The following is a 288,358-nucleotide window of genomic DNA, read 5'->3' on the forward strand; positions in this document are numbered from 1 at the left end:
GTTAAATTCATAACCAGAGTCAAAGGATTGTTTAAAAATATAGTTCAAAGAATAACAAATGGTATAGATAAGAAATCAGTACTCAATAGTCATGCAATAGATTTCAACAATGGCACAGATAATGTGAATGAAGATATTATGTCCGGTTGCCATGAGAACCAGTTGTGACTTGGAATAGTAAATGAAGAGAGCACTCACAGGTGAACCATTGGATCATTAGTATTCATTACCAGTAATTGGTTTTCCATGTAAAGGTTTAGCTTATCACTGCTATATTTTTATAAGAGCAAAGTGAGCAAAGCAACACTGAAAGAATACTCTATTACTGTATTCACATGGATATGATAAATGGAGATTATTACACGAGCAAGTGTGTCACACGATGAAAAGAGGGTGAAATTTTGTATTGCCCATGCGAGAGCGAGGGCAATACACAATTTTGCACGAGTTTGGTATAAGTCGTGTGGCACACTTGCGAGTGTAATAATTCCTTTATTATCCATTTTATTCATGTACATTTGTGCAGTAAAACATGGTAAGCAAGTGTGACAGCCCTGTTCATTGACATCACGTTCAATTGTCTAATGATGTCACAGACGACGAAATGGTTGCTAGGCAAAAGTGATATATACACATGTGCACATAATATATATGACACTGGTAATGTTTCACCATATGGATAATAAAGTTTATTACCCACGTGGTCAACGTATGGGTAGTTGCATACTAATCTTGTACGTCACATGAGTGTCGTATCGTGTTGACCTGTGTCGTAACGACTTGACCTGAGATTCTAAAGATTTGATTGGATAACCGATGACCTCTCAATTAGGTCATGTTGTGACGGAACTACTTTTTCATTCATAACAAACACGTGAATTCATTCATTCTACAACTTATATGCATTGTGGGAATGTAAACATTGCGATCGTTGCCGTATCGCTGTTTAATTGTGAATTGAAGTAAGACATTATATGCGTTGAAAAACAAACGCAAAGTTTCCACCAGTGATGTTAGCCGAGTGAAGCAACTGCAAACTAAGAAACGGGGTGCTATTCTGAACATATTAAGCAAGAAATTGCTACCTATACGTAAATTATGGGATTTATTTGACGTATTGTGCTAGGTTATGACCTGTGACAAAAATGCTTCATGCATATATTTTCGCATTAAACATCGTGTCGAGTGTGAAGATTGAGGCGCAATACCGATTCGTACGGGGAAAGAAGCCGACTTATACTTTTGTTACATGGTTTTGGCAAGAATTTAGAGGGTTGAGAAAGGGGCCCGACTTATAGTCGGTCATATACGGTAGTTTAATGTAGGAGGTTGTACGAGGCGATGACAACTGACATGCATTGTGACGTCGGTTACCAAGGGGGCAGACGAGCAAGGCGTAGCGACGTCATTACAGTGTGACGTCATGCAAAAAGTGTACTACAGAACAACATTCTTCCACAAACTCTTTAATGAAACCAGTTTCAGTTTGCAACCATAAAAATAACAAAAATACGCTATTTTGTCACTTTAAAGCATAAAATGTGGGTAATACCACACAAGGTCTCATAACATCTCATAACATCTGAATTAACCGAAACTCGTGACCTTCCTATGGTTTCTATGGAAAGCGAGGTCCGATACCATAGGAAGGACACTCGTTTCATATAATTCGTATGTAATGAGACCTCGTGTAGTATTCTCTATGTCTAACTGCATGTATACATTTGCAGGAAACATTGCTAAGTTCTAAGTACTACAAAAGAATATTTGTAACTGTATTCATATTGACAGGGAAACACCCAGTGTAGATTAGCTCACCTTAAGTCAGTGATTACTCCTTTTATTCAGTTATTTTTCACAGAGCATTTTCCCAAAACTCGCTGATACTTTGTACATGGTGTGTTTTGATAATGATCTGACTAATAATCAAAAGCAGTAACACTGGCTATCAATGATTCCAGTCCAATGCACATACATAGACTTGCTTATTAACAGTAAGCTTGTTTCAAAAAAGGTATGTCCTATTTCAAATTTGTTTCTTTACTGGCCAGAATACTGATAAATATATTTTTAAAAAGCTGACAGAACTAAATTTATCTTACCGCACACACATAAATGTCGTTTTCTGATGTGCTGAGCCAATCAATGTACCCCGCTTACAAGCAAGTGACGTTTTCTATGTTACCTGCCGGAAATGCCGAACTGTGCGAATTCGTTTGGTACTTCATGTTAGTAGTGTTTGGGCTGTTGCCTAACTCAGGTACTCCTTATTATGATCCAATACCCGTGCTTCAAACAGTTAAAAATTAACATTGAGGTGTTTGGTAAGATAAATATGTTGTTCACTGGTCCCTTGGGGGCCCATGGGTTGAAGTACATCAAGGGTACATCAACCCATGTCCCCCTCATGACCAGTGAACAACTTATAATGTCCCAGCTACTCAAGATCGATTTATATCCTTTTTTGATACCAGATGAAAGACATTTCAAGAAAGAATTTAGAAGTCACCATCTTCAAAGTAGCTTCCTCCACATAATATAATCAGATTCAACCTGCGTTGTTTACACTTGCAGTGAACTTGTGTGTAAACATTGAAAACATCCTATCTTTCATTTTAAGGAAAAGTCTGTAATGTTATTATTGAACATACTTCAAGATCTATTTGCTTATTTTAGAATAGGAAGTAATTTCAATAGCCAGTATTTTTATATGACATACACCAGGTATCTGATGTTTGCTGTATGGCGTAAGATTGGTATAAACAACTGTATTTGTATCAACAGTGGCAGGACATGCCTGTAGTACACATATTACTTTTATTACACATTACTTTTTAATCACTATTCTGACAGTCCAAGCTTCACCAAACAAATCTATATGTTCAGAATATTTCCACTGTTGAACAACTCCAGCAGTTGCTGGAATAACCATCTTCTGACTCCAGCAAAATCAAACATATTTTATGGCAGTCTCCACAACCTTAAGTTACTTACACAATAGTTCCAGGTTTTCCAAGTTTACCTCTGAAGCAGAATCTAAGTCTTGGAGACCCTCTTCTTTAACACTAGACAAACAAAAATCATCTTGGAGGCATGTGACTGTGTTTCCGCATATCTGTATCAAGTTGTCAACCATCTAATGAGATGTTTTAAACTTGTAGAAATCAATGTGCAGCATTATTCCCCAAATGGAATTAGTATGTTATATGCACAGTTACAACCACCTCATGAACCTCTATATAAAGCTTCTCAGTTACACATATCCAGAACAGTTACAAGCTCACTGTGCTCTGGTCCCACGCTCAACAAAGTTGTGGATGGGACCAGACAGGTGATGATATCCTGCAAGAGCTTTGAAATTCTATCTTGCAGCCACTGCATAGAATACATAGAAAATGTCTCGTTTGTTCATACAAGACTTGGGTCAGTCAGTCATAGAGGCTAAACTTTCATATCATATCACCTGTGCACTTAAAATCCATTTTTCATCTTGCTTTACCTGTGTTCTTAAAATCCAATTATTTCGGAACATTCACTGGAAAATGTGACAACAAATTAGATAGAAGTCGATATCTTGATTCATTTTATTGTTGATGAACTTCAATAATGTACATGTACTTGGTACTGTCAACAAGTGAAAATGCAAATAAATAAAGCTTATCTTACAATCACTACAACAATCTGGTGAAAACATGTGGGCTCTGTTCAAAAACCCAAGTCAGCAACACATCTGTCACAATCTTAGTACTGAAGTTCATGTCACATTCTTAAATAATTGTACAGCAACAAATACCTGTACTCAGCTCCTAAAGTATTAGTTATGGCAGTTGTGAGGCAGTTCACACTGAGGAGCTGGGACCATACCATGTTTACGTGGACAGCATACTGGACCTCCCGTACACACAGCACACTTCAGGTAAAGCTGACTTTGACATACCCTCAGTGTAGCCATGTTCTAACATACAGGCAATGATGCTGCTTAAATGTTCTGAAAAAGAAGCTATCACACAATGACGTAACTACTGTTTGTTAAAGCATATTAGAACCTGCTAATATAGAAACCACAGTCTCACATGACATTAGCTTTCAAAAAAAGGGAATGGAGAAATGTTTTAAACTGGGAGGCAAAACAATAACCCTGAATTCCTGTTTGGTAAGTTTGAATGTTTGTCATAATGTTAGATACTAGATACTTTCTAAGCCACAACAAGGGCCCTTCCTGAAGTGCACTTGTCCTAGGACTATTCCAAGTTGGTGTTTAGATAAAATTACTAAAGTCAGGGCACTATGGTAAAATGGAGGAATGAGGATAATTACACTACTGTACAAGCAATGTTCTTTTGATACTTGTTTTGACTAAAGGCGACACAAACATCCCCATTCACAGGTGATTGTCGTGATTGTTCTGAGAATGTCAGATGTGTGTCTTCTCAATCACTTTCAAAATACCACTTGACATTTGGTAGTAACTAACCAAATAATTTTGCTGCTCTGTACAAATCAGCCGTCACAAGACAAGCTCTGGCCACACCAAATTTAAAACAGAATATAAGCTAACAGCAATATGGTATTAAGAACACTAAGTATTGCCACTGTGGGCATTTTGTCATATTGTATAATGATATCTGTGAAGAAATGTAATCGAAAAGGTAATATACATGTTTTAAACTTTGTGCAGCCCCTCATCATTGATAACCAGTAAAAAAGGGCAAGGGAGGTAACTCGTGGGTGAGTGTATTTATACGTCCCCTTCGGGAACTTCAAGGGATTCAAGTGTTCCACTACCATTCGAAAGGGAAAGGGAGATAAGCAAAAGATCATGAGTCAGGATAAGGAAAAATGATCAATATTGCTGTGGCCTAATTGAACAAATACATGTAAATCCTTTCAGTAAAAAAATAAGGCAATAGCATTTTGCATTTGCCATCAATACGAACAATCAATCACTACAGGTAGAACTGAGACAGCTAGTGCAACTACTACTTTCTAAGCTTAGCATACTGCAGACTACTATTGGCACAAACAACCTGATCCTCATATCCAAGATTTGCCATGTTGATGAACAAAGAAGAAGACAAATCAGGGGCATATTCACATTCATTATCCATTTAACACATAATCATCCAATATATATTCATTACAATATTCAGATCACATTCACAGTTGAAGCATCAAATCTAAATTTCATTTAACTGAACATAAATATCTCTTGATGTTGTCCACATGTAGTTGTGTGGTACAGTTTGGAGCACTGACCACAGCTACAAATGCTGTCAACAAGTAGCTGTGTGGTATAGTTATCAGCTCCGAGGTACCTGCTACATCAACTGCTGTATATGTTGTCAACAAGTACCTGCATGGAAGCAAGGGATGTATAAAGCTACAAAAACCAAGACAAAGCTCTAGCACCACCTTCATACTGTCACCAGATACTTTGAGAAGAGATTCCTCCTTGAACATGGTGTGTAAATACTGTATCTGAAAATACTTCATCAGTAACCCAGGAGATTTTAGATACTGGTCATAATAACTAAATCGGTACAATGACATATATTACTGTGAGCCTTGTAAATGACAAAAGTAAAAATGACAAAGCAAGAGAAGCAAGACAAGCATCAACAATAGTGAATTACATTGGAATATGATCATTACAAAAACCCACAAAATAAAGGTTAAACCCTCGTACAAACTGAAAAACTGCATTTCCAAGGTAAGTGTATTTGGTCAAATATTATCATTAATTATTACCAGTAAATTATAAAGAACAAGTCATTTACAAAGATAACCATATTGATTATGAAACATCATGTGTGACATACATAGCATAAAGTTATTCTACTAAAAGCTACGTTTAGGTTTGTATTGGAATTGTATTTCCATCCCCATACTTTTTATATCAGTAATTATTGGTCATACAAAGAAATACCCCTACATTGATACAAGAACTGAATTATTGGACTACAATATTTACTTATGATATTTGGCACAAATAACAATAAGTCTATTTATAATGCATTAGATTCAATTCACCAATGAATGATCATGGCACGCCATTATTATTACCCCGGTCAATGTATCACTGTTCACTCAGTTTTCATTCTCAACTCCCTGAGGATCATACCACCCAAGCTAAATGTGAATAGCTGGAAGGTAACAGCAACATTATGATGTTATTCTACTGAGTACCAATTCGCTGCTATAAGAATTTGTTTCACTAGTTAATAAGCATACACTGATTCAACTCAATACCACACCAATCAGTTACAGCTACTAATTAGAGAAATGCTGCAGTGGGTTGTTGGATGCTATTCACTTTTCCAGAATTCATAAACATATTTTAAAAGATTAACTAAAAATAAACACTTCTGATTGCATGTTAAAGTGAGTGAGTTTAGTTTTACGCCGCACTCAGCAATATTCCAGCTATTTGGCAGCGGTCTGTAAATAATCGAGTCTGGACCAGACAATCCAGTGATCAACAGCATGAGCATCGACCTGAGCAATTGGGAGCCGAGGACATGTGTCAACCAAGCAAGCGAGCCTGACCACCTGTCATGTTAAAGAATGAGATATACGACTCAGAACCTTACAAGACCAAAGACAAAAAACTTATGAAATATTTGCGTTTCTGTCCTGGATCTTGGGAATCTATACCAATGGGCAGCTCTTAGTGGAAGATGAAACCATAGTGATACTGATTTGACCGGGTACATACAAAACCCATTTTTAATTATCAGTACGGCAGCTTATGTAAATCTATGAACATAAAACAGATAATCCTAAGTCTGCCTTATTCAAGTGATCCCAAGAATATTTGCAAATGTTTACAAAAGTATGAGTTTTATTTATGAACATATCATAGGTGATGAGCACAAAACACTTGGCCATGGCATGACCAAACTTCACAGGATATTCAAGGAAAAAACTGACAATGAACAAACCTTCATTTATATATGAACATGCTACAGTAACACCTAAATATATGATGAAAATAGCACACAACCTATTCACGACTGTTTGTTCGTTGATGCTGCTCAGCAATACACCAGCTTGGAATCAATGAAGTCACCCAACACAAACAACCAATGATTAGAGCGGACTCCTGTGACAAGCATGGTGCAACAGCGACCTGTCCCAGCAGACATTTTGTGGGACTAATCATTAATAAGAGGGCGATCCATTGACAGAACTCATTGAATGGATAGCTCAAGATAGCTACATTAAAATAAAATCAGTGCAGTGTGCAGTGGCAAGTTGAGCAATATTTAATTGTGCAGTTCACTATTGTACTAATATACAAACTTTTGTCAGTAGACAAACATCTTGTTCACATGTTTTACACACAAGACAAGTTAGCTATAAGACCTTCTGCACATACATGGACGGAGAGAAGTGATTAATTGGACCCTGCAGATTCATGAAGACAAAATTTACAAATCAACACAAATCAAGATCTCATACAAGACAATACAAAAGACATTACATGACAGGCCATGGCATGCGTTGCTGTCAGAATATGCAAGTGAGGCACTTACACTGTACAGTATGGCTAGTATCTGATATGCACACACTGTACAGTATGGCTAATGTCTGGTATGCACACACTGTACAGTATGGCTAATGTCTGATATGCATACTCTGTACAGTATGGCTAATGTCTGATATGCATACACTGTACAGTATGGCTAATGTCTGATATGCATACACTGTACAGTATGGCTAATGTCTGATATGCACATACTCTACAGTATGGCTAATGTCTGGTATGCACACACTGTACAGTATGGCTAGTGTCTGATATGCATACTCTACAGTATGTCTAATGTCTGATATGCATACACTGTACAGTATGGCTAATGTCTGATATGCATACACTGTACAGTATGGCTAGTGTCTGATATGCATACACTGTACAGTATGGCTAATGTCTGATATGCATACACTGTACAGTATGGCTAGTGTCTGATATGCATACACTGTACAGTATGGCTAATGTCTCATATGCATACACTGTACAGTATGGCTAGTGTCTGATATGCATACTCTGTACAGTATGGCTAGTGTCTGATATGCATACACTGTACAGTATGGCTAGTATCTGATATGCATACACTGTACAGTATGGCTAGTGTCTGATATGCATGCACTGTACAGTATGGCTAATGTCTGATATGCAAACACCGTACAGTATGGCTAATGTCTGATATGCATACACTGTACAGTATGGCTAGTGTCTGATATGCAAACACTGTACAGTATGGCTAGTGTCTGATATGCATACTCTGTACAGTATGGCTAGTGTCTGATATGCATACACTGTACAGTATGGCTAATGTCATATATGCATACTCTGTACAGTATGGCTGGCTAGTGTGTGATATGCATACACTGCCATACACTGTACAGTATGGCTAGTGTCTGATATGCATACACTGTACAGTATGGCTAGTGTCTGATATGCATACACTGTACAGTATGGCTAGTATCTGATATGCATACACTTTACAGTGTGGCTAGTGTTTGATGGCCATGCACTGTACAGAGTGGCTAGTGTTTGATGGCTATACACTGTACGGTGTGGCTTGTGTGTGATAGCCACACTGCATATGACCGAACTGACTAGAAAGACAAAGATTAAACATGGATGATTCACAGAAAAGATCAGATACTCATATGCTGTACTGTTTTGACTCTTCACAAACAAAATCCAAAGACTATAGAGATCTTCTGGAAGTGACCAACTTTGACAGTTTAGGTTTGTAGCCTGATAAGTACTTTACAAAACAATGCACAATTTCATCAATATAACAGACCAGCATATTCCTATCACAGCATTTACCCATTTATCACAAATACCCAACATACAGAACATGCAATGCCCAACATACTGTGATGTGACATCTTCACTACTACTAGTCACTTCAGTAAAGAATTGAGGACATGTTATATTATGATAAGAATCATCAGGAACAATTCATATATGGTAAACATTTCTTTCACATGGCAAAATCAGAAGTTGTGGCCTTTTGTTATTGTTAACAACCCATGAGTTATCCAACTGCTTATCACATTGTTTTGGTATCAATAAATATAGATTGATAGTCCATTTTTGCAGCTGCCATTGATTGTATCTCAAATGTCTCAACCCTTGCCTCAAAAAGAAAAAGAAACGTGGGGTGACCTATTCAAGCGACACATAGCTAGTAACTGCTAACTCGTATCTTCTGTTACCAAAGTTGTAGATACTATGCCCCTAACCAAGGTTCCAGAAGTTATGAAAGTCGTGTAACCTAGCAGCCAGCAGTCACATCCCTCCTCCCTCTATGTCCCTGCCGTGTTCATGAAGTGTGAAGCATTTTGCCTGAGAATATATGATGCATAAAACAGTCATGTTTTTCTAAGCCTAGCCAATCTCAAGATGTCTTCTTGCTGTCCTCTTTGTCTGTGTCTAGTCCACTGTCCGACTTGTCATCCTTGTCCTCTTTACTCTTGCCACTGTCAAGCTCGAAGTACTGCAACAGGAGAAGAGTTCTAAAGGGACACAACAGGAGAAGAGTTCACCTGGGATACTACAACCAAAGAAAAAACATGAGCAACAATCATACCTGACATATTAAGTCACATGAAATCAATTTGAGTGTATATTTCAGTTAGATCAAGTTAGTGGGAACTACCACTTTAATAGTCATAAGATAAGTTAAGGACCTTATAAGATAAGATAAGATAAACCTTATTGTCCCGCAAGGGAAATTTGTTTTGCATTCAAAGAGCCAATACAAGCATATAACAACAAATAATTGAAAGTATATATACACAATGCCAAGCTAATCAGAATATAATGTTGAATTATAACATAATCAAAGTTCATGATATAATAATCACTCGTGCCTCATCATAGATTTCACTTACAATTTTGAAGGAAGATTTAGAAGTTTATGCTGTATGGGACAAATGATTTTGAAGTTCTATTAGTTTTGTAATACATGATTTTGAAACGGCGGCCAGAAGGCAGAAGTTCATAATGGTTAGCACATGATAGCAGCTGAATACAGTACCAAAGACCACTGGACAGGGAAGTGGTTCAAGGATTTGCGAAATATGACTGGCACATGCTATCGATGCCACAAAGTGAACATGATAGATTTGCAAGGCAGTCGGGCAAAAAGGGGTGGTATTCTTGAAAACTGCCAATAGCAGACATTTCATTATGACAGCCACATCACAGCTTCAGTAGCCACACACCTCTAGTTCTCGCATCACTTCATCCATGAAATCTGTTGAGTTATTTTTATAGTCCACAGCAGCACGTACTGCATCCTTGAATAACTGAAACAGCATAGAGTAACACTATATATCTGACACACATACAACAAAACAAACAACATATCCAGTAAATTCCTGTTTGACAATCGTTATGCACTGGATGACCTACCTTGACAACATTAGTTCCATCAGATGCCGACACAAAGTAGAATGGCATGTTGTGCTTCTTGGCAAAGTTGAAACCTTTCTGTGTGACACTGTTGTCAACTGGAAGTAGAAACAATGACACTTACTTTAGACTAGAGGTGACAATATTGGTTGTCTTTCTCAACATCTGAGAAAGTATTTTTACAATATCTAATAGGATAAACATAGATGTGCAAATCATTAGCAATACCCTGGTTGAAAACTTTCATATTCACAAAAATAAAGCAGATATTGATTGATTGATTGATTGATTGATTGATTGAGTGAGTGAGTGAGTGAGTGAGTGAGTGAGTGAGTGAGTGAGTGAGTGAGTGAGTGAGTGAGTGAGTGAGTGAGTGAGTGAGTGAGTGAGTGAGAATGAATTTAAGTAACTTTTAGCAATATTCCAGTCATACCTCAGTGGATGATGGCAGAAGAAGGATGGCTATATTTAGTGTCATATCTTTTCAAAAAGTCTCAAGTTATGGTGGTGACAGATTTAGAGTATTTATGTAACAGAATGGAGTGGAGATACAACTTGCTGAAAATCAAGGATGCCGGTATTTCAGCTCACCATCAATCTTGTTGCCCACACATAGGCAGGGTATCTCAGGCCTGTATTCCCTCAGTTCCTTCAACCAGTTGGGTAGATTCTTATACGTCACTTTCCTTGTGGTGTCAAACACCTACAGACAACAAATATATAAGATAAAAATATTTGTAAATTTTGGCCAAATACATTTCCTTGTCAGCTGTAAAGTTAATACCATTTAGGGCTGCATCAGGGTGCTGTGATATACTACTCAAAGAAGTAAAGAACCTCCAACTCTTAAGTAATAACAAAGACTAGGGTAGTCTAAAACCTATATTGATTAGTATATCAAAATCTGTGAAACAACTTCATTCTGTATTGTTTTTCAAATTCTAATTTGTAGTTATTCTTGCACATCCAAAACAGTTTGGAAAAGAATTAAGCCACCCACAATTTTAGGCATGGCTAGAAATTGAAATAAACAACAGAGCTATGGATTATGTCAAGATAATGTGAACTGTTTGGGCACAGTTCAACTGGTGCATATCTTGTATGGCCAAATTACCATAACACAAGCATGGGCCTGGTGGTAGTATGATGGATGCATGTTGTTGAACCTCTCTTGGCCGGCTGTGTCCCAGAAATCTGACAATAAGAAACAAATACACAAATGTATACAGTGAAACCTGTCTAAACCGGCACCCCACGGGACCGAAATAAAATGCCTGTTTAGACAGGGTGCCGGACAGTGACGATCACTTTCCAACATGGCTGCCATTTACACTCGTCAATCTCTATAATGCCATTGATATTTTGTAATTGTGAAACAAATTAAAACAATGTTGATGACAGAACCAATGCCTTTTTATTTACTCTCTGACATATGTTACTCACTTGAAACAGTGATCCTATGAGCGTTTGATTCACCGCGCAATCACTACATCCTGATTATCTAGCGTGCCAAGAGGATTAATTAGTGACTTGGATTATGGGTCCTTGAGTGAACTGCTCATACCCATGCCAGTTTAGACAGTGTTAATTACAGTTAAAATTGCTTGTTGGGACCGGAAAGTCTTGCCGGAATATGGAACAGACGGGTGTCGGATTAGACAATGTTTTAATGATCATAATATCATAATATTGAAAATCTTATAATAAATTGTATATTTATATACTTATCCTATCTCACGGTATGCACCATCTCTCTCTTCTATGACCATGTGTGGAAACGTGCTGTCAGCTAAGTTGAGTCAAATCTAACTGGCCTCTGACCCGCCCCTGACCTCTGCCCTCACCCCGACATCAACGCCTGTCAATCATCCACCAAAGCGCGTGCGGCTCCCCTAAACGATCACATGACCACCTCTACTTGTCATTCTCGTGTTGGAGCTTCCAGTAATCTGTGATGTGGGGCAGGTCGGGTGGGTCCTATCGCGTGAGATAGGATAAGTATATAAATATACAATTTATTATAAAATTTTCAAATTTTTAAACTTATTCTATCTCACGATATGCATAATCCCACAGTTGGTAAGCGGGTCGCAGATTACCCCGTTACTACTAGTACTACCACCGGGAAAAACGCATAACCCAAGGAGGCCAGGAGAAAGCACCAACTCCCGATATGCAAACTCCAAACTTGAGATGGGTTTCTTCAGGTAACCCCTTGGCTTACACAGCACAAAAACTCTAGGGAGTGGGCGCTCCCGAATTAATGTGGTTTTCAGCTGCAACTTTTGACAAGCAAAAGGACGCAGTTTGGCAAGTAGGCCCCGCTGCCCCGCGATTTATCAGGTGACCCCAGTGAATTAAAGTCGAGGACCTTAATCTGGCCAGTCCCTGCTTCGAAACTATCCCCCACAGACACACGCTGGAAGGCGGTGAAAGAAGGAATAGCCTGGTTGCTCAACTAGTTTAACGTTCAGTACCAATCTCCCTAACTTACCAAAGGTGAGAAAGGACTTAGGAGCAGAACGCTTTGAAAACCACGCAGGTAATCGGAAATCAACACTTCACTGACGTGATTGCTCAAAGAGTAGAGGTCAGTAAGTGGAATGTCGACCATCTCTGCATGTTGCACAAGACTTGCCTCACACTCTATCAAGTCATAACTTACGACAGTGCTGACACGCCCTATTCCCATAAGGGAGGAGGGTCCGCATAGTCATATGCACACAGGATTGTAGATCTCATCCAAAACACCAAGGTAGTACGGGAGACTTCCGAGGCGGAGGCAGTGGATGACGGGATAAATAGTCTCTTGCGCAACCTGCAGTGGTCCTTAGAGGCAGCTAGGTAAATCCGTAATGCTCAAACCGGGCATAAGGAAAGATCTTCAGTGTCATCTGGGCCCAAGATAGTGGACAACAGTGGGATCGTGAATGTGCGATCCGGCTGTCCTGGTAACTGATTCTTGGCAAGGAAATCTCACCGCAAACCAAGGAAAACTCTCGCATGCCTAGACCTTCCAAACCGTACCTGAGAAACATCAAGAGCATGCAACTCGGAGATACGGGCAGCTGCAGCCAAGGCCAAGAGAAAAGGTCTTAAAGGAGACATGTTCGAAATCTTCTCCTCCAGAGGTTCATATTCAGCTGACGTGAGATGAGCAAGTACAACGGAGATATCCCAAGCTGGAGGCCGGAACTTCCAGGATTGGTCAGCCAATTTGAAAGACCTTAGGAGAGACTGGAGTTCATAGACAGTGGAAATCTTCACATCCAAGGCCGTTGCAATAACAATGTTTAGAGCAGCCAGGTAGGTAGACAGTGTAGAACCTCTGAGTTCCCTGGAGATTCGGAGATGCTGAAGATAATCTGCCACCATCTGCGGGGATGCCGTAGTGGGAGGTGAGATGCCCTTCTTCCTGCAGTATGCTTAAAACTTTCCCACTTGTCCTCGTAGAGTGACCTTGTAGAAGTACGATGCACTGTTGTAATGGCAGTAGCAACCCACTTTGAATAACCTTTAGCCGTTAAAGATTGATGTAGATGTGCCAAACGTGCAGATGGAGCGTCAACAGGGACCAATGTAGTTGGTGGGAGTGTGGATGAACCAGTAGATCGGGTCGATAGGGAAGCGGTACGGGATCTGGTTCGGCTAGGTCTTGAAGATTTACGAACCAACTTCTGGCCGGTCAGTAGGGCGCGGCCAAAGAAGAGTCATCCTCCGTGTTGCGCACAGTTCACTAGAATGCGAGGAAGAAGGGCCACTGGCGGAAACGCGTAAGCATGCAGGTCTTCCCACGGGAAGGCTAGAGCATCGAGGTCCCAAGCCAAAAGGCCCGATATCTGTGACACAAACCAAAGCAGCTGATGGTTGAACCTCGTGGCGAAGAGGTCTACTGTCGGAGAAGTCATTGGAAGGCAGAAGGTCTGAAACACCTGAGGATGTAATTTCCATTCCGTTGGAGAAGGACGACTCGGTCAGGACAGGGCATCTGCGATGACATTCTTCACCCCCGGAATGTGGTTGGCTCGTACCATGATGTTCAGAAAGTCGACCAGATCCAAGAACTGTTGAGTCCACTGTAGAAGCTGTGGAGACTCCGTTGACCCCATTCTGTTGATATGCCAAACCATTACTGCGTTGTCCGATCTAACCATGAGGAAAGTTGCTCGTAGGACATCCTGCCAGTGACTGATTGCCAAAATGACCGCCCTGAACTCCAGAATGTTGATGTGACAGGCGCGATCTATGATAGACCAAGCACTGCCACTTGTTGATTGAGAAGATGAGCTCCCCACCTGTGTTGAGACACATCCACATACAGGTGGTGAGACAGAACAAACGGCTCTAAACAGACTCCTTTGCAAACGTTCAATTCTTCCATCCATTACTGAAGATGAGGATGGAGCTCCAGAGGTAGAGGGATCAGAGCACCGGGATCTCCCACTGTGATGTAAGTTGCCACAAAAAGGTGTAAGGGACGAAGTTGTAGTTGACCCCTGAGGGTCAATGCCTGAACAGACGTCAAAAGGCCCAGGAGCTCCTGTCATTGCCGAAGCGTCCTAGGTTGCAATGGTACCAGGAAAACAAACCGCTGTATCTTGCAGAAACGATCCCTCGGGACAAACAGTTTGTTGACCTCTGTGTCAAACACTGCTCCAATGAATTGAAGTCGGCGGGTAGGGACTAGTTTCGATTCTGCAGATTGATTAACCAGCCTAATTGGCGAAGAAGCTGTATCGCAAACTGCATGTGACGAAGCAAAAGGGCATGATCGTTCTGTGCCTGAATACAGTCGTCGATGTAAGCTTCGAACATAGGCGCCCGACTCTGATATATTTATAAGCATGACCTATAGTCCGTTGGCTCAAAAGCGGACCGATGAATTGCAATCTAACTCGAAAACTAATAAACATAACATACTCAATGAAACGCTGATCATAATCAAAACATCATACCCACTCTGTGAGGTTTTTGCAGAATTTTTGTCCTAAAAATAAAAAAGTTGTTTAACAAACTATCATTAAAATATTGGGCCAACGTCTGAATGCTATCTGGGTATTTATTCATTAATCTGTGCTGTGCTGTCTCCATCCGTTCTCGAACACCTGGCTGTCCCTTTCTCTGCACTCCTCCCTCGTAACAAATAGTGAACTGTGTCAATATTTTAATGATAGTTTGTTAAACAACTTTTTTATTTTTAGGACAAAAATTCTGCAAAAACCTCACAGAGTGAGTTCCAGTGGATGATAATATCACGTTGTTGGGAACTAAACAGAAAGCCTAGACGTTGGATCCCGTGCTTTGAAGTCCAGAATTGGACTGAGTGGACATAGCGCCGAAGTCGACACCTGGCAGTAAGCGCTGAAACCTGAGGAATACTGAAGCCAGTGAACTAAGAGGCAGCACCGAACCGGGAACACCATGAGTAAGCGCTGAACCTGGAGCACCATGAGTGAGCGTCGAACCAGGAACCCCAGGAGTAAGCGTTGAACCGGTAATACTGTAGGTAAGCGTTGAACAAGGAAGACTGTGAGTGAGTGCTGAACTAAAAGCACCGGGGAACGGGGAACACCGGGAGCAAGCGCCGACCCAAAGTCAATATGAGTAAGCGCCGAACCGGGAGTCCAGGAGGAAACGCCGAACTGTGAGCTCCAGGAGGAAGCGCCAAGCCAGTAACACCGAGGAAAGAGGAAGAAGCCGAACCAGGAACACTGGGAGAAGCGAACCAGGAACACTGGGAGAAGCGCGGAACCAGGAACACTGGGAGGAAGCGCCGAACTGGGAGTAAGCGCTGAACCGACAGTAAGCGGCGAACCAGGAACACTGGGAGGAAGCGCCGAACCAGGAACACTGGGAGAAGCACCGAACCAGGAACACTGGGAGGAAGCGCTGAACCAGGCACAAGCGCCTAACCGAACTTCCAGTTCGGCGCTCTGACCAAACATATGGGATCCGTGACAATCGGTACTCTAATCGTAGATAACTGTCCTGATGTAAGCGTAGCTTGAAAAGTAAGCGGCGCACTGGTAGAAAAGCGCCGAACTGGAAGTAAGTGGCGCTCTGACCAAACACGTGGGATCCGTGACAAGCGGCGCTCTAATCGTAGATAACTGTCCTGATGTAAGCGTCTCTTCAAAAGTAAGCGTCGCACTGGTAGAAAGCGCCGAACTAGAAGTAAGCGGCGCTCTGAGCAAACACGTGGAATCAGTGACAAGCGGCGCTCTAAACGTAGGTAACTCCTGATGTAAGCGTCGAACTGGAAGTAAACGTCACTTGTGATGTAATGTCAGGAATCACAATAAGAGCTGCATGAGTAGTCCCCACCTCCGAAACGTGAAGGCGCTGAGGAACATTCACCACCAAAGACGGCAGGGATTGAATACCAGACGTAGATAACACAACAACTCGTGGTGGTGAAGAATCTTCTAGAGTAATGAGGCTATAAGAATGCGGACGGAAGAGTTGACGCAGATTTTCACTGAGGTAGGAATCAGACGCCTCTCTAAGAAATCTTCATTAGGAGACTTCGACTTCGAACGTCGTACTGCAGATATCAAACGGTGGTCTAACTTAGGACGTTTCTACTCAGACCCTCAGATGGATTCCGACAATCTCTGTCAAACTTGCATCTACAAGCTACCCGGTGACTTCGGAAAACGCATTGTCGTCACAGTTTGCACACAAAGTGCAATGTCTAGACCATTCACATCGGCCTAAACAGTCAACACATAGGTTATGTGGGTCTGCCGCCGAGAAATAACTATTGCAGTTATCGCAATGTTTGTGTTTATTAGAACCATAACGATTCGATTTTCCCATTGTAGAAACACAATCAAACTCTCTTATAGACAAACACACGTCCACACAACGTGGCGACAAGAAAGAGAATGACAAGTAGAGGTGGTCATGTGATCGTTTAGGCGAGCCGCACGCTTTGGTGGATGATTGACAGGCGTTGATGTTGGGGTGAGGGCAGAGGTCAGGGCGGGTCAGATGCCAGTTAGATTTTACTCAACTTAGCTGACAGCACGTTTCCACACATGGTCGTAGAAGAGAGAGATGGTGCATACCGTGAGATAGGATTAGTTTAAAAATTAATATAATGTAAAATGGCGGGACCAAAATTTTATGCCGGTATTGACAGTGTGCTGGATTAGACAGGTGCCAGTGTTGGCAGGTTCCACTGTATTCAGTATTTTGAAAACATTACTAGCAGGTTACCTTAAAGCAAGGGCATGCAGTCGACAAACCCAAGGGACACAACTCTGCATAGCAAATATTGGATCATCCATATCCCATATGATGGAAAGATGCAAGACAACATAGAACATAGTTTTTCAGTAAACCAAAATAATGAAGCCTTGCAGTTTCCCTGTCTGAAATTATCAGCACTTATCCTAATGTGAGTGAGTGAACATGTTTCAGCAATATTCTAGCAAAATCATGGCAGGAGGTCACCAGAAATGGACTTCACACATTGTCCCCCTGTCTGGAATCGAACCCTGGCCTTTGGCATGACGAACAAATGTTTTAACCACTAAGCTACCACACTGCCCTATTCAAACATTTGATTGAGAATACTGTTTGCGTCAGATGTTAGATGCCAAATTAACATACTGACCACCGTCAATGTGAAGTGTGATCCAAATGGGAATGCATGTTACAACTATTTCAAACACGAACCACTGAAAATACAGTTTCATCCAAATTTCTAAGTATTAATACTAGTGTATATAATTATTGTAACTTACCGACAGATATTTGTTTCCCATTCAGCTCAGTTTTATGGTTGAACAAGGTTAAAGCATATGTTGACAGCTGCTGTGGTTTGCTGGTTGACAGTCAAGGATGCATAGATCATATAGTCATATATTCTACATAGAAACTATAAATGTACCATGTTTCTACATAAATATGGGGCAGGAGAGATAAACCACATGTTTGTATCCACATAGTCATTAGCTTGTTTTGGAACAGTCATATAAGGATTTTTCTAATAACAGGTTGTTACTTTAGCTACTAGTCGCAGCCCGAGTCAGGTCAAATTCCTTCAGGTCTTGTGGGATCACATTATACAAATCGATAAAAATGATAAACGAAAACTAAACTGTCAAACAAAAATACAGAAGATCACACCAAAATACATTTGGGGGCTTGGCTTTTATCAAGGACTTTTATTTAAAAGAACTTCCCTACTAGCTGTCTCTGTTATTCAATAATAGTTAAATAGTTTGGAACTTGTAGGCCAACGATCATGACTCATCTGTTAATACAACAGTCTTGGTAACAGGCAAGTTTTACTGCAATCATGCAAGAAAGGATACTATCCATCCATCAGGAAACGCTCAACCAACCTTAAAAAGAAAGAAAAGTTACAATGATGACAACAGTAATAAATATAACAGTCATTCAGAGTGGGGATAACTGTAACAAACTTATTATGAAGACTAACTTTACATGATACTCGTTCCTGAAATGCCAGCTGAAGTACACTAAAGTAGTACTTCATTTTACCTAGGTTCACTGGCACAAGTTTTAAGAATAACATGAATAACATGATTAACCTGTATGCACACAAATATATAATCATATTTGCATAAGTGGTAGTAACCTTTTCCCATAAAACCTATCAAATCCAGTCTTGATTAAATGGGATGAGAGCTCAACCCAACTTGTAACTAACCCTAATTCTAAGACGCTTTGCTAAAAGATCAAAGGCGCCGACAGTACTTTATCAGGCGATAAAATACACTTTTTGCATGACTTTACACTGTATTGATGTCACTATGCCATTCTCATCTGCCCCCTCCAGGGATTAAAAATACCATTGCCTGACGCCCTGGGTCAAGTGGAATCCTCCGGTCGGTCAAGCAGATATCCACATGAAACTTTACTGTGGTACAGTAGTGCCAAACTACTGAAAAGTTTTCATATCTATATTTTGATGATGAAATAAAAATGCAATTGCTACCAGTTAATAAAGATTACTTGCAAAAGAAACCAAATTGTTAATTGTGGTCAAGTGAAATTAATATTTGGTCAAGAGGATTTTGAGAGTTTACTGGACCTGTATCCAGTGGAGTTTTGAAAAGATTTTCAACCCCTGTCCTCGTTATCAAACATACCCTTGGTAACTGACATCACTATGCATGTCAGTTGTCATCACCTCGTACAGTCTCCTACGGTAAACTGCTCCGTAGCACAACCATTTCTTGGTTTGCAGTTGCTCCACTTGGCTAACATCAAAATGTCACGTCAAAAGAACAGCTAGTCAGTTCAGGTCACCGAAACTGTCATTTTTCTGTTTGTTTTCTGCCTTAGATTTATCATCGATAAGTATTAAATTTAGCTTCAAACTATTATAACATTAAAGCACTCGGATGCAAGTATCCTTGTACTTTAACTATAATAAATAGTTCTGAGTAAAAGTGTACTTTTTTACACTATACATGGGGATAGAGCGAACTGTATTCCTTAAATAGCAGAAATCTGTTCCTTACCATGCTTACCTTACAGGATTTTTGAATGTAAAGGAGTATCTAGCGAAAACTAAGATTGTGTTGAAGTCAACCCCAACCATGCAAACATATCTGGTCCAAATGATTGAACAGGCATGTTAGATCTGTGAAACATGAGTTATTTAAAGATATAGCTCTACTACCATTGACTACATTAGTACAGGCCAGTAAGGTACAGTCTTGCTGTATAATTTGTCCATCATGTGGCCCTACAATTGATTTGTGGAATGGACACATATCAAGAATAAACTGTGGTATTAATTTTTTTCTCATCTGAATATGCTATCTTTTTTTTTTTAAAATATGGATCCTCTAGGTGAACCTAAATGACAAATGTAAGTGCTGGATATTCATGCCTCAAACGTAGTCATGAACAAAATGGACGATTTAAAAAGTTGCCTAGCAACCTATGATACATTTATCTTTCACGTTCAGATTTCACCCACTACTTCAACAAAATATTTGCATCATACTATAAATAACTGTGAAGAAATGCATTCTTTCAATAGATGTGTCTACCACCTATCATAGTTCCCATAAATGTTTTTGTTAATTCAAGATACATCTCATAAACATGTGCTCGAAAATAGGACAAATGGAATACAGCAGACCTGTCATTAGACTTTCACAAACTATTCCACTAAATAAAGTAAAATCCATGAAATGAACGAAACAGTACTTGGACTTTCCAACTGCGCTGTCACCGAGGCATATAATTTTTACTTTAACATCTTCCGAATCTCCCTTCTTTTCATAGTCCGGCATCTCACTGTCAGTAGTCGCCATTTTGAGATCCTGAAGAATGTACAATGTTGCATTGTGGGATCGACATTTTATGCTCGAAAACGAGGTATTCCCTGTTTCTAAATATAGATAGTCACAAAAGCGCCTGTAAAATATTTACTGTGCATAGGTTAACGAGATTGAGCTATGTTGCTATTATCGGTTATATAACTTGCCGTGTCTAATGAACAACAGGTGAAGATTACAGTAACTACCTCCAATATGTACGCAGTCACATATTTTTCTGAGTCACTGGACCTTCATTGTGTAATAATGATTAATTATATTAATACATATTTCGACTTTAAACCTGTGGTCGTTATGTCGCTTTGGGATCATGTGGACTGTATGGTCATTTTGGCATATATTACGGTTGTTCTGGCATGAGGTCGTTTGAACAACAAATACATATTTCAAGAATCGTTGAATTTAACTTTGAATTAGCTATTTCCAAACACTGGAACTTCATTATTCACATTGAAATGTGTGTGTCATACTGAAATGTCATTAGTTGGCAACTTGAAGATGTGGTATAAATGTTGACAGGAGAAAATGGCTCTTTGCAGAAATGTTCACAGGCAATTTGGAGAAAATGGCCCCAAACTTCAGAGAAACCAAAACACTTCCCCAGAAGTTGCCCTGTTGTATGTGTATTTGTCTAAACATCTATGACTTTTTATATGAAATGGTTTCTGCTACTTCAGTTATTGTCATTGAAAAACAAGAACAAACAAATATAATAGCTATTAATACACGGAACCGTTTTCTCTAAATTGGCTGGCGAAGTTTTGGTTCTAGAGATTTTTATCATGACCCATATTACAGAAACGTACATGCAGTGATTGTTGTACCGAAGGTTTTGATGTGGTTTTATACCCAATCCAGTATGTCCTTTTTCACCCGACACGTTCATTTGTTGATTTCTTGCTTTATAGGCTGCTATAGTACCAGTAACCAGAGGTTATGTTCAAAGAATGAAAGGAGTAAAAATCAACTCGTCTGTCTTGTCGGCAATATTCAGAGATTTTTAGTGTTTTAAATCATGATAATACAAGTTATTAAAAGGAAATCCGAGTGCATATTAGAATGGTACGATCTCTTTCTTACCATGCAATGACTAGTGCCTATACTTGTGTTACCCGTGAAGATCCTGGTAAGAACTGATCTTCAGTAGTCCATGCTTGTCGTAAGAGGCGACTAACGGGATCGGGTGGTCAGGCTGGCTGACTTGGTTGACACATGTCATCGTATCCCAACATTGCGTAGATCGATGCTCATGCTGTTGATCACTGGATTGTTTACAGACCGCCGCCATATAGTTGAAATATTTCTGAGTACGACATAAAACTTAACTCACTCGCTATAATTTGGTTATTATTTGTTAAATTGGTGTTCCGATATTTTTCTGAAAGATTGTATTAAAATAGTCTTCTTTATCTGACTGAAATCTGATGTAGCATTGAAGAGGACAATCGCCACAACTACCCCCAACCCCCAAACAATCAAACAAACAAATAACCAAATAACAGCCCCCAAAAAAACAAAAACAACAAACAAAAACAAACCCAAACAAAAAAACAAAACAAAACAAAACAAAAACAAAACAAACGAACAATAAAACAACAACAAACGAACAAAAACCAAACAACAAAACAACCAAACCCAAACAAACAAACAAAACCCCCAAAAACAACAACAAAAAACCCAACAAAAACAAAACAAAAAACCTAAACGAGAAATAGATCTCAGGGGTTTGTGTTCAAGGAAAGAAATTGTTGGTGGTATGTTTCTTAGATTTCACGAGTTATCTCACCGGAAGAGTAGGTGCTTCCATCATGGCGGCATTAGGCATGGCGGTAAATTCGGGTAAGCGTTTGAAAAATCACGTATTACTAATAAAATATAGGAATATTTAATAAAATACAATGCAGATTTACTCTGCATACAATACCGCTTCAGCCACCTCGAAGACCTAATTGTTTACACCTAAACAGTTTAAATAAACACTTACTGGCGTGGTTATAGTTCATTATCTTCTTGTTTCCCTTTTAATTTTGAATATATTCTGAGCAGTATTACTGTCTCGGTCTGTAGATGTCTTTGTAACGCTGATGTACCAAAATCGAAATTCCATGAGACAAATCTACACTTTAAATATTTTATATGTTTTACTGCTTCAAATGTGAGTTGTTTCTTTTGCAACGACACTATCTATTGAAACTACATGAAAAATGTTAAGTATCCTATTCTGTTTTGATTTACTTTACAACCAATTGATTTTGGTCGTAAAAGCAGTTCAACATATTCCGAAACCGAAGAATATGTTTTCAAATGCAGTGCATGTCAAAAGGCTTAACATATACTAAATATGTTGTGGATTCGCTAATGAACATCTTTTATACTGAGTGATCACATCAATGAACTCATGAAATAATTTATGGTAAGTCAAGAATGTTGAGATTCGAATGAAATAGCCTGATCGTGCTGATTGGACCAGAGGTTCCTGTGTTGTTTCAGCACTGTGTAGTTATTGCTAGGAAGGTTATCATATCATTTTCAATGCCTAAAATTTATTTCAATCCATGTGTCTTCTATTGACACTTACAAAGACACCACATGTGAAAAGCAACCTGGAACTCATTCAAGGCGACTCACAGGGTCAGGTGGTCAGTCTTAATGACTTGGTTAATGCATGTCATATCTCAGTTTCATAGATCGGTGCTCATAATGTCAATCACTGGATTTTGTCCAGACTCTTATTTACAGACTGGTGTCATATAGGTGTAATATGGTTGAACAAACAAATAAAAATATAAAGATGAAGACAGTAATTAGACACATTAACTTGATTAACAACAAAATATGCCTTCCACCCCAAAAGCAGCTCATATGTCCATACACAGTAATTGACATTTTATCTACTAATAGTATTTTTACCTTATTATAAATAGACAGACAGCTGGTTATCGTGTATACCATAATCACATTCTATACAATGATTTATAGATATCTGAAGTACTGAAATTGCACATTCTATCTGTATACCAACAGCCCAAAATGGCTTGCTGTGTTTATTTCTTTCTAGGAAGGCCTTACAAATCCAAGAATGCAAACACAGTGAATGCTTTTTACACTTTATCAGACATTAATTGTACACAAGCATTTTGTATATGTAAGGGATAAAATCAATTAGGCTGAGAAAATTTGTTTGAGTTTGTTACATACAGCCAACAGACCAGTGTCGGTGTCAAAACATGTTATATACACAATGACATTAACAACCCTGAACATGCTGAAGACTGAAAGTTTTGTTTGTAGTGGACAGAAGAACTGTATTAGACACAGAGTTGGACATCATGGACATAGTTCATGTTTTGTTTCCACTCATACTCGTAGCCATTTATTGTGTAACTATGGTGTATTTTTGTGTAACTGTGGTGTATTTTGCCTGTTGTGTTTTTAGGTGCCCGTTTGTGGGGCCCATTTAAAGCATTATATGATGTTGTTGATGCCGCCATCTACAAGCGCCGACCAAACTCTATTCATGACCTTGAACTGGCATTACGGAAACATAAACCAGACTTTATTTCACTTCTCAAAACTCCAGTAAGTATAAATATGTATTATAATATTTTGTTAAAGAAATCATGGAGATGTTTTACATGTTATATTCAACCCTGATTTCCTTGTCTGTTGATTCATGACTGGTGTTCATTTCATAAAGGGGCAGTGGGTGGCCTAGTGGTTAAAGCACTGGGTCGTCACGCCAGTAGGCCCAGGTTCGATTTCCCACATGGGCACATTGTGTGAAGCTCATTTCTGGTGTACCCTGCCATGATATTGCTGGAATATTGTGAAAAGTGGTGTAAAACCATACTCACTCACTCTATTCATAAAATTGTGTGTGTTTAAAAATTCTAATGAGAGCATACATGTTGGATTATCTTGAATTTTTATTTCTTTTGAATTGTAAACCATGCACCATACTGCTGCACATGGGTTGCAGTATCGATGACATTCTCCAGAATGAACACTGCATTGGAGTGGCAGTGAAACGTTCATTACTAAGGTCTTTGATATCAATGTCACAGGCCAAGAACAACCTTCACCGTGAAGCTGTCAAGAAGTCGACCACAGAGGGAATTCCAGTTCAGGGAGAACAGAGGAGTCAAACCTTCTCACAGCAGTTTGTAACAGAGACCCTCATCCTCAGTGACCTGTTTCAGCTGAATGAACTGGCCGCCATGGAGCTTCTTATGGCTGGTGAGTATTTAGGACTGGTTAAAGCGTTTGCTCGTCATGCCGAAGGCCCGGGTTCGATACCCCACGTGGTAACAATGTGTGAAGCCCATTTCTGGTGTACCCCGCCACGATATTGTTGGAATATTGCTAAAAACAGGGTAAAACCCACCTCATTCACTCACTCACTGACTCTTATAGCTGAGCAGTACAATTTTTTCTACCTATGAAATCTAGTGAATCTGAAGAAAGCTGAATGTGATCCATTGCAGAATGTTTCTATACAGGATGTCTGAAAAGACTTGCAGGATAAGGGGCGGTGCGGGAGCCTAATGCTTAAAATGTTTGCTCGTCACTCCTAAAGGCCAGGTTTTGATTCCCCACATGGGTACAATGTGTGTAGCCCAGGTCTGGTGACCCCAGGTACTGCTGGAATATTGCTTGAAGTGGCATAAAACTAAACTTGCTCAATCAGGATGATTTTTTTGTGTGTTTTATTTTATTCAGGTGAGAACCAGCTGCCTAATTACCCTGGCCTGACTCGGGGTTTGGTGGCAGTCATTCTTTACTACGATGGGCGTAGAAGCTTAGTCAACTCTCTCCGCATACTCCTTCAGTCTCGAGAAGGGCGGACTTGGACACTGGGCATGCCCTCCGACTTAGCTCACCTCATACAGACCTTCACCTCACAGCTGGTGGAGGAGGGACTTGTCAACAAAATACTAGGCAAGTTTACACTTACAGTGGCCTATTGTTCTGGTGGATATAAATGTCATGCTGATTTGTGCCTTTTTTATATAACATGATTACACCCTCCTTTCACTTGCACCATGTGAAGATCCGGGTTAGAACTGATCTTCAGTAACCCTATGCTTGACATAAGAGGCGACTAACGGGATTGGGTGGTCAGACTTGCTGACTTGGTTGACACATGTCATTGTATCCCAGTTGCATAGATTGATACTCATACTGTTCTTCACTGGATTATCTGGTCAAGACTTGATTATTTACAGACCGCTGCCATATAGCTGGAATATTGCTGAGGGCTGCGTAAAACTAAAATCACCCACCTTCAACATGCTGTTAGCTGTTTTGTTTTGTTTAAGAAGATTAGCAATCACATCAGCTGCTTATAGAAATCAGATCTCAGTGCCCGCTACTGCTACACATTGGTCTGAGGGCAATCCAGGTGCCATTCCCATCCCATGAACAGGTACATGTATAATGATTTGGGATAGAAATGAATACAATCTTTGTCTCTGTCATGTTGCCATTTGCGTTGTAGATTTGATCCGGTCTGTGAGTGAAGTAACAGAAATGGACAAACTCCAGAAGGACAGAGCACTTGGCCCTCCCAAACACAGAAAACAGGTAGGCAAACATTGTTAATATATTTGATTAAATTTAAATTGTGAAGAGTTGTTTCCCTTCTTCATTCCCGAAGCCTATGATTGTAGGCTCATATTCTGTTTTGTCCTATAGTACTGTCGGAAATAGAAAAAAACTGTATTTTCTCATTTATCTCTACAATTTATGTAGGTGATATGTGAAAGTGTGAAATATCTGTTAATCTAAGTTCGGCCTAACTACAGTCTCGGTGGTAGAGAGATAGGAAACGGAGAAAAAGGACTTTACTGAGGGGAAATTAGTGCAGAAATGAGCAATGCGGGTTTTTTCTAAGTCCAAAAAGACTTATTTGGAACAGACCGTGGCTTTATGCAAATTAGTGTGCGACGATATTGTATTACAAAGGACACTTTTTAAATGCCCAATTTGAAATTAGACGTAGATTCATTATAAACGATAGCTGACGTAAAAAATAATAAATTTTATGCCGAAACTATTAAGGATGTAGCTACCATGCAGTCTCACTGTCACTATAAAAAGAAACAGATAGGAGGGGCCGTCTCAAAAGCAAAACCTGGGGTTGGGCTTGGGGATAGAGATATCAGCTAAGATAAGACGGCACGTCATAACAATTTACAAATAATATCCAGTCCTGTCGATCTTCGGGTGGTCATGCCACCTATATACTACGATGCGTTTCTGTGGTTTTCGGGTATCATACTCTTTTACATATCTCAACATAAACTATATGAAACTATATGAAAGAAAGACACGTAAGATGTTAATCAATAGATGAGACATAGTCAACCCACATGAAAAAGCACAAAATATCTTTGAGATGACCCCTTGTGCCTGTAGGCAGCACGTGCATTTCATGCCAGGTGAGTCGACGGTCCGTCGTCATACCTGGCTGAGCGACCTAATTGCCATCTATAGTCTAATCTATTGTTTTCAGCAGCTATTCATACTTTTTCTAAGTTTTGCCCAATTTTACGAGTAAACATGCTTTGCTGGATATCGTATTACGCATCCCACTGAACGCCCAGTTAGGCCGAAGTGGGTTATTGCGACATATGCTATTTGCAATTGTGTAAATTTTAGGGATACAGAGTAACAGCCTAAAAACAGTTTTTTTCTATTTCCGACAGTACTTTAGTAATGTTTCTAGGTTTTTCAACACCACAGACATGCTTTTGGTTTTCACCAAAGTGGTAAAGCTAAAAGTCCGACATCAGCATCCCTTTTGGCTGTCTAGCTACATTAAGCTAACACACATCTATAATAATGTTCAAAGCTGAGTAGACCAGATTCAGTCTCTCATCTGCTAAACTTACTGCTAAACCAGTGTACATTTTCTACTTTGTTTCTGTCTCTAGGTTGTGGAACTGTTCCGAGAGATCAAGCTGTCACTGGCTGAATGTCTGTTCTGTCTGGCATGTCAGCAGCCTCTCAGTAAGGGTGACACCTTGAGGCTGATTGCTCACCTAAGGGAAGACAACTATGTGACTGGAGATGACAAACTAGATCCAGTGACCCTTTGTCTGCTGTTGACGCTTATGTATTGCTTTGATGTGAGGATCCTGGAACAGGAGGATGCTGCAGGTACTTCTCACAAGATGCTTTACATACTTTTCTCTTGGAATCATGTTTCATGTTGGTGTGTCATTACTTAATGAGTTGAAACACACCAGTTGTAGAGAGGTAGTGTAGAAGTCTACTGGTTTCACAGTAATTTAATTTTAAAAATATTTTTAGATTCTATAATATGTGCTGGTTCAAGTTTTAAAAGATTACCAATGTTACATTCTTGAAAAATAATTCTAATCCATTGACAGATTTATGAAGTGCTTGACTGTCCATGAGTGAATTGAGTGAATAGATTGCCAACCAAATGTGTGTATTGCTTCAGATTGTGTATTTTTAATACATGATTTTTGCTGTATTGTAAGTTTTCTGTTGGCATGGTAGGTAGATAGCAGGTAGATTTGTGGAGTCTTTGAAAACTGAAAGGTTGCCCTTGAAAAGCTCTTGAAGTTTGTCACGTTGAATCACAGACACTGATCTGAGATAAAGTCAGTTTCACATATAGTTGAGATGTTAAAACACAGGGTTTTGATGCCCATTACATGAAGTCCATTTTCCATTTGCTGTATACCTGTGAAGATCCGGGGTAGAATAGGTCTTCAGCAACCCATGCTTGCCACAAAAGGCGACTATGCTTGTCGTAAGAGGCGACTGACGGGATTGGGTGGTCAGGTTCGCTGACTTGGTTGACACATGTCATCAGTTCCCAATTGCGCAGATCGATGCGCATGCTGTTGATCACTGGATTGTCTGGTCCAGACTAGATTATTTACAGACCGCCGCCATATGGCTGGAATATTGCTGAGTGCGGCGTAAAACTAAACTCACTCATTTGCCTGAATGCATACACAAGTAGCAGAATTCCACTACCTTTGCTATACTACCTACTGCCAGTGGAACACATAAAATCAGTTTTTTCTTGTTGTGCTATTACATACAATGCATCTTTAAGTTTAATGCTCCTATGTATTTTTCAATCAGAAATTGCCCAAAGATTGCCTGTGATTTCTGACCCAACGTACTTGATGGAGGTCCACAGGGAGATGGTGTCTGTCACTGCATGGGCCATCCCAGGATTGAAGGCCACCGTGCAGTTCGCATGGGCCATGCTGCTCAGGCAACTCTCACAGTACCCGTTGGCTGGAGGTAGGATTTGTAACCATAGTGACTAGTAGTTTTGGGAGCACTTTACTTATACCGGTACCATTGTTTTAGCTACTTCCAGTTTTTGTATATAGGGGGGCGGTGGGGTAGCCTAATGGTTAAAGCGTTGGCTTGTCACGTCGAAGACCCGGGTTCGAATCCCACATGGGTACAATGTGTGAAGCCCATTTCTGGTGTCCCCCGCCGTGATGTTGCTGGAATATTGCTAAAAGCGGCGTAAAACCAAACTCAGTCAGTCAGTGTTGTATATAGGAGTCTGCTAACCCTAACCCTAACCTTAATCTTCCTTCCGATCAGAAAATATGTTTAGTGGTACCGGTATAAATAAATTCTACCCGTTTTGCGAAAAATATGCAGATCAACAACAAGGTATTATTTTTTCTTATCCTGACTCATGATCTCCCTTTCCCTTGCGAATGGTAGTGGAACACTTGAATCCCTTGAAGTTCCCGAAGCGGACGTAAAAATATACTCACCTACGAGTTACCTCCCTTTTGCCTTTTCCCGCGCAAACAGTCATGTGACCAGCCTTACTTGTCACCCTCTTCTTTTTCGCCCAAGCAGATGGTTGGGCGAGCACTGGAGTTCCGTATACGGCATTATATCCTTTTGGGGTATATATAAGCATTTAAATGTCCATTTTAAATCCCGTGACAGTTGTAACTATAATTTTATTATCCCCCGCCGCGCGTTTAGCGCGAAGCGGGGGATATAGTATTAGGCTCCGTCCGTCCGTCCGTTGGAATATCTTAAGAACCGTTCACTAGATTCTTTTCATAATTGGTACCTAGGTTCATCACAGTATAAGAAAGGTCCAAGTCAGGTTGGGTGACCTTGACCTTAATTTCAAGGTCACAAGGGGACTTTAATGTTTTACCTCAATGTTAAGCTATCTCAAGAACCATTCACTGGATTTTCTTCATATTCAATGCAAAGCTTTATCTAGGGAAGGCACAGGGCCCAGTCGATTTTGGTGACCTTCACATAATTTTCAAGGTCATGGCGACACTTTGAAGATTTCAGCATGTAAACCTGAATTGTCAGCAAGATATTTCAGAAACAGTTCACTGGATCTTCTTCAAAGACTTTCAAGACTTCCCTTAAATGTTTTTCCAAAAGCAATTTCTTTAGTACTATTTTTTGCATAATTTTTGCATGCTTGGTCTCCTTCCTCTTGCGAACATGGTGGAACACTTGTATCTCCTAATTGAAGTTCCTTCAATGTAAAATCACTAATTAGTACACCCACGGAGTTACCTCCCTTCCACAAGCCGGGGAGCCAGTACCTCTACCCATGTGCCTCCTCTCTCCTTCTTAAGCCCAGTAGGCTGGGCCGGTGAGGCGCCCTGTGTCTCCGACACACTATATCCTTTGATTATATTTAGTTAGTTACCACACCGTGCTTAGAGATCTATAGAGGTTTAGCTAGTATCTTTCAACAATTATATATTTGATATTTGAGTCGAGTGTTTCTACTGTTTATGCACGGCCGTGCTGTTTGCAGTGGATTCACGTTGATAAAAATTCTGTACTGTTGCACATTACGTTTTTATTCTGCTGCTGATCGCATTTAATATGCCCTAGCTGTACTGCGCCATGTTTCATGTGATTCGCGTTGCAGTTCGCGATACTAATTTATCCAATTCTACCTTTAATAAATAATTGCTGCGTTTGGGGCGGCGCAGCAGATCGAGTCGGTATGCAGAGTCTAGCATGACTGATACACCTGAACCCCTGCCAGTCTACTGCTGTTGGTGACCCCCTCCCGTGTGGTTTTCCGCTAGAATGGTGGAGAGTGTGGGGCGTAGTCGCCGCCTCCAAGAAGCGTCCTGCTTCCCCAGACATCCCGTCGTCACTGAGGGGGTATTCAACGAAGTCTACTAGAACTTTCTCAGCGAGATTGTTCTCTCATCGCGGGATTTGGGCCTGTATGATGATCAACCGATCATCATTCCTGATGTACATCAAAGAATGACTGATAATGCGGCAACAGTGATGTCAGCGCCAGATCAACATTCGATGATCTTCCTGAGGGTCCCGTCGCTACCAACACTCAACGCAGACCGCACCCCAGGGCAGCGTCGACCTCTGAGGGGAATTCAGCGAAGTCTACTAGGACTTTCTCAACCGAGATTGTTCCAGCCGCTGAACTTGGCCTCTCACGATGATCAGCCGATCATCATCCCGGCATTATGAGACAAGTAGCGACCGGTGACAGCTACAATGACATCAGCAGAGATCGTCCATGCAGCCTGATGTCTCTACACTGATGTCAGGCGACTTACCTGAGGGCCCCACCACTAACAAAGCGCAGAGATGGCACCCGACTGCCGTGTGCGCGAGACCATCCCAGGCGAGCTACTCACGGCAAATCATGGTGGTGATGGAGGTCACTACAGACTGGAGAAGCAGCCAGCCCAGAGTCACGAGCCTTCGGCGAAGGCTCCAGCTGAACAACACTCTAGAGGCACCTCCAGTCAGCGTAGCAGCCAAGGCGATGCAGCCTTCAGAGAAGAAGTCGCAGACCACCTTGACGAAGGACCCAGATGTACAGCCTTCGGCCGAAGGGGATGATCATCACATTCCTCGGCTTCATCCTTAGATACAGACTCAGCCACCAGACCTCCGCGGAAGCCTTGGCGAAGCTCAAATCGCCGTTCCCAGCACGAGCATGAAGGAAGCTTGTGGCGTCGTGTGGCGTTCAGCGAAGAGCGTCGCTGTGAAGGCACTCGGGAAGGACACCCGAATATAGATAGATCATTTAACAGAGTCAAGGGACTACTCAAGAGCTTCGGAAGCTGTCAATAGGCTCCGATCTCCTCGTACATCACCACATCGATGCGCCTCACAGGTTACCACACAAGTCTGCACACAAGTCTACATCACCTTCCTAGAGTGGCAGAATACGGCGCGAGACATACCTGATGAAGGAAGGCTGGCGCGAGATGCTATCACCCTACCTCCGATCGACCCGATTGCTGCGGTAGCACAGAATCTAGACATAGCATCCCATAAAGCCACAAAAGTTCAGACACCATAATTGCCGAACTTTCAGCCTAGAAGTTTTCCACGCACAACATGGACCCCTTCTTCAAGGCTTAAGACATCGATGAAAACTACAAGTTGATCATCGATATCAACAATAAGAACTACAATCGTAGAATTGGTTCAGTTGAATCCATGGCCAGAGGCGGTATGTTAGTTGGCCTAAATAGATCTAGAGCGATCATTGAGACACTTATCGCCAGATTTCGTAACCACGACTTCTGAAAATGATAAGATGATCCACTCGACCCTACTTATGCAGAACCAGCAAGTCCCAGGCACGCCTCGGCGAAGGAGCTTAGAGCCTCACCAGCTACAAGGGTCGGGAGGAGAATGGCGGCTAACCGCTGACCCACATCCTGTTAAACACACAGAGGCCATTAAAGCGAAGCAAAGCTCTTATATATATATATATATATTCTAATCGGACTTTGACTCGATACCTGGCCAGCGAAGGTCGCGAAGGCTAAGTAACTCAAGTCTACTTCACCAGTAGATCTAGAGGAGGGATACTTGAGAGCTTGCCGTGAAGTCTCCGGCGTTCACCGAGGAAGTCTCCTCCAAGGTCTCCATATACTAGCCACTTTCGTCATATATAGCTACTCCTCAGTCCGTTCAAGACATAGCATAAGTTGTCTACCAACTGTATGCCAGATGCGATCTATAAGCCCTGCGAAGACAATTGCACAGGCTATTTACAACACAGAAGCGTCGCTGTATTAATTTGTCAGCGGCGTTTCATAGATCTTCACAGAAATCAACTATTCCATTTATAAATTGCTAGTATATGCAATCGTCGGACGGCCGATCACGATTATCTACATGCGTGACCATTACGCATATCTGCAGACAATTCAATATCGAAATTGAACAGCAGCCTTGTTACAGCGGTATAACTCATAATCGTCAACATTTCTGAGAAGAAATATGTACAACAAATTCAGCTTTAATTCTACAATTATGGCCGATACATTCATGTATACAGTCTACAAGCTGACAACTTACAAGTTATTGTACCTTTTATATAAAGAAGTGAATTATATTCAAAACTGAAGCACTTTCACGACAGCCAGGAAAATAACCTACCCGCATTAATATTACAGAAGCGAGGTATTTTGGCGAAGCTTTCCGTAGCGTTTACCATTAATCCTCGAAACCGTGGTCACTCGGGTAACCGGAAGTTCGCGATGAAGAACCGGCGATTGTTCTAATATCGAAGGCGGCACTATATTATACAAGGTTCCTTTTCCTGCTACACGGTGACATCACAGCGGGTACTCTACAGAATCAAAATGCCTTATTCTGATTGGACCCGATGAACAATACACAGAGGAGTCGAGCATAGTTCACAGTTCAAGACATAGGTTTGCAAGTGACAACTTTATATCAATGAACGAAAGCAAGCCTCCTTACAGCCCAGTTAACCTGAACCTTCATGATTAGGCTGCTTTCTTCAGGTTAGAGACCTCCCTGTCAAGTTTAGACAGAGGCACACAGCAGTCAAGGCGATTTTACATAAAGTTCATTGAGGACACAAACTCCCGGTTGTGCACATACATCGTCAAAAAGGACATCATGGCGATTTACCTGGGCGGCGTGATACAAGTGGATCGAAATCCACAAGCGTTTTCAGACTACACCTGAATTTCATCATCGAAGCTACTAACACAACTAGATGGTTAGTAAACCTACTAAGTTTCTGTTTGGAGAATAAGCGGAAGTTTCCGCATTACCAACGGGGATATGAATATAGTGCTACAACACCTCACAAGTGAGGTTTATAGAACATGCCTGGATGACATGCTTGGACTCCATGATACGATGATGCTATCAGCTGGCCAGCAAAGAGCACTGTAAATTTATCTCCACCAAACCAAACAGGAAGAAAAATACAACAGATTTTTTTTTCCTCTATCATCAACTTACGCATGAGTGTAGTCTCCGCACATTACTATATCTCCGTTTGGATCAGAACTGTCATACTACTCGTGCATACAAGACAGATGGACCTAATCCGACCCTCCATGAGCTTTAATACTCTTGATATTAGAAGCTAACTTCTAATTTCATCTACACAAATGTTATTTGAAATAATGGAGGTTTATTACTGTAGATCGATATGGTGGTTGCCAACCATTATCTGAGAGATATCACCACCGAGGACATCTCAGGTATCCACCAATTTGATCCCATGGTCCTTGCACAACAGTTGACAGTTCCTCGGAAGAAGATAAGTCAATCTTACAGATTTTTTACTTATCTTATAACAGTACTAAATAGCTTCATGCTATATATAATTTGCTTAAGCTCGTTTTTATCATCACAGTGGTTACATGATAAATGCATTAGCTAACAAACTCTACAGAGTTTTTGGCTATTATATCGTAGCTTAAGTCAAGTATATTTTAAGCATAGTACTATACTCATATTGTAAAAATACATTAGCTAACAAACTCTACGGGGTTTTGCTATTATATAGGTAGCTTAAGCTCATTCATATCTTAAGCTCAGTACTATGTTTATATCATATAACTATATTAGCTAACAAATTCTAAAGAGCTTTTGCTATTTGGCTTAAGTTTCATCATATCTTAAGCAATATGGTTACATTATAACATGTATTAGCTAACAAACTCTATGGAGTTTTTGCTATTATATATGTAACTTAAGCTTATTCATATCTTAAAGCGCAGTACTATGTTTATATCATATAGGTATATTAGCTATCAAAACTCTAAAAGAGTTTTTTGCTATATATATTGGGCTTAAGTTTTCATCATATTTTAAGCTTTATGGTTACATTATATCATGTATTAGCTAACAAACTCTCGGAGTTTTGCTATACATATGTAACTTAAAGGTTTCTTCATATCTTAAGCTCAATACTATGTTGATACCATATAAGTATATTAGCTATTAAAACTCTAAAAGGTTTTTTGCTATTATATATTTAGCTTAAAGGTTTACTTCATATCTTAAGCTCAATACTAGGTCTAAATCAACATAATAAAATGTATTAGCTATCAAACTCTCTGAGGTTTTACTATTATATATATATAGCTTAAGTTTAATCATATCTTAAGCTCAGTACTATGTTTATAACATAAAAGTATATTAGTTAATAAACTCTAAGGGAGTTTTTGCTATATACATTTAGCTTTAAGTCTAATCATATCTTAAGCTTAGTACTATGGTTACATTATAAATCTATTAGCTAATAAGCTCTACAGAGTTTTGGCTATTGTATATGTAGCTTAAGTTAATTATATCTTAAGCACAGTACTATACTCATATTGTAAAAATATATTAGCTAACAAGCTTTACTAAGTTTGGCTATTATATATGTAGCTTAAGTTAATTATATCTTAAGCACAGTACTATACTCATATTGTAAAAATATATTAGCTAACAAACTATACTAAGTTTGGCTATTATATATGTAGCTTAAGTTAATTATATCTTAAGCACAGTATTATACTCATATTGCAAAAATATATTAGCTAACAAACTCTACTAAGTTTGGCTATTATATATGTAGCTTAAGATAATTATATCTTAAGCACAATACTATACTCATATTGTAAAATGTATTAGCTAACAAACTCTACAAAGTTTGCTGTTATATATATAGCTAAGCTTATTCATATCTTAAGCTCAGCACTGTCTATATCATATAAATATTTTAACTAACAAACCCTAAAGGGGTTTGTTATTATATAATTAGCTTAAAATTAATCATATTTTAAGCTTAGTGTTATATGTTTATATCTTAAAGTATTTTAGCTAACAAACTCTAAGGAGTTTATACTAGCATATTAACAAGCTTAAGTCTATTAGTCTTAAGCATTGTATTAATATTATATATACTTATCATAATAAGTACATTGTAATAACCTCTCTATATGGCAGCTGATAAGCTGGCAGCAAGAATTCATCAGTTCAATGCCTTTATGAAGTTCCCATAGGGTTATTACAATCATCACAGTTCAAATCACTAATTATTAAAATCCAAAGTATTATATATTCCCACCTCGGCTCTGTTGGATTCTACAAGCAAAAGAGCATGAGTCAGGATAAGGAAAAATATGTAATTTTTTTGAGTAAAATTGATATTTTATACTTATCCTGACTCATGAGTCAACCCTCCCATCCTCCCCAAATAACACTTTGGATTTCCCTGTAAATTCAAATGTTGGGCTCAGTATATGAGGAGAGAGTGAGGCACATGGGTAGAGGTGGCGCCCTCGTTCCCGAGCTTGTGGAAGGGAGGTAACTCGTGGTGTACTAATTAGTGATTTTACATTGAAGGGAACTTCAATTAGGGAGATACAAGTGTTCCACTATGTTCGCAAGAGGAAGGAGACAAGCAAAAAGAGCATGAGTCAGGATAAGTATAAAATATCAATTTTACTCAAAAAATTACATTTTCATACACTATGACATTCATGTCAAAGTCAGTCTTGAAAATATGTGTGTGTTTGAATACCTAAAGAGCAAGACATCAAGAGAGGTTGGCTGGTCAGGTTTTTGTTGACATTTAACTTAAACTTTCATTACTTTCTAAGTTTGATTTGATAATTCTCGGCGGGGGATTATGTCACCTTAGTGACAATGCTTGTTTAATAAAATATTTACCATGGCAGGCAAGATGGCGGACCATGTGGCTTACATTCGTCCCTAGCGTGTGTTAGGCTTGGTGCCTGCACAGCTTGGATGTTTTTTGTGTTTATGTTTACCATATTCTAGGCTGCCTTATTCTTTTTTCCCTTTCAGTGAAATACAGTAAGTTGATGTTGGTAATTTAGCATATTCTTCTGTATCTGCGGTATATTACGCTGTTGTATGTTAGCACACATAGCTTGCTTTTTTCTCCGCTTGTCCATGATACATGTTAAGCTGGTTAAATTGCTGTAGCGGTTTGGCAAATTTGTTATCGTCTGTGCGGTTTCCTTTTTTGCTATTTTTTTGTGTAAATATGCGTATATATCTACTTTTTAACTGGGCAACAGTTACCATTACATGGTCCTGTTTGTTTCAGTTCCGGCCTTGCATTTCATGTGGCATTAACATTCCGCCCAAAGACCCCCATATGGTCTGTCCACGATGCCTCGCTGAGGAGCATCATGATGCCCATGAGTGTCTCAAGTGCCAGGCCTTCTCCCCTAAAACTATTGAGAAGCGCTCTGCGGACTTTTTGTTCTACACGCACTTGCTGCTGGGGGGACATTTGGGCGTTGGACCCGCCCTAAAAAAACCCTAAAGTAGAAAATGGTGCTTCGCCAGTGGTCAAAGTTGGCGGTAAGCGGGCCAAGTCGGTGGATAAAACCCCCTCTTTCCCCTTCCCCTTCTACTTCTGCACTGTTCACTCCTGCACCGTTTACATTGTCAGATGTGTCCTGTTTATTGCAGCAGCAGATGACTTCAGTGCGATCACTGATCACGGATGCGATGTCCAGTCTCCGGCAGGAGATCGGTATCCATTCAGGGTTGAGTGGCGGGCTGGGGTCGCCGGATGCACCCCTATCTTGAGCTTAGGCTCCGGGACGGGTACTACCTCCGGGGGGAGCGCTTAAACCGAGCCTCGGCTCTGGTGACGGCCTCCGAGCTGGTTCAGACCTGTCTGGCTTACCGGCGCTGGTCCATCAGGTGTTGCAACGATGGCTCCCGGCACCCATGCTTTGGGTTTTCAAGCACTGGCGCTCTGTGGAATCCCGCCATGGCGGGCTCTTCCCTCGGATCTCGGCACCCAGGCTTGGTCGAGCCAGGCTTCTCGGCGCTTATCGATCCTCTGTCGTTGTCCGTGGCTCCTTCTTCTATTCCTTGAGCCGACTCTCGATGTAGAGAGCTTTTGCCTGGAGGGCGGGAGGAGGAAGCCATGGATGAGGATGGGGGTCGGAGCGCTGGACTGGGAGCTTAGCTTCTCGCTTGGCTCGTCCCTGAGGCAGGTGCGCTGAACGCATATCGTGGCTGTACTGCCTCAGGTGGTTGTCACCTTGGATGACCCCGGCCCCTCGGAGTTCCGGATTCCCGGTGAAGCTTTCGCTCCATGTCGGGTTGCCGATACCCGGCTACGTATTTTACCTTCGCTTATCAGTGAATAATCAACCCTCTCCTGTCAGGTAGTAGGTCTCGGTTCGATCTCCCCGAGCTAAACCGGCGCTACCTGATGGGAGAGGAAATCTTGTTTGATCCCCCGGTGGTTGACGAGTGTATGCCTCGATCGCCCTAGGGGGATCGTCTGGCCACAACCAAGCTTCGGCTCGTCAGGGTCGGCGCTTGCCGCCTTTCTCCTCTGGTAACCAGGTGCTGAAGTCGGTTTACCGCTCCTTTGAGGAGCAGTACCGCAACGCAGTACAGCAGCTTCGGGTTACGGTTGACTCAGCATACCTCTCTGCCCTGCAGAGGCAGCTGGTGGACCAGGAAGGGCGTGGATGATGCCGTATCGTTGTCCACGCTGGCACGGCAACTTACGGAGGTGCACTCTCATTTGGCCCGCGACGCCATTCAGTCTTGCGCTAGCCAGATGATGAGTGCGGTTATGGGCCTTCGTAGGTTATGGCTGTCAGTCGCCAGGTACTCACCGGCTACACAGCAGGCACTGCTCTCTCTTCCCTTCAGGATGGGTTCCACCCTATTCCCGGCGCTTTGACAGTGGTCAGGGAGGCTGCGGAGGCATGTCAATTTAAGGACTCTAAGCCTTTACTTGAACAACCCCTCACCTCTCGCGCCCGGCCTTCCGTCCTTGCCGCTGCAAATCCTTCCACTTCGGGGAAGGAGGCGCTTTAGTGGACGGCTCAACTCCACTTATTTCCTCGTCACCAAAAAGCACGGAGGGCCCAGACCCATTCTCAATCTCAAGGGTCTGAACGATTAAATAGAGGTGCCGTCTTTCAAGATGGAGACACTGCGTTCAGTGATCTCATCTGTAGAGGCAGGGGATTGGCTCATGTCAATCGACCTCAAAGACGCATACCTCCATGTACCGATGGGGGCGGTGGGGTAGTCTAGTGGTTAAAGCGTTGGCTCGTCACGCCGAAGACCAGGGTTCGAATCCCCACATGGGTACACTGAGTGAAGCCCATTTCTGGTGTCCCCCGCCGTGATATTGCTGGAATATTGCTAAAAGTGGCGTAAAACCAAACTCAGTCAGTCAGCCATGTACCGATGCATCCTGAGTTTTGGAAATACCTTCGACCGGAAGTGTTATCAGTATCGTGTGCTCCCCTTCGGCATCTCCACGGCACCAAGGGTGTTCACTAAACTCATGCTGGTGCCAGCTCAGATCGCCAGGGCACAGGGCAACTTTTGTTACCCGTACCTGGACGACTGGCTTCTCCGAGCATTCGCTACCCACTTGCGTCGGTATTCCACACAATTAGTGATGGATACTCTCACCAAGTTTGGTTGGATTATCAACCTCAAGAAATCAGAACTGGTTCCCACCAGGATCTGGTTTTCTTGGGGGCGAGATTCGAGACAAAACACGGCATCGTCTCTCTGTCTCGGGACCACGTTCCCAAAGTCCAGGGGATTGTGTTTCAATTCCTCCAGGGCCTCAGCTCGAACTTGGCTTCAGTTGCTAGGCAACATGGCGTTGACAGTGGACATAGTTTGGCGTGCGCATGATTAAGCAAGCGCTAGCGCAGCTGTGGTCTCACTCAGAGAGTTACGAGAAGATTCTGGTAACTCCGGAGTGGCTCATTCCTCACTTATGGTGGTGGATCGACACAGGGAATCTCTCCAAGGGTTTACTGTTGGAAACCCCGGTGCCGACGCTCACAATTCAGACGGACTCTTCCCTCATTAGGTTGGGGGGGGTGTATTGGCCTCAGGCCAAGGTAAGCTTCAGGCCTTTGGACCTTGAACGAGGCGACCCTGCACATCAATGTGCTGGAATTGAGAGCAGTCTGGTTGGTGTTCAAACGCTTCCTGGATCAGGTTCGGAACCGTACGGTTCGTCTAGAGATGGACAACCAAACGGCGATGTCCTATATCCTGGAGCAGGGCGGTATGATGTCTCCGTCACTCCTTCGGGAGGCGTGGCAGTTTCTACTATGGTGCGATCAGTTCAGCATACGGGTTGTGCCTGTTTATCTCCCAGGGGTGGACAACGTTCGTGCAGATGCGCTCTCACATCGTATCCTAGCTCCTCACGAGTGGTTACTCGACTGGGAGATATTCGATCTCCGATGCCTTCCAGCTCGATTGGACAGACAGGGTTCTGTGGGCCTTCCCACCGATACCGCTGATCTCCAGGGTCCTATCGCAGCTAGCCAGCCCGACTACTAGTGCTTCTTGCACCTCTGTGGTCGTCTCAGCGCTGGTTGCGGAGGGATTCAACTAACGTACAGTATGAGTCCGGCTTAGCTGCGTCTACTATCCGAGGCTACTCCACGGCTATTTCAGCCTTCCACATTCCCATCAAGGGTGCCCTCTAAGGGCAACACCCTCTGGTGCAGCGCTTCCTAGCAGGCGTGGACAGACTGTGTCCGGTCGTCGGTCGGTCCAGTCCCACTTGGGACTTGTCACTCATTTTAGATTGGATGTCCAGTCCTCTCTGTTACGATTTGGTGAATTTGTCTCTCCAGCTGCTGAGTTGGAAGACGGCATTTTTAGTAGCGGTTACATCTGGTAGACGGGTCGTTGACATACATGCTATGTCATCGGACCCGGAGCTTACCGTGTTTCATAAGGATCGTGTAAGTAGATGCTTACCAGATTCTTACAGCCCTAAGATTGATAGTGCGTTTCATATTACGGCACCTATAGGTCTTCCTCCACGCTTCCTGCGTCGTCTGGTAGCACTAACCGTAAGGTTCATGTGTTAGACGTCCGCAAGACTTTAAAAGCGTATGGTATGTTAAGAGAACGGCGTCCATCTGTAAGGATAAACAGCTATTCTGCTGCTAGGGCGGCAGCAAGGCTGGTCATCCGGCAAATACACAAACCTTGTCAAGGTGGATTGTGTCTGCTATCTGTATGTCTTACATACACAAAGGCTTAAGCCTAGAGGCTACGGCTAGAGTTACCAGCTCTTGGCTGTAGGGGCCCCAAGGGGCCCTGTAGGGTGGTCTCATAAGACAAAACAGGAGTCACTCTAACCCAACAGAGACGCACTCGCATATACGCTGATGACTTCGACTCCAATATCATATCACTTATGTAGCCGATATCTCAAGTACTGGAGAACCTCAAGGCGACCTTTGTAAAGGGCTTAAGGTTAACAACGCCATCAAGAATACTCATACGGACGTACAGATGATATTATTAACTCTCGTCACTCAGCGTGGGGATTAGGATTTTATATCCTATCAACTAGATTCAACATCGGTATTTCTTCAAGATTCATACAGGCATATGTCTCGACAGCCTCCTTCGTCATGCTGGCTTATATTATCCACAATGGGAATATGTGATTTATATCACTGAACAAGATTTTACACTTGGAGCAATCCTTGTTCAAGAGGTTTATATGAGCGGCGTAGAATTACGCGTGCTTTTACTCAACCAACTAATTGTATCAGATTTTATGGAGGCCAACTTGCTACAACACCGGTGATGTCATGCTTGGAAGCTGATTGGTCCACGTCAGACAACGCCTCCATGGACAGTGCAGGCTCCAGCAAGTTTACTGACTTGTAAACAAACCCGTAGTACGGGGGAATACTTCATCGCAGCCTTGGAAATAGTATACAACTTCTGACCTGTTATCATCATGGGAATCTAATAGATTTCTAGCCTAGACAGCAGGATAAGCGATGTTTATTTGGAAGTTGTCGCTGATAAAAGTCGTTATGAGTACCTGTCCCCTGCGATGCTACACTGGAGCCAGCCTTGCTATAAATGAACAGCGCCGATGTATGCTGATCAACACAGATCACCGCGCATATAAGGGGAGAATGATGTATCATTACTGCAATAAGAGGTTAGCACTTCCAATGGAGCGTCCTACCATTTGGAATATTATTCGGCTCTATGATTATTCATCACGAATAACCAAGCCTATCGGCACCTATCTGCAGCATCGAGGTCTACACAGTGCTGGTTATCTGGACAGCGGCATACAGGTTCTTCAAAGTGCCAGTCAACTTAGACAGCAGCTGAACTTCTGAATTAAGTTGCTCAAGCAATTGGGATGGCTAGTGAACTTGATGAAGTTGGAGTTAGAATCAAACAAAATCTTCAATTGCTGGGAATAAAATTATCACAACACAGAATTGAATTGTGGTCCCAGAAGATCATTGGGTCAAGATACAAGCCATGATTCCACAAGCAGTCATCTCTCCGTTAACACTACGAACATGGCAATGTCTACTCGGCCCTATTAACCTCAGCACAGGACTTGATTCGCACAGGAGCGTTACAACTAAGGCCGCTGCTTGACGGTTCCTGACAAAACACCTGGACAGACTACTTACGATTGATTAAGGACCCTGTAAGAGTAAAGATCTTACCTGTACATTAGGGGCGCTTAACTCATTTGTGATAAAAACCTGATCATAATCTATGGGTTGTTATAGATATCTAGTAAAAGAAGATGGAAGTAAGACAAGAAAGTGGTCCCCTCGAGTTATAACGGGAGTTGGAAGAATAGGATCTCGGAAATGCCGCTACACAGTTCCCATGGGGGGATACAGGACGTATCTAAGAACAGCTGATGAATCCACGAAGTGGCTTGACCCACCACCAATCCGTCGGATTTTATAAGCAAAAGATCATGAGTGAGGATAAGAAAAAATATGTAATTTTTCAAGTAAAATTAATATTTTTATACTTATCCTGACTCCTGACAGAAGCCCTCCACAACTTCCCGCTGGAAACACCGGATTTCATAGCAGATCAAGTGCATGGGCAGAAAAACCAGGAGAGAGTGACAAGTAAGGCTGGTCACATGACTGTTTGTGTGGGGAAAGGGCAAAAAAGGAGTTAACTTCGTGGGTGAGAGTATATTTTAAGTCCGGCCGGGAACTTCAAAGGATTCAAGTGTTCCACTACCATTCGCAAGGAAAGGGAGATAAGCAATAGATCATGAGTCAGGATAAGTATAGAAATATCAATTTTACTTGAAAAATTACATTTTCATTGAATGTGTTTCTAAATGGTATTATCAATCATTGCTTTATTAAAGGGCAGTGCTCAAATTATTAGGACTTCATTTGGCACTAATGTATTTAAATATTATGACCTCAAGTCTTTCATGCATTACATAGGGTTATTGCAAGATCCTGTTGACTGTCATGTTTGATTCAGTTTTGATTCTAAAGTGTAATGTATGATCTCATACCTGTACAGGTGTGACTGAACCATTTGAGGATGACGAGGCTCTCATGGACCAGGCTATTGAGGGCAATGTCTTCAGCTTCCTGCGCAGCTCTGTTGTCGCCTTACCCGAGTTCCACCAGGATGTGAGTACAACCAAAGCTTCCACTTCATGGATCTGTTGTTATGTCTTCAGATAAGAACATCAAAAATAGCAGTTTGCTCCATTACCTGAAACTAAATGTATTTCTTCTGTGTTTTTCAGGAATTTTACTGCCGCCGTTTACACTGTCTGGTGACAGATCTCATCTACCATATGCCTCTCAAGGTAAGCTGCCATTCTGTTTCCTTCAGCATACTGATTGTCAAGGCCATTATCTTGTGATACAAATTCCCTAGATTCAAATAATGTACCACAAATCCTTAAAGAGTCCATTGCCGATGGATGTCATTACAATCTTACCCCTATGTGCCAAGTGTTAAGGAGAAATCCAGGCATTTTAATGCTAGTGTTTACAGATATGGTTTTAGTGTTTCCAGGATTGAAATAGAATAGTAGAAAACATTAGGGAACCAATAAATGGTGTTTATTGTTGCATGTGTTATCTTTCACCCTCTAGCTTGTCTGGATTCTTTTGTGAACTGTCTATTGTCTTTATCCAGCGGTATTGCAGACTGGTTAAATAATAACATTAGGCTCAATTGATCATTACCATACTCTTCTGTACCTTGTTTCACAAAGTGGTCGTTGCGTTATGATTATTGACTTTTACAGACTTACAATCATTACACCGTGATTGCTTTGTAAACACAACCCTGTACATTATTGAACTGCTGGACATATCACAGCACTTATCAAGCTAACTGTGTTTTATTTTCGTTAGCAGTGTTGAATTTGTGTTGGAGATGATGGATTTTCTTTGCTGGAAAGCAATCTGTACATTTATATGTGTAACATGAACAGGTCAAAGAGCTGCGTAACCGTGGTGATGAAACAGCTCGTATCATCATGGCATATCAGGTGGAGGGTCAAGAGGAGCCACTACAGAGACGAGACCTGGAACATATGTTTGGTCTGGTCAGTATTGTATCCTGTCACATATAACAGTCGCATGTTTATGTGAAATTATGATTACTAGAATGCATAATAATTGGATTGGGTATTACAGAATGCAAATTTGATGTGTTAGAATGCACTGTAAATTTTACATCTGTCTTTGTAATTGCTTATTGGAATTTTTTGGTATTACTAGTACAAGAGACATGGTGCAAGAGGGCTTATTAATTACTTATCAGTATTGAAGGAGGGGTATGTGGTAAGGGTGCTTCAGTACATCAGGTGGACAGGCTTGGTCTTGTTACAGGGGTGGAAATAACCCCTTGCCCAACGTCCGAGTCCAGTGTTTTTTCTGTCGGCCAAGCAAATTTGTATATCACACTGTACTGGTGTCCAGTTGACTTTCCAATGTTAATTATGTTGTTTATATAAAAAATCAACAAGAAAACGGTCGGTGGTGGAAAAATTATCAGGGCAAGTGACTTTACATGTGCCACTGTACCGGAGTACACTATCAATTTTAAAGGTATTTCCACCCCTGTGTTATTTCAGTTGAGTGGATTGATACTTGTGATGTTAATCACCTGACTGTCTGGTCCAGACTCAATGACTTACAGGCTGCTGTTACGTAGCTGGAATAATGTGAAGTATGGCATTAAAACAACAAACAAACAAATTTCAACATTAGGCATATAACCAGGACATTTTGTTTCAAATGCTTTAATGTGTTCAGGGTTTAACATGACGTAGCAGTGTGTGTCCAGTATTCACAGATGTATGAAATAAGTGTGGAAGACACATATGTTGTGTTGCGATACCATTCACTATACCACTGAATAAGGTGACATGGCTATGTAAGTAGTTTTTGCCTCAACACCTGGGTGAGCTTCTGATTTTATAGCACATTGGTATGTGACCAGGGCTTAATTTTTCAAACAAAACCGTGGAGGAGGTGTTGATCCAACTTATGAACCAATATAATTTTAATGTTATTTGGTATTTACTGTTTAAATCAACTGGGATGCGACTGGCAACCGATACCTTGCTTTGTACGTGCAATGCACATGCTCTGCATGCACTACCCGTGTCCTGCACGTGCGATGCCACCACTACCCGTCTTGTGGGGAACACATGGTTCATACTGACCATCTCATTCACCACAGCGATCCTTGGTAGCTTAGTGGATAAAACCGGCAAGCTAGTAAGCGAAGGGTTGCAGGTTCGAAACCAGGCATCGGTACAATATAGTGGATGTTTCAATAATGTGATGTTTTATGATCCTATTCAGTAATAGAAAGACAAAGTTATATCAATCTTCAAAACAAGTCAAGGGCTGTTCTTCAGAAAATCCCCGGGCTGCAGGCAATTCTGTGGAAAATCCCAGGAGTTTCTTAGAGAATGCCCATGAAACTGCCTGTAGAGGTTTACTTGGTAAAAGAAGTACCTGGTGAGACAGTAGAGTGACGTCACTGGAGGTTTATAAGTGTTCTACTTTGTCCTGCCATGTGTTGTGTGTAGTACATGTGTTGTATGTGTTACAGATCTGTGAGCTGTACATGAAGGACCCAATGAACCTAGAGCTGTCCCTGGAGTTCTGGTGTCCTGCTGAGTCAGCCGGGGGGCAGGAATCCTTCTACAACTACCGACCACCACCCAGACAAGTGAGCATGTCAGAGTGTGTCTCCTCTTACAACTGAATGGATTCAATCACAGATAATTTATAGGCCTGGCTCCACAAAGCAGTATAAACTCTCAGACTCCAGGTCCCTGATTCACAAAGCTATCGTAGTGCTACGACTGTTGTAAGCCTTATGTTATAGTATAGGAGGTACGGCAGTTGAGCGCTTCAATAGCTTTGTGAAACGGGGCCAAGTACTTTAGTATAGACTTCAGAGTGTTTTAACATCTGATACTTCTCAAATCTTGTTAATATTAAAAGGCAGTCAGACTGGGTGATCTATTGGTTAGTGATATTTGGTGTCGAACTATTTGTTGCCTGATTGGGTAATGTATGATTTCCAAGGCGAGTAATGATGGCTGTTTTGATCGACAGTATTATCTATCTCCAGGTTGCCCTGTTCAAGTTTATCCGCGGTGCAGGAGACCTACTGCCAGCCCCACTGTATATTCCCTACATCAACATGCTTGCAGGGCTGGCCTCTGGGCCACAGGCTGCTCAACACTGTTTCAATCTCCTCAAGGCAAATGGAAACAACTCAGGTAGGTACCAGGATTCTTAGACTTCAGCTATCTCATCCATCTGTGGTGGCATAACTGTTCAGGGCTTCTTTTCATCAAAGTGTCAGATCCTGATAGTTCTGGGTTTGAATCCCAGAGTGTCCTTAATGATGATCCGTCATTCTCTTATCAAAGCCTGGGTACAACCTGTGAAGCCCATTTCTGGTTTCCACTTTTGTTATATTACTGAAATGTTGCTCAAAGGGTCGTAAAACCACTCTAACTCTCTTGCAGTGATCAATGAAAGCGTCTCAAATGTCATCGTTTACACCATACATATACAGTTAAAAGATTTAGTGTTGCTTCACCTATAATGATAGACTTTACTCATGGACCATATCTCCCCTGACTAGGTGGGTCATCCAGCATGGTGTCTTGGGACCACATCTTTGTGTCCTTGAACCAGTACTATGCCAGCCTCAGGAGGGAGACTCAGAGCTCTGTGGACTCAAACATGTACAGGGCACCACCAGCAAGGGCCATAACTCCTCATGAACTGGAAGGAATACTGTCAGTTCTGAAACTGATTCGATGTGTAGCAGATGAGGTATGTATTCTGCTTTTTGATAAAGATGACAGTGACCTTGGTGAGTCAGTCTTCCATAGAAAGACTTGCAGTGGTGTCTTGAGAGTTGGAGTGAGGGAGTTTAGTTTCACGCCACACTCAGCAATATTTCAGCCTTATGGCAGCGGTCTGTAGATAATCAAGTCTGGACCAGACAATCCAGTGATCAACAGCATGAGCATCAATCTACACAACTGGGATACGATGACATGTGTCAGCCAAGTCAGCGAGCCTGACCGCCTGATACCGTTAGTCGCCTCTTATGACAAACATGGGTTACTGAAGATCAATTCTAGCCTGGACCTTCATGGGTCCTTGAGAGTTTGGAGGGATTAAGCTTATCCCACTGCCAGTGACTGAACTCATGTTTATGTTATGTACAAAGTCTGAGCTACAGTGGAGAATAGTAGGCTGAGGGACAGTGATGGCATTTGAGGCTTGACTCTGGATGGTTTCTTGTGCAATTCTGCCACACACTGAGGCACATGTAGTCTTGTAGCATTTTGTGTTGTCGCCATTGTCCGAAATATGCCTCTGTTGGGATGAGATGGTAATGCAATAACCTTCTTGTGCTGCACATTCAGTTTGGGTTGTGTACACCTGGGAGCTCAAAATAAAAATCTTGTGTTCATGAAACCATTGACGGGTAAAAGGAATGCAGCACTATATACATTTGCTTGATGATTATAAATGGGGTTATTATTATCGAATTACAGTACTGCTGACACAGCATCATTGTGAAATTCATTCACTCATCAAATTAGAAGAGTTTTTGACGGTTTATTCCTGCAGAATGAGAACTGTCGTGGAGCTTTGTTTGAGAACCAGCAGTGGGGGGCGGTCATCATGATGTTTGGTCTGGTGGGGTGCAGCATCCCCTCCAAGATGAAGGCTGAACTGCTCCTTACCCTTGCTGCCATGGCCAAGACCCCAGCCATTGCAGCCAGCATCTGGCAGACTCTGGAAGTGGCTCAGGTATGTAACCTTGTCTAGTGGTAGTCAAGTTACCATCACTTCAGGTTGTGTCAGACCTAACTTTGAATAAATTCAGTTACACAATATTGGAGCAGATTATCCAATAACCATCACTTCAGCTTGCATTTGGACAAACAGAAAGTATTTCTTCATGTTGAAAAGTTGATTATTTCAAAAGTGACCACCTGTCCCAATATCTGTGTTTCTGATCACTTATCTCTTCTCAGTGACCATGAAAGAGAGCTGTAATTGCTGTCATTTGGAATATCATGCAGTATATTCTTTAACCAATCATCTGGAAGTTTTTGTGATCTTCGACTTAATCAGATGCTGGTTTTGCAGGTTTTGCCGACCACAGCAACCAGTGCTGAACAGAGAGGAGGCATTCAGGTATGTCAGTCACTGAGCCACAGAGATGGGTGTGTGCTCGTTCCCCTTTATTAACCTTCAACATGTCATATTAAGGTAACACGTTTCATTTGTACAATATTTGCCTGAAATAACATTGATTAAATTTGATAGATTAAAATGTCTCAGATTTTATTTCTGTTTTGAGACAGATGTTGAATTTCAGACAGTTACAGCATAATTTTTACGTTACAGAAACGGGACATCCACTGGCAGCAATGTTTTGAGAGATAGTATCTGAGGACGGTGATTTTTCAGATTGAACTGGAGGAGATTGAGAGCCGTAGTGAAGAATACCCAATGACAATTGCTTTCCTTGAGCTGATTGATCGTCTGACAGACATACCTATCCCAGCAGGCCTTGGGGCAGGATATCGGGCCCCGGGATTTGAACCCTACCTGGACTTTATCATTACCAATGTTTTCCTAAGGTTCAACTCCAGGGCCTACAAGGACAGTGCTGAGAAGGTAGGAGTCAGGGCTAATATACTGTTTCTGACTACAAAGTGATGTCTTCAATTTCTTGGATATTAGTTGTATGTCAGTCATGTTTGAAAGTCACATTTGTTAGTTTGTCAGTCACATTTACTGAATAACTGAAGAGACAGTTCCTTGTTATCCGACGCATCAACGAAGATCTCCCAAACTATACGTGCTAGCTTCATCTAACTTGGTACACATATCAAGCATGATCCCTAGATGTGCCTTTTGGGGGTTAGACCCAGATATGAATTATATCTTTGGCTGTTTCCATGGAAACATGACTTAGGCTGTGACTATGAGGATGTCATCTTGTTGCATTTTCCATAGCAACAAGTTAGGCTTCAACTGAATTTGGTGGTGGTGCTCCTTTCTGGAGCAGATCTTAAAACCTTTCAATACCCTCCTTCCACTTTGCTGTATACACTCCGAAACATTTGACATAATCATAACTAGTAGACATATTCATAAAGAGTATTTTGCCATTGCGGGGGATATTGATGACTTTGTCTTCTTGTTCCTTGCTGACATGACTTCATATGTCCTAGTTGTCATAAATATACCCATTTGATGTAACAAGGAGTCAGTTTGAGAACCAAGACAGTATCTGATGCCTGAGTCCAATACAAATTGTATTCCTCTCTAGTAAGAGATGCAGTGCATGGAGACTAGTGTCTGAAGAAAGAGACATTCTTTTTCAGAAGAAGTCCTCCTTGGGGTACATATAAGCATTAAAATGTCCATTTTAAAAGCCTATGACAGTTGTAACAATATTTCAATAAAATATTTTACCAAACAAAAAACTCGTTATGTGTGGTGAGACCACCCCTACAGGGCCCCGTAGAGGGCCCCCTACAGCCAAGAGCAGGTAACTCTGGCTGTGTACCTCGTACCTCACTTTTCATGCTGTCGTCGGCCGTGTAGGTCGCATTGCATGGTCCAAGAAGCTACGAATAAGAGAGCGATGAGTGAGATAGAGTCAAATCCTGTATGTATGGTTCCTTTTTTTCGCCGAGGCTAGTGGAATCTTTGTATGACTTTTTCATTCATGATTTGTTGTAACTTTACCGCATGTTAAGCTGTCTCCAGCCACGTGGCAGGCAAGATGGCGGACCGCTGGGGTCCCGCTTTGCTTTCCTTCTCCTGGCTTTAGAAAAGCCTTGTACTCGGTCGTAAAGGGGCTGATATTTCATTTTGTAGATTATACTTGCCTAAATTCCCCTTTTTCCAGGCTTTAGGTAAGTTTTGCTTGAGTGTTTTCGCGGACGCGGTTTAATGTCGCTCACACATATTGCTCTTTGTCACCTATATATGCGCATAATTACGCCGCTATTATGGCTTTTCGCTAGTATTTAATAGCTTTGCTGTAACAGTTAAAATATCGCCCGGCGTTGTATTTTGTTCTGTTTTGTTGTGTGCATATTATATTATGTATATCGTACAGTCCTTGCTATTGTCATAGCGTGGTTCTGTTTTTTGCAGCCCAAGGGGTGTGTCACCTGTAGCGGCAGTTTGTCGCCTCAGGATCGCCACGTGGTTTGCTTACGTTGTTTAGCGGAGGAAGCCCATGACGAACAAGGTTGTTCTATGTGTCAGGCTTTCTCCCCCCGCACCATCAAGTCCAGACGTGCTGATTACATGTTCTACACGTCCTTACTTCAGGCGGGGGGGGACATTTGGGGTCAGGAGCCGCCTAAAGACAAAGATAAAAAAGCAAAGAAAAAGAAGGCTTCGGCTTCCTCTCTTTTGGGGGATGCTCCTAAACGGGCGAAGGGTGCGGGGCCTCCGGCTCAGTCACCTGCCATCCCCTCAACATCACAGGCACCTTCCCCCCCTCCTGTCCCTGTTTCTAACCAGCTAACAATTGATTTACTTTCTGATATATTGCAGAAGCAGATGGATTCAGTCCACACTCTCGTGGCTGGCGCAATGGCTGGCCTCCGTCAGGAGATTGGCGTCCGGCCAGGTACGGGTGTGTGTGCCGGGTCTATGGCGGGCAGTGCTCCCAACCTCAGCTTAGGCTCTGGTGTTGGGGTTTCTGTCGGGGGTGCGTCGGCTCCGAGTCTCGTCTCGGTTGCTGGCCACCCCTCCGCTGTAGGAACTACTACCGGCCCGAGCCTTGGCTCTGGGTCTGGTCCAGTAGTTAGTAGTTTGGCAGGCTCAGTCCCTGTAGTTGCCGCTACTTCGCAATTGGTCCCACCGCTTGCGCCGGCTTGGCCGGGCCATTCGGTGTCGGGATCATTTTGTCTACCATTGAGGAATCCCAGCATGCGTCCCTGAGGCAGGTACGGGAGCGTATTGCTTCTGTCCTGCCCCAGGTAGTGGTCAGTACTGGCGCACCCGACCCTCAGGAGTTTCGCCTCCCAGGGGAGGCTTTTGCTCCCACCAAGGTGGGGGACACAAGGCTGCGTATATTACCCTCAGTCTTGTCTGAGGTAATCAACCCCCTCCTCTGTGGTACCAGGTCCAGGTTCGATTTGCCAGAACTTGACCGTCGGTACCTCATGGGGGAGGCTTGCCTTTACAATCCCCCAGTGGTTGACGATTGTGTTTACGCATCCGTGCAGCCCTGGGGGTTCGCTGGTAATTCTATGGCTTCAGCCAAGCAAGGTCGCCGGCTTCCGCCGTTCCACGACTAACGCTACAGCTTAAATCCGCCTATCGATCCTTTGAAGAGCAATACCGCAATGCGTTCAATGCCTCAAAGTGACGATCCATTCGCCTACATCTCGGGTGTTGCAGAGGCAACTACTGGATGTGGGTGGGGTGGAGGAAGATTCGATCTCCCTCCACCTTGGCTAAGCAATTAACGGAGGTACAGTCACATCTGGCGCGCGATTCTATCAGGTCGTCGGCTTGCCAAATGATGTCGGCCGTGATGGGCCTCCGTCGCCTGTGGCTTTCCGTGGCGAGGTATTCGCCTGCCACGCAACAGGCTCTGCTGGCGCTGCCATTCCGGATGGGTTCTACCCTGTTCCCCGGGGCAGCTACAGTAGTCCGGGAGGCCGCGGAGGCTGTCTCAACCTTCAAGGACTCTAAGCCCTTGCTGGAACAGCCTCACATGTCTCGCTCGCGGCCCCCGGTTGCCTCCTCCGCATATCCTTCTGCCGCGGCGAAGGAATCTGTTAAATGGGCTCAGCCCTTGCAGTCGCGGAGGGGTAAGGGCAGAGGCAGGGGCAAGGGCAAGGCCACGGCGCCCCACCAGCCTTTTCAGAGGAAGGGGAAGTCAGCCCCGGCTTCCCAGCTATAATTCCTCCGGAGCCCTTGTTGGTACCAGACCAAGCAGTCGGAGTACTGCCGAGGTCAGGTATTCAATGTCTCATGCCACATATCCCTGTGGGTGGTCGACATTCCCTCTTCCTGTCGGAATGGGAAAAAGTCACGTCCAATCCCTGGGTCCTGTCCACACTCAGGGAAGGCCACATGCCACAGTGGAAGCGAGACCCACCCCCCTTCTCCGGGATCCGTTGCACTCCAGTGCCGGCTGCCCTAGAGAAGGCGGAAGTGCTCCGTGCCGAGGTCCAGTCGTTGCTGGACAAGGCAGCCATAGAGGTGGTTCCTTTGGGACAAGAAATGTTGGGTTTTACTCAACTTATTTCCTTGTCACCAAAAGGACGGAGGGTTCAGACCTATTCTAAACCTCAAAGGTCTGAACGACATGTTAGAGGTACCGCCCTTCAAGATGGAAACACTGGGCGCTCGGTGATTTCGTCTGTGGAGAAGGGAGATTGGCTCACGCCAATCGACCTCAAAGACGCGACTTCCATGTCCCTATGCACCCCGAAGTTCAGGAAATACCTAAGGTTTTCCTTCGGACGGAGGTGCTATCAGTTTCGGGTACCCTTCGCATCTCCACAGCCACGGGTGTTCACCAAACTCATGCTAATTCCAGCTCAGGTAGCCAGGTCACAGGGCAGGTGCTGTCACCCGCATCTAGACGATTGGCTCCTTCGCGGCGCTTGCCACTCACTTGAGTCGAGTTGCGACACTTTCTGTGATGAGTATTCTCACCAAGTTGGGCTGGATTATCAACCTCAAGAAATCAGAACTGGTTCCCACCCAGGATCTGGTGTTCTTGGGAGCGTAGATTCAAGACAGCGCGAGGGATAGTCTCCCTGTCTCTCGACCGGGCCACCAAAGTCCAGAGAGTTGTGTTACAATTCTCGAAGTTCCCCAGGGCCTCGCTCGACTTGGCTCCAGTTGCTAGGCAACATGGCGCAACGGTGGACATCGCTTTGAAGCGAAAGGTTGAGGATGCACCCATTCAGCAGGCTCTAGCTCGAATGTGGGTCCACACCCAGGGTTACGAAGTTGATTCTCCACACCCAGGGTGGCTAATTCCTCATTTACGGTGGTGGACACTGGCAGGGAATTTATCCAGGGGCTCCCTTTGGACATCCCATCGCCAGATCTCTCAATTCAGACGGACGCCTCACAGGGTGGGGCGGCTTGGCTCTGTCGGTCTCAGGCCTGTGGTCACAGAGCGAGGCGCAACTGCACATCAATGTGCTAGAATTGAGAGCAGTCAGGTTGGTGTTCAAACGACTTGGGAGCAGGTTCAAGGCCGCGGTGGTCCGCCTCGAGATGGACAACCAGACGGCAATGACCTACATCCTGAAGCAGGGCGGTACGGTTTCCGCCTCTTCTGCAGGAGGCATGGCAGTTTCTGCTCTGGTGCGCGACCAGTTCGACATACGGGTGATGCCTGTTTATCTCCCTGGGGCGGACAACGCGTTGAGCAGATGCACTCTCTCGTCGTATCCTGGCCCCACACAAGTGGATGCTCCATCGGGGGATATTCGGGGCTATCTCCCAGTTGTTCGGGTCGTTCCAGGTGGATCTGTTTGCATCTGGGGGGACGAACCAGATTCCGGTGTTTTGCTCTCGGATACCGATCCGGAGAGCCATCGCCAAGACGCTTTCCAGCTCGATTGGACGGACAGGGTTCTGTGGGCTGCCCCGCCACTACCCCTGATTCCCAAAGTCCTCTTGCAGCTTGCCACCCAACCAGCTCGACTTCTTGTGCTCCTTGGTTTCCGGTACTACTCAGGTTTCTGGCTCAGCCTCCTGTACTATTACCCTTTCGACCGACTTACTATCCCAGAACGGAGCCGCGACCAATCCCAGGATTCAGTGGGTGGCCTGGCCTCTGTCCGAATCGCTTCCACGCTGGAAGGAATTCCTGCACCAGTTGCAGACACAATTCTGGCTTCGCGGAGGGATTCACAAACGCTCAGTATGAGGATAGATGGGCCTGTTATGCTGCCGCTGGTGTGTCGGCAGAGGGATTCTTGATCCCTTTTCTTCAACTGTAATTGAAGTACTGGAGTTCTTGCAGTCTCGTTAGAAGCCGGTTTAGCCGCTGCCTACTATCCGGGCTACTCCACGGCAATCTCTGCCTTTCATATCCCTGCCGACGGTGCTCTCTTGGGGCAGCACCCTCTAGTACAGCGCTTTTAGCAGGCGTTGACAGAATCCGTCCGACTGTCCGGGCGGATTAGTCCCCCGCGGGACTTGTCAATCGCTCTTGATTGATGTCCGGTCCTCTCTTTCACGATCTGTCGCTCTTTCACTCCAGCTGTTAAGTTGGAAGGCTGCCTTTCTTGTGGGCGTAACGCCTGGCAGGCGAAAGTAGGTGATATCCATGCGATGTCAGCGGATCCTGCTCTGACTGTCTTTCACAAAGACAGAGTCAGTATTCGGGTTGCCAGACTCCTACCGTCCTAAGGTCGCAGGCTTTCATATAACGGCGCCTATCGAACTGCCAGCTTTCACTCAGCCTCCATCGTCCGGGTACCTCTCTTGGCGTGCTCACGCCTTAGATGTCAGTAAGACTCTCAAGGTTTATATCAAGCTAACGGCTGCTATCAGGAAAGATAAGCAGCTGTTCTGTTGTTATGGCGGTGGCAAGGTTGGTCTTCCGCCAACAAGCAGACCATATCTAGGTGGCTTGTCTCTGCCATTTGTTCGAAGTTACTCTTACAAAGGATTAACCATCCCTCAGGGTTTAAAGGCTCATTCGATTAGGGCAGTGGCGACATCAAAAAGCATACCGCCGCACTGCCCATTGAGGAGATCTGCTCAGCGGCTATCTGGAGCCTAACCGAAAGCAATGCTCTCATCCGCCACTATCAGCTGGACAAACACTCACGGAGCTGCTCGGTTTGGCCAGACAGTTCTCACCAGTGGACAGTGTCGCGGATTCTCTAGCCGAATGAGCCTTAGAAATCACGCTTGCTTTTCTCATGGTGTAGGTGTTAATAAATTCCTCAATTTTTATCGGGTGGTGGTATCACTTTGGTGGTGGTTTTACCGCATGTAGCGATTATCACCGCTACAGTCACTGTGTTCATCCTGCACCACGCTGGTTTGGGTTGCTGAGGGATATATATTGACTCGCCCATACTTTCCCTCCCATTTTGATGGTTGGGGGTGGACTTTAAGGCCAGTCTTTATAAATTCCACCAATAGCCTATCGGCTAGGCTCCTTTTCCCCGCTTGCCGCCCGCCTGATTGACATCAGCGGTCAGGTGACTAGGTGAGTGTACTTTCTCTCTCTGTCGCTGCTTCCGGCTGTGCCTCTCGACTGAACTAGGGGGTATGTTAGGCAGACAGAATACCGCCCCCGACTCAACATCGCTGGGGAGTCTGTCTTATGCTTATATGTACCCCAAGGAGGACTTCTTCTGAAAAAGAATTTTACAAACCTGGAGAGGTTATGAATTCTTTGAAGAAAAGTCCTCCTTGGGGTACGCCACCCACCTCCTCATTCTGTCTGACACGCTCAGCATGAAAAGTGAGGTACGAGGTACACAGCCAGAGTTACCTGCTCTTGGCTGTAGGGGCCCCCACGGGCCCTGTAGGGTGGTCTCACCACACATAACGAAGTTTTTGTTTGGTAAAATATTTTTTGAAATATTGAAATATTGTTGGACAACTGTCAAGGAGGACTTTTCTTCAAAGCAGGTTTGTAAAAATTTTGCTGACTGATTGCAAAGGAATTATCTTTGATGTGTTATTATCCTGCTCAACGCATTTTGCAGGGGGTATTAAAATGGACTCCGCCTGTACATGCGTGTGTGTGAGGACTTTGCCGGACCATTCAAAGCTCAATATTTCTTCACCAAATTCATAGAATCTGGTGGTCTACTGCCCAGGATTTCTGTAAAAAATTTTCCATGGCAACAAGTTTGACTTAGACTGAAATTGGTGGTAGTACTCTTTTCCGGAGCAGAACTCTAAAACCGTTCAATGTGTCTTCACCAAACTTGGCACATAGATTAGATCTGGTGGTGAAATGGTGCCTTTTGGTAGTTTTGGATTTCTGAATAAAGTAGTTTTTGCGTTTCCATGGCAACAAGTTTGACTTAGACTGAAATTGATGGTAGTACTCTTTTCCGGAGCAGAACTTAAAAACTGTTCACTGTTTCATCACCAAATTTCATACATAGGTAGGTCTAGTGGTGAACTAGTGCCTTTTGCTTGTTTTGGATTTCTGAATAAAATGGGGTTCTTTTTGCATTTCCATAGTAACAATTTTGGCTTCAACTGAATTTGGTGGTAGTGCTCCTTGCTGGAGCAGAACTTTGAAACCTTTCAGTACTCTCCTTACACTTAGCTATATACACACCAACACATTTGACATAATCATAACTCGTAGACATATTCATGAAGAGTATATTGCCGTTGGGGGGGATATTGATGACTTTGTCTTCCTTATAGTTCTTGGATTTGTTGTATTTACATACCTGTTCAATGCCATTATATCATCTTCATTTTCAAACATGGAAGACATAAGTTTGACATTGTTGCGACTCTAACCAGTCCGTGTCCTCTTTTCTCCCAGTGGCAAGTGTCAGCGAGTGCGCTGGAGATCCTGTGTAAACTGCTGCAGGACCACGAGATCCATGAGGACGACTTCCGCGACACTCTGGTGGACATCCAGGGGGGCGGAATCGTTTCCGCCAACAAACCCCCTGGACACACGCTGCTGCTGCACATGCTCAATGACTCTGGACTGCTCAAGATGGTGAGTCTGTAGAGACGAGTCACGGTGTCTTGCAGAGTTCCTGATTCTGTGGATGGATTAGATATGGATTACTCATCAACTGCCAGTGCTTCAAATTGATAGGTCATCTGTCACAGATATAATGTCAGTTTCATCACTTGTATACATTATGGCATAACATGTGTTTTCTCGATGCAGATCGTACCATGGATATAAACATGTGCCAATTAATTGACAGCATTTTAGAAGGTTTAGCATGTTTAGCTTGTATGAGCTCCCTACAGTGCTCCCTCTGTGTATTTCACAGGTACTGCGAGTGCTAGATGAGACGGTTTCAATGTTTGAGCAGTACTCCAAAGTACCTGGTAAGAATCTTTTCCCACAATATACAATATATGAAGTCATGCACCCTAATTTTTGTGTTGTATTTGTTTCTGTACTATATAATGTGACTATTTAAGGCAAATAGTTGTCAAACTTGTCTCAGTCAGTTCACCGTGAAGAGTTCTACAGTACAACTCTCATCTGTCTACCTTATCTTTCAATCAATAAGCTAAAACACTGACCCACTGTTTGCAGTTAAATAAGATCTTGGTGTGTAATGTTGTGTTTCCCCATGCCAGGCAAGGAATACCTAGAGAAAACAGCACTGCTTTGTTTGAGGATGATTGAGACGTCCCTTGAGAAGGAAGCACAGTTTGAGATGATGATCCGAGAGACTGGGGTATCAATCATGGTGGCAGCCATGGACAAACTCTTGCTCAGCATCAACCCCCGCAGTGGCAAGGCAGATCATCTTGTCAATGTCGCCAAGTAAGTTTATCGTGTATATAAAAGTGTTCTGTGTTTTGCGCATATAAATGATTCATTCCTTTCTTGTTCCTAAATTCTACACTGAAGAATAGATATGCCATTGAATAGGATAATATGCAAGTTTGATGAAGAAATAAATAGTTAAAGTCCACCTGTCACCACGAGAGGGATCATGCGGCATTGGTAGATTATGAGAACTACTTTTTTGTGTGTGTATGAGTAGAGACATACAGCTGTGAAATGATTGTCACTAGTGGAAAGTATATTTGACTGAGAATCGGGTGTGATTCCCAACATGGGTACTATGAGTGAAGCTCATTTCTGGTTTTGGGGAAAAAACCCAACACACACACGCACGCACGCACGCCTGCACGCACACGCATGCACACACACACACACACACACCTGTTTTATGCATAATTTTTTAATATATTTATGTACAAAATTGCTGACCCCCTAAGTACATATGTATAAATTTGATGAACCCTCCTACCTCCCCAGAACAAAATGTGTGACACCCTTAAAATCATCATATCATCATCATCAACAACAACAAAACACACACGCACACACTCGTCCAAGCCATAAATTATGAATGGTCCCTAACCTGAATTTCCTCTGCAGGTTTGTGAGCTTGAACAGTTTCCTGCCCCACCAGTGCCTGTCTGCCGTCAGGGTCCTGTACCTGGTGTGTCAGGCTGCACCCATCCAGGCCGACCTTGTTGCTCTCTTTACTGCAGACGAGGTAACACTAATGGTTCATAAAGAAATGTAAGATATCATCCTATTACATTCCATGAGGTCTAACATATTCTCTTCTAGATTAATAGCTTTTAGGTACCTAAAGGTGCCTCTTTCTGTAAAAAACCCTGTTGTCTGTAGCTTTGAACGTGGCTTGTCTGATATGTGCTGTCTGTGTGTATAGGTGGCGAGCTCGCGTCTGCTGCAGGGAATTGTTGAATGTATTGAAACGGACGACAGAGAGGTGAAGCCAGAAGAGGCTGAGGATGAGAATGAGAACACAAGTAAGAACTGTTGGACTGCCTTTAACATTATTTGTCTTTTGTGTGACATGTTCATATTCTTTTCGGAAAACTTATATAATGACAATGATCCTTATTGGCTTGGACCTAACAAAACATAAGTGTACATATTATCTAACAGCTAAATGTGATCGTGTTTTTCAGAAGATGAGATCATACTGTCCCAGGTGAGGAACGCATCTCGTCAGCACATAATACAGTTGATGCTGCACGCCTTGGACCAACCAGCACCAAACCTTGCCCACTGGATGCTGGGCTTTGAAGTTAGGAAACCTGTGTCCAAAACCAACCTTCAAGATCCTGGTGAGTAGGGCTCCACCTGTCAGTAATGCTTGTATAATGGTGAGGCTTTTATAGAAAAGTCTTTGGTTGTATTCAACATTGATCTGAGAAAATGGAGGATGTTCATACTAAGTGGAACAATATTCCAGCTGTACCATGTTGGCTTCTCTCAAATTGTCTATGGTTGATCTTCTTAAATCAAACATTTAATTGCCAAACTGTATTAGCTTAAATCTAGAGCACTTAGAGCATATTGCTGAGTGCAGCGTTCAACAACAAACGAACCAAATCATGAGGCGACTAATGGGAGTGGGTGGTCAGGCTTGCTGACACATATCATCATAACCCAGTTGTGTAGATCATTGCTCATGCTGTTGATCACTGGATTGTCTGGTCCAGACTCGATTATTTGCAGACCACCCCATATAGCTGGAATATTGCTGAGTGTGGCGTTAAACAAACAAAACAAACAAATCATTATGTGTTCAGGTTATGAAAATGCTCTCAATAGATCTGAATCAAGTGTTTGTTTCCAGGTATACTTGGATCTGCTCGTACCTGCCTTCATTCTGTGCTAGCATTCCTCGGTCAGGGGGTCGGAGCCCGCAGTGGGCCAGTCTGTCTGATGGAGGCACCACGACTGGCCGAGCTTGCATACAATCTCATTTACGTATTGTGTTCTAACAAAGACACATCTGCACCAACTCTGAGATATCTCCGAACCACACACAACTTCCTGTATAACCAGCTACAGCACCTGCCCTTCAGGGAAGAAGAATATGGTATGTGAATGTCTTGTTTGTCCAGTAACATTAGGGGCAACTCTGTCGCTTTCCCTGTACAAATATTATAAAGCAAAGAATAATAAGTCCAATTTTTAACTAATCCTGCACTACTTACTTCCTGCACTTATTGCTTACGGCTCGAAAAGCGTGGCTTGCCAGACGATGTCAAAAAGACGTAGAACTGCAATCACTTCCTGGTCTCGGCTGCTTACTCCTCGCGATGCTGCCACCGAAGGTGACGCCAGCCACCTCAGATTATTGCTTTTTCGCGATCTCGCTAGACGGTTGTTTGCCAGCTCAACTTGTATCCTACGGGATTATATTTTGTGAAGCATTAATAAAGACTGACTTTGTGTGTATTTTGTTTTTGTACCTCTCACGAGAAGTGTAGGTATTATCTTTCACTTTCTTTTTGTCATTCAGTAGTTCTGTGTAGTGATGTCGCTAAGTTTATACACGGTCCCGCCATCACACTTTCACTTCGCCATTAAAACACTTTGCCGTATTTGATAACGTCGTTGTGTTTCATTTGGTTCAGGCTTATATACTATACCATATAATAGTGGTATATTTATTGTGCCTGTATTATGGTCTCTTAAACTTTCAGTTGTTTTGAGACTTTTGTTCTCAACTTTGCTGTTATATTCATTACTTTGTATGTGCGTTTACTGGGTTTTCTGCTTCATTGCAGATCTATGTACAGCGCCAGTTGTATACATTGTAGGGGTGGGAAGTCTCGTAAAGACCCTCATCCCCGATGTTTGAATTGTACTACTCAATGTACCCCTGGCCATAAATGTGCCAGCTGCGCTGTGCTATCACCCAAGAGTTTCTCCGATATATTGAGGCAGGGGTTTCGGCTCCCCCTCCTCTCCGATCCACCTCTGACAATGTTCCCGTTCCGTCACAATCACTCTCAGGTTCAACACAACCTTCTAGCGGAGAACATAGCGATTTTGTTGGAGAAAAGAGCCATCGAACTCCTCCCGTATCCCATCATAACACCAGGGTTTTATTCTCCAGTATTCTTAGTGCCGAAGAAAGGGTCCGCGAAAATGAGGATGATTCACAATCTGTCCTATTTCAACGAGACTTTCCTGGAACGTCCTCCGCGACTCGAATGACGTCCCTCGAATACCTCAAATCTATGGTATGCGCCAGCGACTTCCTCATCAGCCTGGACCTACAGGATGCATACCTCCATGTTCCAATCGCCCCAGCCGCAGGAAGTACCTGCGCTTTATTTTCAACAATCAACATTTCCAATGGGCTGTCCTCCCATTTGGAATTTCAACGCCCCGTGGTTGTTCACACGCATCACAACTCCTATTTCCGGTATCTGCATTTGAGGGGCATCAATTTCGACCCGCACCTGGACGCATTGCCTTATGCACCTGTTAGACCGTCTACTTCTTATACAACAACGGGATTTCACCTTCTTTTCGTCTGTTGCCAACTAGGGTGGCTGGTCAACTTGGACAAATCGTAGCTTGTCCCGACTCACACTCTGACGTTCATCGAAGGCCATTTCCAGATGGACAAGAACCTAGTTCAGATTCCCCTGGACAGGTGGGACAAGATTCAGTCTCTGATTCCACGTCGCGCTCTCCCAACCTCTGTCCCTCAGAGAGTGGCAGTCACTTCTGGGATTGTTGGCGCCGGGCGCAGGATCTTACCAGCAGAGGGCGTCTTCAACTTCGGGTCCTCTGCAGCTTTCTTCAACCATACATTCGCCGGGCAGGCGTTCATCAACGGTTTTGCCTTCCACCTCAGTTACATCGCTATCTTCTTTGGTGGACTTCGCCCATTGAGCGTCTTAGGAGGAGTCTCTTTGACAGAGCAGCCTCGGATTGCCAACTGTTCGTGGGCCTTCCCCTGCAGGGTTAGGTGCTCACTTACACGCGACCAGACAGCCTCCGGCCTGTGGTCGGGTCAACACATCAACTGGCATATAAACAGTCTGGAGTTGGAGGCCGTGGATCCTCGCTATTCATCATTGGGCACATCGACTACGCAGGAACTTGTCTTCTAGTGGCTACAGACAACACCGCGGTCGTATGGTACATAACGAAGGCAAGGGTCGACACACTCACAGCTTCTCCTCGATCAGACCTTTCGCTCTTTCAACTGGTCGACGATCTCCACATTCTGTTGAGAGTTCGGCATATTCGGGTGCCGCAATATACTAGCAGACGCTCTCGAGACCGACAGAGTTGCTCCCACGAGTGGATGCTACACTAAGGAGGCCTTCACTCTCTTAAGTCACGCACTGGGTTCTCCAAACATAGATCTGTTTGCCACCAGCCAAAACCATCAACTGCCAGTGTATGTGTCCCCAGTCCCAGATCCAGCAGCTTGGGCGGTGGATGCTCTCAGCCTATCATGGGAGGGACTTCACGCAGCATTATCGCGTTCCGCCACCAGTTCTATTACCCAAAGTTCGCGAAAAGTCAAGGAGACAACTTGCTTACGACTAATTTTGGTCGCGCCTTGGTGGCCAGCCAGGAACTGGTTTCCCGTTGTACAAAGTCTAGTGGTAGGAGATCCCTTCCCTCTACCCACGTGGAGGAACGTTCTCGTGCACCCTCACAGCCGTCTTCCGCATCCGGCTCCAGACCGATTCAATCTGCACGCATGGACCATTTGCAGAAAGCACTGAGTGCTAAGGGTTTTTCGGCTAGAGCAGCCAAAGCCATTGCGACAGCGCACAGATCTTCTACTAGACATTTGTATGACGACAAGTGGCAGTCGTTTGAACGTTTTTTGTGTTACCAGAAGCAGGATCCGCTGACTGTGTCTCCTCAGTTCATAGCAGATTTCTTACTTTATCTCCGAGCGTCCAGGCGTCTGAAGGGAGGCACCATTGCCAACGCATTTGGCGGCAATTAGCTCTGTTTTTAGCGATTCCCACTGACAGAAGGATTTCCAAAATCCCAGAATTACAGGCCATGCTTCACTCATTCCGACTTGAAGACCAGAAGTTGAAGTTTCGTCTGCCGGCATGGAATCTCAACACTGTTTTAGACCATCTCCGTGGTGCACCTTATGAACCTCTTGATAACGCTTCCCTCGCTGATTTATCCGGGAAGACGGCATTTCTGTTGTCATTAGCGACTGCGGCTAGAGTGAGTGAGGTTCACGCCCTTGACGTGACTAGGATCAAGTTTGAGCGTCGTCGTCATGGTTCTGTGCACTTAGGTCTGTGTTGGGATTTCATCGCTAAAACCAACTACCAGGTCAACCTGATCGCCAGTTTTCCATCCGCCATTATCATCTATTGTTGGCTCTGAAGGCGATCGCGGAATTACTGTTATGTCCGATTCGTGTGCTCAAAACTTACATTGATCGCACCAAAGGCGTTAGGTGGTACAAGGAAGCGGTTATTTCTTCCACTGTCCCAGGCGTCGCAGTCAGATGTCAGCAAAAACACTATTGCCTTATGGTTAAGAACAACCATTCTTCAGAAAGTATAAAGCGGCTCGCGCTGGACCCTCCTACGTCCTCTCATCCCCACGAGATTCGAAAGCACTTGCTTCGACTATGGCACTTCACAGTAATTGCACTGTGTCATCCATTATGCAAGGTTGTTTTGGCGGTCGGACACAGTATTTGCCAGTCATTACTTGCGTGACATGGCTGTCAAGGGCGTTAATGATGTCCACAGCCGGACCATTGGTGGTTGCTCAGCAACTTCGCCATTCCCCGAAGAAAGTGACCCTCCTGCCTTGTGTTTCCTTCCACGGACCACCATGTGGGGAATGAGTTGTTTTTCTTCACAAACAACTAGGTATGTCAGTTAAGGAGTTATCCTTGTTTTTCAAGTCCATGCTTTTGCTGCATTCCTTAAGCCGCCAGCTTTAAAATTAGTGGGTTCTTTTCATTTAAGGCCGCAGTCTTATTGGCGAATTACCGCTACCTGATCGTCACCGCTAATTGGCTCTCTGTTATAGGCGTTATCAACGCCTTCCCGTTAACGGATTACGGATTGAGCTGGCTGCTATTACGCAGTGGTATGATCCCTCAGATGACACGCCCACCTTCCAGCCTGTCGGATAAAGTGCAGGAAGTAAGTAGTGCAGGATTAGTTAAAATTAAGTAAAATCTAAATATTTTTTATATTTGTATACTTATCCTGCACTACTTATGATAAGGGCCCACCCTGTGCTATCAGCTACCTCCCCGCTTAGTTTTGCCATCTGTGGGATTTCTAAGCAATAATCTGAGGTGGCTGACGTCACCTTCCGGTGACGCATGCGCAGACGAGTAAGCAGCCGAGACCAGGAAGTGATTGCAGTTTTGACATCGTCTGGCAAGCCACGCTTTTCGAGCCGTAAGCAATAAGTGCAGGAAGTAAGTAGTGCAGGATAAGTATACAAATATAAAAAATATTTAGATTTTACTAAAATGTTCAACATGGCATGGCTGGGGTGGCTACTTAATGAATGATTATGACGGCTCTGTATGAGTCTTTACTTTTCCCAGGTCATCCAGTGATAAGTCACCAGTCCTGGCTGTTGAAGACGATAGCTATAGAGTTGCGGATCACATCCTTGAACCGCCAGCGCTCACACACTCAGCGCCTCCTTCGTCTTTTGCTAGCTGACACTGATGATGAACAGACATACGGTGGGTCCAGCTGCAAGTGTATTTCAGCATATTTTCAATTTTACATTTGAATGGTAGCTTTCATATCTTAGGATTTGATGTAATTTCAGAAAGTATTATATGTCAAGGAACCATATCAATGTAAAGCGATGTGTTCAACTTTCAGTGATGCAGCCTGTGGGTACTGATGAGGGAGAGTTGTCCACCTGGGACAGGGACCCAAGCTCCTTCCTTGGGGGGCATAACCGATCACTGGCTGTTCAAGGTGAGGGGGAGGGGTCACTGGCTGTTCACTGTTCAAGGTGATGGGTAGGGGTCACTGGCTGTTCACTGTTCAAGGTGAGGGGGAAGGGCCACTGGCTGTTCAAGGTGATGGGTAGGGGACACTGGCTGTTCAAGGTGAGGGGGGGGTCATTGGCTGTTCAAGGTGAGTGGGAGGAGTCATTAGCTGTTCAAGGTGTAGGGGAGGAGCCATTGTCTGTTCACGGAAATTGGGAGTGGTCACTGGCTGTTCAAGATGAGAGGGAGAGGTCATTGACTGTTCAAGGTGTAGGGGAGAGGTAATTGGCTGTTCAAGGTGTAGGGGAGGACTGTTCAAGGGAATAGGGAGTGGTCACTGGCTGTACAAACTGTTGAAGGTGAGAGGGAGGGGTCATTGACTGTTGAAGGTGAGGGGGAGAGGTCAGTGTCTGTTTAAGGTGAGAGGGAAGTGTCACTGGCTGTTCAAGGTTAGGGGGAGGAGTCATTGGCTGTTCAAGGTTAGGGGGAGAAGTCATTGGCTGTTCAAGGTGAGGGGGAGGAGTCATTGGCTGTACAGACTGACACAGAGTTTCATGTCACCTCCTCTCCTGCCCACAGCCCAGCAGACTCGGCGGAAGCTGCTGTGTATCTTGGACTCCATCAGTTTTGCTCAGCAGTTTCCTGTTGGACTCCAGCTGGACTTCTTTGATCCAAAGCTGATTGAGCAGGTGATCACAAGCTGTGAAACCAAGACCAAGACTGGAATAGTGGTTTGTGATGTCCGCAACCTGCGTCGGATCCTCATCAACGAACTCAACAATCAGCAAGGCACCATGATGGCTGGTCAGAGGCCTCTCATTCAAGAGGTAATGTCACAGTGTTAGGCATAATCATAAACCATAATTATTATTCTCATACCCTCATGTAACACTGACACGCTGTGATACAACTGAAATACTGATTGAAGTAGCGTTTAACCAAACTCTCTAACACAAGCACTGAATGTTGATATCGCAGGAGATCCAGAACATCCTGAGCACAGTGGTAGCCCGGAACTCTGTCAGGGAAAGTCTGTATGTCAAGCGCCAGTCTTTCGAGGCCTGGCGACAGGTGACCGAGGTCCTCTTGACAGCCTGCCCTGAAGATGTTCTCATGGGGGAGGTCAGGCAGATGGTTATCTTTGAGGTGCTCCAGGACCTGCTGGTCAAAGTGAGTAGAGACGAGGGGGGAACTAGGTGTCGGTGACCTGACCCGTCATGGCGACAGTCAATGTGAGTATGGACAGCAGGGAACTAAGTGCCATGAAGACAATAAATATATCAATCTGACCTAGCCACAGAGACAGTCAAAGTTTAGTAGGGACGAGAGGTAACTAGCTACTGGGGGAATGCTCAGCACTCTGACAGTCAAGGTGCAACAGGTTTAAGAACTGAGAACTGACTCAGCCACTTATTATATCTTTTCAGGTCAGTTGACTGATGCAGGATTCTGAAAGAGCAGCAATTTTTGTAGTGAGAAATCTTTGGCTATATTAAAAGGATTCCTGATTTAACAATGGATAATTTATTATCTCACAGTATGTCACCAGTGACGATGTTTACTCCACAGGTGGCTGATGATGATGCAATGCCTGAATCAACTGGCCCTGTAGCGGGGGTCATTCTCACTCTTATGGCTAATCTGCGTCAGTGCTTCCTGTCCGACACTGCACCATCCACCTCCTCTGCTGCGCAGAACACATCACAGTATGTAACCATGCTGGACCGTTCAGTGCTTCCCTCTGCTGGCAGTGCTGTGGGGTCAAGGACACTCTTCGCTTCCTCCCTGCAGATGGTGCTGAAGGGCGTCCTGGACTACATCCTGCGAGCTGGTGAGCTTCATCTTCTTAATGTTTACTTTGCTATGAGATTATTATCAGGTCTATCAACTGCTTTAGACAATTACATCATTTAGCACAAACCTTAGCACCAGGATCTGTCAACCCAGGTTCACACTTCAAGCACATTTACATTATTTACCTTGGTCGCCAGCTGCAACCCCAGACCCAGCCACTGTCATAATCCTCTATGACTTGCTTGCCCCTCACTTCGAGCTAAGATTATGTGATGCTATTGAAAATGTTCAAAGTGGTGTTAAATCCACAAGTGTTTTGGCCTTTGGATCAATCTTTGAAAACTTGTTTTACATTTGACAAAATGCTGTGTGTCAGGTGGTGGTGCCCAGCGAGTCAGGGCAAACCTATATGGAGCCCTGCTGTACTACCTACAGATAGCTCAGAAACCTGCAGCTGTCCCTCAGCCAAAAGGTAGGTAATAGTGAACCGTGACAATGAGTGTTTTTATACTATTTACATAGCACTGCAATCTGCAACTGTTACTCAGTCAAAGTGTAGACAGTAGGTGAAACAGGCTTCATCATTACACTAAGCAGACTGAATAGTTATAAACACAAAACTACACGCTCATTCTTATATCATTTTTTGAAGCTGTTGATCTGCATCGAAATAGAAGAGATTATTACCATGTCATAACAAGGAAGTATCTTGTCTTGTAGGGGAGACAACCATTTTAGTCACTACTGTTGCCACTGCAAGTAGGAACATCATTACAGTTGAATAATTTATTTCTGTCTACTTCAGGCAAGGAGAGCGAGGGAATGTCTCGAGTATTAGGTACAAAGGAAACTGAGTATGAACAGCTGTCTAAAGAGAACCTGTCCACCATCTTGTCATATGGCGACAGTCTGATGGAGACTGTGTGTCGGGATGCTTGTGATGGACATGATATTGGAAGGGTGAGCAAATTGTAAATAAAGCTGAAACATAGTTCACATTACAGCACCTTCTGTGGGTTTGAGGGCAGAAGCATTGCTATATTTGTCAGGTGAGGTGATCCCTCTTGTGCCTTCCAGAACAGATTCATTTTTTAATTGTTGAAATATGCTTACTACATGTCTGGTTGTGCTAATTGTCAAACGGAGACATATGTTCAAACACCCTCTGTGGCCAATGAGTAGAGTGTGTGTGCATGGCTGCTAATGCATCTAATAATGAGTGCAGCCAAATAGGGATATATATGTATGCTGCAGCTGAAAGTGTGGCTTGTAGCCAGCTAGTGATGTGTATGCTGCAGCTGAAAGTGTGGCTTGTAGCCAGTGAGTGATGTGTATCAGTTGCTGTAGGAGTGGCTTGTAGCCAGTGAGTGATGTGTATCAGTTGCTTTAGGTGTAGCTTGTAGCCAGTGTGTGATGTTTGTTTGTTGCTGCAGGTGTTGCTTGTAGCCAGTGAGTGATGTGTATCAGTTGCTGTAGGAGCGGCTTGTAGCCAGTGTGTGATGTGTATCAGTTGCTGTATCAGTTGCTGTAGGTGTGGCTTGTAGCCAGTGAGTGATGTTTGTTTGTTGCTGTAGGTGTGGCTTGTAGCCAGTGAGTGATGTGTATCAGTTGCTGTAGGTGTGGCTTGTAGCCAGTGAGTGTGATGTGTATCAGTTGCTGTAGGTGTGGCTTGTAGCCAGTGTGTGATGTGTATGCCAGTTGCTGTAGGCTTGTAGAGTGGCTTGTAGCCAGTGTGATGTGTGTATCATGCTGCAGCTGTAAAGTGTGGCTTGTAGCCAGTGATGTTGCAGCCAGTGAGTGCTTGTAGCCAGTGAGTGATGTGTGTATCATGCTGCAGCTTGTTGATGTGCTGTAGGTGTGGCTTGTAGCCAGTGAGTGATGTGTGTGTGGCCTGTATCAGTTGCTGTAGGTGTGGCTTGTAGCCAGTGAGTGATGTCATGCAGTTGCTTGTGTGTGGTGTGTGGCTTGTAGCCAGTGATGTGATGTGTATCAGTTGCTGTAGGTGTGGCTTGTAGCCAGTGAGTGATGTGTATCAGTTGCTGTAGGTGTGGCTTGTAGCCAGTGAGTATTGTATCAGTTGCTGCAGGTGTGCTTGTAGCCAGTGAGATGTTGTGTGTTGCAGTTGCTGTAGGTGTGTTGTCAGTTGCCAGGTGTGGCTTGTAGCCAGTGAGTGATGTGAATGTGTTCTGTGGGTGAAGGTTGTAACCACTTTGTGATGGTTGTGTCTGCTGTTACAGATGCTGGCCCTCAGTGTGCTGGACACGGTTATGTCTATTGACCACTACCAGCAGTGGCTTTCCTTCCTTAGTAAGAAGGGCTACCTCCAGCACCTGGTTGACTCGCTGCTCACAGAGGACGCAGACTTGCAGAAAGTGCTGGCACCCAGCCCAGAACAGCTGCGTTCTCTCTACATATACCAGTCAAAGATGGTGAGTGTTTAACTTTTTCCAAGTGTTTTTGTATTGGACAGATTAAAAGTGATATTAGTTCAAACTTTAAACAGATCTACTTATGTAAATAGCAGCGGTACCACAAAGGGTTTGTATGGTGTTATCCAATACCACTTTAGTTTTATACCACAATTCAGAGATGCCAGATTTTCCTGGTACAATAGGGCCATGGTATGTCAAGATTTCTAAATTAATATCATATTGTACATGCTTTCAGAGCTTACTCACTCGCGTTGGAGAGACACTAGAAGGGGCGCACCTACTGCTCAGATGTGGGATACTTCAGAAGCTGTCCGCCTGTGCCTTCTTTGACCTCCGACCTGAGTCAGAGAGGTAAGTTGGAATCTCCCTCAACAGGATCATCCCTTGTCATGGTCACAAACATTGAAGGGAGGAGAGTTATGTTGTATACCCACCTTCATGTTCGAGTTGACATCAACTGTTGTGTTGACATCTACATTGTGTATAGTACCCCGATTGATGTAGATGTTTGTCATCAACTGTTTCTATTGTAGCCCCGAGAAGGAATTGATGGAGGATATGTCCGGAGATGAGTTTATCCCAAGTCCTATGGCAAGGTATCGCATCCTGCTGTTTGCAGCCCTGAACTTGTGCCTGGCTATACTCACATCCCTTGGGCTGGAGAACAAGGATGTGGCTGCTCAGGTAGGTCACAATGACATGAATCTTTGTTCAGCTCAGGTAGGTCACAATGACATGGATCCTTGTTCAGCATAGGTAGGTCACAATGACATGGATCCTTGTTCAGCATAGTTAGGTGATAAGAGTATGGGTCCTTGTTCAGCTACAGAAAAGTGTGGGAAGGGCAGTTTTTTTACAGCTTTCAGATGCCAGACATTTTGGTGTATTTCAAAATTCCTCAGCATGGAATTTGGCTTAGAATTACATTTTGTAATTGATTTAAGAGGAATATGACAGTATTAAGCAGTTTATTTGTTTTTAACAGAAAATATGGAATTCTGCAACTGTTGTGTTTTAATAGAAAGTTATGACATTTTAGCCTGTTATATATAATGCATCTACTCAAAACCATGGATGACATCTACACTCGCAGGTGATGTTGTTCATCATCTCCCACAGCGACGTCTTCAACACCATTGTGCGCAGCAGGAAGCCCCTCCTGAGTTTGTCCACCATGCGAGAACTGGCTCTCACCACCTGTGTCATCTCTAGGGCCAACTTCCACAGTGAGTCAACCCATGAAGATCCGGGTTAGAATTGATCTTCAGTAACCCATGCTTGTTGTAAGAGGCGACTACGGGATCGGGTGGTCAAGCGCGCTGATTTGGTTGATACACAAACATCATATATCAATTGCGTAGATTGGGTTGCTCATGTTTGTTGATCACTGGATTGTCTGGTCATGACTTGATTATATTCCATATAGCTGGAATATTGCTGAGTGTGTGTAAAACAAAACTCACTCACTCACAGTGAGTCACTTGGTAGTAGGGATAAACTGTTTTCATAGTATCAAGCTTGTATAAATGAACTGTGTCCATGGTGAGTCACATGCTTGTAAAGTCAGCCGTCTAACCCGGTCAGCCACTGCGGCTTCCATTTGTGGTTGCTGAGCGGGTTAGGCAGCTGACTTTGTGTGCTGGCGATTAGGTGCCGTACTCTGAGGGTGTGGGTTCGAATCCTGGATGGGACTCAACCCAACAGAAGTACTTATGGTTAAGAACAACCATTCTTCAGGCATATAAAAGCGGCTGCTGGACCCTCCTGATCCTCTCATCCCCACGAGATTTAGCGACTATGGCGCTTCGCATTAATTGCACTGTATGCACATTATGCAAGGTTGTTGTTTTGTTGGACACGGTGTTTTGCCAGTCATTACTTGCGTGACGCGGCTGTATCAAATTGGTAGTTTGCTAACCCATGCTTGTTGTAAGAGGCGACTAACGGGATCGGGTGGTCAAGCGTGCTGATTTGGTTGATACACAAACATCATATATCAATTGCGTAGATTGGGTTGCTCATGTTTGTTGATCACTGGATTGTCTGGTCATGACTTGATTATATTCCATATAGCTGGAATATTGCTGAGTGTGTGTAAAACAAAACTCACTCACTCACAGTGAGTCACTTGGTAGTAGGGATAAACTGTTTTCATAGTATCAAGCTTGTATAAATGAACTGTGTCCATGGTGAGTCACATGCTTGTAAAGTCAGCCGTCTAACCCGGTCAGCCACTGCGGCTTCCATTTGTGGTTGCTGAGCGGGTTAGGCAGCTGACTTTGTGTGCTGGCGATTAGGTGCATTACGTGTACTAGAATCTGTACTTTACTGAGAAAGTGTAATCCCAAATAAAACACACGTTACAAGGTCCTTAGTCACCTAATGAACTCAATGAACTGAAACTTCCCTTACAGCTGACCTAGGTTCTGAGTACCTGGACAGTGAGACGGCTCTGATCGAGTTCCGTGGACACCGCTCTGTCATCCAGAGACAGATGCTGTCTCTCCTGTCTCACTACAGCTTCTCCCCACGCTTCAGCAAGCAGCTGACCAACCTCAGCAGCCAGACGTACCAGGGTGGCCAGAGCATTGCAGCCAAGGTGTCACTAGCCTACCAGGAAGTCACGTCTAATGTTGTGGCATACTGCCGATCACTTCTTACTGAGTCGGGTGAGTTGGAAGTCTTCTTTGAGGAATTTGAAATGAAATGTTCATTTGTATAAAAGTTTATCAGCAAGGGAGCGTATTCTGTCTTACAATACATAGCTAAAGTCATGGAAAAGTAAGGTAAAAGTTTATCAGCAAGGGAGCGTATTCTGTCTTACAATACATAGCTAAAGTCTTGGAAAAGTAAGGTAAATGTTTTGTTGATGATGTGCAGGCCCCACTACTCAGTACAGCCGGATCCTGTTCAGCCCAGGCCTGGAGGAGGGAAATGCTCGAGACCTACAAGATGCTGATGGTGAGAGGATAGTAGGGAATCATGCACTTGGTCAGGAACCTGGTTTCATCTACTGTTGCATAGCGGATGTGCCAAAAGCATCTTCTTTATATTTGTGTGAGATACTTAGACCCATTTACCCCAGTTAAGTAGAGGCTGTATGGCGGAATTTTAAAGTGATATTAAAGGTAAATTTAACCTTGCTCTATTGGTCTTGTAAATATTCCATTCCAACCCCAAAATGTACTGTCATGAGATTTCTGCCAGTTAGCATGCCAAACAATTGAGTTCCATGTCATCATGTATCATTACTAGCATGTGCAGGTTGCACTTTTCATTTTCCACTCAGCACTTAAGAACTCGAGCAGCACAGAGTTATAGTATGTAAGGTTGCAGTATGTTTCGGAGACATATTTTTACTACACGTGACTCAAACACCCAATGGTGATCTAAGTGCTCTTAGATGCTTCCAGATTATTCATGAATTCGTCCCCTTTAGAGGTTCTTCATTTTCCAGTACAGAGTTGCATCCCTTAGCTTGGCCAGGAGCTAGGTTTGCAATGATTATGATCCTTGATTTGACAGCATTGTGTCATTTGTTTCATTAGTTAGAAGTCTGTGACCTCTGTCACTTCCGTCTCCATTAAGTTGGTATTCTGTGCTAAGATTACTCAAGTTCTATTCAAAGTAGCATTGAACCTTGTTCTGTCTCTTTCTTTCATGGCCATATTTTCTCAATGCTTACATGTTTTTTCTGTGTTCAGAGTTCTCCATATCAAGTATTGGTGGGAGCCAGAGCCTGAGCCTGGGTGTAATAGTTTACCTGCTGAAGCAGTGTGCCGGACAGTTCCTTGTGGTATACGACAGTCACAGACAGCACGTCCAGAAGCTCACTCATCTGCAGGACCTCAGCTCTGAGGACCTCAAGCAGGTCAGAACAGGCACTGGTTCAGATTAAACACTACTCGTTTTCTTTCAGAAGCATATTTTATTTACCTTCTTTTTTGGCTTTATGGAGCAGGGGCTGTGGGGTAGCCTAGTGGTTAATGCTTTCGCTTGTCACTTGTCATGCCGAAGACCAGGGTTCGATTCCCCACATGGGCACAATGTGTGAAGCCCATTTCTGGTGTTCTCTGTCGTGATATTGCTAAAAGCGGTGTAAAACCATACTCACTCACTCTTGTTTCAGTTTTCTGGCGCAAGTGGGACAGAGAAGATGTCATCCCAGCAGCGCCATGAGCTGGCCCGAAGTAGGTTGACAGACATCGTCACACAGAAGGCCAAGGAGCTGCAGCACCATGCATGTATCCTTCATTATCAGGGTTTAGTGATACCGAACCTGTCCTTTTGTTCCAGAAGTCCATGCTGAATCTTTTGACCTGGACAAGTAATGTTTTTTTATCACCTTGATGTTGTCTCTTCGACCTTAAGTTGTGGGTTGTTCGTCTGTCACCCATCTGCCTGTTAACCCTGCATTTGAATGCCTCTTTAGCTTCCCGACATAGGATAGTGAAACTGACACCAGACCACCTGGTTTGTCTCATCAGCAGTTCAAGTTTAGGAACTCATTGAAATGAAACTGACACATAAAAATCTGCATACAAAATTGGTTTGGTTGAGTGTGTGTTCTTTCCTGACAGCATGGATTTTAGCTTACAATATCAGTGACTATTTTCTGGTCTTGGACACACCAGATGACTGTATTATTTACAGACTGGGGGTGGTGGGGTAGCCTAGTGGTTAAAGCATTCATTCGTCATGCCGAAGACCAGGTTTCAATTCTCCACATGGGTACAGTGTGTGAAGCCCATTTCAGGTGTCCCCTGCTGTGATATCGCTGGAATATTGCTAAGCAGCGTAATACCATACTCACTCACTTTACAAACTGCTATCAGGCAAGCAAAACACAAATTAACTCTTACACTTTGTCCTTAGAAGAAACTGAAAAGGTGACATTTTTTTTACATGTCTCAAGTGACAGAGAACTGTTTGGAAACAAGCTGATCGCTGATTGAAATCATTTGATGGCAGATGACGGAGTGATTTGTGCGACATTTAATATCAGAGCTTTGTGAATATTTCTTTAGCGTGCCAGATATTGTAGAGAACTGTCTGTTCATCATCTGGCGTCACCTGGAGTACTACCTGCTGCACTGCATCCCGGTGGACCAGCAACCTCTGGCCTACCAGGCACACATGCGTCGACACAACCAGATACGTCGACTACAGGGTAAGTTAGTCTATCACCATCACAGGCGTTTGGATGGGGTAGTAGGGACCAGCAGACATGCCTCTGAGGTTTCAGTTTCAAAAGTAACCTGTAGGGGAGGGACTAACACCAAGTACTAAAGTCTAATCCAATGCTCAGGGTTTACATTTTCAAGCCAAACTGAGGAGTGTTTTTCTCCTATACACATATTATGTTGTGAATGGAGTCAAACGAAGTGTTAGGAGTTGATGACCTTAATCATAGTACATTCTAAATGAACCAGCCATTCACTACCACGTTTGGGGAAACACTTGTCTTGGATTTTAGAACATTTGAAACACTTTGATACGTCCAAACACCATCTGCTGCTCAACGCATCAGGCCATATTAGGTAAAAGTAAAATGAGGTCTTACTAGTTAAAATCCATAGATACTCTGGCTAACGTCATCTGTCTCTTTAGAGACTTTTAACAAAAACTAAGTGCCATCCAAAACAGTAATAAATATCTGCAATAGGTTTATAAAGTTGTAGTGAAGATGACTTCTATGTAAAACAGCAAAAATACATGTACAATGTATTAGTTAAGAAATCTTGGCATGTTTCTCTCCAGACTTGACTGGTATCCGTGGTGTCCCTCCTGCAGAACCTGAGATCATGATCAAACCTGAGTATGAACAACTCTCCCATGGTGTCACCAGGGATGACATTGAACTTCTGAAGCAAACAGCACCCTCTGTCATAAGCGAGTCACTGCTGAAGAAAGTGCAAGAGATAAACCAGGTATGGTGTTACAGCTGATGCAGATTGGCATGTGTGGCTTGTTTTCTTCTGATATTATGAATGTGAAAAAGTTGGTTGGTTGGTTTATCACTGCGCTCAGCAATATTCCAGCTATATGGCGGTGGTCTGTAAATAATCAAGTATGGACCAGACAATCCAGTTATCATCATCATGAGTATCGATCTACACAATTGGGATAAGATGACATGTGTCAACCAAGTTAGCGAGCCTGACCACCCGATCCCGTTGGTCGCCTCTTACGACAAGCATGGGTTACTGAAGACCAATTCTAACCCGGATCCTCTACGGGTCTAATGTGGAAAAGAATCAACAAGATGTAGCAGTTTGTATATTTGTGGCTTAAGTGTTTTGGGTAACTTATTTTAATGAAAATTGACATTGTTGGTTATGTTATACCAATTACTTGAGTATATCTTTATCATTACAGTGCTATGTGAAAGATCGTAGTCACTACAGTTTCACAGAGGCAGTTATACGAAGAATCAAACGTCTACTTCGACTCCATACTGGCAGCTGAAACTGCGGAATCAGAAAATCGTAACACATTTTGTGTTGAGCTGCAAAATACTGACTTTGATAGGCTCCTGTATGAACTTGTATGAATATCTAATTGAGAAATATTGGTGGAACTTGGATTATAGTAAGCAAAGAAGAATTAATGTCATTACAATATGAAGACCAGTGAATGGAACTGACTTCACTGTCTCCATAGCACTGGAGTGTACAGTATGGCCTGGAGGCCATTAAGTCATCCTAAATTGTCTACATGCATGTAAATCATTACAGTCACTAAATTTTTGTGGTTTTTGAATGTCATAGTTTAAAAAACTATCATAGACATGTTGTTTTATGTGATGACATCTTTTTGCTGTACCAATGTGCAATAAGGTTGACCTTTAGGGGATTCAAGGTATTGAGAAAATGTATTAAAGCATGGCAGTATGTGCACTCTGTATGGTGTACTGTGTATGGTTCTGACAATCCATACAGGGATCTGCCGATTTAAGACTATTACGACTACGTTTGAACAGTTTTGTTATTTCAAGGTTGAGAGTACAGAATGTATGAGCTCATAACAGCCTACATTGTAGATTGTCTTCCAATCTGCAACCTCTGAGGTATATTTTTGAATGGATGACATCCACAAGGCACAGGGAAAATGTATTTTGATCAAGCTTTAATTGAAAGAAATTGTCAAGCCATGACTGTAAATGTATGTATGGCCCCTGGGAAAATGTCGACACAAATGAAACAACCAAGTGTTACAATGTACAGAATTATGTTTGTATTTCTTTTATGTGATTGTGAGAATGTTTGAGCTATGTAAATATGAAAATAAAAATGTCTACATGTTCAAATATTGTTTTCCATGTTTTATTAAAGTCTGTTTCGAATTCGTAAAATGCAGTACAAATTTCTTTATCTAAGATCAGCAATTAGCTCACCTATAACTTAGACAAATATTAAATATTGTGTGCACCTATGAAATATCTGGTGAGTCAAGCATGCGTTAATGAGTTTGCATTGATTTTCCAACTGAACAGTGGATTATTATATCAAGATATAGACATGTGAAAGCCTAGACCATCAAGGACAAGTTCAGGGTTTCAACACTAATAACATCTGCAACACTGGTGCAGATCCTCACCTGCTCTCTGATTTGGCCCAAATTCATTCTTTCTGTCCAAGACATGAAATATACTATTGCAAATAACAAAGCAATATTTATTCAGTGTCTGATCAAGTTTTATCATAACTGTTTTGAGGTGGAGATAGAGTGACATCCAGAAAAAGTGCTTGCAGAACATTAACAATGTCAATATCGTTTGTGACGGTGATACAGGCGATGTAGCCGAGGTACATTGAATGCACCAGGTGATACCCCGTATGAGCTAACGTTACCAGCTGGGTTTGGTCCTGTCCTTCCATCTTATCTCCGACTTGATACTTTTTGGGAAAGGTCTGGAGATACCACCAGCTGTTGTGCTGCTTGAAAAAGTCTGTTACAATAAAGGATATCGGCATCGTTCTGTTCTCACTATTGTGCAAATGCAAGGGCATAACGTGACTTTGCAACAGGATAATGCCCGCCCACGTGTTGCGCGTATTGTAGGGTGCGCCATTCAGACACTGACATTAACAATGATGAGTTGTGTTCTCGTATGAGTTGTAATGCTACCCCATACCATGGCACTTGTCACCCCAAACTGGTTATAGAGAGTGTCGCTTAAACGTTCTCCTAGACGCCTGGATACCCTGGCAATACTGTCCAGATAAAAAACACAACTTTAGCACATCTGTTAACAGTATATTGTCGCAGGCTCGTCTTCAAATGCGAAGATGCTGTCGACATTAAACAAGTAAAAGGGCAGTCTTGTTGACGTGTCAACGACCAGCCCATGCGAAAACAAGGATGTTGCAATGCAGTTGACAACGTCTCCAAAGGGATAACATTGTGTATCAATGAACACCGAAATGTCTTATGTTTGGCCTTATGCAGGTTACCTTATTGGTGAGAAAGTAAGAAAGTTTATGGATAACAACTTCTTTATTATATATGATGCGACGTTTCGGTATGGATTCTTATACCGTTGTCTAAGAAAGTTTATGGATAACAACTTCTTTATTATATATGAAACGTCGCATCATATATAATAAAGAAGTTGTTATCCATAAACTTTCTTACTTTCTTATTAGTCACCAACTTCTAAATGCCAATCAAACATAACTACCTTATTGGTGGTAGGCCTCAATTTTCAGCAAACGTTGTTTCAGTTCAACGTCTTTATGAACACTTGATATCCGAAAACATTTTTTCACGTTCCAAATCCACGCGTATCATGCTACCAACAATCGGCAAACTGCGCTCTTGTGAACAAACACGGGCAAAGGGTCAATCACGACCATGAAGTTACAGAGATGACATTTCATAAGTATGCATTGTAAGGAGCATTATTGAGTTTCAGTTTCATTTGATTTATTGAACTATACATAAAGCACGGATAATTTGTATACTTTTCGTTTGGTTTATATTCATCATAGCAACAGTACAATACATTGTCTAGCTCATCAGAAACCAACGATTCTGTGCACAGGAAGTCTGCAGCCTTTTCATTTCGACCCCTTTCTTCGATCTTTGTTGGGGCGGTGGGGTAGCCTAATGGTTAAAGCGTTGGCTCGTCACGCCGAAGACCCGGGTTCGAATCCCCACATGGGCACAATGTGTGAAGCCCATTTCTGGTCTCCCCCGCCGTGATGTTGCTGGAATATTGCTAAAAGCGGCGTAAAACCAAACTCAGTCAGTCAGTCGATCTTTGTTTGATTTCATTTATATATGGTATGTTACTGCACGACGTCAATGTTGCATGTACTGTTCAAAGCGGCACTACGCCCATATCACTTATTCATATTTTAGGGAAAAAAATGTTAAGTATGAACGAGATACTATTCCTGCACATTCATATATTGTGAGACATGTATTTCTGATTGAAAAATCTGTATCGAATCCAAAATCTGTCTTTTCAGAGCATAGTGTTTTGCTTTGAGTAAACAGCTTTGATATAAGGGTAATATATAAGAAAAAACATGCATAAACTTGATAAGAGAAATTTATAAGCATGTTTTCAAGATCATATATCTTAAACATAGGAAGAGTTTTTTTATCCTTCTAAAGTAAATATGTAAAGATAAACATTGTAGATTATCCAGTGTTTCGTGTCGCCATTGCATTGTGAGATAATAGACTGGTAATGTTAGTCCGTTTGTCTCCAAATGAGAATAAATTGCAAAATAGTCAATTAAATGTTAGTAGGTGCATGGCAATGGATGTCCTGTACCTAACGTCTGCTGTTTGTTATTTTTGTACCCATCATTGGAACAAAGTTTTCCAAGAAACTTATCACGTTGTGATGTGCACAAGCTGACATCTTAGGAGGAAAGGGACAGAGCGTTAGGCGGAACAGCGCAAACACGTACTGCACATGCTATATACTGTTCGCCGTTGTTGACTGACTGATAGATTCCTTATTCATCTTATTGGAAACAGTTGGTTTTAAGGATATGGTTTCTTTCAGTGTGAAGCTGAATGGGAAAATATTTTATGCCATTAATAAATACTTGAAACGGGCTTCTAAAGATCTGATATGTCTCCTAACAAGCCGAAAAACGTTGTCCTTCGGCAAGTGCTAGCAAGTGAGGAATATCCGGTGTTAGACAGTTTTCAGAAAAATCAACTCAATTGTTAAACTGCATGCAGGAAGTACGTAGTCCATTCTACATTTAAGGTCACAACACACGTACACGCCACTATGACTATTGAAGAAAGTGTTACTGGAGACGTGGGTAAATGCCTCCCACACAGCCAGCATGCAGTTAGTAGGTACCCAGTGGGGTATGGGAAAAGGTGAAAGACTGACATGCTGGCTATGTGTTTCTCCCAGGCTGTGTTCTCGTCTTTCGCTCCAAGGCCACGGACAACAGGGACAACCACACAGCAATGGAGGGCAAGGTAGATCTGGGGTGAAAAGTAGATTAGTTCTTGCTTTGTCTTCCATCTATTACCATGGACAATACACCATATCACAGTTTGCAGGATCCAGAGAACAAGGTCCCGACGTCAAATAGCCTTAAAGGAGTTAATTATTTCTCCCAAACCACACCTCTATGAATCTTGAATTCCAACAAACCTGACCCCGTTTATATGATTGACAATTAAAATAAAGATCAAGGTCATCCGATTTTACGACTTCTCCTTTCAACTCCAATCTGAGTAAGTGAGTGTAGTTTTACGCCGCTTTTAGCAATATTCTAGCCATATCGCGTCAGGGGACACCAAAATGGGTGGGGAATGTGGGGAATCGAGCCCGAGTCTTCGGCGTGACAAGCGAAAGCTTTAACCACTAGGCCATATCCCACCGCCCTGCACTCCGGTCTGTGACAATTGGTCGCAACGTTTAAATTCCAGAATGTTGAAAAGTTAGTAAATATATCTAGTGGACGGGTAACATGGCAGCGTTGCTGCTTACAAAAGACGTCAACGAGGTACAATAGATATACTGGTCACGTGATGGTCACGTCACGCAACAGCCCCACCTATAGTTGTGACCATTATCAGTGACAAACATTTTCGAAGGGTGAATGAGTGAAAATTTTACGTGACATCGGCAATATTTCAGCCATATCGTATTTTCGTGGAAGAGGGTTTTGACATGAGCGAGTGAGATTGCAACTAAATTATTTCGAGACGACCCCTCTTTTGCTGTCACTCCCGGGACCGTTGTGTAGCATGTACAGTACGTGTTTGGTGAAATATGTAATTGGGTAACGACTTGGGGTTTAGAAGGAGTGAGTGAGTTTAGTTTTATGCTGCACTCAGCAATATTCCAGCTATATGGCGGCGGTCTGTAAATAATCGAGTCTGGATAAGACAATCTAGTGATCAACAGCATGAGCATCGATCTGCGCATTTGGGAACCGATGACACTTGTCAACCAAGTCAGCGAGCCTGACCCAACGGTCCCGCTAGTCGCCTCTTACGACAAGCATGGGTTACTGAAGATCAATATTCTAACCCGGACCTTCACGGGTCGGTTTAGAGGAAGTCAAACACATCATTGTGTATCTCTTTCCGACAATACTGTATGGTTTGAAAGTATTTTGCTGACCCACATCCGTCCCTTACCACCCTTTCCAATATTCATGCAGCATCTCTTCGTGGACACTTCCCCCTATAAGTGACAAAGGTTTTACCTAAATAGTTTTGGAGTTACCCATCAGATAGAAAGTGTGTCCAATTAGTTTCTTCAACTAATCCATTAATTATAAAAAGTTTAGCCAAATTCATCTTCTTAGCCCAACAGAAGAGACAGAACTTTCTTTGATTTTGATAATGAATTGACAATGATGATATTTCACATGACAATATGTCCAATACTTCACAATATGCATACTGGTGCTCGCATATACATGTACAAGTTGTAAAACTTGAAAATATAAAATGGGCCGGGGCCTCATTACAATTTAAGGAATAAACTCATTCATTCAGTGACCTGCTTTGTCCCTGTTGAATATGGAAATTTACGAAATAATTATCATCTCAAACAGAACCGTTAGATTTCCATGCCATACGTCAACCTCCATATATAGTAGTGATACGTTCTTACAACCCCCTCTTTCGACGTCTTTTTTCATTAGCTCTCTTCGTGATCTAGGTTCTCCACACCTGTTATAAATAACCAATCCGTTACGAGGTATTGTTTTTCATAACACTTGTAAAGATGACCGAATCCTAAGTTGAAGTTGGTAATTCATATGATCCACAAATAGGGAATTTTTCCACGATTCGCACATGCATGTACCGTGAACCATATTAATGACGAGTCAAGTTTGACTGTATACTGAATCATGCTGTCACCTTCCCTTCCTAGCCAGCATTTCCTACTCTGAATGTCTTCTTTGATGGACATTTTAGAGTGAGTGAGTGAGTGAGTAAGTTAAGTTTTACGCCGCACTCAGCAATATTCCAGCTATATGGCGTCGGTCTGTAAATAATCGAGTCTGGACCAGACAATCCAGTGATCAACAGCATGAGCATCGATCTGCGCAAATGGAAACCGATGACATGTGTCAACCAAGTAAGTGAGCCTGACCCCCGATCCCGTTTTTCGCCTTTTACGACAAGCATAGTCGCCTTTTGTGGCAAGCATGAGTTGCTGAAGACCTATTCTACCCCGGATCTGCACGGGTCGGCATTTTAGAAGTTGAGTTGATGATGAATGATGTCACTTGCTTGACAGCGACATTAGAATCTATGTCGAAACGTCGCCCTTCACAGGATAAAAAGAAGATGTATATCAATAAAAATTGTCATCATTCTACTCTGAATGTGTTCAGTTAACACACATACAACAGTTAAACATCAGTATCACTTTCCTACGTGAACGAATTATCGTTATTGTATAATTCTCGAAAAACAATTCCACCATAATTTGTTTTTACAAATGTTCCCGTGAATTCCTGGCTCTCATAACCGGGACACTGTCGTAAAACTGGTTCTGCCGGTACACTGCGCAGAGCACGCAACCTAAAGCATAGACATCACTGAGCAACACATCTGTAGTCTCTCCCCTCCGTGACCTTCGACCTGCCCTAACGGCGATATTGGGGTAAAAGCGAGTCGTGTGTACCTGTGGCCCGGGCATATCGCACACCGCTTCACGGAAGCAAGACGTTATGGCGGGCAGGGAGCTCTACATTTGCGTTTGTCTCGCGATCACAAGTGAGTGTATTCATAAAAGTCTTTTTATATTATGGATCATAGATTAATTTGTCTATATATTGTAATCACTGGCTGCCAAAACAAAACTGTTTTTCTGATTGCACATGTTTAATACATTGCCATCGGCAGTTTGTTTTTCTTCCTCTTTCGTACATTTGACCCCAGCAGCAAACAGTGCTAAAGCCATGTACAACATTTGACTGTTTTCTATAAAATGCAAGGCGGTACTTTGGCTGGAATGAGCAATGACTGTGGTGTCAGCTTGTGTGTTGTATTATATAAATGCATGTCGTTGTGTCAATAACCTGGCGTTAAACAAGTTCACCAGCTGTTCTTGAATTTGGTGTTTTACAGAAATATGTACTGATAAATCTATCTCATTCACGGATAAGTATGTGTGATTAATTTATTGTAATGTCACAGTAGGAATACCATATTGGTCTACTTTGGCTATGAACGATGTGGACTACCTTCACATAAACTACGTTTAGAACGTCTGTATGTCAATGCGCCTTATGACAATCTCGAATATTATTCAACTATTGCGTACGTTATATTACACTGCAATACATGCACTGGGGCTGTTGGCGAATGTTAATCTGTTATATGATATGGATACTATTCATGTCAGACATATCCAATGCTGATTTTCCAATCAATTATAAACAGGTAACTCAATGCAAGTAAGTGGAACCATGCAGGTTTGATCAAAGCATGTATAACGGTAGACTGTGGGAAAGGGACTGAGTTAAGTTTGTCTTAACAGTTGCGTATTCTAAGACTAGGAATGCAATAGTGTGGAGTTTATACAAAAAAATACAACAGGTGCAGGGTCCGTTCGTATCTCTTCGCAAACAGACTGAGCGAGTTTAGCACCGGTTTTGTAAGAGTAGCATTCATTTCACGCCAACAGACACCAGACATGGTCTTGGCACAATGTAGCAATTAATGCTCAGAATCGAACTATATTCCCCTGTGTAAATATGGCTCACATTTTCCTCTTGGCTAAACCATCGTCCATTTGCATAGATTGGTATTTAGGGTTGCCTAGTGGTTAAAGCGTTCGCTCGACACACCGAAGACACAGGTTCGATTCCCAACAAGGTACTATTTGTGAAGTATGATAGGGCTGGGCCGGGACACCACAGTGATGCATAGATGATACCAACTCACTCATAAATATATAAATCAACCTATGAAAAACAATGAAAAGGGCCATGTTGATTTGGCTGACTATGTGTCATCGCAAACCGAAGGCGGCTTTTAGTATCTATCACTGGATTGTCTGATCCAGTCTCGGTTATTCGCAGACAGACGTCATATAGCTGAACTGCGTTGAACAGCGAATATACAAGACGATCTGCTGACTGTATGTGTGTGTCAGAGTGGGAATGAATAGGAAATGTCAGTGTTGTCAGTTACGTCAACATGTTTTGCAGACGTACAACCTTCAGATCCGTGTGTACTGTAGGAGCGTAACCAACAACAAAGTCACTCCTTGCCTCATTTGCGCTTTGTGATTTTGAAAGAACACAGTTCTCTCAGCGTGCGGATGGGAGAAACATACACGTCGTACACGGCCACGACATTACGACGTGTTATTGACGCTACTACCGAACACAAAAGGCATACATTTCTGCCTTGCCATGAAAAGTACATTATGCAGGGACGCGACATGCACCTTTGTGACGAGTGTGTAACATTTGTGTGAATAAAAGACAATGCATACCCGAAGGCGGCATGTTCACATATGCATACAAAAACACATGACTGACAGTTAAGCGATGGTTAACGGCACTCTTGTGTTTTCACAACTATCAATATATGCATGTATGTATATGTGCATTTACTGTTAGTATTCCCTCTATAGTTGTTTCAGTGTTTACCTCTGTATATATAATGTGTATATACGTGTGTGTTTGTTATTCCGTATCCTGTTGTTTCAGTGTTTATCTATGTGTATATTATATCTTCATATATGCATATTTTCCGTTCCCGCTTTTATTGTATCCAAGTTTGCCTGTGTACATGCATAATTCCGTCTTCCGTTTCGATGTTAATCTTGGTGTGTGTGTATACATATATGTATAGTTATTATCTGTGTCAGTGTTTATAAATGTACATACAATGTTTACATATAGTCACATGTATTATTCCCCTTACGTTGCCGATGTATCGGGTCTGTTGAGAAGTCTATAAGTTTATAGCTTCACACCTAAAACAAGGGCACACTATGCCTTGTGGCAGGAATGTAGCTAAATCGGGGAAAATGAATATCTGAATCAAAAAGCGTTTATGCCTCTATGTAAATGAGAGTATGGTAAATCTTATCATTTTATTATATAGTTATAAGTTTAAATAAGTAAAACATTATACCTTTCATTAGTAAAACATTAGACCTTTTCATTTTCCGGTCCATGGCCGATGGGGTAGCCTAGTGGTTATTGTGTTCGCTCGTGGCATCGACAGCCCTGGTTCGATCACCGACAGGGGTACAATATATGAATGCCATTTCTGGTGACCCCCTCCGTGACATTGATGAATGACAGCGTGTGATTTCCTGGCAAAATAATGGCAGTATGCATATATCTGCTCAACAGTGTCTGCTCTGTCCCTATGTAAATACATGTATGTGTCAACAGTAAATACATGTATGTGTCAACAGAGAGTTCCCGTGTCTCCGGGATGTAAATGAGTAACCGGAGTGTCAGTGTAACCTGAGATGAACATGTCAACCCAGCATCCTGACAGTAGGCACAGGATGACTGAAGAGAAGGCGGTGTACGGCGCTCTAGGACCTTCCTTCGCATTTGTTTCTGTGAAGCAAGACCTTTTTTATAAAACCGTTTACGAATCTGCCGACACCAGAAATGTTAAACTATATATATATATATATATATCTGAAAAGAGTGTTTTCATCCAGAAATACATCAAACGTTACAACGAAGCCAAATGATTTACTGTCGCCAATTCAGCCTTGACATTTTTGTATTGTTTTTACCCTGTTCTTCCTACTAAATACCATTCAACATACAACCGTTAAACTTCAACTTTATCAACATACCAAAACTATAAAGATATTACCAGAGGCGAGTACATTTGTGTATCTTTCCTCACACTTGAAAAAATATATATCAACGTTAACTTGTTTCCACGCACAGTTCCGGGTCCTTGAAGGTACATGCAGACCCCGAGTACCGTTATGATGTAACACAAATACAAAACAGGGCCCTTATTCTCGAAACGTTCGTAGCCCTAAGAATTCTTAACTTTGATCGTAGCCAATGTGTTAAGAATGGGTTTAAGAAGTTCGTAGGGCTACTAACGTTTCGAGAATAGGGGCCCAGGGAGATAAGATTAAGATGCAACCAGTTAAGGTTATTGTTTATTCAATCAAAATAGGGCGTGATTTAATCCAAGCCTCCGCTTATTCATACACTCGACACTTACGGGATATCAATTACCTGTGACAGTTAGTGTACCTAGGGGCAAGTTGTCACCATCCCTCGTAACTCTCTCACATTGCCGTTAACCTATATCTCTTTACACTGGTTGTACGTCTTCCTCTTTTGCTTCATGATCTGCATTATGTCAGACTAAATACTAAATACTGGGAAACAATGGAGGAACATGCCCCACGGCTTTAGATTCAATCAATGAGTGACTTTCTGTGTTTGAATATAATTAATATAACTGTGATATTAATATAACCGAGTATATTAATAAGAAACTTTAGATCAAATTAATGAATGACTTCTTGTGTTTGAACATTATGAATATAACTGTGATATTGATATAACCGAATATATTAATAAGATACTTTAGATCAAATTAATGAATGACTTCTTGTGTTTGAACATTATGAATATAACTGTGATATTGATATAACCGAGTATATTAATAAGATATATTTAGTTTTTCGTAATCCTGATTTATATGTGAACTGTTTTCTTTGTGAAATTTTGATTCACGCGTCATAAAATTAATCCCTTATAACGTGACAAAACATTGTTGTTTCCTTGGCAACGAGAAACTAAAATAACAGGAATGAACGTAATAATGAATATCTGATAACATTACGGTGGTGGCTACAGATGTTTATTAAACTGCCTGAGCACACGTAGCACGATGTCGGCCCTATGTATGAATTCCCCCATTGTTGTCGTATAAGTAATGCATGCCCTAAGGGTCAGTGTATTCACAAGCACGATCTAGCCAGGGCTCTTGACCTGAGGTCAAGTGGGACCTGGGGTCGCCGAGAGGGGTTAGATTGGGATTACTGGATCAAAAGATGTGGTCATTTTTGCAAAGAAGACAATTTCATGGGAACTTCACACGGAAGTAACCCGCCATTACTGTTCACTTACAGCATCAGCGTCCGCTGTAGACGCGGACTGAGATACGTACAGACTCATTGTGTGAACCTGAAAACAGTTATCTTATCAGAGAACAGGTGCCCTTTTCCGAGGCCTCTATTAGACCAAGCTTAGTTTAATTATGAAGTAAAACGTGGACTGTTATCTCAACCGTATCAGTTCCCGTGATCTTCAAGATTAGACTTATGCTCTGTGTACCCTTATGGGTGAAAAGGTTACAAATCAGGTTTATTGCATGTGACGTTTGGAAACACGTGATGCATAAACTTCTAACACTTCGAGCATATGACAAGCAACCACACATACATTGGCACTCACAGACACACTCACCCAAACCCACAGCCTATTGTAGAGTGAGTTAGAGTTTACGCCGCATCAACAATATTGCAGCTAATCGCGCCTCCTACAGTAGAGATGGTGTGGTTAGGTACCTCCTATTGTAGAGATGGTGGGGTTAGGTACCTCCTATTGTAGAGATGGTGGGGTTAGGTACCTCCTATTGTAGAGATTGTGGGGTTAGGTACCTCCTATTGTAGAGATGGTGGGGTTAGGATTGGTGGTGGGTTAGGTACCTCCTATTGTAGAGATGGTGGGGTTAGGTACTCCTATTGTATTGTAGAGATGGTGGGGTTAGGTACCTCCTATTGTAGAGATGGTGGGGTTAGGTACCTCCTATTGTAGAGATGGTGGGGTTAGGTACCTCCTATTGTAGAGATGGTGGGGTTAGGTACCTCCTATTGTAGAGATGGTGGGGTTAGGTACCTCCCTAGGTACCTCCTTGTAGAGATGGTTGTAGAGATGGTGGGGTTAGGTACCTCCTATTGTAGAGATGGTGGGGTTAGGTACCTCCTATTGTAGAGATGGTGGGGTTAGGTACCTCCTATTGTAGAGATGGTGGGGTTAGGTACCTGTTATTGTAGAGATGGTGGGGTTAGGTACCTCCTATTGTAGAGATGGTGGGGTTAGGTACCTCCTATTGTAGAGATGGTGGGGTTAGGTACGCCCTATTGTAGAGATGGTGGGGCTAAGGTAAGAAACGTTATGTACGACCTAATCGACAAAACACATTTGGACGTATCTTGAGTGGCAAATACCATCGCTAAACTACATCTGTGTTTGTCGAGTGCATGTGCTATGAATTATCTCATTACGGATCCCAGTGGTAATATTGTTTTCGTGACATGAATGCACAAAGCAGTCTGTACTTATATCAACTACCATCATCGCGGTGGAGATATGCCACGTTTACAACAAATATTCGTAGAATCCTATAGTAATATGCTCGTACAGAAGGTCTGTTACCATCATCAGCATACACAAACGCACTGTGACAGACAGAGGTATGCCTGTAACGTCAGTACCCATCATCGCCCTGTCAGGTATCGCTTTGTGCTGACAGGGTAAAGATGATCATTGCAGAATTCCAGGCTATTCGTATTATAGCTGAACTGTCAGTGTTGTTCTGTGTTAAAATACGACTGCGAGATCCAGTCACTGCGGATATATATTCATGTTAGGTAGCGTCAGACTTGAAAGGACTAGGATCCAGCATACCTATTTGCAGCACAGTGGATGCTGTATGTACGACTGTGCTGTGTGTATAGATGATTCATCACGAGTGTTTCATAATATGGGGATTGCTGATGCCACGTTACGTATTAACTAACTCACTCATAATAGGGGAAATATCAACCGAGTCCATTAATCAAATGCCTTTTAAATAGGGCTGCGCAATATAACCGGTTTACCGATATTTACCGGTTCAGGCATGAAAATGATACGTATAGCGATACGCTGATCGAAAACCGGTATTTTGACATGGATTCGGAAAACTTCGTAGCATTCGGAAATCTTCGGATATTTCCTTATTTCACACCGGAAGTCAAGCGTTTGTTGTAAAATGGCGACCCCCAACAATGAAAAACGTATTGTGGTGCCAAATACTAGGGCAAAGGCTTTAGTATGGCAGCATTTTGGGTTGAAAAAGTTCACGGTAGGTGGAACTATTGATAAGAGGAACGCAGTATGTAAAACATGCAATGGTAACTTAAATAAAAAGGTTTTATTAAAGCTTAATCAAGCATAGTGATTTTGTTGTGTTTTGCTTTATAAATCAAGCATTAACTCGATTATAAGTAGTTTTTTGTGAAAAAAACCTTCTTGCAATATATTGCAATACATATCGCAATATATGCTTTCGCATCCCAATATATCGCAATATGAAAATTCTCTTCTGCAATACCCACCCCTACTATTTACGGGACGAGGTTGATATTTCCCATAGTACGAACACGAATTCTATTCAAGGAATTCTATTTATCAGCTTCACATTACTATTTCCTTTTACAATTGCGCAGATCGATGCTCATGCTGCTGATCACTGGGTTGTCTGGTCCAGACTCGATTATTTGCAGACCGTCGCCATTTAGCTGGAATATTGCTGAGTGTGGCGTAAAACTAAACTCACTCACTACTATTTCCTTCTAAGAAATAAATGCATCATAATTAATATCAGATTTTTCGAAACTATACGTATATACCGTGCGCGTACTGATACATGTTTTCCATTGCCGTGTAAACCGAAATAAATTTGTTTGAAAAAATGCTTGAACCGACCGTGTAGAATAATCGGAACTTTATTAACGGTAACATGAACGATTCTGTGTCACATCTCAGGTGTAATTTCACTGATATTCAGTTTTCGAATCTAACCGCGCTCTCACTTGAAAAATGTCAAACTTCCAGTTATGAAATGTCTACGCTGATGTCATTAGGGCGTGACATACATGTGTTTATGTCATAAACCTATGTCGCAGATAAATACGTTCGTCAAATGATAAAAAATTACAACAAACTGCTAGAATGACATATTAGATGACATAGCAGAGTGACGTGCATAAAAGTGTCTAGTTTCGTCTAGTCTACACCTATAAACATAACGCTTTCTCCGTATGCCTCCTTCTTAATGTGTGTTAAACACGAAATAATTGTCAGTATACTGTATCTTGGTTGGGTATCCATCTTAAGCTACAGTGTGGCGTATCAATGAGCTGGGAAAACAGACATCAGGTTTAATTTGTGCAAGCAATGTCTCTCTCTCTCTCACGCACGCACGCACACACACACGCACACACACACGCGCACGCACCAACCCACACACTTCATGTCATGAATGACAGACACATGTGTTGTTCGCGGTATGGTCATTACTTAACTTCTTGTAATTTGATACTAGTAGACCGCTCACAAAGTTAATCGGTACTATGTAGTACATTGACATCTTGGCTTTAAACCTCAGTGTCATTTAAAATTTACTATCATGTCGTTACAAAGTTATTACGTATCAAATGCAATTACTGCAAGTGTTAAAACTGACCCCTAGCACGGGGTAATTGTAACAGGTGGATGGGGCAATTGTAACAAAGAAGGTTCAAATGTAACAATCTGCTTATTTTCCAAATAAAATCAAAATAAAATGTGGAAAGATGTTATCTTGATTAATTGAGGAGGAAATGAATTAACATTAAACCTTTGTAACCACCGACATTTTACGTGTTTTAATTTAAATTTCTTGTTTTTGTATGCCCAAAATATGATAGAAAGACTAACACCAAAATCTTTCACCCGAGGGCTGATACTATCAACATAAGCCTGAAACTAGTAAAGATCTAAAATAAAACCAACATCATAATTTGCTTCATCATCATAACACAAGGGAAAATTAAATGGGGGCAATTGTAACACAGTGTTACAATTGCCCCCGATGATAGTAGCCATGTTTCATGCCTCATCACATGTTAACAACTTTGGGCTTCTCAAATATTTCTACTTCAAAATATGTCGTAATACCTCAATTTACGCTTGAACAGTTAATTTCATTCCAAGGAACATTTACAGCATCAAGAACGTTTTATTACGTTTTGTGAAAAAATTACTTTCCTTTGTGAAAAACGATTTTTCGTCAACTGTATCTTGCCATGAGCAAGCAGCTGAAAAACGCCTGTATGTGTACCGCAGGAGAGCAAAGGGAAATAACTCTACTCACCTACACTATGCTTGAGCGAAAACTGTTAGAGTAATCGCCCTTGTTACAATTGCCCCGTGTTACAATTGCCCCCGGTCTCCCCTACTCATTAGTGAACTAAAGCCAAGTGTGCTGACCTGGGTCCATCTATTCAGACACCGACAGCTGCACAAGCAATACAGCTTCATGTTCATACTTTACACCATCATACATCAGCTTTATATTACTTGAAGTTTTAATGATATATTACACCTGAACGTGAGTCTTACCGAATTATAAAGTATTTACCTTAACAACTATTGTCTTACTGCATTGTGCTCTGCATTAACATAGAGTAACACAACTTGTAACCTTGAATTATCCAATGTTTACAACATGACAAAATAGACATTTTAACCAAAGCTTACAGGCAATATCTCTACAAATCAGAGGAATATATACAAACTATAAAATATCAACAGAGTCCATGAATGATCGATAAATTTCAAATGTGAGTCACACAATGTCCGCAAGTACTTTATGACCAGCTAACATCAAATGTGACATAAACTGTAGTTCAACTCAAACCTTTAAACTGGAGGCAGTAAGCTGGAGACAAACTTAATGACAAAGGCACAGTAAGTGTCGTGCTTGGTTAATCCACTGTGTGATAGTGCACGAGGTGATAGTGGCTGTGGCAGAAAACTCCTGTAGTAAGCTGAAATGGAGATTTAGGCAGACTGAAGTGTGAAGTATATAATGTTTAAAACATATTTGACTAGACGATTAATTCAGTTAAAGCTTGAGAGTATAAACACACTGAACTTCTCTCTCTCTCACTCTCACACACATACACACATATATATTATTCCTATATGGGATTTGCAAAGACAGGCTATTCTGGGGTTGTCAGACATCACTTTAATCTGGAGGCACATTCAAAAGGAAATTATTAAAACAGACAAATAAGGCTCACAGATGTGAATACATGCCTTGATTTTATTTAATATGTTTAGATTGTGAGCTAACAAAACATCGTCTTTGTCTAGCAAGTAAATGGTTCACCATTTACGAAATTGTTTCATTTGCCATTTACATGTAAAGTGAGAGGTCAGAAAAACACCCCTTTTGATAATTTTGAGGAAATTTCACACTATACACACACGGGAATACAATAAATAGCGAGTCATAAGGAATGCCTGAACCAGATACTTCCCACTGGAACAGCATACTGCACTCATGGGTACGTTATGGTAGACCAGAGGCTTCTGAGATCGTTCCTTCCTGAAAGCCGATGACAACCCGGCACCAATGGGTATTCATTTCAACCATTCATGCAGGTGCCAGACAGCAACTCTCACAACCTCAACCACCACTGGCGAGTCTGTTATGACATTCCAGCAACGTTTTAGCATATATACCGAGACAGTCAATCCTGATGGCAGAAAATCATCGTCTCCTGTAGTCAAGACAACCAGTCAATGGACAACTTCCCTCTTCATCAATGACTCATAGATCCAATCTTCGCCGATCTGATGGCTCATCCAGGTGAACGTTAAGTTATGCTATGTATTTCTGGATGCGAGATGACAGCGTTATGATCTGGAGTGAAATAAAGTTTACAGGGAAGACTCCAACGGTTGTGATTGATGGTCATTTGAATGAAGGGGCGGCGTAAAACTAAACTCACTCACTCACTTGAATGAAGGGAGATAACGGGAAGAAATTTCGTAAACGGCTTTTTCACTTTCGTTTACAGCAGAACGACATGGAATGTCATTCCAGGGCGAAACCGAAGGATAGACCTAGTCTATCAACAATCGAACATGCCAGAGATAAGATGGTAAGACGTCAGAATCCTTCCTGTGATATGGAATGCCATTTCTCAGTCCTTTCTTCAACGTCTAGCGGCTTCAGTTAGGTGGCTGGCCTGCATCGATGCGCATTGCGGACACCACCATAACTGACTATGAACTTCCCTCTGAACCTTCCTTGTGTAAGGAGCGTGAGGAGCGCTCTATATATTGCTGGTTACGAGACATCGCTCACTTCATATACTAAACTTTTATCAACACCGGTCGCTGTTTTAACTAATTCTCTGTTTGTCCTGATAACTTGGCTTACGTGTTCATATTTTTGTCTTTAGGAACATTTAACAAGATACATATGTTAACCAAACGGTGTTGTGTATAAGGCCTTGTGAGATGCAGCAATAATCGCCGAAACATAATGTAATAAATAACATAGGATACAGTCAGTCCATGCTATAACGTTGATTTCACGAAAGCTGTAAACGTCCAAGACCTGTTTTTCAAAACTACGCTGACGCACCACGAACTTCCTGTATTACTGTCGACGCAGGGTTCAACCCAATTCACTCACTTTGACAAATGTTCCTGTTATTTTTGTTTTGAATCAGTTTTGCTTTATATATGTGTGGAAATTAACCACTTAACTCGGGTAACGTGTAACTAACAGATGTCATCACTGTATGTGCATCCGAACCACAACAGTGCATCGCAAATCTATATTTGCCCCCGAGAATATGGTTTAATGTAGTCAAGCTCATATCCAAAAATATCTATAACACGACAAGTGTGTATGGTTGAAGTGAAGTTGATTAAAGTGCGTCGGTAGTATTGCGATATAAAACGACCCTCAGAAATAGAAGGCTCTCACACCCGGACTGCCATCTTGGTTTCTTCAAAGGAGTGTTATCTGAAAATAGTGTTTTGTTCAAACACATCTTGTCACCAGTATCTATAAACACGCTGTATTTCCTCTGCCAAAGGCCAACTAGACCATGAACATCCTCCTTCACTCGTGTAATAAACTCGACATACATGTAGCAGCGTTTTTAGTGAGGCTCGGACCCTCTTAAATTTCCATTGTCTGTGGATCTTCTGTGTTGAGGATGATATCATGGATTTCATTTCATGGATTTTCTTAATCACGAAACCCGATACATATACTAATAACCATATTGCCCCTTTCTTATGGAAAGACGATGAAAGAGAAACCACTTGCACGTGACATTAACGTCGTTTGCTTGTGCTGTGCACATATTTGCTTAACATAACACCGCTACGTTCACCGTGACCTCTACGTTCGTAAACACCAGTCAAAGCAGATTTATTTATCATATTCTGTGGTTCAAGGTGACATTATGCATGCTGTTATATGATGGTTTTATGCAAGCCTCATCAATCAGTATTGAATTGTTAATACCACGCGACAATGGCCGCGGACCAACATAGTCATTTTGAGGTGTGGCTCCATGCAAATGTTGAGTTATTGATGATTGAGAACAGAGATGATTCCATGAACTGAAGTGCTTAGCTACAGATTCTATGCTTCCCTTGGTGACACATGTGTAGCGTCACTGGCCTTTATGCCGGGTATCACAATACCGGATCAACGTTTCGCCAGAACCTGCTATTGGCTTTCAGGTTGTGTTCACTGAATAACAAGGTGTGGTCACGTGACAGGATACGAGCATCTGTTGGCGTCAATGACTTGGCAAAATCTTTATTTTCAATGCATAAAATATTCCCTTGATGCTCTTTGCGGGACTTTTTCGCAATGAAAGATGGCCATTGCATATAACACGTAGCACGTCGAGGCACAACATAAAAGCACACCTTGGTAGACCACACGTGAAAGCTATCTGAAAATACTTTTATGTTTTGGTGTATAATAAGTGTGTACTATATATCTTAATCGGGATTGCATGGGACACATTTGCATACTAGTATCCTGTAAATTCCACTGGAATTAACTTCAACAGGTACATGCTGGTTACAATATTTTGATCTTCTGAATGTGACCATGCACAACGGCTGTTTTGTGTGACGCAGTCACTGTACTGCTGACCCCGTCGCAAAAAAAAAACACACACACACACACACACACAGACAGACAGACAGACAGAGGGTTCCATATACAGGGAGTAAAACTGTAAGGAATCGTTCACTTACATCAAGATGATAAAGTTCGAACCAAAGGGTCCAGACAGGCCCCACTATTTCGAGGCAGTAAGTTTCATCTTATCAGACGTTTAACCCGTCCCAATATTTACCTTCATATACAATGGCCCCTAGGGTTTAACCAAACTTTGATGGCGCTTTTATGCGTCGGCTGCTGAATTAATCATGTTTGTTGGAGTTGGGTTATATTTGTTCATCGCTGACCTTGGCTGTAAACCCTGTATAGTCATCTTGTGGCAGCGTGTAAACCTACTGTAAGGGACAAAGAGAAGGAGCGTTGCAGGAATATACAAACAAACTGTCGTACAAGGGGATAGAAGGTTTATAGTCCCCATCATTACCATCTCAATCCACCTGGTACTGCTGTTTGAACGGGGCCGATTGTGGAAAGGCCTCTCAGTTGAGAGACACCTCATGGAATCATTCCTTTGATATTAACATTTCGGATTTGTTGATAACTGCTTTTTGCTAATGAAATTGACATGATGACTTATTTTCCAGAATAGAGTTCTAAGTAACCGCGCTTTCTTTCCACCATATTATCTTAAAGAATAAGGACGCAGCTAATCACTGTCAATATTCACCTTGACCGATTTTACATTCTGAAGTTGATATCAGCGAAAAATACAAACCTATCAAGAAAACATTAACTCTTAACATGTTTTCATTGTTGATTTTAGGTCGGTTAGGTAGTTTAGTCTCTAGTTCGATAACATGGGTAACACTGAAAAGCCAATTTCTAGTGTCTTCCGCCGTGATGGTACTGAAAAACTGCTATCCCTGTAATGACAAGGATTTCGAAAATCAACTTCAACGTGTTTTTTTGTATTTGATTTCTGGACAGTTGTAAGACAAATGACTCAGAAATCAGTTCAGGGCGTGTCTTGACTGATATAAAGCATCTTCCCTGCAAGAGTTATAGTTAGGCGTTTCAATTTACTGTGTATCGTTAGGAGCGCCAGAAACATAGTCCTAGGTTCGGTTCGACCCTGATAATATCTCTGTAAGAATTATACCTGCCTGCAGTACTTTGGGCTTTCAAACCTGAACAGGCGTCAAACCTACCTCACTCACTCACTATGTATTATTTTCTCAGTGACCCTGACGTCATGTGACCCGGTCGATCAGGGGGAGCTGCACGTGATACATAAACGTCAGGCCCCAGGGGAGCGGCCCAGCTGTCAGACGGGAGCGGTAACTATGTTATGAATAATCTTTATACATGTTTTATGTTGAGTGGACAGAGCATCCCAATGCTGTCTTGACATTAACACCAAACGAATTTTAATCTGTCTAACTACGTTTTGGTCATCTCCAGCTCAGTCTCCATCTCCATGTCTGAATATTCAGCTTATCTCAGTCTGAATTTCTGAATTCCTTGCTTTCCTCAGTCTCCATTTCTGAAGCTGCAGCTTATCTCAGTCTCCATTTCTGAATCCCTTGCTCTTCTCAGTCTCCATTTCTGAATCCCTTCCTCTTCTCAGTCTCCATTTCTGAATCTTCAGCTTTCTCAGTCTCATTTCGGCAGTCTCCATTTCTGAATCTTCAGCTCTTCTCAGTCCATTTCTGAATCTTCAGCTCTTCTCAGCAGCCAGCTTTCAGTCTGAATCTTTCAGTCTCCTCCCTTTGCTCTCAGTCTCCATTTCTGAATCTTCAGCTTTCTCAGTCTCCATTTCTGAATCTTCAGCTTTCTCTGTCTGCATTTCTGAATCTTCAGCTCTTCTCATTTCTGTCTCCTGTCTTCTGAATTTCTGAATCTTCAGCTTTCTCTGTCTCCATTTCTGAATCTTCAGCTTTCTCAGTCTCCATTTCTGAATCTTCAGCTTTCTCTGTCTCCATTTCTGAATCTTCAGCTTTCTCTGTCTCCATTTCTGAATCTTCAGCTTTCTCTGTCTCCATCTATTTAATTCCCAATCTTGCAAAAACAAAACAGTTGAAATATACGACTATATGCTGGATCATGACATCGATTTGCTCTTTCTCACTGAAACTTGGCTAGCTGCCGTCGGTGATGAGTCAAAATGCCATGAAATTACCCCGCCAGGCTACAAACTGTTTAATGTACCTAGACCAAACAGGAGAGGAGGGGGTGTCGCACTGATCTACAGGAAGGATTTGATTATTGAAAAGTCAAACCTACATACTGACTTTGCTTCATTTGAATATTTGCTTGTCACTGTCACTTGTGGTAAAAATCTTTAAAATTGTGTGTCTCTATAGGCCCCACCATCAAGAGTGAATAACGTCACTAACTCAAACTTCTGCGATGAATTTTCTTCACTCTGTGACTTACTAAGTCCCAAACTTGGATCTTGTGTAATCATGGGTGACTTTAATGTCCATTATGATATCAAACAAAATTCTTAACTAAGCAAGTGCTCAACGTACTGGAATCCCACAGCCTCAAACAACATGTCAGCTGTTCCACACATCGCTCTGGTCATGTGCTTGACTGGGTTATCTCAGGATTTGATGATCTGGTAACAGACCTAGAAGTCAATGATTTGCAGATATCCGATCATTTCATGATCTCCTTCCTTCTGAATTTCCAAAGACCCACTCCGAATACCGAGTTCATCACAGCTCGCAACCTGAAGAAAATTGACATTGGCATATTCTGTCATGATCTGAGCAATTCAGGTCTGTTTTCTAACACATCTGATGACGTTAACGAGCTATCTGATCTCTTTAACTCTACTTTGACGGCCGTCTTAGATAAACACGCCCCCGTTAAATTGAAGCAAATGCGTAATCATGAAGCATCACCGTGGTACAACGATCAAGTCCGTGAGGCAAAGAGGAAGAGACACTTTGCTGAGCGCACATGGCGCATCTCTGGCTTGGAGATCCATAGACAATTGTACAAATGTGCCCGAAACAATGTTGCCAAAGAAATCAGGAATGCTCGCGCCCATTACATCAATGAGGAAATTTCTAGGATTGCAGAAAATCCAAAACGTTTACACAGCTCTCTCCACAAGATCCTTGGAAAATCTAAGGAAGTGTTACTTCCTCATGGCGAGGAAAAGACATTGGCAGAGGATTTCAACACCTTCTTCAATGAGAAGATCACGAAACTACGAGGTGATATTGATTCTTCTTCTGAGGATGTTGTATTCGGGGAGCCCATTGGTACCCAGCTCAGTTCATTCCGTCCAGTAACAGAATCTGAGGTCAAGAAAATAATGCTTTCGTCAAAACCAACTTCATGTGAGCTTGATCCTATCCCGACAAAATTCCTTTTGAAAATACTGGATATCATTCTGCCAATCATTACCAAGATCATCAACCTAAGTTTATCATCAGGTTGTGTACCATCATGCTTTAAGCGAGCTGTAGTCAAACCACTCATCAAGAAAACCACGCTTGACCCTCAGAGTCTAAAAAAACTATCGTCCTGTCTCAAATTTGATGTTCATGTCTAAAGTTCTGGAGAAAGTAGTCAAACAACAACTCTCGGATCATCTTTCTGGGCATAACTTGACTGATTGTTACCAATCTGCCTACAGGCAGGCTCACAGCACAGAAACTGCTCTAAATTATGTCTTGAACTCTGTCAGATCCGCAGTCGACCATGGTGAATCTGCTTTGCTTGTCCTCCTGGATTTATCTGCGGCTTTCGACACAATTAACCATGAAATTCTTCTTGAGCGTTTGGTGAAAGAATTTGGTTTGACTAATACAGTTCTTGACTGGCTAAGATCCTACCTTTCAGACAGAACCCAGTCCATTCACATCGGAACGTCTTCATCATCCAGTCACACCCTAACCTGTGGAGTTCCCCAGGGATCAGTTCTTGGACCAACTCTTTTCTCCCTGTATACTCAACCGCTCGGAAAACTGATGTCTGCTTATCATGTGCCTCATCATTTCTATGCGGACGACAGCCAATTGTTTGACAGTTTTAAGTCGTCAGAACAAAGTCAGTTAGAGTGCAAGTCCAACCTTGAAGCATGCCTCTCGAGCACAAGATCCTGGATGTCTGCTAACAAGCTGAAACTTAACGACTATAAAACAGAAACAATGGTCATCTCCACAATCTCAAGACAACGAAACCTTATCATCAAAGATATCTCCATTGGGCAATCTTCGATTCCTTTTTCTCCTCTTGTGAAAAACCTTGGCGTTCTTTTGGACTCAAACCTCAGCATGGACAAGCAAATAAATCATCTAGTAAAGACCTGCCACTACCATCTGAAGAACATCGGCAGCATCCGCAAAGTCCTAACAAAAGAAGCCACTGCCACCCTTGTGCGGACACTGATTTTATCCCGCCTGGATTACTGCAACAGTTTACTGTTTGGCATCTCTTCCTCTCAACTCCATCGTCTTCAGAAAATCCAGAACAAAGCTGCACGCATCATCACTCTCACCAGTCCTCGCTGTCACATCTCTCCCATCCTAAACTCTCTACACTGGCTCCGTATTCGTGAAAGGATTGATTTCAAGATTCTCTGCCTCACCTACCAGTCTTTCTACAACTCAGGACCTTCCTACCTTCAAGACCTTCTGACACATTACTCTCCAGAAAGAACCCTGCGCTCATCACAACAACTGTTACTTGCTGTCCCGAGCTACAGTCTCAAATCATTTGGCTCAAGGACCTTTTCATATGCAGCAGCTTCTCTGTGGAACTCTCTCCCTATCGAGTTAAAATCATCTCCTTCCCTAAGTACATTCAAAACACGACTAAAGACTCATCTATTTCTTCGCTACAAGTGACTTCCAATCATCCGTACCTGCCAACTGTATATAGTTTTAACTTGAGCTCAGGAAGCGCTTTGAGCATATCCCTGTGACGTGGAAAGGCGCTATATAAATGGCCTATTATTATTATTATTATTATTTAAATCCCCGCAAAACAAACCCAAACCCGACAGCCAAAAAGAAAAACAACCCCTATACCCTACCCCACCCACACCCACACACACCCAAAAAAACAAAACAAAAAGCAGCAACGACAAAAAACACCCCCACCTTTTGTTGTAACACTCTACATGGACTTTAGACAAAATGTTTAAAAGTTCGGGTAATATATATATACGTTTTGTTATGTGAATCACAACATTCTGTATACATTAAACAGACTGTACCAGCAACAAGGGTAGACACGACCTCCAGATTGCAGGCCATCAGAAGTCTGTTTCCAAATGTTCCTGGGGGTGCTGTGCACGCCTACATCGTCCCAAGCACCGACGCACATCAGGTAGGTTCAGGACGCGACAATACAAAAGATGATAAAGTGATGTTACTATCCTGACCTATTCACGCATTGCGCTTTTGAGCGATGAGGTACTGTTGAAATACTTACATTTGCAATTTTCGTGGATGATCTTGTACTGTTCATGACTTGTGTGTTGTTTATCAGAGCGAATACCCTGCCGACTACGACCTAAGGCGGGGCTACATCTCTGGCTTTGGAGGATCAGCAGGTCGGTGGCATTATATTTTGGTTAGGAATTGTCAATTGGTTGATAATGGTGCTCGCACCTTCAACCCCTGGATTTTCTACCCAAGACTCGATCATGTACTGGCCATCGTGATATAATAGAAATATCTCCGGATCTAAACAACTTGGCTCTCCCACTCTTTCTGTGCCATGTCTAAACCATTGTTCAACAGCCCTGACTGACTGACTGGGCTTGGTTTTACGCCGCTTTTAGCAATATTCCAGCAACATCACGGCGGGTGACACCAGAAATGGGCTTCACACATTGTACCCATGTGGGGATTCGAACCCGGTACTTCGGCGTGGCGAACCAACGCTTTAACCATTAGGCTACCCCAGCGCCCCTCAACAGCTCTGAAGTAAACTGAATTGTTGAGACATCTCCATGACGGCTGGATACAAATCGTGATGTCTTATGCTTCTGCTCCTCATCCATTGTCAGGGACGGCTGTGATCCTGACTAACAAGGCTGCGTTATGGACAGACGGACGCTATCATCTGGAGGCGGACGAGAACCTTGACTGTAACTGGACACTCATGAAGCAAGGTGAGGCGCAATGACCGCAATAGGGTTAACGGTAGGCTGTCTGGTACACTAATACAAAATTGTAAGAAAGTATGGAAGACATTTGCTCCAGGATAGGTGTAGCTGACCACAGCAGGGTATAATGATACGTTCAGGTGTACATTAATACTCGTCAGTGTGTCAGTCGAAAAAATCCCGGATGTCATCGTATCCCAATTGCTTAAATCGATGCTCATGATGTCAATCACTGGATAGTCTGGTTGAGACTAGATTAGTTACACACCGCCGTCATATAACTGGAAAATGGCTGATTGTTGCGTTAAAGCACAAATGCACACAATACACACGCTTGATTGAGATAAAAGACTTGATCGGAAGGTAGTAAGGATTGTAAGTCCATCTGTAGGAGAGAGTAATGGTACAATATGGGCTCACTGATTCAATACCAGATGTAGTTACAATAAGATAATGTCGGCTCATGACAGGCGGCCGTGCTAAGTGACGGAGATTTCCCTATCTATAGTAGAGCGTAATGGTACAATATGGGCTAACTGATTCAATACCTTATGGAGATACACATAAACAATGTTGGCCATGACAGGCAGTAACTGGAGATGGTCATTTGAACGCACCTGTACGATACTGATAGAAAAAACAAACGTCAATGACTGCAGTAGATACATATACTATGGGCCTCACAGATACAATGATACATTGCCCTGTTCTGGCAGACAGTAGTGACATTGTCTGGGGCTGAAATAGATGCCGGAGTGGTTAGCCACAGTACAAGAAAGGGTGCAGGGAAGCGGTAGAAGAGAGTAAAACAACAGCACGAATTGTGGATTGGTTTATGTAGTCGAGCGTAATGATCCAGTGTAAGGAGTACGGTACGAGAAGAGGAGTAACTGTTGTGAGATGGGTGGAACAGTAGAGGCAGTAGAACATAGAGGATACCCAAGCAAAGATGGGCGTAATAGTCATTTAAGCAGCCTGCTCAACTACGCAATGATTCACAAATGTAATCATGCTATAAGGCGTGCATTTTCGATGAAGGATGGTACATATAAATATACATGTGAAATGGAATTTACAGAACAACGGTTCTTTCGGTTCACTGCAATAGCAACGATTCACGTCGCTGGGGCGAAATGTGATAGTATCTTCTGATATGATGAACAAAGGGTGCTAGGACCTGTTCAACGACAGTTATCCCGGAGGTGGCTGAGACACATCGTTCATACATAAACACTGCCACAGAGAGTTATAAGGGTTACATATGCTCTGAGAGCTACACTTTTCAGCACAGTTTGTAGTCTTTGCTAGATCTATATGCTAACTTGCCTTCCATTGTTCCAGGAATACCAGGTGTGCCAAGTATAACTGATTGGCTGGTTGACCAGCTGAAGACAACCACCGGGGCCAGGGTCGGCGCGAGCCCCTTCCTCATGAATGCCCGTATGTACAGACACCTTAGGGGGAGACCTGTCATAAACAAATTACAAGAAAACTACAATACGGATAACTGGTTCACAGTAAAGACATTTTAGCATACGCATGTCTGTTATCACTACCTCACGGGGACGCAAACAAGTCAGAACGTCCTTAATCCGTACCTTTATTGAGGATGCACAATAGCTCCATTTGCCCATTTCGCGCAACGGAACGAATTAGTATGGTGTTCTTGTGGAGCCAACAGTGAGGTTTTTAGCAATATTTAGGCAATAGCACAGAGGGGCTTCACACAAATGTTGTTTATGTTTAGCGAGCCAGCTACAATAAGAATAATTGCTTTACTGTAAAGGCTAAGATATTTTAATGTACGCATGTTTGCTACCACTACCTCTGGAGGTTATACTTCGAGAAAGCCATAACGATTGGAGGATAGTCTTTTATCAATACCTTTATTGAGGATGTGCCATAGGTCCATTTGGCCATTAGAGTAACGAAAATGAATAAGTATGGTGTTGGTGTTGTTCGCAATATGTTGGCAATAGCACAGAGGGGCTTCACACAAATGTTCATGTGTAACCACGAGCCAACGTTTTAATATATAACCACAAGGCTACCTTATAGCCTCCGTCAGGATAAAAAATCTCGGAGATTAACTGATCGAAATACATGATGTGTATAAATGTGTGAACCGGACTTCCTCTCCTTTATAAACTCGCTTGTTTAAAGCAATTAACCCAATTACTCGACCCTTCAGGCACCTGGAAGTCATATTCTGAGAAGTTCGCTAAGTCAGGGATATCCATGGTAGAGGTGGACAATGACCTGGTTGATCAGGTCTGGACTTCCGGTCGACCTGCACAGCCAAACTCACCAATCAACGCCCTACCGATGGAATATGCCGGTATGTACATTTATGTTCCTTCATATATTCCCGCAGTCCTTGTTTACAGACACATTGTACATGTAAAAATACAGATTAAATTTGAAAAGAACCCACGGTTTGGAAAAGATAATATGTTTGGGTGTAATATACTCATGATGATCACTACTTATCCTAATCTTGTCAACATTGTTATCTTCGGCAGGGAAATCCTGGGACTCTAAGATCGGCGACGTCAGGGGTAAAATGCGTGCCAAGGGAGCTGCTGCTTATATTGTGACCAGCCTGGATGAGACTGCCTGTGAGCATTTTGTATTGTTACTTGTTATGTTCTTTCGTCTACTGCACTCCAGGGGCCTACCTCCTGTCGGGAGTCTTGGTCAGAATAGGTTCCTAGCACTGTGTGTAATGTTTGTCGAACGAGGTAACTATACATTCGAGACTGTGCTGATTGGGTGTACCCCGACTTTGTTTGAGGGATGATTTCCAAAGTGAAGCGCAAACGATGAAATTGTGAAACCAGTAAATAACCACGCAAGGTCATTGAATAATTAACAAGTTGTATTGAAATACGCAATTATAGTGTTATAATCACAATTGCAAGAAGCAGTACATAGGCCATATTAGTAACATCAGCAATATATAACAATATTAGTGCACATAGGATTGTTCCACAATTGTAAAAGACATGGATCTTGATCTGATTTTGTTTTCGGCAACAGTGTTGAAAGTTGGAAGGAAGTCAGTGGTTTAAGATATGTCCGCACTGGGCATGTCGTTAACACTCAAGTCAGATCGTAAACGTATAGCTGTCGTCTCGCTCTTACATAGTTCCTGCCAGCCTTCTACAAAGGGAACTTTAGGAAACTATTGTCGGTTACGTACCCATTTTACTGGAAGAGCCGCAAATGAAGTTATGTCTGCTGAATTGATGAAATGAGCGATTAATACACGCGCGCACAATCACAGTAAATGAAGGCATGGCAATAGCAGAATGATTTCAGTAATTTAATCCTGTTTCTTCCTGTTTAGGGCTTTTCAACCTTCGTGCTAGCGACATCGCCTACAACCCGTTCTTCATCTCATATGCCATTGTTGAGAGCAACAGAGTCAGGTAAGCTATATGGACAACAAGTGAACAGGGGTTGGTCCGTCTGGAATTCGAGGCAGATATTGTGTGACAGCATGAGCAAGATTCAGACATTTCACCTATCAGTAACAGAAACACTTACTTTATATTCTTAGAAATGGTCATCTCCTAATAAAGTGTGCAAGTTTAGCGCAACTCTTGCGAACATCATGTTTTCAAACAAACATGCGTCAGAGTGTAGGTATCAACTTGAAGAAAGGTCACGTTATCACGATACATGATACTCATTACGGGGTGTGTCCATCGAAAATGGCTATGCAACACTTACGACAGATCATTTAGATCAACGATTCAATGGCGTTGTTGGCAACCTTAGTGAGGCTGCTGCACCCTTTTTATTTGTCTTTCGTCAAATGGTATATAATAAATTCGAGGTCGTCTGAATTCATGCATGAAATGTCCAATGAGATAAAGATCTCATGGAAATACTGGAGAGGGTGACACCTTGCCAATCATCTGTGGAATTTAATTAGTGGACACACGAGAGACGAATTGGGCGTTCTCCTGAAATGGAACGACGTCAGTGCTTGGATTACATCTTGATAACGTAATATTGTCACTGTGCGATGGGTCAGTTCCTATACAACTCCATGATGCAGAAATATAGTGTTAAAGGTCCTACGGTAAACTAGGAACAGACCATCGACGGCACTGAGACCGACTTTCGATTTATTAAAGAAAATCACCCTACCTTCAGAATATCAAAAGGAAGCAATTTTGCTACGAGTTACAGTTTGCTCAAGGGGAGATAAACACTGATTGGATAAGGGAAGTAAGCGCCGCGTAGGCTAAATCATTTTACATGCCATTTGTAGTATGGATGTCAACTTCATTATTGTGAATAACACGACGTTTCGGAGTGTATGCTTACTCCTTCACCACCTGGACTCTCACCTGATGATTTGTACAAATCATTTATTCTCAAGCAAAATTTTCAAAATATAATGACTATGACTGCTATATAATTCTACATTGTGAATATAAAATGTACAACAGTAATCAGTTCTTTTCCAAACTTTTAGATCTTTTTCATATCAATGTATCTGTACAAATACAATTACTGCCAGAAGATGAAATGATGTCTCTCTTTGCTGGAGGTGAAATACTGGTTACTAAACACTATTCTATCTTGTCTAATTGAGTCTACTGGACTGATCCATTATAAGAACTAGGTATCAGCTTGAGGATTAGTTGTGCGCTGAACCAGAAATGTTGTTTTAATCTGTCTAAGATATGGCTGTCTAAGTTTTGGGAGGTTACCCATTCATATGATGCATGATATCGACAACTATGTACATATACATCGCAATCGAATACCCATTTCCTGTTTTTATATTTTTTCACCATCAAATATGGGCGTTTGCTTTATTTGGCTGGCATCTTTTCTACCACTGCAAATAACCTGACCATAAGCCGTTACAACATCACCTAAATAAATAATTCTCTTGTGATGTTTTAATCATGTGATGTCAGTTATGATACGCTACCTCCTTTGTCTACAGACTTTACATATTGAACCACGCCGCCAAGTTGACGCAAGACCCGACGGATGAAGCCACGACAAGCAAACTGTACCAACACCTCAGCAGCGCCATGGACGGCTCATGTACTTCTTCCTCGGGGTCATGTGTGGAGGTAGGGTGTTTTCGACATGGTGCAATATCATAGATGTATGGGAGGCTATTTGGAGCTGCATGAAATACAGAAATGGGACATTAATTAAATAAAATTAACAGACAATAAGTACTCTAATAGGAATTATCCAACTAATAACGTTAAAGACATCAATGGAGTAGCAAAACGATGAGAAAAATGTTTCAAAAACGGTAAAACTTGAATACTTAAAGATTGATAAAACAAAAATTATTCATGTTTAAATTAGCACATCTTTCAAGTAGAGTATATGTATGGACCTCATATACAAGGCATACATTTCATACTTGCAATTCATTATAAAGAATCTTGGGTATTCCCAGTTATCTATGCTGGTTTCAAAAGGCGACTTAAAGAATAGGGTGTCAGACCGGATGATTTCAACATCTTTGAACGGCACAAAATACAGAAATAGAACATGCCAGCCATTATGCTCCTTCAAGAAGAATGTGGCAGTAGCTTGGTACGTGTGTCTTGTGTGAGAAGTTTGCGTCCAGTATGTACACTAAATATTATGTACCTTCTATAAGAATGTTCACGTAATTTGTTTATATGAAAATACGACATACGACATCCAGTACGACCTTTCCATAGAACGAGTGTCTTGGTTGATGTTTACAAGTATACATGTTGTTGCCACATGCCCTATAACCGCAGGCGTCACCACTAAGGAAGTATATTTCTCAGTAAACTAGTAAAATGACTTCTCAACATACATTCTTTCTTGTGCTTTGTTGCAAGGTTCTTGGGTACTCCCCAATTGGCATCAAGGCCGCGGTCACAGACATCGCCTCTAACAGCAGTAACAACATCTGGGTGTCACTGCTATGCAACCAGGCTATATACAGTGCTATACCAGAGGTAGGTCCACTCCGACGTAATTACATTACAAGCAAAAATGCATTTTATAACACGATATTTGCATGTAAATGCGTTGACGGATTTTGATTATCTGACGTGACCTGACAGATGTTGATATATTGCAGGCCCAGCGTATCCATGACAAGTCCGCCATTGCTTTGATGAAGTCCAAGAAGAACATCGTGGAGAGGGACGGGATGCAGGCATCACATGTAAATAACCATTAATGAAATTGTGGACATTTGCATTATATTTGGATTACGGTGATAGTTAACATGCCATTTTCACCAGTGTTATAATACCCTTAAGTGCATGACTGGTCATTTGAATAGATCGTCTGATCGGAGAGGGAGACGTCATCCTGTCGATCTCGGCCACGTCTTAAGAAACGATGTCAGAAGGTGGTATTTGTTAATGCCTTGTCTTGTCCTCGTCATTTTAGGCTTTGCAGCAAGACCTAGACGGAGTCATGATAATGTGTCTGGTATCTCAGTGGGCTAGCGTTTTATCATCGGAATTAGTCCGCGTTGGTACAAGAAGTCACACCAAGAAACGAGCATGCACGTCGCTATGATAATCTTCAACGCGACGGTAGACTTTAAGAGCAGTGAGGAATGCTCTGTTGATATAAACATGGCAGATTTGCTTCCCTTTATGGTTGTGAACTTGTGATGCTACCGCCATATTGTTATATCAATAGAGTTGCATCCCTGTATTTACTGTGGTGCTACTAACATGTAACTTGAACCTGACTATCTTGCGTTATTAAGGATCTCCCTCTTGAATGTGTGTAATAAATGAATGTTCTTATTTGACTGAATGTTTTACTTCTTCTTCTCCAGAATCGAGATTCAGTGGCCCTTATCACCTTCTTGGAGAGATTGGAACGTGAGGTAACCTAATACAAACTGACAATAACATGTCCCACGTAGGGGAGATTGATAAGATGTGGTCTTATAGCCCACTGTTTGGCGTGGTAGCCTTCTGGTTAAAGTTTTGGGATTCATCACACAGGTACAATGGAGATATTATCTGAGATGAATACACTATGCCATTTAGAAAAAGTGGTCAAACGTAACACATGTTATATTTGGGATTACAATTTCTCTACAAAGTAGATTCTAGTACTTATTTGGGTTGAGTGCCTGACTCTGAGAAAGTGTAATCTCAAATATAACACATATTATCTGAGATGGCCGCTATACAATGTTGTGATCATACAGAGTGTCCATATCAATGGCGGAATAAGGACATGGATATAAACACGTGATACTGCAAGCAATTGTCTCAATGAGATGTAGCTCGATGACAACGGTGTGATGAGATATCATTGATTTCTTATGCCAGGTGAAAGCAGGGCAGCAGTGGACGGAGGTGAAGGCTGCAATGGAACTGAAGAAAGAGAGGCTGTGAGTACACGATAATGATTATATACGATGTGAATGTGTGTTTTATAATACGAATGTCCATTACGATTGGGATGACAGTTATGACAATGTTAAGGACGATGACTCTTTTGTTGCTGCTGCTGCTAAGGATGACGATGATAACTCTCAGGGTGATGTGCTGTTGTTCGGTCTGATGTCTGTGAAGATATTGTGGATCTTGGTGATCTTAATGCTTGGGTTGAAGGTGATATCACAGTAATTGAACAATGCTGCAATGGTGAACGCAATCTCATTTTTATCAGATCTACAACTCCGATACGATGAGTGAAGATATGATCACACTTTATCGAATGTTAGATGGTTAGATGTTTTTTCAGACTGTGCCAATGAGCTTCGAGGCTTCATAATGCTCGATGCTAGTGAACTATCGGCATATATGATTTTTTATCTTGTGCACTTTGGCATCAGTACCTTTGAAGGAATAAGTAATTTGTGTAGAGGTTTTGTTGTGTTTCAAGTGTTATTTCAAAATGGATGCGGTGAAGCAATGAAGTCAAGTCGAGACCTGACTGATCCAAGACTGTTTCTGTATTTGATTTGGCGATTTGAGATCCTCAGGGTACACCTTATGTTGACTTCGATGTAGGTTTTAACGCAGAGAAGGATCTTAAATGAGATGAACGTTCTTGATCATTGTCGACGCATCAGATAATTTTATGAAATATACAAGTAAGCCTGGATATCTTATGATTATGCATGATGTTTCAGCAAGCAGGATTTGAACCGTGGACTGAGCTTCCCCACCATAGCTGGGTCTGGATCTAACGGCGCCATCATCCACTACAACCCCTCTAACGCCACAGACAAACAGATCACCACATCAGACATGTTCCTTCTTGACTCGGGTGGACAATATCTGTAAGTTTTACGTTGCAGGAGCAAGGGACAGTGAGTCACATGAATGGCGGTTTCCAGTTTTCCAACATCTGTGAGAAAGGAGAATCCTCAGCGTTTTCTTCTATTTTCAATTGTTTTGTTATTCTGTGTCGTTGACGCTGAATGATTGAAGTATTGAGAACGTTAAGTAGTAACTGGTCTACCCGTGAAGATTCGGGTTAAAATAGGTCTTCAGCAACCCATGCTTGTCGTAATAGGCGACTAACGTAATCGGGTGGTCAAGCTCGCTGACTTGGTTGCTGAGTGCGGCGTTAAACAACAAACAAATAAAACAAACAGTAACTGGCCAGTGCAAAAGTAACTGGTAATAATGTGAGCTCAGGTGAGGTTAAACGCGTTCAAAATTATTGAACATATTTTGTGCCGAGTTTATAGTGCTAGGTGACTAAGATACCATGTGTCGGTTTAACTTTCACACACACACCCCACTCCCTCGAAAACGTTTACCCTGAGAAGCATTTCCCCTCAACTTTTGGACTTCATGATTCATGCCCCCTTCCCCAAAATCCCGGATCCGGACCTGCTTGGGACAGTTGTGACCCACTTTTCTGAGGCGCGCGAATGCTCTGTGCAAAGGTCCGTCTCGCAAAACATGCCAGGGACAAATGACCGTTATTTCAAGTCCCGATTCGCAAGTTATCACAGGTAAAGGTCAAAGATCTGCATTACTTCGTGCTTTCTCCGCAGCTAACACGTCGCGTTTGACCAAATTCACTCAAGTGGATGTGTGTCCATGATGTGCTCAACCGTATGTTATCAACGGCATTTGTCGAAGTTCATGCTGCCATGGTCTAGATTGAATAAACCGCTTTGACTTACTGCGACAGCGACTGAAACAACCTTAATTCCCTCCTTAAAGTATACTCTCTTACCTGCACACAGTATTGTCTTCTGTTGTGTAGAGGTGTCTCATTTTTTTCAGAGAAGACGCGATCTGTGTTTAGAATGATAAACGTAGATACCTTTCAGTGTAAGGATTTTATTTCTTTTTGTTACACCTCAGCCATGCAGACTCGTCGTAATTACATAATATTTACATTTTGTAGGGATGGCACCACGGATGTGACGAGAACACTTCACTTCGGACAGCCTTCGGATTACGAAAAGGTAAAGAGTTTTATGGTGAATGGCATTTTACGCTGTCTGTTCCTATACTAGGGACATGGAGGAAAACACACAAGCCAGTCTACCAATATATATATTATATCACTGGACGCAAGCACACATCACAATGGCCAAGTAATCAATCTGTGATTCCAACCCAAGATCAGCGGATAATAGCCAAAGAACGCAACTCATTTTGTCAGTCATCTATAGTCAAGCATTTGGAGTTATTTTTCCGAGTGTGACTGTGGGATAATGACAGCTTTATGGAATGTTATTTAGGAGAATTTAACTTCTTCATGTACCGGTGTTTTTGTGTTTTCTAGGAGTGCTACACTCGTGTACTGATGGGGCATATCGACCTCGCCCTGCTCAAGTGGCCTAAAGGGCTGTACGGTGAGTATTACACACACAGAGACACACTGCCCCAATGATAAAACAGTACATCTACCCAAAGTAAATATTTATACATGTCCCTTGTGTGACAGATTAATTGAGGGTGGTCTATTCTCTGTTACAGGACGTGAGATTGACGCTATCGCCAGGGCTCCCCTCTGGGAGGCGGGTCTGCGGTACCTACATGGCACAGGGCACGGGATCGGGGCTTACCTCAGCGTTCATGAGGGGCCGGGCAGGATCTCCCTGTCACACAGCCTCAACCCAAGTGACCAAGCGTTAGAAGAGCATATGTATTTCTCAGATGGTAAGTGGGCTAGTCTGGTTGATAAGATGTTCCAATGTCACGCCGACATAGATTGTCTTTTAATTGATCAATTGTCAACAAGCTAGCCAACACGTGCTTAAATATTATTGAAACAATGTGATGTGACGATTGCAGGTCAGAAAGAGATTGGAAACGGACGTAAAATATCTACTGCTGTAAAGTTCCCCGGGACAACAAAACTGACCCCCACTGTGTTGTAAAACGATCTACTTCCATCTCGGAACTGTTACCAACTGATTTTTCTGGTTTATCGATCGTAAACACTTGATTGTTTGACTTCTTAACAGGCCGCCACCACATGGTGGTGACATTACTGTGCGACATCGGCCTGTACATATACATTCTTAGTCAGATTGAGTGAATGGCAAGTGCTACCGACAGGGCAGGACACCGGGTGTCATCGCTAATTTTCAGTGTTCCATTCATATACATTTCACAGCTATTTTGCCCCTTACAAATAATGAAATCTGTTTCTAAAGATAGTCAAGACCGGTGTTCTTTTGCAAGTATTTGAACCTCTCAAAAGCAGTGAGGTTTGTCAACACCCAGTGGCCAGTTTCACTCAATATGGTACAATTACGAAGGTTACAAGGTCCCACTGAAATATACCTAGAATTTGTAGTCTGATTCTATTTCAGATTAAGTCACCATTATAATGTCCCTCATTTACAATCTGCTCAGATTCAGAGTATATGTGTAACGAGTGGCAGTCTACAAATTATCCTTGAGTCAGAAGGTATTTCCACAGACTATCCCTGTCGAAAGAGATATTTTATAGAAAGTCTACCTAGTTTTTCAACCCGGTCCACATTACAGGCTACACTGATACAGTTTTGTTGATTGATTAATACTGTTGATTATGCAATAACACACATTGTAAATATAGCCTTCCAGCTTGTTATTAGTTTCCTTTCAATATTCTCATGTTTTACAGAACCGGGCTACTACGAGGACGGCAAGTTCGGTATTCGTCTGGAGACAATTGTCACAATAGAATTCGCGCAGACAGCGGTAAGAAAAATATATATAGTTCTTCTGGACTTTGCTCAGACTAATGAGTTCGAATTTACAGCCAACTCAGCAATATTTGAGCCACGATGTGACATGTTGTAAAATAGAAAGAGGGGACAGGGCATCAGAGTTCATGACCTTCCTATTGCTTCTGTCATTTGTCGAGCCTGGCATAATCTCCCTGTCCCACAGCCTCAACCCAAATGGCAGGGGTGGCCCAGTCGTTACAGGCACAGAAATTCACCGTATAGAGTTGGCGCACCGAAAGCCTGTGAAAAGTGGGTTTGATTACGCCCGATTACGTTTCTAGGTTTGTCAGCCCATGGGTTACCTGGAAATGTACCAGTTATTTGAATTTTGGACTTGGCAGGGTAGTAAGTTGCCACTGTTTCAGCATAAAACTAATTAGGCGTGGGGCCTCTAATGCACGGCCAGTGCGCCTGTTACAGACACTACGGTACGTGCGTTTTAGTACTGTGGTTAGAGAACATATACTGATACCTAAAATATGTTTCATTTGGTCGATTGCAGCACCCATTTCCCAACTCAGTGTTCTTGGGATTCAAACCCGTCACTTTGGTGCCATATGAACCACATCTGATCAAGTTTGACATGCTTGGGCCAAAACAGGTGAGATATGATTGATTCTCTGGTACATGCTGATCTAGTCTAACTGTCGAAGCTTCTGAATTTTCAGATCTTTAACAGTAATGTCAGTACTTAAGGCGAAAATAAAACAAAATGGATGAATAACATCGTAACATTTAATCGAAAACGTTTATACAACACTGATCGTTATATAATTATTTGTATACAGCCGATGGATGATACTTTAAAAAGTAGTAATCCATGTTACATTACACCCATTATGGCTAACAGCTTATGACCTCAGACCTGTGAATGACCTTAAACCTCCACTCTGCAGATCAAGTGGCTCAACGATTACCACAAGCGAGTTGAGGAGGAGATTGGACCAAAGCTGAGTGCAGCTGCACTGCAGTGGGTGAAGGCAAGAACCATGCCCATCTCGTACCAGACAACCAACTCCGCCACGACGTATACACATAGTGTGCTGTTCATGATGGGGGCTGCGGTAGTGTCGCTGATGTCGCTGCGATGAATCCATTCGCCTTTAGTTGCAAGATATTTTGCCCTTGTTAATTAGAACATTTGATTTACGAAAAAAACCAAACAATTCTCATAGTAATTATGCTTGTCACTTTCTTGGAATAGTGGAACGATCAGAACCTCTCTTCTTTAATCACATGTTGATCTCCCCTGTCGAGTAAACTAGTAAAATTGAATTAAAATTCAGGTTTCAAAATATCTTTGAATAATTTCGTCATTCCTTTTCTATTCTCAGGCAATAGTGACAAATGCAAACTCATATTTGACTAAATTTGTATATTAGCAATCAACGGCATTGTGTATATATTAACCATATATCTGGTTTGGTTTGTATGAAGACGCACTCAACTGTTTGCACACCAACAATGAAACCTCCGATGTCTGTTTAGTTGTTATGGAATATTTAGACATGGTGGAGAATTTCTTAATGTTTTATTTACAGACGAGGTTATTAATGACAGTATTTTGATATACCTGTGCCTTACCTGCATTTCTTGCTTTAACTATACTCATGCCAATAATGGTTGTCACCCCCTTCATATTTTTTAATTGGAGAGGGGGTGTGGTGTGGGGTGTGGGAGGGGGTTGTATAGTATGCAATTTGACCGTCTTTTCCTTCCCTGATGTTTGACTTCATATCATGCACCTCTACAATGTCTTCATTCGCCATAATATAGGGCATCGAAATACCGAATTTTACAAAAAAACATCAAACATCAAGCATGTACAAGACCTACACCTTATGCCTTGAACCATAATGGACCCCATCATAACACAGAGGCGAATTAGGTGTTGCTTCTTAATTTAGTGCAAAATATTCTCGAACTGGGACATTTTAACAAGTTTGCTTTCTTGTCTAGAATTTTTTTAATCTCAAGTTCATCGTATTAAGTCTACGAGGTTCCAAAGACAGTTATATTTACTGTTGCCTCTTTCTATATTCACATACCCGGTCACCATTGCAACACTTGTTATTTGTGTACACGAAGGAAAATACCCTAATAAATATTAGGAAAATAATATAAGAACTGAATAAACAGAAGGTTGTTGTAGGAGGTGTAGATTCAATCCAGCTTGTTGTAGATTGTTGTATATATTGGTCAGTTCTAAACAGAAACGGTATGATTTGCATATGATTCCATGTATATTGTTGTATGAAAATCTTTAATAAAACCTTTTATACCTGTTCATGATGGTTTTGTGCATGGATCAACAACACATCAGATTACAAACATACGCACAAACTCTCTTTCACCCACATGTGCTTGTTCAAGCTAAACCCCAGATCACATCTCACGTTTTTAAAAGGTTGGTCTTAATGTAGCTGTTATATTTCTGACCTCAAGCTGAAACAATCCAAGCAGGGAAGAGTGAATGTCATGTATATGTTTGGCTTGGTTGGTGCAATCGTAATACTGATCCAGAAATTTCTCCACATGAAACAAACCCTCGGTCTTGTGATCGCCTTTCATCAGGTCTGTGTTGATTTGTGAATATGTTTGAAACCGTGATGAGAAGTTATCTAATAGTGATTCTTATCGGTTTTGGGTTCTAGAAATTCTATTTGGACTTAAAAGCAAGGAACTCTTGTTTAGAATGATTGGTAATTTAATATAGATCTGTCTTGTTATATTCATCCATCACCCCTTTTCTAATGACGACACTTTATTGGCATGGTATCTCAGCGGGCTAGCACTATAAAACCAGCTTCAGTCTGGGCTAGTACAAGCAGCCGCACATACACATAAACTATAATACACACGCATGTACGTCGTCATATGAGCGAAATATTCTCAAGTACGACGTTAAACCCAATTTCACCTCAGCTCACCTTGTAAATCATACCATGATAACAATAGCATCATAAATCATGTATTTACTCCCCTTGTTACATGAATGGTGGAGTGAATATGCTCACGCACTAAAGAAATGATACATTTCCTGATGTATAAAAAGTTGCGGAAAAGAGTGCTTCGTATGAAGTGGTATAAAAATAATATGTTTAAAAATACCAACATAGATCAATGTTTTATCTTTCATTGACAAAATTACAGGATATTGAAATAGTCAGAGCTGTCTGTTATTGTGTCAATTTGGTATAGATTTCGCAGATGCACCAACCACATATGGTTGTGTTGTTGACGCGATGTCACATGTGGACGACTGGCCGATGGCATGTTACGAGTTTTGCCCTGTAGACAACGTCTGCAAAGAGATTGTGTTTTATGAACATTAAAATGTCTCCCCACTAAACGTCTGTTTAGACCTATTCTTGTTTGCAGTATATGCTCGGCGCGTATGTGGTGATTTTCAACCAATAAATTATAAAGTTTTTCAAAGAGCAAATTATAGGTAAGCAAACATCGTGAGCTGTTTACATCAAACAACCCAACGTGTGTGTTTTCACTTTCCAACAAAAACTGAAATATGCACGTGTAAATTTTAAACCAGTGAATCAGAATATGTATACATAATGAATATCAGAATAAATTACTTTTATTAAACGTTGCTTTTTATAATGTTTATTGTGTTCTGAACGTCGTCGTATGCCCATGATACCAAAATATAGCGACAAAATCTATAACCATAAAAATATCTTCTGAAGGAGTCCTCCTTACAACATCGTAAACAGTGGAATCCACTTCTAGGATAGTCAAAACTGGGTTTTCCTTTGCACCGAATCCTGTACAACTAAGCCTTCTATGTGCTTCCATCCTTTCCTATATTAACCATGGTGGGCCCGGATGACAAATGATATAATTTTGCATGACATATGGCATATACGCGGGCAATTTAATGTCATGTCGACCCAAGTCGGTATTGTTAATGTAAAAATTTAGTCTGCACTAAATCGATTAAAGGGATACGCCTGTCTTTGTATGAAGATTAGAACGGTGTCATAAACATCGGTCAGTTTATGGCGTGATAGAACGTCAAGTGTTTGAAATGTTTACAAGGTTATACAAGTGGTCTTCAGGATAGAAGAACAGGGTGTCATTTAGATGTTCGCCGCCTCTTGGTAACGCCGTGTTACAGGACAACGCAGTTGGCGAAATGACCCGGGGAACATTCGCAGTTTTACTTGCCGTAGGTAGGTCAACAATGTCTTCAAGTTGCTATGATTCCATTGCAGCTTAATGACACTATCGTAATTGATGTGGGTCGCAATGTGTGAAGCTTTGAAAGATTCTTTGCAATTTATAATGTTATGTGGTTATTCAGACATTGACTCTCTTGTTGATTTGGCATACGACTTTCTTATAAACAATGAACACGTTTTTATAAAAATTGAGCACATTTTAAATATACAATAGAAAAAGAGAGAACAGAGAAACGCTGTAATTAACTTGCGTCAAAGCTGTGAACGACTGCGCTGCGTCTACTGTGCTGAAATTTACGTAGATAGTAAGATCTATATTGCCATATTAAATACTTTTTCTTGTGGATTTCATTAAAGTGGAAACCGTCTCGGCTTACGTCACTTTAGGCTTTCGTCACACACAGATTTGACACGTCGCCATGCAAGGTTGAGTTGCAGAAACCTGCTTAAAACCAATACCCGATCTCTTAGATAATACTTACATGTTTCAACTCATATGATTTACTTTTATTTAAGATGTACACCAAATGAAAACAACTTATTTTTCTATTCGTCAAATTCCCATTGAAGTATTTTGTTGACCGCCTTTCTCTCTTACCCTTCATATACTTAATATATTTAGTTAATATGTGCAGGATGTCGCATAAAGGTAACCAGTGGATAATTACTGGCATTATATAAAATTGCAGTCATTTACGAAGGTTTTCTTTGCACGCACAGTGGCACTGGCGTCATGTGACTCCTTAGGTCAAGGTCAACCACATGTACGGCACCGACGTTTAGCCGTGGAAGACAGACCGAACTGCCAACCCGGGGCGGTGAGAATTTTATATCCTGTAGATTTCATATGCCTATCCATTATTGCATATAGGCAATATGTCTTATGATTTCCTGAGGTTAGTATCAGTATCCCATATTACAGCAACAAACGTGTACTACAACATCCACTACAACAGCAATTCCCGTGTTCGATCCCCACATGGGTACACTGTGTGAAGCCCATTTCCGGTGTCCCCGGCCGTGATATTGCTGGAATATTGCTAAAAGCGACGTAAAACCATACTCACTCACTCTTCATATTCGACACATATATATTGTTGTCCTATATGCAAATAGTCACTTGTAGTAATGTTTTCCGATGTGCTGCCAATATGTAAATCTCCAATCAAGAAGGCCAATGTGCATGTCTTTCTTGAGCAGTAGATTCTTAATGCTGAATGTTTAACAATGTGTCACTATTGTGTAATAAATCACCGTCTACCATATACTTTATGGATAACAAGTTCTTTATTATAGGCCTATATGATCACTCTTGCTTGACAACGGTATAAGAACCTATAAACGCGAAACGTTGGATCATATATAATAATCTTACTTTCTTATTACTCACTAACTTCTGAAATGCCAATCAAACATACCATATATATAACTGAATAATGCATAATGTTGTTCCTCAGACGCCACCCCCGACTGTGGTCGATACAACTGAGCGCTTACATGACATCAGACAGTTGTTAGCGGCATGGCCCGATGGAGGTATAGATGCTTACATCGTGCCTAGCGAGGACGCCCATCAGGTGACTGTTCCAGGTGTCTCTAGGACCTGTAGGTTACCGTATTTATTATCATACAGATAAATACGTGAACTCTCGTTATACGTGCCTGCGTTCATAGCGGCGCCTCGCTGGTGTAATCCACTAAATGGTATCTACAGATCACGGAAATAGAATCGAACATCGGATCCTGATGAGGCTAAGGGACGCAATGTCACCCAGTTTCGTTTGCCGATTGTTTTCTTTCATAAATCCGTTTAACTAGTTACTAATTAATGAACAAATCATTTCATTTCCCATTGCTTAAATGAAATATATTGTTAAGAAACCCATACTTTATTACTTCCAATCCTGCGGATTTACCGTAACCCCATGGAATAAGGAGCGTCTCTGTGATTTTAGAGCGAGTACCCGTCGGATTATGACCAAAGACGAGGCTACATATCTGGCTTCACCGGATCAGCAGGTTGGTGTCAGAGCACACACACACACACACACACACACGCGCGCGCACGCACGCACGCACGCACACACGCACACAGACACACACACAAAGCGAGCAAAGCAGGGACGAGAGGCAGTGTTAGTGACTGTGATGCATGCACACATGTTTGTGTTATATATATATAGTTGGAATGGACCATTGGACTCTTCTTTCAACAGATATATCACATGATTCTGGAATGCGGTTTCCCTTTTTATGATATCGCTTCAGACTTTTTCTTCAGTTATTCCTCATTAGCATCCCAATGATTTCCAAGTGTCTTGTTTCAAGTATTCTCAGTTTTATCGTAGGACTGTAAAAGTGGCGGTAAAGAGATCTGAGGTTACCGATTAAGAAGTAAATTCAACGTTTATACGATTCATATGAAATGTTCTGTGACGCGATGATGAATTATTTCCATATCTTTACAGTTGTTCGTAAAAATATCACTCGGGATTTGTAATCTGTAATTCCGATTTTTTTTCTGTAAGTCTTTCACTCGCTATGATGTAATTAAGCGATGCTTCTGTGACCCTGGCATATTCGCTACTGCAGGCGATGAGAAGGCTGCAAACGAAGATTTGTTTCGATTTTCCTTGTTTTATGGCACTAATAGAATTGATCTAGCAATGACCTGAGATATTGGCCATGCCTTTCCAATGCAGCCAATATTATAAATGGTAAATGATAAGAGTTGAAGAACATTTTCGAACTATTTAAAATGTTTGAATGCTTATTTTACTTACATGGACATTTACAATGTGGTTTGTGTAAGGCACGGCGGTAGTCCTGGCGACTCATGCGGCGGTATGGACAGACGGACGCTACCACCTGGAGGCGGAGGATACCCTGGACTGTAACTGGATACTCATGAAACAAGGCAGGTCCAACCATTATATTTGTGTTGAAATTGTGCAAAAGACAGCATCCAGACTTTTAGTTCTAATAAGCTTTCGACTTTACCGCGTATGTTAAAATATGTTAAAAACATAAATGCAGGTTTTGATTATTTCAATACATAGGAATTGTACTAAATACGCTGTAATGGACAAATTCCCTATTTTGTTAACTGCCGTCGTTCACTATTTAGTTAATACGTGCAGGATGTCCATAAAGGTAACCAGTGCATAATTACTGGTATTTTATCAAGTTACAGTCATTGAAAAATATTTTCTGTTGCACGCACAGCGGCACTGGCGTCATGTGATCCCTTAGGTCAAGGTCAACCACATGTACGGCACCGACGTTTAGCCGTGGAGGACATTATTAAATACGTGTAATAGACATTCTAGTTAGATAATTGCTTATATCACTATGTTAAGTAAGCACGATATTCATTGTGTTAGCTTTGATTGAAACGTTCCATTCAAACACAATGCTATCGGGGTCCATGTTATACGTAAATAAAGGGAAGTGACTCTGGTATTTAAGCCTGACTGGGACGTTTCAGTTGGTACTTGTAGAATAGCGTATTTCCAGTTCACTGTCAGTGTCGGTCCTGTATTTCTAGGGGTCGAAGGTGTCCCGTCCATCTCTGACTGGTTGGTGGACCAGCTGAAGAACATACCTGGAGCCAGGGTGGGCGCGAACCCCTTCCTCATGAATGCCCGTATGTCATAGTTGGATTTTCCATCATCAGTAAAGTTCTAATTTACAATGACATATGTGCTTTGTTTAATGTCGATGTTTTGTTCCATGTCTAATTAAGAAACTTTAATCGAGAGTCCAATGAACAAAGAACATGGATTAGCTGGCACATTGAGGTATTTCTGAGTGAGTGAGTGAGTTGGGTTGTACGCCGCTTTTAGCAATATACCAGCAATATCACGGCGGGGGACACCATAAATGGGCTTCACACATTGTGAACGTGTTGGGGATTCGAACTCGGGTCGTCTGTGTGACGAGCCGACGCTTTAACCATTAGGCTACCCCACCGCCCCGAGGTATATCTATCAGGCGGAACCAGCCTAGTCCATACACATACGCGTTCTCTTTCGCTGCCACCACGGATACCTAACAAGCGTACCTTGAGATATTGATGATATTGTAAAAAAATAATAATGTGTATAACTACTAAATGACAAATACATTCAAGGTACATGGACATCCTACTCGACCATTTTCGCAAAGGCAGGGATATCGATGGTAGAGGTCAACGATGACCTTATCGACCAGATCTGGATTTCCGATCGGCCCCCACAGCCCAGCACCGCTATAAATGCTCTGCCAATGGAATATGCAGGTAAGTTCCTTATGAGTAACGACTCATTTTATGGATGTATAAATCGGGATATTAGTAATATGATTAATACCATCACGTTTCCTTCCAAGATCAGTTTAATAATCGCCATTGGTGTGCTTCTAAATCTAATACGACGCCAGGGTCTGATGGTAATGGAAACCGGTCTCCAAACACCATTATTTCATTGTTTCACTATGGACATAGTGGATGTTCCACCGTGCTTGTGAAAAGGTCGAACAAATGCTTCTCACCAAATAGGTGATGTGACATATCTTAAAACCTACAAAAAAAGTACAAAATATTTACGACGTGTCTTACAAAGCTTGTGTCATCATACTCAACCTCTATTTACATGGGGCAGGAAGGAGTGAGAAAGTGATGTTGAGGCTGCAAGGATCAAATGTTGGTTCTAGAATCTAAGTTCGTTTTACGAACTCAATTCAATTTGTGGTATGTCGTCAAATATTCAGTGAGTGAGTTAGCGTCAGATGTTGACCTCCACATGGTCGATCAAACTAGGGTGTTATCCGTGACAAGCGACTGCTTTAACCTTTGGGCTAAGCTACACACTTCGTATTTCCAGGGAGGAGGTGGGAGGACAAAGTCAATGATGTGAGAAACAAATTTGATTCAAAGGGAGCAGGGGCATACATTGTGACCAGCCTTGACGAGACTGCATGTAAGTATGTGTGATTTACACAAATATTGTCTTCTCTGGGTCCTGCGTATGGTTATTTATCCACACTTATGGTTGCTGACGTTGCTGTAGCGTATCCTGATGTATAAAGTGTGTCGATCGATGCTCGTGCTATCGCTCACTGGATCGATTAACCTGCCATAACATAGCTGAAATATTGCTGACAAGGGTGTTAAACAAATATGGTAGAAGAAAAGATATGTTTGCGATCAGATTTGTAAGCATGATTTGTAAACTTGTTTCTTTTTAATAAAATGGAACACTGACCTTTTTTGTGTCAAGGTACTCGACTACATTTATGTGTTTCTACAATGAATACACCACACGCTTTAAGACGCCCATCTTCTCAATAGTACATATTTTTATATCTTTTTATTATCTTTCTTGAGGATTGACGACGATAATACATTTTAGAAATTGTTTGTTCATAATTCTGACCTTTGCTGAAAGTATTAAGTGAGCGTTTGTATACAGATTAACCAACAACACAAGGAAACTCCTAAAGCACGTGAGAGATAACGTGGATACTGTCGGTACATGCATGCGTGCACACATATACATATCATTAAATATGTCGCACTGTTCACATGTACATTGTATCAATGTTCACGATATGTGCCATGTGCTAGGGTTGTTCAACGCCCGTGCTACCGACATCACCTACAACCCGTTCTTCATCTCATACGCCATCGTAGAGACGAATAGAGTCAGGTAAGCTGTGCCATTATCCATTGTATTCATTTCTCTCCTTCTCCCTTCTCGTTCTCGCGTGAGAGCCGGGTAAAAGTTGGGCTTCAGTAGCCCATGCTTGTCGTAAGAGGCAACTAACAGGATCGGGTGGTCAGGCTCGCTGACTTGGTTGACACATGTCATCGTATCCCAATTGCGTAGATCCATGCTCATGATGTTGATCACAGGATTGTCTGGTCCAGACTCGATTATTTACAGACCACCGCCATATAGCTGGAATATTGCTACGTGCAGCGTTAAACAACAAACCAGCCAACCAACTTTCTCTCTCTCACCCTGTCTCTCCGTTTGTCTACTCTCTCTCACCCTGTCTCTCCGTTTGTCTACCCCCCTCCCCTCTCTCTCACACACACACTCACATAGACGTAAATGAGGCACGTCTCGCACGACGTCATCCTTTCAATGTAACGAGTTTCGTACTTAATGACTTCATCTAATTCAGAAGCACAGTTCAACACAACTGACTGGTGATTACTGATATTGTTTTCTGTCCGGTATACATCAGGCTATATCTACTGAACCACATAAGCAAGTTGACGGACAATCCGACAGATGAAGCCACCACTGAGAAGTTGAATGAACATCTGAACACAGGGACGGATGGCTCCTGTACATCACAAGACATCTGCGTGGAGGTAACTAACATCAGGGTAGTTACACCCATACCCAGAAGTAGGCGGGGTGTCTACGCGTTCATGTGAGCATTTAATTTGTACGTGCGCTAATACTTTGTGAGGTAATATATGATTACAATTTATGGTAATACTTGTCACCATGTTTCGAATTGCTGTTGACAAGTTGCATTGATATGAACTGATTGATGAGTATGTTGGTGAACCTTTATGTAGCCAGACATTAACAGACCGAGGCATTTGGATACCTGAGCACAAAATTTGAGTTTCACATTTTGAAATATTCAAATGGTGTGAGCATCGTTATTACAATATTGGTGCAAATAAAAAAAATCTTAATTCTTTGCTTTTGATATTATTTTTCTTAAATTTGTTTTATCGGACAAATCCACGGTCTGGATAATTTGTGAAAGCTAGTTCTACTCCCTATTTCTTGACATAATTATAATGCTTAGTAATCAACGAAAGGTCATGTAAACAGTGCAAAGACAGACGGAAGGTTACATAGGTAATTTCTGTAGCGACATGGATAGTTGTTTTATCATTTGTGATACTTGGAAAAAGCCAGGACATATCCTACGGAGACAGAGCAAATGAATCCCTTTATATGGCATCACTATATGAAAAATATGAATATTTGTAACAAACTGAATGTCATATATTATAGGTGTTGGCCTACAATGCCACAGCAGTGATTGAAGACATCAAAGCTATCGCGAAAAGCAACGTCAGCATATGGGTGTCACTGCTCTGTAACCAGGCTATATACAGCGCCATACCTGAGGTGGGTCTATTACACATAACACCATTAGCATACAGGTATCACTCCTGTATAACCAGGCTATATACAGCGCCATACCTGAGGTGGGTCTATTACACATAACACCATTAGCATACAGGTATCACTCCTGTATAACCAGGCTATATACAGCGCCATACCTGAGGTGGGTCTATTACACATAACACCATTAGCATACAGGTATCTCACTTGTATCCTGTATAACCAGGCTATATACAGCGCCATACCTGAGGTGGGTCTATTACATATAACGCCATTAGCATACAGGTATCTCTCTTGTACTAGTATATCCAGGCTATATACAGCGCCATACTTGAGATGGGTCTATTACACATAACACCATTAGCATACAGGTATCAGAACCCTGTATACAGGTATTCTCCTGTATAGCCAGGCTATATACAGCGCCATACCTGAGGTGGGTCTATTACACATAACACCATTAGCATACAGGTATCACTCCTGTATAACCAGGCTATATACAGCGCCATACCTGACTTGGGTCTATTACATAACACGCATTAGCATACAGGTATCACTTTGTATAACAGGAAAATATCCATTGCCATACCTGAGATAACCATTGCAATATACATTGCCATATAGCGCCATACTTGAGGTGGGTACGTTATTACACATAGCACACCATGATATGGATTTATACAGGTATCACTCTTGAATCCATATAACCAGAGGCTATATACAGCGCCATACCTACAGCTCGTGGGTCTATTATTACAGGTCGTTATATACAACCATTATCGTGCATACAGGTTATCTCAACCTTGTACAATGGAGTATATCCAGTCTATATACAGCGCCATACTTGAGATGGATTTAAACGCTCGATTACACGTTGAATCCATATCACCATTAGCATACCACGAGGGCGCCGCAGGACTCGTATCTTGTTGCTCTGTATACCGACCAGGCCGTTATCCACATATCAACCTCTGCCGTGCAGACCAGAAGGTTGATACGCAGAAAAATCCACCTGCCGGAACAATGGCATTGTCACGCCCTAGTGGTATCACTACTTATTAACCAGAACATATTCAACGCCATACCTGAAGTAGGTACATTACAATAACAAATAACCTATACACTGTCACATAATGTCTGTCAGTTGGCAAATGTGATGTTCTGAGACAATGGTGAAAAGAAACGTACAAAAGACGCTGTCCGGGAACACCAACGGGTTTGTAGACACTTGTGTAGCATCATCGACTTTGAAGAAAAAGTACATTTTCCATGCATCTTGACGTTCTATGTAACTTGGTTTTAGTAGCGTGTATACTCTGTTAATGAATTTGATCTCTGTCAGAAACACTCAAGCATGACTTCTTCTTGATAGGATCAGAGAATCCATGACAAGTCCGCCATTGCGTTAATGAAGTCTCAGAAGAATGAAGTAGAGAGAGCTGGAATGCAGGCTGCACATGTAAGAAGGGTGTAGTCTTATTCTCCAATATTGACTAATAATGAAAACAGACATGTTCCTAAATGAAATCTGTTGTTTAAGGTATTGTTTTGATCTTAAGTAGAACGTAGGTAAAGCAAAAGTTTAAATTTACATCATCACTGATTTAGCGATACATTCATAAAATGCTCATCGCCATTTTGTCTGTTACGCTTATTGGGTCTCTTTCGTCGGACAGGCGAGACTGGTTGTTCTCTGGCATTAACGTATTATATTACCTATTATCTTTTGTGTAGTGAAACAAATGAAGTACAGATGACAATGATATTATACACACACAGTTCAACAAATCTACCATTGTCATGAAATTGTCGGAAACACGAACTGATGTACAATCATATTCTATGTTTCAGATCCGTGATGCAGTGGCCCTGATAGAATTCATGGAAAAACTCGAACGTGAAGTAAGATCATATGGATGTCACATTTATATAAAAACATTATGTCACACCATGTTTTCTTGACTGCGATCGCTTTGGAGCATGTGGCGTTGGGATCTGGGGTGGAATTGGAAGGAATCAGATGATTGTGAGTGATAGGATCTTAAAATTCCGAGATACCGGGATGAGATTTCTGTTTTACTGTTTGTGCATGACAGCCCATGACGTCAGACATTTCCCTGTACCAGACCGAATTCTGCACTCACGGTCAGAGTTGATGTAAAACCTCTCTTCAACAACTCTCTGCATTGTTTCAGGTGAAGGCAGGAGAATACTGGTCCGAAGTTACTGCTGATGCTGATCTCAAAGAGCACAGACTGTGAGTATGGTAAATTAAAATCTGATCAAAACTGAACACTTCTATAGTCTTTTACTCCAGTCAATTTAGCTAAGTCTCAGGAGCGGATTGTATGTGATGGAAAGCGCCGTAGTCACTCCAGGATCCGTTTATCTTGTTTTCGAATCCATTGTTCGAAGTAATTCGTAGTTTGACATCACACAGTGATGGTCTGTTTCATAAAGTGGTAAACGTCGGCGCAATGCAATGTACTTGACTACATAACTGAAAACTGGAAATAGGTTACTTCATAACAACATGGGGTGGATAAATTACGTTTCAGCGAGCAGGATAAAAACCGTGGACTGAGTTTCGGCTCCATAGCTGGGTCTGGATCTAACGGCGCCATTATCCACTACCGCCCCACCGACGCCACAGACAAACAGATCACCACATCAGATATGTTCCTTCTTGACTCGGGTGGACAATATCTGTAAGTTTTGCACTGTAGGAAAAGTGTGACATCATTAGCGGTTTCAATTTTTCCAATTTGATTAGATTATGGACGGTAAATTTTCAACGGGAGACGTGTGTTATAAAATTAACAATCACACTCATTGTCCAGATGGCAAGCGAGATTCCTTTAAACCTGAAATACACTGACACAACTACATTGATTACAGACACGATCACTATCATATTGTTGTTAAAACAGGGCATTTGTTAGGTTTCATTTGTGATTTATATTATCAGTATGTTTGCCTTGTTGCATAGAAACGGTAAAATATAGACAAAGTTATTGTGGCACACAAACAACAAACAGAATCAGGGTTAAACCTTTACTACCGTGAATATAATGTCACTACACGGCTACCGCATCCCAATACTGAAGGCACTCTGATCCGTCATTAAGCTTTTGACTCGTTACCAAAATATCTTTAAAAATGGTACACTTTTTAAATTGATAATTTCATTCTGGAATGATTATTGTTATTTCTTTGTTATCAAGGCAAAGATTAGTTAATAACATTAGTGAATGAATACAAACAATTTATACAACAATCAGTAATATATTAAGACTATAAAACCTGAAAACAATGGACAGTAAAACATCCAGAATATGACAGAATTCAAACTTAAAACTAGCATGTTGTCAGAAAAAGATCTCACAATACAGACCAATACAATATAAAACTGGGCTATAGATCACTAGCAGCACTACCGTACTTCTGTTTCCTGCAGACCGCCTCCGTGGTATAGTGGTTAGAGCGGAATGTCGTGGTTAGTGGAATGTCGCGGGTTCGAACCCCGACCGAGTCATTCCAAAGGACGTTAAAATATGGTACTTGTTGTTCCCTGCCTGGCGCTCGGCATTAATTGGTACAACAAGGACTGATCGGCTCGGAGTCGGTATAATGTGTCTGAGTGGGGTATTCATGCTTAACTGTGGCATGGTATCTCAGTGAGCTAGCACTATAAACCAGCTTAAGTCTTGGCTAGTACAAGCAGCCACACATACACACGCATGCATGTCGTCATATGAGCGAGATATTCTTATGTACGACGTTAAACCCTATTTCCTGTTACCTGCATGGTACCCCAGCTGGAGTTACACCATCCCTCTGGCTACTGCCGATTATGAGTGTTATACAGTTAACATACAGTTAATACAAATAAATACTTGTAGTCTATGGCCTTACGTTCCTTCTCATGGGGACAATCATTTTAAGCAACTTCACCCCCAACTAACAATCTCAGTTATGACTTCATTTAGTTAATAACACTGTTGATCATGATATCGTTTTATCTCCCTCATGATGTTCACAGTGACGGCACCACCGACGTCACCAGGACCTTCCATTTCGGCGTTCCCACTGACTATCAAAAGGTTAGAGAGTCAAATATAGTCATTACCGAAATTCGTAATCATATGGGGACATATTAACACTGAGCTGGTACAGAGCTGTTATATGCAGTTATACTGATTCAGCTATTAGTTCTTCAATAACTGTATACAGTGTGCGAATTAGCCACTGGCCCGCTAGCCCATGGCTAGTAAAAATCCAGTCGGACGAGTAAATCTCCATAGTCCCGACTGGCTGATGAATTTTCATGGGGACATTTTGTAAATATATCACTCTCCGACTTGTTAAGTTATAATACACTTCGAAAGCATGAAAGGTTATGTTCTGATAAAAATGTTCTTCGTATTAACAGGTTAATGATGAAACCCGTATCTACATGCAAATTTCGGGCCAGTGAATTATTTTGTGGGCTAGTAACTTTCAGGTGTAGCTAGTCCGACTGACCAGCAAAATTTGGAAACTATTTCGCACACTGACTGTATATCTACTTATTATAATAATATTCTCAAGTGAGCTTAAGTTCGGGAACTTTCATAGAACCATCATGGGAGTCTGGTCCGCTGGGCGTTGGTATGATTTCTGTGTTCCTTTGATGAAATGTTTGCTATGTTAACACTATTCATGATAAATCAGTCCGTTTAATTTTGCAGAAGGCTTTTTCTACTATTTCTTAAGAATGTGAAGTAGTAATAGATAGAAATAGTTATGTCGCAAATCATAGTATATGCACAATGGACAATTGTACAGACAATTAAACCTTCAACAGCAATGTCGTAAATACAAACTCTTATTGCCTTGGCTTTGTGACCCTTCTTTCAGTATTGTAACATACAGGTAACATGTTTTTAATAAAGTAATACTTAAGCTTTGATTCTTTCGATTTCGTGATTGGCTTACAGTGTATAGTGTATGTGTAATACGTTAACTGTTAATCAGTTTATTTATCATTTATAAAAATATTCATCCAATCTTTATACCACGCAGGAGTGCTACACCAGAGTACTGATGGGTCACATCAACCTGGCCCTGCTCAAGTGGCCAAAGGGACTCCTTGGTATGACAGAACTGTAGAAATCCGGTTGTTGATATCCTGTTTTTTGTCCTGATATCCTGATTTTCTTCCAACCAGGAAGTTTAATTGTGATCATCCGTCTCTAAATCAGAATAATTACTGGAAGTGGGGGGAAACGGGGACACTATCAACTAACCGCTAGTCACAACACCATTCGTCAGGCACCGTATTTCTCAATTCAATATTCAGTGCAGTATGAAAATACAAGGTTCTGATTTGTTTTGACACAACAGTAATACACAGCAATTGTTCAGTCGGGATCATGCATGCACTCAGTGGAATTGATACCTGCACTTGATACAAATAGTTTAGTAGTATATACTACTACAACAGAACGCACACCAGATCTGTTGCAGGCCATTGTTTGTATATGTACTATTGTGGGCATGGATGACATTGTCGTCGAAGTCGCAACTATGGTTTTGCAGAGTTGCCTCGCTTAGGCACACACGGATCCTAAAACGGTCCGAATCCCGTGTTGGTGAGTTTTTCAAGCGGGTAAATTCCCTGCAACACTTTGGGTTTACCTCTGACTTTAAACTGACACATCTTGATACCCTTAAAACCTCACTCCTTAAGCACTACCCTGCTTTCTTCTCATGGACAGTAAACTATAGTGGTATTGCAGGTCGAGAAATAGACGCCATAACGCGAGCCCCCCTATGGGAAGTTGGACTAATATATCGCCACGGCACAGGGCACGGGATAGGGGCTTACCTCAGCGTCCACGAGGGACCCGGCAGAATCTCCCTGTCCCATGCTCTCAATCCCAGTGATGAAGCTCTCGACCAATACATGTTCTTCTCAGATGGTAAGTCTAAGGTATTATCAAAACTTCATGGTAATGATATGTTAAGAACTTGCCACTTAATATTCCTTGGCGTTATTCATAGAGAGTAGACAGTTACATCCTATATAACTTGTGTGTGTATAAAACCTGAGGTCAAAAGATTACATCACTATATTCTGGAACAATTCGTGAAAATGCTAATGATGGTAATGATAGTATTTGATCCAATAAACAATAAATGTTTGTTTGATGATTACAGTGCTCCACATTTATAGATCGTTTGGTCACAAATACACTTCCCTTCCACAGAGCCAGGTTACTACGAGGACGGGCAGTTTGGAATTCGACTTGAGACAATTGTAATGGTTGAACAGGCCAACGTTATAGTAAGCCTCGATTGCTGCTTATTCAAAGTTACATACAACAAAGGTCACATGGTAAATTTAACAGGATCGCATGATTTGGTCCCAATCTGAAAACAATCATAAAGATAATTCCAGCGGTCAATTATTTTTCACATCGAACGAAGTATTGTGTATTGTCTGTATCGTGTTGCAGTATCCATTCCCTGACACAGAGTATCTGGGCTTTCGACCCATCACTTTGGTGCCTTATGAGCCTCATCTTATCAAGACGGAGATGCTTAGCACTAAACAGGTGGTGACCCTATATTAAATCAGCGATGTAAAACTGTATAACTGATGCGTTTGGCATATGGACTGAAAAACTTCACGGTTTCATTTGTTAAAATAGACATATATGAAGTGTCAGTGCCAAAGAATAAACTCTCTTCAGTTTCCAAAGGAAAGATTTAACTTATGAATTGGTCACTGAAAACAAGGTGTTTGTGAAGGGTGTCCAGCCATATCCTTAACAACAGCTACTCATACAATATGCAAAAGGTATACATTGAATAGACATTGAGAGATAACATTAAACAAATTCTTGATCTTAGATTTATAATAGCCACCCTTATGCATTCCAAGAATTCTCTGTTCGGTGATGAACTTAAAAATATGGGTATCTTTTCTGCATGTTGTAATTTTAGTGCATGGGTGTTGTATACTCATCACACTACACAGTTTACAGGAGGTATTGGTAGGATGGTTTCATAAGAAACAACTCAGAGTTGTGTTGGCCATAACCTTCAGCAATCAAACCTCTGAGTTGTAGATCCAATGGCTCAACGATTACCACAAGCGCGTTGAGGAGGAGATTGGACCAAAGCTGAGTGAAGCTGGACTGCAGTGGGTGAAGACGAGAACCCAGTCCATCTCTACGCAGACTGCGAGCTCCGCACAGCGCCATGCACCAGCTTTGCTACTCACTGTATTGTGTATCGTCTTGTGGCGGAGTTATCTTAATTGACAAATCACGCATTGGAGTCATTTGTATTGATAGCCAGTTTAACGTCTGGGTGTGAGAACATATACACTTGTCAAAAGATGGGTGCAGACGTCATTATCAAGAGAAATAATTATTCTCTCAATATCACTTCCAATATCACTTAATCAATTCATTAATAGACAAGGGAAGTAAGGTAAACCAAATTAAGGTGGCATGTATCCTGTAATCGGGTGGTAATGTATGGTTGATCTGACCACTGATTTAATAAGGTAAACGTGTGTTAAAATGACATTGTTTTGTTCATCTTCTTGTGAAAATTTCAATGAATATACAAATTACCCCTAACATATATACACACCTACATAAATTAAGACACATCTATCGAGTCCAAAGATCCTTTCACATTATGAGATATCATAATATAATACCGATAATTGTTTAAACTGCAAAATACATTTCCGTAACCCCAAGTTCTTTATTGCTATTAAACAGTTGATTTCTGTTGGTGTTCTCTTTATTGTTACTAATTACTTATCAACAGAGAATACTCGGGTAAATGTATTCTGAAGCTATGTTGTACAAGTTGTACGTGTTATATGCTTACACAAGGTGGGGTCTCTGGGGAATAAAAGTATTAACGGTAATGTTTCAGCATTAGTAACACTGTACTAAATAATTACGTGCATGTGTGGATATAAAGTCAAAGTGAGAAAACTCTTTCTTCCAAAGGCGTAGAGGTATGTGTTTATACATCCCTGTTGTGGTGATACCAGGTGTTCGAGAATAGGTGACCGTACTCGTTATCGACATAAGAAGAGTTAGTCAAAGAAATCACAGGAACATATGGTATAACTAATTACAGGGAATTGCATCATAAATATGTACATGTTATTCCATCAAGATTGCCATCGGTTGTTGTTTCAACAAGCTGACCACAAACTCAGTGAAAACACTATAGGATCGCGGATATTGGTATAAACTAGTATCAGGGGCGGATACAGCTTTTTGAGAAAGGGGTGGGGGTGCACACTCTTGAGAAAGGCGGTGGGGGTTGCACACTTCATTTTCACTCGTTTTCACGGGTCATTTGATAAACTTTCAGGACAAAAGGGGGGCGGTAGGGTGGGTGTGAGTGTGTATGTGTGTGTGGTGTGTGGTGTGGTGGGGAGTGCCCACCCCTGCACCCCAGCTCTGGATCCGCCTATAGGTATGTAAACATTATGTTTTCAAAACCATACATTCTAAAACGAAGCTTAAATTCTGTCAATTAATTCAATACTTTGAATGAAATTAAACTTACGTACCTTTACAGGGAACAATCATTTTACACTACTTCCACCTCCTTGGAAAGTACAGCAGCTAAAAATAATAATTATGTATTCATTCTTCCAAATTGATAGTTTTACTTACTATTTACAGAATATATTCGTATAAAATTCTGTCAATTAATCCAATTTCTTTTAAAATCCCAATAGCTAAATGTGAACTGATATTTAAGATCCTTCAAGGTCCAAACCTTGAAATAGTTATCTCTCGTGATGGCAACATCAATACAGTCGTTTAATCGTAAGCTACACAGTATGGAGGATTCTCACCCTTCGACAAACTTAATATTCATGAGCATATCGTGAATGGCCAATACGATATCGTCTTAATATACAGTCACACCTGGTTAACGTCACTGGACATACCGCCAAACCGGTTATACCGCCATGAGTTGCCAGAACGTATTTCCTCTCTATATAATTCCCTGGATGTATGTTGTAAAATATAACCTCTTCAGAATCAGGTCTGACAGCTCAAGTAGGTGTAACTGATGGCTGGTTTACTTTTACGTAATGTATTTTTAACTACTTGGGTGCCCCCCTATTTTGCACTTGATCCCGAATGTAACATCTAATGACAGGTTTATAATCACTGTATGGGATAAGAAGTGGTGTCAGAGATTTGCTGAGAGCTGCATTTGCGGCAGCATCAGCCATTGTGTTACCCACTAGGCCGATATGATTGGGCAACTAACAAAAGACAATGTGGTATTGGCCCGTTGAATGATCATTGTATTGCTCTAAAGTATCTCAAATAATTAGATGAGTTGAAGACACATTCTTCATTGCCTGAAGACACATTCTTCATATCCTGAAGACAGAAATCGAATAAGAAAATATTACACACCCTTTTACACACCGACATTTGGGGTACACCAAAGTGGTAAGAATAGCATAGGATTCAGCAGTAGAATTTGAGCTCTTTTATGGAAGTCTAGATGATAATTGTTTTGACTCGATGACGATAGCTCTAGCTTTTTTGCCACCGTCCTTAGATCCATTGGTAAATATTGAACGGTGATTTTTGTATTTACTGTACGTATGCCTGTTGATATATGATTATTGGTGTATATCAGACTTGTTAAAACGTGTTAGGGAAAGGCCTACTTCTGGTCTAACAATAACTAGGGAAAAGTTGACAAAAACGTCGTTTGGAAGAAAAAGGATATGTTGATGTACTTTAATACCATAAGTTATGTGGAATTGTAAAGAAGGAGACCTGTGAAGATTCGGGTTAGAATTGGTCTTCAGTAACCCATGCTTGTTGTAAGAGGCGACTAACGGCATCGGGTGGTCAGACTCGCTGACTTGGTTGACACATGTTATCGTATTCCAACTGAGTAGATATATATATTCATGATGTTGATCACTTTATTATCTGGTCTAGACTCGATTATTTACAGACCGCCGCCATATAGCTGTAATATTGCTGTGTGCAGCGTTAAACAACCAACTAACCAACCAAACAATATACAGAATTGATTTTCTAATGAACACCCACTCCGTCCAGTCCCTTCCCATCCTCGCCAAATTATTAAATGTTCGGCCAAAACCTTAACAGTGAATAACAGCCAGGCAATGTAAGAACTAGCAATCTAATATTTTTAATTTGACAGTAATGTGATTAGGGAGGATTATTGAGATAAAGTAACACTGTCAACATAGTCAAAGACTATAATTTGTTATTGTCTCTCCGAATAACATGAATAATACATCAGAGTGAATGAGTTTGTTTTTACGCCGCTTATAGCAATATTCCAGCAATATCACGGCGGAATAATACATCAGAGTTATTGCATTTGTTACCCAATATTCGTGATACGTATCATATTCACTGCAATCCTTTAAGTCCCGTCCATTCTTGATTATTTTCTGGAACCTTCCTTTGCTGATTGCGTCGGAAAAACAGCCAACCAACATTTATACTACAACACATGTACTTAATCCATGTATTGTGAGCAGTGTGATGATGTCTCATTTTCCTAGTACTGTCAGAGAGATCATAACACTGACAGCCAACAAGGCGTCGGACGTGGAGATACGGTAGCCATCTGAAAACAAGCAAATATGAAGCTTATTAGGGGTGACTATTGAGGGGGAAACAACTATTGCAATAGCGATAGTCTATTGCGACCAACTATTGAATACTATTGCAATAATATTGCAATAGTTTTTTTCTCCTTGAATTGTCTCATCTGAAGTCAAATGAATGTATAGTTTATATGAAATAAAAACAAGTTGAAGTAGTTTCAGTCTCTTTTAATAACTGACAAAAAAATTGAAACCCAGATCAAGTAAACAGTTAAAACATAAACTTATTGTTATTTACAATTTCAATCTCCGACTCGCATGCCGTGTTTGCCGCCATGTTTGTTTCAGAGGTTACAGGGGCGGATAACACTAAATCAAAGTGAACGAATCTGGTACTTCCTGTATTTTGCACTGCGCATTCATCAACGGAAGTCAATGACTAAACTATCGGCAGTCACTCATACTATCGGTGCATCGATAGTTTTCGTTTCTACGGTAAATTCTACCTTCGATAGTTCGATGCATTGTTACAGCACAAAAGCTTATGGTTTGGATGAGACTTTCGAAACGCTTTTATAATACCAACAGGGATCTTATGATACGACAGAACTGGTAACAGGATCAAACGGTTCCACTATGTCTATTTGACTGGGCATCGATATTAATGCTATCAACCAGCTGTGTTTGGTGCGGGATGACTTATAGATATGCGTTCTTACGGCAATTGTGCAATTGTTGTAAGTGAATCGCAAGTGATTCCGAGGCATTTGATTGAATAACAAAGCAACCGGGCCGGCTGTTTCCGGACTGTGCGGGGTATATGTTGGTATATTTCATTGATTGTTGTATGCCGGTGAAAAGAATGCATAAGACAAGCAGTCAGTGAAGCTATTATTGTTGATGCTGGTCTTTATCTATAAACATTTACTTCAATGATTTCAACATTAGTCGTTTTTACGCTGTCACCGCTAATTCCAAAATCAATTCAAGTCATTTCCGAAATAACATGTGTCTTCTGAAACAGTGGAAATTTGACTGGCAAATATAACATACAACAAAGATTTTAGCAATGAATAAAACCAGAATCCATATTCCACAATAGTATTAAAGATAGAACAGGGTTCAACCTACCACATGCAACCGTCGACCAGGCCAGCTCCAGCGCTTCCTTTGCAAATTTGTCACCAGCACTGGTTGTACATTTAGCCATTTCCGTTTTCAGACACCTTGAAATACAGGATATACAATATAATGACATTTTGTCACGGACAAGTATATGTGAGGTGAGGTGAAATTGGTTTTTACGTCGAGCTTGAGAATATTTCGCTCATATGACGAGACAAGTATATGACGCATGTTGACAGTTATTAGTAGAACTAGTATATTAGACAAATACTTAAATGCTGTAACACAAAATATGAATATTTCTCACATGCAGTATTTCTCTTTTACCCCGTCACTGCACACAAATACACTACACGTTGTAGCTAGGACGAAGCATTCTGAAATGAAATGTGCACTAATTTTTCAAACGTTTTATAGTAAATGAAAGTTATTGTGTTTATCAATTTTTTACTTGCTACAATTGCCACCCAGTGACGTTAATTTACATTTTGTTCACAGTCATAAATCTTCAGTTTATATGTGAAAACGTAGCAGATCATGTTAGAATATATTTGTTTATACAAGCTGTTAAAAGGACAGGTATTCAAGTGCTGTGAGAACTTATATTTATGCACTCGCATTACAGGGGTTAAATTTACGCTAGTGATGTACATGCAAATGTACAAACGGATTATTTAAAAGTTATTTATGTTCATGTAGCTACCGTCTTTACACAATACTGTTTTGATCTAATAATCTTACAAAATACACAAACATATACATACCCATCAGAAGAAACAGCTTATAGAGCGCCATCCTGTTTTGGCGTGTATATCGAAAAGTCCCCAGGGATTACTTGAAACTAGGCATGCAGTTTCTTATCACTAACGCATTTAGTGACACTGAAAGATTTATAGTTGTTTATGGTCGTTAAGGGGGTATTTCCTGGCCTAAGCAAAACAGTCCGGTGTGACACTGTTGAGGTATTGTAAAAGAAACCGGATTGAGTTGTTAACAGTTGGTGTTTGTCTGTGCACTAAAACACATTGATATTGCCAGGAAAATATGTAGCAGTAACGTTTTCACGTATTTTATACATTGTAGTTTGTTTTATTAAAAGTCAATAAAAAGTTATACAAAAACATGTTTTGTGGGTGTTTTGTGGGTAACAGTATTCATGGTATTCTCCTTGCCGGTTGTCTGGTTAGGCCAGGTTGATGAATATGAATATCACGTGCATTTCATGTTAGTGGGAATCTTTGTGATAATATTGAGGAATTTGATTGGCTTATTGGATCATCTGTTTCAATAAGATGATACCTCGTGGTGTCTGGTGGTTGTCATTGCTTTCTGAGTGCCGAACATGTGAGGCCAAGCCAGAGTTGTCACCTAGTTAGTTTATATTTGGTTGTACAAATGCTTTATAAAGTTGTCAGGTTATAAGTATTAGTTATGTAGTTAACCTGCTGTTCTAGGTCCAAAACGTCTATTTAAGCATTCTTTTATATTAGCATTTTAAAAATGTAAACGTTATGCTTGGCTACGCTGGTTTAGGCTGTAAAATATTCACACCTAATGTTGCATTATATTATTTTATTCCCTCCTATATACTTTCCAAGTTATCGAGTGTATCGTATGTGCGCTCTGTCATAATGGTTGCTGGGAGTGAGATGTGCATGGCATGGGTTAACTGTGGATGCGTGTCTTATATGTATAATTGACCATGTTGTGTTACTAAAGTTTTTGATCACATTGCCGTCGATCAGGGAGATAACAGCGTTGCTTTGTCCGTTGTCCTTTGTTCGCTAACTTTGAATATGAAATGTTAAACATGAACCTTTTTATTCTCATATGGAGAACATATCTATTATATTGAATTCCTATTACAAACCCGGTGTCGTTATTGAAGTGAAATAATTCAAAGGAAAAACTGTTCGTTATTAATGTATTTGTTTATGTTCAAATGTGATCATGCGTTACATGTTTTTCAGTTGCCTCCCTTCTTTTCTCATATATATGCTAATGAATCTGTGATACCACTGTGATACAATGCAATGTGATTTATATTTATAATGAAATGTTTACAGGGTATTTTTCTTCTGTTCGAATAAACGGATTCACACCCCACAGCGAGTCGTGTTTTCAAGGCGTGAGCTGTTACACATATTTCTCAAAGTTCTACAGTTTTATTTGTTTAGTATCCATACATACATACATACATACAAACATTTGTAAAGCGCTAGTATCCAGCGTTAGCTGCTCAAAAGCGCTAGTGTCTGAGATAATTGAAAAGGGTCACTGAAATGCCATATTGAAGAAGAAAGTTTTGAGCTTAGATTTGAACGTGGACAATGTTTGCTCGGTTCTTATGTCAAGTGGGAGACTGTTCCAGAGAAGGGGTCCTGCACGTTCAAAAGAGCGGTCGCCAAACGGGAGGAGGGTACAGTTAGGAGAAACTTGTCACATGAGCGCAGTGTCCTCGGTGGGTGGTATCTGGTGAGCAGACTGCTGAGGTAATCTGGTGCTTTGTTATGGAGGGACAGGAACACCAGTACAAGTATCTTGTACTGTATCCGGTAGCGCACTGGCAGCCAGTGTAGGTCCTGCAGGACTGGTTGTATGTTGTCGAATTTCCTCTTCCTGCGGACAACTCTTGCTGCGGTGTTCTGCACTTGTTGCAGTTTCTTGATCAGATGGTTGGGAAGCCAAAAGAGGAGGGAGTTGCAGTAGTCCAGGCGGGATGTTACGTGAGCCTGGACAAGTGCGATGGTTGAATGCTGGTCGAGGTACCGCCTTATTAGCCCAATATTTCTGATGTGGAAATAGGCTCGCCTGCAGATGGTATTAACATGAGACTCAATATATCATTTGGCAATATATCATTTGGCAATATACTTATGTATAATGCAAATAATGGATGCATCCATCTGAAGAAAATATCACGGTTAGTGTCCACATGTTATCTCCTTACCCCCCTAACCGGTTTTGAGTATATAACATTAAATGGCAGAAGGCACTCTCATCCATATATTGCAATATTCAGACGCGGAATCTGTTAAAGGTAGTGTTTCTTGGCCACGATTTCTGGTTGTTGAAGGACTTGAACCTCAATATCACCCATTTGTAGTTGCGAAATATATAGACGTCATATGTGGTGCCGTTGTGACGAGAGAATCATTGTCAAGCACGTCCTGGTTGACTGTATCGATTTTTCCATCACAAGTGATAACTATTTCCCACATGTCGACTTTAAATGATCTTATTAATGTAACACCTCATAATGAAATTGTCCAAATTAAGCAGCTGGTAATTTTAGCATTATTCCCCAAGTTCAAACACCCAAACAAACAGAAATACATCCGTCTGTGGCCATTGCCTTTACATACCACTATTATGCTTGACAAGTCCCACGGATGAAAGGGTCGTTAAAATCTGTTTCATGGTATTGTTGCAAATAAACATAAATATTATCTTGTCTCTCATATACTGCTTACAGTGTCAATTAGGGTAAAAATGAATTTCAAACCCTAACCGAATAAATTTTGGATGAACAAATAGCTCCAAAATAAACAGGGTTTGACACAAAGTTTTGTCATCTTAGTCATGCCTGTCTTTTGGGTAATGGTTATGCTATACAATTTTGTAAGCATAGCCGTGGGATTAGTCTTCCTGTACATCGCTGTTTAAATACATTTAAGACTCCTGCCCAACAAAATATATTGGGTTAAGACTTCGAGCATGGTTAAATCCAGGAACCAACACATGAAAACAAATTTTATGTCAACTCGATGTTAGCCATAAATATTAAACTCAGTATTTTGGGTAATATAAGAGCATGACATAGCTATCCAATTTACTTTGCTCCTGACATTTCGAAAGAAAAGTTATTCTACACCATTAATATTTTAAAGAATAGGTAGCTTGAGACGAACGCGATCTCAATTTTGTGACTGGTCTTGAAAAAACAATAGTAAAGTGGCTTTCAAGATATGATTTTCAGGTAAACCCTGAAATAAAGCTAGATCCCTGACAGCTAATTGCATGAACCCGCATATATTATAAATAAAAGACTCTAAAAGACACTCTTACCATGTATATATATCGAAGACTATGTATATCATGTTTCCCTAGGCTTTCAAGAATACAGCCTGGCAGACAGTAATATCTTTTACAGTTCTACCATTCTTGGCAAGTCTAGATCTATGGCCGACACCTGTCTAAACATTTCATGGTATATACCTGCGGTGTCTTAACATTTAGCCAATATTAAACGGACATATTGAGCTTGACCTCAATTTCATGAAAATACTTCTCCCTTATCAACATCAGTGCCGTGTCCACAACGTCATATCCTTTTCTTGCAAGATTTCTGCGAACTATGAGAGTTACTCGTGCCCCTTATAGGGCTCCGTTCCATGTGCTTCTGATTTAAATAGAAAATAACGTCAGTTGGTGAGGGCGGTGGGGTAGCCTAGTGGTTAAAGCGTTGGCTCGTCACGCCGAAGACCCGGGTTCGAATCCCCACATGGGCACAATGTGTTAAGCCCATTTCTGGTGTCCCCCGCCGTGATATTGCTGGAATATTGCTAAAAGCGGCGTAAAACTAAACTCAGTCAGTCAGTCAGTCAGTCAGTTGGTGACCAATTCAATACTTACAATGTATTTTGCCATAAATGTGATACATTTCATGCTAGCAACCAAGGATGCATTTGTCAGAGATTTACAAGCAGTGTCTGGACACATGTCGGCGATGATACAGGCTTTTGAGTGCCACCATGACATAAAATGTCTTTCTAACTTCCACAATCAAAACTTTATGAAATGTTAATCTTACATTCGTGTCTTTCCTACTTCGAGCAAAGTATGTGAAGATAGAAAGGGGATGAACTATTACGTGAACACAGTCAATACTGATGGTAAGTAAAGTTCAAATATATATATATATAGATCATAACGATCTTTCAATGTATCGACCAATTTCACAAACAGGGTGCATTGCATAGTGGTACCCCATTGATGGTACCCCTATCACAGTAAGCCAGGTTCGACCTTCTGAACTCAAACACAATATTTTAAAAATATAAGCTTGAAGGCATTGTGGGGAGGGGAATCCTCCAACTAGTTAGAGCACTGTTCGGTTTTATAATTGATTACGGTTCCATAATTTATGGTGGCGCGTGTAAAAGCAATTTAGAAATGTTAGATTCTGTTTATAATCTTGGAGCCTTCATAACATCATCAATTCATGGTTAAAACTACATCACATTAAATTATTTTACAGTATATTTACGTTCAACTCCTTCCAATCTTGCATCAGACATGTTTTAATAGTCTTTATAAAGAACTATACTAGCATCATTTTTTATTCCTTCACTTGGAATAAGAATGCTATGCATTTATAGACTGGGGAATTCGGTCAATACCTGTTTTTATGGACCCAAGAAAAGCAATAGTGAAAGCTTTTCAAAAATGCTTTTCGCGGGTCCTTAAAAACAGGTATTGACAGAATTCACCAGTCCATAATTGTTTTATTAATATGTAATTACCGCAAAAAAAGCTTATAAAAACCAAAACATGTCCATTTAGTCAAGAAAAGTATTTTTTCCCGGTACAAACCAATAACGTTATGTCAACAATACTGTGGCATGCAAACAATATTTTAGTAACTCAAGTCAATATGAGTTCTGGTCGGACCTGGGTTGGAGTCAATATGCTTTTCTGTCGACGGTAACGTGACCGCCTCGAGACCAATCAGGTAGACGGAAAAATATGCTTACATAATAAAATGTAATATTCTGCAGCTAGCATAAATATTGAAAATACAACCTCAACACAGCTTTTCTCTTCTCCTACATGGCAGTTAGTAAAGCCAGAGGTGGATTTAATATTAACTCAACTAAACAAATCTGGAACAAACCATCTAAGAAACACTTATGATACTAAGAATTTTGTTTTCACAGATAAAAAAATAATGATCTTGCAACAAGCCAATTTCATATTCTCATGCTGGATTCACTCAACACATCTGTAACACTTTTGATGCCTTACAGTGGTTATAAACCTGTCATTAGAATTCAGGGCATCTAATGTAAATGAAGTGGCACACACAAGTAGGTAGTGATAGATTACATGCACCTATTGGTTATACCTACTTGTCAGTTCTCATTTGAAGAAATAATTTCAAGAGGATGTCGCATAATCCGTTTGTAATACTTCGGGCGTGTTTCGCGGTAAGCGTTTGGTTCTAAACACCGTTTGTGGCAGTCATTTCTCAAAGCTGGTCTTTCTTCTGACGACCGTTCATAACATATATTTCGTGATCACCTCCTTTTGTTTTGAAATTATTAATGGTATGTATGTCATTCATTTTTTAACTGTGTGGCATCACTACAAGACTAAAATGTTATAAAATATATGGTTTTGAAATGTCTCTAATACAAAAAGAAAGCTTCATCCTTTTTAGACAACTGCATGATTCCCATAAATGATTGACCAAGGCATTAAAACCACATCATTATGTAAACGTTAGATGCTGTAAAAATACATTTACCTGATTTATAGGACAGAACAATAGACTTGTCCAAGTTAAAACCTTTTTTGACACAGTAATTGGGTTTAATGCATCCCTGTCAGTCATATCGCAAAGGCGATCAATCTTCTGACAACCAATCATGACATTTATATATCATTTCCCCCAACCTTTTGGTGAGTATAGTATATCTGCGAACTGCAAGAGGTAGCAGTCTTCCGTACTCTGGTAGCAGGGATCCGTACACTGGTAGCAGGCTACAACGCTCTTTACAGCGACTACTTACAACATTCGATATATTTGTGGAACATCGACTTGCTCGTGCTTCTGTTCTAAAAGAATCAACCAGTTTGAGTTGGTGATCAATTCAGTACGTAGAATGTATTTTGCCATAACCGTTTTACATTTTATGTTGGCAGCCAAGGATGCATTTATAAGAGATTTACAAGCAGTGTCCGGGAACATGTCAGCGATAAAATGTGCTCTTGTGTGCCACAATGACATGAAATGTCTTTCTTACTTTCACGATCAAAACTTCATGAAATGTTGTCCTTACTTTCGTGTCCTTCCTTCTTTGAGCAAAGAATTTGAAGAGAGAAAGGGGATGAACTATTACGTGGACACGGTCAATACTGAAGGTAAGTATTGTTCAAATTTATATTAACATAGTAATAGCTCATTGACATAAGGGCGCCCCAGAGAAATCAAAATCAGAATTGCTGCCAACATTGTTAACAACAGAAAAGCTGACTGTGATACTCGAATAGGTAATATGCATGCCCGATTCCAGACAGTGCATGAAATAAGCCAGAACCCCAGTCAGACATCAGGGCTGGTAACTTCAGAATGTTTTTGGGGTGATTTGGGAAAATAGATATTCCGCTATATAAATGAAACCTTCAAAAATAATTATCTAACTAACTATGAACAGGGGCGTAATAGCTTGTATACCTAAGCAAGGAAAAGACAGAAAATTGCTAAAAAACGGGCGCCCTATTTCTTTGCTAAATTCGTGTATAAACTGATTAGTGCTTGTATCACTAATAGACTTAAATGTACTCTTGACTATTCAATACAGGAAAATCAGAATGGTTTTATTCCTGGGAGATGTATTAGCGAAAACATCAGACTCCTTTATGACATCATATTTGAAACTAGAAAACATATATTAAAGGGCTCCTGCTATTAATTGACTTTAAAAAGGCCTTTGATACTGTTTCAAAACCATTTATTTACTCTGTCATTAAAAAGTTTGGATTTGGCACATATATGCTCAAATGGATCTCTCTCTTAACAAGTAATGCCACTTCATGTGTCATTCAAAATGGCCATTTATCAGATTGTTTCCCTAATTCGAGAGGTTGTCGTCAAGGGGACCCACCGTATCTTTTTCTTTTTGTCGCCGAAATTTTAGGCATTATGATCCGTGGGAATACTGATATCAAGGGTATTGTACTAAACAGTAAGGAATATAAATTAGGCCAATATGCGGATGACACTCAGGTTTTCTTGGATGGCACAGAGGCTAGTCTAAAGGCAGCTATGGGTACTCTCTCTCTTTTTTACAAAATTTCAGGATTGAAAATTAATGTTGATAAAACCAAAGCAATATGGTTATGAACACTAGAAAAAAATTAGTGAAATTAGCATGATATCCTTTCTTTCATTGATTCACTTAAAATAGCATCATTGAAGAGATGTCTCTGTAGAGCTACCTGCAACAATCCCTGCAATGGTCCTATTATACCATTACTCCAATTAGGAGCTAATATTGATCTATCTAAGGAAGTTGATAACCTTTATTGGAAAGACGTTTTTTCAGGCAAGGAAGAGGTACAGATCTTCCTTCAGAGTTGACCAATGTGATTATCAGAAAATACTTAATGAACCGTTGTGGCTAAACCATCATTTTGCAAACCCTTCTCTTTTTATTCATAATTGGTTCAATAAGGGTGTGACCGAGATTAAAGACATATGTAACTCTGACGGGCTATTATCCTTTCATGAGTTTAAAACAATAGATTCTTAGTTTACAATTCTTAGATTACAATGAGTAACATTCCCATTACTTGGAAAGCCACAATAAGCAGTCATAAGCTTGAAAATCAAAATCTTGGGTATCATGCTAATGCCCCGACAGCTGCCTCCTGGCTATCTGCCCCTTCACCCATCTTGATAGGATTTATGAAACTCAATTATTCAACATATGAGCAGTTTTCACACAGCTATCAACCCTAAATCTAGATTTGAAACCAGAGTATTTGATTGCGGACTTCGAACAAGCAGCCATCAATGCAATTCGTGAAGTATTCCCTGCAGCAGAAGTGAAGGGCTGCTTCTACCACATGTCTCAGAACATTTATCGCAGGATTCAAGCTGTCGGACTTCAGGAGCTCTAAAACAAAGCTCTAAGTGAATCTGAAGATTGATATGTTGTGTTGTATTACATAGTGCTATGAATTAAAAATGTAAAACTATTACTTTTAGTTTGTGTGCTTTTGTTATGATGGGGGCAGTAGTCCGGGGGGCACAATGGACGGGGGGCAGATAGCCAGGGGACAGTTGTCGGGGGGCAGTTGTCCAGGGGGCAGTTAGCCTAGACCCAAAATCTTGGTATTAATGAAGTGATATTAACCCTGCTTAAACCTTCTAAAGGCAGAAGCATATTTTATGATAAACTGATCAAAACAGATTGATTGCCTGAAGTTTGCAGAAAATGGGAAGTTTTGACAAATATTACTTTACCTTGGGATGTTATTTTCTTAAATTATGGAAAGTGTACAAACGATATTAAACACTTAGACTTTCAGTACAGATTCATTCACAAAGTTATTTATACTAGGAAAGATGAAACTAAAAGATAATGACCGCTGTAAATTCTGTAAAAAAAGAATCTGAAAACATTGTACATGTGTATGCTTTATGTGATATTGTTCAAACATTCTGGAATGGCTTAAGTTTATATATTAAAAATACTGTCAATATCAATATCTTATTCTCGGACTTTGCAATATTGTTGGGGATTAACACTGGCTATCCTTTTATAAATAATATTATTCTAGCTGGGAAAAGGTTCATATACCTAGTCAGTATAAATGACAGAAAACCGACTTTGGACAATTTTGTAAATTCGCTTAAAAATCTTATATCAATTGAAAGATATACAGCCAGAAAAAATAACAACATGGCAAAGTTCCAGAGGAAATGGCCCAAGGAATTTAAATTATAATATAAATTTATATCTGTAGCCTGACTATACTTTCTCTTATAAGTGTACCATGCACTATTTATTATACTTGTTATACCAGACTATATTGTTTGCTATGCCAATGATGTTATTTCATTATATCACATTGAACACTAGAAAAATAACAACACGGCAAAGTCCCAAGGTAATGGCCCAAGGAATTGAAACAATATCCTTTGCCTGACTATACTTTCTCTTACAAGTGTATTATGCACTACCTAATATAAAAGTGTACTACGCTATTGTAACTATTATGCTAGACTATAATGTTTGCTATGCCAACATTGTTATTTCATTGTACCATATTCACCACAGAAGGTAATGTCCCAAGGAACTGAAATAATATCCTTAGCCTGAGAATACTTTCTCCTATAAGTGTATTATGCACTACCTATTGTATCGGTCATGCGAAACTAAAATGCTGCTATGCCAACATTGATATTCCATTGTATTACTTTCACCATATCACGATATGGCTGAAATATTGCCGATGTGACGTTAAATACTTACTCACTCACTAACTTTCACCATAAAAACTATGTAGCCTGAATATACATTCTCTGTAAGTGAACTACGCATTGCTTGCTGTATATGTCATGCCAGTCGATATTGCCTGCTATGCCAACACTGTTACTCCATCAAACCATACTTATATGCTTCTGTATATGCTCCACTGAAATGAATAAAAATATTGAAAAAACCCCAAACTATTTAAATACACACCTGAAAAAACCCCCAAAAACAAAAAAAACAAACAACTTCTGAATGTTTCCAGCCCAAATGGAATTTAACCAGACCAGACACCAAGATATGGTGAATTTACTCAGATGTATGGGACATCTAAACAAATTTACTAGACGATCGGGCTTGCTTGCTGTGAATTGTGACAGTCCGTCGGACGGTCTCGGGCGATTAACCACGTAAAACACTTGATTCCTCCGTTTGAGAAATAAACATGTCCGGACTCAGGCTGATTAAACCAAGACGTGGCATGACGTACTTGCAATTTAGGTTGTTTTCACAGGCTAGAGAATATCAACTGTTCAAAACATTTAAATATCAGGCGTACGCTAGTGTCTTACAATGCCTAATAAAGACGGCAATAATGAAGAGTCACCTCGTGGTGAGTGCTGCGTAACACGACGTTTGATGTGAGGTGCGCCCTTGTGTCAGTGGAGATCAGGATTCTGGTGGTTGAGCGCACTGGTCACAGGAACAGCTAGAAATATGATATGCTACAAGGGAAATGATATGCTGGAAGGCATCCAAACCAAGACCTGTTTGATGTTATTCGGTAGGTTCCCAGATCGTGAGCATGACACCATTCTCATCTACCTCATCATCTGCTAAAATCCAGGTTAGGCCTTCACAAAACACCTGTCGTTCACAGACTACAACTTCATAAAATCTTTTTCGTATCTTTTTTACAAGGATTTATCTATGTCCCAGAGCAACTGTAATCTACGTCGGCTTAACAAACCAAATCAGAAACATATATGAAACAGAAAAACTGTCCAAAGAGAAAAAAGTGAAAAATTTAAAAAGAATCAACGCTTCAAAGGGGACATATAATCAGTTTGGATCACGTGTGGACACCTAGATCTCACCGTCAAGAAAGGTGAGAATTAGATCGGCTGTTAATCACTCAAAGAATGACTTCTCCACCTCCAGTACCATTGAATTGCAGATGACTTTGATGATTCGCAACCGTTAGTCCAATATTTGAAATCCGTCAGCATTCTGCTTAGAAGACACATATCAAAATGTTGTCGAATAATCCAGTCATGGGGCCACTTGAGGAACTTTAATCCTTGTGAGGAATGATGTTATACACAGTCCAGGTACACTTAAAACAGATCTCCAAGCCAGATCATGCAAATGAGTGTGGCAGTACATTACAAAGACTGAAGACAGTGATGGTAATATGTGATCAGTGATCAAACATTCAAGGAAGGCTTAAACATCACAAAACATCACAAAAGCCGCTTCTATTGTCATTTAACTAGCTGTGTATCACTCTTTTGTGTACACATCTCCTTATCATCATTGTTTTTATAACTTCTATTTGATCTGTCGTCATTGATTGATTGTATATAGATGTACATCTCTGGCTTCCTGTAAATCTAATTATCACTTCATTAACTGTATCTCCTTATCCTCAACTGGCTTTACTTTATCCCTATTATCATTGTTTTTATAACTGCTTTTGATCGGTCCTCTCTGATTCATTGGGTGTCAGCCCGATCTGTCGACAAATGAAAAATAGGATGTTGCTAACCGTCGACAGAACCAAAACCCGGAGCGTCGACATCGCGTGGTCAACATACCGTGACGGTGTTAATTAATGAAAGAGAATGTTTGCTTTGGGACTTACGTACCCTCTCAGGAGGACAATAATTTTACAGTACTTTAACCCCCTCGAGGATACAGCCACTAACAATCTGTGTTACTAATTCAAACTTCCAATCATAAAATATTTAGTTATTTACAAATCTGTTAACAAATTTAATTCTTTTAAAAAGCAATAATTAAATGAGGACTTATATTAGTAAAAGATCCTTCATAGATCGGGATTTGAATAGATATCCCTTGTGATGGAGTACTCAACACAGTCAAAGCAAGACATGTTTGACCGTGATTCGTTCATCACAAGGGATACAAAAACGGAGGATCTTCACCTTTAATAGGTACTCATGAGTATATCTTGTGTGGCCAATACGACATCGTCGTGTGATGACCTCTTCAAATCTGGACTGACAACCCAAGTGAGTGTAACCGATATAGGGGTTTAATTTCATGTAATTTATTGATACCTACTTGGGTGTCCCACTTCTTTTGCATCAGATCACGGATATAAGATCTTATAGCAGCTTTGTAATCAGAGTATGGGATCAGAAGTGGTGTCACAGATTTGTTGAGTGCTGCCTTAGCAGCAATATCAGCCATTGTGTTCCCAGAAATGCCAACGTGGCTGGGTAACCAACAAAAGACGATGTCGCATTGGCCAGTAGCAAGTTCATTGTACAATTCAATAATTTCTAATAAAAGTGGATGTTTGCAAGAAACATTTTTAATAGCCTGAAGACACGAAAGAGAGTCTGAAAAGATGATATATTGTTTATATTTACGGTGTTTATTAATATATTTAAGAGCTGTTAGTATTGCGTTTGCTTCTGCTGTGAAAATTGAACTGTCATTGGGTAATCTGGAAGATATTGTTTTGGACCCAATGACAGTGGCACAAGCAACCGCGCCACCATCCTTGGACCCATCTGTAAATAAGGATTTATATGTATTATATTTACTTTTTTTAATTGATTATATTCTTGTTTATATTGTAATTCATTAGTTTCTGCTTTCTTAAACTGAGTCAGTGTGAGGTCGACCTGTGGTCTAACCAATTGCCAAGGAGGAGAAGAAAGAAGACGGGAAGGAGTAATATTTTCCAGCTCAATGCCGGCAGCAGCAATAAATGGCTTAATTCTGAGCCCAAGAGGCGGAACAAGAGAAGGTTTTTATTATACAAATCCTCATAAAGAGGATTAAAGACACAGTGAAATGCAGGATTAGACTCATTAGAATATAATTTCGTAATATATTGTAAAGATAATTTTATACGACGTTGGTTAAGAGAAGGTTCATCTGCCTCGACGTAGAGACTGTCAACAGGAGATGTTCTGAAGGACCCAAGACAAAGTCTCAGACCTTGATGGTGGACTGAATCTAAGAGTTTTAGGTTGCTTTACAGGCTCCACCATATACGATAGAGCCATAATCAAGCTTCGAGCGGACAAGTGATCTGTAAAGGTGTAGGAGCGTAGTTTGATCCCCTCCCCACCTTGAGTTAGACACGACTTTCAATAAATCGAGTGCCTTCAGGCATTTAGTTTTTAGAGATTTGATATGCGGAAGAAAAGTTAAATGGGAGTCGAAAATGAGACCTAAGAACTTGGCCTCTTTTACAACCTTGATGGGAGTGCCATTTAAAAACAGTTCTGGGTCTTTATGTGGTTTATATTTACGGCAGAAATGTATGCAATTAGTTTTTGATTTAGAAAATTTAAAGCCGTTTTCAAGACACCATTTATGTATTTTATTTAAACACAACTGTAGTTGCCGTTCTATAGTATGCATATTCTTACCGCGACAAGAAATATTAAAATCATCTACAAAAGTGATCCATCAATTGAATCGTTTAAAACCTTGGATAAGCTGTTGATCTTAATGCTAAATAAAGTGACAGACAAAATACTTCCTTGTGGGACACCCTGATCCTGATTATAATGGTCAGACAGGGTTGAACCCACTCGGACCTGAAATTGCCTGTCTTTTAAAAACTGTGATATAAAAAGAGGCAAACGACCTCTCAAACCAAAATCATGTAAATCCTTCAAAATGCCATGCTTCCAGGTTGTATCATAAGCTTTCTCAAGATCAAAGAAAATTGATACAGCATGTTGTTTATTTACTATTGCATTTTTAACAAAGGATTCTAAACGTACCAAATGATCAATGGTACTACGATTTTTCCTGAAACCACATTGAATATTTGTTATAAGGTTATTGGTTTCAAGATACCATGTTAATCTATTATTCACCATACGTTCCATGGTTTTACAAACACAGCTAGTTAGAGATATCGGTCTGTAATTCGACGGATCTGTATGATCCTTACCAGGTTTTGGTATTGGAACTACAATGGCATTACGCCATGAAGGAGGAAATTCTCCAGACGTCCATATTTGGTCAAATATATCTAAAAGTGTCATCAGACATGGTTCAGGTAAGTGTTTCAGTAGCTGGTAATGTATATTGTCATCACCAGCTGCAGTGTCATGAGCTTGCTCAAGAGCAGTATGTAGCTCATGTAATGAAAACACTTCATTATAATCTTCACCGTTATGTGATTCGAAATTAAGTTTTGTCTTTTCCTGTTGCTTCTGATATCTCTGAAACTCAGGGACATAATTTGCCGATGATGAATTTTTGGCAAGAGTTTCGCCAATTTTATCTGCAATTTTAGATTTGTCAGTTATTAAATTATCGCCATCTTTAAGATGGTGAACAGCAGATTTTGAACCTTTGCCTTTAATTCTTTGAACCATGTTCCATACTCTGGACATTGGCGTACGTGAATTAATTTTGGAGACATAATTTCTCCAAGATTGTCGTTTGTTTTGTTTAAAGGTACGACGCGCCTTTGCATTGAGTATTTTAAATTTATTTAAGTTATGGACAGTTGGATGATGGCGGAAATAACGCTCTGCCTTTTTCCTCGCTTTTCTGGCTTGTCTACAATCTGTATTAAACCATGGTTTTCGTACATGTGGAGTCATAGAGGACTTTGGTATACATTCATCAGCTATTTGCTTTAAAACGTCAGCAAAAGTTTGAATGGGATCAGTTATATCACTGAAACATTCAGGTCGCAGATGTGATTTACACATAGTTTGATATAAGCCCCAGTTAGCCTTCGAAAAATTCCATCTTGTATACGATGGAGAATCAGATGGAGTTATATCTGAAAGGATAGTTGGAAAATGATCGCTTCCACAAAGGTCACTATGGACAGACCAATCAAATTGATTGAATATGTTAGAATCTGCAAGAGACAAATCCAGAGAAGAGTAAGTGCCAGTTGCAGGATGTAGATAAGTATTTGAATCATCATTATATATGCACAAGTCATTATTAGAAATGAAATCTTCTAGTATTTTACCTTTAGTATTAGTGTTGGTACTACCCCAGAGGGGGTTGTGACCGTTAAGGTCACCCATAATAACACAGGGCTTCGGAAGTTGATCATAGAGTGACTGAAGTTCAGTCTGCTGAAGTGCAGAGGAAGGTGAAATATACAGAGAGCATAATGTAAATGCTACACCCAGAGTAAGTCTCACTGCAACAGCTTGAAGATTAGTTTTAAGTACAACAGGACTGTGAATTACATCTTGTCGCACAAGAATAGAAGATCCTCCAGTGGCCCTATCACCCAGAGGAGAAAAATAATGATAGGCATTGAACTGGCGTAAAGTAAAAGTATCTGTCTGTTTCAGATATGTTTCTTGCAGACAGAATGCTGATGGTGTTAAATCCTGGACTAATAGCTGTAGTTCGTTGAAATTTGTCCGTAGTCCTCTACAGTTCCACTGCACGATAGTAGTAAAATGACCTATCTTTTAGGTGCATTGATAGGGGACCTACCCCTCACCTTTTTGGATGGCGACAAGCTATGCGCCCTGGGATGGATGGTTTCTGACACATCCATCTCCTCGAGTGAACCATATTTATTGAATAAGTTTATTGGATTTTCTGAACCCTTGGGTGGTCTGCCACTCGTTTTACCAGTTCCCCTTCTCGGTTTGCCAGTACTTTTTGACTTCGAACTTGTTTCAGAACGAGTCTGTTCTGTAGATTGTGACACTGTGCGTTCTTCATCCTGAACTGTAGATATTATCATAGTGTTAACACTTGCGTCTGAAGTCTGAGTAGATTGCTCAGGCGTGAGAAGTGTAGGGTTATCAGTTTTAACCCCAAGTCAGGTCTGTTTGACATTGAATTGACAAAGTGGATACTTTAGGCATGGTTTCGGAAGGTAATCTGACGACTGATGCATAAGTTTCGTTAGGTAGTGTTGATTCCACAATCTTTTTAGCATCAGTAAAGCTAATGTTTTGAGTGAATTTAACTTTGTTTATTTCCATTTGCTTTTGCCACATTTTACAATCCTTGGAAAAGGATGAATGATTGCCTGAACAATTTGTGCATTTTTTAACAGTACTAGCGCACTCTTCCGTTACATGAGACCTCTCGCTACAGTGAGCACACGTCACTGGCTGTGTACAGGTGTTAACACCATGACCATACTTTTGGCATCGAAAACACCTCAATGGATTTGGGATGTAGACTGCAACTGTGATACTACAGTAACCCACTTTAACAGACTGAGGGAGACTTGGAGTTGAGAAGGAAAAAAGGTATGTGTTGGTCGGAATCAGTTCGTTGTTTTTGCGGGTGGTAAATCGTTTGACATATGTCACACCCTGATCTTTCATTTCCGATACAATGTCCAGTTCTGACATGTCAGCTAACAAACGGTCTCTGTCTCTTATAATGCCTTTGCAGGTGTTCAAGGTTCTATGGGCAGTGACTGAAACAGGGATGCCAGCAAAATTTTTCATTGTCAATAAGTTAGATGCCTGCTGTTTTTCTACTGCACTCAATCAGTAGAGAGCCTGAACGTAAGCGTTTGATGTTCTTAACGTCGCCTGCAATGCCATATATCCCCTTAGAAATAATAAAAGGGTTCAACTTGAGTGGAGTCTTGTCAACTGTGTCAAGAACAAGGAAACGTGTTAATTAATGAAAGACAATGTTTGCATAGTGATTTGCAAGTGGCTGTGGTGGTTATGTTCGATTCAGGAGTTAATTATAGAGAATGTCTGTTTAACAATTTGTAAGACAATTAAGGTTGCAAACAGACTATTATTTTACGTTATGTCGAAGGATTACCATTTTGGAGTTTAACATGCAAAAAAATACCCTAAGAAACAGAGCTTATAAATTATTTTGGATATTGGGAGTAGAAGGATTAGCGAAATGCTGTTGAAAACATTTATTTGGATACATTTGGATTATGTTACTACCACCTGGATAGAAGGTCCATGGACGCAGCCAACTTGGAATCATTTTGAAAACGAGAACTAACAATTTGGAAGGTTGGCACAACAAAATCAACAAGTATGCCATAAAGACACATCCGAATGTGTTTGAGGTTGTGCGAATGCTGCAAAAGGAACAGTCAGCTACTGTAGTTAAAATTCAGAGATCGCGTCCGCAGACGTCGCTACCGAATCATCGATGCTAGGATTCGATCGTTGAAGACCGACCTTCTTGCCGACTTACTGAGTTGAACTACACAGACCATGTGTCAAGAAGAAATATCTGGACTCATCTTTTATATATTTATTGCTTATACACCAGCATAAATCACTTATTTCTAGAACACACACAAACAAATATATTGTGTGAGATTTATGAAATATATATACAAATATGTTATACTCTGTGAAATATGATACATACATGTTGTTATATTGACTAAATAAATAAATATATTGTCTTCTAAATATATAGCACTCTGTTTTTAATTGGTTTGTTAATTTCGAGAACACTGGGCGTAAAGTAACTCATGTAGAACATCATCTCCCTTTCCCCGGACTGTCGACAAGTAATTTGGACGGATTATTTGTTGTTGTCGACAGTCCGGGTATAAACCGATTCATTGTATATACATGTACTTCTCTGGATTCCTGTAAATTCTAGTATGTTTTGTACTCCTGTCTTTATATCACCTGAAGAAGGGGCAAGAAGTAGCCCAGAAACGTCGTGTTATACAATAAAGAAGTTGTCATCAATATACTCGTCTTATATAAGGCTTAAACAGAGTTTTAATGGTCATCACACTAAATAGTGCAAGTTTTTTTATGAGGGAAACGTGGTTTCATTGAATTGATGTTATTACAGGTAGACAATACTTTCATAAAGTTGTATGGTTTTATCAAATATCGATGACTTGACATGGTACACAGCACGTACATTCTTACTTGACTTACCAGTCATAGTTAGATATACTATCCCAAAGAGGAAACGCATAGGTGTTTTGTATTTTCATAAATCTATCAATTACCTATTGTGTTCAAACAATCGTCAAAATATGTAACAAAAGTGTTGATAACATGATTTTGCACAATTGCACAAGTAAAAAATCGACTTTACCTGAAAATGTTGATTTTGATGAGCTTTCTTACAAGGATTAAAAAGGCATCACCATAACGCAACAGAAATCACCTCTCAGTTGAAATTGTGCAGCAAAGAGCATGCACTGTCTGGCTATAAAAATCCAGATTACATTCGGAAATCGGCATTCGTTTTGAAGGTCAAATCACTACGCCACGTCTTAACGCTGCGACACAGAACATCGCCACTGAAAGAATGCACGCTGGAGAATACCAATCTTCTGTTGCCAGGCGTCTGAATGTTAGTCTGATATCACGGCTTGCAGCTCGTTACAACCGGTATAACAAATGACCGTCCCCGTACAGGCAGACCTCGAGTCACCAATGTAGCCCCAGATCGGTACATCCGGGTACTACATTTGCGTGATCGTACTGCCACGGATGAGAGTACAGCAGCCAGGGTGCCTTGACTTCGGAGGATATCCGGCCAAACTGTACGGAACAGGTTGAGACTGACAGGCAGGAGATCCGACGCCGGGCCCGTGCTACGTCGTCACCATGGCGCTCAACGTCTCCGTTATCGACAATTGTCCACTTGGTTGTATAGACATCTCCTTCTTCTAAACTGATGCAAAAATTCATTTCCTAAATTTTATTTGTGGACGAGTTATACATGTTTGAAAATACAACATTTTCGCAACAGATTTCTGGGCTATGCGTTTCTTTTTTGGAATAGTATATATAAGCAGAAAATGAATCGTCTCAGTAACGGAGCTTAGAACTTACGTTTGGCGTAATAAGGCTGTATGTAGCTGACACGGACTTATTACAAAGAGAGATCGGTAGTGAGCATTGAACTCCTTCGGTGGTAAGAACTGAGAGCTGATTTGCCCAAATCCACATCAAATGTGTACGAATGTTTCAGAAAAATGGTGCATTAGTCAAGGCCATAACTACTCTTGCTCCCTGGCGCACCTGTTACAGTAGGTCGCAGAGAAAAGCAACCAGGGGTGATGCCGAGATTGACTGTAAGCATCGACATGGGTGGCTGTTCCTGGTTGACAGCGTAGAGGAACACATGTTCTTCTTGGACGTGGTGCAGAGAGAATGTAAGTCATTGTGTGGTCTGACGACCAAGGAAGGTGCCTTTGTACAAAACAACCTTAGCGCTGAGACTACCTTAAGTCTATGTTAAGGTATGAGAGTTAGGGTCACCTTAGCGCTAAGATTGCTATGTACAAGGGCACACAGAAATGCAATTGTGGAATTGGTGGTGAGTGAGTGAGTTTAGTTTTACGCCGCACTCAGCAATATTCAAGCTATATGGCGTCGGTCTGTAAATAATCGGATCTGGACCAGACAATCCTGGGATCAACAGCATGAACATCAATCTACGCAAATGGGATACGATGACATGCGTCATCCCAGTCAGCGAGCCTGACCCCGTTAGTCGCCTCTTAGAAGCATGGGTTACTGAAGATCAATTCTAACATGTTTTTGAGATGTTCCCTATATGTTATTCCATGTAACTCACGGAGTATGCTTGTGTATTTGCAGTGGAAGGAGGTTCATGTTTCATTGGTGGATGGAGAAATTACTACGATTTTTATCCAAGGATCCGTGGAAATGGGATAAGACAAGGAACATATTAAAATCTGAATTTAGATGGCATACAGATGAACCTACAAACTCAGTGTTTGAAAGCCAGGATTGCATCCAGTACTCTAGAAAGAACAACAATTATCTCTGGGATGATGTTGATTGTGACACTCCCAATAATTACTACTGCCATTATGTAAACCATAGTATATAAACTGTGGATATAACCATGAGTATATCCAGTGTTGAGATCCTTGCATACAATACATGGACGGCTCCGATGACTAAAGGCCAGGGCTCGTGCAACTGTCATTCCTCGTTGGCAGTCGAGTCGTGGTGTCATCCGGTGAGCAGAAACTGATATGTGAAATGTGATTTGGAGAAAACTGAAACATACATTATTGTGATTATTCTTATTCTCTCCTACTGCTTCCTGTGTAGGACATTTTCTCAGTTGTATGCAGATATAGAATATAGAGTGATCATGTGATCCAATGGCGTGGATCGTTCATAAGTTTTCAAATATATGTTTGTCGGATTTATTTACAGAGCGCCATACACAGCTCTGCTTCCGAGGACCCGAGCTGATGTTTCGTGAGAGGTGCTCACTCTTGGAAAAATACACATTTAATTACTGCATGTTCAAATATTGGATGTACCAAATGATACCTTTGGAAGCACATAGTAACCATGGTCCGTAAAGACCCAGTGATCTCAGAATGACTTATTTCTATGGACAAAATGTTTCTAGAAAAGGATGCAAAGTAAAGTTCAATTTACCAACCGAAGTGTAAATCCTGATGTTTTTGCATGAGAATTTGTCTAAATGTTAGAAGAAAGGGTAATTCAAAATGGTGGTAGTAAGTTCGGATTTTGTCACATACCGGTATACCACTGTTGAACCGTCTGTCCATTTCACCCCCACTATTACTAGTCGCTTTGTGAAGCAACAAAGCAATAAAATGTCATGATATTTTATGCAAAAGAAAATGCTTAGACGAATTATTAGAGACAAACATCGACAGAAATGGGCTCCACAAATTGTACATATGTAGCAAATCGAACCCGGGTCTTCGGTGTGACGAGCAAACGCTTTAACCACTCGGCTACTCCACCGCCCCTAATGCTATCCCTGAGGATATGCATAATTTATTGGTGGATGGAGAAAATACCTCAGTTTGTTTTTCTGCCGGGAGTGAACATTTTTTAAGACAAGGAGAATATCAAAATTTGAATTTAGATGACATACAGATGAACCTTATAGTCAGAAGACAGAATAGTCGCTAATATTTTACAAAAGGCAGCAAATATCTATGGGCTGATGTTGAATGTGACTTTCGGAATAATTAAAACTACCATTAAACACAAAAATAGTATATAAAATCTGTGTATAGTCACTGGTTAGACGAACCAATGGATTCCAATACATAGACATATTTCTGTCACTGTTATTCGTTATAGTGAAATGACATACATACCACCGTTATTATATTGTTATGTTTCCGTGTATTAGTTGTGCAGCAATGTTTCCAATGTTACATGTTGTACCTGTAGATTCAATAAGCAACAGTGGTGTGCTATATTTAGACAAGTACCGGATTTAGACAGAAAGATCTGGAAAGTACTAAAGCATGCTGGTTTCTTAGCCTACTGCTTCAGTGAATATTGTAGAAATTTCTAGATTTTTTCTTGTGTATGCAAGGGAAGCTGGCTACTGCCTCTCGTCTAACATTACGTCACACGTTTCAAAAAGACGTACGTTATGTGTGATGATCATTTTACCTTGCATTCTCTGCTTGGGTCTTTCTTGCAAGTTGGATTACTGTTGCTTATATACTGGACAAAATAAATTAGGGATCATGGAAATTTTTGTTTTGATAATGGTATTGAAAATAACATGACGTGAAATACCATACATAATACATACGTCAATACGGTTCACTCTATGTTTGTTCACGTCTGGCGCGTGCTCCTGAGCCGCACGGAAATAATGTGTTAACATTTTATTTGTGGTGTGACACTGACAATCAGTTGAGAGACACCGCCACGGTATTGATAAAGTGTACGGTTAATTAACGTGAGTTTGGTAAAGGCGCCACCACAAAGATGCCATCTACATTCACATGAACGCAACCAGGCAGTCGGACAGTTAGACAAACGCAACGAGATGTTGCTACAGCGTTTAGGGTCTGACAGAGCGTAATCTCCGAACTGTGGACACGATTCCATTCGACTGGTACAATTAATGAGAGACTTAGAAGTGGTAGTCCACGTGCCACAACGCAACGTCAAGGTCGTTACATCGTTACGTTGGCTCGGAGACAGCGTTTCGAACCTACTCCAAGACTGGCCAGACAGTTTATTGCTGCAATAGGCATACACATAACGCCCCACACAACAGAAACAGACTGCACGATGCTCACCTGAGAGCTTACAGGCCAGCTGTGCGTCCCAGACTTCTCCCACGTGATCGACAAAGGCGCTTGGAATGTGCACGTCAGCATATGAATTGGGATCGACAACGTTGGGAGCCAGTGCTTTTCACATGTGAGTCAAGATTCTGTGTGGACTACCATGATGGGCGTAGGCGTGTGTGGAGAAAGACCAGACAGCGATACAGCCAGAATCTGGTAGATGAGCACAATAGGTTTGGGGTGGCTCCGTGATGACATGGGGTGGGATCTCTCTGGCGGGTCGCACGGACATGGTAGCCATACGACACGGCGCTCCGATACAGGGATGAAATTCTCCACCCAGTTGTAAGGTTGTTTGCATTTGCAGTTGGACCAGACTTTATTCTGATGGACGATAGCGCCCGTCCTCATCGTGCTCGTGTGGTTGAGGAGTACCTGCAAAGGGAAACTGTCGAGCGAATGGTGTGACCTGACCTCTCACCGGACCTGAATCCAATCGAGCATGTATGGCACCGACTTTCACGGCTTCCAAACCAACCACAGACACTGGATGAGCTTGAGAACGCACTGAGACAGGAATGGAATAATATCCCACAGGGAAGATGGTTGCTCCTAACATTGTGGCTCTTATCATGAGTATGCAGCCTATGCCAGGCTGTTCTAGCAAAGGGTGATATTACTCTGTATTGATGAGACTTTAAGTAGGATTTGCACATTGTCTCTGATGTTAAATTTGTCCGTTGTACCAGATCTTTTGCACGTCATTCTGCGACATGTTGTTTTGTGCATTATGGCTGAAGAATCAGTGCATGGAATCGATATTTCTCATTAAATTTTGATGAAAAATGTTATCAGCGTTGATGATTTAGATTCTCTTCAATGTATGCGCGAATGTAAATTTTGAATCACTGAAACAACCCATGATCCTTATTTTTATTTTGCCAGTATATATGTAAATCCACTTTTTTACTGTCTGGTACCTTTGTAGTGGGGTGGATTAATTTGTAAACGTACATGTATTTATTTTCAAAATACGATTGTCAATTACATCACAATGGTATGTTGTTTGTTGCTTTCACCCCTTGTCCTCTTACGGTCTTGGGGCGGTGGGGTAGCCTAGTGGTTAATGTGTTCGCTCGTCACGCCAAAGACCCGGGTTCCATTCCCCACATGGGTACAATGTGTGAAACCCATTTCTGGTGTCCCCCGCCGTGATATTGCTGGAATATTGCTAAAAGCTGCGAAAAATCCAACTCACTCACTCACTCTTACGGACTGATTCCCGCTTAACATTTTCAGTTTTAGCTTGTAACACATAACATCAACATTCCAAACTAGTTTTCATCCAATGCATATACATAAGTGTTGGGAAGATCTTTATATATGGCACATTTAAATACATCTGCAATAACATGATCCAGACGTATGGTTCTTGGTTTTCCCCAACACCAAATTATGTTGGCAACAAGCCCAAAGTTCAGTGCACAGAAACTAACTTAGACAATACTTAAAAGAAGTATACAGTTCTAAGATCTAGACTAACAACTAGTCTCTGAAATGAACATATTTTACTGAAAAAAAATGTTCATAGTAAAAAAACAAACAAAATATAATGAAAAGGAGCCCTGAGACTTTCTTCATTTTCAGAATGAAGCTGTGGAAATCTAGACTTGCCACATTTCTAGATTTGCGTGGGCTTTCTTGGATATATTTGCTTCAGGGTCTGTACCAGAGACTATTCTAAGATCATACATCCATGGTTATTTAACAGTTATTTAAGTAAGTTATATAAACATGTTTTAGTATGATGGTTGATTTAGTTTATATTGTGTTACAGAAAATGTTCATATGTAAACAAAGTCTGAATTGTTGTCCATATATCAGTTTGTTGAAACCCTAGGAAACCTCGGAAACATAATCTGTCCAAACCGGATTCTAATCTCACAACAATGTTTGTCAACGTACGCAAAACTACACAGACAACTGGGCCACCCTTAGCCACCCTTACTAAATGTACGTTAGCAGTTAACACACGTGCTGTTTTCCTGTGTTCTGTTCAAATGCTTGTGAGAACATATAATCCTAAAATCCAGTCACTCAGAATGAAAATATGTTTTATTCATATTTTGTTGATAATATGTTTGACATAAAGAGAATGAGTCTACACATGATACTACACATGTGTAAGCTACGTCCATCGCCATGATACTTGTGATCAATGCACGTAAACCCATGAGGGAATAGTCACTGGGATCATCCAAGCGTCACTGGGAGCATCACATCTGTAGGGCTTGTGCTAGGCTTGTGTTTGTTTGTTAGAAACCTGACTGGTTAAGAGAAAATTCTAACTTTGTACTTCCCTTCAGGCACCGAAAACAACGTGACAAATACACCCAGCGCGACCAAGAAATACCATGGAACCCGAAGATGTTTCATGACGTCCACAAATATATTTCTTAAAATAACACTTATTACTTGATATTTATGAGATTTTAACAAAACATACAACCATGTGATTCTTATTAAGAACACAAGTTACCTCTCCGATTTTTCAATGTTGTCTCAGGGAATGGGAATATACCGGAAGACATGAAACAATATGCCTGCAAGGCTGTTTGGGTCTATTTCGTCGAAGGCAGCAGGAATGTTTTAAGCATACTATTTCTGCCTTGGTTTTAATCGCAGATTACATGCTTCTTTAACTTGGCTGAATTTGTCAATAATCGCCAACATCTAAAGGGATGATGTTAATCCTAACTTGCCGAAGACCCGGGTTCGAATCCCCACATGGGTACAATGTGTGAAGCCCATTTCTGGTGTCCCCCACCGTGATGTTGCTGGAATATTGCTAAAAGCGGCGTAAAACCAAACTCAGTCAGTCAGTCAGTAATCCTAACTTCCTTGAGAGGCATTACAAGTTGGAGCAGTAAGGAAGGATAGTAATATATGAATGTACAACTTCTTTTTTACAGTGAGAGCGACCTTTTGGCTCTATCTAACACCGTTATCAAGCGAGTGATGAGCAGACTAAGGATAGAAAAACATATATTCAAATATAAGGAAGTGTTTATACAGTACAGTGGGAATTAGGACTGCATAAGCAGTATGTAAATCCTGCTTGTGGCCATGCAGTTATATGATCTACCTTTAAAATTATGTCGTTTTTTGATTACACGCTAGTCTTAAAAACAACCTGTGATAATCTAGCAAATTTACAGTCCTTTGATCACAGCAGTTTATATCATAGGCATATATTTCACGATATGGCTGAAATACTGCCACTGTGACTTTTAGCTCAATCACTCACTTTTTGCGTAAACAGTTTTGTGGGAACAAATATCTTGATATAATATCCATCAAAGAAAGTCAAGACATGCAGTAGGAGAATTTATTCCTGGGTAATTCAGGTTCAAATGAAGAAACACTACAGTATAAACCAGTCATCATAATATTATATACAAAGACCACGTTTATCATCTCTTGGGTGAACAGTAAACACATACTGTATCTCGGAAACCAGGACTTTCAGGCATATAAGACATGCTAAAACAACATTTGTACCCTTAAACATGATACCAAATCAGACATCGAACATGTTCTCATCCAATGCATAAGAGCAACACCATCCACAGAAATAGTACGACAACACCTCTGCAATTAAAAACAATACACAACCCTAACGAATTCATAACCCGTTAATAATGAGGATTGATGGTTAAAAATGACCATTTAGTTAAACGTACATCATTTGTGACCTGTCATGACACAACAAAAATACATTTAAAAGCATTTATTTGAATTTCAAATGACAATTACATGATATATTTGAAACAAATATCTAATCTTCTAATGTACTCCCGGTCACAATCAACATATAAAGGGAGATAACTCCTCCATTATTCAAACACTTCCTTCATATTCAAACACTGTACACTGAGCATAACCGAAGATAGCGACCCCTGTCGCTACAAAGTCACATGACTGGTCACATGATTATACTTTACTAAACTTCATTTTCGTAAACAATTCATAGTTAAGAATAAAGATACAAATGAAAATCTCTGCTAGCAGAGGATATATACAAGTACCTTTCTTCAAACATCCTGAACCTACACCTAAATGAATAGGGCTCCTAGTAGTACAATCTAATTCTTTCAAAGGGGTAACCTATCTAACATGCAAGCACACTGATACTTGTGTGAATCTCTGCAAGGGGGGATCAAGGTATCATTACTTGCAACACTAGTACAGGAACCCACTGGGGTATGATGCAAGTGATGCCACAGCCCCGTCACAAGGTACTGAAACGATATACACAAACAAAATGGCTTATTTCTGAAACACATAAAAATCTAATGAATTTATAAGTACACCAAAGAAAATTATTCATTTCCATATTTCTCACTAAGATATACCATTTGATATACTCTCTGTGTGTGTCCATTGTGTGAATACACTTTGTTTCAAATTGAACTAGTGAACAGTCACAGTGAATACAGCAGCTATATGCCAAGTACGAACATACCCAAAACAAAATATATATGGCATTAAACAAGAATGATTTTATATTTGGAAACCAGCAACGTCGAGCACACTGACAAAACAAGCACCACTTATGATATTAGCATTTTCCTTTTCAAATTCCAACAAAGATATGAACAATATACAAAATAACCATTTGTAGTCTTTATCGTTCAGGAAGTTGTTATATGAATATATTGCTAGACTGAGAGTGAGGCTGGGGAAACAAAGCAACTGTCACATGACCAGGTGTCCCTAATTAATAGTATGGGCAACTCACTCAAGGAAAACTGAAAGTATAATTTGAGTTTCAGGTTTATCGATGATGTAATATCGTTCAGTAGTGGCCAAATAGTCCTTCCACTGATTAACCGACATAAGCTGTAAATACAAGACCAATGAAACCACCTCGTCCGTTTCATAATTAGTACTATCTATAAAGCTTCAGAGAGACAAAAACACTTAACTGTCTGTATGACGAGAAGGGTAACTTCAATTTTGCAATAGGCGACTCTCTTTATGCCTGGGGTATCTTCCTTTCACGCTTATTAGCTACAATCTAGCTTGCTCTTTTAAAGTACGAAAATTACACTTGCTCAAAAAGGTTTAATCCGGGTTAGAACTTTCAGGGCCTCAAAGAAACTTTCAAAAGGTGCTGTATGAATAAATGGTGGATATTTCCCAATCTGACGCCCAGTGACCAAAATTACACCAACTGGTGCAATTTCTTTTTGTGATTTGTAGTACATGTTCCCTGTATTGTTTCTGGCGAACACATGACAAGCATTTGTATGTGTTTGTGATGGGTGCCACAGGTACGGCAAAACAGTTGGACAACTTAGTAAACATAGGCAACAAACATAGACCATTAAACTGTCATTACAGACAGGTGTTTCCGTACTAATTTAAGTGAAACAAGCAAACAAATGCGAGCATGGCTCACTAATATCCCCGACCGTGACTCCCAACTTCAGCTGAACAACACCTAATAATGATTATTCTTGACTAAAATATAATATCAAAATATAACTTTGCACTGTACGTTTCCTGTAAACAAAGACGTCATTGCCCCATTCAGAAAACAATCCATTAAATGATAGTAATTTATGATAATTCTTGATAAGTTGAAAATGTCAAAATGTATCTTTGCACGCACCTCTCCTACAGACATAGACGGTGATATCCAAACAATCCATTAAAATGTTTTTAGTTGAACAAACATTCCCTTGGGGTTTCAATACATGTGGGGTTCAAAATATGTAAATTGAAGCAACTCTTTCAAATATTAGAAAATAGAAACTAAACTTTCACTGCATTTCCCTTTAGACAAAGCAGCTGTTTTCCAAATTTCAAAACATTGCGACCAATACTTTTCAAGTTATTGTTTGAACATTTTTTAATTGCCATCGTTGTTACAAACATCAAAATATCATAATCAAAATTTCCACTGCAGCTCAACGTTAGTCAGAGAAAGTGGTCAAACCATTAGTTGTCAAGTTATTGGGTGAATGAAATGTCTTTTAAGTTCGGGGTTATAGAATCACCTTTGCGGCTTTGCTCTTGCAGATGAATACATGTATCGTTGATATGTTTCACTCGCACATGGCGTAGTGTAAAGGGGTTTCTGTGAAATGGATGTCACCAATTTCAACTGAGATTGTGCGATATGACAACAGTTCAATCAATCCTGTGCTCACGAAGACATCTCTCATAACTTAGATATATAATCAGCAAGATCATAATGCCCATGGTCTTTAGCATGCCTGATGCAATCATGGCCACTCAGGTCAGTTGCTTTTAGGTTCGCTCCTGAATTTATCAAGAGGTCTACTACAGCCCGGTCTCCCTGTCTTGCAGCGCACATTAATGGAGTCACACCATGCTCATTCTGAGCATTGACGTCGAGGCCCCTTTCAACAAGCAGTTTGGATTTCTCTACGCTGATATCTTTGGCAATGGGACCGCCAGATGCCGCAGCAATGTGCAGGCATGTGTTGCCGTTTGGATCTCTTACGTTGATGTCTGCGCCTCGTTCAAGAAGAATGTTGATAACCTCACTTCGATCATCCCAGTTCTTTAATACACACATGAGAGGGGGTTCTGTTGGTAGAATCAAGGATATCAACGTGCATACCCAAATCAAGTAGTTTGGCACATCCAACTGCATTACCAAACCATGCTAAAGTATGGAGAGATGTTTGGCCACGATTGTTTTGAACATTTATGTCTGCACCATGTTCAACAAGGAAGTGAGCCATATCAAAGTAATTTTCTTTGACGGCATACATAAACGGCGTCATGCCATTGCTCTCCTTTTCATCAATAGGAAATGTCTGCAGCAACCGCTCTGCTGTTTTTATATGACCACTGCGACATGCCACATGAAGACATGTCTGTCCATACTGATCTCTGCGTGTGATATCTGCACCTTTTGACTGCAAATACTCTACAACATCAGTGTGACCATAAAAGCTTGCTGTCATAACTGCGGACCTGTTTTGGGGGCCACATTTGTTGATGTCTATACTAGGAAAAGTTGATAAAAGATACTCAACTATTTCAAGGCTACCGTCAATGCAAGCAGCATAAAGACAACCATTCCCCAAATTGACATTGGCTCCTTTCTCCACCAAACGTTTCAAAAGGTTCAAATCTCCTAGTCTGCAAGCACGCATGGCTGGGGTTTGGTAACTTTTTGAACATGCGTTAACATCTTGACCTTCATCCAGGCAGAGTTTCATCAAAGGCCACCTCCCAGATTGTACAGCCATATGCAGAGAAGAGACCATTGAATCATCTTTTACCGATATGTCAGAACCCTGTGCAATAAGAAAATGTACCATGTCAACATGGCCATTCCTTATTGCATACATCAAGGGTGTTCTCCCTGTGTCGTTAGTGCAGTCAACAACGATTCCTTGATCTGAGGAGATGAGCCATTCAGCGGTGGGTACATGCCCTTTCATGGCTGCAAGATGTAAGCAAGAAAAGCCTGTTTCATCCAGGACATTGGCTTTTGCATGTCTAGCTACTAGTTCCTTGGCAGTTTCTAACTGTCCATGTCTGCAAGCATACATCAGTGGGGTTCGGGCTCGCTCACCCCTCGATTCAATGTCTACTTTGGCTTGATCAAGAAAAATCTGCACAATTCTTATTTCGCCCTTCTTACATGCAAGATGGAGGCTGTTGTCTTTTTGGTCAATAGATGATACATCATGAGTTGGCAATGCTCCTTTCCCCAATAAGAGTTTCACAATATGTTCATGCCCATTATATGAGGCATACATTAGTGGAGTACGTCCATGTTCACCATGTTTGTTGATATCCATGTTTTCTGCAATTAGGGATTTAGCTATGTCAACAGATCCTCCTCGACATGTAAGGTGAAGGCAGTTGTCACCCTCTTCATCTAACAATTCTGGATCTGCCCCTCTGTTGATTAGTAGTTCAGTTAACTCTTTGTGCCCGAGGTAGCTTGAATACATAAGCGCAGTCATGCCATTTCCTCCTTTGATGTCTATGGGTGTTTCCACGCTATCAAGGAGTAGTTCTACAACTCCAGTGAAGCCATTTGCAGCTGCAATATGAATCAACATATCTTTGTTGTCCCCATGCGATCGAGGTGTTTCAATTTCAGGTGGCACTTCTGTTTTGGTCGGGCTGCATGCTGTTGATAAGGTTCGAACTAACGGTCTTGTTTCTTGTGTGATACCAAGAATGTCTCCAACAGTAATGGTGGCAACTTCGTGCAATCTATCCTTTGAGTTTTCAATGAGTATCAGTAATGAAGACACGTTTCCGCTCAGGCAACAACCAAGATAACCTTCAAGGATTTCAGGAAGAGAAAATGTTGTATGCTCAAATGAAAGTTTGCTTACAGGAGCAGTGCTGGAGTAAGATGACCAGTACAAGAATCCCATTCCATGATCTTTATCTCGAGAATGCAAATATTGTTCAATGTTGCCATGACTCAAGAGTTTTGAAAAGAGACATGTGGCCATATATTCCAGAGTGAAACATTGATGTGACAATGGAAGAGCAATATTCCCATCAACGATCTCCCTTGCTAGTCTCCCCACCAGTGCAACACCTGCATCTTCCTGTGTAAGTTGTATCATGAAGCTGTGCATATCACCACCACTTGGATCCTCTGAGTTGGAATCCTCTGAAACCTTTGTCCTTTCAATTAAAAATTTGAGACTGCAGTTTTGAAGGATAAAGTCGGGATGCATGTCCCCTACAACAAACGCGACAACATCGTAGATAGTTGGATGGCTAAATGTCATCCTGTCGCCTTCGGACAACAAAAGAGTTCGATTCTCGTTTTTTGCAGCTTCATTTAGACGATGTGCATGACCAACATCTGGAAGTATCTCCTCAACTGTTTCTATCTTTTCCCGAAGTTCAACATTCCCTCCTTTCTTACGAGCCTGTTGGAGATGAATCAAATTCAGTGTCCCATCATTGAGAACCATAAGCAGTAGCACTGCAGCTCTGTAGTTGGGATCATCTGCTGTGAATATGTTGCTTATCAAGTCATGCAGATATGTCCACGGCTCCGTGAAAAAGACCACAGCTTGATCCTTTGACAAACAACCGTCTGCAAACAACTGACAGATATATGGAAAGCCAAGTGTCTTATATTCCAAACTTGCAATGTGTTTTATTTCATGTTCACTGAGATCAAATCTCGCTTTGGGCAAATGTTTTCGAAGAATCGATTCTTTCTCATGTTCTTTCAGCTCAGATATTGTGAGATCAGCTATAGTGCTTGGTCTGAACAAGGATGTTTTGTATTTCCTTAACATAGTAGAGACAAGTTGATGCCTGGATATGTTTGTCCTACTGCTCATGATAACCTTTAGAGAGGTTTCAGGAGTTGCAGATGCCTTGTCATCTTTACTTTCATCATCATTTTGTCTTTTCTTCCTCTTTTCCTCCAAGCATTTGAAATGTGTCTCTAAGTAATCCAATATCTTTGTACAATGAACTTTGACTTCGGAGGTAGGAGCAAAGCGACCAAACACATCATCTAATACTAGCAGCGTTGGAACTTTGAGATTAGTATGACGTTCAACTTTGAAATGCGCTACATCATCTACATATTTCACGTAGTACTTCTTTCGTCGGTATTTGCCCATGATGTAAAGTGCCATTGTTGTTTTACCTGACCCAGGTGATCCAGAAATAAGCACATGTCCGTCGTTTTCCAGAGCATCATAGACATTTCTATAAGCTTCTGTTTTCACAAAAATGTCTTTCGCCAACTTCATTTTTCTTTTTGACCATATCTACAAGGAGATAATATATAAATAAAGACGGGTACACACTTCCATATGTAACTGACATTTGTGCATGTTTTCTCTGGTTAGACAATGGACATTCTAATATACTGACTGTTGTTCTACACATGTTTTGTATACACGGACAATTTTGGCTATGATCCGAAAGTACGCATACCTGGAATATCGTCGACAGCACCGAGGGAGGTTCCTTGTGAAACATTCATATTTCGAATAAGGTTTACGACGTTCACGTTCTCAGGGCGTGCACCTGTGATAAAAACGATATTAAAGCATTATACGAATATTTCATAGCATAATTATTCAGTTTAAGGCATAGCAGAAGTAAATACGTCAGATCCAAAAAGGTGTGTAATCGTCCCAGCTACTTACGCATTATAATTACTCTTTGCTAAATCAATTCACCTTTCCGTGCTTTCAATCTTGATACCAGATGTCTCTCATGGTAGGAGTACTGTCTTGTATGAGTTCCGGGTGTTACTAGGAAGGGCAGATTATGTTTACTCCTTCTGCAAACATCTGATGTCATCACTGATGTTCAGTGATCCATTCTTATATACTTCCCATCAAAAGTTTAGACTCACTTAAAACACTCACTATATGTTATGTATATATATATATGGTTACATCGAAGATTGATTTCTCCACTAACTTTGGGAAACCATGCATAACATTGCTGAAAAGCATGTGCAAATATCGCCCATGTGAACAGCTGCGTTTGGTGTAAAGTTTTATTGAGAATTTGCCAATTTTCACTGATTTTTATCATTTGTTAAACTCATGACAATAATCTTTTCAACGTTACGAATTTGTTTTACAATACATCAATTCATGTGTAAACAGTACCTTTAAACAGTATGGAATATTTTGCAAAATTCAGTTTAAAACAGTTGCCTGAAGTAAGTGCTTATATTAACACTAGTGATGGGAAGCATATTTGTCACATGTCGATGGGTTCGACCCGGGTTCGATTCCCCACATGGGCTCAATGCATAAAGCCCATTTCTGGTGTCCCCCCTCCGTGATATTGCTGGAATATTGTTAACCATACTCAGTCACTCATATATTTTCACCACCAATTTGCCTCCAAGACTGAGGGGAATCTGATTATTCTTGATCGACATTTATATTTAAACAACTCCCTAATCATTTCCATCTCAATGAATCACATATCTTACCACAACTCACATAATACACCCAGTCACATATTACTCACCTTCAGGAATCGATGACAGTGAAAGTTGTTCCATCGCTTCCAGAATACCTGCAAAAATATTCAATGTAGCTACACATACTGAAGTATTACTTCCCAGCTAACACACAACGTTTTCACAAGGTTATAGATTGGTAACGTCATGAGACAACGTTGTCACAACATTAGTAATACGTTATTTTATAACGTTATGTCACAACGTAATAACAACCATGGAAATTTACGTTGAGGAAACGTGATGCTTTGGGCTCCCCACAACGTTATAACAACGTTTCTTATAACATCGTGTCACGATAGTTTTCTGTAAAACTTTTCATTTTGAGACTTTGAGATTCTTTCTTCACTATTCAACTTAAGCTTCAGAAAACATAAAACTAAAACAACATGCAAATTGGCGAATAAACATTGAAGTTAATTTCTGCTTTATTTCTTATTTACTGTTCACAATTGGGGAAACTATTTAACTACTAACGTGAAATAGAACGTTAAGACAACATACAATACGTTAGCATAAATAACTTTAATCTTGTGGCGACGTAAATATGACGTATGACAACGTCAGGCCACAACGATGTGACAAGGTAAATGAGAGTCCACAGCATAACGTAACGACGAAAGCAAAACGTTGTGACAATGTGAACTTGTTATCTGGGTTTACACTGCTTATTTGGACCCGTGAAGATCCGGGTTAGTATTGGTCTTCAGCAACCCATGCTTGTCGTAAGAGGCGACTAACGGGATCGGGTGGTCAGGCTCTCAGACTTGGTTGACACAGTCATGTCATCGCATCCCAGTATCGTAGATCGATCCTCATGTTGTTGATCACTGGATTGTCTGGTCCAGACTCGGTTTAATTACAGACCGCCACCATATAGCTGGAATACTGTTGAGTGTGGCGTTAAACAACCAACCAACCAAGCATATTTAGAAATAAGTGCAGCTTGTGAGTTAACGTACTTAAGTTTCTTGTCGAAATAAGCACTGACACCTGTAACTAACTAACCTGGGTCGTTGATTTCCGGTGGGCCAAAGGTTTGTATTGATGCTACTCGACCATGTGCTCCAGCTGTTGCCCCATTTAGTGCGACCTCCCCACTGACTGGCATGACCATGTCATGTGATACATCACGATCCGTTACGGTATGACTCTGAAGGAAATAGATATAAAATTTATTTCACTAAAAGCCCAAACTAAATACCCCAAATTCACATACAGTAATTACAAATTCTTTATCTTATCACGTATGTTTCTCTCAAGTTTTTGTTGATTGTTTGTTGATTGTTTACAATATGGTCGAAATAAACGATCTTCGTTAATGCATCATTCGTATCCATGATTTATCTACGAATGTTTCCTACCTGACCACCTTCATGCCTGCTGGCTTCCACCTCTGTGACAGCTTCTGGGTCTGCCATCTCTGGTGTACCTTTAAGTAAGGAGGTGGTACCTACCTAGAAATACCAGACATGATGTATTAGAACAACTAATCATGCTGTTATTTGTAACATTATCATTATTGATAGGACAGGTTAGTTAAAATATTAGATAATTTGGCCTTACAAATGACAGTTTCTAATATATATGGATAACGGTAAACAAGAAATATTAAATAAAGGTGGATTGATATAAACTTCTAAGTACTTTGATGCCTGTATTAGCATATTTACATTTCTTACAACTATATTCAGGACATTTAAACCATTAACAAGATAAATATACTTGACAGAACTTGCGTGAAGTAATATGTGATTTGATTTCTGTGACATTCTGCTACAATACTTATAAACAAGTGTAAAGTAGTTACTTCATTCGAATTATTTTTTTATTAAGGAAACATGAAAACAATAAAGAAGACTACCAAAATTACTTAAAACAGTAACACAAATAACAGCCACGTTTCAGATAATCCTGCCAATATACGATGTAGCCTCTACATAATGTTCAAACATTATGGAAACGAATAAGAGAACACATGAAAGTACAAGTGATTCTTTATTCTTTTCCAGAATTTCACCCACAGTGCAATACAAAGCTTGTGAAGAATCATGGAAGAGAATAAAGGAACACTTGTACTTTCATGTGTTCCCTTATACGTTTCCATGGGTACATGTATATAATAGTCATTCTAGATGTTTGAAAACTACATTATACATTGTCTTAAATTAGACATCTATAATATCCAAATGTTCTGTTCAATTACCTGATATCCAAATATGACATAAATATAGATAAATCTCCAGATTATTACTTATCTATGATAAAACCTCCATAAAATGCATAATGGTCTCTAAATATTACAGAGATACAGCCTCTATATGTTATAGCATACTAATATCTATAAAAAGAGTACATAGTTTTACTATAATCGCCTACAATACATGTCTATCATAAAAATCGCCATGTAATATAAATGTAAAATAGCATATATAGCTATATTACAGAACCTATCATCACGAGACTCAGTAATCTCCCTTGCAGAGTTCTAAATTTAGCCCAGCTTCAGTAGCTGTGAACCTTTGTCCCACGGCCACAGTGGGCAGATACAGCTGTATGCCACCTTCATTACCAGATCAAAGATGGGCAAATAGGGCAGTTTACACAATTGTCGTATATACCACTGTAAACTAAGTTGAACTCTAGCGACAACACAGTCACTCACTGAAAACGGGGGCTTCGTAGAAAATGAATAGCAGGTCACGTTGCCCCAGTGACCACAATAACAGTTTAAGCATGAGGGCAGTCAGTTGAATGGCTTCGTGGTTACATTTCAGATGTTATTACAAGCGGGAATCCGGTTGGATATGGTTATTGATAGTCTGTCTCACAATCCCTGAACCACATTATTTTCCCTACAGCCTAGCCTTCCCTGTAGTGCTAAAGCCCTAAACGAAGCAAGTCTAGATTTCCCCAGGTTCAACCCCGTGAGGTACAAGAATTCACTGAAAATGCTTTGCTAACTTGCATGTGGTGCCTGGATTGACGTAGTTGAGTGGGGAAATGATGAGGATTTTATGGAGGAGCATGTACAATGTGAATGACAAACACCCCCCCCCCCCCCACACACACCCAAAGAAAAAAGACACCCCCAAAAAAAAAAAACAAAAACAAAAAAAAAACAAAACAAACAACAAAACAAAGCAACAAGAAAAAAACAACAACAAAAAACTCCAAAACAAAAATCATGTGCAAAGTAAGTGACGACCCCCTTACTTCAGGTGTACCTACTGATGACGCCCTACCTCCCCAGAACAAAATGGGTAACACTCCGTTAATCAGCAATCTCACCCCCACCCTCCACGCCATAAATTTTGAACGATCCCTTATGACATTGCAACTCTGTACAAAACACATGAAAGTTGTCTGCAGATACATAAATCACACAAGCATACATATGTCACGGTGCAGTGATGACGACCGCCGATGATAATGCTACCATACTCACCTTTCCTGACAAGGGTTGGCCACAGATATATCAACGATGCTGTAAAGTCTACAATACACAGTTTTATTAAATTTCAGAGCTGGAAAGTCCAACGGGGAATCCCCTCTGGGGAACCTTGATGGTGATCATGCGCATTGGCCGGTCACGTGATTGCTATCGTCGTGTCTCAGATTGATTCGATGTGAAGCTGGGCCCCGTTTCAGAAAGCTGTCGCTAGCGCTACGATAGTCTGTCTCAAAGTCCCTGAACCACATTATTTTCCCTACTGCCAAGCCCTCTCTGCAGTGCTAAAGCCCTAAATAAAGCAAGTCTTGATTTCCTCAGGTTCTGAATCTCTGGTCTCCCTAGGGCTCCTTTTCAATTGAAATGGGCTTGTTTGTTACTATCAAAGTTATATATATTCAGAGACTAAGCCTTAGTCTAGGTTATTGACTGCGAGGCTCTATGTATATAACGGCCATCTTCTGATAGCGCACCGACCCGCGGATCAGTATTTAGTCGAAGAACCGTGCACTGCTCATGTTTACTGTTGAAAAATATTTATAATATTAGTGATTTTTCGGTCGTACCTATTATATTGTTTTGTGTCTCTGGTTCTTGGCAGAAATCCATGGATATCAACAGTCTGACTCCCTATCCCCTTTCAACATCAGATGAATGTGAGAGCGTTATGGTTGCAGTGCATTAAGATATACTCACAGTGGGCGAAGTATGTCTAGTTCATCACAAAATCCAAGAGGGAGCAACAAGGTCCCAGAGCAATTTCCACAATTGTAGAATACACCCACTGGAAACAGGCAACACTGATTCAATAAAGTTTCAACCCCGGCAACTCAGACAGTCACTGACAATTCCAGGAAAGCGTAGAAATAGCAGGTCACGCTGACCCAATGATTTCGAGTCTATAAATAACAGTTAGTTAAAGCATAATGGGTGTTAGTGAGTGAGTGAGTGAGTTTAGTTTTACGCCGCACTCAGCAATATTCCAGCTGTATGGCGTCGTTCTGTAAATAATCGGATCTGGACCAGACAATCCAGGGATCAACAGCATGAACATCGATCTGCGCAATTGGGAACCGATGACATGCATCAACCAATTCAACGAGCCTGACCAACCGATCCCGTTAGTCGCCTGTTACGATAAACATGGGTTACTGAAGATTTTTGCTTATAGCGGACACCTTGTGAAAACGAACTCTAAGGAGGTTTTGTTTCAGCTTTCTTGCAAACCTGCAAGCCTTGAGTCGACAGCTTTAACAATTACGTCTCGTGTGACCACCTGAGACAGGATACTGTCGGATTTCTCGCCAATGTCGGGTGAGGTAGCCATTTCAAGTTTATACTTGTTCAGAACAGGCGAAGAGAACTAGACTGCAGCACAGGCCCTCGTGTCTTTGTGAGGATTAAAGATGAAAAAATATATATTGTGTTTGAGATGACCCCCGACTAAAAAAAGCTTCACATTACAATACATGATGACAAGGCCGGAAATTTCGGTGCACCCCACCCGCCTGCTTTGCCGATCGCTACACTACCATCGCATGCAATCGGTTAAATCTTAATGTAAACATAATCATGGATGATTGGACCATCGAGCACCATTCATGACACCTACCAATTCTTTATTGTTATTTCTGCAAGTCGATGGAAACCCGATTTTAACCCTCAACTAAACGATCTTGACACAAATGGATGACGATATGTCCGCACACAACGGGGTGTGGTCGAAACAAGCCCTCTGGTTGGTTGATGCTTGTTAAGGAGACATTTACAACTGATCCTTTCTTTGGTGAAGCCATTGCTAAAAAAAACATTTTTACATTTCCATGTCAAGCAGTCGATGAAAGTATAAAATGCATCGAAGTGTCCGGCCTTGTCATTATGTATTGTACTGTGAAGCATTTCGAGTCGGGGGTCATCTCAAATTTCTATATATTTTATAAACAATCTTTAATCCTTGCAAAAACACGAGGGCCTGTGGACTGCAGGCGAGAAGGAATACCTGCGCTATGACGTCACTTATATACTCCCAACAAGCGGCCTCTGCAATACCAATTACCTCCCCTTTGTATATGGTTCGCAGCAAAGAGAAATCAATATCATTCTATTTCACTCCGTTCAAACGATTAAAATTATATTTTGGGGTAGCGTGTATGTTGAGACATAGTTGAATGGGTGAAGCAAACAGACACCTGGCGGGGGACAATGAGCAGTGTATCAACACGTGTCGGCTCTTTAGGGCAACACGTTCTCGTTCTAGGACAGGTTAGCTTTTCTTTAAAAAGGTCTACGGAAACTGGTGTTGCTACGTCACAAAAGGTAGACTGGGTGTTACTTGACAGAGTGACCGGCTGAATGTGTAATCTGCACTATGACTTCTGCTTTCTCTTTTAGCATAAATGGGGGCGAAATACTCTCTGTTACAGAAATGACAACATATGTGCAATAATCTTTTCAATTCAAATTTTATTGTACAAACTGAAAGAAATACTCGTATTCATACATGTCCCGGGGGTCCAAACTCACCTGGTCTCTGTAAGACTGACATGTTTCTTTAATGTTGGTTTTTAGATGTCGAGGGGCTTATATGCCGTTTCAACTTTAGTGATTTCTGATCAGTTTTCAGTATGTGGACAAGTTCTGATCTCTCTCTGTAACTGGCTATGGCGACCAATTCTGTTGTGGGTCTACAAATTATCTTTAGGTTTTACACATTGCATCTGACGACATGACATCTTAAAGCTGATTGGGATCATTCTAGATCACTCAATTCATCATCAGCATTACCAGTATCCTCTGCGTCGGTGTCACTGTCTGTTTCAGCCATGTCTATACGAGTCAGAATGTCTTTCATGATGAGCTTCGTAAGACGCTTGATTTTGTCGTTAATGACTGATTGACCAATGCCGCAGATACCACTCAGATGCCTACAATAATGCCTATTCAAGTGTCGTACTTGTTCAAGCTGACTTCGGCGATGCTGTGTTTGAAGTATGACCCTTGTATAGGTAGAACCAAAGCGCTTTTCAAAATGTTGCCGTTGTTGTTTTGAAAATAATAATACCATCAATAAATACATATCATTAGTTTCTTTAGTACGTCAGTTTAACTACGAAAAACTTTACATGAAGTGATGCCATAGATTCTGTTCATCAAATTACATGATGAACCATGTAGATATGGATGAGTTGTGGACAAACATTACATTTCCATGAAACAATGTACGGGTATTTTTAAATGCGGAATTCTGCGAGCACTATTTAGGGAAAGCATAACACATATCATTCATTCAGCTCTATTGGACGTGTTGTTTCAAATTCAGAGTGAGTGAGTATGGTTTTACGCCGCTTTTAGCAATAATCCAGCAATGGCAATGGGCTTCAAACATTGTACCCATGTGGGGAATCGAACCCGGGTCTGAACCACTAAGCTACCCCACCGCCCTCCAAATGCAGAAGTCAGCATGGGACGACGTATTTCGTGACACGGCATGACACCACTTTAGTTTTATAGTTGACCTTTAAATGAAAGTGAAATCCCAGTGTGGATGTAGGTTACTGGACCGACATAAGACATATGATTAATGTCAGTCCATGAGAGAGTGCATATAAAGGGATGTTACTGCGTGACATGTACTTTAAACGCTCCATCTCAAAAGTACGCTTAATAATAAATACCTATAATAAATATGTGGAAAAGGTAGCACATTTATGCTACTCATTCGATACCAACATTCTAAATAGACTAATATCCATGGATACCGATGGACAGTTTCCATTTCTTGGAAGCGTGCAGAAAATATGTCTATTATCATTCAAATGTCTCACTCAAAATAAAAAATCGCCAATAAATATATGTTTTTGTAGAAATATAATGTTGGTATTAATAGCTTGAAAGCAGCTCTAAATTAGCGCTAATATTGTTCCGATATTGTTTTATAGACTGAGAAACTAACATGATATTCGTATTGTATTCTGCAAATGACTTGTGACACATCATGGTTCTTGGAAAGTGTGGCAGAGGCCTTGGACAACAACAACAACAACAACAACAACAACAACAACAACCACAACACATACACACACATGACAAAAGACTGTGGCATTGCTACTTAATGATAAGATACACTTACAGCGGTTGTATAACGGTAATAAACCCATTCATCTGGACAAGAGAAACACAACAGCACTGGCAACAACGGAAAACACATTCTGTCCGGCCCAGTTCGCGGAAATTAGACCCACTTTCGTGGAAATATTAGGTCACCTTGACCGAAAAGCCCACCTGTCGCTCAGTAAGACGCGGTGACGCATTCTCAATGCCGATGTGGTGATATTTCTAAATGGAGCCTTCCCCTTATCAGATATCACGAGCATGAAATAAATTAGGACATTTGGATATGATAATTTGATTACTGTATATAACGGACACCTATGATAGCAAAATGGAAACCGGACGACGAATGTCAACATAATGTGTAGTGACATCGATATGCACAGGTGACAATCATATTTTACATTTAAGGGACTATATCAGCATAGACATCGTTGAGGTAAGAGCAACTTTTCATTTTGATGCGTTGTATAGCAAAATATATGAGATTGTTTTTATAAAGCAAACGTGTGCATACGTTGTTTTTTTTAAAAACAAGTATATCCTGATTCTCCGCTGTATATCACATGTGGTTAAAGGGTGAATTTTAGATATTGTTTTTGAAGTGTGTATTCTTTCATAGAACTGAAACACATTTACCTTCAAGAGACAGGACCAGTAAACTTTTATCTGTCACCTATCACCACATTTGGAGCCTGAAATCCCATTACATCCATGCAAACGTGGATATCCTTCAGTCATGGCTTTGTTTTCTGAGCTGCACACCTTACACAGAGCTGTGAAAGTCTGATAATATTATGTTTGCACATATACAAGACATTTGTTACTTGACGCTATAAGGACGTAAGCACTTGCAAATATTTATATGTGTTACTGCTGCCCGTTAATCACCGACTCTTCCTCGTTTTCATTTTGCACATGTGATTGTAAATGTTCTTGTACTATATTTGTAATGTTTCTTACCTTCTCCAAAACTATTCCTTCTTGTATTTTTCGGTGAAGACGATTCTAGATATGTCAGTATGAAGGTCTGCACAGTCTTATGGGGAAACCCCATTTGGGAATTTTACTTCGTACTGAGCATGCGCCACAGTCTGTCACATGACTAGCATATCATTCGCCACCACTCACTCCTGAAGACCTGTGCCCGTATCGATCAATGTGACATGCGAAAATACGACAAACCAATCAAAATTTAGTTTAGGATTGGGTTACTTTGACAAAAGAATGTTCCTAATACTTAAATAGTTTAAACAATAAAATATTTGTATGTATCATGATTTTGATCACTAAAAGCATTGTGTGCATAGATTGAAAGACAGGGTCATGTATAGTGCGAGATTCAAATCCACACACGTGCGTTTCTTTGCATAACGGCCCCAGTTCTCTGAGGAGATGTTTGGCTTTTCTGATTTATTTCACTGTAATATTCATTTTGACATTTACTAAGAGGCGATAAATATTATTAATTTGTTTGAATAGCTACGAGTTTGAAAACAATATATATATATATATATATCTATCTATATCTACCTATCTGTATATCTATCTTAAATATTATGTTTTCATTCGCTTAATTGTAGATTAGCATCTTGTAATGAGGTTTCTCGAGTCGATGAAAACAAATTTCAGCCTATTCAACTTTAACATACCACCATTAAGGTTACATGCAAGTTCAGGCAACCTGGAGTTTAACGACAGAAAGAATGAAAATGATGCGTTTCTTCAGTTATTGTTTCTGGTTAACGTGTCTAGGTATTTTCTGATCGGTGATAAATACATTAAAGCATTGATAACAGATTTGATATTCTATATGCAATTCATATATCTCTCAGTCGAAATTCAAACGTATTTAGATACATGTCCAGGTATATGTAGCTTTTAATAACATGTATCACACATTGGAACAAAATGTTGCCTCAAGTTCTGCCCCTAAAATTGTTTACTAGATGCCATGAAGAAATATATTGTTTGTTTCTAAATACATTTCCAAATACAGTTTTCTACCTCTCTGAGAAATGTCTGTATTTATTGAAGCAGTGACAAAAATATCAATCCACAGTTGCTGCAAACTCAATAGATAGTAATCTATTTAAATGGTTGTCAAGTAAATGATACAGTCGTTCCTCAGGACAAATGTCAGGATTCGACTGCCCACAGGGTTACAATATTTGAATCCTCTCCCAGGTTCTGGTGTCCCCCACTGACATATTGGTGTACCAGTACTATAGTCTGTTTGCAGTGAAAAGGTACCGATGAATTTCACTCTAGATAAAAAAGTAAATCGATTAAATCTAAATAAAGATTGCGAACCCTCATAATTTTACCTTGCCAATTGAACATGCAAATCTCAGAATTTTATTAGGGCTCCTTGCCTTTGGGCAGGAGACCTATTGTAATCGTTCGTGTTTTTTTTATTATTATTATTTATTCTTCCGCCGTATTTTGTACCACTTCTACAAAGAGCACCGCTGGACAGAATCGCTTGAAAAAAACACCAAGGTGCCGACAGTGCTGAAGTTGTGCCTAAGAAAATCTCAAGGCTCTAGGCCCAATAGCAAAGGGCAGATAATTCAAAATTTATTAAAGAAATTCAATTTCAAATGCAAATATCTCCAAAAACTAATGCTTCAATATGTGCCAAAGTTCTTGGGCAGATGGGCAATCAAAATGCCTACAATTTCGCCTGGACGGCTCAAGTCGCTAAAATGCACCTTTTGGCCGCTATGTTGGATTGAAGTTTTTGGTAATGTTTTTCAGCAAAACGCTGACTACTTTTCTCCCAAAATGTGCTGCACTGAAACTACAAGAGCTACGGCTTTCAAACTTTGCTTACTTTGTGTCTATACACTTCCTACACAGGGGCATCGTCAAATGTGGCTATGTGTATATGAAGGCCGCCATATTGGACGCTACTTCTGGGCTAAAGTTGTCTTCAAAAACCTCCACGGGCTTCTTTGCCATTTTCTGCCAAACCAAACTTAGCACATACAGCACTTTAAACGCTTGTTCTGAAGTAGCCTTTGGTTGCGGAACATTTTCTGTTCTTTGTCCTTTGTCAAAAGTCACTGGAAGCGCTACGGCTTTCAAACTTTGAAGAGCGCCATCAAAGTTGCTGATCAAAACATCTGTTCAACATTATCAATGTGAATACAACGTATGGGAGCTAAAAAGAAAAAAACAACTATTTGAGACGTGCCCCAAATGAAAGAAAAAGAGTGCCAAACTAACTCACCCACACCTCGAGGCACACCACGCCAAAAATCACGCAAACAGACTTTTAACAACGTACCAGTCATCATAAATAATACTTACGTTCAAAACATCAACGTTTGGACAGATTTAATAAAATAGGGACTTTTTTATATCGCCGACGGCCCAGGGATACACTGACGAATGTTACAAAAGTTCCTCACACTTTTACGACACGGCAGATTACCCGTGCAAAACATGCGACAGTCTGAAGGAAAGTGCGAGGACGATTATGGCCGCACCTTCAAGCAGGTACTCACGTTGTTTGTTTTCGATTCCCCACAGACGCAGGCAAGTTGTACACGTTTATTCACCGTGTCAGCATGGATAGCACTTGAAAACTATTAGGTAAGTATGCAGTCACATGTTCATAACATCTACATCTATATCTACATCTCAACATGTGCATGGGATGCTTTGGCGACACTTTGCCGGCTAAATTATCTCATGATATATCCTATAAGGAGACTACCACTGCAAAGCATGGTCCACGTGCAGATATGGGAGACGATGTCAATTTCAATTGACAATGACGAGAGCTGTCCAGCGCTGATATGCGGCCAACGTGGTGTTACTGTTGATTACACAGATATAATCTTTCTTGTGTTTGAGAATAAGACATTTCTTTCTGAACGTGATAACACACTTGGTTTTGTCTATATACATCCTATGAATACATGCCTTCTGACCGATGAAAGACTACATAAAGGAATTGAGTATTTAGAGAGAACATTATATGCTATGATATATGACCACCCTGATTGTGGCACAAGAGTTGTGTTTACGAACAGTTAAATGTGAATCACGACTTGTCACCTACATGTAACGGCATTTAATGCAGACCAAGAGTATAATACTATAACAACGTAATGTTGGCACAGAGCTAATACCAATGTTAATAATAATAAGTAGATGTGTTATGTGCCAACAATGCCATAGCGTTTCACAAAATTAAAATACAGTGCAGTAGAGGTGTTATATCTTCATTGTAATTCAATCTTCTGTAAGGGGTATGTCTTTAGGCAGTTTGTAAAGATTGTCAATGATTGAGCGTCCGGGTCAGGGTAAAAGTTGCAGCTGTGGTCTAAGGGGGGGGTAACTCTGGTCTAGCTGAAGGAAGCGTAAAATCGCTCAACACCACCTACTCGCCGGCTTTGCAATGCCCAAAGAGTAAAGCGCTTTCGGTAACATTTGGGTTTTCTCCAGTTATAGGTGACCTGTATCGAGGTGTTACGTGTATTTCCAGTATATATACCTGCTCTCGATTCACAAATTGTCAGCTGCAACAGTCCGAGTGTAACAGTGTGATGGATACTGATACAAACTACTGAAGTACCTTAATTGCTGTCAAATCACAAATTCACTTGCGTCAGCGTCAGGGAGTGAGTGAGTGAGTTTAGTTTTACGCCGCACCAAGCAATATTCAAGCTAATTGGTGGGTTTTCTACTGTGCACAAATTGTCAGTGTATATATATGGTTAGCTGATCATTTTTTATTCGATGGTTCATGTTAAAAAATATCACCGTTTTGTGGTTAGAGGCAGCGCTGAAAATCCTGTAAGAACCACTCACTCGCCGACCTTCTGATGACTAAAGAACAAATGCAATGTTGTAACATGTGGGTCTTTTGCAGTTTGTTTGTGGACTTAAAAACTTTATAAATGACTTGTTTCAAGCTGTTATATGTATTCCCAGTATATTTGCATGCTCTAGATTCACAAGTTCAGTTGCGGCAGCGTGAGAGTAACAGTGTAATGGATACTGACACAGACTATAGAAATAGCTTACTTGCTATGGATTCACAAGGTCCGTTGTGACAGTGTGAGGGAAGCAATGTCATGATTACTGATGCAGACTAAAGAAATACTTTACTTGCTATGGAATCACATGTTCAGTTTGGACAGTGTGAAGGAAACAGTATAATGGGTATTGATACGAACTATAGAAACACAACGCACGAGCACCTCATGTCAACATTACAACTTAGCTGGTTCCTAAGTGGCCTTGTGTATTCATAGCTTTTCGCCGTGGAAGCCATGCCAGTTTACACTTATCAGAGGGGTACACAAAGTCCGCAGTCTAGAGTACCAGTTGTCCGTACTCATCAATATTCAAACTGTATGGCGGCGGTTTGTAGATAATCGAGTCTGGACCAGACAATCCAGTGATTATCAGCATGAACATTAATCTGCTCAATTGGGAACCGATTACATGTGCCAACTAAGCTCAGCGTGAGAGAAACAGTGTTGTGAATATTGGTACATGCTACACAAATACAGAGTACGGGCGCTTCGTGTCACATTTCAACTTGGCTGTTGTTGATATTTAAATGGAAATGGTATCTACAATCACACGAAAATAAACACCATAAACAACCACATAAACACTAAGTACCTGAGGTCGACCAAACCACACGAACCCGTTTCCATCCTGTGCCTTTGGCAAAGCGCAATGTAAAATGTGACTTGTTAATAACTGAAATCGATCCTGTTCCACTGATCCTCTTTTCGGATCTGACATGTCTGCGGTCCCATTTTAAATGTTGAACACGTTAAAGTAGTGTTCTGTGTATGGTCGTGTAGCTCGGATACGTGTGGTGCGCAGTCAAATCCTGATAGTATATGCTGACTCCGTTACGGAAATGACGTGACCTGTGGGTGGCGTCACATAGGAACCGACCATATGTCATTCAAATATATCTTGCTTTGTCAATGGAAAGCATAATGGAAGATACTGCTCTAAAAACAGTAAGACGGCGTACAACGGAGGTATCAGGTCGACTCTGCAAGGACCATTCCCATTAGGCGTTCATATTCTGACATATTCAACAATTTACTTGAGGAATTCAAAAGTGATTGCCAGTGTAGTGATACACGAGTCTTTATCATGATTTGTAATGTGTATGGCATGCCCACGCGGATGGGCCAAAGGACAGGTAATGTAAGTGCACACTTAGTATACGGGAACATGAAGTACATAAAACAAAGGCGTGTGATACAGTTCTCATTAATATAAACTTTATTCCGCAATTCTGAACCGTAGGGAATGTTTCCTTAGGTTCCATATGAGGTAACAAAAACATAGCATGATGTATTTCAAAGTATCATTATCAATTTCTTCATAAATATCTGTGTCGGGAAACAACGAGATCTCTCGAGCATCTCTATTTTCACATATACAGACAGACAGAAGTATTGTGTTAAAGTGCCACATGACAGTTACAATAGGTATAATCAAGGCATTCAAAATAGCTATATAAAAAACTGCCATCCAGCCATTACTGTCTTGTGAGACACTAAACATTTAAAACTTATGAAATATATAAAAGCATATTACAAGATAGAGTAGTAAATGAACAATATAAATATAAAACTTAGTGAGAATATACAACCATTGTGTTTATATACATCAACATCTGTCAGTCAGGCAAAAAAAGGAAGAAATGGTTTTGGAATTTGTGCTCGGATTGACAATATAAACACAACGAGAACTTTGTCAAACGATTTAACAGAAACTTAAAAATAAATGACCAAATAAAAGGATTATCATAAATTATGACATAAAACGATTCTTAGAAAATATTTCTTTTGATCCTAGATTAGATTTGTTGCTGTTATTAAACATAGTTCACTGATCTGTCCTTTGTCTCAGTCATTGGCCAAAAACCTCACATTTCAAAGTTACGTTTCTTAAACAGTTCAAAGAATGAGCTAAATATGTATCAGCAGCAGATACATATGGACCTCATTTCTTGAAATATTCAAGAAACGTGACAAAACATTTAAATTACCAAATCAGTTTATGTTCACACACTAAATCCTTCACCGATTCGACTTAGAATTGGTCTACATAAACTCGTATTCCAGCCACACCTACATCGAGCACACCTCAGTATAGTGTAAGGTCGTTTAGCTATATGCTGGACTTCTGCAACCCATGCCTGTAAGAAGCGACTGACGAAATGGGGTGGTCATTCATTCTGACTTGATTGATGATGCATGTCGTCGTATTCAAATACGCTGCATGGTGTTATAGTTAAACTGTTTTAGATTTAATTACTGGTTTTAAATTCGAATCTGTGATAATCTAGTTATTTTACTGTCCTTCGTTGACAGTTTTTACAGTTAACCATTGCTTACTATGCATAAAATTAATTGTTCTCGTCACGATATGGCTTAAATATTGCCGATGTGACGTTAAATTTTAACTCACTCACTCACGCTGCATGGTGTCAATCATTTATTGTGTAAACCATACTGCATTATATACATCAAACTGCCATACAGCGGGGATATTGCCGAGTCTGTCATTAAAACAAACATTCACTTGATTCGCATTTAATGAAGACATCTACTTTGTAGATACAATTTCATCAGTCATTTTATTTACAAGATAGTTAAACCTATTGTTTTCTTGCATCCAGATTTGTAAAATCATTCAGTATGAAACGTGAAGAATGTACAAATTATTCTACGCACGAATGTGATTACATTTAGTACATATATACAAGAACAGAAAACGGAAAATACAAATGGTAATAAAATTCCCGTTACGATAAATATGAATTATCGTAATTACAAATGTGTATGATGACAAAAGAATAGGGGAAAAGGATAAACTTGGGTACACTTCTTTGACTCCTGAACATTGTGCAAATAAAACGAATAATAAAGAATCTAGAAGGAGAGTCATTGTTTATATTGTTGACTATTGAACAAAATATGCTATCCAGATTGGTTTGATTCCCTTTGAACAACAAATGCAGAGATGTGTTATTCGTGTGAAGAGAGTATAGTCCCGTCTACTGCGCAATGCAATGCATTGTACTGTATCACAAACAGCTATTCAAGTGTATCACATAGTCACATTGTAGGCATTTCAAAACCTATGGTATCTTCTTCTTGACCGATTTGCTAGGTATCCAGCCAACTCACGATGGCCTTGGCTTTCAGCATGGTCGACACAATTTCTGCCATTCCTATCAACTGCGTTTATATCAGCTCTTGACTGTAGCAACAGGTCTACAGCAGCCCTATTTCCTTGTCTTGCAGCAATCATCAGAGGCGTCTGATAGTAGTACATGTTAGTTTCATTCACGCGCAGACCTTCTTGAAGAAGTAACTGTATTTTCTCTGTCTTGATGTCTTTAATACTACATGCATAATGCAGCAAAGTAGACCGATTACCTCTTTTATCATATGCAATGATCGATGCATTCCGTGCCAGTAAGAGTCGCAAGATGGTGACGTTGCTTTTACTAATGGCAAACATAGCTGGTGTTTTCTTATATTCGTCTATTGCATTGATGTCAACGTCACGATCAAGTAGTTCCTTAACAATGTACGTATTATCGGTGTCAACCATGCATACCAGATGTAGACAGGTTGCTCCATGATTATTTCTGTGGTGCAGCTGGGCTCCTTTGGCTAGGTATAAGTCAAAGGCTGCTGTATTTCCACTTCTGCATGCAGACATCACGGGAGTGTGATTGTAAGCTCCTCGTACATTGACATCCACACCTTTCTCTAGAAGATACTTTGCAAAGGCTGGATGACCATCCGATTTAGCTGAAACGTGCAACATGGTATTACCATCCTTATCTCTCACATCAATATTTGCTCCTCTTTCAACTAAAAACTTTGCAACTTCTGTGCAGTCTTCCTCGTTCCTTGCAAGACCCATAAGGGGAGTTATGTTGCCAGAATCCAGAACATCCACATCCATGCCCAGCTCAAGTAGTTTAGCACAAGCATTAACATTTCGACGCCAGCAAGCTGAATGGAGATAGGTGCTTCCACGGCTGTCTTTTGTGTTAATGTTTGCACCATTTGTTATGAGTAGATCTATCAACTCAGGGGAGTCTGACCTCACTGCATACATGAGAGGTGTGAAACCGTTTTCATCTGGGTCATCAACAGGCACCAATCGTACCAACTTTTCTGCAAGCTGCAAGTTGACACTCCTGCATACTACATGGAGACACGTTTGTTTGTATTCATCTGTACATGTCATATCTGCACCGCAAGACAGCAAATACTCAACAATTTCAATGTTCCCGTGAAAACAGGCTGCCATAAGAGCTGTTCTCTCCTTTGGTCCACGATTATTGATATCTATATCTTGGCAATGGGACACAAGATATTTGATCAAATCAAGAGAGTTCTCGTTGCATGCGACATATAAGCATCCGCCTCCAAGATTGACATCGGCTCCTCTCTTAACCAATTCTTTGACAAGATCTACCTGGCCTCCTTTACATGCCCCCATGACCGGTGTCCAGCCTGACTCTGTTAGCGAGTTGACATCACTGTTTTGAAGACACACTTCCAACAGATTCGACATCCCTGACATCGCTGCCATGTGTAAACATGTTGTTTTCATATCATCTGTGATTGCAATGTTTGCACCTTTTGTCATAAGAAAGTCAGCCATTTCCGTGTGACCATGTTTCATTGCTAACATCAAAGGTGTTCTTCCACCAGCATTAACACAGTCAACAGTGAGTCCTACATTCAAACCAAGGAGCCACTCTGCAACTGGTATATTTCCTTTGATGGCTGTAAGATGTAAACAGTTCATACTGCCTTCGTCCAGTACATTTACTTTGGCATTCCGGGCCACAAGTTCTTTGGCAGTCGCTAACCATCCATGTCTGCAAGCATACATCAGTGGTGTTCTTCCTCTTTGACCTATCACTTCAATCTCCATACCACCTTGGTCAAGAAGGATTCGTACTACTTCTGTTTCACCTTTCACACAAGCAAGGTGGAGACAATTGTCTTTTCGTTTTATAGCAGATACATCTGGTACGGCATTTGCTCCGTTGGCCAGTAGAAAACTCACAAGATCCCCATGACCATTGTATGAGGCATACATTAAAGGTGTTCGTGCATGCTCCCCATGTTTGTCGATATCCATGGTTTTATCTAGAAGGAGTTTTACAATATCTATGGATCCTCCTCGACATGCAAGATGAAGACAGTTATCACCTTCTTCATCAAGCAGTTCTGGGTCAGCCTGTCTTTGAAGTAGGAGTTCTGCTAACTCCTTGTGTCCAAGGTAGCAAGCATACATAATAGCAGTCATGTCATTTCCTCCTCGAACATCAATATGTACACCAACACGGTCAAGAAGCAGTTCTACAATTGCGGTGAATCCATATGCAGTTGCTATGTGGATCAACTGATCTTTGTTGTCACCATGCGATCGAGGTGTTTCAATTTCAGGTGGCACTTCTGTTTTGGTCGGGCTGCATGCTGTTGATAAGGTTCGAACTAACGGTCTTGTTTCTTGTGTGATACCAAGGATGTCTCCAACAGTAATGGAGGCAACTTCGTGCAATCTATCCTTTGAGTTTTCAATGAGTATCAGTAATGAAGACACGTTTCCGCTCAGGCAACAACCAAGATAACCTTCAAGGATTTCAGGAAGAGAAAATGTTGTATGCTCAAATGAAAGTTTGCTTACAGGAGCAGTGCTGGAGTAAGATGACCAGTACAAGAATCCCATTCCATGATCTTTACCTCGAGAATGCAAATATTGTTCAATGTTGCCATGACTCAAGAGTTTTGAAAAGAGACATGTGGCCATATATTCCAGAGTGAAACATTGATGTGACAATGGAAGAGCAATATTCCCATCAACGATCTCCCTTGCTAGTCTCCCCACCAGTGCAACACCTGCATCTTCTTGTGTAAGTTGTATCATGAAGCTGTGCATATTACCACCACTTGGATCCTCTGAGATGGAATCCTCTGAAACTTTTGTCCTTTCAATTAAAAATTTGAGACTGCAGTTTTGAAGGATAAAGTCGGGATGCATGTCCCCTACAACAAACGCGACAACATCGTAGATAGTGGGATGGCTAAATGTCATCCTGTCGCCTTCGGACAACAAAAGAGTTCGATTCTCGTTTCTCGCAGCTTCATTTAGACGATGTGCATGACCAACATCTGGAAGTATCTCCTCAACTGTTTCTATCTTTTCCCGAAGTTCAACATTCCCTCCTTTCTTACGAGCCTGTTGGAGATGAATCAAATTCAGTGTCCCATCATTGAGAACCATAAGCAGTAGCACTGCAGCTCTGTAGTTGGGATCATCTGATGTGAATATGTCGCTTATCAAGTCATGCAGATATGTCCAGGGCTCCGTGAAAAAATCCACAGCTTGATCCTTTGACGAACAACCGTCTGCAAACAACTGACAGATATATGGAAAGCCAAGTGTCTTATATTCCAAACTTGCAATGTGTTTTATTTCATGTTCATTGAGATCAAATCTCGCTTTGGGCAAATGTTTTCGAAGAATCGATTCTTTCTCATGTTCTTTCAGCTCAGATATTGTGAGATCAGCTATAGTGCTTGGTCTGAACAAGGATGTTTTGTATTTCCTTAACATAGTAGAGACAAGTTGATGCCTGGATATGTTTGTCCTACTGCTCATGATAACCTTTAGAGAGGTTTCAGGAGTTGCAGATGCCTTGTCATCTTTACTTTCATCATCATTTTGTCTTTTCTTCCTCTTTTCCTCCAAGCATTTGAAATGTGTCTCTAAGTAATCCAATATCTTTGTACAATGAACTTTGACTTCGGAGGTAGGAGCAAAGCGACCAAACACATCATCTAAAACAAGCAGCGTTGGAACTTTGAGATTAACATGACGTTCAACTTTGAAATGCGCTACATCATCTACATATTTCACGTAGTACTTCTTTCGTCGGTATTTGCCCATGATGTAAAGTGCCATTGTTGTTTTACCTGACCCAGGTGATCCAGAAATAAGCACATGTCCGTCGTTTTCCAGAGCATCATAGACATTTCTATAAGCTTCTGTTTTCACAAAAATGTCTTTCGCCAACTTCATTTTCTTTTTGACCATATCTACAAGGAGATAATATATAAATAAAGACGGGTACACACTTCCATATGTAACTGACATTTGTGCATGTTTTCTCTGGTTAGACCATGTACATTCTAATATACTGACTGTTGTTCTACACATGTTTTTTAAACACGGACAATTTTGGTTATGATCGAAAGTACGAATACCTGGAATATCATCGACATCACCGAGGGAGGTTCCTTGTGAAACCTTCATTTTTCGAATAAGGTTTACGACGTTCACGTTCTCAGGGCGTGCACCTGTGATAAAAACGATATTAAAGCATTATACGAATATTTCATAGCATAATTATTCAGTTTAAGGCATAGCACAAGTAAATACGTGAGATCCAAAAAGGTGTGTAATCGTCCCAGCTACTTACGCATTATAATTACTCTTTGCTAAATCAATTCACCTTTCCGTGCTTTCAATCTTGATACCAGAAGTCTCTCATGGTAGGAGTACTGTCTTGTATGAGTTCCGGGTGTTATAGGAAGGGCAGATTATGTTTACTCCTTCTGCGAACATCTGATGTCATCACTGATGTTCAGTGATCCATTCTTATATACTTCCCATCAAAAGTTTAGACTCACTTAAAACACTCACTATATGTTATGTGTATATATATGGTTACATCGAAGATTGATTTCTCCACTAACTTGGGGATACCATGCATAACATTGCTGAAAAGCATGTGCAAATATCGCCCATGTGAACAGCTGCGTTTGGTTTAAAGTTATATTAAGAATTCGCCAATTTTCACTGATTTTTATCATTTATTGAACTCATGACAATAATCTTTTCAACGTTACGAATTTGTTTTACAATACATCAATTCATGTGTAAACAGTACCTTTAAACAGTATGGAATATTTTGCAAAATTCAGTTTAAAACAGTTGCCTGAAGTAAGTGCCTATATTTACACTAGTGAGCCTAAACTATTGATGGGAAGCATATTTGTCACATGTCGATGGGTTCGACCCGGGTTCGATTCCCCACATGTGCTCAATGCGTAAAGCCCATTTCTGGTGTCCCCCGCCGTGATATTGCTGGAATATTGCTAAAGGCGGCGAAAAACCATACTCACTCACTCATATATTTTCACCACCAATTTGCCTCCAAGACTGAGGGGAATCTGATTATTCTTGATCGACATTTATATTTAAACAACTCCCTAATCATTTCCATCTCAATGAATCACATATCTTACCACAACTCACATAATACACCCAGTCACATAATACTCACCTTCAGGAATCGATGACAGTGAAAGTTGTTCCATCGCTTCCAGAATACCTGCAAAATATTCAATGTAGCTACACATACTGAAGTATTACTTCCCAGCTAACACACAACGTTTTCGCAACGTTGTGAGAAGGTTGTAGAATGGTAACGTCATGAGACAACCTTGTCACAACATTAGTAATACGTTATTTTATAACGTTATGTCACAACGTAATAACAACCTTGGAAATTTACGTTGAGGAAACGTTATGCTTTGGGCTCCCCACAACGTTATAACAACGTTTCTTATAACATCGTGTCACGATAGTTTTCTGTAAAACTTTCACTTTGAGACTTTGAGATTCTTTCTTCACTATTCAACTTAAGCTTCAGAAAACATAAAACTAAAACAACATGCAAATTGGCGAATAAACATTGAAGTTAATTTCTGCTTTATTTCTTATGTACTGTTCACAATTGGGGAAACTATTTAACTACTAACGTGAAATAGAACGTTAAGACAACGTAAAATACGTTAGTATAAACAACTTTAATCTTGTGCCGACGTAAATATGACGTATGACAACGTCAGGCCACAACGATGTGACAAAGGTAAATGAGAGTCCACAGAATAACGTTGTAACGACGAAAGCAAAACGTTGTGACAATGTGAACTTGTTATCTGGGTTTACACTGCTTATTTGGACCCGTGAAGATCCGGGTTAGTATTGGTCTTCAGCAACCCATGCTTGTCGTAAGAGGCGACTAACGGGATCGGGTGGTCAGGCTCTCAGACTTGGTTGACACAGTCATGTCATCGCATCCCAGTATCGTAGATCGATCCTCATGCTGTTGATCACTGGATTGTCTGGTCCAGACTCGGTTATTTACAGACCGCCACCATACAGCTGGAATACTGTTGAGTGTGGCGTTAAACAACCAACCAAGCATATTTAGAAATAAGTGCAGCTTGTGAGTTAACGTACTTAAGTTTCTTGTCGAAATAAGCACTGACACCTGTAACTAACTAACCTGGGTCGTTGATTTCCGGTGGGCCAAAGGTTTGTATTGATGCTACTCGATCATGTGCACCAGCAGTTGCCCCATTTAGTGCGACCTCCCTACCGACTACCATGACCATGTCATGTGATACATCACGGTCCGTTACGGTATGACTCTGAAGGAAATAGATATAAAATATATTTCATTAAAAGCCCAAACTAAATACCCCAAATTCACATACAGTAATTACAAATTCTTTATCTTATCACGTATGTTTCTCTCAAGTTTTTGTTGATTGTTTACAATATCGTCGAAATAAACGATCTTCGTTAATGCATCATTCGTATCCATGATTGATCTACTAATGTTTCCTACCTGATCACCTCCTTGCCTGCTGGCTTCCACCTCTGTGACAGCTTCTGGGTCTGCCATCTCTGGTGTACCTGGAGCTAAGGAGATGGTACCTACCTAGAAATACCAGACATAATGCATTAGAACTAGTCGTGCTTTTACTTGCTTATAGCATTATCATTATTGATAGGACAGGTTACATAAAATACTAGATAAGTTGGCCTTACGAATGACAGTTACTGATACATATAGATAAAAGTAAAAAGTAAAAATATTAAATGAAGGTGTATTGATAAAAGCTAGTAATTAAGCACTTTGATACCTATTACAAATGTACATTTCTTACAACTATATTCACAACATTTAAACCATTAACAAGATTAATATACTCTGACAGAACTTGCGTGCAAAGTAATATATGATATTATTTCTGTGACATTCTGCTGAAATACTTAGACAAAATCACCACGTGTCAGATAATCCATGTAGCCTATAGAAATATATATTTGAAAACTATATTTATACATTGTCTTAAATCAGACCACCATACTATCCAATTGTTCTGTTCAGTGACATGATATCCATATATGACATAAATGCAGACAAATCTCCAGATCATTACTAATCGATGATGTAACCTCCATTATATACCTCCATAAAATACATAATGATAATTAAATATTAAATACATAGTCTCCAACTGTCATATCACATATATAAAAAGGGTATATAGTTTTGCTACGATCGCCTACAATACATGTCTATAATAAACATGTCCAGGTACTTTGAAACTGCATGTAATATAAATGTAAAATAGTATATATAGCTATATTACAGAACCTATCATCACGAGACTCAGTAATCTCCCTTGCAGAGTTCTAAATTTAGCCCAGCTTCAGTAGCTGTGAACCTTTGTCCCACGGCCACAGTGGGCAGATACAGCTGTATGCCACCTTCATCACCAGATCAAAGATGGGGCAAAGGGCAGTTTACACAATTGTAGTATATACCACTGTACACTAAAACACTGATTCAATAAGTTTAACTCTAGCGACAACACACTCACTGACAATTATAGAAAAAAAACGAGGGCTTCGTAGAAAATTAATAGCAGGTCACATTGCCCTAGTGACATAAAGTAACAGTTTAAGCATGAGGGCAGTCAGTTGCATTTATATACATGGCTTCGTGAAAATTACATGACATAAAGTAAATTCAGATGCATTTATTACAAGCGTTACATTAATTCAGAAGCCGGAATCCGGTTGGATATGCTTATTGACTGGGAAGCTATATGTATGTAACGACCATCTTGTGATAGCGCACCGACCGAAAAGTATGTAGTACAAGGGCCGTGGACTGTTCATGTTTACTGTTGAAAAATATTTAAAATTTTAAGTGAGTTTTTGTACGTACACATTATATTGTTTTGTGTCTCTTATGCTTGGCAGAAATCCATGGATACCAACAGTCTGACTCCCTATCCCCTAACAACATTAGATGAATGTGAGAGCGTTGTGGTTGCAGTGCATTATTTAAGATATACTCACAGTGGGCGAAGTATGTCTAGTTCATCTCAAAATCCAAGAGGGAGCAACAAGGTCCCAGAGCAATTTCCACAATTGTAGAATACACCCACTGGAAACAGGCAACATTGATTCAATAAAGTTTCAACCCCGGCGACACCTCTGACAGTCACTGACAATTCCAGGAAAGCGAGGCCTTTCGTAGAAATAGCAGATCACGCTGACCCAGTGATATCGAGCCCACATAACAGTTAGTTAAAGCATATTGGCTGTTAGTTGCATGTGCATACATGGCTTCGCGGTTACATTTCAGCCGATCATCACAAGCCGAAATGCATTTGGATGTGCTTATTGGTTGCGAAGATTTTTTTTCATATTGCGGACACCTTGTGAAAGCAAACTGACCAGCCAGTAGTTTAGTACAAGGACCATGAACTGCGCATGTTTTTCTTTCACTGGAACAGTTCACGTTTACTGACCTTACTGACAATTATAGAACTGGTGTGAAGAACACATTAATTTACATAGGATTATTACGAAACACAATAATGAAATCTGAAAACCGTTTATAGTTCAGGCTAATCAACGTTTTTTAAGTCTCGAAATGTTTTGTCTCGAGTAATGTGAATTGCTAGTTGCTTGGGGGTCGCTTCTATGATTCCCGGTGAGAAATTATTCAGTGGTTCACAACTGCAGTGAGACTACCTAGTGGGTGGTGCTTTCACTCTGGGCAGTGTGACAATACCGGTGTACTGTGGAGTTGAAGGCACGATGACCCAGCTCATAGTCGTCAGTTGTAAGTGAACTGCATAGTAATGTGGATGCTTTAGTGCTTTCTGATGATGTCCCAAATGTTGAAGAGTCGATGCGAATCAATGGGAATTTGTACATATTTCCCCAAGGAACTACATTCTTACTTTAGAATACCAGTGGTATGCCATCATAGTTTACTTCAACTGTTGAAATGTAGCCTATAGTATTTCAGTTTTTCAAAGGTACGGAAATAAGGGACCGTTCATAATTTATGGCTGGGGTGGGGGGTGGTGGGGGTGGGGGGTGGGGTGGGGGTGTGATGAATTTAAGGGGGTCACCCATTTTGTTCTTTGGAGGAATGGGGTCAGCAATTTTGTACACATGTACTAGGGGGTCAGCAATTATCTACATAAAAATACTTCAACATTATGCTTGAAAAATATGGGAAGGGGGAAGGGGGTCATTGATTTTGTACATGATATGCAAGGGGGGGTTTCACTTACGTTGTACGTAAATTTTAGGGGTGTGTGTGTGTGTGTCATTCACATTGTACATGCTTCTGAATAAAAATCATCATCACCCACTCTTGCCATAAATTATGAACGGTCCCTAAGACGCCACACAACATAATGTGGATTCAGGAAAGGTTACTATGGTTTTATTGTGGCTAGTTTTTACTAATTGACATTTAGTGAATATTCCCGATTAAGTACACCTCATATGGATTTGCTCTCTTAAACATGACATACGATGTATTAATATTAATCGTCCTCACTCATTTCAAATTTAGAGGCCTTACTCTGAGAGGGTGGGGACGCAACCCCGTGAGGTACAAGAATTCACTGAAAATGCTTTGCATGTGCTTTGCATGTGGTGCCTGGATTGACGTAGTTGAGTGGGGAAATGATGAGGATTTTATGGAGGAGCATGTACAATGTGAATGACAAACACCCCCCAGCCCCCATTCCCAAAGAAAAAAGACATCTCCCCAAAAAGAAACAAAAAAACAAAAACAAAAAAAAAAACAAAAACAACCCCCAAAACCCCAAATCATGTGCAAAGTAAGTGACGACCCCCTTACTTCAGGTGTACCAAACTGATGACGCCCTACCTCCCCAGAACAAAATGGGTAACCCTCCGTTAATCAGCAATCCCACCCCACCCTCCACGCCATACATTTTTAACGATCCCTTATGACATTGCAACTCTGTACAAAACACATGAAAGTTGTCTGCAGATACATAAATCACACAAGCATGCAATGCTGATGACCGCCGATGATAATGCTACCATACTCACCTTTCCTGACAAGGGTTGGGCACAGATATATCAACGATGCTGTAAAGTCTACAATACACAGTTTTATTAAATTTCAGAGCTGGAAAGTCCAACGGGGGAATCCCCTCTGGAGAACCTTGATGGTGATCATGCGCATTGGCCGGTCACGTGAATGCTATCGTCGTGTCTCAGATTGATTCGATGTGAAGCTGGGCCCTGTTTCAGAAGGCTGTCGCTAGCGCTACGATAGTCTGTCTCACAGTCCCTGAACCACAATATTTTCCCTACTGCCAAGCCCACTCTGCAGTGCTAAAGCCCTAAATAAATCAAGCCTAGATTTCCTCAGGTTCTGAATCTCTGGTCTCCCTGGGGCTCCTTTTCAATTTAAATGGGCTTGTTTGTTACTATGAAAATTATATATATTCAGAGACTAAGCATTAGTCTAGCGCTACGACTGTGTTACATGACAAAGATTTTCGAAGCTCTCTTAGCGCTAAGACAGTCGTAAGTGCCATACATAACATTAACTTACAACAATCTAAGAGAGCTTCGAAGATCTAGGCCCTGGCAGTATATGAGATACGACAGTCGCAGCGCTACGATAGCTTTTGAAACAGGACCCTGGATTGCCATAATGCACCAGCTATAGTTATAGATTTTAACAAGTATATATAGTTCTCCAATGTTTAATAACTGGTCTTAACGTAAAACGCACGTTATCTTTGGTAATGAAAGTATATAACGAGCAGTGTGCGAAATAGCCTCTGGCCCGCTAGCCCGCGGCTAGTAAAAATCCAGTCGGGCCAGTAAATCTCCAGTCACTGGCCCGACTGGCTAGTGAATTTTCATAGGGTCCTTTTGTAAATATATAACTCTCTCCGACTTGATAAGTTACAATATACTTTTAAATCATGCAAGATTATGACCTGATAAAATGTTCATCATATTATTGTCATGCCTACAATATCTTATTCTCATCTATTTTTGTAATCTTTTGCTTAGTTTTTACATTAAAATTTCGCGCTAGTGACTTGTTTTGTGGGCTAGTGACTTTCAGGCATAGCTAGCCCGACTGACTAGCAAAATGTGGAAACTATTTCGCACACTGATAACGAGGGGTCAAAAGGTTTCACAACAAAGTAAACTATTTAAGAATATCCGTATTGTTTTTGTGCCTATATTTCGTATAGATTTATACAGTCATGACGCCAAACGTTTCATCATCACTTCTTACATCAGCAGCATAAATCAATCAAATTCATCCATCGACCGACGCTACTGTACTTTTATTCATGTAAGCTTAAAACAATGTGTTTCCTAAGTCGAAGAACCTCTTAAACATACACCGAATTCATAATCAGATCAGACCCGTGAAGATCCGGGGTAGAATAGGTCTTCAGCAACCCATGCTTGCCAGAAAAGGCGACTATGCTTGTCGTAAGAGGCGACTAACGGGATCGGGTGGTAAGGCGACTATGCTTGTCGTCCCAAGAGGCGATGCTCATGCTGTTGATCACTGGATTGTCTGGTCCAGACTTGATTATTTACAGACTGCCGCCATATAGCTGGAATATTGCTGAGTGAGGCGTAAAACTAAACTCACTCACTCACTCACTCATAATCAGATCAGCATTATTATCTACATCAACAAATTATGGTATTTTGCCTGGGTGAGCTGGCCCACTTCTACACATGCTCAGTCTAACTGTAGTAAAAACATTGTGGTTTCATTATAACTGACCATTTTAGTGTTTTTATGTTACACAGATTGAGGGAGTAGCAAATTTAGCGAGACGAGGACGGAGGGAAACTGAAATTATTCACAGTTATGGCCTTTGGACCAAACCTCCTCAATTTATACACGGAGATCGGAATTCGTCCAGTCGTCTCCGTAGAGCATGCCATGGTAAAGCATACTGGATGGTGTACTGACATTTTATTTTTATTACGTAGTATTCATGTATACATTCGTCCATCTTCATGTAGGATGAATAACCTGTGAATATTTTCTGAAATAATACAATTTATGATACAGATCAACTTCCCCCAGGTAGTTCACAATGAGATGCCCGCTCACTTGTGGTACACAAGTATAACAAAGGAGGACATACAAAATGTACAACAAGATGACTAAATGATACATCAATTAAAGTGTTTACAAACAATTTTAATGAACTTGGATACATTTTAAGAGTAGATATTTTACTTGAAAAAAGTTGACGGAACTTTGACCAGTTTGGCCAGGAACAAAAAGTTCTTTCAACAATGATCATAATTCATTACAAAACTATAAAACTAGAGTTAATACCTAATGTTGTGTTGTTGTTTTTCATCTGGGCTCATTCTGGCTTTAAATTGTGAAAAGTATTTGGATGATTTTCCCCTTGCTCAATCCATTTGGCTTTTGATCTTATAAAGGAGCCTTGAGTCTTTATTTTATTAAAATCTTCTAATTCGGATTCAGCTTCCTTAAATTTTTCCATTGGTATATCTTACTGAGCTGGCGGAAAAAGTTTTGAAGTTTCTCTAGAGAGATAGATTCTTCTTTGTAGGACATATCACTGATATCTCTAACAGCAAAAATTTGTCGATTGCGGTGGTTGGGTCATTATGACTTGCACGTGCATTTCGTATTCCTTTCACAAGTGGGGTCACGTACGTGCTGAAACTTGAAACAATTGAAACTTCATCTCAGTTAAGAGGCTCACAGATCGAGTATTGGGGTCGCGCGCTAATCTGAAGTACGGTAATCCGATGTTTTCATAGCAATTCGCTTTCGCGGCACCTCTAGCACAACTTTCGTTTTCGCTTTACCGGGAATAGGGAATATTAAAATTTCGCTTTCCCGGGCCGACACCCGTCATAAATTTGCCCTTTTGATTTTCCGATCTGTAAAGGCTCAAAATTCAACAACTGATAGTCCCCATTTGCGCAGCCCCCTTTTGTCCTGAAAGTTTATTAAATGACCATTGAAACTCAGTGATTACACAATGCCATATAGAAATTGTACTTTACTAAGAAAGTGTAATCCCAAATATAACACATGTTGCATTGAAACTCACGTCAAAATAAAGTGTACACACCCACTTTCTCCAATAGCTGTGTCCTCCCATAAATGTGTCTATCCATAAATGTTTGTAGGAAAGTGTATAGTAGCAATACACTGATTGTCCTAACCATACAACCCCCCAACAATGTTTTTGAATCTGCACTGTCACTGTTATACTTGGTAGTGAGTTGTATTAATTTATAACCTTAGTAAAATTTTGTTTAGTATCAACCTCGGAAATAAACCAACCTGACCATTTATAAGAAATATAATATTCAATAAAATGAACTCCACAATACCACACGAGCTTTGAAGGAACTTTTCTCTTTGTTTTAGAAAAACTTTATTTACACAAATGTTCCTGAAATTGTTGTGCTAAATTTATGTCATCTTGTATACCTACAAGGTATGAATAACATAATCAGAAAACAGGAGCAAAAAAGAAAGATGAGTTATGTCTCTATAAAACGGGACACCTTGGTGACAAGAACATTCTATAATATTAGCTGAATGAAAACAACAGTGTATAAAATACTACCCCTGTTGCACTCTCTCGTTACAATTATTCATTTCTGAAAATATATCTAGTATGACATCTAACACATGATTTAACACTAGCATAAGTCAACTGTTATAACCCATCATTATAAAGAGACCCTTCCTTATGTATTAAATCCATATTTAACATCGGTTTACCAAATAAAGTTTTTCCAAACAGGCGACTAACAAAAGACTGAGATATAAACATTATTCATATAAAATTAACCCTTGCACAATGTACACAGACAGTCAGAGATTAACACACACATGTCACCAAAACCTTCATCTATTATTTTAAACAGAACAATACCCAAACATTTTTATTGAAAATCTTCCGGACTGTATTGCCGATCTGCAATTTCCTGTACAATTTATATGATGGATGAACACCAATACACAGTCCATTTATAAAGTCATTAAAGGACAATATATATATTACTTGGCATTAATCTATCAAGTTATCCATATGTTTCTTTCCACTTTGCCATCTACTTTGTGGACATCTAAAAATGCTTATCAATCAATATATTATCACTAAAGACCGCCTCCGTGGGTGTCCTCCCATTTGTGAGAACTCCCAGTTGTGAGACACAATAATTAATGGTTCAGTGCACATAGGTGGTGTTTCCACATCCCTACAATGAAAGTGGGATCAGCCCAGCCCAGTACCCACAGGAGGCATAGTTCATTAATGAAATAGATTATCAAAGATTATATGTACACAGAAGAAATAGTTTATTGAATATTTTATTTATTCAGAAGAATATGTAATTATGATAACACATTTTTATTGACTATTATGAAGTTTGAAAGTCATTTTGGTTTAAACCTATTTTGTTATTATTTATGAAAATGAATTGGGATTGGTGAAGTATTACTGCTTATGTTAACAACGCTAAGTAGTCATAATTAGAGACTTACAGTTGTGTGTGTCTAACAAGCTATTGTAGGAATATAAATCAATCACGAGAAGGTTGTTGAGTTAATTTCAGTATTTCCCTGTGAAAATTTGAAGGTTGTGTCTTGATGATATAATCATGGACGGTTTCAACTATTTCCTGGTTTACACAAGGAAGATTTTCTTTGTTTCCGTTCTAAAAAAATATCCAGGTTAAAACGGGTAGTTGATATCCACAAGAGCAACATGCACTGTCTATTAAATGTCTGTTATATATACTTATCGGCGTTTTGGTCGCTAGATCCGAGCCTGATGCAGCAATGAACGATTTGACAAAAACAAGAGCCATAATTAAGATCAATATAAATCTGGTTTTCGGTTTTTGTAATTAGGTTTTAAAATTCTTTAAGACTGCATGACTCTTTGGAATTTGGTAGGGCATTCCATAAATTTATTGTGTCGGGTAGAAAGGGTTTGGCATAAGGGGCATTCCGACTGTAAAAATCAGAGTTATTTCTTAAACTATAGCTTGTAGTTTCGGAGACGGAGTAAATCTGAGTAGGTAAATTAATTTCTCTTTGATCAAGAAGTTACAGAACAGAACAGAATCTTATTTCAGTAACAGGCCTCCGGCCCAAAATACATGTACATAAATTGATGATAAGTAGAGCACATATATATTTCATTTAGATTTGTGTTTCTTGTCAACAAAGTTTTAAAATAGACATACATCCTTGATAATATTAACATTTTTACTCTGTAATATTGATATAAAATTAATAATTGATGGACATTTACTAAAATATTTTGATATGTACTTATTTCTGATATGAGAATATGCATCACAGATATAAAACACATGCCATTCATCTTCAACAACGAAGATACCATTTAATTTACAAAACCGGCAATGCCTTTCATTATATGCAACATCGGTGTATCTGCCCGTTTCAACTGCTAGTTTAAAATTACAGCACCGAAATCGGGCATATATAGTTTTTAAATATTGAGGGATATCATTATTTATCAAGTAGCTCTCAACATTTAACAAAGATTTGAATTGCTTATAGTAAAGACATTTACAGTTACTGTCCAAAGATGAATGCCAAGATTGAAATAAATTATCATGTAGTCTGTTGAAATGATTCCATAAATATTTTGTGATCACCAATTTCCTGACTTATCCAAACAAATCCAAAACAAAATTGAAAAAGTATATTTTTAATTCTAGTTGCCCATGAATTTCGTCCTACCCTGTCTAAAGATAATAGCATAAAATAACATTGTTTTGGTAATCTATAGTCAGGCATGTTTAGAAGTCTGCACCAGTATTTCACTGCATTGGTTGTATAAGTAAACTGTAAAGGCACTCTTCCACATTCACCAAAGACAATATTGTTACAGGTGGATTTTCCAAGTTTCAAGACATATTTACAGAATTTAATATGGACAGATTCAATAGTATTACAGTAGGATGTGCCCCAGATTTCAGACCCATAACAGAGAATGGGTGATATCATACAATCAAAGATTTTAAATAAATCTGTACAATTAATGCTGCCAAGTTTCCTTTGGAAATTTGTAACAGAGAATATTGCCTTACTAGCTTGTGATGCAAGGCAAGATGTAGCTTTACTCCAGGATAATTTAGGAGTGAACATATCACCTCACCTCACTAAAGTTTCTAAAACACCTATTCCATTTACAGTGAAAATCATTAACAGATGCATTAAGAGATGTATCCTTTGTGACACATTATTTTTAAAAGAAACCAACCACACATTTTACATTTTCTCATATCAACACCATTATGGGAAACCAGATACCTGGGATAGTTGAATATCCAGTCCTCATTGCATAAGTTCTCTATGTACTGTAACTAGTGTTAATGTCAATTGAAATGTACCTTCTCTGTGTTTTTTCAGCAAACAAGAGTACATATATACAGTGCTTCATTCATCAATGCCTACTTTTATATAGAGCATAATTTCATTTAACATTTCTCTGTAGTTCGGAGATTAATGATTCTGTCTCCATGATTGGTGATTACTTAAATCCTTTCACTGGGGTTATTCAATAGACGCAACGCCTTGACAGTTGTGACAGGTACGCACCAGTTAACGAGTTGCGAACTAAAAATAGATCACAGCACTGCATCCTGGGATAGATGAAGGTGGCAATTTCAAATCAAAGAAATGGCTGTATCGGATTCATCGCCTGAACTTCGGCGCTTTGAAAGAACCATCCCTTTGAGGCAATCGCGTGGGAATATAGGTAAGGCAAAACACAGTTTAATTATCTATATCCAGAGATTAAAATGCTCAGCATGTGATTTCTGGTTCAAACACAATCACTGAAACAACACTGTGTTTACAACATCCACACGTGGCAGCCATTTTTGTTTTATCAACACAGGCCGCATTATAATAAACAAACCAACGCCTTCAGTAGCCTAGGGATTGTTATGTTCAAAAGTCGACTGTTTGCTGAAAACATGTAATAATATCGAATACATAACAGTGAGGTATCACTATTCTTGCACCGGAAAATAACATTTTGTGATCATGTTCAACTTCAGCAATTACCACGTTACTCTTTGTTGCTATATAATAGTATATTGTGCACATACTTGGTACATTGTTTAACATCAACTGGCTTCCTTTTATTTTTAATTTCTACTCTCCATGTATACCATAGCCATGACAGATTAAAGCTTTATTTGACATGTATTTGGGGCCATTCCAATGCTAAACAGCAATTTCACAGATACCCACCAAAATGACCATATAATATATAAATATTTGTGTAAAAATTTAGATTACCAAAATTTACAATTGCAGTTCAAGCAGACATACATAATGCATAGCATATATTATTTATCATCATGAAAATAAAATAATAGTTTTTAATGTGGTTAATTTGTTTAAATTTTCCCTAAACATGTATTAACAAATAGTTAAAGGTCACATGCAACGTAAAATGCAGATTCTGATACCTTTCGGTATGGAAATATGATGGTATAATAAATTAGTTGATCAGCATGTTCCATGCCATTTGGATGCAGCTGACAGTTGATATTCTTTTTCTGTATTTTGGAGAGTACAATGTATATCTGATGTATATGTCATGTATGTCAAACAACGAGTTATAATAATGAAAAATTTTGTTGACAACAAATTGCCTTATATTGTAAGTGAGATATTTCAATGGAGTTTATATTGTCATTCCTGCTTGACAAGAAGTTACTGTCCATACAGCTTGTCTTTATGTACCTCCCGAATTCTCAAATGCTACTAAAAGAAGTTAAAGGTCACATGCAACCAAAAAATCAAACATAATTAAAACACAATTATCACTTCTTCATGACATATAATATGCATTGCTGATTATGAAAAAACAAATAAACAAAATTATAAGCGTATAATCGCAAATCAAAAGTGCAATATTTTGTACTTGGGTTTACCTCCCTCGAAACGAAGCAGCCGGGATACCGAACCCAGTCAGAGCGGCCGGGTGTGCACTCAAGTGTAATGGCTGGTTCATTAGCAGATGCCGTCTTCACGGCTCATTGTGTGTGTATATATAGAGATGTTGGGTTTTGTAAATACATGCTCATTTTTTATGTATAACATTTTGCAATCAACAGACATCATAACATGTCATGTGTTCAAGTATCACACCTGCCTGTCTGTGTAATTACATAATGTGACAGAGACCGAACTCGGGCCATAAATCAATGCGTTTTGTTTATGGTGTATAGCCTGATTGGTGTTAAGTTCAAATTGCATGTGGTCAGTGATCGCAGTTGTGTATTGAATATTGTCATTAGCAGACAGGCAGGCAGACACACAGGTGTCAATAAAACAAGACATTGAGTTTTGTCTGTGACAGCGACATATCTATATCACAGTTAGAAATTGTGTCAACGCTAAATAATGACATTGCTTTTAAGTATCCAACTGAGAAAGTGACTCGGTAAGAAGAAGGTGTGGTGAAATAGACAAATGAAATTATATAAACATTTTATTTACTGTCATAACATATAAAAAGCTCGCGCCTGTGAGATATCAACAAAACATTAGAAAAATAGCTCAAACCAAAGCCTTCACCGAGTATTCACCCGACAACCCGCTTCCAAGTTGCGTGAACCTATTTCACTGTGCACGTGCTATGAGCGCAGCCCAGCTGTTGAAACTCGTATTCCCCAGAAAAGTCTGGGGAAAATTAGTGAAATGTTTGAACTCCGATTTCGCGCGTTTTTTTCATCGTGTTATTTTTCAACTTTATAAGTTGAATTTGCATTTTTGACGCTTTGTTTCGGTAAGTCCATACCGAAAGGTATCAGAATCTGCAAAGTTGTGTTTTACATTGCATGTGACCTTTAACCTTGTTTATTATAATAAATATGATAAATGTTTTAGTCTTTTACACAAATGATCCATATTGATGATATATATTTTTCTTCCTATTGACAGGTTAAGAGACTACCAAAAAAATAATGATGAATGATTGGAATAAACACCCTGGAATCAAGTAGCAATTTTCTCAATCAATTATGTACACTTTTCAGTTATGAACATTAATCACAATCAGTTATCTGACTTTGACTAACAGATAATCATTGGTCGTAATAAATCAGCATGGTCAGAATATCACTCAGACATTCGAATGAGCACGAACAGTCATAAGTGAACAAGTCAGTATATACACTAGGTCAGTGTCATGAAAGTGTTCATAATGAAATAATATCCATACCATCAAATACTGAATCCAAATGGAATGAATTGCCCAATGTCTTTTATATTTTAAATACCTGGTTCTTTGATAAGTATTGTAAAGGGAAATGTGATAAATCAGTGCCAAAAGATGGTGAATATTTTTCTACTGATCATTAAACTTGTATGCAAAGTAATCAAGGTAATTGCTGACAGGGACATTGTTGCTAATAATTGATCTACCATTCCTTTCAAAACAAGTAAAATTTGGTATTCGTGTATCTCTTTTTGAATTCATCATTGTAGTATGTTTGGAAATGTTTCTTAGCAGACAGAGAAAACGTATTTCACTGACTCTATTTCATTTCTATTCCTACCCATGAAGATCCAGGTTAGATTTGATCTTCAGCAACCCATGCTTGTTGGAAACCTCTGTATAATAAAGTCATCACTGACTGATGATATCACTTTGTAAAACATATCTGTTTTAGAAAGTTACATGATAAGACATATTTTATAGCTTACCTGTAACTTTAGCTTTAAGAAGTTTTTTTGTAGCAATCATTAATAGCAACAGACAAATATATTTACCTAAAACTAAGAACGACTCATGAACAATGAGCAGATATGGCGTATATAGCAGATGAAGAGATCTTGACAGATGCTTGTTGCTGAAGCTTAAGCTGAGATACACTAACCATGAAAACAGACATGAATTAATCATTTTAGTCTGTGTTTGTAATTCTTACATATTGTCCTAGGATGATTTTGTAGTACTATTTTGATCTTTTTGTGAAGCTGTTTTGGTTGACTTGTTGCTTGTTTCTGGCCTTTCTGAAGCTTGAAAGTATTTTTTATATAGACATGGTAAATGCTGAAGGGAGGCAAATTGGGGGAAAGTGCTGGATTGTCTTTCTGAAGACCCTGGTTCAATGCCCTGCATGGGCACAATATGCAGAGGTCTAGATAAACTGCATATTTACATAAAATACAATTAGCCAATTAAGATTTAGATGCTTCTGTACACATACACATGAAAAACCTAAAGACGACACATTTTGACTAATTCTGCAAAATTACTCAATGCATCCTTTGACAATTACATATATTTCTGTACTAATCCTATATTTTCTGATGAAATGAAAGCACCTGCACTATAGTGATCAAACAACAAATAAGTTTATATTTTGTGTATTGTTAATTAGACATGTTTATCATATACCTATCTAATGAAGATAATGCATTAAAACATTCTCACATTTACTGTTAATTAACATTTTTTTTATCTACCAATCAAAAATAAAAGGCACTGTGATATACACAGGCAGGGATGTAATAACCAGATGTGTACTACACTTCCTTCCTGGGCTCATAAATGAGTTCTATGGCTTGTCAATATATTTTGAACATGCAAATGATATCAGTCTGGGAGGGAAGAATGTTGGAGTTATGTCCCTTAGTGTCATCTGCTGGGCTAGCTCTCCTGTGACCATGTCTTCTACATCATTATAGATGAGGTGAAAATGTACAAATAGAAACATATAAGACTATAAGTTATAGCGTTTCAGGAGAAGCTAAGTATCTGGTAGTTTTCACTTGATATCCCAAATCATTTCCAGACCCTTTAAATCAGCCTGAAAGCTCTGCATGCGTGCATACGTGCGTGTTGTTATTGTTGGGACCATTTTGCATATTTCACACCAATATATATGCAAAATGGTCCCAACAATAACAATCTGTGAAACACCCAAAGAAAGCTATCAATACGCAAAGTGAATACCCTTGTGTATATACTGTAAGGCTGTTTTAGTAGCTCATGGAGTGCTGAATGTGTGAAAGGAAAGAGAAACTCTATTCAGTTGATATATTGCGTATGTTCATTGTAGCAAGTGTATTTGTACTATAGGCCTTTGGGCCCGAAATACTGAAAAAAATGAATCTGAATCTGATACCTGCATAAAGCCAGAGTTAAATATCAAACAGCGTAAACGTTATAAAGCCAAATATGAAGTGAGGATTAAACAGTTGTAACAAGCAGTTGGATACTGATATAGTGGTGTTCCGATTAATTGAAATAATCGAAGATTGGTCGTAGTGACTAAACGACCAAGCAATCGATCATAATTTCTCATAATCGAACACAAACAATTCTGGAACACTTGTTTTCATTAACAATATTTTTCACATGGTTGTGTTTTGTCTGTTACATTTCGTAAGCACTGCAATCTCATTTCAAGTCATGATTGAATTTATCTTAAAGATTCCAAGAAATGTATGTTCCCAACATACTAGTCATCCTTTAAAGATGTGAAATTTTGCCCAAAAACCCCTAAAAGAACTACATGCTTTTTTCCTTATTTTTATGTGCATTAACAAATTTCATAAATGATGCTAATCAATTATTTTCGATGATTGATCGGTAGTAATGAACCAATCATCAATTATGAGATTTGAACCAATTCCCAACACTATACTGATAGATAAAAATATGTTGCTTTATTAAAGATCTTCATAGGCAGTCTCTAAAGTCACCAATAATATAACTTTGATAACTATTACAATGACTGTAAATGATACAGCTGACATCTGATATATTTGATAAGGGGTCACGTGACATTTAAATGACGTGCTGCAAGTGGAAAAGCCATCTGGATTTGTTTTCTATCATTTTGTAATATGGAATTAAGTTCAAACCAATGTGATAGGCAGAGGACATTTTGATATTACTCTTGTACTTATGACAATTGGGCAATAAATATTTTAAGTTGAGTATTCTGAAAGGCTTCTGATTTTGTTTAAATGTGTCATGAAATCATTGCTTATGGGCTAACAACGAAATGTTGTTATTGTTGTACACATGTACATATGTAATTATGTTTTCCTTGAGGAAGAGAGTGTTTATGGATGGCAACTTCTTTATCATGAAGAACAACGTTTCAGAGTGTACCCTTACACTACAGCTTCTTCAGGTGAATGAAAGCTATGAGGCAGAGAGCATATATGTGTACATGTAAGAACAACAACAGTTATAAGACAAGAGGCAGCCGAAACAATGGAACAAATGGAAGTCCGCACTAACAATTAATTAGTGTTGAAAGGATGCCAACACTTAACAGTTAATTAACGCTGAATAGAAGCCTGCACTTAGCAGTTAGATAGTGTTGATAGATGATGAACAGTGGACAGCTGGAAGGTGGGATTAACTTATAGGGAATATTCAAAGGGCAGATGGGAGGTAGCGGGAATAGATAAATGCAATAGAGATTGACAAATTGAGGCTAGAACAAACACATGGAAGCCAGACCAAAATAAGATTGATAAAGCAATAAGTACAGACAACAATCAAACAATGATCAAAGCAATAAGTCCCAGGTGCTGGGCAGGTGGATTCCGTGGTCGCAGTTCATGGCTGGCTGGTTGGTGTCTCCTGATGCCAATTTCTTCTTGCAGTTTTCTTTGTCACCAGTTATTGTTGGTGGACAGGACTTTGGTGGCTTCCTACATGATGTAATCTTGGTTTTTGAGGATGTGTTCAGAGATGGCGGAATTTCAAGTCTAGTTTGTTGACAGAGGACATGTATTTCTTTGTGTCTGGTGTAAAGGGTTCTGAGGGTTTACTCTGATGTATTGATGGCCGTAGTTGCAGGGGATCTGGTAAATATATCCTCTGGGGTTGGGGCTAGCACTGCTGGGGTCTCTGCCATTCTGCCATTGGCTCGCAGATAGGTCTTGGTGGCCTTGTCACTAGAGAAGGGGACATCTATGTTATATATTATAGATTTTCCTTGTGTTTGTCATAATTTCTGTGTTCTGATTAGCTGGTTTGATCATGTGTTATGGCTGTCAATTCTCAATGAGTGCAAAACATTAAGCTTCTGTGAAATGTCTGGCAATCCCAAATTTTAAACAAAAGGAATGAAAAACTGCTGCTCAAACCTTTGTAAGAATCCCCAATGCTGATTCACAGCCTGCCAATCGTTTCTGAGTTTGAACCTCAATTGAGTTGAGTTGGGCTTTACGTCACATCGGCATTATTCCAGCCATATAGTGATGAGAACAAGTCTGCATTAATAAACAGCTCAATTAACCAAGAAACATACACAATCAATCCTTAAGTAAACATATTTTAGGTTATGAATAAAATATTGGGTGTTAAAAAATCACTCTCAACTGTTGCTATGGATATTCATTGAAGAACAAGTAAATATCTGATCCATGTGTGTTTATGTCACCAATACTGCAAGCACTTAGAGGTGTGCAGAAGTGGACAGTGATGGTTTCAAGGAAAGTCCAATTCGGTCAAGTCCAAAGACTGAATGCAACCTTACAGAAATAGACTGGGATACATTTTGTGTTGTGTAAGCCCAGTTGATGTTGTTCTAAAGAGACGATACACAACCATCACACTTTCAAAAAAAATGTACATGTATTCCCCAGCACATAAAGATGCTGTAGATAAGAGTATTGATGAAATAAATTCAGACCACCATTTCTCATTGGGAAGCATTCATATAATCCCTTTAATTGACTTCTATATGGAGAGGTACATGTATTTTGGATAGCATATTCCAAATAGGAATATCACTGTGAAACCAAAGGACGCTCAGTGGATAAATAATGAAACATAATCTCTATGTAGGATTACTTCTTTGAGAGTCATTGCTACTGCATTAATAACATTGCTAAGCTCTGAAGTATACCTCATTGGGTTTCTAAGATTGGGTTTTTTAGCAATATTCCAGCAAAATCATGGCGGGGGACACCAGAAATGGGCTTCGCACATTGTGCCCATATCGGGAATCGAACCCGGGTCTTCGGCCTACACTTTAACCTCTAGGCTATCCCACCTTCATTTGGATACTGCACACATCACAATAAACTTTATAATGAACCTAGTTTCACAAATCTGTACAAGAAAAAGAAGAAAGCACGCAAAGTCAATGATCTAGCCCACTCAGCAGCTTCCACAAAAATTGGAAGTCTAACAACCAGTTGTCTAGACCACATACTGTGGGTTACCCTCTGATAACTGTCAATTGGTGCGGGTCCCATAAATAAACGTCCAGTTCAGAAGGGACTAGCCTAAAAAAAGTACTGGTAATTGTACTGTCCTTAAAAAAGTGTAATCCCAAATATAACTTATTATAAGTCAAGATTGTTTCTTAAAAAAACATGCTTAAACCATGTAGTTGATGACATGGACATAATGTGGAAATGGGTAGAAAGGAAAGGATATGCAAATTAACTTACTAATAACAGATGAATTGATGTTTGTTTAATGCCGAAGTCGGCAATATTCCAGCTATTTGGCACGGGACTGTAAATAATCAAGTCTGGACCAGACAATCCACTGATCAGTAGTATAAGCATTGGGTTGACAAAGGCCAATTCTAACCTTGATTTTCACAGATACAGAAAGATTGAAATTGAGTATCATTCCCTTCTTATTTGGCAGGACTATTCAGCAAGATCTTTTTTTATTCTTAACAAATTACTAAAAAACATCTCTTTATTGTACCTAGGCTGCTGATATGGCAAATATGTAACAATTAAAAAATGTGAGTTTGAAGATTTCATGGTTATTTCCACATGAAATATTCTGATTTGTCCCAAGTTCAAATAGGCACATGCTATGGTTGTGATGATTATGATGATTTTTATATCAGAGTAAGTATTAGACTAAGCTCATGATGTCAGGTGTGAATTATAACATGTTTATAACGTAAGTTATTCATACTAAATTAATATTGATGCTCAGATGTTTTTGATTCACAGGTCATAGTTTTCTGAAAGAGTATAATGTATTACAAACATAATAGTGGACTAGGATTATATATATACTTTCCCTTCCCATAAAGTTCAAAATATAGAATTTTATGCCTCAACATAGCAATTCAAAAATACAAACCAACTCTTTTCAGTATCAAACAGGAAATACCAAGGATATTGTGTGTACATGTCTTCTTTAATTTGAATTAATTAAGTCCGTCAGGATTAACATTCTAAAAAGAACATGTTTGGGGGGCATATATTTTATTTATAACCCATATACAGACAAAAAAAGGTTTCTACATTTTTCTGTTAATTCAAAAACTTGAAGAATATATGTCAATTTGTTTTGCAACAAGCAGTTGACAGTGTAAATACAGGTCTATTCCGTGTAAATACAGTACTATTCTGTGTAAATACAGTACTATTCCGTGTAAATACAGGACTGTTCAGTGTAAATACAGGACTATTCAGTGTAAATACAGTACTATTCTGTGTAAATACAGGACTATTCCGTGTAAATACAGTACTGTTCAGTGTAAATACAGGACTATTCTGTGTTAATACAGGACTATTCCGTGTAAATACAGGACTCTTCCGTGTAAATACAGGACTGTTCAGTGTAAATACAGGACTATTCAGTGTAAATACAGGACTATTCCGTGTAAATGTAAATCACAGTATACAGGACTATTCAGTGTAAATACAGGACTACAGGACTATTTCAGTGTAAATACAGGACTATTCAGTGTAAATACAGGACTGTTCCGTGTAAATACAGGACTATTCCGTGTAAATACAGGACTGTTCAGTGTAAATACAGGACTGTTCAGTGTAAATACAGGACTATTCCAGTGTAAATACAGGACTATTCAGTGTAAATACAGGACTATTCAGTGTAAATACAGGACTGTTCAGTGTAAATACAGGACTGTTCAGTGTAAATACAGGACTATTCAGTGTTACTGTTCAGTGTAAATACAGGACTAGGACTATTCCGTGTAAATACAGGACTGTTCAGTGTAAATACAGGACTGTTCAGTGTAAATACAGGACTATTCAGTGTAAATACAGGACTGTTCAGTGTAAATACAGGACTATTCCGTGTAAATACAGGACTGTTCAGTGTAAATACAGGACTGTTCAGTGTAAATACAGGACTGTTCAGTGTAAATACAGGACTATTCAGTGTAAATACAGGACTATTCAGTGTAAATACAGGACTATTCAGTGTAAATACAGGACTATTCAGTGTAAATACAGGACTATTCAGTGTAAATACAGGACTGTTCCGTGTAAATACAGGACTATTCAGTGTAAATACAGGACTATTCAGTTTAAGTGTAAATACAGGACTGTTCAGTGTAAATACAGGACTGTTCAGTGTAAATACAGGACTATTCAGTGTAAATACAGGACTATTCTGTTACAGGACAGTGTAAATACAGGACTATTCAGTGTAAATACAGGACTATTCAGGACTGTCAGTGTAAATACAGGACTGTTCAGTGTAAATACAGGACTATTCCAGTGTAAATACAGGACTGTTCAGTGTAAATACAGGACTGTTCAGTGTAAATACAGGACTATTCAGTGTAAATACAGTACTGTTCAGTGTAAATACAGGACTATTCAGTGTAAATACAGGACTATTTCAGTGTAAATACAGGACTATTCAGTGTAAATACAGGACTATTCAGTGTAAATACAGGACTGTTCAGTGTAAATACAGGACTGTTCAGTGTAAATACAGGACTGTTCAGTGTAAATACAGGACTGTTCAGTGTAAATACAGGACTGTTCAGTGTAAATACAGGACTATTACAGTGTAAATACAGGACTATTCAGTGTAAATACAGGACTGTGTAAAAAGTGTAAATACAGGACTGTTCAGTGTAAATACAGTGTAAATACAGGACTATTCAGTGTAAATACAGGACTGTTGTTCAGGACTATTGTAAATACAGGACTGTTGTACAGGTGTAAATACAGGACTGTTCAGTGTAAAATACAGTACTGTTCAGTGTAAATACAGGACTATTCAGTGTAAATACAGGACTGTTCAGTGTAAATACAGGGACTGTTCACAGGACTGTTCAGTGTAAATACAGGACTATTCAGTGTAAATACAGGACTATTCAGTGTAAATACAGGACTGTTCAGTGTAAATACAGGACTGTTCAGTGTAAATACAGGACTGTTCCGTGTAAATACAGGACTGTTCAGTGTAAATACAGTACTGTTCAGTGTAAATACAGGACTATTCCGTGTAAATACAGGACTGTTCAGTGTAAATACAGTACTGTTCAGTGTAAATACAGTACTGTTCAGTGTAAATACAGGACTATTCAGGACTATTGTAAATACAGGACTATTGTTCAGTGTAAATACAGGACTGTTCAGTGTAAATACAGGACTATTCAGTGTAAATACAGGACTATTCAGTGTAAATACAGGACTATTCCGTGTAAATACAGTACTGTTCAGTGTAAATACAGGACTGTTCAGTGTAAATACAGGACTGTTCAGTGTAAATACAGGACTGTTCAGTGTAAATACAGGACTGTTCAGTGTAAATACAGGACTGTTCAGTGTAAATACAGGACTATTCAGTGTAAATACAGGACTATTCAGTGTAAATACAGGACTATTCAGTGTAAATACAGGACTATTCAGTGTAAATACAGGACTATTCAGTGTAAATACAGGACTATTCAGTGTAAATACAGGACTGTTCAGTGTAAATACAGGACTATTCAGTGTAAATACAGGACTATTCAGTGTAAATACAGGACTATTCAGTGTAAATACAGGACTATTCAGTGTAAATACAGGACTGTTCAGTGTAAATACAGGACTATTCAGTGTAAATACAGGACTATTCAGTGTAAAACAGCACTATTCAGTGTAAATACAGGACTATTCAGTGTAAATACAGGACTATTCAGTGTAAATACAGGACTATTCAGTGTAAATACAGGACTATTCAGTGTAAATACAGGACTATTCAGTGTAAATACAGGACTATTCAGTGTAAACACAGGACTATTCTGTGTAAATACAGTACTGTTCAGTGTAAATACAGTACTGTTCAGTGTAAATACAGGACTGTTCAGTGTAAATACAGGACTATTCAGTCATACAATGCATCATTATGATTTGAAAAAAGTTGTATTCAATGAGGCTGGATTGGTAAGCAAGCTCAGAAGGCTGTATATACTGCAAGTCGATACCTCTGTTTGTACTCTCCAGTACAAGTCAACAACATTTTGGTGTATTGAGTAGAACAAGGCAGCTAATTATGCAGGATTTTCATTTTCATATTAGTCTCGACCTCTTGGAATGAAGCATGTGCCAATGAAGTGATTTCAAGATGCCTAAATAACTACCATTTGTGAAATTAGTTTTGCCGTATAATTTAGCATGACAGTGTTCAGACAAATTTCCTCAGTAGGAGAATGAGTCATTTCATGTGTCATTATTATTTGGACAGGAAAAGAAACAGTTCGATACATTTTTGTGTATTCCTGCAAGACAAAGCTGCATTATGTGGAATGTCTTTCATGGTGCTGTTTTTGTTTTGTTTAATGCCAAACTCATTAATATTTCAGCTATATGACAGCAGTTTGTAAATGATAAGATCTGGACCAGATAATACAGTGATTGGCATCATGGCCATTGATATATCCATCAACCAAGGTGGCCTTACCACTCGATCCTGTTAGTCGTCTCTTATGACCAGCATGAGACCAATTCTATCACATATCTTCATAGGTCTTCATAGTGATGAGCATTTAGATTATTACTGAGGCAAGAATGTACAATCTGACAACACCTACTTTCAAACTTCAGATCAACAACAAATTGTAATTGTATTATCTCCAAAGAATGATATGTCTACCAATAGTTTCCGCATCAAAAGCATCAAGCATATAATTCAGTGCTAAATCTCATTGCATAGCCTGTAAATCATAGTGAACCCCCCCCCACACATAATAATGTCAAACACAGACAATATCTTTCACTATGCAATATATCTTTTTGTCAAGCATGCAAAATTTAACAGAGCAGAATGTAAGTAATAATCTTTGAACATACACTACCATGATTATGTTCTTCTATGGACCTTTGATCTCCCAGAAAAAGCAGTGGAATGACTGACCTATGGAAAACCTGATGATAAAATCATAAACTGCCATTCAGGTACCTGTATTGCGATACATATTGCCATATTTTGGGAGCTTCAGTGTTTCACATGTGATGTTGATGCAGTCTCAATATAAATTTGGGTAGTTAGGGATTTTCTTGTTTGTACAATTTATAGTATGTACAGTGTGCCATGTTGTCTATTAATTACAGAGGGAAACATCAGTTGGTAATGAAAGATTTTCATTAAAAACTACAGAGATAATGAAAACTTCTTCGTTTTTACACAATATTACGCGTTCTCTGAAAAAACATGCAGTGCATATTGTTTGAAAAGCATATTGTGGTATACCTGTTTATTGTGCAGTGCTAAAACTCTGTGAAAACTCACAAAAAAGTATAAAACATGTTCAGGCAATATATAATAAAACAAATATTAAAGTTTGTTGATGTAAGTACTTGTACTTTTACCTATGCATTAGATTCCTTTCTTTATCATCTGTCAGGTTTAGCTCCATAGTTAGCAAGGGTTAGTTTCAGTCAGACAAGTGTTAAGGATGGAAGAGTCTGAGGAGTACTAAGATCTGTTACTAAGCTTGTTTATAACACTTGATCACCACGTAAACTTAGCCACTAAACCAGTTTTCTGTGGGCAGAGAAAATCCCTTCTGGGGCAGAGGTAATCAGTAATCCCCCCCCAGAAATATTACTACTGGTTCAATTCTGCTAAGCCAATCGCAATATTTAGAAGCTGAAGGCAGTTTGTTCTGTATCTAAAGGGAAAGGAAAACATCTTTTCATGGAAGTAAAAACATTGCTTATGCCGGGGTGTATTGCAACTAATTATGTGCGGATAAGGAATTGGAACACACCGATGTCACTGTATTGATTAGTAGGAGATTAGCTTCACCTGGGAGACAATGGAAATAATTACAGGAAGCATGGGATTTGCCTTTATCCACTCTAAACTGGTGTTTGTACAAGTGATAAACATTTTAAATTGTGTTATGACAATATTGTATTAGCCCAGACTGGGGCTGAAGCACTGCCACATGTTCTATTGTTCAAGGAGACTAGCATTATGTAACCCTCATCCAAAACAGCCAATCAGGAAAGAGGTTGACCCAGTCAGCCCAGTTGGGGATATAGGCTATATATACAACTTTCACCTTACTGACAGTATACTGTAGATATCTCTCTAATACTTTGGATTTACTTCGTGTGATATATACAATCGTCATGGTGAATAACAGATCAGGTTAGTAAATCTTGACTGATTATGTTTATTTGGTTGTTTCTTATTAGCAGAACTGTTGACAACCCATGACATGACAAGATGGGGCTGTTTGTCTTTTAAAATAATGTAATACTTATTGATTTTGGTTTTCAGAAAGCAGTAAGCAAAGTGTCAGAGTTAATTTGGTGTTGATAAATTTCCAGTTACAAGTCATATTGTAATTTAAAGTTACGTTTACATTTAACAAGTTACTTTTACTTAGAAAATATGTAGACGTTTCAGTAGAAGCAGCACAAACTGTTGCATATGTTTAAAGGTTATTTATAATTCATTTTCCAGAAACATTAAATATTCAATATGGTCTTTATTTTGCTCAGGGTGCTTAATAATAAAATGGAAAACACTGATAATTTTTAAAAATTATGATCAAATTAATCTTAAACAAGATTAGTTGACATTTAGATGCTTCTTTTTACATGTTTTCACATAGATATTTTTGTGAATGCATCTGGTTCATTCCAATTTCAGCTAAACAGTTAATTTCCATTAACCTGTCCCTTAGTTTTCATATGTCCCATGAAGATGCCTAAACTGTTTCAACATTTGATATATTATTAATTTTCAATTAAAAGATTAAGTAAATATTCAATAATGTCTGTTTTGATTATCAACAAATTATTAAAATTCATATCAAATATTGTGCCTAGGGTGCTAATATGGCAATAAATATTCAATAAGATCTTTTTTTATTCTTAACAAATTACTAAATTGTACCTAGGCTGCTGATATGGCAAATATGTAACAATTAAAAAATGTGAGTTTGAAGATTTCATAGTTATTTTCACATGAAATATTCTGATTTGTCCCAAGTTCAAATAGGCACATGCTATGGTTGTGATGATTATGATGATTTTTATATCAGAGTAAGTATTAGACTAAGCTCATGATGTCAGGTGTGAATTATAACATGTTTATAACGTAAGTTATTCATACTAAATGAAAAATATTGATGCTCAGATGTTTTTGATTCACAGGTCATAGTTTTCTGAAAGAGTATAATGTATTACAAACATAATAGTGGACTAGGATTATATGTATACTTTCCCTTCCCATAAAGTTCAAAATATAGAATTTTATGCCTCAACATAACAATTCAAAAATACAAACCAACTCTTTTCAGTATCAAACAGGAAATACCAAGGATATTAAGTGTACATGTCTTCTTTAATTTGAATTAATTAAGTCCATGAGGATTAACATTCTGAAAAGAACATGTTTGGGGGGCATACATTTTATTTATAACCCATATACAGACAAAAAAAGGTTTCTACATTTTTCTGTTAATTCAAAAACTTGAAGAATATATGTCAATTTGTTTTGCAACAAGCAGTTGACATGCCAGAATTGACTACCTAACCCTGACAGGAATATAAGTGACATATGACTAATGTTTAATAAGATAATTGTTCAGGTCTACATAAGTTAATAATTTCCTGCACTTTGTTATAATCATCTGGATATAGGATTATTATGCAGTGGCAATAATGTGTTTTTGGTAAGGTACTGTAATTACCTTATTCAACATTGTGTGATGGAACGTAAACATGTTCCCTCACACACATGGTACATAATAATTTGATGTATTTTAACCTTTTAATCTGTGACAAGAATACTTTACCTCATGTATTTGTCTTGTCAGCTGGTGCTACAATGAAAAGATCTACCTCCATCTGACATATATAGCTGTCATTGCTATGGCACATAGTTGAAACAACCTGGAAGAGTATTCTTGCCATTCCAAATCACAATCCAATCTGTTTCACTTGTCAGGCTTCTGACATGCTGTTGTTGCAATTAACTCATCACTTATGGGTGACACTCATTGACAGCAGTCCACATTGTTTCCTCATTAGCTAATTGAGCTTACCTGAAACGACAACTTGCTTTGATAAACTAATTAAGGTGTTGAGACAGTAGTTGACTTGTTTGGTGGCAATGAGTGAACTCATTTCACCTGGCACAGGTAGTTAATTAGAGCTGTGGGAGGTTGATGGCAGATGCATCCAGAACCTTCACACAGTCAACAACACATCATGGGTGGGTACTTTAGCTGAAGCTGACTCTGAATCAGTGGACATCATGGAATCGCTTTTAAGCTGATTTTCGTGACCAGGGTCTAATATCAGCGTATTTTGTAGCTTTAAAAGATTTGAGGTCATTTTAAATCTTTTTGCATTGTTCTATCTGAATGTCCATTTCACATAATCATTATTGGAATTTTGTCCATTTTATTGAGAGATATTAGGAAAAGTGCCATGATCAATTGTTGGAAGAAGTTTATGTGTATATACACTGAGACAGAGTATTGTTGTTGATAAAACCATTGTGCAGCTGAAAGTAAGGGGAAATATTTAAATTTAAGTAAACTGAGTATAATTGATAAAATCAGCTAAAAGCATTGTCGGTAGAAATAATGCAAACATCTTTGTGAAGCCTGGTTCAATAGGTTGTAAAAATCCTGAAGTCCCCCCATAAACCAGCAGCCCTGTATTTAAAACTGTACGGTTATGCAACTACAAAGGAATTAAATCACTATCCATGTTGTGAACTTCTTGGTAATTACAGACCATAGAAGTAAGTGACACTTGAGGTAATTATGACTGTAGTTTTTACAGCTCACAATAGCCCAGGTACACCTCATTGTGTGGGGGTGTTAATCCAGTCGCAGCGTGGGTGGAATAACAGTGGATTATACAGCATGGATGATAACAATGTACTGGCTACATGGTATTTAAGCAGATATGAATACACTGCCTATACAATCTGTTATTATTGGACGTCCAGCAGAGATGTAGTATTGTACTATTGTGACTGGGCCTTTGTAGTTTTTTGATATTTGTGGTTATTCAGGTGAGCTGTTAAGCTTTCTGTGAAGGATTAAGATCTGAAGTGTTGCCATTGAAATCAAGCATTTGTTTAAGAATTTCTTTATACTGTTATTTGTGCTGAGGAATTTTGTGAATTATAAAACCAAAATGAGGTTTACATAAAGACAGTGAGTTATTCTGAAGAACATTTCAGATCCATTTATGCACTCTGTGGTATGGTATTTTCAGTTGTATTTTTATTGTTATTTCAGGTCCTTTCCGCGCCACACAAATATGGAACGAGATAATCTCTCATGTGAAGAGCAAAGTGGAGCTGAAGCGTCGTCGTTACAAGATGAGACACTATGACAACACATTCACAGGCACAGATGCTGTGGATGTTGTCCTGCACTATCTCCTGAGTGACAAAGAAACATTCTGTACAGACCTGTCCAGGGACAAGGCTGTCAAGGTAGGTCATGAGTGTACACATGATGACAATATCATGTCGGTTGTTATGGAAAATATGACAGGTAGATTAAGGAGGGCCAGCTGTTTCCTCCAGTTAATATATACACCATTCACTCCAGTGTATGAGAGCAGCCCACTTTCATTATTTTCTTGATTGAACACTGAGTTGCCCTCATGCAGCTGTAGATGTAAAGAAGCTTGAGTCGCTAATTATTTCAACAGACTATGATTAACGAATATTTACACACCAACCCTTGTGAAATTGGGACATGGTTGACCCAGTTGCATCACATGTAAATGGATATTTGGAATAAAATAAACATGAAAATAAGCATGAAATTGAGCATGTAAAAACTCAATGGATTATTAGAGGAATTGTTACTTTACACATGTTTACTTCTTCACAGTACTGTATGACCATTTACTCAATTCCAGTATTATCCTATGTTGCAGGTGTGCCAGATGTTAATGAACCAAAATGTGTTTGAGCCAGCCAGCTGCAGGTCCAGTGAAGCCAAGAAACTGTTTGAGGACAGTAATAATAAACTGTACCGATTTGTTGACTCTGACAAGGAAAACAAGGATGAAAGTCAGGACGAAAGCGAAGCATCTACAATGGATGATTCTTCTGACTTCAAATCTGGGAAAGATCATATGAGGTTAGCTCATGCTGTCCACCCCAGGGTAGTCAGGCCCAGATCTGTACTCGCAACGGACAGATTGTCTGATACCTTATTGTAATTATATAAACATGTGGTGTACATATTGCTTTCTTATGTGCCATACTGCGGAGAGTTGAAGGACCACATAGCTTCAACTTTGATGTGACTAATCTTCAAGATCTCTTGTGTATATTTATATATGTAAATGTGCTATGATTGTGTATATTTTGAAAACATGTATCTATTTACATTGCCTTGAATATTAATAAACATCTAATATTTTAATTTGTCATTTGTTGTACTACTATAACTCAAACAACTTGTTGGGAAGTGTACCTTACATGAAGCAAGCAACGGGTTCACAAAACATGCACTCATTATGTCTGCTTGATTTCAGAATCAACCCAGCATTTGAGCCTGACCTACTTGAGGATGATCTGTTGTGTAACCCGCTGGCGTTGCAGCAGTCAGCCTCTGTCATGCAGGAACTCATCAAACTAGGCAGCTCTATACGATGTAAAAGTGCCAGTTCTCTCAAGTCAATTGATCTCAAACGTACACGGTCGGAAGACAGTCAGGAAATATCACCAGAAGGTAAACATGTTGATGAAAAAATAGTTCAGACGTTCAAAGCATGGTTTCTATAATGCTTGACAATCTCATTGAATAAAACTTGGAATGACATGTTTACTTCATTCACTGAAGCACAATGAGAAAAAGTGGTCTTGTTGGTTTTTATTGTGAGGGAAAATTGCAGCTTCTTGGAAACCTCAGGGCAAATGCATTTTGAATAACAAGAAAAAAGTACTTTCTACATTCTAGACATACACCAGTGATACTATTTGATACTAATGTATGTACTGGTCTTGATAAACTTTGACCAATATTGTGAACTGCTTTTTCTCCCAACAGTGGTGGAGGAGACCTGGAAGGAGATAGCCCTGGCTGAGCTTCTGACAATAGTGGACATTATGTTCCTTGATGGTATCCTTAGTGAGGAAAAAGAAAACAAGCGCCAGCAACGTCGTAATGTCATCATCTCAAATGTTGTTGCCAAACACAGTGTTGTGCCCTTCCTGGAAGGTTCAGACACAACTGACTGCGTCATGCAGGCAGCTTTTGACTGTATAGAATGTCTACCCAAGGGAATGGCTCTCCTATCTGATGATACCCTTAAACAGACAGGGACACAAACAAAACTGAAACTGTTCAAGATTATTTCCAAGTATTATCAGGACCTGTCAGACCCTCTACTTCCGGAGAGGTTTTTTGATTTGCATATGGCTATACTGAACCTGATACTGACTGGGAGAGAGGAGACTGGGCTGCTGGCTCTAAAGCTGGATGTGGTGCTCTTGCCATGGGCAGTTCGTGAAGAGCTGCAGAGGTTACTCAAGTTTATGTTGGCAATTGCCAAGGATAACACCTTCAAGATTGATGAACAGGTAGGCATGAATTAGTGCATTTATCAAATGTCTGAAGACAATATGCTTGTTTTCAAAGTATTGCTGTCAGAAACTATATGATAAATCAAGTTACTCTTCTCCTAATTCTGGTTTGTGGTTGTGACATTACTATATATAAGCAGGCAATAACTTCATCTGCAATTTCTGCAGTATAATGACAGGCTTGCAGCCAAATAAGGCTGAAATACTTTCATCACATAAGACCAGTATTCAAACATTTGTTTCTGTTTTATAGTGAATGTACTTGTCAAAAAAGTTTGTGATTGGGAATAATTTGTAATTTCTCTAATTGCATTTTTTTTTGTAGGAGACAAACGAAGTGATAGTTTTGAGAACATTCAGTGGCTGCATCTTTAAGCACAAGGTGTTGTCATCCAGTGTTGGAGCAGAGCTGGTGCAATTCTTCCTCAACCACCTCTCTGATATCTTCATTGTTCCACGTTCCATCAGACAGAAAGTTGCCTTCCGACTATATCAAGTCAAAACAGGCATAATGGAGATAGTCAGTGGTGAGGATCACAACATTCTCTATACTTTACTGAAACAATATATACAGCTTTATTAAGTTCATATTACTACCGACCGCCTCCGTGGTGTAGTGGTTAGAGCATCCGCCCGGAGAGCAGAAGGTCGCGGGTTCGATCCCCGACCGCGTCATACCAAAAGATGATAAAATATGGTACTTGTTGGTCCCTGCCTGGCGTTCGGCATTAATGGGTACAACAAGGACTGGTCGGCTCGGAGTCAGTATAATGTGTCTGAGTGGGATATTCATGCTTCACTGCGGCGTGGTATCTCAGTGGGCTAGCACTATAAAACCAGCTTAAGTCAGGGCTAGTACAAGCAGCCGCACATACACATACACACGCATGCACGTCGTCATATGAGCGAAATATTCTCAAGCACGACGTTAAACCCTATTTCATCTCACCTCACCTCAAATTACTACCGGAACCATGAAGATCTGGGCTAGAATTGATCTTCAGTAACCCATGCTTCTCGTAAGAGGCGACTAATGGGATCGGGTGGTCAGACTCGCTGACTTGGTCGACACATGTCAATGTATCCCAATTGCTCATGCTGTTGATCACTGGATCACTTGTCCATTTACAGACCGTCGCCATATAGCTGGAATATTGCTGAGTGTGGCAAAAAACCAAACTTACTCACTCCCTACCATAGCTATTTTATTGAAGGGTGTATCAGTAGAAAATGTGACTTTCACTTTTTACTAAAGAAAAAGTAGTCTCATTTTGGCAATTGCATTTTGGTGAAATTGTAGTAGGATGGGTTAGTGGATTGTGTTTGATGCCTAAATGAATACAATGAGTCCCCCACTGGAATATTACAGACATTGATATACATATATGTTGTGAAAGCTTACCTTTGACTCTTTAATGAGTATAGATGTATTTTGTCCCCAGACTCAACATTCTGCAGCCGAGTTACCCAGGAGGAATATCAGAAGCAGTCTCAAGATGGAACAAAGGAAGCCCTCATAGAAATGATGAACGCTGTATTAGATGATACACAAGTGCCCCTCAAAGAAAAGAAACAAAGATTAAAAACGTTTCAGAAGATATATCCAGCTCTTTATGAAAAGTACTTCCAGGGACTAATTTGAACAACTGCAGTTTGAAATGCTGATGGTGCTATAGACAGAATTGTACAAATGTATGTACAGTGTCAACTTGTTTTCCTTGATGACTGATCAGGTCTCCAAGTTTGATGCTTTGCAAAGAAAAGGTGCCGTAAATGTTACATTCAGGCATGAAAGGAGATGAAGGTCAAACAAGTATATACATCTGAAAAACTATGTTTTGAACAAAATGTAAATGAAAGACAAAACACTGCAGAAGGGCTTGGAATAGGAAACAAATCCAAATATTTTTCTGCTTGTGTGCAGATATAAAATCAAGTATCAAGTGCTGTTGGCTGTCTGCTGTCTGTATCAGAACATGATTTGTAAGATACTTACAGTGTTTATTTATCAAAGGTTGTGTTTATGGTTGTGAATTCTGCAGTTTTTTAGATATAATTTCCTTAATATTAGTGTCAAGGGAGGTTGAAATGTGTGTATCTGGTGTTAGTACGTCTCTACTTCTGAAAGAGCATTTACTTTGCATCCTCTGTTACCATGCAGTTCTGGAACTTAGTGCAATACCCACACCTTGCCAAAAATTAATAGCAACTTTCATATCTGATGAACTTCCTTCAGTAGCTTGAGGTGGTTTTACCTGTTAGACTTGTTTCTTTGAGGTTAGCAAAAGTCTCATGGTCTTTTCTTGCAATGTCATTCTTGGAGCAAGTGGAGGCCCTACAATTCAGGGCAGTAATGTAGGCTATATTCCTGTTATCAATGAAGAGCCACAGTAAGACAGGCACATTACCCTATCAGCATATGCTCAGCAAAAGAGGCTAATTGTTTGATCATGTGAAATTTGATTTCTTGATTTAGGCTGACATATTTTCCAGGCTTGCTTGCTTGCCAACCCTTGCTTTTGCTATGGATATTCAGAAGACATACCTTGTTGCTTACTGGAGAGTGTAACTAGTCTTGTCTCAGGTCAAATCTTCACTTGTCTATTTGATTGAAATTATTACCTTTTTTGCTCATTATTAAGCAATGCAGATTTTATTCTAGTTTTGGGATTATATGATGTAAGTGGTGGTCATTTTGTTCTCAAAGTGCAATAGCATTCATCTTCATTTATTCCCCATAGAAATGTGGTATCATTAGTCAAAGATCTATTTCATAAATTCCTAAAACTGGACAATTATTATAAAAACGGTTTTGTTCTCATTGTGATTCTCATGCAAAGTTCTGCCCCATCTTATTTGAAAATATGAATCGAGGATTTGGAATGCTGAGTTGCATCAATCATATTAAACATCAGGTATCCAGCTTTGTTGATCTCCTGTAGTAATACTCTGTCTCAAATTCCTAGAGCTCAATGGCCATTTTAGCTGACTTGTTTTAATAATTTATTTTGATATTACTGGTATGTAATTATATATGTCTGTACATATAAATTGTTTTTAGGGCATTTTATGGAAAACAATGAAAACTGTAAAAAGAAAGCATATATTGTTTAAAGGGATCTCAATTGTTGAAGTGAAGAACTGAGTGTGATATTTTCATAATCAAAACAATGTGTGATAACATGTAGAAATTGTATATATAAATCTCCATTTGTAGCTATGTACAGGACTGACTGACTGTTTCAGTACCAATAGTGCTATTGTATTGTTTTTTGTAAATAAAAGTATATTAACCAAATGTTTGTAATCCCTTAATAAGACATATATACATGGACATAATGAATAAACACCTATACAATATTTCATGATATTTTTGCTTTTCCCAGCTAGATTTATATTGTTTCACTTTTCTGGCTGGATCAGCAAGTTGCAGTCAATCTTACCCTTTGTCAGCTGTGTACATGGGCTTAAAATGACAACACCTACAAGCTTTGTCATTGAGTCCCCCTTTGAAGCATGATTTTTTAACCTGTAATAGACGTACTGAACTTTCTGAATATCAGTATGCACGTGCATTTCGTGTTACATCAGAAAACGTTGTTTTGGATTTTTTTTTGTGACATTTAGGCGATTCGTTAACTTGTTTCGGCGTTTGTTCCGGAAAGGATGGGTCTTCACCTGTGTGACATGGCTCAGTATGGTTTTAGCACTTCAATTTTACTTTTGTGAATTTTTTCACGCAGTATTTTACGGTGTATTATTTATTTTGAACACTATAGTCTGTTTGCGGTGAAAAGGTACCGATGAATTTCACTTTAAACAAAAAAGTAAATCAAATAAAGTGAAATTAAGATTGCGAATCCTCATAATTTTACCTTGCGATTTGAAAATTTAAATCTCAGAATTTTATTCAACTTAGGATAAAAGTTGTTTAACAAACGATCATAGTTTCAAATCAGTATTATTGGTTTGTATTACAAGGGGGGTATGCACATTAAATGAAACACTGAGAACAAAGAGGGTTGCATACGTCACCACTCGCCCCTTTCCGTAACCTCCAAGAAGACTCGTACCCCACTCGATACTTGTTATGTGCGAAAATACGACAAACCAATCAGAACGCGCGTAAATGAGCGCGGTGCTTTGATTAAAATAATCCCGAGTACTTAAATCGTTTATGGCATTATGTCATTGTTTAAAAAATCATGAAAAAATATATATCGTCATATTGAAAGTACAAAGAACGTAGCTAAAAGGATTTTGCTGCCTGTCATGAAGTTTTTAATAAGAATCATGCGATTGACGGTGAGAGATTCAAATACACGCACGTGCGTTTGTTGACATAACTGCTCTCATGGGTCCAACTAGGAGAGGGTTTCACTAAGTTGGCATAACTTGTACCCAATCCATTCTCTTGAATAAATATGTTTAAATCAAATCAAACTAAGTGTATTTCTGACGATCTTGCGAGCTTGTTATGGAGATTGTACGTGCGCTTCGACCAATTTTAGGAAATGTAATTATAATCGCTACCAGTTTCAAAACAATAATATCGTATTTGTATGTAACTAATCAACCTTAATCTTTAACATTGGGCTTATATTTAATAGCTCTGGGGATATTTTAGTCTGACTGTTTTTTGGTCATTCATATTTTTTTCAGCGAATTCATTTAAAATTCCACCAGGGGTGTGACAGCAAGGTTACACGAATGTTCAGTTTGAGAAATATTTTAAAGTCATTTTTGAGTATCTGCTTTGGGATTTAATGTACTTGTAGCTGAATTTTTTCAATTTTGTTTGTATATTCAATAAAACAATTCCCATTTCTGATGATTAAACCCTTTTAAGAACCCTATTAATTAACATAATTGGAAATATAAGGCGAACAGCTGGTAATAATTACATTACAATATGTCTTAAACAAATATATTTTTCTCCTTCTTTTAGTTGTATCAAAGAGGTTTAATTCTTTAAAATAAATAAGTAACCCCCAAAAAAAAAACAAAACCCCAACAACCTAGCAATACAATGTATATGTGCTTCGGTGATTTTTAGCAAAAAATGGAATCAAACAGGGATAGAGTTGTCGTTCTTGTTTAAAGTAGTTCTGATGTTCATGCGCCAATATGAAATCCTTCCAGAGGGGCACGAGTCGCTATTCGGCTTGTCCCGGAATAACACGAGTTGGTCACGAATGAGAGGGTTGGTCTAAGTTAACGCTCATCACGTACCGCACGTGCATTTGTTTCACTGTTCCAACTACTGCGCTTACCCCCCTTGTAATACAAACCAATATAAGCGATTTGAAACTATGATCGTTTGTTAAAGATCACATATACTCTAGGGGGGTACAAATACATAAATCACTAACTGGCATCGCTATAAATGAAACCCCGTCATTAAAACTACTCCTTTCGATCTTTAATTAACTTAAATCGATCTTTTTGACAACAGTGCACAATTCTCAACCGCGAACGAAATTTCGCAAGTTTTTTCCTAAGTTGAATAAAAATCTAAGATTTAATTTTTCAATTGGCAAGGTAGAATTATGAGGATTCGCAATCTAAATTTCACTTTATTCGATTTACATTTTTTGTTTAAAGTGAAATTCACCGGTACGTTTTCACTGCAAACAGACTATAGTTTATTACCGATATCAACAACTGATACCTTCAAAATTATTTATGGTATTTATCTTGTAAATATAATCGAATTGATGATATATGCAATGCGTTGGGGCATATGTATACAATATGTTTATATATCTATATTTATTTCTGATATCATGTACAAAATGATTGTAATTGTTTCATTGATATCATAAACATATTTATAGATATCACGAACAATATTATTGACACCTCGGTGACATTTTAAGAATTCAGTTATTTACTGACATCTTGAAAACTTTAAACAATGAATATCCGTGATAAAACTGGTCTTCAGCAACCCATGCTTGTAAGAGTCGACTAACGGCAACGGGTGGCCAGGCTCGCTGACTTGGTTGACGCATGTCATCGTATTCCAGTTGCGTAGATCGATGCCCATAATGTTGATCACTGTACTGACTGGTCCAGACTCGATTATTTACATACCGCCACAATGTAACTGGAATATTGCCCCGTGCGGCTTTAAACAACGAATAAAAGGTTATTGATATCTTTGAATATAAAACAGACACCTTTACAAGATACCAGTAATTACTAAAAAAATGTGAAAACGGCCTGCCACACGACGGAGACACCTCACGAATGCCCACAATGGGAGGTGTTGATTCCTAGATTTACGATAATCATTTTTTACTGCATGATGTGACAGGCCGAGTCGAGTTATTGGCTGGGTGCTGATATCCTTTGTCGTTTTAAGACCAAGGCCCATAAATCGGTTCCGATTGCTTAATACCCCTTCATGATTTGTGTCGTGTTAATACCAGGACATTTGCTTGTGTATTAACTTAACTGTCGTGTTTCCAAGAATGAATCCTTCCTGTCATGTATTTAATGTAGCAAATGTCTTAAAGGTTGGTTCTTCCTAATTAATGTTCACTTGTAAAGTAGGTTCAAGATTCACGAAGGCATGCGCCTATAAGGGACCGTTCATAATTTATGGCTAGGGGTGGTGGTGGTGATTTTTATGGAGGAGCATGCACCAAAATTTGTGTACAAAATAAGTGACCCCCCGCTGCATGTCATGTACAAAATCAATGACACCCCCCCCCCCCTTCCCATAATTTCTAAGCATAATTTTAAACATATTTTATGTTCAAAATCGCTGACCCCCTAGTACGTGTGTACCAAAATCCTGACCCGCCCAGCTTCCCAGAACAAGAGATAATTGATGTCCCTTGCATTAACGTTTGATACATTTAATCCCAATGGTGGATCTCGTTACCACATTGTCTGTCACATGACTACATGTTCAAAGAACTTTCCGAAACTCGGGAATGTGTTGGGGATCGCTTTGCAACCCAAGAAACTGACGGAATGCTAAACATGTGATATGATGCCCCCAGTTTGGAAACATCATTAGGTAGCATTGCCTAAATGAAAGCGATAGATGAAATCCTTTCCACGATAAGAAACCTCACCGCAAGACAGAGTCTGTTGTACGATTGAACTATGTCACACACGTGGGTCTACGAATCGATATCAAATAGAAATGATTGTTGGTCTTTGCAAAATATATTCCTCGGACACATACATTAGATGCAAATTTGAGTAGACAGCTTAAACCATCGATTTCCCACACTACTTAAGAAGCTGGTAGAAAAACACGCATGGATTTGATACTCCGAATCTAAACCGTTATCAACACGGTGTAAGTAATATCATTATCATTGTAATCAATTATAGCCTAAGTATAATCCAGTAAATGTTAAAGAACACAGTTCCGAGCAATTGTACATGGACAAATTGTATCGATTACACAAGCTTCACATGTCTTGAGGCATTGCCAACAGTTGGCAATTATATGCATGAGCACAGTGTATATCTTATATACTAAGCAGCAAAAGAAACGTCAGTTTGGAATTTTTCTTCGCAGAAACGGATAACTGTAAACTCATTTAATGTTTTGATTGTATATTTTTGACAACATCTCCAACTTTACATTAGCAAAGACATTCCTTCCCAAACTCAGAATGGAACCCAGGAAATGGTCTCAAAAACGCAACCTGATCTCGGAGATGGTACGGTGTTCTCCATGTTTTTATGCAACTCATGCTACACGTGCTGTTCACAAGGACCAGCCGTATAAAATGCACCCCAAACCTGGATGAAACATTCACATAACAACGTCAGCAGGATATCGCGACTCACGACAGCTCAGAGGAACCAGGCGCTAGGAAGACTTGAAGCTGGCCACACTGCACAAGCCGTTGCCAATCACTTCCAGGTCAATGTTCGGACCATCTACAGGCCGCAGCAACGTTTCCGGCCCACCAACACCACAAATGTTCAAACCAGTACTGGCAGGCAAAGGGTGACCACAAGACGACAAGACCCCCATGTTGTGCGACAGCATGTACAGAATCCCTTCACGCAGGCATCTGTAACAGATCGCCAGAAAGTGGGAACACACAGAAGACCAATCAGTACTGATACAGTACGCCGACATCTTAACAGCGGGAACCTCCATTGCCGTAGACGTTACCGTGGACGTATCCTCACCCCTCGTCATCGACATGAACGTCTACAGTTTGCCCCACAACACCAAAACTGGCGATACAGGCAGTGGAGAGCTGTTCTGTTCACAGATTAGAGTCGGTACTGCGTATCAACTGCAGATGGCAGAACAAGAATATGGCGATGTGGACTGCAAACGTTCACGTAATGTCTTGGAATTGTGCAGAGTTATTCATTGATGTGTCAAGTTATTGTACACAAACAATGTTTTTGACCGTCTTATTATGTCCATTTCTGTAATGATTTGATTACAGTGCCTATCTGAGTTTGAATTCGTACTGACGTTTTTTTTTGCTGCTGAGTATAGTTTGCCCGACACTTATAAAAATTAGTTACTTATCAGACATTGCAACCTTGACACATATATTCCCTTACATCTCGTCTTAACATTTCATAGGAAGCCAGCTATGTCTAAATGTTAAACTAGTGTTTGGCGGATGTCTTAATTTCATGGACATACGTTCGACGCATCAATTTTAATGCTGTGTCAACCACGTCGTGTCTTGTGCTCCCAAGACATCAATATCTGTGCACTACAAAATTGCTGGGGTTGTTACAAGACACTTCACTCCACACGCGGGTTATGTGCGGCTGCTCCACTTGCTCCTGTTTAAAGAAGACAACATCCCGTTAATCTGAGTTGCTCCCCCATTCAATACATACAATGTATTTTGCTATAAACATTTTACATTTTATGTTGGCAGCTAAGGATGCATTTATCAGAGATTTACAAGCAGTGTCCGGAAACATGTCGGCGATAAAATGCGCACTTGTGTGCCAAAATGACATGAAATGTCTTTCTTACTTCCACGATCAAAACTTCATGAAATGTTATCCATACTTTCGGGTCCTTCCTTCTTGGAGCAAAGAATATGAAGAAAGAAATGGGATGAACTATTACGTGAATATGTCCAGTACTGATGGTAAGTAAATTTAAAATATCTGCATGAGGTTCTTCGGGTAGTTTCACTGAGGCATAGGTTCACTGGGAGGAATCAAATACAATGAAATGATGGAACAAATTGATGTGAATATTTCAGATAATGTCATGCAAATAGGTGACTCTATTGCTCAAGGACTTAGACATAAAGAAATGAACTGGAAGAGGCGCTTGAACCAGAACTTATTTCTTATTTACCATGGAACGTAGCATTTTATGCCTGGGAAGAACTTACAACAATGGACAGAACTTGATTAAACTTTCTCAAAGCATATTACATTGTATTTCTGAAATGTTGTTTTTGGCAGTGACAGATGTAGAAGATGACAGACGAAAAAACAACAGAAATTGCACTGAATGACGTTTCGCTTTTAGCTTGAAAACGGTGTACGAATCTACACGAAACGTGTACACCGAAACGTCGCTCTGTGCAATAACAAATAGTCTATGTTATATTATAGGCAGAAATGTAACTTTCAAGAGTAACAGTTTTGTGGATAATGCATAAAGAACACATGTAAAATATTAGCCGATTTCAAGTATCATTTTTCAATCCAATCTACTCTGACAATTCTGCCAACAGACCTTATTAGTGATAACCATTGTCTGAATACATTAGGCACTAATAAATCGAATCCTTTCAGTCTCTAAAGCTAATGTATTTGACTCGTGCTAAAGAAAACAAGAAACTGTGTGCAGTAAAATACCGATCAATATATTTAAGTTAACTTTTTTAGCACTCTTGTTGGCATTTAGCCAATTGAAACGACGAGTATAGTTCAACCCCGTTGTGTGGAACGTTTTAACGAGTTCTATACCGCCAACAAAGTGGATTTCCATCATAAGACATCATGTTATGGGAGATTATGATATGCAATCTTGTAATCTTTAGTCTTATACATCATTTCTACGTCATTACCACACTGAAGGAATTAATATAATACGTTGTCCTAGATCTCGATAGTCTTCGCTGTTAACCTTCTCATTTTAAGCATTACATAATAACATCTGCCATGGTTTTCCAGCCCCCTAAAGAAGGTTCACTCCCAAAAGACAGACCTCCCATAAGACAGATTCAGTGAGTACAATAATTAGCTGAGCCATGCTGTCCACCCCTATTTAATTAATGAGCTGGCCTAAGAAGAGCAGAGTATGTCCTATCCCAGAAAGGTGTGCCCCAGGTACTTCTAGAGGCTGCAGGAAAAAAGTCATTGATTTTGGGAGGAAAATAAGTCATAAACTCCTAAAAATCAGTATTGATAATGTATTTATTCAACAAGTCATAACATCAGTATCATCAATTTCTCTAAACCACATTTGAACCTAACTTATAAAATTTATTTATTTATTCAAGTATAATACAAGTATAAATAACTGGAGAATAGGGCGTTTTTTATAACAGTTGTTGTTGAATTAGTTTTTGCAAATAACTGGAGAACGGGATGTTTTTATTACTTATGATTATTTGATGATGAAAGTGAAATAGTATTTATAAAATACAGTATAAACAAAGTAAAAGGAGAATGGGATGTTTTATAATAGTTATTTTCCCCTTGACTTTTTTGTTGTTGTTGACTTAGTTTTTGAAAATGTAACTGGAGAACAGGATGTTTTTATTACTTATAATTTTGCCCATGACTTTATTCCTATGACTTTTCGATCACCTTTCTAGATGGCTACCTGTATGCCAGGAACATATGTTCAAGTGACTTTCTCATAAGTGTTATCTGTGCACTGACAAACATGTGATGTAAAATAATATGGTGCTTGGTCTCATAGTGAGTGAGTGAGTTAATAGTTAGCGTCACATCGGCAATATTTCAGCCATATCGTGACGAGAACAAGTTAATTTATATCAATATTAAAATCAATAAATTTAGAACATAAAAAGCTGTCATTGAAGGACAGTAAAGTACTAGAGGATCAAAGATATAAATTTAAAACTTTTAAGCTATCATAAATTAAATCAGTATAGATAGTACAAAATGAAAAAAAAGCTAGAGATCACCACCAACTGAAAGAAGGTCAACATACTAGACTTTCAGTACTTTTGCTACCTGCATGGACCCTAGCTGGATTTACACCATCCTTTCAGCTGTTGGCGACTATGCCGAGTTTTAGCCATTATTAAAAATAACAAATACCGGTAAACTACGATTAAAAGTTTGGTAGAGCTAAATTGACTTTGATGTTTTGGGACTTACGGCTTGGTCTCATATGTTTGATAGTTACATGTATATAAATTATTGTTTTTGATAATATTCACAAGTAAATGTGATCTGGCAAATATATGTTTATGTACATATATGTTGATACAATATGTCATAATTTAAAAAAACATAATTCATTACATGAATTGATAAAACTATAGTTAATACCTAATGTTGTCTTTTTGTATCTGGCACATACCATTATTATCAAGGGTACAGCTTAATTAAGCCTTATGCAACCAACCATATAATGTGTTATTTTAAGCGGTCTGTCTTTTGGGAGGTCTGTCTTATGGGAAGATTCCCTAAAGAAGGCACGTAAAGTGGATTGATCACCCATGTAACTTACCGTACTGATTGTCATTACCTCCTAACAGTCAAAGAACAAGCGTACCAAAAGACGTATTTAGTGAATATGCATTTTGCGTACAATGCAAGAGTGTTTAAACCACAGGGTTCCAAATGGCTGCGTTCAGTATTTTCCGGCTCCCTTTGGTCAGACGTTTAAGAGAAAAAAGAACAACTCAATCTATCAAAATCACATTAAGGATAGAGATGCCACGGATTTTAAATGGCCGCTGGAAGACAATTGGAATGACTCATGGCAGAACATGCAGAACCGCGGTGTAGGCAATTACTATTTAGGTTGCAAGAGCGCGGAGACATGTAATGACCACAGATTTGTATCTTTTTTACCTCTGTCGTTGTGACGGAAGACTTTGTTTATAACGACGTCGCGATGGAAAATACGTCGATAACTGTATCCCCGAAAAAGATGGCTTTATTGGAGTTAGCGTTATGGTACGGGGTGGATTAAGAGAAATACAAAGAACACTTTCGATTGTGACCAAAGGTAACCTGATTATCATGATTTGGCTCTTTGGCATGCCTCTCCATTGCAAGTTTTGTCTGTTCCAAATGGATACGTCGACGTCGATATTGTGGCGTCAGCATTGGCCGTCGAGACGCGTAGACGTCGTCTAACTGTTCTCTGTTGCAAGATACGGGCTCTTTTGGCTGCTAGCTGGAACCTGTGTCGGAGGTGCGTGGTTTAAATACATCGGTCTCGACGCGGGGCCATAACTGGTGGGCTGCCACTAAGGGGGCGGTTTGTAAGTCGGTTCGTTTGCTGAAAACGTCTCCAGAAAGTGACAAATGGCGTTTCTGTGGACTTTCAATCGACGAGCAACGTCACGCTGCGAGGTACGAGACTGAAGCATATATCTCTCTGTCATTGTCCCTGAGGTATGGCATGTCGAACATGTCCAAGGACGAAGAATAAATGTTTTTTTTGCTGACCTCTGCACTTCTTAAGACTGTTCTGACAGTAGACATTGTTTGGCATTATTCTAGAATATGTCATGCCTCTTGCAAATTCGTGCAATTTGCAGACAACTACGTGTACTTGGTTACATTTCTTCGACCATTTTGTAACATACTCTTTATCTGGTTCAAATAAAAGAATTAATTCACAATAACGTTTGCCTCTGAGTATAATAGAAAACGATCATCATTGATGCCTTCGATATACCACTGTTTGTGAACCTTTTAAACCTAATACTTACTACTCACTGAAACACCGAAGTATATAATTAGACAAATGCACAAGAATAGAAGGAGATATTTGTACCCGCGGGATTACAGGTGTCGACAGCGGGACGTACGAGTTTCTACGAGCTGAAAGGGTTTGTTTGTTTGTTTTTATTGTCAGTATCATTCCAGATATATGACTTACAAACCACAGAAGTGACTGACTGACGGTATAGGCATAAACTGTCAATTCAATGATTAACATGTTTCATACATATAGGAACAAATGTCAAGGTGTCAGTAAGGCAATACAGTTGAACAAACTGATATCGCAAAGTTGAACTACTAGAGCAAGTTTGAGCAAAAGCACCTTTGCATTTCATCACAGTTTCATAACTGTACATGAGAGCGATAGCAAGCTGTTTAACTTCCTTCTTCAATGATGAGTATGGGGGGAGCTGATTTGTCACAGGACACACACACAAAAATGTACACGAATGTTTCAGGTAAGTGGTGCGTCAGCCAAGGCCATGAATACTCTGATCTGTGGAGGTCCTGTTACAGTAAGTCACAGAGAAAAGCAACCAGGGGTGACGCCGAGACTGACTGTAGAAATCGAAATGGAAAGCTGTTTATCGTTGACAGCGAAGAAGAACACATGTTCTTCGTGCAAGTGGTGCAGAGAGAATGTGAGTAATGGCGTTATTTGATGACTAAACATGGACATGTGAAACTGGTGGTTAGGAGTAGATTTAAATGTGCATATTCACATCTGCTTCTCTTGCTACCTATACAGGACACTTTCACTATGTTCGCATCTGTGAGAAAACTGGTTAACATAGTGCAAACTAGGTCGATAGCTATTGTTTGTCATAAGAAGATCGGGCACTGTGGCATGGCTTATTCTGTTTCATGTGATCTGATGTTCATGCTGTTGATCACTGGATTGTCTGGTTCAGGCTCTATTATTTACAGACCGCCGCCATATAGCTGGAATATTGCTGAGTGCGGCGTAAAACTAAACTCACTCACTCACCCCTCTTGTGATCTCATGGCGTGGATCGTTCATCATGTTTTCAAATACTTGTTTATCTGACTTAGACTCAGTTATTTATTCCACGTATTTCAAACCTACATTTTCATAACATAGCCAGTGTATTTACGTGTACCAAGTAATACCTCACAAAACATATCAACCACAGTCCGTCACGACTCAGTAACCTTAAAACGCCTGATTTCTTAAGATAAAATGTCATCGGAAAAGAACCATATGTCTGAAGAACAGGTAACTCCGGTAACTATACCGGTACACCCCAGTACTACTGTACCCCGAACATTTCGCTTCCACTACTGATCTTTGCTTCCTGAAGATACATACTGGCTGCTTTTGTTATATTTTATGCAAAAGAAGTAATTAGAGAAGAAGAATTATTGCGGAAAAAGCATCTACAACAACAGTATAACGTATGGTCTGGTTTACTTCTTTATTATTTACAACATGACGTTTCTGGGCTGCTTCCTGCCCCGTCATCAACTGAATGCTGAATGTTGTTATGTTACCTTCCAACTACTACCGCCATATAGCTGGGATATTGCTGAGAACGGCGTAAAGCAACTCACTCACTCACTCCAACTTCTAAATGCCCCTCAAGCATCTGAACAACAGTATAGTTGAAAAGAGTGATAGTTACATACTCAACAAGGACTAGAATGACGTCACATGTAGCAATACAGTTATAATAATGGGTTTTGTTGTGGAGAGAGGTTTAGAATACTGATTCTCGTAAATGCATTTATATTATTATTAGATTATCAGTTCATTTGAGATGTGCTGCCGCTTCACATGGTATTTCATGTAACTCAAACAGTATACTTGTGTATTTTCAGTGGAAGGAGATTCATGTTTTATTGGTGGGTGGAGACATCACTACAATCTTTTCTTCAAGGATCCTTGGAAATGGTTTAGAAAAAGGGAAATATCAAAATCTGAATTCAGATGGCATACAGACGAACCTACGAACTCGGTGTTTAAAAGATATGATTGCATCCAGTACTCTAGAAGGCACGGCAAATATCTCTGGGATGATGTTGATTGTGAGACTCCCAATAATTACTACTGCCATCATGTAAAAACATAAACTGGATATAGCCATGTGTTTATTCACTGATGAGAAGATCCTTGCATTTCCATACATGGACGTGTTTTTGTCAGTTTAGCCATACTGGCAGATATCGCATTCTAATTTGTGTTGATTATTCAATAAAAAAGTGTTTCTGTAAAACCGCATATGTAATGTACGAATTATTTGCATCCTGCGCACACATTGTTTGGAAAGAGATTCATATATGATCCCTTGGAACCAATAACATAATCCAGATTTATGAGTCTTAGTTTGTCACTGATTTCACAAAACGTCTGCGACTTCCATTACTTCAACTCTTCCCTCACATCAAGCTCAGGGGCTTTGAAGTCAACTGTATCATAAATTAATTTAGACAAATCGAAAGCAATCTGGATTGGATCCAAAGCTAAATCTATGAATAAAATATGTAATGATCTGAAAATTGAATGGGTAACTGGTGAATTTGATGTGCTAGGTATTAAATTTACACCAGATCTTAAAGACTTATGGGTAATCAACACAAAAAAGAGACTGGAGGGAATTAATAGACTCTTAGCATCTTGGAGAAAAAGAAATTTAACACTTATCGGTAAAATAACAGTAATAAAACTCTAGCAATATCCAAATTGGTCCATATTTTCAATTCCTTGCCAAACCCACCAGCAGAATTTATTATGTCCCTTGACAAAATGTTTTTAAATTTATTTGGAATGACAAGAATGATAAAATAAAAAGGAATGTAATTAAAAACAACTATGAAGAAGGAGGTTTGAGAATGATTGATGCAAAAACATTTATAGACGCTTTGAAATTATCTACTTTAAGACAGTATTTCAAAAGAGGTGATAAGAATAATCCATGCAATATACCTTTTAAAGACATATTTAATTTTGGAGCAAATTCTGAAACTTACTTTAAGATTGAAAATCCTTTTTGGCGTGATGTGCTAAAAGCATGGCAACTATTCCACAAAAAACATTATATTGACCCTAATAACATTAATGAAATTCTATCCCAACCATTATGGTTTAATCATAATTTTAAAAATTCATTAAACTTCATAAAGAACTGGGCAGATAAAGGGATTATAAATATTAGGGATATCTGTGATGAAACTGGATTACTGTCAATGGAATCTTTAAAAGAATTATATGGTATCAAAGGCACTTTTTTAGATTATGAATATTTACTACATGTATTACCTGACTCTTGGAAAAATACTCTTAACCACTGTCATTTAATACCAGTCAGGAATTTAAATATTAACCAATGTCAGATATATCTAGTCAAAACATCTAAAGGCTGCAGGACTTTTATGATAAACTTATTTCCAATGATATACACCCAAATATGTGTAATAAATGGCAACTGCTATTTCCTGAAATAGACTTTGACTGGAAAAATATATTTACAACATACAGAAAAGGATTGCAAGACACAAAACTTTTAGATTTTCAATATAGATTTCTACAAGGAGTTATTTATACAAAAAGAGAATTGCTTAAGATGAAAAAGGTTGATAGCAGTCTATGTTGTTTCTGCAATGATTTAAATGAGAGTGTTTGTCATGTGTACTGGGAATGTCAGGAGACACAAACCTTTTGGAAAAACCTACAAATTTGGCTTAACAATTTATACCCTCATCCACTGCTATTATCAAAACATATGGTTTGGTTCGGTACTCTACATCATAATATATTACTAAATCACATCATCATTGCAGCAAAAAGACACATTTACGTATGCAGTATTAAAAATACGCTTCCAAACATAGCTCTATTTATAAAAACTTTGAAAGAAATATTCTTTGTGGAAAACCATATTTGCAAAAGAAATAATAAAATAGAAGATTTCAATCATAAATGGGGTCCTCTCTTCCCAGTACTTTGTTGAATTTAAAATGTACCCAATTTACCTGAGGTCATATTTCTCTTTTATTGACTTAGATATGTGTATTAACATGATATTGACATAATACCTGTACATCATCCATGTGTCTGTACATCACTGTTCTACATATGACATTGTAACCCTGGGAACCAATAAAAAAAACCAAAAAAAAACCCCCCAAAAAACAACTGTATCATACTGACCGCAGTTCATTATCATCAAAATCTTTATTACGTATCAAAGCTATGGCCCCATTAGTATACATATTCTAAAGAGGTATGAAGGTGTGAAGTACAAAAGGAAACTATTTCTCAAAATTCATAGCATTTACCTGTCTACCAGCATAGATTATCTTACAACCCCAGTAAAATATATTAGCAACATATATGTGTATAGCTGTACCGGAATCTTTAGAATGTTAATACCTATTTTATATTTTTCTAATTTTACACTCGTTTCGATTGCATAATAGATAAAACGAGCTAGATTGGTAATATCTTCACATTTATTTCATTTAAGGATATTGCTAAAAGCAATAATCATATTAACTTGCAAATTCTTAGGCAAAAATCTTCCCCTAAGTTCTTTATATGCCGAACATTTCAACAAAAGGCGATATTCATCTTCTAAATCTATTTTACATACAGGACAAGTTCTCAGAAATACATCAATATTTTGCCACCTTCCTACGTTATTCTTCAAACATAAGACACCATCTCTGAATTTGATCAATACTTTACGGAAATTATATTTAAAATTTGAAGACAGATACCCCTCTGGTTCATACAAAATGTGATTTCACCCTACACTGATAGTGTTCATTCCTCTGTCTTATTACCCATACGTGATAAAGCTCGGGACAGTGAACATTAATTTCACTCGGGACATATTTCCCGTAATCACTCGTACCTCGTGGGTTATTCTCTAAATATTATCTGGGGACATTCAGTCAGGATTTCAACTGTCTGTGGTTGACCACACTACTGGCCCTATGGATACACATGTATGTTTTCACAGAAATCGTCACATGCATTAACTTGTTTTGTCAAAAACATATTTTAATGTAAGTGCTCGACAAGATTGACGATTTAAGATTAGTGGTGCCTGAGTGACAGGTATACCTTTAAGGAACGCATCTAAAGATAATTGGTATCACAAAAGTGGTTTCCACGTTGACTGATAGGATAAATCAAGATCTCTGGTAGATTGCGCTACAATGATACGTCATCACAATGCCTTACAGACACTGTGACGTCATCGGTTACCATGCTGTTACAATTTAATATCATCACTAGTCGCTCCGCTAGCTGTACTGTTTAGATTCAAGCCCTGCTAATATAGTTTACAACCTGAAAAACTTGGAAGAATAATGTCATTACTAAAAGTTGTGGTCATCTTAGTGAAAAAGAATTTCCCAGTTTCGGCTATGTATATAATTCGAGTCCATTTTGTGTAAAGTACAAAACAGCTGTGAAATCATATGAATGGACCATTGCAAATCAGTGTTCGCGCTAAGTGATGTAGGTTTCAGATATGTATACTATAAAAAAAAGAAACGCATAAGCCAGAAATCTGTTGCGAAAATGTTGTATTTTCAAACATGTATAACTCGTCCACAAATAGACGTGTGGACATGATTTATTGCATCAGTTTAGAAGAAGGAAATGTCTATGCAAAACCAAGTGGATAATTTTAGACAATGGAGACGTTGAGCGCGATGGTGACGACGTAGCACGGGCCAGAAATCGGATCTCCTGGCTCTCAGCCAATCTCACTCAACCTGTTACGTACAGTTTGGCCGGATATCCTCCGAAGTCAAGGCACCCTGGCTGCTGTGCTCTCACCCGTGGCAGTACGATCACGCAAATGTAGTACCCGGATGTACCGATCTTGGGCTACAGTGCTGACCCGACGTCTGCCTGCACGGGGAGGGTCATTTGTTGTACCTGTTTGGTTGTAACGAGCTCTAAGCCGTGACATCGTGCTCAGACTAACATTCAGACGCCTGGCAACAGAGGATGGGTACTCTCCAGCGTGTATGCTTTCAACGGCGATGTTCCATGTCGCAGCGTCAAAAAGTGGCGTAGTGATTTGACCTTGAAACTCCTTCAAAACGAATTCGATTTCCGAAAGTAATCTGGACTTTATATAGCCAGACAGTGCATGCTCTTTGCTGCACAATTTCAACTGGAAGGTAATGTCTGTTGCGTTGTGGTGATGCCTTTTTAATCGTTGTAAGAAATCTCATCAAAGTCGATTGTTTTACTTGTGCAATTGTGTAAAATCATGTTATCAACACTTTTGTTACATATTTTGACGATTGTTTGAACACAATAGGTAACTGATAGATTTTAAAAAATACAAAACGCCTATGCGTTTCTTTTTTTTGGATAGTATATAATTCAGGTGAAACCCACGGGCTCGCACATGAAAACCATAAAAACAACACCACAGGTTTATGACACTACACATGTACCTGAACCGAAGTTGGGGAGGTCGCAAACCCACTTATACAGTTAAATGTACAGTCCGTTTGTAAGTGAGTTTAGTTTTACGCCCCAATCAGCAAAATTCCATCTATATGGCGGCGGTCTCTAAATAATCGAGTCTGGAATAGACAATCTAGTGATCAACAGCATGAGCTTCGATCTACGCAGTTGGGATAGGATGACACAGTCCGTTTGTCTCCAAATGAAAACGATGAATTGCAAAATGACTCAAAATCGGGAATAGTGTGTTAAATATCAACAGAGTACATGACAATGAATAACCTGTACCCAACAATATCGGCTGTTTGGTATTGTTAAACCCGTCGGGGCGGTGGGGTAGCCTAGTGGTTAAGGCGTTGGCTCGTCACGCCGAGGACCCGGGTTCGAATCCCCACATGGGTACTGACTGACTGACTGACTGAGTTTGGTTTTACGCCGCTTTTAGCAATATTCCAGCAACATCACGGCGGGGGACACCAGAAATGGGCTTCACACATTGCACCCATGTGGGGATTCGAACCCGGGTCTTCGGCGTGACGAGCCAACGCTTTAACCACTAGGCTACCCCACCGCCCCCCACATGGGTACAATGTGTGAATCCCATTTCTGGTGTCCCCCGCCGTGATATTGCTGGAATATTGCTAAAAGCGGCGTAAAACCAAACTCAGTCAGTCAGTCAGTCAGTGTTAAACCCGTCACTGGAAAAAGTTGTACTCGAAACTATCATGTTGGTCTGTGTACAAGCTGACATCTTTAAAATAGGGGTCCACTAATGTAGGAGTGAGTGAATGAGATTAGTTTTATGCCGATTTTAGCAATATTCCAGCGATATTACGGCGGGGGAACACTTCACAAATTGTGCCCATATGGGGAATCGAGCCCGGGTCTTCGGCGTGAAGAGCGAACTCTTTAACCACTAGGCTACCCCACCGCTCTACAAATATGGAAGGAAGAGCACAGAAACTTGTTGCACGTGACACATGGTATATATGATAGTATACAGTTGCTCAGCTGGTGTGAAACAGTTTATTTTGAAAATGTATGATTACTTTCGATGTGATGCAGAGAGAGGAACAACATGCTATATCATTAATAAATACTTGAAACAAGATTCAAAAGCTCTTTGTAGAACTCCTAACCAGTCTTAGTAAACTTAGGCTCAGTATTATTCGTTACAGTGCTATAAGCAGTGTATTTATCAACCATATAGCGTTCTATGTTCCCCACCTGCTTGCTTGAGTCCCGTCGACGAACAACATTTCAGTATGTTACGAGTTCAGTCTATTAAGTATTATTCGTTACACTGCCTATAGGGTTGATAAATTCGACAGTTTTCAGAAGCATCAAACCAGGCGTATAATTGTTAAACTCCATTAAGAAAACAAGATTGAGTATAGGAGGTACGAATGCTACTAGAAACGTTACGAGATCTTAGGCTTACGAGAGCTTTGTGAAACAGGGCCCTGGTCCCATATAATCATGGACAAAGCACCTTATGACAATGTGATAACTAATAATCTAAAAGGGTTATGGTGACCTGGCTGCTACTGATGAATATGACCTATCCTTACAAGGCTACAAATCTAACAAACCTGATCCTGTGCATATGGTTGACAATTACGTCAAAGGTCAAGGTCACACGGTTTTATGACTTTTCCCCAACGCTTCGATCGGAACTCAGCAGAGTTGTAATATATGTTACATTTGGGATCACCGTTTCTCAGTAAAGTACAGATTCTAGTACTTTGGGTGTTTAGTCTCATTCGGGATTCGAATCCACACTCTCAGAGTCAGGAACTTAATGCCAATTCAGCCACCGCGGCTTTCACAAAATGGAAGTCTATCAACTAAAGTAATCTAGACTACATACTTTGTGTACCAAACCCATGAGTGTAAACCTAACCTATGAATACACAATGCCATTTAGAAAGAAGTCAAATGTAACATATATTTGGGATTCTAAGGTGCCTAGCCGTTAGAACAATCGAAAAAACAAACATTATCAGACAATGAAGGTATAGTTTTTTGATGACGTAACAATTGAATGACGTTATCCCGTCACTGCGCCATTCTAGTCTGCCCCCTCGTAATCGAACCATTTTACATTACGTCACAATGTAAGCGACGTCACGATGCATGTCAGTTATCATCGCCTCGTACGGCCTCCTACAGTAAACTACTCCGTTGCATCCCGTTTCTTGGTTTGCAGTTGCTTCATGCAGCTAACATCACTGGTGGAAACATTACGTTCATATTGCCCCATATGGTTTACGTTAATCACAGATGTAATTAAAATAATTCAGAGAAGATATTTAATCCGAACGTAAACCGTCATCATATGAGGCGAAAACAGAGGCGTTGCTTGTCGGCACTAAGAAGAATGTTCATCAAGTGATGACTAACTCAGTCACAGTTTGCAAAACTGTAATTCCATTTTCGAAAACCGTAAAAAACCTTGGACTTCATTTGGACTCTGATCTCTCTTTGAAAGCTCATATTGACACAGTCTGCAAATCCTGTTACTTCCATTTGCGGAACATTAGCAGCATCCGAAGCTCCCTTACTACAGCGGCAGCTCATGCACTGGTGCGATCTCTGGTTCTCTCAAAGATTGACTACTGTAATAGCATCTTCTATGGACTTTCCGAAAAACTTCTATCAAAACTCCAGAAAGTACAAAACTCTGCAGCTCGACTTGTCAGCAAAGTTCCCTCTAGGATCCACATAACGCCTGTTCTTAAGGCTCTTCACTGGCTACCAATCAGAGCCAGAATTGAATTCAAGGTCCTGAGTCTTGCATACCAGTGTTACCATCTTACGGCTCCAGAGTACCTTGTTGAGCTAGTCACCAAGCACAATCCTTCCAGAATGTTAAGATCGGCAGATAGACACCTTCTCACTATTCCCAGACAGAAACTCCGGGCATTCGGGTTTCGCTCCTTCAGCTATGGTGCTCCACAGTTGTGGAATCAATTCCCCACTGAACTCAAAATGTCTCCCTCCATTGACTCATTTAAAAGTTCCCTGAAAACCCATCTTTTCAGAAAATATTACAATCTATAACTTAACTTTTAAAAAACAAATTCAGCCACGTTCTAGCATAACCTTTGCTTTGTACATATTTGTAAATATGTAGCGCTTTGAGCATGCCTTATGTGTGGAATTCAGCTCATTATAAATACACATATTATTATTATTATTATTATTATTATTATCAATCATTTGTTTTTTCTGGTAACGTTACACTTGACCACTTTCTCAGTAAAGTACAGATTCTAGTATACAGACAGTTGTTACACTTGACCACTTTCTCAGTAAAGTACAGATTCTAGTATACAGACAGGTGTTACACTTGACCACTTTCTTAGTAAAGTACAGATTCTAGTTTACAGACATGTGTTACACTTGATCACTTTCTCAGTAAAGTACAGATTCTAGTATACAGACAGGTGTTACACTTGACCACTTTCTCAGTAAAGTACAGATTCTAGTACACAGACAGGTGCTACACTTGACCACTTTCTTAGTAAAGTACAGATTCTAGTATACAGAGAGGTGTTACACTTGACCACTTTCTTAGTAAAGCACAGATTCTAGTATACAGACATGTGTTACACTTGACCACTTTCTTAGTAAAGTACAGATTCTAGTAAACAGACATGTGTTACATTTGACCACTTTCTCAGTAAAGTACAGATTCTAGTATACAGAGAGGTGTTACATTTGACCACTTTCCTAGTAAAGTACAGATTCTAGTATACAGACAGTTGTTACACTTGACCACTTTCTCAATAAAGTACAGATTCTAGTATACAGACAGGTGTTACATTTGGCCACTTTCTTAGTAAAGTACAGATTCTAGTATACAGACAGGTGTTACACTTGACCACTTTCTTAGTAAAGTACAGATTCTAGTATACATACAGGTGTTACATTTGACCACTTTCTCAGTAAAGTACAGATTCTAGTACACAGACAGGTGTTACACTTGACCACTTTCTTAGTAAAGTACAGATTCTAGTATACAGACATGTGTTACATTTGACCACTTTCTCAGTAAAGTACAGATTCTAGTATACTCAGATTCTAGTATACAGACAGTTGTTACACTTGACCCATTTCTTAGTAAAGTACAGATTCTAGTATACAGACAGGTGTTACACTTGACCACTTTCTCAGTAAAGTACAGATTCTAGTACACAGACAGGTGTTACATTTGACCACTTTCTTAGTAAAGTACAGATTCTAGTATACAGACAGGTGTTACACTTGACCACTTTCTCAGTAAAGTACAGATTCTAGTATACAGACAGGTGTTACATTTGACCACTTTCTTAGTAAAGTACAGATTCTAGTATACAGAGAGGTGTTACACTTGACCACTTTCTTAGTAAAGCACAGATTCTAGTATACAGACATGTGTTACACTTGACCACTTTCTAGTAAATACAGATTCTAGTAAACAGACATGTGTTACATTTGACCACTTTCTCAGTGACAGATTCTAGTATACAGAGAGGTGTTACATTTGACCACTTTCCTAGTAAAGCACAGATTCTAGTATACAGACAGTTGTTACACTTGACCACTTTCTCAGTAAAGTACAGATTCTAGTATACAGACAGGTGTTACATTTGACCACTTTCTTAGTAAAGTACAGATTCTAGTATACAGATTACACTTGACCACTTTCTTAGTAAAGTACAGATTCTAGTATACAGACAGGTGTTACATTTGACCACTTTCTCAGTAAAGTACAGATTCTAGTACACAGACAGGTGTTACACTTGACCACTTTCTTAGTAAAGTACAGATTCTAGTATACAGACATGTGTTACATTTGACCACTTTCTTAGTAAAGTACAGATTCTAGTATATACAGACATGTGTTACATTTGACCCACTTTCTTAGTAAAGTACAGATTCTAGTATACAGACAGTACAGATTCTACAGACAGGTGTTACATTTGACCACTTTCTTAGTAAAGTACAGATTCTAGTATACAGACAGGTGTTACACTTGACCACTTTCTCAGTAAAGTACAGATTCTAGTATACAGACAGGTGTTACACTTGACCACTTTCTCAGTAAAGTACAGATTCTAGTATACAGACAGGTGTTACACTTGACCACTTTCTCAGTAAAGTACAGATTCTAGTATACAGACAGGTGTTACATTTGACCACTTTCTCAGTAAAGTACAGATTCTAGTATACAGACAGGTGTTACATTTGACCACTTTCTTAGTAAAGTACAGATTCTAGTATACAGACAGGTGTTACATTTGACCACTTTCTAAATGGCGTGTAGACCAAAGTCAACATATTTTTGTTGTTGTTATTTTTGTGATGTTTGTAAAAGTGGTGTCTGTATGAGGAGGTAGGAGGTGATATGAGCAGACATATATGCCGAGGTGTGCTTTGTGTTTTTGAGTCTGTAAAATTTAGAAATTTGTTCTGCTAATGAAGTGTTTGGAGTCAATTTGATTAGCTTGACTTTCTGTCTTAGTGGCAGATTTTGGTATGAGGTTATGATTTTGCATAGTAATGGATTTGTGCATGCTGTGGTCAAGTCGTTCGGTGTAATATGACTTTCAAGGTAGGGGTTATTTTCTACAGTCAATGTAAAGAGAGATGGGAGAGCAGTGCCTGATACCTTGAGTTTTGTAGTGTTCTGTGAGTGTGTCGTGTTCCAATGCAGCATATTCTAGCTTGGGTCTTATAAGTGTTTATTGATAGTAAGAAATCCGACCTGGTCTGTGCCTTATGTGCTACGCATTAGATCTTGGTTTGCATTTTGTGATGACGTGTTTTATATGGGGATGTGTATGTAAAGATTTGTTCCAGTATTAGACTTTCTGATTCTTGTGTTGACTAGTGCATATAACGCACTGTTTAGTTGGGAGTGATTTTAAAACCCCATGTATTTACCAATGTGTCAAGATCATGGACTGTTTGTTGACTATGTACCTGTGTAGGCTGTGTTACATTGGTACCTAGGGTTCTGTGCAGTCTAGAAATTTAGAAATTGCGCCGTCTGCAAATGTAGCTGTTTTTTTCATCGGATAACTGAATATTCTTTCGATGATATCATTGAAGAGTGTTGAAGATAAGACACTACCTTGAAGTTTGCCATTTTGAATGAGATGTGGTCCAAAGCGTGTTGTTTCGCTATACGGTTGTGCTGCGATTGTTGGGAAAGTTGAGCATGCATCTGTGGCAGTCACAGGATTTACGTGACTGTGCCACTTTAACCACGGTAAATACATTCAGAATGGTAAGCATTAATATTAACATTTAATGATTAGTATTAGCATAGAAATGTTATTATTAAGATTACTATTCATGTTACTAGTCTGTATTAGTATTACTAATAACCACTGGTTTACAATATTAGTTTTAATGAAGAGATGGTAGTGGACCTTTAATACTTTAAGTTAGGTTTTGCTTGGGCTTGTCCCTACCCTACCAGTCCTTTTGTTTCACCCGGGTCAAATGTTCGACCTGAATTACAACCTATTGTTAGCTTCGCATGCTTTTTAACCTGTGTCACGTGCACCTTGGTCATCACACTGACAAGTCATGACTGTTTGGAGCAAGTGAAGGCATTCCGAAGGCCTTTTCAGATTCAAAGGTATGCTTAACTTAATACATAAAAGTACATTTATATACATTTTTTCGTAATTATAAGTCTTGCGTTGTAAGGTGTAAATACCTCACGTCGTGTCACGAGTTGTTCACTCTCGCCTGCGGTCCAGCCACAAAGCAATTCGTTTTCTTTACGCTCATGCGATATGCACGTGGTTTCGAACTACGACCTATCCATCTGAGTGAGATCAACGAAAACGGTGATGGCATTTTATCACAGTTGATGTCCAAATAAGATGTTGACAGAGCAGTGGATACTAAACTGGCTGTTTTGCATGATAATTTCACTAGAACTACAACAAAAAATCAAATCAGAAAAAGATCTCGTGTGGAAACGCGACGGTCATAAAATTCAGTTCAACTTTAATACCGAAACTATTGACATTTGAAGCAAATTAAATTTGCTTTTGACTATGATAAAGGATATTATCTTAACGACCTAATTGCTACTGAGATTTCACGCATAGAATGAAGAAATACACACATCAAAAGAAATACACACATACGCCAGAAGCGGGGTAGGGTACGAAGAAGGCATTTTACAATTTAACTGTTATTGTTAGAATGACTAGCCCTACTGAAAATATTCTTTTAAATATGTATTGGAAGCCAGCGAAAGGGGACTAGCAAAAGTATATAAGAAAGAACCGATCACTCTCTTACTTATGTTTAAGTGGAAAGATTAACCATGATTCTGGTAGCTTTTTCGGGATTTTTGCGGTCTTGTGAATGCCGCATATCATCAGATATGATTTAATCTTCTATGGTGAGTATGTGTCAGTCTTCATTGAAAAGTTCAAAACTGGTGTCTATCGAGATGTTGCATGGTCGTAATAGGTGCTACATTGTCCGAGGTATCGGGGTACACTTGGTGGCTATGGGATATCTTCCCCTGAGGAAGTTTTGGAAAATGTTTCAGATTCTGCTTTTATAACTGGTAAATGATCAATTTGGTCGATGCACTTCTTTTAATATCGTCTTTTTAAAATTTTGTAGTAACATTTTGGACGAAGAGAAGGTTGTTTGTGTTAAATACTTTACAGCCGTACGATAGTTTTTGTAAACAATCGAGCCTGGACGAGACTACCCAGTGATTCTTGATAATTACCAAGCCACATGGTGTTTTCTTAAATAGTTTCGAAAGAATTCCAAGTCCCCATGATGCACACGACCAATATTTTGAGATATCCGCTTTTTTCAACCTCTTCCACTTTGTCTTCAAGGGCATCTTCTTCGTCCTCAATTTTCTTAGTTATAGCCACACCTCGAAAAACAGTGCTTGCCTTTGACCCTGAAAAGCTGCATGCAGGCCCAAAGGACCCAGAACCATAAAAAGTTGTGGGTCCTGATCAGAATGTGTAGGCCCAGTATTTTAGCTATCATATAAGTAATCCCAGCAAACAAAAATGTGACAGCTACAAAATTGAGTTAAGAAAAGATCATATGTAGATCATATCATGCAGTATCTCTGTTGAATCAACACCAACGATTGGCTTCGTAGGTTCTTCAATTAGGAGATAAACATCATGTGTTGGCCAATTCCGGGTGTTATTGAGTATTTGAAGCACGGGAATTCATTTGGAACCGACGGCGTCAGCCGGAGGATTCAAATGGATTATTCCCGTGCTTCAAATACTCAATAACACCCGGAAATTGGCCAACACATGATGTTTATCGACATTGTAAACACAAAAGTAAACCAAAAGGTCCACACACGTTTTTGTGTCTGCACTCATTGAAATCGAGTACGGGTACAGCAGTGCAATGTCATCAGCCGGCCGTTTCGGCTGTCTCCGATGGTAGCATCTAGAACTGCTCATTTGTGACGTCATTCGGACTTTACGTCACAATATGATTTGAATGACGTCATCTCAGCTGACGACGTAACAATACAATGGTGTGAGCGATGCTTGTATGTATTAATACGCAGCGAATTTCCGGGAATCGAATACCATTTGATCACGTTTTTCAACCAATCATATTAAAGAACACAGTGACTTTTGGTTTACAATGATGGGTTTGATTTCGCCTTTCCATATTGATCAGTTTGTATCTATAACGAACTGTTTCCGAACTTCAGCGGCAGATATGTTGCCTTTTAGTTCTAGTATTTTTGGACGTCCTCCGCTGAGAGAGTTTTTCGTTTCAATATTGTACCAGATCAGTAAATATGCTAAAATCTTTTTTAATATACTGAGTCAAAAAAGAAACTTCACAAAATGTAATTTGAAAAATAATGAATAATTTTTATCTGATGATACATCTATGTATCCGAAATGGGATCCCTATCTTTTGACTCTAGAAAAACGTTAGCAAAACCCACTCAAACCCATCCATTCGTCGTGCAAATGACGTTAGAGCCAAATCAGGTTTTGCACGTGCAGTCGATCACGTGATCTTCGCATCGAAGTTTTCTTCATATGGACGTGTTTGCATTGGCCTCAAGAATTGAAAAAAACACTTTTAAACCACAGTTCTAACGGTACTTGAAATGCCACGATTGTCAAATGTGCAACGTGAACGTGCCGTTGGCATGTTGCAAGCGGGAAGATCAGTTATTTACGACGCAAGAGCAATGGGATGCAGCCGTCGTACTGTGTATGACTTGCGAGGTCGTCTACAACAAACTGGCACCACTTCTGATCGCCCAAGGTCGGGTCGTCCACGTGTGACGTCACGAGCAGAAGACCGTCAAATCGTCCTACGTCACCTACCTGACAGATTTCTGCTGGCTACACGAACCAGGGCTGAGATGTTTAGAGGTCGACTGTCCTCACAGACCATTCGAAATCGGTTGCGGGCTGCCAATCTCCATTCTCGACGTCCATATCGTGGGCCAATATTGACGCCGTTTCATCAACGTCAACGTCTGCTGTGGGCCCAACGGCACCTCCGTTGGGCCCAGAGAGACTGGAATCGAGTCGTCTTTAGCGATGAATCCAGGTTTACCCTCAGATTCGCGGACGGCAGGCATAGAGTCTGGAGACGACGTCGTGAACGGTATGCCCAATGTTGTCTGCAGGAAGTCGACAGATTCGGGGGCGGAAGTTGCATGGTGTGGGGTGCTTTCTGTGGGAACAACCGTTCCCGTCTTCTGGTCATCCGTGGAAACCTCACAGCTGCTGCTTACCGCGACCAGGTGCTCACCCCTGAACTCGTTCCTTTCATGGCGGCTCATGGCCCAGGTCTACAGTTCCAGCATAATAATGCTCGGCCGCATACCGCGATGTTGACACGAACTTTCCTTCAAAACGCTGGAATCAACGTCATGGGCTGGCCATCGAGGTCCCCTGACCTTAATCCAATAGAGCACGTTTGGGATGCACTTAGGAGAAGGCTTCGTGGTCTTAGGAACCAACCTCAGAATTTGCAGGAACTTGGCGCTGCCTTGCAAGAGCAATGGCGCAGAATCCGCAACCACGTGTTCACAAGCATCAGGCAGTCGATGAGGAGACGGCGGCCATACACGATATTGAACTGAGAAATTTCGCATTTTTATTCTTGTGACTTGACATTCTGTATACCCATGTTTTGGAACGGCGGTGTAGCCTACTGGAACTGATTATGGCACTGTCAGTGTATCGAGTACATCACACAGATCTCAGCAATGAAATAATAACAATTTAACCATCTTACCATCTCTTGTTCTTTTATAGTGCCCTGAAGAAAGAATGTGAAGTTTCTTTTTTGACTCAGTATATATCTAATAGGAAAATAGCAAATGCTTGTCAAATCCGTGTCAAATGTTTGGCAAATGTTTTGCAAAGACTTGGCAAAAGTAACTAAATTCCAGTGTACTGTTTCTAGTTTGAACAGTTTGTATCAGTACCGAGTATATCCTAGCGCAGTTCAAACCAGCTTAATCCTACCTAATTATTTTCTCTCACTGTTGTATTCCTTTTACCTTTCAAAAATATTCTGAAACCGCGTCTTGTCTGTCCATGAACTTTGAACAAACGGCACTCGCTCTTGACAGCCATTCCGCACACAATACTAACCGACACAACTCATTATCTTTAGTACTAGTATTTCCTGTAAGCACAAATTTGCGCCTTCCTTACTCCAGTGCCATTGCGTGACCCTTAAATGATTATTAGTTTAACACAAATTAAATCATTCCATAGCGTAACCGTATGCATAGGTAGTTATACCATCATCAGCAATCCATCGTTTTGTATCCAATGGCGACAACGATGTCTTGTTCAATTTTCACCAATATATACTTGTCACTACTCAAAGTATTCATCTCGTGTTTGAATGTTCTACCATTGAACAGTTCTACCATTGAATTGTTCGTGTCTTATTTGCTTTTTCACCACATACTTCGTAACACATTTAGCCTTTTTCAATTCACCGCTGTCTGCCTTCTTTATGGAATACAGTTTGGACCTCAGTACAACGTACTCTGCTATAGGGGTTCCAGCACATTCATCCTTCGTCTTCCCCAAGTACTTTCCTGATAGCAGTGCTGTGCAATGGATGGTCTTCTCGGTAAGCGCTTGTATCGCGCATGTCTATTTTTTCTGCAATGTCTTTCTACACATCCTCGGTTTGAATTTCCATTAGAAGCAACCTGGTCTCCATACACAGTACATTGCACTTGTCCCAAAATTGCTTTTTGAGTTCCTAGTAGTAGTCATACGTCAAGTGTTTTGACATGTCAAGAATACTCGTACCAACACACACGGGGCGATTGAATTTTATACGGCTCATTTTCATTTTCATACGTAGTTGAAGAATATTTTACTTCAGCTGAAAGCTATAATTTTCCTAATGTTAATCCTCCTCGCTGGGTCGGACTAGTTTGCCATCAGCTCGTTTCCGTATATCCTCCGTGGTTTTCCCGAACAACGAAATGTTCATCAACTTCTACAGATTTTTCTTAAGGTCAGTGGTGGCCTGTTTTCTCAAATCTTTCAGGGTGCTCTGTGAGGATAAATCCCTACCCAAGATTGGCTGCCTGCTCTGGTGCTGGCATAGTCTCTTTTTATTTAGTTCCCCGTTCAGTAGCGCAATTAATTCAGATTTTCTCAGTTTGGAATATCCTTTGGAAGGGTGCTACAGAATTTCCCCCAATGTTTTTAACAAGTATGTGTGTATTGTTTCGAAGTTGTTTTGCATGGGAGAGTTCCCATGGGTGGGTTTGGGCGCGTCTAAATGCTCGTTTTTTTCTGTCTTTTTGCCTGTTTGATACACTTGTTTCACAATCTGAACTGATAATTTGTGAATGGTCAATTTGGTTTATTAGGGTTTAGTATTTTCTCAAATCTGCTCTACAGTGTAGTTGAAGTTTGGGTCTTGGTGGGTTTGCTCAGGTGTAAAAATGGGACCGATATTGATGTAAATTGAGATGGGAAAGTGGTCGCTTCCCAAGGGGTCGTGAAATACTTCCCAAGTTGATTTACATGCCTGATTGGGGTGAGGTGAGGTGAAATTGGGCTTAACGTCGTGCTTGAGAATATTTCGCTCATATGACGACGTGCATGCGTGTGTGTGTGTATGTGCGGCTGCTTGTACTAGCCCAGACTGAAGCTGGTTTTATAGTGCTAGCCCACTGAGATACCATGCCGCAGTGAAGCATGAATACCCACTCAGACACGTTATACTGACTCCGAGCCGACCAGTCCTTGTTGTACCTATTAATGCCGAGCGCCAGGCAGGGACCAACAAGTACCATATTTTAACGTCTTTTGGTATGGCGCGGTCGGGGATTGAACCCGTGACCTTCCGCTCTCTAACCACTACACCACGGAGGCGGTCTCTGATTGGGAATAGTGATAGTCAGGTCTTATGCTGTTAGACAGGTTTGGTTTTCCTGTGGGCTGGATCTCTTTGGGGATTTGTCATTCAAGATAGTAATAATGTCAACTGCTGCTATATATAGAGCAATAAATAGTACATGTAACAGTATGGGAATCACCAAAACAACACAGTATTTACACAAGGGGACTGTGACATGACACACATAACAAGTAATACATTCAACCACATCAGAGCAATGATAACTGGTATAAAAATGTACAGTTGGGTAAAAGAATATTATGGTAAATGATGTATAATTTACATTAAAGAATAAAAATTAGGACTCAAAACAGGTTATGAAAGAAGGGTGAATAAAATAACATTGAGGTAAATGTCTGATGCAGAAGCTACAAATTTAAATACAAAAGACTATAAGGTCGTTTTGCTGTACCCACTCGTATAATAAATTACCGAATTTGTCTGAATGATTCCTTGTGGTCCAGATATGGTGCATTTAGGTCTACTAAAAGGTTTTATTTTTAGAGATATGTTTGGCTAGGACTTCAAGGTCAGTTTTGTCCATAGGGTTTGTGGTTTGGTGATACATGCGACTGGAGCTTGGTGCTCTTGGCTTGGTAGGGACCCTGACCTGGTGGGAGGACCTCGTCGTCGTTTGAAGATGCGTACGATTGGGGCGGGTCGTGCCAATTGTAGATTTTTTAGTTTAAGGTTGAGCGTGTCCGAAAAGATAACAGAGGATAGTATATTGAAATGGGTTTTCATAGTTCCTTGTCAGGAAGTCTTTCTTTGAAAGTGGGGATGACAGTAGAAATGTTTGTTGGAGGACCGTGTGTTTTTTTTCTGGTGATCCTGAGGATGTTGGTGATTTGGGACTGGGTTTGGAGTTTGTTCGACTCGTTTACATATGTCTGAAGGTCGCGGTCAGACTCCGCTGGGTCAGTGTAAATGACCCCTTTGGTTTCAGATAGCCATCGAAGTGTTTGCCAAGACAGGTTGAGGTTATTTCATTGCCATATTGAGCCATATTAAAAGCCCGGAGACAGTTGTTCATAAATTTTAATTTGAGACTAGCTTGTTTTAGTATGAGCCCAAGTCTTTTGTGTACAGGGAGGTGAGGGGTGGGACCTGTATTGAAGGCAAGAAGTATTAAATGTTGAGTTTTGTTTGGTTGGCGCTTGGGTAGACCATTGCCATTTTTTGCATCTTGGATTGTGTTTGGGGATCCTCTGGGGATTGTCATGGGTGTTTGCCCCCATGGCTGTTGCTATGGCTAAGTTATTTAGTAGAGTGGATTGGGAATTGGGAGGGGAAGCCATGGAGATAGTGAGTGGTTTTCAGGGATGTGAGAACTGATTTTAAAAAAAGAGGAAAGTTTTCCGCAGCACAATGTGCTACCACGCAAACCGCAAGGGGGGTCTGGGTGTGCATACCTGAGATTATATAAGTTGTGTTTTATTGAGATATTTTTTGAACCAAGCCCAGCGCAAGGGATTTTAAACTCCTGTATCCATTTTCGTGACATCGGACTTCCATTCAACTTTCGCCACGTTTGTCCTTTGCTCACGCTGAGCTCTCAACCTTGCGTACTACCAACAGAACTACGAGATACCGCCTATAAGGGCTCTGTATGGAGATTAAATGGCGGGGAAATCTTATCATTTCCGGGGGTTGATAAAATGCAGACGATTCACCAATGATTTTCGTTAGCTCGCGATATGAAAATATTTGTTTGCTCTTTGAGTAGAAAAAGCGGAAGTGATATTTTTAGGCAAATATAAATTTTGAATAACGTGAATATCGGCGTTTTGCGTGAATTTCAAATCCCTGGATTTTGGAGAGGATTTTTCAAAAGTTGATGGAATGAGAGAAGTGGGGTTTCTTAGATCAAGTGTTGGGAACTGGGAGCTATGTAAAGTTTTAGCGGGGATTGTGGACGGGAAGGTGAGGTGGTGAAAGTAAAAGAGAGGAGCTTACAGTCTTTCCTTGACGGGCGTTTATCTTTCTGCTGATCAAGAGTTGATCCTTGGGTTGTTGTCATTTCGGTTTTTGTGGCAGTCGAGTGATGGCGTCCAATCGAAATCGGACTCTTATGTTGGAGTGCTCAAGAGGGTGACCTGCTACAGGTGGATTTCAGAAGAGGCCCCTGGAACCAAGCAAATATCCAGTTGTGAGCAAGGAGGCGGACGGGAAGGTAGCCGACGGGTTGATGTATGATAAGGTTGATCCAGACGTAGGTAAATGATAAATAAGGGAATCCCAATCGACAGTGATTTCGAAAACAATTGCTCTCGGTAACCATCGCAAATTGAAAGATGACTCTCTCCGACAGCCAGCCTGGGTGATGCACCAGAGGCGCGGACGTCGGAGGAGACACCCTGCTTGTTGTGGCTAATAGCTGCAAGCTCGGGAGCGCGTGTGCTTTCTCGTGCATTTGTATCCGAAAAATCACTTCTTAATCGAGGAAAGTTTCCAATTAAACTACATGATTGGATGCAAACATTACTTTGCTACATGTCTGTTATAATATAAACACTCACAGGTGAATGTTGAAACCGCACGGGCTATTTTCAACGAAACCATCGAGTCTAAAATGTAGACATCGTTTGTTTCAAAAGCACATTTCGAGCCTTAGAATCAAGTTCAATCGTTTCAAATGTTGCATGTCAATTGTTGTAAGATATCTAACTATGAAAGTAAACCACAACACTTCTCGTTACTGCCTCTAATAAGCTAAAACAAGCGCCCAAACAAAGGCAGTGAAGCACGTTTCGAAAGAAAACATTTGATACTATTTCTGACAACTTGGTTTTGGGCACTGCATTTAGAGTTGAAATTTGCTTTGTCACATACGTAAGTAACCTGAATGTTTCCTTCAAGAACAGTGTGTTAATGTGACCAGGTCTTCAATGACAAACACGCTGGTGGGGGTAAGGACACTTTATAATCGTAGGGCAGTCAACAGATCAATACGCACATCACCCTTCAATATTTGACAAATAATAAATGGACAGTGATATAATCCATTCGTATAAGAATTATTGTTCTATACAATAACAAATAGGTCTCAAATAATATATTTTACAGGTTGCATGCATTAAGATATATTTATATTATACAAATACACACTACAGTCAAAAGATTCACACAGTGTACTGGAGCAATGGAAAACGATCAACCTTACCCATTTTTGGCACCTGTTAACAACATTTGCCACTTGGATAAAATTGCAAAAACAAACACTAATATTCCATTAAGGGACATCCGAGATGCACCTAAACCACATTAAAGTTTACCACCAAACCGTCAACAAACATTTCATGAACTTTGTAAATCTGCGTGCAGACAACCACAATTGAATAACCCTTAAACATATTTTTGAAGTTTAACAGTTTATACTTTTAATTTGCATAATTGTAAAACAAATACATAAAACACCATCACCTGAAAACAATAAAATCTGATAAGTCTTAAAGATAAGCGCAAATCAAAAGTGCAATATTTGTTTGGGTTTACCTCCCTCGAAACGAAGCAGCCGGGATACTCAGGCGGGTGGGTGTTACGGCTCATTAGCAGATGCCGTCTTCACGGCTCATTGTGTGTGTATATATAGAGATGTTGGGTTTGTAAATACATGCTCATTTTTGTGTATAACATTTTGCAATCAACAGACATCATAACATGTCATGTGTTCAAGTATCACACCTGCCTGTCTGTGTAATTACATAATGTGACAGCGACCGAACTCGGGCCATAAATCAATGCGTTTTGTTTCTGGTGTATAACCTGATTGGTGTTAAGTTCAAATTGCATGTGGTCAGTGATCGCAGTTGTGTATTGAATATTGTCATTAGCAGACAGGCAGGCAGACACATAGGTGTCAATAAAACAAACAGGCATTGAGTTTTTCTGTCTGTGACAACGACATATCTATATCACAGTTAGAAATTCTGTCAACGCTAAATAATGACATTGCTTTTAAGTATCGAACTGAGAAAGTGACTCGGTAAGAAGAACGTGTGGTATCTCTATATATACACACACAATGAGCCATGAGGGAATCTGCAAATGAACCAGCCGTTACACTTGAGTGCACACCCACCCGCTCTGACTGAGTTCGCTATCCCGGCTGCTTCGTTTCTAGGAAAGTAAACCCAAGTGCAAAATATTGCACTTTTGGATTTCCATGATTTTACGCTTATATGTTTTTTCATAATCAGCAATGTATAGTATATCCACATGAATAATTGATAATTGTGTGTTTTAATTATGTTTGATTTTTTCGTTGCATGTGACCTTTAAGCAAAGAAGACCAAAGTCCTATCTCTACCCATGTGTCCATATCATTGTCTTAGAGACCCTGAAGCTTTCTGACTAACCTGAACTGGAACAATCAACTGCTCCGTAGTTCTCTGCATTCTCGAGGGAGAAAACTCGGTACATGACGCCTTGTTTGAGTTGCAGATGATGAAAACGTCTCTGTAAAGAGTAGTGAAATCATTGTTTGATATCTGAACTTTTGGGTTTAACATCAAAACAAAAACTAATCATGACTGGAATAACAGGACCATTACCTGCTCTTTCTCTCCAGTCAGTCACGCGAGTCATTACAGTAAGAAATCTCTTCCTGTATTCAGATCATTCCACAAATCATCCACCACACAAACATTCAATGTAAGCTGGTGTAGACCTGCACATTGTCTTTACTAATTTCTAGAGAATCTGCTCCTCTGGTCTCTGTTGCATTCAAACCTGGAAAGTCGTGATAGGATATCTGCATCCTTGTTGGACTTTCCTGCTCAGTATTTTACATCAAAGCTGTAAGAAGAGACTGATCTAACCACCTGCGACCCGCTGTAGTTGTCAGAGCATGTCAGTGGAGTTATTATCAGTAAACACAGTCACATCAGGAGCCAAGAATTCCAATTTATGGGCAGTATAGTTTCTTTCTGACTTGGTTAAACCTCGACTTGCAAAAGCAATGACCCTGAGTTTACCATCCTGACCCTGGTAAAGGACAGCTAATAACCCTGCTTGACTTGTATCTGTATGGAGCTCAAAAGGCTGAAACCAAGAAGGACTATTGGCGGGAAGACAACTGGTCATTCAATGTCCACAAATACTTCTTCTTGCTCTTCACCCTCAAACCCAATCTTCAGTTATTCTGTTACTATCCTTCCTTACTATCCAACGGCAAATGCCATTAACCGAGACAATGGCTTAGTAATCATGTACCAAGTTCTTTACAAATCGCCTGTAATAACTCCGTGTAATTGCCTAACCTCTGAAGGGCTTGCTGGTCGTGGTCATTTCTGAGCTGCTTTGATTTGTTAGTGTGTTATTGAGTGGGTGTCCTATGTAGTAGATTTAACCCTGCTTGTGTAATTTCTATTTTTAATTGATTATATTGCACTGAGCGAGTCTGTGATGATTATAAGTTTGTTGTGTAGTTGTTAAATAATAGGTTTGTGCCCGCGGTAGCCCAATAGTTGAGTGCCACTTATTGGCGTTTAGGGGGTACTTAAGAGAGATGTAAGTGCAGTACCTGGATGCTGTGCCTAGTGAGATTGTTAGTGCCTTGTATTGTATTGAGTCAAGCTGCTTGGATGTCTTTTTGTGTCAGTAGCGCGTCGTAGGCAGGTGCTGCAGCGTATTCTAGGCTTAGGCCGTATGAGTGTTTTATAGACAGTAAGTAGCGTGAGTTGGTCTGCCCCAACTTGTACCTCATATGCTTCTCGTTAGGTTGAGGTCTTGGTTGCATTTTGTGATTGTGTGCTTGATATGGGGTGTATATATGTTAAGTGTTGATCCTGTATTATTAGGCCGAGGAATTTTGTTTGTGTGCTGCAGTTGATTTGAGTGTTATTAAATATTAAAAGGGCGGTAAACAGTTTTACATGTAGAGGTGTTTTGAAGAGTAATGCTACTATTGTCGCATTACTTGTCAGTATTGAATTTAGAAATCCCGCGTATTTGCCCATTTGTTGATATCATTGAGTGCTTGTTGGATGTTTCTCCTGGGACTTGTATCTAGTGTTTTATGTGAGGTCCAAAAGGATGCAACAAATTTAACTGTTTTGATTGTTGAGGGGATGTCTGTAAATATGTCGTTGATCAAAGAGTGTTTGAGATAAGACACTACCTTTGGGGTGTACCCATTTTCGATGTGCTGTGGGTGTGAGTGGCGGTAGCATTCTTTGCTTTTACAGTTATGGTGCGATTGTTTAGGAAGTTGTGTATAAAGTTTAGCATACGTCCGTTTATATTTTTATGCATCAATTTTGTTATTAGCCCGCCATTCCAAATCATGTCTAAATCATTGGAAAAAGTCGATGTCAATATGGCCCAGAACGTAGTGTTTGTTTGCCTGGGGCTACTCTGATGTCGAGCTCTATTCGGATGATGTGATCTAAGGTTGTTCTGATGGCGTGAACCCGCTTTGGTCTGCATGTATAGATTGTTTGTGTTTATGTGAGAAAACCGGGATAGTGAGCGGATGTTAATAAATTATCCAGGACACTGGTTTCCGAGGTGAGATCTTTATTCAGATATTAACAACAACACCCTGAAACAATATATGATTCAATGAATACAAAGTCATAAGATTACATAAGATTTAAAATCCGTCATTACATCTTTCAGGGTGAAATGCTATAATTATACACATTCTTGGTAAATAAACTACAAGGGGGCGATCACTCCTTGATTTACTGATTACATATAAATGACATAAATATAGTTAAGGTAGAGGCATATGAATTCTATAAACATGCCCAGATAGGAAAATATAAAGTATACATTACTACATAAATATATACAATCAAGCACAATGTAATGCCTACCCAATGTATGGGCACTAGGGTGCAGAATACAGCCCCTTCAAGCCAGTCAAACGTGCGTATATCTGTATAAACAATAATCAACGTTAAAGCTACGATACCTTAAATTATATATATATATATCCCTACCATTTCAAAACCTAGAGGATATAATAATAGCGGTTCCAAACCTATATCACATTCATACTTACATTCACATACACACTATACGTTCTCTTCATTTATAAAATCAATCAATCAAACGAGCAAATATGCAACCATTCACTCATAGGAGACTAGAAAACACTTTAATGAACTAGATAATCTTATTTGATATTTCAATTAATTATTATACACCCGAAACATAGTTGGTTATATACCCCTAGCCTCGAGTGGACCCTAACAAGCTGAATCTAACTTTAATTTTATACACACAAGTTACAGCTTAGCATTTACACATAAGCACATATAACAATATAGCATTTAAAGTATATGTACACTGATTAAAAGATTAAAAACCATCCTGTAAAGTTATGTTATATATCATGGATGAATTCCAACACAGGATAAACGTCTTGTTAGTTGCAAGCAGTGACAGTGAAGTGCAGATTTGAAATTAGTAAAAGAAGGGCAAAGAGTTTCAATGATCCAATCATGATTGATTCGACTGACTGACTGAGTTTGGTTTTATGCCTGCTTTTAGCAATATTCCAGCAACATCACGGCGAAGATTGGTGACACAGGAAATGTTCACACATTGCACCCATGTGGGGATGAGAACCCGGGTCCTCAAGGCAGACTGGTTTCGCCAATCCTCTTTCCCTAACCTATTAGGCTACCCACCGCCCCTCAATCCAGATTGGGATCATATAAGGAATACATAATAATGCTGAAGTGACCCTACCTAACCACCCTTAATTAAAGAAAAATGATTACTGGCTTCTGCATAGCTAATAACAAAGGGGTCGTGTCACGCTTAGAAACAACATTAGAAAGACATATATAGGTATATAGACCCTACCCTAGTACTATATATATATAAAGAGGAAGGGATGTAACGACGGGAAGCACCCCTCCTCTCAATCTAAGTTAGGATTTTGCCATGAAACTATTTTAAGGCCCCGTCAGAGACCCACAGCGGATCAAAAGCGGAGAGATGGTTCTCTACAAAATGAGCCACTGCTCATCAAGGCGTCACAATCGGATCATTATTTCAAAAAGTTATTCGCCATAATGACTCACCTTTAAAAACAGCAACCTCCGTAATCTCCAAGCCAAAATCGGCGGATCACTCCAAGACAAAATGAAACTCACCTTCCTTAAATTCGTTTGGTTGAATTTAGAATACGTTGACAGCACCTATGGTAAGAAGGGCTAGATTCGATCAGCAGCGCCATTCCACAGGTCCTAAAACTTATTACAACATCCTACAAATCATTTCCTCGACAGTAAGCAGACATTTTTCTCAAAACCATCGGCAATCATACTCCACTGTCGTATAAGATGGCCTTGACATTCAAGTGATCTGAGCAGATCCGCAGAAACAGAGAATTGGGCCATCCGATTAGGTGGAAAATATGATATACTGTAAGATTTTGACTGTTTGCTTCAATGGAGCGTTGAAATATTAACCTTACCATTCAATCCCTTTGTTTTGGATGATACGACGGAACAATGGAATTGCGCCAAGAATAGTCGCTAGAGGTTCTTAAATGTCAAAGATACATCTATGCCGACAAAGGAGTATGATTGCCGATGGTTTTGGAGAAAATGTCTGCTTACTGTCGAGGAAATGATTTGTGAATCTAGCCCTACATGGGTGCTGTCAACGTGGCTGGAATTAATAAACGAATTTAAAAGGTGAGTTTCGCTGTCTTGGGTGATCCATGATTTTGGCTTGGAATTACGGAGGTTGCTGTTTTCGGTGAGTCGTGGCGAATAACTTTTGAAATAATGATCCGATTGTGACAATTTATAGCTCATTTTGTAGGGGAAACCATCTCGCTTTTTTGATCCGTGGGCCTCGACGGGACCTTAGAAATAGTTTACGTGGTGGTGGGGAGGGGTGGTTCCGTCGTTACATCCCTTTCCTTTTATATAGTACTAGGGTAGGGTCTATATACCCATATGTCTTTCAATGTTGTTTTAAAGCGTGACACGCCCCTCTGGCTAATAATAGACTTGTGTTAAGAAGAATATAGTCAGTTTCAAAATGGCCAGACCTGTTGATAGAAACGTATTCATTAATATAAATAAGAAATGTTATACCTGCAATGCAAAGTGACTGTTAATATACACATCCATTGATATCCAAATATGAAAATGATATCCCTGAAACTGCAATGTAACTATTAATATACAAACATTCATAAAATTGTTAAAATGTCTTGAAACCAATATGTACATGATTGTAAAACACAATATTATATATCTGCCACATTTATGTGATGTTGAAGTCTTTTTATTATTGTTTCCATGATTTTGAATATGTTCGATGTGAGTGATATGGGTCTGTATGAGTCTGGGTTCTGTAGTGGTGGTTTGTTTGGTTTCCTTACTGGAATGACAAGTGCTTGTTTCCATGTAGTAGGAATTTGTGAGGTGTACCAGATTGTGTTAAGTAGATTTAGCAGTAGCGTTTTGCCGTGTAAGGTGAGCTGTTTTAGTAGTGTGTAAGTTATGTCATCTTCTCCTGGAGCAGATGACGTGGTTTTGCTTTGGAGAGCGTGTGTGAGCTCGTGTATTGTTAGGGGTGCATTGTAGGATATATGGGCTTGGGGGCGGTTGCATGACGTAAGCTGGTGTACTGAGTATTTTCTGTTGGAGTGAAGCGGGATGATTAGTGTTACTGCTTATGTGCTGATAATGCTGGGCTAATGTTTGTGCTTTTAATTTATTATCAGTATAGTCGTGTATTTTGTGGATTTGTGTAGAATTTTTTGTGTGTTCCGTTTATTGCCTTTAGTTTATTCCACATGACTTTAGAATTGTTTTTTTTTGTTATGTTTAGAGTGCTGCAGAATTTTTCCCAGTGTTCTTTTTTTGTATTTTTGATAAGCATGTGTGTACTGTTGCTCGAAGTTGTTTTGCGTGGGGAGTTCGTGTTGATGTGGTTTTGCGCGTCTAAATGCTCGTTTTCTCTGTCTTCTTGCCTGTTTGATTTCTGGGGTCCACCAGGGAACCCTGTTGCGTTGGGAGTTAGGATTTGTTTTGGGAATACACTTAGTAGCTATGTTAATAATTTCTCTAGTGAAATTGTTGGAAAATGTTTCAGGGTCTGAACTGATAATTTGTGAATAGTCAATTTGGTTGATAAAGGTTTGGTACTTTCTCCAATCTGCTTTAGTGTAGTTGAGTTTTGGGTCTTGGTGGGTTAGCTCAGGTGTAAAATTGGGACCAATATTGAAATTTATTGAGATGGGGATGCGGTCGCTTCCCCAGGGGTCGTCGAATACTTCCCAAGTTGATTTACATGCCAGACTGTGCGTGGTGATGGTTTAGTCTATTGCCGTTTTGATTTTCCTGTTGGCTGTATCTGGTTGGGGATTTGTCATTTCTTCCAGATAATTAGGTCGTTTTGCTGTGCCCATTCGTATAATAAATTCCAAATTTGTCTGAGTGGCTTCTGGTGGTCCAGCTATGGTGATGCGCGTTTAGATCTCCCTCAGAAGATTGTGTGTTTAGAGATATGGTTGGCTAGTATTTCAAGGTCAGTTTTGTCCATAGGGTGTGTGTGTTTGATGATATATGTTGACTAAAAAGTAAGGCCAGAAATGATTGGAAAATGCTTCTGCTTCAATATCAATATGATGAATTTGACACAAGATAAAACACATATATGATACATGTACGACTCTACCTAGTTGGATATTAAAGCTCAGATGAAAAAATTACACTTTGAGGGGTGACTTCATAGGAGATTTCGACATTTTAACAACATTCGTGTACATTCTAAGTACAAACTGTAGTTTTGAAATACAGACTATAATTATTTATATAGCCTCAACTAATTAAATTACATAAATGATTGTAAAATTTTGTTTTTTTTAACATCTATGTGTGAAAAGATGGAACTCTTGTAATAATTATATTCAAAATAATTACTTTAAAAAAGTCTCGTCAGCTATGACAGGGTTTACTATAGAATGTGTAAAGCCCTTAATTTGACAGATAGTCGGTTTACAAAGTTGTAAACAAATCAGTTAACTCAGGGGTCGTGTCAAAATCAAAACCAGGTAGAAAACACAAACTGGATAGCTTTGATAAGGGGGTGTCATACGCCGTGCAGTTTATAAACTGTATGAACGCAAAATCCCACCGAAGTGTGCTAAAATATAAGATCAGATCAAAGATACAACAAAATGTCTCGAAAACAACTCTTATTGTAACTCTGGTAGAAATGGGGTTCAGGTACACCAAAAGGGGAGATGACAGAGCTGTGTTTAGAGAGAAAGTACACAATCCTGTCCAGCTTATCTCAGAACAGTTGAAGAATACCGCAATTTGGGGTTTCAAATCATATACCTTGATGAAACCTGGTGTAATAAAAATCACTCAACCGATCGGATGTGCCTACCTGCAGATTGTTCTAAGGCACCAGTGTTACCATCAGGCATAGGTAGACGCCTGATCATCTTGCATGCTGGTACCCGTAGCAAGGGACTGATTGGGGTTGTGACTGTGTTTTTGAGGCCAAGAAATCTGATGGTGATTTACCATAACGAAAAAATGAATGGGCAGGTATTTTAGATTGGTTCGAACATCAGCTTTACCGCAGCTGGACGAAACAAGCGTTATCATTTTGGATAACGCCAGTTACCATAACCTGCGTGTGTCCCTGGTACCATCACACCCACCATGAGCAATCTCAAGGCTCAGTTGCAGGATTTTCTCACTTCCTGTAACGTGCCTTACAGGCAATCAGAAACAAAGCCCCAGCTCATGGAAAAGTCCGGCAGCACAAAAAGCCAATCCAGTACATCACTGACGAACACAAGCTGCAAAACAAGGCCACATAGTTCTGCGAACACCAGTACGGCACTGTGAGCTCAATCCCATCGAGCTGATCTGGGGTAACTGTAAGAAATTAAGAATACCAAATTCAAGCTTTCAGACGTTAAAGGGCTTGTGTATGCTTCTTTTGCGAGAATTACCCCAGAAGTGTGGCAAAAGGCTGAAGACCTTGTTCTCAAAATCGAGGACGAATACCGTCTGCGGGACGGCGTTAACGTCAGCCGAGTTGCACCTGTTGTAATTCCGCTAGAGTCCCTCGATCAGCAGTGATACTGACACTCTGATATTTTGAGACGGTCCTTGGCATGTACTGCCCGTGCGGTACATGACGCTGTCACCCTGTCTGCCTGCCAGGTGGATCACAATATAGTTTGTTTCTTTGAAGTGTTTCTCCCATGGAATATTTTCTCTGTTTTCGATATTTTACGAGTAATCATTATGACTTAGGGAATGGTACATCGTGATTACTCATATGCCATATTAGGGTTGAGGTGGTATGAATGATTATATATCAGTTTGGAATCTGAAATATCAACCATTATCAAATAATTTCCAAAAAGCATTTTCCAAGCATTTCTGGCCTTACTTTAGTGTTATGACTCCCCGACAGCCAGCCCTAGGATACTACGGAGGCGCGGACGTCGGAGGAGACACCCTGCTTGTTGAGGCTGATAGCTGCAAGCTTAGGGAGCGCGTGTGCTTTCTCGTGCATTTGTATCCGAATAATCACTTCTTAATCGAGGCAAGATTAACTACATGATTGGATGCAAAAATCATTTGGCTACATGTCTGTTACAATAATAACACTCGCAGGTGAACGTTGAAGCCACAATAACTATTTTCAATGAAACCATCGCGTCTAAAATGCAGACATCGTTTGTTTCAAAAGCACATTTCGAGCCTTTAGATTCAAATTCAATCGTTTCCAAAAATTGCAGGTCGTTTCTCAAGATATCTAACTATGAAAGTAAAACCACAACACCCCTCGTTACTGCCTCTGATAAGCTAAAACAAGCGCCCAAACAAAGGCAATGAAGCACGTTTCTCTGGCAAGTTCGCCATTTTGCGACAGAAACATTTGACACTATTACTGAACACATGATTTGGGGCACTACATTTTCAGTTGAAATTTGCTTTGTCTCATAAGTACTAAGTAACTTGGATGTTATCACATCACAATGTTGTTTGCATCAAGTCTCGGCGCAAAACCCTTTGCCTGTGCAGAGTAGATAATAAGGAAAAGGTACATCGTATTGAACGCCTGTTATAGGATTCACTGGTTTGCTGAAATAAAATGACTTCCAAAGCTGTGACAGCAAGCCCACGCTGTTTCCATGCTTTCAAAACACACATGGCATGGCATCAGTCAGCTATTTTATGTTTCCAGTTCTAGCTAAGTCACGCAGCCGTACTGTACATGTATTAGAAATTATTTCCGTACCTATACTTCGACACATAAGAGCCGCGTTGCAGGGATTGGGGAATCCAAAACTCACACGCCTCTCACTACCAAGGTTGCACAACTCTTGCCGCCCTATGTGAAAAGTCGTGCATAGGCGAGACGTGTGTCGGTAAAACACCCCGTGGATGTCAACGTGCATGTGTAGCTACACACATAGGGAACCCTGCATTGACGATATCTGATATCATACACGTATAATTTGCATTCTTTGCTTCACAAATTGCTTTGTTTATGTTAAGCTTTTGTTGATCTTGCGTATATTTTCCTTTGTTTATTTTATTTACTTCCATTTATTTAGTTTATTGGGGTTATCGGGGCTGGGTGTGTAAGTAAAACCAAACCAAACACACCGGCCTTTAGATATAGTGTTTTTGAACTCCCACTATATCACCAATGTAGGAACATACTTATAAAATCCTTCTTTGCTCAATGTGTATGTTTTAGGTATTTTGTTGGGGCTATTGGGCTTGGGTCTTGGGTGTAAGTAAAACCAAACCAAACACACCGGCCATTAGATAGGGTTTAGAACTCCCACTATAATATCAATTTAGGAACATACCCATCAAATCCTTCTTTGCTCAATGTATAGGTTTTTACAGGCAGCCTCCTTTGATCAACGGCATTTGCCTCTTCGCCTTTGAGTTTGATGGGTACCTCGGTATTGCCACCCTCTGTGTGTACTTACTGTCGGGCAAAGAAGTTATTGCTAAGGCTGAATTTTTAATTATGATCAGTCTAACCCATCATTCCCACCATACCTGTTATCACGAAAACGCATTCTTTCTTACTGATATACCGCTGAAATAAATAGCATTATTTTGTTATCACTGTTTTCAAGTTTTCTTTTGGGGTATTTGGATGGCCCTGAAAGGGCCTTGGACCACAGAAATGTGGAGCGAAGGTGAGACAAAGAGAGCTTATGCCTCTTTGGCTTGGTTGCCTTCTTTGGGGTCTTGACCTTCTTGGGTTTGGCCGCCGCCTTCTCTTAGGGTCTTTGCCTTCTTTGGCTTGGCTGCAGCCTTCACCTTCTTTGGTGACTTGGCGGCCTTCTTAGCGGCTGTCTTAGGTTTCTTTGGCAGCAGCTGGCTTCTTGACTTTCTTGGGAGATTTGGCAGCCTTCTTTGGCTTTGGCAGCTGGCTTAGCCTTCTTGGGTTTTTCAGCTTTCTTTACCTCGCCAAGACGGAAGGACCCAGCAGCTCCAGTTCCCTTTGATTGCTTCAGTGCGCCGTTATTGACTCCATTTTTCAAAGCAGTCTTGATGCGAGCATTGATGGCGACCTGGTTGTCACCAACTTTGTAGTTGGCCAGGATGTATTTCAGAACAGCCTGTCGGGAAGAACCACCCCTTTCCTTCAAGGATGAAATAGCTTTCTTGATCATCTCCAAATAAGTAGGATGTGCAGCAACCTTCTTCGGCTTTGGCAGCAGCCTTCTTCTTGGGAGTCTTGACAGCAGCGGGGCAGCAGCAACATCAGCCATAATGGTAGGTTTGAGTGTAGAAAGTCACGTCAGCTACAAACGAAGCACAGAGAGCGAATGCCTCTCCCCGACAGCCAGCCCGGGTGATACTACTGAGGCGCGGACGTCGGAGGAGACACCCTGCTTGTTGTGGCTGATAGTTGCAAGCTCGGGAGCGCGTGTGCTTTCTCGTGCATTTGTATCTGAATAATCACATCTTAATCGGGGAAAGTTTCCAATGTAAATTACATGATTGGATGCAAAACCATTTGGCTACATGTCTGTTACAATAACAACAACCACAGGTGAATGTTGAAGCCACACGGGCTATTTTCAATGAAGCCATCGCGTCTAAAATGCAGACATCGTTTGTTTCAAAAAGCACATTTCGAGCCTCTAGACACAAATTCAATCGTTTCAAATGTTACATGTCGTTTCTCAAGATATCTAACTATGAAAGTAAACCACAACACCCCTCGTTACTGCCTCTGATAAGCTAAAACAAGCGCCCAAACAAAGGCAATGAAGCACGTTTCTCTGGCAAGTTCGCCATTTTGCGACAGAAAACATTTGACACTAATACTGAACACATGATTTGGGGCACTACATTTTCAGTTGAAATTTGCTTTGTCTCATAAGTACTAAGTAACTTGATGTTTCTCTCAAGGGAACATTGTGCTAAGACGCGAATCCTGGTCACAAGCGGGTCGCGAACGCCCATGTGTAGAGTAAAATGTAGTACATAGGTTCAGATACTAGCAGTCGCGATCGTCACAGATTAAATATTTTTTGCCTGCCACGATTAACCCGACTTTCTTGGCATCACGACAGTATGGGCCTTCCTCGTTTTGATGTTAATTTTATTCGAAAAACAACATATAGGCTACTACATGCATGGTTTTTATTGGGGGGACGAAAACTGAATGTTTGAGGCGAGTGTGGGCGAACGAGTGTGTCCTTTCTCGTGGCAGATGCGCATAGAAACAGTGTTGACGTGTATCACAAGTGCCAGACTTCATTCGTGTAAAGATATACCCAAATCAAGAAACACATCATTGTGTACACCGACTGAAAACGCGAGAATGCTGTTTCATCGCAGTTTCCTTCCCCATTACCCTGTGTGTATATGTAGGTAAAGTTTGCCGCTGACATTTGTCTACGGCCATACCACGTTGAAAACACCGGTTCTCGTCCGATCACCGAAGTTAAGCAACGTCGGGCCCGGATAGTACTTGGATGGGTGACCGCCTGGGAACACCGGGTGCAGTAGACATTTCCATTTTTATTTTTTATTTTTTAGCTTTTTTATATTTGGTTGAATTTCCACCCAAAGGTACATGTGTCTCATTGACATCGGAAAGTGACGATACATTATATTTCTTTTCGAATGGGCCCACTCCTGCATGCCTGGATATAGTTGTGAACGATTTGTTCTTACACACTTACCTACGTAGGACTTTTCAGTTATGCTTGTGACCATTTTCACTTGTCAGTTCACCCGACTACTCATCATCTACTCTGAAGGCATGTATGTTTCATTCGCCACATAAAAGTGTCTGTGTGCACCGACCATCAAACGTGTTATTTACGATCTTACTTTCGTATATTAAAGGGTACATATATCACATCACAATGTTGTTTGCATCAAGTCTCGGCGCACAACCCTTTGCCTGTGCAGAGTAGATAATAAGGAAAAGGTACATCGTATTGAACGCCTGTTATAGGATTCACTGGTTTGCTGAAATAAAATGACTTCCAAAGCTGTGACAGCAAGCCCACGCTGTTTCCATGCTTTCAAAACACACATGGCATGGCATCAGTCAGCTATTTTATGTTTCCAGTTCTAGCTAAGTCACGCAGCCGTACTGTACATGTATTAGAAATTATTTCCGTACCTATACTTCGACACATAAGAGCCGCGTTGCAGGGATTGGGGAATCAAAACTCACACGCCTCTCACTACCAAGGTTGCACAACTCTTGCCGCCCTATGTGAAAAGTCGTGCATAGGCGAGACGTGTGTCGGTAAAACACCCCGTGGATGTCAACGTGCATGTGTAGCTACACACATAGGGAACCCTGCATTGACGATATCTGATATCATACACGTATAATTTGCTTTCTTTGCTTCACAAATTGCTTTGTTTATGTTAAGCTTTTGTTGATCTTGCGTATATTTTCCTTTGTTTATTTTATTTACTTCCATTTATTTAGTTTATTGGGGTTATCGGGGCTGGGTGTAAGTAAAACCAAACCAAACACACCGGCCTTTAGATATAGTGTTTTGAACTCCCACTATATCACCAATGTAGGAACATACTTATAAAATCCTTCTTTGCTCAATGTGTATGTTTTTAGGTATTTTGTTGGGGCTATTGGGCTTGGGTCTTGGGTGTAAGTAAAAACCAAACCAAACACACCGGCCATTAGATAGGGTTTAGAACTCCCACTATAATATCAATTTAGGAACATACTCATCAAATCCTTCTTTGCTCAATGTATAGGTTTTTACAGGCAGCCTCCTTGATCAACGGCATTTGCCTCGCCTTTGAGTTTGATGGGTACCTCGGTATTGCCACCCTCTCTGTGTACTTACTGTCGGGCAAAGAAGTTATTGCTAAGGCTGAATTTTTAATTATGATCAGTCTAACCCATCATTCACACCATACCTGTTATCACAAAAACGCATTCTTTCTTACTGATATACTGCTGAAATAAATAGCATTATTTTGTTATCACTGTTTTCAAGTTTTCTTTGGGTATTTGGTTGGCCCTGAAAAGGGCCTTTGGACCACAGAAATGTGGGAGCGAAGGCGAGACAAAGAGAGCTTATGCCTTCTTTGGCTTGGTTGCCTCTCTTTGGGGGTCTTGACCTTCTTGGGTTTGGCCGCCGCCTTCTTAGGGTCTTTGCCTTCTTTGGCTTGGCTGCAGCCTTCACCTTCTTTGGTGACTTGGCGGCCTTCTTAGCGGCTGTCTTAGGTTTCTTGGCAGCAGCTGGCTTCTTGACTTTCTTGGGAGATTTGGCAGCCTTCTTTGGCTTGGCAGCTGGCTTAGCCGTCTTGGGTTTTCAGCTTTCTTTACCTCGCCAAGACGGAAGGACCCAGCAGCTCCAGTTCCCTTTGATTGCTTCAGTGCGCCGTTATTGACTCCATTTTTCAAAGCAGTCTTGATGCGAGCATTGATGGCGACCTGGTTGTCACCAACTTTGTAGTTGGCCAGGATGTATTTCAGAACAGCCTGTCGGGAAGAACCACCCCTTTCCTTCAAGGATGAAATAGCTTTGATCATCTCCAAATAAGTAGGATGTGCAGCAACCTTCTTCGGCTTGGCAGCAGCCTTCTTCTTGGGAGTCTTGACAGCAGCGGGGGCAGCAGCAACATCAGCCATAATGGTAGGTTTGAGTGTAGAAAGTCACGTCAGCTACAAACGAAGCACAGAGAGCGAATGCCTCTCCCCGACAGCCAGCCCGGGTGATACTACTGAGGCGCGGACGTCGGAGGAGACACCCTGCTTGTTGTGGCTGATAGTTGCAAGCTCGGGAGCGCGTGGGGATGGCCTAAAAGTCGGGCCGGGCCGGGCCAAGGCGGGCCAAATCTATTATTGGCTAATAAACCCATTAACGACAACCATGCCTATAATTAATCAATTCAACATACACTCATGATAATAATGATCAATCGGAAGCCACAAACGCGTACCATAATAACTTTATTACGAGTAAATCGGCTAAAATCCAGGAAGACGAGAGGCCTGTGAACTGGCTGACTGAGGTTACGTCTAAAAGTGGAATCGTTAAACGAAACGGGATTTAAAACGTATAAATATTTCAGCCAATTCCGATACACATTTCCGTTGGCCCGAAAATGTTTTTACATCTATATCCAATCACATACCACCCCATAAATTCACTATTCATCGTGTTAAAAGCATGCCCACATTTAAATGATACGATCTCTTCCCCACACTCTCAACATTATCTCGGCCACAATTTTCCGCCCGGCTTGGCTCGAGCCGTCAAAAGCAACTTAAACGTAACACGCGTATCTTGAATTGTGTTTAATTCCATAGACTGGTATTATATCTACCTAAATATCACTTTGTAATGTTATCAAATGCAACATGTAAAGATAACTGCTCCGTTAGAGTGAAGCCCTTGTCTCTCATTTTTCAACATAGCCTCAATCAAAAGTGTTTAGTCTCTGTTCAGCCCGACTTGGCCCGGGCTCTCAAAAGCACCTTAAACCTCACACATGTATCCTGAAGTGTGTTTAAATCCATAGATTAGTATTATATCTACGTACATATCACCTCACAGAGTCTCAAAGCGTAGTATTTGAAGCAAACACCTTGCTCAAAGTGAAGCCCTATTTTCTATACATTCTCAACAAAGACACAGTATCACAAGCTTTCGGTCCGGCTTGGCCCGGGCGCTCAAACGCACCTTATCGCTCACAGATGTATCTTGAAATGTGTTTAAATCCATAGATTAGTATTATATCTACCTAAATATCACTTTGTAATGTTATCAAATGCAACATGTAAAGATAACTGGTTCGTTAAAGTTAGCCCTTTTCTCTCTACATTCTCAACATAGCCTCAATCAAAAGTGTTTAGTCTCTGTTCAGCCCGACTTGGCCCGGGCTCTCAAAAACAACTTAAACCTCACACATGTATCTTGAAATGTGTTTTAATATCCATAGATTAGTATTATATCTACCTACATATCACTTCACAGAGTCTCAAAGCGTAGTATTTGAAGCAAAAACGTTGCTGAAAGTGAAGCTCTCTTTCTACACATTCTCAACAAAGACACAGTATCACAAGCGTTCGGTCCGGCTTGGCCCGGGCTCTCAAAAACAACTTAAACCCCACACATATGTCCTGATTTGTGTTTAATTCCATAGATTAGTATTATATCTACCTAAATATCACCGTGTGATGTTACAAAATGCCACATGTAAAGATAACTGCTCCGATAAAGTGAAGCCCTTTTCTCTCTCCATACACAATATAGTCTCAATCAAAAGTGTTTAGTCTCTGTTCAGCCCGACTTGGCCCGGGCTCTCAAAAACACCTTAAACCTCACACGTGTATCCTGATTTCTGTCTATATCTCTAGAATAGAGTTATATCTACCTAAGTACATTGTACGTTTTTAAAGAGTCTCAAGGCGTAGTATTTGAAGCAAACACGTTGCTTAAAGTGAAGCCCTATTTTCTATACATTCTCAACAACCACACAGTATCACAGTCATGCTTTCGGTCCGGCTTGGCCCGGGCTCTCAAAAACAACTTAAACCCCACACATATCTCCTGATTTGTGTTTAAATCCATAGGTTGGTATTATATCTACCTAAATATCAATGTGTGATGTTACAAAATGCCACATGTAAAGATAACTGCTCCTTTTTCTCTCCATTCACAACATAGCCTCAATCAAAAGTGTTTAGTCTCTGTTCGGCCCGACTTGGCCCGTGCTGTCAAAACAACCTAAACCTCACACATGTATCTTGAAATGTGTATATATCCATAGATTAGTATTATATCTACCTATAAACGTCTTTATAGAGTCTCAAAGCGTTGTATTTGAAGCAAACACGTTGCTTAAAGTGAAGTCCTATTTTCTATACATTCTCAACAAAGACACAGTATCACAAGCTTTTGGTCCGGCTTGGCCCGCGCTCTCAAACGCACCTTAAACCTCTCAGATGAATCTTGAAATGTGTTTAAAGCAATAGATTGGTATTATATCTACCTAAATACCTCTTTATTGAGGCTAAAAGCTTTGTACATGTATTTGAATCTAACACGTTGCTTAAAGTGAAGCCCAGTGTTCAATTATATATATATAATTATTTATGCTTCCACTCGTGTTATGCTGCGTATGGGATGTTCTCCGTACATATTCCAGAGTATAATACTAATACCGATACAGATGGCAGGCTGAAGCTATTTTCGTGATATGATTTACACATATAATTAACTTAATAAATATCAGAAGATATTATACCCAATTATATGACATGAAATGCTTGAAAGAGGTGGGGTTTTTTTTAGTGGTTCAGAATACAGGATGTTCTCCGTACAGTTTCCACAGTATAAACATCAATTCATACTAGTAGAGATATAGATAGCCGGTTGAAGCTATTCATGACATGATTTGAACATATCAGTCATTTAATAAATATCAGAAGGTATCAGCTAAAATGACTTGCCGTATGAGATGTTATGTTTATATAATTTGAACATACGAAAGTATGAAAACACATCCACGGCAATGACACTGTGTTGCCAAGCTCAGGCTCGGGAGAACATTGTTTTCACTGTGAGAGCTTTGCCAGAGGTTACTCGGAGATGCCGTTGCCGGATGTTGTAAACTTCAAGCGTTTCTGATAATCCTGTTTTCCTGAACACGCATACAGACAATAGAAGTATTAGAGAGAGAAGTGGGAGAAGTATGTTTTCATTAAATCCACAGTGTCTCGCCTAACTTTCTCCAAATGCATCCATATAAAACTGGCCGAGCTGGGCAGTAGCAGCCTATTTTCAAATCATCTGATCTTTACATGTTGCATTCTGATAACATTACAAGGTGATATTTAGGTAGATATAATACCAATCTATGGATTTAAACACATTTCAAGATACATCTGTGAGGTATAAGGTGCGTTTGAGCGCCCGGGCCAAGCCGGACCGAACGCTTGTGATACAATGTCTTTATTGAGAATGTATAGAAAACAGGGCTTCACTTTGAGCAAGGTGTTTGCTTCAAATACTACGCTTTGAGACTCTGTGAAGTGATATGTACGTAGAAATAATACTAATCTATGGATATTAACACATATCAAGTTACATGTGTGAGGTTTAAGTTGTTTTTGACAGCACGGACGAAGTCGGGCCGAACAGCGACTAAACACTTTTGATTGAGGCTATGTTGTGAATGGAGAGAGAAAAGGGCTTCACTTTAACGGAGCAGTTTACTTTACATGTGGCATTTTGTAACATCACACATTGATATTTAGGTAGATATAATACTAATCTATGGAATTAAACACAAATCAGGAGATATGTGTGGGGTTTAAGTTGTTTTTGAGAGCCCGGGCCAAGCCGGACCGAAAGCATGACTGTGATACTGTGTGGTTGTTGAGAATGTATAGAAAATAGGGCTTCACTTTAAGCAACGTGTTTGCTTCAAATACAACGCTTTGAGACCCTATAAAGACGTACTTAGGTAGATATAACTCTATTCTAGAGATATAGACAGAAATCAGGATACATGTGTGAGGTTTAAGGTGTTTTTGAGAGCCCGGGCCAAGTCGGGCTGAACAGAGACTAAACACTTTTGATTGAGACTATATTGTGAATGGAGAAAGGAAAGGGCTTCACTTTAACGAACCAGTTATCTTTCATGTGGCATTTTGTAACATCACACGGTGATATTTAGGTAGATATAACACTAATCTATGGATATAAACACATTTCAAGATACATGTGTGAGGTTTAAGGTGCTTTTGAGAGCCCGGGCCAAGTCGGGCTGAACAGAGACTAAACACTTTTGATTGAGACTATTTTGTGTATGGAGAGAGAAAAGGGCTTCACTTTATCGGAGCAGTTATCTTTACATGTTGCATTTTGTAACATCACACGGTGATATTTAGGTAGATATAATACTAATCTATGGAATTAAACACAAATCAGGACATATGTGTGGGGTTTAAGTTGTTTTTGAGAGTCCGGGCCAACCGGACCGAACGCTTGTGATACAGTGTCTTTGTTGAGAATATTTAGAAAAGAGAGCTTCACTCTCAGCAACGTTTTGCTTCAAAATACTACGCTTTGAGACTCTGTGAAGTGATATGTAGGTAGATATAATACCAAGCTATGTGTTAAAACACAAATCAGGATACATGTGTGAGGTTTAAGTTGTTTTGAGAGCCCGGGCCAAGTTGGGCTGAACAGAGACTAAACGCTTTTGATTGAGGCTATGTTGAGAATGTAGAGAGAAAAGGGCTAACTTTAACGAACCAGTTATCTTTACATGTTGCATTTGATAACATTACAAAGTGATATTTAGGTAGATATAATACTTATCTATGGGTTTAAACACATTTCAAGATACATATGTGAGGTATAAGGTGCGTTTGAGCGCCCGGGCCAAGCCAGACCGAAAGCTTGTGATACTGTGTCTTTGTTGAGAATGTATAGAAAATAGGGCTTCACTTTGAGCAAGGTGTTTGCTTCAAATACTACGCTTTGAGACTCTGTGAAGTGATATGTAGGTAGATATAACACTAATCTATGGATATAAACACATTTCCAGATACATGTGTGAGGTTTAAGTTGTTTTTGACAGCACGGGCGAAGCCGGGCCGAACAGAGACTAAACACTTTTGATTGAGGCTATGTTGAGAATGGAGAGAGAAAAGGGCTTCACTTAAACGAACCAGTTTTCTTTACATGTGGCATTTTGTAACATCACACATTGATATTTAGGTAGATATAATACTAATCTATGGAATTAAACACAAATCAGGACATATGTGTGGGGTTTAAGTTGTTTTTGAGATCCCGGGCCAAGCCGGACCGAACGCTTGTGATACTGTGTCTTTGTTGAGAATATGTAGAAAAGAGAGCTTCACTTTCAGCAACGTTTTTGCTTCAAATACTACGCTTTGAGACTCTGTGAAGTGATATGTAGGTAGATATAATACTAATCTATGGATATTAACACATTTCAAGATACATGTGTGAGGTTTAGGTTGTTTTTGACAGCCCGGACGAAGTCGGGCCGAACAGCGACTAAACACTTTTGATTGCGGATTTTGTTTGCCGAGGACTTTATTTTCCTAAATCGTTGGGAATGGAGAGAGAAAGGGGCTTCACTTTTACTTTACTTTATGAAGTGGTATTTAGGTAGATATAATACCATTGTGTTTCATGTGTATTAGTAAAAATAAGCATATGCATACGCGCCGGTATTGTTTACAATGAAAACACATAAGAATTTTTGTGTTTGTGATTTCAAATACTTCTTTTAATATACATAATCATGTCATATTTGCCCATTGACACTCGCCGATATCCACGTCTTTTTAACATAAACATCCTGTGCTGATTCAGCCTGAGACGATAAAGGTTAATTAGGGAACCCCAATATCTTAATTAAGGAAAGAAAAGCAGTCAAAACACTGTCACTTCCTGCCCAGGACCCCGGATGTCACACGCTAAGAGAAGTAACCCAGCGGGCACACAACGTTGAATCAACGTTGAATCAACGTTGAATTTTGGTTTTTGGTTGATCAACCTTTCATAAACGTTGATTCAACGTTTATCATGCGACCAAAGAAAGTTAGTCGAGATTCGTTTAGTTGTCAACGTTGTTTCAACGTAAGGAACCAACAAAATGTCAACTAATTGTTTCCTTGGCAAATTTGATACATAATTCATATTGGTAATAGGTATCCAACTTAGCAACTATCATTTCGGAACATTATTTTCATAAAAGATCAAGATCGAGCTAGTGACAGATATAATCTTATATATTATTTGATTGTGCATCGATCAACGGACGGAAATGTTACGTAAATCGCAGTTTTAGGTATAAAGTCATCAGTTATCCAAATTGCATTACATTTGATATTTTCCCACAAAACTGTGAAAATTGTATAATTCCCGACAATTTGCTTTCAAACACAAGCCAGATGTTGACCTTTCGATCGCCTCGTTTGGCCATATCTGGACATGCGCACAATTATCGCGCGCGCAAAGGCAGCTGATCGTTGTCAGTTCACCTTGGCGAAGTTCAACGCAATATCGTTCTATTTTCACCATCTTCACGGCATGCTGGTGTTTATTTGGTAAGTATGTCCTTCATGTATAATGAAAACGTAGGAATGCCGTTTAAATCTAGCAGTAGCAAGAAACTCCGAATTAGGGCTCATGTTTTATCTCACAAGGTTACCGGTATGTCACAGTACATGTTTCTCAAAAGTTTGTTTTGTTATTTTTCAATATATTTGCATGCATATATTTGGCATTTTATTATATAATCGAATAAGATTTCCTTTCGTACCCATCACCTGATTTAAATTTTGCAAATATACATTTTCAAATAATCAATGAAGTACATCAATATAAGGAACCGTTCATAATTAAATATATGGCTGCGGGTGGGGGTGTTGATTGTAAGGGTTGGAGGGTGGGGTGGGGTGGGGTGGGGTGTCACCCATTTTGTTCAGGGAGCTAAGGGGTCAGCATTTTGTACACACGCACTATGTTTAGAAATTATGGGAAGGGAGAGGGCGTCAAAGATAATGTACTTGACATGCAGGGTGGGCCGTCTCTTATTCTGTACATACTCATACACTTTTAGGGGGTGGTGTAATTCACATTGTACATAAAAATCAACATCACCCAATCTTACATACAAAAGAAGTAATTTTAATGTAAGGAACATTTAATTATGAAATAAGATTATTTTAATGGAATTTGCAGAAATCTCATCTTCGAACACTGGGTGGCAGCAATTTTGTGGATCACATAAAAGGAGCAAGGCTAAGGTAACACGTTTTAACATTTCACTTGTTTCCAGTATATCCACCACAAAGTTTAAGAGAAAGATGATAATGCTCTTTCATTACCACCTGTTTTGAATATTTGTGATAATGTTTGGTCTTTTTTGGTGATGATAGTTGGTCTTTATTTTCATTTATATATTAAGGTTGATCATTTAAGAGAAAAAATTGACAATGATTTCCCCGGAGATATTTAGTTTAATGAGCACTCCCTTGCTTGGCGCCATATTGTTTTTCGCCGTAAACAGCTGGATGCAAGATAGCACGCGAGAGGACAGAAGTCATACATTTATAGATATATATAGAGATGTTTATTGCTGGGAAACACACTCTTCAGGTATTTGGTCAGCTGTAGAATTTGAATATGATGTTTTTATTATTGTCTAAGGGTAGGTTTTTCTTTATTTGCAATCTAATATGTGTGCAGTGAAACATACTGAGATTTGGAAGAGTCCATTATTTAAAGTACAGGTGTTGTTAGATATCAGCATTTTATGTACATGTTCCCCTGTTAAGATCATCTATCGAGTATATTAGAGAGAAGGTGTATATTTGTAGTGTTTTAAATCAGAGTTATTTTCAGTGAATGACCTACATTTCAATATGTTTTGGCCACCTGTCACCCCTTTGGTCAAATACAGAAGGACTTCCATTTCTTGGAATTGAGAGTCAGAGATGCACTGTTTCCAAGAATTTGCGTTAGCCAGCGATGTTTGTTTACGAGTACATTTAAGTCTTTTTGAGTGTAGATTGGAGTTGTAAGATGTTATTCAATGTCTTATTATTCATGGTATGATAGATTATTTCTGGCAATGTAGAGTTTAATCTCATTATTTTATTGTTCATGATTCAGAGAAGCATAGTTATGACGTCGCAGATAATACGCACACATAATTCATTATATGAGAGATTTTCTAAGCGTTCCTATAAGAGATTAAGTGTAAACATTTATGAATTATAAAAAAGTTATTTATCTGAGTTTTATGAGTGTACAAATGACAAAGAGAGAGAGAGAGTAGATACTTGAGAATATATTGTATACTTATGAGAGCTCATTATTGTTTTCAGAACTCCATGATCCATACTTCCTTGTGTTTGGGAACAAATGGTGTTGGGAGACCTCCCACAATAGACTTGTTCTTTGACCTGTGAACCACCACCCATTTTGTTTTCTTATCATTTAATGTAAAATGGCTTTTGTTACAATTTATGACTCCTGGTAGCAAAATTGCTACATCAGTTCAACTCCTATTAATTTGAAATAATCATTTCCGAGAATCTCTAAAGAAAACTAAATCTGACAGAATAACAACAATCTTCCATTGTTTTGCAGGACAATGTCAAACAATTTGATGTCAAGAATGAATGTTGATGGGCAAAACAGCAAGTTTTCTTTTAAGAATACAAGGTTGTATTCAATCATCTCTGGTAAGTTAATTACCAAGTGCAGCATTTTCATCATGACCATAGCAAATAATATATGACAGTAAAGCATCGTCTAATTCATCCTACCGGTAATTCATAGTCTAATTAAATAATCAACTTGCAAATGAGGATTTTCTTTGAAAATGTTTAAGAAAAAACTTCCATTCCTTCGGTTGAAAATATATATTGTTTACACTTTTCGTCATATTTTGTATTGATGCTGTTCATATGTTCACATGCCAAGTTACAGCAGTGAAATGAACCTTTCAAGTGATTGATTAAACAAATACTTGAATCATTTAAGACAATATATCTTCCATATAACTTATTCATGTATTTAAATATAAAATTTCAGAATGTGTCCTATCTCAAGGGAATGAGATGGGAATGCATCCGAAGCAAATTTCAAGAAAGAGTTAGGAACGTTTCTGAAGTATCCACGTGACCGCCAGGCAGGGAGTGGCAGAAAGAAGAGGAGCTGATAATTGTGTTTTGGAGTTGTAATTGTGTTGAAAAATCTGAACTGTGGTATTGAAATTGGTGGCGTAAATGTCACTTTGATGCTATATGCAGATGATATTGTGTTATTAGCACAACAGAGATCACCTACAGACTATGTCGTGTGATGTTTTACATTATGCATTAAACCACGTTTTCTGTGTGCGTGTGTGTTCATAAAGATTTCTTGAAAAGTGACTTGTTTTATGTGCTGTCTTCAGGTATAGTTCCTGGTCATCTTGGATCCCTTTCATGGTGAAAGTAATTGCATTGTGTTTATTCAGGGGCCTGTCTAAGAGCTGAAATTCAGACAAAATGTCTTCTCGGGACAATTTTCACCTTTTCAAGGTAACAATACAACAGTAAATAGTTTTTCTTAATTTGGAATACTCTTTTTCTTCTTACTGGAATTATACGTCCAACTGACATAAAACTTAAATGAACATTATATTGAATGTGGAATTGTAACCAAGTATTTTATCAGGTAAATATTTTTACTGCAATTTTCTGTTTGAACACTGTTTATTGCAGGTAGCTTTTTGGGTATTTTAGCTGGATGCAGGAGTTTGGTGCTACTTTATTGTAGTTTAAAGATGAAATGCGAGTCTATTTACAGGAAAGCGTAATACCTCCCAGACACAACCACGGAACAACCCATTTTCAACGTTAATAATATGTCAGACTTCAACATTGATTCCACGTCGGATATCTACGTCAAAAAAACTTTCATATACAACCTATTTTCAACGTTGAGGATCAACCTTTTTTCAACGTTGATAATCGGTCAAACTTCAACGTTGATTCCACGTCGGATATCTACGTCAAAAAAACTTTCATATACAACCTATTTTCAATCTATTTTCAACGTTGAGGATCAACCTATTCTCAACGTTGAAACAACGTTGATGTGCCTGCTGGGAAGCAACCTTCCCCATAGACATATCAAGGAAAACACATAACAACAAGACGGTGTCTTTTCTACAGGAATCTCGGTATGTAGTCATTGTTGTTGTGTGGGTTTTTCACCATTAACTATACATTTTCAAACTATGCATTTGTGAAGGCAGGAAGTGTATCGACCCAAATGTGCAGGTTTCGTTTTAATATTCTGCAATCCATTTTAGTATTACCCGGTGGCCCGGCCCGGCCCGACTTTTCTTGGCCCGACTTTTAGGCCATCCCGTTGGTACGCCATAAAGCTCAAAATGAGACAGGCGAGAAAGCCGTGACACAATGTAAACAAATCTTCATTTCGGTTAGGGTCAACCGAAATAGCAAACTTACATGAAAGAACAATGTGGCGGATATTGTCCCCTTCGCTCTTAGATATTCTTCAATTTGTCACACATTGTAGGATGTTTTAAGTTTCATAAGCACAATCTGAAGGCCTACAGTATCTTGTTAACAGAGCAAAATATTCGAGGAGTAATATTTTTTATTCAAACGGAAATATTGTCAGTGTCAGCAGTTGCCTATCATGCAATATCCAAGTATCAAAATTAGTTCATATGAGTGCCTATAAAACCATGCTTTAAATATTTCAGATTTTTTATAAAGAGTTGCATGGGACTTTGAACTGAATTACCTTCCTCCATGTTGATCGAATACGAAAACTATGTGAGAAGAATAGTGATCGACTTTCTGGAGTATTGGACGGAGTGAAATAAAGTGTATATCTTAATTACGAGAACATTATTTGAAGTTTTGTTACCACATAAATTATTCACATATAATGGTACATTTTACGAGTAATATTACAACTATAATTTTGATTAATTCACTGGAAATGATGGCAAGGTATGTTTTAAGAATCTTGCTGTTTTTAGTAAACGTGGAAGGGTAATAAAATTAATAATAATCTAATCAATAATAAATAATTATTCAATTGATTGACATATCAGATTTTTTAGATTTTAAGGCAGAACTTGGCAAACAAACACCATACATATCATGGCAGGACAATCACTTGGTATTAACTTAGTTTCTTGGCTCCTGCTTTTAGATGTTTTTTTTAAATACTACATTTACTAATAAGATAATTCTGAAAGTGATTGCTAGTATCATAACTCATTAAAGTTATTTCAACATCCAGAAAATTTGAAAAAGCAAAGGCTACGTTTTGGTCAAACCCTGGTCAGGCATTATCCAGTCCTGGAACAGAATAACTTACAAAAATCTCAGGTGACTTTTCATGTAACGGAATAAAGATTGAAACATATATTTAACCCATATTTGATGCAATTCTTCTGATAAATCATAAGTTTTTTAGGAGGTTACTAATATTTGAAGACTGAGCCAAAGCTAGTGTTTATTAAGATGGTGGATTTGAACAAATTGTTCAAGGTTTGTTGATGGTTATTTGCAAAATGAGCTTCATATTAAATTGCACACTGGTTTGTAGGAGGTGTGAACGCTTCTGGGCATTTTCATGTCTGTTTTCCTAAACCTTTGTTATGACTTTTACCAAATTTTGAATCAACTTTCGACTACATTTGTATTTTGTGTAACATTCTATTTCAATGCTAGTTAATTGATCGGATAACTGTTGATCTCTGTTCCAAAATTTTGCATCACATGTTTCCTATTTCTGGAAGATGGGTCAGCTAGTGTACAGGTGCAGACAGTATCTTGGATCTTCTTTGTGTTCTGGTGCTGTGACATACCTGTACATAAACGCTGAGAGTTCATGAAGTCAAGTATTGTGGAAGTTTGTATGTAAATTAGGATTCCACAACAAAGTACATATAGAAAAATTAAATGGAAATGATGATTAAAAAAAAAATGATTTCCTTATATTCAGTGTTTAATGACATTTAGCATTATTTGCTAAATGGGTTTATAGGCAGCATTTACGATTCAATTGCGCAGTTCTGACACTTCCCTGGCGAGTGTAATACACTCGTGTATGTAACTACAATTCTAATTATGTCATTTCTAATCAACTTCGTTTGGCACTGCAGCTAACATGGTATGCAGTGTATTTCATTAAGCATCTGTCTCAACTTCGGGTAAGAAGGCAGCATATTTCACTAATTTGGTTGTGGGCAGCATTTACAATTACTTATACACTTAGCCTACAGTAAGTGTAGCAACGCACGTGGCAGTGTATTATTTCCGCATTCCAGAATAGCAGCTACGTCACTTCCGGAGTGATGTCACATCCGCAGTCATACGTCACGTCCGTTTCCTTTCTATTCTGCATGCTCTCCTGGCAGGTTATCCATTTTGCTTCATCGCAAATAATTTCTTGGTTCTCGCGTAATTTTCGGTATCTTGAAAAAAATGCTGAATTAACTTAACATTTAATTTGCGTCTGCTTTCGCTTTCCGTCATTTCTTTCTGTATTCACTTAAATTACTGGGAGTATCGAGTTTCAAAAATAACATATTCATGATCACTGATAGCAGTTTGGCATTGAGTCGCTGGTGACAATTCTGAAACGTTGCCGATGAATCTAGAATCGGTTGGGATGTTTTCGAGAACACACTTACACGAGCGCCGTAGAGCGCTATCCGCCATGTTGGATGGTGTTTGCAAGGACACGTTTCACGTAGGCCGGTATTGAGACGCCTATTACATCACGTGTGTTTCATATTCAGCTTCGAAAAATGCATCACTGAATTCCCTATGCAATTGAGTATCAAATTGCAACCGGTCTTTGTCACCAATACCAACTGTCTAGAAAAAATGAAACGAAACATTTTGGGCGTGAAAACGAGCGCAGTGCTCGAAAGACTGAGCGTTTGAAATGTAAACAAAGATAATTTCCGATTCACACCGCGTAGCATTTTCTGAATTCTTCCAACATTCATCTATTCATTGCTTGCAATGGCTCAATGCCTTTGGAATAGGTATGGAAAGAGTATTGTAGAAAGAAATGGGAAATTAGGAATAGATACAATGCAATGATTCGTTAATTCATAAGAAATTGTCAAAGTTGGTGCAGCGTGAAGCTATGACTTGCGCATAATCACCCAGAACGACAACTGTAATTATCAGCATTTTTGGCGTCTTCTCTTACTTACAGTGAAAATGATAAAAACATATAACAACATACAGATAGTCAGAGTCATTCTGATTACTTACATGTCATATTTATATACAAACAATCCCTGAATCAGTGGAAGGGTCCTCGCAGAATCCTCGGTATCCTTGTCAGCAAGGCCACCGTATTGTAAGAGATAGGTCATCTGTAGTGATGTCATATGTCCACATTGTTGTACATATTGGGAAATTTCTTCGAGGTGAAGGTCGGTTGAACAAGAGTAAACACAATCACCTTAACCGACTTCCGATTACACTGTCAGCATAGTATATTTTGCGGAAAGCTCAGATATTTTTTTCATGAAACTGACTTCAGTATCTACATTTGGCCTTGCTCGGTGTCATGCGTGCATGTAGGGTTTACTGTTTTATTCCTTGAAAGTTTTGATTGTTTGGGTGATGTTTACATAGGAGGTTGGCACATTTAGTGCAGTACACCATATTCTAAATCTTTACACAAGTGTTCGAAGATGAAACGTAGCCATAGCTGCAATTACTTTAGTCCCTATGATGTACAATGTGTAATATTGGACTAATATTGCAGTTTCATATGGACAGGTTAATGAACGGCGATTTAATTCAACCTTATAAGTAAACTGATACTAATTAATGAAAATGACTTACATATGTTATGAAATGTATATGGACATATATTTAAAGGAATTTTCTTGTTCATTGCATATTTTTGTGTCGTTTTATATACAAAACAATGACATATGTTGATTGGCCAGGTGCACGTTTGTCGGTAACATTTTATGATTCACTATCATTGTTTTTGATAATATATTCAGTTCATATTGGCATGACAGGATATCACTCTCTAACGACTTTTATAGGAAGATTGTTTGGAGATATATAAACCAAGTCATGTGTTGATTTGGACAAATCTTACATCCATATTCTAATATATAGTTCCATATATAAAGGCTATCTTTTTGCATCTTTCATTGCATACTTATTAAGAGAAATAGCTACATAATCATAAAGAAAGAAAATTCTTATCCTAACAAACTATTGGGGCGTTGCGAAATATTAATTTTTCATTTACGTTAAATTAATGCCAAACAGGTGTGCGTGTTGCTCATAATAAGATACACAGTCAAACTGTCTAATTGTTGATATAGTCAGGACACTATTTAAAGGGAAAAATCAGTCATTTTATGTTTTATCTAAAGAGTGTTTAATTATGACATAGAAGCCGAGACCTTTTATACAATTAATGGAAATTGGGTGAGATGTATGCTGATCAGCGTGCCAAGGTCGTCTTTTTCCGACATCGCAGGGTGCGTGAAGCAAGCAATTATGTCAACTAAAATGTGGTATTATTTTCAGCAATTTCATTACATTTGAAGATATGGCTAGTACTCTGGTAATAACGTTGAAAAATTAGTCAAAATACATCTATACACACAGGAGAATATGGGAATCTAAGAACTAACTTATATACTCGGATAGGGCCATCCGGGCCGCTGTTACGTACTTTCGCATGTGGTGCGTTGTCATCTTTTCTGGTAAATTGTGAAACTGCTAAAGCGTATCCGATCACATTGGGGAAATTGTAATTGGAATAGTTTGGTTCGCCATGGGCAAAGGATAAAGAAAACATAGCGGCCGTATCCACAGCAGGTTCTCTACATGTGATCTGAGTTACATTGACCTAGTGTGAAGCATAACAGAGTTATGCCCCCTTATCATTATACATGTATGACCTCTCTGTCGTCGTTTGACGTCATAGAAGAGAATCCAGTTTTGCCATTTATTGCGAGTTGTTTTTGGTTGGGCGTGTTGCGTTGTGCGTAAGCACATATAAACCCAGTTGGTATGCACTTGTATATTGGGCTGTACTTTCTTAGCTCACACTTTCAGTAAAGATGCCAAATAAAAAATTCGTAGCACAGTATTTTTATCGGGGCGCGATAAAAAGCGGAATAATTTGCTGTTTTTAATGCATAACAAAATGGTGGACAACATTTGGCGAGGTCTGTTCCTCAACCAAAACGCTGAGGTGGTTGCACTTATATTTATACCAACGGATAGGAAATTTAATATTCTATATTTCTGTGTAATTTTTTAAAAAAAAAAATAAACAACAAACAAAAAACCACAACGCAGGCGAGAGGTCCCGGGTACAGATCCTGGATGAGCCCTCATATCTGGCAGTAAGCCATTGCAGGTATGGCCAGGATAGCAAGGCAGCCAGACACGCGTCAGCCCATTACAGTTGATCTGCTAACGCGCGTTGTGCAACTCCTTTCCACGGTATGCAGGTCTTCATATGAAACTTCTCTGTTTTCAGCAGCGCACCTACTAACATTCTTTCTTCAGGGTAAGCGAGGTCGTGGCCCGTTCAATCAGCAACTAACATTCTTTGTTTTTTGTTGTTTTGTTTTGTTTTTTTTTCAGGGTAAGGGAGGTAGTCGCCCGTTCAATAAGCGACTCGTCACAGCGGGCTGTTTTGCTGAAGGACATGTCTTTTGCTAGCGACCAATCCTACGTGGAGGTGGTCCTACAGGCCTCCAAAACTAGACCAGCAGGGCCGCGGCACACGCATTGCCATTACGGCAGTCCCTCAGTCCATACTATGCCCTGTCAAAGCGATTTTTGGCTGTGCGACCATGTACAGACGGGTATCTCTTTACTCATACTAACTCGGCTCCTCTAACAAGATTTCAGTTTCAGGCAGTGCTCAGGAAGACGCTGACGGCAGCAAAACAACCCATCAATAGTAACTTTTATTCTTCTCATTCATTTCGGTTAGGGGCAGCAAACTCAGCAGTGTTACAAGGAATTCCGGCAGTTCAGATTCAGGAATTTGGTCACTGGAGATCTAATGCCTACAGGGCGTATATTCGTATGCCTTTGTTAGGCACACAAATCTAATGTGAAATTATGGCTTACAGGGCCGTCGTGGGTGATTGGCTCCAGTTATAACACCTCGGGCTGCAGTGACGTAGCCTCGGCCTTGCCCAGTACCTCGTCGGGGTGCACTTATCCAAGCTGGGCATGGCGGCCCAACATCGGGCCATTCTGGCAGCACTGCATAGCAATTAAGTATTAGTGAAACCTCTTTTGCGCCCTCTCCCCTACTCCCCCCTTTAACTATTTAACTCGTTGTGGATGGCAGCCCCGCCCGCTGCCCAGCAGTGGGCAGCATGCGGGCCTGTTGGCATGGTGCCGACGGGACTTAACACCAAATCAGCTTAAAATATGGATACTTGGTTCCTACTTTTACAGTGGCAGCCCAAACCTTCCTGCCTGCTGGCTCCGCGGGAGGGAGTACAAAAGTTTCCAATGCGCTAGCAGCCTGCTTTTCCTGCCTGCTGTCTCCGCGGGAGGAAGTACAAAGCTTACAATGCCTTACCAGCTTGCTTTTCCTGCCTGCTGTCTCCGCGGGAGGAAGTACAAAGTTTGCAATGCCTTACCTGCCTGCTGTCTCCGCGGGAGGAAGTACAAACTTGCCTATGCTTTGCCCGTCTGCTTTTCCACGGCGGAGGGCCGCAAAAAAGCTGAACTATGTGTCCCGTCCCGTCGGCGCCATCCACACCGCGCTCATTGTCATCCACACATCTGCGTTGTGTAGTCTTTCATCTGGTATGCGTACCATGCTAAGGCTAGCCTCATCAGCTTCATCTTATCTCTATTACAAGCTAAAGGTCTGCATATAATGACATTTAGCATTATTTGCTAAATGGGTTTATAGGCAGCATTTACGATTCAATTGCGCAGTTCTGACACTTCCCTGGCGAGTGTAATACACTCGTGTATATAACGTAACTACAATTCTAATTATGTCATTTCTAATCAACTTCGTTTGGCACTGCAGCTAACATGGTATGCAGTGTATTTCATTAAGCATCTGTCTCAACTTCGGGTAAGAAGGCAGCATATTTCACTAATTTGGTTGTGGGCAGCATTTACAATTACTTATACACTTAGCCTACAGTAAGTGTAGCAACGCACGTGGCAGTGTATTATTTCCGCATTCCAGAATAGCAGCTACGTCACTTCCGGAGTGATGTCACATCCGCAGTCATACGTCACGTCCGTTTCCTTTCTATTCTGCATGCTCTCCTGGCAGGTTATCCATTTTGCTTCATCGCAAATAATTTCCCACCCACCCTTCCCTTCTACAGCTCAGTATCCTGGTGGGGGTGCTGAGGTTGTTAAATGTACGACTTATATTAAGTCTTCACTGTACAGTGCACAGTAAGTATAACCTGTACCATAACCTTTGTATTTTGCACCTTTCTTAATAAAAAGGCGCGGTGGGCATGGTGCCGACGGGACTTAACACCAAATCAGCTTAAAATATGGATACTTGGTTCCTACTTTTACAGTGGCAGCCCAAACCTTCCTGCCTGCTGGCTCCGCGGGAGGGAGTACAAAAGTTTCCAATGCGCTAGCAGCCTGCTTTTCCTGCCTGCTGTCTCCGCGGGAGGAAGTACAAAGCTTACAATGCCTTACCAGCTTGCTTTTCCTGCCTGCTGTCTCCGCGGGAGGAAGTACAAAGTTTGCAATGCCTTACCTGCCTGCTGTCTCCGCGGGAGGAAGTACAAACTTGCCTATGCTTTGCCCGTCTGCTTTTCCACGGCGGAGGGCCGCAAAAAGCTGAACTATGTGTCCCGTCCCGTCGGCGCCATCCACACCGCGCTCATTGTCATCCACACATCTGCGTTGTGTAGTCTTTCATCTGGTATGCGTACCATGCTAAGGCTAGCCTCATCAGCTTCATCTTATCTCTATTACAAGCTAAAGGTCTGCATATAATTACCAGCTAACATGACACTACTGGGCCCGTACTGGTATTATAAAGACCACGATATAGGCTTGATAACGGATCTCAGTACCGGACCAGTAACGTTTTGCACATTGGCGTGGAAATGGCCCAGTACAAATAGCAACACACTGGCAGTGTACTGGTCTTGTACTGGCCCCGTATGTGATTTTGTGTACTGGTACCATAGCACTTTTACATTCTGGACCCTTTTGTATGAAACCACACTAGACCTGTGTCAGCCTTGACCAAGGAGACTAAATCTACATTGCTCCAGTCCATGGCCACCCAGCTGTTAAGTGGGCACTGTGAAGGAGGCGACGCGCCTCCCCCAGA

The 288,358-nt window shown here is 40.0% G+C and overlaps 8 protein-coding genes, 2 long non-coding RNA genes, 1 other non-coding gene and 1 pseudogene across 11 annotated transcripts; 5 read left to right on the top strand and 7 right to left on the bottom strand.

Moving 5' to 3' along the window:
• Positions 1–8,375: 8,375 nt before the first annotated feature.
• On the bottom strand, positions 8,376–20,742 carry LOC124289218 (rab-like protein 2A). The gene is made up of 8 exons (XM_046725822.1): positions 20,630–20,742; positions 18,757–18,786; positions 18,184–18,263; positions 11,547–11,626; positions 11,024–11,135; positions 10,433–10,530; positions 10,243–10,326; positions 8,376–9,512 (listed from the first exon to the last, which is right to left on the bottom strand). The coding sequence occupies exons 1-8, from the start codon at positions 20,734–20,736 to the stop codon at positions 9,414–9,416; spliced, it is 690 nt and encodes a 229-aa protein (XP_046581778.1). The 5' UTR covers positions 20,737–20,742; the 3' UTR covers positions 8,376–9,413.
• Positions 20,743–22,547: 1,805 nt separating this feature from the next.
• Positions 22,548–76,444, top strand: LOC124289206 (nuclear pore complex protein Nup205-like). Its single transcript, XM_046725811.1, has 41 exons — positions 22,548–22,599; positions 24,197–24,339; positions 24,825–24,996; positions 25,480–25,698; positions 26,258–26,343; positions 27,696–27,921; positions 28,885–29,049; positions 43,405–43,517; positions 43,637–43,699; positions 44,336–44,449; positions 45,970–46,089; positions 46,498–46,648; positions 47,020–47,213; positions 48,024–48,206; positions 48,549–48,596; positions 48,873–49,082; positions 56,941–57,123; positions 57,410–57,467; positions 57,726–57,915; positions 58,540–58,660; positions 58,841–58,940; positions 59,103–59,261; positions 59,777–60,022; positions 64,508–64,651; positions 64,797–64,895; positions 65,489–65,736; positions 65,888–66,079; positions 66,479–66,740; positions 67,080–67,175; positions 67,509–67,663; positions 68,941–69,132; positions 69,371–69,486; positions 69,669–69,819; positions 70,229–70,361; positions 71,550–71,804; positions 72,016–72,096; positions 72,840–73,006; positions 73,265–73,379; positions 74,171–74,305; positions 74,896–75,065; positions 75,514–76,444. Exons 1-41 carry the CDS (start codon positions 22,569–22,571, stop codon positions 75,601–75,603), a joined length of 6,096 nt encoding a protein of 2,031 aa, XP_046581767.1. The 5' UTR covers positions 22,548–22,568; the 3' UTR covers positions 75,604–76,444.
• A 5,769-nt stretch (positions 76,445–82,213) lies between these two features.
• LOC124289221 (xaa-Pro aminopeptidase ApepP-like) lies at positions 82,214–114,198 on the top strand. The gene is made up of 21 exons (XM_046725824.1): positions 82,214–82,362; positions 95,824–95,921; positions 99,814–99,933; positions 100,096–100,159; positions 100,619–100,723; positions 102,059–102,157; positions 102,909–103,055; positions 103,240–103,335; positions 104,067–104,148; positions 105,687–105,819; positions 106,579–106,698; positions 106,824–106,910; positions 107,541–107,591; positions 108,046–108,107; positions 108,855–109,004; positions 110,090–110,150; positions 110,474–110,543; positions 110,668–110,850; positions 111,806–111,882; positions 112,414–112,512; positions 112,808–114,198. The coding sequence occupies exons 1-21, from the start codon at positions 82,317–82,319 to the stop codon at positions 113,000–113,002; spliced, it is 2,145 nt and encodes a 714-aa protein (XP_046581780.1). The 5' UTR covers positions 82,214–82,316; the 3' UTR covers positions 113,003–114,198.
• A 1,866-nt stretch (positions 114,199–116,064) lies between these two features.
• Positions 116,065–131,039, top strand: LOC124289199 (xaa-Pro aminopeptidase ApepP-like). Its single transcript, XM_046725805.1, has 21 exons — positions 116,065–116,101; positions 116,831–116,928; positions 117,568–117,687; positions 118,066–118,129; positions 118,923–119,027; positions 119,658–119,756; positions 120,243–120,389; positions 120,973–121,068; positions 121,716–121,797; positions 122,342–122,471; positions 123,136–123,252; positions 124,622–124,708; positions 125,101–125,151; positions 125,445–125,506; positions 125,808–125,957; positions 127,292–127,352; positions 128,314–128,396; positions 129,019–129,212; positions 129,501–129,577; positions 129,750–129,848; positions 130,365–131,039. The coding sequence occupies exons 1-21, from the start codon at positions 116,065–116,067 to the stop codon at positions 130,557–130,559; spliced, it is 2,154 nt and encodes a 717-aa protein (XP_046581761.1). The 3' UTR covers positions 130,560–131,039.
• Positions 131,040–133,475: 2,436 nt separating this feature from the next.
• Positions 133,476–135,362, bottom strand: LOC124289229. The gene is made up of 3 exons (XR_006901630.1): positions 135,327–135,362; positions 135,026–135,120; positions 133,476–133,914 (listed from the first exon to the last, which is right to left on the bottom strand). It is a non-coding gene; the product is annotated as an uncharacterized LOC124289229 (long non-coding RNA).
• Positions 135,363–137,364: 2,002 nt separating this feature from the next.
• On the bottom strand, positions 137,365–138,869 carry LOC124289200. Its single transcript, XM_046725806.1, has 2 exons — positions 138,856–138,869; positions 137,365–137,830 (listed from the first exon to the last, which is right to left on the bottom strand). Exons 1-2 carry the CDS (start codon positions 138,867–138,869, stop codon positions 137,365–137,367), a joined length of 480 nt encoding a protein of 159 aa, XP_046581762.1.
• Positions 138,870–163,973: 25,104 nt separating this feature from the next.
• LOC124289201 lies at positions 163,974–193,368 on the bottom strand. Its single transcript, XM_046725807.1, has 9 exons — positions 192,376–193,368; positions 190,850–190,942; positions 190,505–190,649; positions 189,497–189,544; positions 188,415–188,507; positions 184,249–188,246; positions 169,919–170,011; positions 168,563–168,610; positions 163,974–167,334 (listed from the first exon to the last, which is right to left on the bottom strand). Exons 2-9 carry the CDS (start codon positions 190,904–190,906, stop codon positions 164,107–164,109), a joined length of 7,710 nt encoding a protein of 2,569 aa, XP_046581763.1. The 5' UTR covers positions 190,907–190,942; positions 192,376–193,368; the 3' UTR covers positions 163,974–164,106.
• A 7,684-nt stretch (positions 193,369–201,052) lies between these two features.
• Positions 201,053–221,894, top strand: LOC124289228 (DEP domain-containing protein 7-like). Its single transcript, XM_046725835.1, has 7 exons — positions 201,053–201,143; positions 217,876–218,075; positions 218,528–218,733; positions 219,134–219,330; positions 219,649–220,181; positions 220,510–220,711; positions 221,627–221,894. The coding sequence occupies exons 1-7, from the start codon at positions 201,065–201,067 to the stop codon at positions 221,824–221,826; spliced, it is 1,617 nt and encodes a 538-aa protein (XP_046581791.1). The 5' UTR covers positions 201,053–201,064; the 3' UTR covers positions 221,827–221,894.
• Positions 221,895–266,035: 44,141 nt separating this feature from the next.
• LOC124289202 lies at positions 266,036–266,833 on the bottom strand (annotated as a pseudogene).
• Positions 266,834–267,864: 1,031 nt separating this feature from the next.
• LOC124289232 lies at positions 267,865–267,983 on the top strand. Its single transcript, XR_006901632.1, has one exon. It is a non-coding gene; the product is annotated as a 5S ribosomal RNA (ribosomal RNA).
• A 1,470-nt stretch (positions 267,984–269,453) lies between these two features.
• Positions 269,454–270,198, bottom strand: LOC124289204 (histone H1-delta-like). The gene is given in 3 exon segments (XM_046725809.1): positions 269,454–269,620; positions 269,623–269,776; positions 269,779–270,198. Coding segments are annotated over 3 exon segments (639 nt in total). The 5' UTR covers positions 270,097–270,198.
• A 15,417-nt stretch (positions 270,199–285,615) lies between these two features.
• LOC124289231 lies at positions 285,616–286,742 on the bottom strand. Its single transcript, XR_006901631.1, has 2 exons — positions 286,671–286,742; positions 285,616–286,622 (listed from the first exon to the last, which is right to left on the bottom strand). It is a non-coding gene; the product is annotated as an uncharacterized LOC124289231 (long non-coding RNA).
• Between the last annotated feature and the right edge of the window lie 1,616 nt (positions 286,743–288,358).

Source organism: Haliotis rubra, unplaced genomic scaffold (assembly GCF_003918875.1).
Source record: "Haliotis rubra isolate DU_JTF1 unplaced genomic scaffold, ASM391887v1 Scf436, whole genome shotgun sequence".
NCBI lineage: Eukaryota > Metazoa > Mollusca > Gastropoda > Lepetellida > Haliotidae > Haliotis > Haliotis rubra.

What these genes read in the sequence shown, in the direction of transcription:
- LOC124289228 (XM_046725835.1), top strand. Translation starts at nt 201,065, where the DNA reads ATGGCTGTATCGGATTCATCGCCTGAACTTCGGCGCTTTGAAAGAACC. An exon ending in GCAATCGCGTGGGAATATAG is followed by an intron (nt 201,144 to 217,875) that starts GTAAGGCAAAAC and finishes TTGTTATTTCAG; the next exon opens with GTCCTTTCCGCGCCACACAA. An exon ending in CCTTCAAGATTGATGAACAG is followed by an intron (nt 220,182 to 220,509) that starts GTAGGCATGAAT and finishes TTTTTTTTGTAG; the next exon opens with GAGACAAACGAAGTGATAGT.
- LOC124289221 (XM_046725824.1), top strand. Translation starts at nt 82,317, where the DNA reads ATGGCGGGCAGGGAGCTCTACATTTGCGTTTGTCTCGCGATCACAA. An exon ending in CCAGCTGTCAGACGGGAGCG is followed by an intron (nt 95,922 to 99,813) that starts GTAACTATGTTA and finishes TACATTAAACAG; the next exon opens with ACTGTACCAGCAACAAGGGT. An exon ending in ACGGGATGCAGGCATCACAT is followed by an intron (nt 106,911 to 107,540) that starts GTAAATAACCAT and finishes CTTCTTCTCCAG; the next exon opens with AATCGAGATTCAGTGGCCCT.
- LOC124289218 (XM_046725822.1), bottom strand. Translation starts at nt 20,736, where the DNA reads ATGGCGACTACTGACAGTGAGATGCCGGACTATGAAAAGAAGGGAGAT. An exon ending in TGTGGGCAACAAGATTGATG is followed by an intron (nt 10,531 to 11,023) that starts GTGAGCTGAAAT and finishes TTCTACTTCCAG; the next exon opens with TTGACAACAGTGTCACACAG. An exon ending in AAGTGATGCGAGAACTAGAG is followed by an intron (nt 9,513 to 10,242) that starts GTGTGTGGCTAC and finishes CTCCTGTTGCAG; the next exon opens with TACTTCGAGCTTGACAGTGG.
- LOC124289201 (XM_046725807.1), bottom strand. Translation starts at nt 190,906, where the DNA reads ATGGCAGACCCAGAAGCTGTCACAGAGGTGGAAGCCAGCAGGCAAGGA. An exon ending in ACTGTCATCGATTCCTGAAG is followed by an intron (nt 188,508 to 189,496) that starts GTGAGTATTATG and finishes TTTTTATCACAG; the next exon opens with GTGCACGCCCTGAGAACGTG. An exon ending in GAAGAAGATACCATAGGTTT is followed by an intron (nt 170,012 to 184,248) that starts TGAAATGCCTAC and finishes TGGTATTTCTAG; the next exon opens with GTAGGTACCACCTCCTTACT.
- LOC124289199 (XM_046725805.1), top strand. Translation starts at nt 116,065, where the DNA reads ATGACCCGGGGAACATTCGCAGTTTTACTTGCCGTAG. An exon ending in CGCAGTTTTACTTGCCGTAG is followed by an intron (nt 116,102 to 116,830) that starts GTAGGTCAACAA and finishes TTGCACGCACAG; the next exon opens with TGGCACTGGCGTCATGTGAC. An exon ending in ATACATGTTCTTCTCAGATG is followed by an intron (nt 129,213 to 129,500) that starts GTAAGTCTAAGG and finishes TCCCTTCCACAG; the next exon opens with AGCCAGGTTACTACGAGGAC.
- LOC124289206 (XM_046725811.1), top strand. Translation starts at nt 22,569, where the DNA reads ATGGCGGCATTAGGCATGGCGGTAAATTCGG. An exon ending in AGACTCTGGAAGTGGCTCAG is followed by an intron (nt 48,207 to 48,548) that starts GTATGTAACCTT and finishes CTGGTTTTGCAG; the next exon opens with GTTTTGCCGACCACAGCAAC. An exon ending in ATCACTTCTTACTGAGTCGG is followed by an intron (nt 71,805 to 72,015) that starts GTGAGTTGGAAG and finishes GATGATGTGCAG; the next exon opens with GCCCCACTACTCAGTACAGC.